The following is a 263,922-nucleotide window of genomic DNA, read 5'->3' as shown; positions in this document are numbered from 1 at the left end:
TTTTTTGGTAAATCTGGACCACAAGGCTGTGAATAGGGTCTCCCATGTGAGTGGGAAAATCAGCCCCATCCTTCTCCAGGCTGGCCAGAGCACAAGTGAAGGAGTCTCAGGCAGCGCACCACTCCTGCCTTTGCCTGGTCAGCCAGAACATGATTACTTGGGGGAGCATGGGAAGCACTTTTGCACCCTTTGCACACCTTCCAATCTCCTCCCTCCCCCGCACATACGGTCCTGAAATGTGGGGGTTTGTTCTAGTCACATGCATTATGCACAGCTCACCTGTTGCATGAACAGTTTGCCCTGTTTGTGTAGGGTGGCACTGCCTGGTTAGATTCACAGCCGATGATAAACACAACATATGTTACTATTTGAAAAAAGCAGAAGCAAAATTCATGTTGAATTTATCTCTGTGACAGTTACTGGTTGCAAAGCAGCAGTGCTGGATGTGTGCCACCCCTGTTACTGACACAGCCATGCGTAAGTCGTACACTAAATAGAAGCGTGCGGGAATGAATGTTCAAGTCTTTCCTTTCCATTAGCAAACAACTCACTAAAGCATACATAATCAGTATATAAAAAGCACAATAGCCGTTTGGCTGGCAACTTGTATCTAGCCATCAGTATTTGATCCCAGTGCAGACTGAAAGTGAACAAAAGCATGATATTTTTAGAGGCCATAAAAGGCATATGTTTGTTTTCAGTAACTTAGGTAATAGCTGGTTCCATGCTGGCATGGGGCAGAAAGGTGAAGGCGTATGCACTGCATTTGATGTACCGCATACAGGGGAAGCAAAAGTCAGACTCTAATGGTTTGGAACAGTTTTATTTTACCAAGGAAGCACATGTGAGGAAATCTGCCTGTCTTCTTGCTTTAAGTCTGGTTCTCCTCTGAAAATAGTAACCTCTAGCTCTTACATAGCACTCTTCCGCAGGAGATCTCAAAGTGCTGTACAAAGCACTATCGTTGTTTTACAGATTAGATAAGTAAGGCACAAGGTGAGGAAGGAATTTGCCTATGGTCACTCAGCAGGCCAGCAGCACCCAGCCTCCATTTTGCTATCCACCACCACACAGTGCTGCTTCTTACTCAGCAGAACAACTCCTTTTGCATTTTCAGAGTCAGAGCTGCTAACTTTAGTGATTACAGGGCTTTTCTGATTTGTATTCCTGTTAGTCCTGCAGAGCTAACACACAGCCAAGGCTGAGTGAACTGGATTCTATTCCTTCTTGTGGAAGAATGAGAGATTGCATACTAAGTGCTAATCATGAACATCTGTCAAGACATAGGACAATGGGACTGCACAGGCAGTGTCTCAAAAAAATCCAGCTGGAAGGCAGTGAGCCTGCAGAGATGTTGCTGGGAGCCCAGATTCATCTACGGATCCATTAGTAGTGGAGATGATGCACCCATAGCCTTCTCTGAGTTCCCATAGCTTTCTCTCAGTCTGTAATGATGGCAGTGAGAAAATCTTTTTATCTGCAACCTGCACTCATTTGATATGGAAATTGCTGGGAGAAAATAAACATGGTAGATGAGTGAAGTTTTCCTCACTGCATAAAAAAGACAAAACTTCAGAACTGAGGATATCTCTAAAGGCAGTGTTTTGTTAAATTGAGTGGAGTAGACAGAAAAACAAGGGACATGCAATCATGCAGGGAGAAGGAATTTCCACATTTTGCAAACAGTTTTGCAGATAGGTAGAGAAATAGATGGAGGGGACAGCAGTGCTCTCATAAGATAGAGAACTAATATTAGAAACAGGAATTGCCACATCAGATATACTCACAGAAACTGTGCTACAATAACCATCAAGTTATTTTTTTTATTCAGTTGTATAAAACAAAGCTGTTGGTTACTTATGTGAATCATCCAATCAGGGAACAGAAATAGTATGATCTCTCTAGTCCAAGATCCTGCCTTAAACAATAGTCAGTGCCAGATACTTGAGAGAGAGAGGAAAACACTCATAGTGCACTTCATTGTTCAATGTGATACCATGATGGGGAAGGGTTCAGCCACACACTGTACCTCATTCATTTTCAATGCATCGTTATAATAAGTGTCCTTTTCAAGGGCCAATAGAAGCTGAAGTTTATGGGTTTTATCTTATCTTTTTCTTACTTCTCTGTGACAGCCATAACTTTTTAAATTTTAATTGGAAGGGCAAGTTCCAGAGAACAACAATGGACTGAACACAGGAATATGAGTAGGGAATCCTTGGGTTCCAGTCTCTGATTTGGCACCAACTCTCTGTGTGGCCTTGGATAAGTCAATCTCAGTTCCCCATCTGTAAACAGGGACAGTAATTATATCACAGTAAAGAATGAACACATTTCCTATTAATATTAATTTTTATATGAAAATGCATTGCTGGCCAATTGTGGGTCAACCTTTAGGTTTGCTTTAGACAGACATTTTGGTTTATAGGCATCATCAGCAGATATACTCACAGAAAGGAAATTCCGTGCTCCAATAGCCATCAAGAGAATTTTTTTAATTTGGTTGTAAAAAACAAACTTGTTGGTTAATTATGTGAATCATCCAATCAGGGAACAGAAACAATATCATGTGACCTAGATAGCTAAGCAATACAGAATGGAGAACAGGGATGTTTGCATGCCCCGTTTTTTCCAACTATTTGTGAGCTATTAATAGGAGGGTAAATATTTGTGAAGGAATTTATAAATGAATAATGGACATCTGAAAAATTTACAGTCTGCTTGTATGGAACATGGTGATCAATAAGTTACTACTATTAGTTACCACTTACTACTTGTAATATTTCACAGAGGTGTTGGGAAGGTTAAACTGTTCAGGACTGCACAGCATTTTGAACATGTCAAGTCTAGTATTATTAAAACTCCTAAGGAAATTAAAGCTGCAGCCAGTCTATGCTGACTGTACAAGAAAACATCTAGGGCTGAGTCATCAGCTTTTCCAAAAAATATTGTGTGAAGGCAACTTCAGTGATCTCTGTAAAATACAAAGGGGTTTGAGAAGAATAATCAAGGATCTCTCTGATGTTTATCTGCTGTCCGTTGTACCTGCACAATGTAACTGTGTGTCTTTTAGAAAACCTATCCCTATCCTGAGGAATTAAAGCTAGAATAAAGATCTTTATACATATAAAAACTTTAAGCTGGTATATCATACTCTACCCAGATTGCTTTATTTAATAACTGTATTAATATACAAAAAAAATCTCCCTGAGGGGGAAAGACTCTAGATGAAGGAAGATGCTCACTAAAACCGTAAAAGACAGATGATACTAAATGGATCCAGGACTCCTGCAACAAACTTTCTAAATGTCAGGGTGGTTAAACACTGAAATAATTGTCCAAGGAGGTTGTGGAATCTCCATCTCTGAAGATTTTTAAGAGCAGGTTAGATAACTGTCATGAATGGTTCAGAATAGTTAATACTTAGTCCTGCCATGAGTGCAGGAGACTAGAGCAGATGACCTCTGGAGGTTCCTTCCAATCCTATGATTTTATGCCGCTATGATTTTAAAACAGGATAGGATTATATCACTTTTTCATAGGGTTCTTTCTGAGGGAAGATGCAAGTCATTGTTTGGCGCTAGTTAGCTATAGCATGCAGCACTGTATAGTGCCCATATGGCCATCTCTGCTAGGAAGCCCAGAACTAGCCTACACACAGATTCAAGTTTTTGGGACTGTTATCAGGAGTCCAGTCGCACTCTGTAACTGCCTTGGCAGAATACGTGGGCAGCATGGCAATGCAGGAATGGATGCCTCCAGGGTAACAGGTACCACATGATGTGTCTTAACCCATTGGCTATCAACGAGGTAAGAAGTGGAGTGGAAGGAGGTTTATGATGATGTGAAGAGAGTCTTTCAGGAAGGCTGTGGAGTTGGCACAAATGCCTGTAACATGCAGGCAGAAACACGATAATGCTGTAGCTATCCCAGATTATCCAGGGTTCAAACCAATGGATTCCAATCTTACTATCAGATATTGCAGCCATTGTGCTATATTTTCTTCCCACTTTACCTATTTTACATTGACAGGTATATCTAAAGAAATAATAATGTAGGTTTGTTCATCCTAAAGGGTCCCTGACTCTGCGTGAAGTCAGACTCATCTACCACTGACATACAGCAACATCTAACAGTGTGGTAGATGCTTGACACAAGGGGAGAAGCAAAGAATAATTTCTGCAGTTGTCAGTACAGGATACAGTTTTTGTAGTCCGAATGCAATTATTTGAGTTGGAACGTGGCCAAGACCCTAAGTTAGCAAACAACCCTGCCCTCGTGCAAAATGGAAGGGGACTTTTAATTATCATGGCTTAGTCTGCTCACCTAACCATCTCTCCTCCATTAGTACATTATCCTCACCAATGCACTAAGCCATTGGATGAATTCTAATGAAGGATGAAAACAAACACTTTCTAACGGCTGGCCATTCTGTCCCTGAACTTTTAAGTATATGAGTTTCCTGGGTTGGGGTTACTGTTACTGGTTATCCCTCATACTTCAAGTATGATTGTCTTCTGATAAAATGATAGCTGGCTATTGCTGGTGAATCCACAAGTGACAAGTAGGACTTAGCCAGGATCCACAGGCCTTGTCACAGCTGAGGCAGAATGAACAGCAACTTAAAGGATCAACCCATAGGTCCCAAATATCATTTCTTGAATTCCCTGTGGCTTTCCAGGGAGGTCTTCCATTGACTTGTGGACAAGGCCTTTCTCTGCTTTGTACATAAAACCTGAGAAGATCATGGCTTGAGTTGTTATAGCTTTAGCCCATTCAATACCAGATCTTGGATTTGCCAGGTGCTAAGCAATGCAAAAAGTTTTAGTTTTTTTCTCCAAGGCTCTGGACACCAATAGGTTTAGATGAAATTCAAAAAGGAAAAATCCAAGTTTATCATCAGGAAGATCTTCCTACCAATGAGGTCAGTTATATAGTGGAACAGCATTGAAATTCACCAAAGACTTACAGAAATATGGACAAGATGAGCTAATAAGTCAAACTGTAATGCCTTTGATGCTGTGATTCACTTAGGAGCATGCCACACCTCAAATGCCACCAGAGTGGAAACCTGTCAAACCTGAGCAATAATTCAGAGCTCTTACCACCAACAATAAGGTTTTCTAGTTCCATAATAAGGAGGCTGAAACACAATGAAAACAATTAGAATACAGCCCAACTGAATCTGAAGACTTGTCTTCACTTGAAAGTTAATGCAGATTAAACTTAAAAAACAACAAATGGTCTGGTAGCACTTTATAGACAAACAAAACATACAGAGTTCCGGTCATCTGAAGAAGTGGGCTGTGCCCGTGAAAGCTGATGATACCATTTACACGTTTTGTTCGTCTATAAAGTGCTACCAGACCATTTGTTGTTTTTTAAGTTTATTCTGTACTGACTAACTCGACTGCCCTTCTGAAGCTTCTGAAAATGCAGATTAAGATAGGCATGAATTTAAATTTCAGTAACTGGCCCTGACCAGCTCTTCATGTAGTCACGCTTTGTCTGGAACAAGAGTGCCTTTTTCCTGTTTAATTTAAGAGTAAATTAAGACAAATATGAAAAAAAAACACTCAGTTTTTTCAAAATAAGAGTGTTCACATGTTGAATTGGTCAGAAACAACACTATGGGTACATCTACACTTGCTTCCTAGTTCGAGCTAGGGATGCAAAATGTAGCCAATCTCAATTGCTAATGAAGTAGGGATTTAAATATCCCATGCTTCATTAGCATAATCTCGCCCGTGGGTTATTCCGCTCAACATCTGATTCGAACCAGGAAGTGCACTCCAGGCCGCGTTTGTTCAAATCAAACCCCTTGGTTCGAACTAACATTATTCCTCAAAAAATGAAGAGTAATGTTATTTCAAACCAAGGGGTTTGATTTGAACTAACACGGCCCGGAGCGCACTTCCTGGTTCAAATCAGCTGTTAAGCAGAATAATGCACGGGCGACATTATGCTAATGAAGCGTGGGATATTTAAATCCCCGCTTCATTAGCAGTTTTGGTCGGCTACATTTTGCATCCCTAGCTCGAACTAGGGAGCAAGTGTAGATGTACCCTATGTGTAGGCAAGTCCTGAGGCAGCCTGTGGTTTGCTTGTTTGAAAGATGGATGGATTTCATAGGTCTGTGGGAAAAAGAAAACTTGGCTTTTTATCGTGCCTAGCCATTGAAATGGGCACCTGTCGCACCATTTACCATCTCATGGACTTGGCATCCTTCACATTCCTCCAGATTTTGTTTTATAGTCTCTGAAGAGCAGGAGTTTATTGGCATTTGGCCAATTGCTGGGAGGTGAGGGGTGAATGAAGAATATTTGAAATGTGCTTTTACTGAATTTTCTATTGAAGTTCTTTCTTCTTTTTTGAGCTCAAAAATGGAAAAATGAATTGCTAACTGATCCATATCCTCCTTTCACCAATCTTTTTTCCTTAATGTGCTGACAGTATGTACAGAGCTGTGCAGTGTAACTAGCACCTTGCAGGATTAAGCAATTGGACAAATATTTTCCACTTTCTAGCTATACACTGATTCAGAGCTTATTTGTAACAAGATTAAAAGCAAGCAGCAGATGTGGAGTCTGTCTGAAGCTTCCCATGTATCCACAGGCCCTGTAAAGAACAGAAGCTGGCGTAAAATAGCTCTCGCACTATAGCATGTTCGAAGGCATGCAGTGATCATTAGCGTTAGCACATCTCACCGGCATATTAACTTCACATTTTTCTTCATTACTCTCAGTGCAAACAACACATTTGGGGAACAAAGACCATTTTTTTCTGATGCCGTGCATCTGCTGGGGAACAGGATACTAAACTCCAAGAGGCTCTGGGAGACAGACCCATAGTCTCCTATAGACAACCACCTAACCTCAAGATGATTCTTACCAACAACCACAGGACATACCACACTAATACCAACCCTGGTACCTTCCCTTGCAACAAATCCCGTTGCCAGCTTTGTCCACATATTCACTCTGCTGATACCATTATTGGACCTAACCAAGTGAGTTATAAGATCAAGAACACATATTCCTGTGCATCCAGAAATATAATTTATGCTATCATGTGCCGAAAGTGTCTGTCTGCTATGTACATTGGATAAACGTCTCAGACACTTCGCCAACGGATCAATGCCCACAAAACAGATATTAGACAGGATCACAAAGAAAAAACAGTTTCTTGCCATTTCAACCAGAAAGGACATTGTCTCAACGACTTAATTACCTGCATCCTGCTTGAAAAGCCTTTTAAAACTGCACTTGAAAGGGAATCCTCTGAACTGTTATTCATGCTAAAATTCGACACTTTACGCCGGGGTCTTAACAAAGACTCTAGTTATCTTACCCATTACAAAGATAGCTTCCCCAATTATCACCTCTAATATCATTAGCTTACAGACATTTACCTCCCCCCCCGTATCCCTCTTCTGTTCTGAAATTTGATTTGTCCTTTTCATATGTGTTCATTTTTTTAATTGTATCCTTTGGTATATATGGTTGTGACTATTTTCTTCCACTATGTGATCTGAGGAAGTGGGTCTGGCCCACGAAAGCTCATCATCTAATAAACCATCTTGTTAGTCTTTAAAGTGCTACATAGTCCTGTATTTTGTAAAAACATATGGACAGCCATATTCAGAGGTTCATCTAGTCCAGTGGCCAATGAGGACTAATGCCAGGTGTCCCAGAGTGAATGAATATAACAGGTAATCATGAAGTGGCCCATTCCCTCTTGCCCATTTCTAGCTTCTGGCAAACAAAGACTAGGGACACTGTCTTTGCCCATCCTGGCTGATAGCCATTGAAGGATCTATCCTATATTAATTTATCTAGTTCTTTTTAAACCCTGTTTTAATTTTGACTTTCACAACATCCTCTGGCATGGAGTTCCATAGGATGACTGTGTGTTATGTGATGAAATACTTCCTTTTGTATATTTTAAATCTGCTCCCAATTAATTTCATTTGGTGACCCCTACTTTCTGTGCCATGAGGAAAAAAATAGTACAGTACTTCCTTATTTGCTCTCTCCACACCAGTCAGGATTTTATAAGCCTCTATCATATCCCCACAGAGTCATCTCTTTTCCAAGCTGAAAAGTTCGAGTTTTATTATTCTCTCCTCATACGGAAGCTATTTGAAACAATAACAGGAAACTTGGAAATGGCAGAGGTGCTTAATGACTTCTTTGTTTTGGTTTTTATCAAGAAGATGGATGGTGACAGAATGCCTAACATAGTGAATCCTAGTGGAAATGGGGTAGTTTAGAAGTTAAAATAAAAGAACCAGTTAAAAATTACTTAGAAAAGTTAGATGTCTGCAAGTCACCAGGGCCTGATGAAATGCATCCTAGAATACTCAAGGAGCTGATAGAGGAGGTATCTGAGTCTTTAGCTATAATCTTTGAAAATCATGGATGTCGGGAGAGATTCCAAAAGACTGAAAAAGGGTAAATATAGTGCCCATCTATAAAAAAGGAAAATAAAAACAACCCAGGAAACTACAGACCAGTTGGTTTAACTTCTGTACCAGGGAAAATAATCTAGCAAGTAATTAAGGAATCTGTCTGTAAACATCTGGAAGATAATAAGGTGATAGAGAACAGCCAGCATGGATTTGTAAAGAACAAATCATCTCAAACCAATCTGTTAGCTCTCTTCTATAGGATATCAAGCATAAGTGGGATTCCACAGGGGTCTGTTTTGGGACTGGTTCTGTTCAATACTTTCATCAATGATTTAGAAGATGGCATAGAAAGTATGATTATTAAGCTTGCAGATGATACCAAGCTGGCAGGGATTGCAAGTGCTTTGGAGGATATGGTCAAAATTCAAAATGATCTGGACAAACTACAAAAACAGTCTGAGGTAAATAGGATGAAGTTCAATAAAGACAAATGCAAAGTACTCCACTTAGGAACAATCAGTTTCACACTGATTTAGGGGTCATAGTGGACAACAAGTTAAACAAGTGTTGGGAAAAAAAGCAAATATGATTCTGGAATGCATTAACAGGAGTGTTGTGCTCAAGACATGAGAAGTCATTCTTCCACTGTGTTGATTAGGCCTCAGTTGGAGAATTGTGTCTAGTTCTGGGCACCACATTTCAAGGAAGATGTGGAGAAATTGGAGAAGGTCCAGAGAAGAGCAACAAAAATGATTAAAGGTCTAGAAAACATGAGCTATGATGGAAGACTGAAAGAACTGGGTTTGTTTAGTTTAGAAAAGACAAGACTGAGAGGGGATATGACAGAGGTTTTCAAGTATCTAAAAGGGTGTTACAAGGAGGAGGAAGAAAAATTATTCTCCTTGGCCTCTGATGATAGGACAAGAAGCAATGGGCTTAAACTGCAGCAAGGGAGTTTTAAGTTGGACATTAAGAAATCCTATACAAAAGATCTTAGGAAACATGCAAACTGCAATTTTCTCACCAAATAAAGAAGGGGAAAAAATCATTACCACTTCTACCCAATCTTTCCAACTCCCCCATCCATCAATGCCAGCCCTTACCTATGTTCATTCTCTGTGAATTTTTTGTAGCATGGAAAGCATGCTGAGTCAACAGAGTCAGATTGGGAACAAATTCCAAAGACTCAGGCCCCTCATGAAAAACACCCAGTCTGTTCCTCTATTAAATCAGGAACACTCCAGCTTGTACACCCCCAAATTACCATTCTGTGACTGTAAAGAATAAGGCAGGAAATGTTTCCCCTCAAAGTGAACATGGAGGAGAGGGTAAATCAAGACAGAATTTAATTACCTTAGTTCGGTCATGCTCTCAGTTCAGACACAAGGCTTGCAGATGAGCCTTGATAAAGATGCAATGTACATTAAAATTCAATTATTAGGAGTAGTCATATCAATCCATAAGCTTCTGCAACCAATGTTACCACCTACTCATACTCTTTTTTGGATAAACAGTGCAAATTAGGTACTTTAAATGTTATTTAAATAACAAACCTGTTTGCCCAAATATATTTTAAAAGGTTTTGAAATGGAACCAAAGTCCCACTGAAGGGTTTATAAATAAATCTTCCAGTTTCCAGATGAATAAACACATTTTCACAACCCCTACCTAGTCCAATCGTGTCTTTTCTCTGCATGTAGCTACATGACAAGTGAGAGAAAGGAATAAATAACCCTGCCAAGCATTTGGCAATTGCAGTCCAATCATTCTATTATAGTCAAGAAATTGCACTTCAGTTCAGACATAGCAGAGCTTAATTAAAGGAAACAAAGTTACATAGTTTATTAGGGTATTTTTTTATTATTTATTTATTTATTATTTTCAGACACGACTTAGTTTCAACTTATAGAAATTCCAAAACATCCTCTGAAGGAAAATGTGAGGCCCAGCAAAGTGAAAGGAGTACAGTAAACAGCAAATTGAGGGGGGTGGGGAAGAGGTTGCTTTTAAATATCCCCTAAGGAAGCATTGCTCTATTGTTCTCCTGCAGTTTGGAATTGTCACCCAGTTACAGCTGGATTACTGCTAAGTCTACAGGGCAGAGAAAATGCTGAAAATGTGATTTCTAGTTTGGTTTTAAACAACCAGGAAGTCAGATTCCATGAAGAACACTATTTACAAGAAAAGAAAAGAAAAGAAAAGAAAAGAAAAGAAAAGAAAAGAAAAGAAAAGAAAAGAAAAGAAAAGAAAAGAAAAGATTTATCTGATGAAGTGGGTTTTACCTACAAATGCTCATGATTCTATATATTTTTGTTAGTCTCTAAGGTGCCACAAGACTACTCATTTTTAAATATAACAATGTTTACCATTGATCTCAGGTTATTTTTTCTACATCTGGCCCTATTTTATGTATGAAGAAGGAAGAATGAAGTCTACACAAGAAGACTTAAATGCCCTGAGACCCTGAGACAGTTGTGAAATATGTATCTATATCATTGGCATCTTTCAAAACACCTACCATTCATTTAAAACAAAACCCTGATGATGTGTGAGCATGGAATTCTTGAAAGGTTTCCAAAAGAACTCAGTCATTATCACCCAAATTCAGATCTACTGTAGGTGGGCATTTTTTTTTTTTACATTTCTCTATAGTAACTTGAGTCTGGCTTTGATCCAATGGTTTACTATAGAGTCTTGCATCTTTAATGACTCAAATTTACCATTCCAGATACAAGGAGAGAACTCTTTTGTTTGCTGTTAAATTGAACTATCTTTAGGGTAAAATTAAATAGGCGGCTAATGCTATCAAGTAACATTGCAAGGATAGGGCACTAGACTTGGACTTGAAAGACTGCAGTTCAATTGCTTACTCTGCCACAGACTTCCTAGATGACACTGAGCAAGTCATTTAGTCTCTCTGAAGTGCTGAGGATGCTTATAACGTTTGTAGCTAGAACCAAGCTTGGAGGGATTGCTAGCACTTTGGAGGACATGATTAGAATTCAAAACAACCTTGATAAAGTGAAGAAGTGGCTTGAAATCAACAAGATAAAAATAAATAAAGACAAGTGCAAAGTACTTTACTTAGGATGGAAAAATCAAACTACAAAATGTATAATAACTGTCCAGGTGGCATTACTGGCAAAAAGGATGTGAGGGTTCTTGTGGATTGGAAATTGACTATGAGTCAACAATGTTATGTGAGTGTGATAAAGGCTAATATTCTAAACTGAAAGAATAGAAGCACGGTATGCAAGACATACATTTTAATTATCCTTCGCTACTCAGTACTGGTGAGGCTCCAGCTAGTGTGGTGTGTCCAGCTCTGGGTACCACACTTTAGGTAAGATATGGAAAAATTGGAGAGAATCCAAAGGAGAAAAACCAAACTGGTAAAAGGCTTAGAACACCTGATCTTTGAGGAAAGGTTTAAAAAACTGTGCCTGAGTGTGACGAGGCAGGCGGACCACCCGCCCTACCCCGCACTGGGATGGCCCCCGAAGAGGGGGGCAAAGACCCAGAGGGGGGATTAAGCGGCTGGGGTTGTGCCGCCGAGAGCCGAAAGGCGGCGCCGAACACCGGCGCGGCCGATAGCCCGCGGCCCGATCTGGCACCTCTGGATGACGTCAGCGGGGGGCGCCGGCCGAGACGCCAAGGAAGGCGGGGGCCCAGGCACGGGGGTGACGTCAGGTCAAGGCGCCGTGGAGCAGGGGATTCAAAAGGGCCGCAGCCGCGGCCAGAGAGGGGAGAGTGTTTGGCCTGGGGAGGAATCCCAGGGCCTACCAAGGAACCCAGACCCCGAGGAATACAGGCGACCAGGAAGTCTCCGAGGTGAGGGACGGAGAGTAAGCCTATCCCCACACTGAAGGAATCAGTGAAGAGACCAACCGGGAAGAAGGGACCCAGGGCGGGGCCGCGAACCCCGCGAGTGGAGGGTTTGGGGGCTCTTGACCCCCTCCACTAACAGGGGATGCACGTCCACCTTTTTTAGGGCCCTGGGTCGAGGCTCGGAGAGAGGGAGGGCCCGAGCCCCCTTCCCGGTCTCCCTTGGGATCCACATAGGCTCGGATCACGCCTGGGGTACGAGCGCGACAATAGAGCCAGGAGGCCAGCCGCGGGGCAAAGCGCCCGCATAAGACGGTGGTCCACCCGAACTCGGGGTGGCCTTTAAGGGGGACAGTTACAGGGATGGCTACACTGAGTACTCGAGAAGAAAAGATGAGGGGGGACCTGATAACAGTCTTCTAGTATATTAAAACCTGTTACAAAAGGCATGGTGATCAATTGTTCTCTGTGCCCACTGAAGACAGGACAAGAAGTAATTGACTTAACCTACATCAAGGAATAGTTAGCTTAGATATTAAGAAAAAGTTCTAACTCTAAGGGCAGTCAAACTCTGGAATATGTTTCCATGGGACATTGTAGAATCCCCATCACTGAAGGTTTTTAAGAACAGGTTGAACAAACATTTCTCAGGGATGGTCTTCATCCTGTGTCAGACTAGGAAAGCTAAATTTGATTCCTTCCCAAAGGACCCTTCCAGACATATATTTGTATTATTCTCTGATTAAAAGGTTAGAGACTCTCTTATACTACAGTAATGGGGCTACCCGAGTAGCTAAGACAAGTAGGTAGATTTGACACTATAGAAGGATACATATTTGTGGCCTGCTTTTCCAAAATACTGAGCTTCCAGCATCACTTAGGTGCTGAACAATCAGCAGCACTCATTGAGTTCAATATGAGAAAAATTGGGTCATGTAGGTGCCCTAAAGAAAATTTAGAAGCCTAACTTTTGGCATACATTTTTTAAATTCTTTGCCATAATAAAATGGAGTTTGATCAGGCATTGGGTCTAAAAGTGCCATAAAATCTTCAATGGGCCAAAACATTCAGGAACTTGTTTTTCACTCTAGTGCACTGTTTCTCTGAGAAAGCTGCTACCAGGCCGCTCCAGTTTGTTTACTTACTGGCTCCGCAGCCACGGAGACTTGTAGCTCCCACTGGCTGCAAACAGCAAACCACAGCCAATAGGAACCACAAACCACTTTGAGAAGCACTGCTTTAGTGAGAGAACTTCCACCAGCAGTGTGTCAGAGACCAAGCTCAGGCATCACTGATTGAGGTCCCAGTTTAGCAAGTTATTTAAGCACATGCCTCGCTTTAAGTATCTTAGCAGTTACCATTGATTTCAATGGAGTGCTTAACGTTGTTTACATGTTAAAGAATTTTGCTGAATCAGGACCTTAGTACTGCCTTCTGATTTACCAGGACCACATGTTCAATGCCCAATGATTGTCCAAAGTCTCGAGTAACCATTTACACCTATGCAAAATGAGTACATAAATCGGTAGCATTTTAAATCGGTTGCATTTTAAGCCACTCTGAACTACTGTAAATGACTGCACAAAGAGCAAGGCAGTAGAGACTGGTCCCTGATATTTTTCCCTCATCCATGTTCTGTCTATGTCCCCCTATGCTTAACTGAAGAGACTAATACAAGGTGGTAACATGATGAGTCAAAGAGCATTTTTTGATGCTCCTTTGGATAGCCTTTCCATTCTTTTTTTCTATGCATGTCCAGAAAAAGGCATTACATTTATTAAAAGAAACAGCCACTACAAAGCTTAAATCCCCAGGTACAAGCAATGAAAAAAAATGAGAGCTGATCTCTTATTATATTTAATGTGTATTTCATTTTGCTTTACTTAATCCCTAAATTATCCCCGAGGGAGATGTTTGATATTTTAAAATGCAGAGAGTTATTTGACCAGGACATTAAGTATTCCTTGATTCCCACCATCTTACAAATGGAATGAAGAACTGATCCTTGGAGCTGGTAATAATAGATTCATTTTTAGAATTACATCTCAGAAAATGTGGCCAAGAAATGAAAGCCTTTGACCTCATACATGGCTTGGACTCAAAACCATAACTCAAGATATTACTTGACTCTTGCAACACAACCTATTAGCATTTCTCTGTAGCGGTACTTGGAAACCAAGGGCTACGGCCACAAAGGGGACCTATTCTCAACACTGCAACCTCTAACTTGAGGCTTCCTGCCATCTATTGGAATTCACATCTCCCAGTAAGGCATCCAGGTTCCCCATACAATGCACAAGGAGAGTTAGGCACCTTCAAAAGGAATGCACAGAAGCCAGCATGCTGAGTGAGGAGCTGCCTAAGCTAGCAAGTAGGGAATGCTAAGGAAAGGGATATGGCCCAGGCCCCTATTCAAAGGGTATGTCTACACTAGTCCCTAGTTCAAACTACAGTAGCTAATGTAGGCATTCGAACTTGCAAATGAAGCCTGGGATTTAAATATCCCGGGCTTCATTTGCATATTCCTGGGCAGGCGCCATTTTTAAATCCCCTTAGTTTGAACTGACTGCCCGCGGCTACACGCAGTAGTCAGAAGATAGTCCGAACTAAATCTTTAGTTCAGATTAACTGTTACACCTCATTGCAGGAGGAGTAACAGTTAATCTGAACTAAGGACTTAGTTCGGATTAATTTCTGACTACCGCGTATAGCCGCGGGCAGTCAGTTCGAACTAAGGGGATTTAAAAATGGCGCCCGCCCGGAAACATGCAAATGAAACCCGGGATATTTAAATCCCGGGCTTCATTTGCAATTTCGAATGCCTACATTAGCCACCTTAGTTCGAACTAGGGGGCTAGTGTAGACATACCCAAAGGGAATTAGGTGCCTCGGGCACCTTAGCCCAGTCTTATAAAAAAAATAAAGATGTGAGAACAATGGCTTTGGCCTATTTGACATCCCAGTGATTAGAGTACTTACCCACCTTCAAATCTCCACTCTGCCTAAGAGGAACTGAGAGTTTGCCCTATGTTTCCCACTTCTGAGGGGAAGTGCCTTGCCCAATATGGCTATTATAGAGTGCCTCGCTCAGTGTTTCCTTTTGAAGCTGTTCAATGTTGTGCAAAATATTAATTGACGCAGGAACTTGAACCACATCCTAACAACAGGGCTATAGAGTCAGTCTCATGATCTCTCGCACACTAGCCCAATTAATATTTAAGTATTTCAAACAAAATACAGCTTTGGCCAGAGAGCTTGAGAACCCGCCCCAGGATACCTTATAACCCAGGATTAAGTGAGCTAAGGAGGGCAACAAGGGTTCAAGTCCCTAGCCCACTCAGAGAGAGCAGGGATTAGATGTCAAGTCTTTGACAGGCTGGGCAAATGCTCTAACCAATGGACTGCAGGACATAACCATTGCTGCTATTTTTCTGTGCAGGGTCCAATCCAGAAGGTGTATTCAAAGAACCTGCCTACTGGATCATGCCCCATCTGGCAAGATAGCTGATGTAATGCCTAGTCTGAGGATCCTGTCAGGGATTGGGCATAAACTGGGCATCAGAATGTACGTGGTTGTGTGTGATTCTCAGGTACCTGTGAGACTATCAGTAGGTAGTCGCCTTAGACACCTGGGGCTTTTAGGCTAGGCAGCTGCTGAGTTGGAATTTCATTTGGGACTTAGGCCCCTAAAATGGAAGTTAAGCACCTTCATCCCTTAGCAGGTTTAGCTCCAAATTTTCTAAAGTCTGGAAGGCAAGATCAATCAAGATTTGTTTGGGGAGTAAGAAGCAGGCCCTTGTAAGTTGGAGGTGAGACAGATCACTTCAGCAGGAGGCAGTAGAAAAAGGGAATTGACACTGCTAAATGGAAGAGTATACGCAAATGGGAAGACGTCAAGGAGATTTCATGATTGTCAGAGACTTAAATCTCTAGGTGGGTGAGCTTATTACATTCTTACAGAAGGGTGGAGAGAGGAGAGCTAAATATCTGGGAGGGATTCTGTCCCTCTGAAATCTATGATGAAATGGCCACTCATTCTAGTACAAGCAGAATTTTACTTTCTTGGGGAAAGTCTAGAAGCTGCAACAGCCTGCAGAATTGTTATACTTTTCCTGCGTCTCAGGATAGTTTACTGAGGATGAATATACACTTTTGAGTTTCAAACTCTGCTCTTCCCACAGCCATTTTAACAGTCCTGTTTCTAGGGTTGCTCACTGTATAATCACACAAACTATAATAGCCTTGCCTCATCCCTAGCCTGTCCCTCCTCAAAGGTGACACCCCCAACTCACTCTATCCCCCACTTCCTCCATCACTCACTTTCACTGTGTTAGGATAGGTTGGGGTGTCAGAGATGATGCCGGTTCTGGGCTGTGGCAAAGGGGTCTGGAGTGTGCATGGAGGTTCTGGGCTGAGCCTGGAACTGGCACTTAGGATATAGCAGGGAGCATGGGGTTTGGGAGGGAATTTGGGTGTGGCAGGGTTTTCAGAGCTGGGGCAAGGAATTGAGTTGCAGGAGGGGTGAGTATATGGACTCTGGGAGGTGGCTCAGGGCTGGTGCAAAGTGCAGGAGGGTGCAGGGTCTGGGAGGGAGTTTGGGAGCAGGAGAGGGTTCAGGGCTGGGATAGAGGGTTCAGGTGAAGGATCCCTCTGGGCAGTGCTTACTTCAGGCAGCTGTGAGCCCCAGTGTATGGTGCAGTGGGGCTAAGGCAGCCTGCACATTGGAAAGAGTAAAAGGCAACACAAATGATTAGGAGTATGGAACAGCATCCATATGAGGAAAGATTAAAAAGACTGGGGCTGTTCAACTTAGAACAGAGATAACTGAGGAGGTGTATGATACAAGTCTATAAAATCATGAATGGCTGGGAGAAAATAATTGAGGAAGTATTATTTGTCTCTTTCACATAATCTATTAACCAGGAGGCAACCAATGAAATTATTAGGCAGTAGGTTTAAAACAAACAAAAGGAACCACTTCTTCACACAGTGCATAGTGACTCTGCAGGACTCTTTGCTAAAGGATGTTATGAAGGCCAGAATTATAACTGGGCTAAAAATGAGTTTATGGAAAATAGGTTTAGCAGTGGTTGTTAGCTAACATGATTAAAGATGCAAATCCATGCTCTAATTGTCCTTAAGTTTCTGACTGACAGAAGTCAGGAGTTGATGACAGGGGATAGATCACTTGATAATTTCCCTCTTGTGCTCATTCCTTCTGAAGCACTTGGTATTGGCTCCTGTCAGAAAACAGGATACTGGACCATTGGTCTGACCCAGTATGGCCATTCTTATGTTCTTACATTAATGGTGACTCAGAGCTATTCGTTCCCACTGCTGATTTAGCAGCTGGACGCAACTTAGGTTTATGTCATGGTGATGCTCCCAGTGCCTATACTTTGCTACAAACTTTTGAGTTAAGACACTGAGTACATTATGTTCCATCAGATTATCTGTTGATCATGTCTGCCTGTGTCTCTGCATAGCCAGCAATGCCTTGTGACAGCATCTCATATATTGGATATTTCAAAGCTTTCAGTTTTTCCGGAAAAGGAGCGTCTACATTGGCAGGCTGCTTTCCTGGAAAAGCCCTTTTTCCAGAAAAGCGTCTGTGGCCAATGTAGACTCGCTTTTCCGGAAAAGAGCCCCGATCGCCATTTTCGCAATCGGGGCTTTTTTCCAGAAAAGACTACTGGGCTGTCTACACTGGCCCTTTTCCGGAACAGAGCAGAATAGTTTTTCCGAATAGCGGCTGATTTTGTACAGTAGAGCATCGTTGCTTTTCCGGAAATTCAAGGGCCAGTGTAGACAGCTCGCAGCTTATTCCAGAAAAGCAGCTGATTTTCCGGAATAAGTGGCCCAGTGTAGACACAGCCATATTGTTTTCAGTCAGTGAAGGGAAATGTCTTAAGAATCAACTGAGTCACATTGGCCAGATATTAATCTATGCCAGTGTTTTTCAAAGAGGTCCACAAAACCACTTTGAGAAATCTGCTAACTAGCCACTCTGGTGTGGCTTCATGGTCACAGAGCCTTGTGGCTCCCATTGGCTACAGTTTGCCGTTTGCAACCAAGGGGAGCCACAGGAAGCGATGTGGGCCGGGATGCTGCTTTCCATGGCTCCCTTTGACTGCAAATGGCAAACTACAGCCAATAGGAGCCGCGAGGCTCTGTGGCCAAGGAGCAAGTAAATAAACACATCAGAATGGCCAGTAAGCAGGTTTCTCAAAGTGGTTTTGTGGACCACATTGAGAAACACTTATCGATGCAGTGCACACCAAATGACTTCCCAAAGGGAATTTACAGTTAAAAATGCTTAATTATTTATTCTCTTTTGCTCCATTGGCTAGAGCAGTACAAATGTCCATTAGTATTCCACTGAAATCAGAGATGAAAAACTAGGTCATTTACTGTTGAAAAGTATTCCTTAATTCTCCCCTACTTAACAACTGATAAGATGACATTAATAAAAGACACTATAAATTCAGGGATGTTATCCTGCTCTCTTTATTTATGCATGTTATCCCATACATGTTAGCTTGAATGGAGCCACCTATGAGAAAGCAGAGCTACAGTTTGGCCAGAATCAAGCAATGCTTCCTAACAGTTTGATCTGTCATGGAATAGTCTTCCCAAGGGATGTGATGGAGCATACACAGCTAGAAAGGTTTAACATTGCATTGGGCAAAGTAGAGTGGAATATAGGGAACCATTATGCATTGCCAATGTCAATGAACTCATATGTATGGCTCTGCTGCACTGCTTCAAAAATTCATATCTGTGTACCTAGCACTTTATGGATTTAAAAACATCTGCTTAAATATATATTGTGCTTTGTTTAAAGGATATGAAGAAGCTCTCAAGTGTTCATTGGAATTTTGCTTTGCTTTTGTACACTCAGACCTCTGGTAATCCACACTGAAAAAAAATTGTGCAGCAATAAGGGAACATATCTGGTGAGACTTACATAGTCAACGCCACCCATTTAAATAAAAAAGTGAAGCCATACCTCATATCTTTACTCATTTTTTCCTTGGTACTTATTGGAGCAAAGTTCTAAATGATGTCAGTGGTCAAGATTCTAAAGAGTTAGTCAAAGAAAATTCTAACTCACTCATTCTTTACTGTCTTTTTTTCTGTCAAAACTTGCATTGACTTAACAGGCAGTTTCAACTAGGCAATGACTGAGTAAACACTGGGTAGCACACACTGGAATCAGTGGGGAGAGGAAGAGGCGGGCAGGGAATACAACATTAATGGAATGGAGAACAATTGCTAAGTAAGAGCACCCTGGCAAAGAAAGGGTGGTACCAAGTTTCTGCACGTGATAGGGCAAAAGCAGTACTGAAGGGCTGTGGGCTTGGAACAGATGCTGTTCTTAAAAAATTGTTTCCCTTTCATCATTTTTAGAAAGTGCAGTGTTTCCTGAATTACTGCAGCAGTTGCCTGTTTTCATTCAGACTCTCTTTTGCTATGTACAAGTTTAACTCTTTCTACACACGCATCAAACAGGTAATAATTCTCACATTGTGCAGCTACTAGTTCTCAAGACGTAAGTCTCACCTCAAGATCCAAAATGAACTCTGGAGGTATTTATCATTCCAGTTTAGATCTGGATTTCACAAATAAACCCTGTCTTTATAATGAACTATACTCAAAGTCCAGCTTCAGACATTCTACCTTAGGCTCACCTTTGCCTTGTATCCATCATGCCTCTTTTCAAATCATTTATGAAGAAAGGATTTGATTTTGGAGCCCACAATGTCTAAGGCAGTTACTCTGCAGACAGCAGAACAGCTTTACAGCACTGGCTAATGCTCTACTCCTTCTCTTAAATGAACTTCAGTCACAAGGTTGCTGTGGCTACAATCCAAGTCAACAAACTGAGCGGTGGAAATCTTTCATTAGAAAACTTGAAACTACAGATTAGTCTGGCCCAAGGGACTGAATTCAAATCCTGGGAGTTAGGATTGAGACCCACAGCTGGCTTGTAATTGTGCATTGGCCAGTTCAGAATGCTGATCATTTGGGTACGTTCAGATCTCATCCTTCTTGGATCCATATTATATACATCTATCTGGAATTCAAACCACATGAGGCTTGATCAGATTTCAGTGCTCATTACCAGTTAATGAGCTTAGGAGCTTCCCTAATGTTCCTGAATTTTCTGAGTGTACCCGAGCCCGGTTTCAATTAGCTTCACATTAGGATTGCCAGTTTTCTAATGGCAGAAAACCAAACATTCTTACTCAGCCCCCTGCAGCAAGACTCCACCCATTCCTTGAGGGCCCACCACTGCACATGCTCTCTGTTCTCCGGCTAGCACTCGCTTCCCACCCTTCCTCACTCATTCATTTTCACTAAGCTAGGGTGCGGCTGCAGTGCTGGCTCCGGCACAGAGTGCAGGCTCTGGGGTGGGAATAAGGGGTTTGAGTTGCAGGTGGGAGCGCGAAGGGGCTTGGGACTGGGGCAGGGAGTTGGAGCATGGGAGGGAATTTGGGATGCAGGTTCCGGGTGGCTCAGGCTGGTGAGGTTCGTGCTGGCTCTGGGAGATGCTGATGTCAGGTGGCCCCTTAACTAGCAGCCATATCAGCACTGCCCTGGGATTTCCCTCACCTCGAAGGCTACTCTGTCTGCCGTGAATCCCGGACACATGGCTCATCAAGAGTATGAAGGACAAAAGTTTTTCCTGTTCTCTGAAATGTGGGAGGGGGAAGACGGAGAGAATTTCCTGCAAGCAACACCAACACCCACACACACCCACACACACACACCCACCCACACACACACACACCACTACCCTGGCTTGCTGTGTCCCCAGTGTAGCCCAAATCACAGCAGCTCCAGGGAAAAAGCTACTACAGGCCCCCTCCTCAGCCTCCCATCATTTTCAGTTACCTGCAGTCCCTCTTCTTTTGTTCCCAACTCAGCTGCTGGCTGAGGTTTCTCTGCCCAGCTCCTGCTTGACTCTGCTTGGGCCCATTTTCAGGGAGAGCCGCTCAACTTTAGCCTCATGCTTTCATGCAGCATATTCCCTGGAAGAGATTGACAAGCCCACAGACTGGTACACCTCACACAAATCACCCCTGAGCCTGGTGCAAACGTCCCAAGGGATTGGGCCATGGAGACAATGTCTTGCTTTGGCCCCGTCCCCTGTTGTCAGCTTCACACAGCCAACGGGGAGCTGGACTGACTGTTCTTTCTGCTTCTGCCAGCTGGGGAGTAGCAGGCTGGGCAGGGAGGTGGCTGAAGGCATTCCCTAAAGGACACAATGCCCACTCCACAGGGATCCCCCCAGCCACTGTGGCAGCTGCTGCAGGGGGTTAACCCGGCCAACTCAGGCCGGCAGCTGGCTTCTTTTCTCAGTTCCTCTGCTGGGACACATCCCCTGCCCACCTGGGCTTGCATCGCACTGGAGTTCCACAGAGAGAGCTACTGTAGGTCCTCTCCTCACCCTCTGCCATCAATTGGACTTTTAACATCCATCGGCTGTGCTGACCGGAGCTGCCAGGGTCTCCTTTGGACCAGACATTTGGCCTGTTGAAAACCAGATACTTGGCAAATCTACTTCACAAAGAAACCAGATATAACACAGTGGGTTGAAAACAGTTTCACCATGAGCTGTCTGCAAATCCAAATCTCAAAGTGGAATTCTCAAATCTGGAACACAGAAAAATATTCATTTGGATCCCTGCAGCTCAGAACAACAAAGTTCCTTGTGGCTTTAATCACAAAGTATTTCTGTTGCCCAAAAACTTTAGTTTTCTCTAGTGAGAACACCTGAATTACCACAGCTGAGTAGTAAATGAAAGGAAATGTATGTGGCTACCATTTCCTTTCCCCTTTCTGTAGTTCTATACATTTATGCAGCCAGCCTGATGATATGCATGCTCACAGTTTCCCAGAAGATTTAGATTAGGAGTTAAAAAATGTATTTCTCTTTATAAGATGAACTGAAAAGATGTTTCTAAAATTGAATGAGCTAATAAACTCTTTTAAGAAACAAACAAGGAAAAGAGTAGACAATGCATCACATTCTCCTTTGTCACTCCAGCTGCACAGTGGTCACTCCATCAACTTCAAATGACAGTTTTGCCCCATGCATTTGCATTTTAAAATATGGATGAAAATAAATTCTATTCGTGTATTTGATTTCATAGTTTCCATCTTTCTCCTGTGACAAGTAATGGCAAGGTTAATATTTCTATTGACATAGGTGGTAGCAGAGACATCAGTTATGGTAGAAAAGATGTTCAATATTTTTCAAATCATTGTTAAAAAGAAATTCTCAATTTCCATTACATTTTAGCATAGGCAAAAGAGGTTTTACCAAACCAAAAGACCCTTATAATACTTCCATTGCTTGATATTTTTAATTTCAAGAGAAACATTTTTAAAGAACAATTAAACTTCCTATTTCAGTGTTTGCAAAGAAAATTGCCACGTTGAATCAGTGTATAGGAAATGGAAAGCAACATCAACTACAAGACTTAACTCAGGAAGTCTGTTCTTATCATCCAGGTTCTGCAGAATCCAAGGAGCAAACAAACAGAATCAACTGTGAAAAGTAAAATAACTTATTTTTCAAATTCTTTCAAGTGTTAATAATTAAAGGTGATACTTGTAACATAGATAGGGACATTTGTAGATAAATAGAAACAGGACAGTGTCATTTCACATGTTTTTTGGATATAAGCACCATCAATGATCAGACGCATATTTTAGAGTTTACTCCAAGGATGGCAATAACTGCAAACTCAACTGAAATTCATATTGCTGATCTCATCAACAAAAACAACATGGATGAAGCAATGTGAGGATACTAGCAACCTCTGTGATTTCCCTGGAAGGAAGGGCCATTCCAGATAAGTTGTGAGGGAGGCTAACTATGTTACTAAATTTTGCTATTGCAGTTATCAGCAAAATAATCAATCAAATATTATCTCCCTCTCCTGTTGACTTGGGGATGTAAGATGAGTAGAACACATTTCAACTGCATCAGCTATTCCCAGCTGTTTGTCTGAGAGCTATGTGGTAAGAATAAACTCATAAAGACATGTGTTTTATCAATACAAGTCAGAAAAGGGGAAAGAACAAAGAAGGTCAAATGAAAGTCTGGGACAATTGAACTGGAAAAATGAAATGAAGAAATGAGGTTGTTTTGTGAGGTTTCATTGAGGAACTGTGTCTGTGTAAAGTGCATATAGACCTGTGTATGCTCAGTGTTTTTAAAACAGGCTGTTGGCATGTTAACAGGGTAGGTTCTAATACAAGATTTGAGAAAGTTGTGTCTTGACTTGCCACAATTTAGCATGAAAACATAGAGCAGGCTTTGTTTCTCCTTAAGTAAGTTTCTGAGGTGTTCTATTAGAATATCAACTATGCAATCTATAAGATTATATTTAATTTGTCATAGTTATAATGTGAAATGGGAAAACCAGCAGCTGCTATTGTAAAGTGTCTCATAAATTTTCAACAGAAGATTTTAAAGCACTTTGCAAATATTTAAAAAATTAGCCTCACGATACCCATTTGTGGTGTATGATATTATTCCCATTTTACATTTGCAAAAACAGATGAATTGAGACATTAACTGACTTTCAAAAGGTCACACAGACAGTTAGCAGCAGAGATGAAAACAGAACACAGAACACATCCCCTCTGCACAGACTCCTTGCTCTAACCACAACTTTCTTTTTAGGAAAAAGCTCAATATGACTCCTGTTAATCACCCAAACAAGAAATTTCCTCACTTCATACAGCTGCTGACGACAAAGCATGTCTAGCTAAAATATGTAGAGTACAATCTCCACGGGTCTAGTCCACTTAGCATTTGACAACAAAACTCCAGGAACTTTCTCTCCTGTATCTTTTGATAGCTAAAGAAAAAAACACACACACAAAGGGCTTGATCCTATTTCTATTTAAGTCAGTTGAAAAACAAATCCTTTCATTTACTTTAATGATGTAGGGCAAAGCCCTGAATGACACATGCTGACATTATAACACAGTACCAGCAAATGAAATTTAATGTCGATAAATGTAAAGTAATGCACATTGGAAAAAATAATCCCAACTATACATGCAATACGATGAGGACTAATTTAGCTACAACTACCGAAGAGAGAGATCTTAGAGTCATTGTGAAATAGTTCTCTGAAAACATCCACACAGTGTGCAGTGGCAGTCAAAAAAGCAAACCGAATGTTAATAATAATTTTAAAAGGGATAGAGAATATGACAGAGAATATCTTATTGCTTCTATATACAACCATGGTATACCCATATTTTGAATACTGCATACAGATGTGGTCACCTCATGTCAAAAAAGATATATTAGCATTAGAAAAGATTCAGAAAAGGGCAACAACAATGATTAGGGGTTTGGAATGGGTACCATATGAAGAGAAATTAAAAAGACATAGATTTTCATCTTAGAAAAAAGGAGACCAAGTGGGGGTGGGGAGGTATAATAGAGGTCTATGAAATCCTCACTGGCGTGGAAAAAGTGAATAAGGAAAAGTTGTTTACTTGTTCCTGTAATATAAAAACTAGGGGTCACCAAATGAAATTAATAGGTAGAAGGTTTAAAACAAATAAAAGGACGTTTTTCTTCAGCAGCACACATTCAATCTGTGGAACTCTTTGCAAGAGGATGTTGTGAAGACTAGGACTTTAACAGGGTTCAGAAAAGAGCTAGAGAAATTCATGGAGGTTAGGTACATAAATGGCTATTAGCCAGGATGGGTAGGAATGGTGTCCTTAGCCTCTGTTTGTCTGGAAATGGATACCAGGAGAGGAATCATGTGATGATTGCCTGTTGTGGTTACGCTCTCTGGGGCATCTGGCATTGGCCGCTGTCAGCAGACAGGATACTAGGCTAGATGGACCTTAGGTCTGCCCCCGTATGGCCATTTTTGTGTTCTTACGGTCTGATATTCTTATGATAATACTTCCCGGTTAAATATGTCATTCAATCTCAGAATTTACCAGGCAACTTAGATGCTAGATCTCATAAGTTAGTAAAGTTGCTCAAGCATTACTCAACTATCTCAAACATTGGGGTGCATTGTTCCATGATATGCCACTGTGATTCAGCAAGAAGGGAAAACATGATGCATCATGGGGGATGTAGTCCAACCAGAGAGCCAGCCTAGAGAGGAGAATAGTGTATAAGGCATCAGAACTACAACTTTCATGAGGCACCATGGCTGCTCAGAAAGACTCCAATTAATATTGAACTGATTCAGAATGAAACATTTAATTTGACCTCCTGTTGGGTGGATGGCATGGAAATGTGATTTAAGATATGTTGACTCCAGCTACATAATTAACCTTTGACTTTCCACTGTAGTGTAGACCAGGCCTTAGAGAGGAGCTATGTATAAAGGATGTGGCATAATGTGCCCTATGGGTACGTGATTTCCAAAGTGCACTAATGTGTTGCACACTCATTGGTTCGTGGAGACCTTGCTGGCATGCACTAAAGATTCTCTAGTGCACTGTAATGGAGTGCTGCTTCCAAGGGCAGCAACAGAGATCAATGAATGTGTAACACATTAGTTCCCTTTAAAAAAATCAGAGCCCTGTAGAGAGTGTTACCCCAACCATGCAGACAAGCCTGAATGGGACGAGGCCTAAGAAATCCAGCTGAGTTCTAGCCATTTCTGCAGTGCTTTTGTGATTATGGTCCTGCTCTAGGGCACAAACATGTCAATGTTTTAGCTGTCTTTGTAAATGGTAGATTATACTATAAAATAAAGAGTCTTTAAAGTACAAATGTTTAACTAGCTTATCCTTCTCCCCTCCAATGCAGTTTGTTTGCTATGAAATGATTAGGGCAGATTTTATTAAAATTTACCAGGGGAATCAGAGAAAGCAACTTTAAACCAAATACTAACATTTTATTAAAACCCCACTGGAGCAGACTAGTCTAACAACAGCTCTTAATCTTTTGTCCCTTTGCCAAATGCTTGCAGGCCCATGTGTTTAGATGAAGGTAATGTAGATCAGCAGTGGCCTGCCTGCTATTAAAGTGAAACCATACAACAAGCCACTTGTGACTCACATAATTCAGCCATTCAGCCCTAACAAGGATCTTTTAAAACAAAACTTTTCCTCTTTGACTCATTTCCATTCAATTCCAGATTCCCCTTTATTAGTCCTTTTCTTACTTGTTCTCTTCTATTGTTGCAAACACTCAAAATTTGTTGCAAGAAATGTCAAACTTCAAATGCATTATGCATTTGAGAAGAAAATTCTGATGGTCTGTTTTGCAGTGCGTGTGTCTGTTTTGTGGGATCTCACAAAGAGCTCTCGTATCTTGGACAAAGAGTGTTCATAATTTGGACTCCCTATTTGCATGGATAAGGGTCCTTGCGGTTTCCCCCATGAAATCTGTACAGTATAAGGTAAAAGCACACAAAGACTAGATTTCACAGTTTAGGACCTTTCCAAATTCAGGGTCTTGAAAAATATGTCAAACTGTGAAATCCAGTCTTTTGTATACTTTTACCTTATAGTTTACAGATTTTATGGGGGAGACCAGCGTTTCTCAAGTGGGGGACCTGATGTGAAAAGGGGTTGTGGGATTGCAAGGGGGGCAATATTGCTACCTTTATTTCTGAGCTGCCTTCAGCTAGAGAATCCCAGCAGTTGATTGAGGGCCCAGCTTTATAGGCAGAAGCACAAAAATAAAAGGTGGCAATATCATACCATGCCATCTTTACTCCTGTGCTGCTGCTGGTTCAGCTTTGCCATCAGAGCTTGGCTCCTGGCCAGCCATTACCCCTCTCCAGCCATTCAGCTCTGAAGGCGGCACCACTGCCAGCAGCAATTCAGAAGTAAGGATAGCAGTACCACAACCCACTTTCAATAACCTCGTGACTCCCCACAACTCCTTTTTGGGTCAGGACGCCTACTGTTACAACACTGTAAATTTTCAGGTTTAAATAGCTAAAACCATGAAATTTATTATTTTAAAAATCTCATGACCATGACATTGACCAAAATGGACCATGATTTTGACAGGGTCTCGCTAATACTGCATGGTGGGAGTGAATAAAGGAAGAGGAAAGGAAATAATTTGGGACCACACTGTTCCCACCACACACCCACCAGAAAGAAACCCAGAAGATGGAAGAAAGAGAAAGACACTCTCTCAGAATAGTGATAGGGGCTTGGAGCCCTGTAGAATTTCCAAAGGTAAGGCCTAGCCAGCCTCATCAATCATGGAGACCAATAGGGAAGGGTATCTCACCATACACAAATTGTTCTCCATCCACTGCACCTGCACCCAACAGATGTCATGCCACTGTAGGCTGGGTCCTCTTGCAACTGCTCAGCCTCTGCTGTGGAATGAACACAAAATCATTGGTGCATCTGGGTTGCATTAAGTCTCTCCTAGATACATTGCAATCCCATGAGTCCACAGTGCCATGCACTACAACAACTCTCCTTCTTCTCCCACAGGCAAAATCCTATTGAACCCCTTCCATATGAAGCACCGATAAAAGGGCATCAAGGAAATCTATACTATTATAAAAGAAGAGGCGTTCACACGCTGTCTTCACAAAGAACACTTGAAAAGACTTGAGAAGTTTCTAGGGGGAGGCAGGCCCTCAGCCCCACCTACAGCCCTGTCCCCTCCAGTGAGGCCCCACCCCCACTGCAGGGAAGGGGAAAGGAGGAGCAGTGCACTCCGCTTCCCTTACCCCCCACCCCCGCACCACGGGGAGGAGAAGAGTGCACATGCATGCGCCCCAGCATCCCCTGAACAGCAGGGAGGAAAGAGGCATAACCCAAACCTCCCCACCCTTGGGAGCAATGGGGAGGGAAGAGGCCATACAGAACGAGCCTCCCTACCCTCAGGAGCAGCAAGGAGGGAGGAGGCCATGTGGCTCCAGCCTCCCCAGCCCCGAAGCAGTGAGAAGGGAGGCAGCCCAAGCCTTCCTGCCCCTGGGAACAGCAGGGAGGGAGGAGGCCGTATGTACGTCTACCATCGCAACGGGATGGGTAAAGCTAGTCTTGGATAATAGCTAAGAATTGGTCCTCCCCATCTCCTGAGCAGACACCGATTGAGTCACACTTGGATTATATGCAAAAAAGGAGCTCCTAGCCCTCTGTCTTCTCCTTCTGCTGAGCTTTGCTGCTTTCTGTATTCCTTGTGTCAAATAAAAACCTATTTTTATATCTCTGTATGAAAAAATGAGTTACCAGATGTATCAAGTGCTGAGACAACTATGCAATCCTTTCCATCTCCATAGGATTAGGGCCCCTAATCCCAGCATTATGTATTTTTTTTCTTCTAGGAAGCTTCAAAACTTAACTATTTCTTGAGCTATTGTTAGCAATCTAATTTTGTTCTAATGGGAGGCCTAATTTTGTTCAGGGGGAGCTCAGACTGTATAATGACTGTTATATTTATTTTCAGTCTCTCTCATAAAAGGGAGGCAAACTGAAGAAGTGGTTCTGAACTGAAAATAGCCAGTGAAAATAGCACTGATAGCCCCAGCTAAATGGAACTAGGTGGTTCAAGGAGTTTACAAAGGAAAATAAAGCTGCATGTCTCTTGTTCCCTTGGAGCAGTACAGTCTATTGGCAGTAACTGAAGGCCATTCTGCTCCCTATATTTAAAGTGTATGCTCCTAGCCAGAATTCCAATACTATGCTGCTATTAATATGTGTCCAAAATAATAAGAATTACAACCCATTCAGTATCCACTAGAGACAGGGCTGGTGTGTGAAATTCAGCTACTGAAATTGGCCATCCCTTATGATTCCCCCCTCTCCCTCCCTCACACACATAATAACCAAGATTGTTTGGGGAATGTTTGCATGGGATGGGTAGTTCATCCCAGTAATAATAAGATGGGATAAGTTCTAAAATTCAGATCTGGCTCTCAGTCCTGAATACCCCAACTCCCAAAAGTTTCATTTGAAATACGATTTCAGCTAGCAAAGGTTAAGTGTGCCTCGCCTGGTGAGAATGTATAAGAACACTGCACATAAATCCTGTTTTAGGCATGGATCTAAACTAGAAGCAGTTTTACTGGCCCTTGTCTACACTACTAGTTTTTGTCTACACAATAGTGGTGATATATACAACATAATAAAACCACTTCAGAGAGGTGAAGGACTTACATAAATGTATTTAGGGTGACACAGTGTCTGTGTAGGCACTTATCAGAGGGGTAGCCGTGTTAGTCTGGATCTGCAAAAGCGACAAGGAGTCCTGTAGCACCTTGTAGACTAACAGATGTATTGGAGCATAAGCTTTTGTGGGCAAAGACCCATTTCGTCAGATGCATGTCAGATGCATGTGTAGATGCACGTCAGATGCATGTGTAGGCACTGTGTTCCAGCAGCTGTTGGCTGGCATTGTCAAGTTCATGACTTAACAGTCAGACTGCTGCTGGGTCTCCACTCTAAGCCAAGCTACTGGCTTGGGCTGTTTCCCAGGCTCCCCATTCCTCACTGGGAGCTCTCCCTGCCAGCAGCATGGATTGGGCTCTGGGTGCAGGTCTCCCTGTCCGAGAGAAGAAGCCCTAGGCAGCTTCCCCTCTGCTGAGAGTGCAAAGGTAGCTGGACTCCTGATGGGGAGCCATGTGGGGACGAGAGCCCTGGCTCTCTATTCCCAACATTGCCCCTCATCAGTTGGTGGAAGGGCTCTTGGTGATAATGCACACTGCCAACAGAAGAAGGGTAGAGGGAACATGAGCCACCCCGGTGATTAATGTGTAAACATAGCCTTAGTTTATCAGATGCATGGGAATCTAAGTTGGAAACTAGAGGCCAAAATCTTCTTTTTGGTGTCAATTCAAAGTAACTTTATGCAAATCCAAAGATTTATTCCTGATTGACATCTGTGTAGCTGACAGACTCTAACACTGTTGGGTTTTTGGTTTGGTTGTCTGTTTCTTTAAATCTGGTTTTAGATGGTCTCACCTAGTAAACACAGATAAGGCAAAGAGTGTTTAGCCCATAATAGGTGAACCAGTGTTTAAAAGCAGATTCTTGTAACATGGATCTAATTAGTGTGGAGATAAAACTGTACAATTGCATTTCACAGGAAATGTATAGGTAGCCACATAACTCCAGCCTGGGTACTAGGTGGGAGCAGAGCGGGCCGTGGAGAAGAATAAAAGGTGCTATAAAGAGGTTCTTCCCTACCTGAGAAATTAGGAGGAGAACAGATGAACAATTATACCACACAATGATGAAATTTTAAAAAATGCCTCATTGGATGCTAGAACTGTAGACAATGTTCCCTCTAATTTTTTCCATCTATGTGCAGAATAAATTTTGTTATGCACAGAGAGGAATGTACAGATGTGCACAACCAGTGGAAACACATGCTGCCGGCTGTGGGAGAATATGGGTGCTCTAGCAATCAGGTGGGTGGCATTTGAATCTTTCCTGGGCGGCTGCCCAAGCTCTTAGCTTTCAGGGAGCACTGGCTGTGGGTATGCTTGAATCCTTCTGCTGTGCAGATGCAGGTAGAGAGCATTGGCATGATTTGTAAATGAAAAAATTCCTGAAGTTCCACATGCTTTCACAAGTTTCCTCCCTATTGAGATTCCTATTTGATACTGATCAAAATGGTCCAATTTTTTGAATCAATAGTCCCTTGCTCGTTCTTAGCAGGTTTTGAATTTTTGAATTTAAATAATTGTTTTCACTCTTTTATATATGCATTGATCAATCGATTGATTTCCCATGGTGTCACAAGTTGGGCTACTCCTCAGGCTTACAGCCTATTCATCATCGGGGTTAGCCGCCCGTGTTCCTTCCCCCTACCTGTGTTTCCCATCACCCGGTCCTGCTTTATGGCTAAGTTTGTGGCTCCACGGGTCGCGCACTCAGTCATAATCTCGTCGATGAGGTGCCTCTTGCCGCGAGGCGGGAAGGGGACTCAGGCCAACCCCCACTCCAGGTCCCAACCCAGGACCCTTAAAGGCAGAAGCACCCTAGTGCTGCCTGGTTGGTGGGGTGTTCCCCGAAACTCATCAACCCTCAGGGAGTTTGTTCCCCATCCTGGGTCACTTCCTCCTGGTACGCCGTGCCTTGCCCGGCTCCCGAACCGCCTCGTTGTGGTCCCTCCGGTGTTCTCCAGGGCACTCCCCCCTTCCTGCCTGTTCCGGGCGTCTTTTGAAGGACCTGCTTCCTCTGGCCCCGCCCCCTCCCCCGGGCCTGGGGTGATGACGTCAGCCATGGGGAATCCCCTGTTGGGGACGTCCCAACCCCCGGCTGCCCCGGTACATCCTGGGCATGTGCGCCAAGGCACAGCCCGTACCCAGCAATGTCCCCAGAGCCCGGCTCCTCCTGCTGCTGTGGCGGGACCTGTGTCCTCTTCACCAGAGCCTTCCCTGCCCTTGGCTTGTCGGGGAGTGCAGGGTGCCATGTGCTTCTCCGCGCTGGAGCCTGGCGCCCCATCACACATGGAAATAAATTTGTGTTAAAAACATGACACATTCCAAAATTTCTCATCTCATACAGAAAATAGAGACTTATTTCTAGACCATGAAATAATCAAAAAGTGACAAACGTGATGGTGGTTTCAGTGTTTTTTTGTAAAACTCCAAACCAAATTGGATCATCTCAGTAGGGCTGCTAATTGTTTACAATTCAGGGGTGAGGAACCTTTTTTGGTTTAGGGCTGCTGACCCACAAAAAAATCACTCTGAGGCCACACACAAATGAGAAACAAAAAGAAGCAACAGTAGATGTTGTGTGTTCCAGTCCCATGTTGGAGGGAGCCCTGAGTTTTCGGGGTCAGATCCAGGCAAGCCCTGGTTTACACTAATACAGAGATCAAATGCATCTCTGCCAATTGCCTGGAGCAAAACAAGCCTCTTTATCTCTACCAGTATTGAGACATATGCAATGGCATGGCGTTCAGATAAGGGTGCCCTGTTCTATGCTCCCTTTCGCATCTCCCATCCAAAGTGGTCGTTGCAATTCTCTTTACAAGCTACCTAGCCCATTCCCTCCCACGTGTTCTGATCATTATTTTTCTCTGGACAGTGTCAGTGGCTCAAAAGCAAAGCATGAATATAGCTAATAATGCAAATCCTTTTCCTGGCAATCTGCTGCACTAATCACCTGGTGTGGCCCACACACATTTCCTTACTTGGACTGCATAGACATAATTCACAGATGATTTTTTCTATAGAGCAATAACCTTTGCAGACTAACTTAAATTCATTTTTCTTCTGTTTTCTCTAAATGCTTTTTATTCTTAGATACCAATTCACACATCAAAATTCCAGGCATGCCTAGCCATGCCAGATATACCATTCACTCTGAAACTAAGGCTTGTAATGCAGTTTCCAAATTCTAATGCAGATGCCTACACAAAGCAAGAGAAGTATGCCACAGCTGTGAAATATGGCTTGGTCTGTGGTGAATAGTATTTAAACTGCCCTCTTTAGAGACCTCTTGTAGAAGTCACGCACACTGGGGATAAAAGATAACCATTTCATTACCCATATGTAGTTGTGACAAGGTGCCACAGGGAGACTTCTCCTAAGATGAGGGAGATGATGGCAAAACAACAGAAGGGAAGGGGACAAGGCATTACTATATACAGTAAAACCTGTGTTATCCGGCACACTCAGGGATTAGGGCATTCTAGTTATCTAAAAATTCTGGTTATCTGTGGTTTCCATCAACCTAGGAAAAACCAATGGACAATAATAGTAAAACTCAAGTTTTTAATATTGGTAGTTTTGTGAGGCAGTTGGTCTCACATTTCTATTTTGAGTTAAAGATGATTAGTACTTCTTAAATAAAAAATTGTTAAGCCAATAATGGTAAACCAAGCCAGGCCTGTGACAGTATTGTGGCTGAGGGCAATGCTGGTTAACAAAGTTTTCTGGTTATCAGAGTGCTGGATAACAAAGGTTTCACTGTAGTATGTATGTTTAATTTGGACCAATATGCTCAGTTAACATCTTATAACACAGACACCTTTCTGCTTGTAATTTGAATAATTCCAACAGCAAGAGCATCATATTGTCATTTCATCAACTGATTTTCTCTGCTTTTGATAGTGCAGTAATTTTGGGTATTGTAAGCAAGATGTTTTCTAAAAGAGCTGGCATTTTACGAGTTCAAGGAGATAGAAACCCACTATTATCATCTGCGTATGTGTCCTGGAAAATACAAATCATAAGAGTTCAGCTGCTGATTCCCACAGTGCTGGGGATTTTCCTGCTCTCTACTACGGTGGCAAATGCTACTGAGCCCAATCATTTGTTGTTAAAGGCTTTCTGCTTTCCTCACCCTGCAAACTCTGCCTTCTTTAGGAAGATGAAGCTTGGGAAATGTTTAGTGAGAAGCATGAAGACTTTTACAAATTTTCTGTGTGTCCCTTGGGTGACCTGAAAAATTCATGAAGTGTGGGATACATGTGTTTGACAGAGACATCCTGGACTGAAAGGTCCTAAAGGCTGAATTACATTCATCTCTAGAAGCAATCCCTCCAAGAGGTCTTCATCTCCCATGGATAGTTGTGATACCACTGGAGAGCATTACAATAGAAGTTAGAAACAGAAAGACCTATGATACTTAGATACCAAGGTAAAGCGTATGATGTAGGAGCCTTAATAGAACAGAATATTCCAATGGATTATCCATTCTATTGGTCCTGGCTGTTTATTATTTAGACACTTGTCCAGTCTAATTTTTAAAGTCCAAGGCAATGGAACATCACTGTAAACAACATTCATCAGTCTGGTGGACCTAATTCTCAAGAAAGTTTCCCTTAATTAATTTTCTCCTATTACCCCAATAATTCCTCTGTGAACCACACTAAATAGTTCCTTCCTCATAGCTTTTACGCCCTTCAAATATTGCTGACTGTTATCATGACTCCGTCTTAGTCATCACTTCCCTGAGTTATCTATAGTTCTCTCTTTTGATCTTTCCGTTCAAGTCAATTCTTCTAGCCCGCTTATCATTTTTGCTCTCCTCTGAACTTCTTCCAGTATATCATATCTGGTTATGGGATACCCATACTAAACAAAATATTCAGATAAAAATGAACATAAATGAAATGAACTACATTATCTAGAGGCAGTGTAGGTATTTTGTCCACTGTCAGACTCACAATTTAATTGCATCATTGTACTAGAGTTAAATCAAGATATACAGTTACAATGTGCGTCATGCTGACCAACACGGTCTCATTGGGTTCCTCCCTTTCTGTCTGTTGCAAGCAAATTGTCTCTTGTTTTATACTTAGATGGGAAGGGAAACTTTTCTTTTTTGGCATAGCACTGAGTAAACGGCTTCCTGATACATGACTGAGGCCTCAATTATTAATTATTTATATTTATATTTATATTTATATGTACAGACATAGTGTCTAGGGGCCTGAGTCATACATAGTTCAGTGCTAGGTGCTGTACAAACACCGATCTGCAAGGCAAACAAATAATAAATAAATGTATGCTAGCTATATCATAGATAAAAAATGTCACGTTTTTTCATGCAACCACACCAAAAATGTGCGGAAGAGATATTTTTGTATCTGCAGGAATACAGAATTTAAAAATAGTTCTTAATACTTCTGCATTCATGGATAATCTGCCTTCCAGAGGTTTAAGGCATGATAAATTTGTAAATAACACAGATCTGAAAATGAAAGGTTTCACACTAAATACATTCCTTTAATACAATTATGGATACCTCTCAGCAAGATGTTTCAGATACCCATTCTGTGTATTCTAATGACGAGTACTTCATTGCCTGTAGGATTACTATCTAAGGATTTACTAATTCCAGCAGAACCTTGACAAGGAAAATTGGGAGCAGAGAAAGAGAGGGTATGGTCTTCTATTCACCTCAGCATGTAGCATTGGGTTACCAAAAAAAAGAAAAAAGAATCCCTGTTTCTCAGCCTCCGAGAATAGGCTACAGATAGTAATTTATTTTCTTTCCCAGGGATGCTGGAAAAGATAGCATTAAAAGGGTCTCTTTGTCCTTCCATTTCTCATGCAGCACTTGAACTTCTGAATTTCCTTACAGTTTTATTATTGTGCACCCAATCCTGGAGAAGCAGATCCTGACATACTGGCCATGAAGTGTGTGGTCTTCAGCTGTAAAAACACAAATAGACCATTATTCATTCCCCTTCCCCACCACGTCTGATTTTTTTTAACTCCTGTGTATGAAAATATAGATTTGGCAAATGTCTTTGTGTGATGGAATGGAATATAAACCCTATGTAGGGTCTATGTAGGGTCTTGATGGCTTTTTAAAAAGGCAGTCTCCTGGCTTGCAAATTATGGCACAGTCACTCCACATCCTAATTTACTGTTTAATGTGAGCAATAAAACTAGAGGGGAGAGGAAGCAGGAGGAGAGAGAAAGGGAAAGAGGAGTAAGTGGGTGAAAGGGAGACAGCAAAAGTGAAAGATGGGGGGAAAGAAACAAAAGATTTCCACATGAGTGCATGCAAGAGGGGGATTAAAGCAACTATACTATAAACACCAGTTTTCTGGTGCTGCTGTTTGACTTTCCTAGTTTTAAGAGTCTGCAGATCCCCCTTGAAATTACTTCAGACAAAAGGAACATTGGCAGATAGCAGAAATACTAAGAAATTTGGAGTAGTTTCAAGGGTTTTTTGTTTTCTGCCTGCTATTTAGAAACAGAATGTACAGCGTAAGAGAGAAGCTGGCTCAGCTCTCCTCTCTCAATGTTACAGTCCTCTTCTAGAGTCTCTCTTTAACCAGAAACTCCACCTTAGTATTTCTGGAAGATATTTTTGAAAAAGAGGAAGAAAAAGCCAGAGAACTCACATGTGTTTTTAAAGGGGAATGGAAAATTTTATTAACTGTTGTCAGCTAATATTTAAAATATGTTCTCTGTATATGTCAAATAACACATTTATCCTTTTGAAAGGTTGCTAAATCAGGTTGATTTGTGTCCATTTCAATACTCTAAATCATGAAACAAAAGAATTTGCCTTATGGTGGGAGGGCCAGAATGGTGGAGGGAAGGCAGATTTAGGCTGAAACATTTTGCAAATTTCTGTCAATTCACCACATTGTTTAGAGGTAAAGGGTGAAGAAAAAAGAAAAAAAAATTGAAAAATAACCAAAATTTTTCATTTAGACATTCTCAAAACAAAATATTTTTTATTAAAAAAATGACATTTTCAAGTTTTATTATAATTTCATTTTAAAAAAGCTTAATATTGAAGATGAAATAAATTGTTTCATTTCAGGCTGACAAAGTATTGTATCCATCCAGAAGATAACTGTTTTTCTTTTTCTTTTTTGTATTTGATTGGTGAAAAGTTTGAAACATTTTTGTTTAAGGTTCATCAACAACAGTTTAAAAAACTTTTGGATCAGCTAGTTTTGAAAAAAACGCATATTTGCACAGCTCTAATAGAAAAATCATTTCCATCTGCTGATGCATGAGTAGCTTATTATAGGTGGCAATGGAGTAGGTTTTAATAAAGTTGCCTGACTTCCCATTATAAAACCTTGTATTCAGATACTTATAACTTCAACTAATTTAAATCAAGTGGTCTGAAATTTTGCAGAAGGGGAGCATACCTCTGGCTGATTATATATACACGAGCATACACATAATTTCAGACAAAATGGTCCAGGTGTTTCTGAAAACAAGTCTGGGGGAAATATATTGTGTTGCCCATTTAAAAAAAATGGAATGACCTTTTCTTTCAGAAGCTCTAGTGATCTTGTGCGTATCAGCAGGGAAGCAAAATTTGGAGCGGGTGGCCCTTCTGTCAGGGATGTGCCTTTTGCCATCTCCATGAAAATCTGCCAAATTTGACCACATTAGAAGCCTTTGAAAATCTGCAGTTTGCATCTGCTCAGCTCAAAATTGCTAGAACTTCACAGCTAAAAAACAAGATTCTGTCTGCTCTGAACTCCTCCAGCCTGGGGCTGAGCAGGATTTCCTCTGCAATTGCAGCTCTGGGCTGCTGTGGGTCTCAGAACGGAAGGCAGAGAGTCTCTCTTGCCCGTGCTCTCAATGATCTCTCAGCTTTGACCAGGCAGCATGGAGGAGAAAAAATGCCTGATTCATATATAGATGGGACAAGAGCAATCCCTAGAAAAGTGGCATGGAAAAAGCAGATTGAGACAAGGAGACTCCCTGGAGGGTGCACATGACTGGGACTAAAAGCTGGTGGAACATGAGAGAGGAAAACTGGGACTGGGAATAGGTGGAAAATGGGACTTTCTGACTAATGAGGCTGGGATTAGAAGCAGAAGGTGGGATCTGGACTGGCTGGGCAAAACTGCTGGAATTAAGAGCCATGGTAGAAGACTGGAACTGGCAGGGAAAGGATCCTGTGACTGTGAATGGGCGGGGGGGGGGGATAGAAGGGTGGAGGAGCAGAAGTTTCAACGCATTTAGGGCCAGAAGGGACAATAAGACCTCACAGAAGACTGGGACTAGGAGCTGGGGAGGTAAATGGAGGTGGACATTGGGACTGAAATGTACGTGAATGTAGGGGTGGCGGAAAGTGAGGGCAGAGTGGAGACAGGCCTATCAAGACACCAGAGTGTTGGGGGTGGTCTGGGATTGCTTTGGAAAGAGACTAGGACCAAGCACTTTGCGGGGAGGGGGAGGGAGCAGGAAACTGGATGATGGACCTAAGAAGGGAGACTGAAACTGGGAGTGGGGCAGGAAGGAGTGGGACAGGAGTGGGGCTGAGAGTCAGAGGAAAAGATAGGAGGAGACTAGAAAGAAAATGTCAAATGTGGGGTGGCTGAGGAGTGGGGGAGCTGGCAGAAGAATCTGTGCCAACTTGTGAGCACTCCCCTGCAGAGCCTGGAATGGATTCCTAAGTCTCAATGTTTCACTGCTGTCAGCAAATATCTGAACCCCACCAGGTATTGTGAGTCTCATCCCCCTTTCAGTGCCTGTGCACATGGAGAGACCACCTACTACTGCTATCAGTTATTCTGTTAATTGAAGTGGCAGAGCTCACTGTGGTGAATGTAATGTTTCCAACAATAGTTGGTTGGAAATTTTCCTTTAGAATCATTTCCCATTTGAAAATACAGAATCTACAGATTCAGAACATTCCACAGGAACATATTGGTTCTGTTGAAACATTGACCAGAATCAAGCAGCCTGGTTGCCGACCTGCCTGCCTCATTCTCTGCCAGTTTTCCAATCTTCCCAGGCTCCCTGAATCCTCAGCAGCTTGCCTGGTTCCTTGAATATGCCACACTACTTGTGGCATATCCAAATTTCTGAGTAACCTCTTCACATAATGTTTTGTGTTTCACTGCACATTTATTTTAGTTCTCTGTCCATTTCCTGGAGGTACAGTGTCCATGTTACATCTCCTCAGACCCGAATGCAAAGATATCTAGTACTGAACTAATTCCTGACCAAGAGAGAAGCTGTGCTTAGAAGCTTACCAAGTTCAAGAGCTGAGAGATCATAAGAGAAGGAAATTTCCATAGATGTGTCTCTCCCATGAAAATGCCTGGCACAATTCTGAGAAAGTTCAACCCCAGAAACCCAGAGCTAGAGTGAAATAGCAGATCACAGGTGGTAGGACAGGACCCGAGGGAAGAGACCATCTCTGGAGGGCATTGTGGATTGCAACTAGTACACTAAACTGTATGTGGATGGAGAGGCACTCGGTGCTTTTTACATAATGTCATTTGATTTTAATTCAGTATTTCCCAATATTTAAAATGGGAAATTACTCAAAGATGGGGAAATGCTAAACACACTGCATGTTTTTCCCCTTAAGTAGAGCCCACCATATGTAGCCAAAGCTTAATAGAACAGTGGTTTTACATATTTGTAACAGGTCAGCCTACTCAAAAAAGGAGCTAGTGACTCAAGCTTGAGAGCTTTTGAATGGCATCCCAAGGGACAGCATATTATAGTAACTCGTGGGTTTGTTGGTGTTTCAGTAGTGAGGAATAGACAGCTATAGAAATTGCCAGATAAGGTTAGTTGTCCATCTACTCTAACGTTCTTTCTCTGAGGCTAGATGCTTTAGAAGAAAGGGCAAGAAAAGGCCATAAAAGATAATCCTTGGAAGACCAGGGATTGATTAGGTCTAGAGTCTAAATTACCCAATTACTCTGGTTGAAAAGAGACTCTGGGGGAACAATTATCCACTTTGATTGAAAAGAGAGTCTGAGGAAACGTATATATGGTATTTCTAATGTTCATTTCAAATGTTCATGGCTGTTTTTGATATTCTTCAAATAAAGAACTTCTGGTTTCAGAGCTATCGAACAAGATCTATTCACCAGAAACCTAATTGCTATGATGGCCATTTTTTTGTGAAAGATACTCTTTTACACTGCCATTCAGTGCATCAACATATCCTACTTTTATTTCCAGAAAGCAATGTTCCAAGCACCAGGAGGTTTGCATCGTCACAGGACATAAAGAGCATATCAGTCCTCTGCAAGTCTGACAGCTATTGGGGATTCACATGATCATATTATGTCGCTTGGCTGGCACTAGACCAAATGAGCTTGTGATGTGCCTGGTACTAGACGTTCTGTACATTTTACATCTCAATATCAAAACCACTGAATAATTTACCAAGTGGAATAATTCTACTCTTCCTCTCCTGGCAATTCTTGAATAATGGATGTCCACCCGTACAGATATTTGTAACGGAAAATAAAGACTATCTCTTAAGCCTCTTTTTTCTCAATTCTCCTGGATACTGACCATTTTGTCCATGACTGAAATGCAACAATTGCTCGAAAGCACATGGCACTGAACACAGGAAGGAAAGAATGTAACTTCCTGGAATCTGGCTGGTCCCCAGGGCTAACATCTCTGTTCTAGATTTGCTAGAACTCCACCAGTACTGTAGTCCCTAGCTCTATTCTGGAGAATTGGTTCAATCCTGATTAAGGCCAAATCTAGATCACTGAAGAACAGGCTGAGTAGAGAGGGGGAGGCTGTGAAAGAGACAAAGGCTGTCTCCCAGCCAGCAGAAGCATGCAGAGCACCAGCAGGGCCTACTGAACAGCCACTATTAGCGCACTGGCTTTAACAGCTCCCATGTCTGATTTGTCAACTCAACCCACTCATAGTATGCGCATCCGTATTGCCACCAAGCCAGTAGTCATATCCTTTGGCCTGCCCCTTCCACGCCACCCGTGCAATATGCCACCATTCAGCTCCTCTGTAGAGTGTTGGGGTGCTGAATTCCTCTCTGCTTGCATCCCCCTGTCTTAACTAGCAAACCTATAATTATGCTTGTTGTTTCTGGCCATAGGCACTTTCCAAACATAAAAGAAAGGCACCCTACCCTGTAGGATTTATCACCTAGAAGAAAAGCAGTCTAAGGATATAGAGAAAGGGGACAATCTATTGTATAACTAAAGTGGATGAGGTGCCAGGCTCATCCTTAGCAGGCAGGATAGGATGAAAGAAAGACCATTTTACCAGGGTAGTTATGTCAGTGCTGTAACAGATGCAGCAGTATCTGCATGCTTTCCTCTAATCACCATACTTAATAAAGTCCACATTTTCTGCTATGATATTACCTGCTGAATTCGGGCGGGTTGAGGGGAGTTTTTAAGTTAACGTGGCTTGGATCTAGTTTTCATATCCTCAAATGATAAAGAACATCATCATTCGTTTTTCATTAAAGGATATAGACAATATGCAGTCAACACTTCATTTAACCTTCGTAGTTTTAAAACCCTTCAGATATTTTTTCTAGGTATCAATCATTTAAAAATTGATGTAGATACAACAAACCCAAGTTACAATATACACGAAATTCTGTTTCTTCCCTTAGTCTAACATGCACGTGTGCACTCTTACCTTTGCAACCCAGATTTTGGTTATTATCAATAAAACATAATACACAATATAACTCTGTTTTTCTTCCTATCACATTACACACCAGTAACAGAATTGTTAGAAATGGTATGATTAGGCTCTAAAACATGGTTTAAAAAAATAACAAACCATGACAAATATTGGTTGACATAATACATTTTTGTATGTTCTGCAGCACATTTATCAACAAAGTATCCTTTATGATTTATAATTGTCAATGAAAACTGCTTAGTTGGACAAATTTGTGCACCTCAAATAAGTGTTTGGGGGTTGTGTGATTTTAATTAAACCATTCTGCCATGATATATGCGTGAGTTTTTGTAAGGGGAAAGTAGGCATCAGAGAAAAGTGTTATTGGTTCTATGGACAACATTTTCACCTTCTGACATTCTAGGTTACGACTTCTTAGGGGAAAAAAAAGATTGCTACACTAATTTTTCAGCAGACGTTACTTCCTCTTGTGACACATACATCAGAGTTATCTGAAAAGTTCTTCTTGTCTGTCTCAGACGATAAACAAACATGCAGCACTTCCCTTCTCGGAAGTGTGAATTCTGATTTGTCATGGGATGGCCAAACAAATAGACGGTAACTAAGGTCAGTCATTTCCAAACTCTTCAAAAGATTCTGGGTTTGGTTACTAAAAGATTCAGAAATCTTAGTGCCCAAAATCAGGGCACAGAACAGACACATTGGCACCACTGTGTGAAAATGACAGAAGTCCCATGACCATTAGACAGAGACTCTATATATTTAAAATAGGATCCAAGCAGCACTGGCTTTACCATGAGGCAAACTGAGGCGGCCACCTCAGGTGCCAGACTGTGGGGTGGCGCCACTAGGACCCAGAGTGTAGAAAATTGTGTCTGCTGCTGGTGCATATGTATTCTTTCTGCTCTAGATGCACAGAGATGGTGGAGTGCTGTGCTGGAGGAAGGAGGGCACAAGAGACATAACAGGTAGGCAGGAGAAAAGGTGGCATGGGGGTGTCATTTGAACTCCCCACCACAGGTGCCAAAATGTTGCCTCAGGTCCTGAATCCAAGAGAACTGATAGAGAGAGGAAATGCTTTATACACAGAAGAACCTAACAGGGTGATATGCTGGTTCTCACAATTTGTCCCCTACTACCATTCTTCAAGAAACACTGAATCAGATTGCCCTTTTTGGTCATATACCCTCTCCAAAAGCTTACATATTCAAATGTTGAGGGTTTCAAGATGTGCCTCATTTGTCTCCTCATTCCAGCTGCCAGAAAGTGATGCTGGCAACATGAGAATTCAGGCACTGAGGATTTCATCCAGTCAGACCATCCCCACCACATGGAAGAGCTGATGGAAAATGGGTATATTTAACATTGACTTCATATACTTTTCCCTAGGAATAGACCACCCCTGCTAACCAGGTGAATAGGAAACCTATATCTGGCTCTCCTCAGCAGGAGTGTGGGATTATGTGTGGCCTTGGAAAGGGAATAAGGGTGGGAGAATTCTTAAGGTTCCCTGACCTTTATTAAATGATACCCCACGTCTGGCCTCCTGCTAGTACTTAACAGCAGCCTCAGGTAAAAATAACAAATGATATCACCACTAGATCATCACCTACTGATAGATATGCTGCTACTGCAGCAAATCAGAGCCCTTTGGATATGCAATGCCTAATTCCACAGCATATCTCTAGCATGTGGACAACTAGCAGCTCAGTTTGTGAGAGCATATTTCATCCTAAAAACAGGAGAGTACTGCTTGACTAAGCCCTGAAATTCCCACATGATGATAATCAAATGGAGGCAGTAACCCTTCTCTGCTTTGCACCTCATTCAATCATCATTTCAAAGAGCTCCTTTAAATAAAAGGGAAGTGTGGAAACTGAGGAATGGTTAATGTTTTGCTTTCTTTGCTCTAGACCCACAGGATTTGTGGCTTTGTGTCGAGTTTCCCTTCCTATTAAGTTTGTTCCCATGCAGGTGCCTGGTCTCAGTCACAAGAACATACTGTGTAAAAATGGGCTCTTTTCTTAGTCTCTTCTTATTCTTTGATGACAGCACCTACATGTTTGAAATACCAAGGTTGACTACAAATTTCAGCAGGATCATCTTAGCCTTGCTTCCTGACAAGGTCAATAAATCAAGTTCCACATAATCTATTACTAGCTAAGCAAGAGGTCAGATAAGACATCAACTGATGAAAATCTTGGAGACCAGAAGTGACCATTATGAATTAGATATTTTTTGCCTAGCCTTTACTGGTTCTCTATCTTTTGTTCCTGTAACTACAAGTTTGGAACTACAATGACGTTCACCGAACATTCAATCTAGTCAGTGGACCCTCAGTCTGGGGTAGTCTGATCCTCAGCTTGGGTTCGGCCATAGTCTCCTGGAGTCTCTTGCCCCCATGTCCTTTATGGGAGCACTGGTTGGTGCTTAATTGGCAAGGAAAAACATGATGGGGCACAAGCAATTAGCTGCTGGAGTTCAAGCAATTTTTTTATGTTAATAATGGATGCAACAAGCCCAGAGGTGCCAGAGCTATGAACTGCCAAGCCTAGAAGTGGTGGGGCTCAGTCCTAACACAAGTTACATACTGCCCCACTCCTGGGTAATCTCACTGTTCCCAACAGGCATTCAGCTCACTCTCAGAGTCTTGTCAGAACCCAGCTACCGTTCATTTGTCTGTAGTCTCAAGGTCTCATCACCAATGACTGACAGGAACCTGCTCTCCAGAAGCTCAGAAGTGTTATTTTGCCCCAACCAAAAGTGGGGGAAGGGAAAGGAAAAGGCCCAGCTACCCTGACTGAGTTCCCCTTGCTATTAGAGTCCACTAGCAGTCCCTGGTGATAACTTTACTTCCCCTGAGGGAAACTGCCTCTACCCTCCATTTCACATTTAAAGCTTCCTTTCTCCAGGTGCAGCATGTTCTCCAGGTGCACCTAACTGGCACTGCCTGCATGCAGGAACACTCATCAATCTTTTTGCCAATGTGGGATGAGTGTGTCCCCCATCATATTCAGGTCTCATACACATTGAAGCCTCGACTGTGCTTGCCTATCAGTGCTTTAAACATGCAGAGAATAGAATCCACACTGGGAGTGAGAGTAACTAAAGCTGCAAAATTATTTCTTCTCAAAATCTGACAGCACAGAAAAAACATGCCAATGTCTGAAAATATGCTAAACATCACAATTTGCCACTTCAAATCAACTGCAGAGTGACAGCTGTCAGACAGTAATGACTGGTGCCTGATCCAGTCTAGATGCTAGTCATAGGAGATCCTGTTACAAGTCAAAGCAGAGAGTTCACCAACTAAAGAGGTTTCCCAACTAAGGTGGTGGTGTTCTGTGGGAAGAAAATTTAAAGATGTCAGGGCTATTGATTTGGTGTCCGTTATCAACCTTTAGTTCACTGATACGTTATAAGTAAACAAACACCCAGATAATTTGTGTGCAAGGAGAGAAACATCAGCGTCTAAATAGCAGTTTTATCCCATATGTCTCAACCAGCAATTATGCTATTTCTGTCCTTCTTACAAATTGCTAGGTACACTACTCACAACATATCTGAAGATTAATTCAAATTTACAAGTATCATTGGTGTCATCACTGAATGAGTCTCCTATAAATAGGTACATTTAGGAAGATAATAATATATGTAGGTGATAGCAGAAGCTGACGAGTGAGCTGGTAACATGCACAAGGGAGACACTGGAAAGGAGCCAGAAACTTCTGCTTCGGGACAAATTAGTGAAAGTCAGAGACAGGAAATTTAGTACTGTTACATTTGCTGTTTGGCAGAAACCAGCTGCATTCAGAGATGTAAGTCACATAAGAAGCCAGTGATGTTAGCAGTGCTCTCTAATGCAGGAGTGGGCAATAATTTTTGAAGGAGGGTATGACAGACCGGGCCATGTCTGGGCACAACTGAGGGCATCCGCTCAGGGCGAATTGCTCAGACTCGGGGCTCCTTACAGCCCCCAGACTGGTGACTTCTCCAAACAGGCCACAAACCAGTCCCACAGAGTGCTTCAGTTGCCTGCCTGAAGCCTCATGAGCAAAACCCCTCCGACACCCCAGCAATATCTGTGCCCCAGATGGCCCCAGGCCTATACACAGGTGGGGGGGTCCTAGCACCCAATCCCACCTACCCCGAACAAGTTCTGTCCGGTTCCAAGAAACCAGCCACAGATCCCTGGCCAATTTACCCTCTGGATCTTACCCACAAATCACGCTGGGCCAATACTTTAGAATCTATATCTAAAGGTTTATTATCACAAGCAAGAAAAGTATGAGAGTAAGGTTGTTAAAGAATAGTACGTTACATGCACTGAATCTCCCAGTCCTCAATGCAGGCTCTAGCAGAGATGATACAGCTGCTGGTTTAAAAGTTCTTGTTGCATATCCTAGCATCAGGATGGGTTCACAGGTCTTCCGGGCTCTTTGATCCCTGCAATGCTGCCTCTGGGATGAAGTGCTGAGCTGAGAACCAAAATGGCATCGACCACATGGCCTCTTTATACCTCCTCCCTGGCCTCTTCTTGTATGCAGCAGGTCACCTGGTCCTCAGCCTCTCTCTGCTGGCAGCTCTTAGGTCTCCGCCCTCATGCTTTAGGCGTGTCCTTGGCCCATCAAGTGCCATTGTCCCACAGGGCCTGGCTAGTCAGCCTGTCCATAGCAATGCTCAACCACATTCAGAGAAATATTCAGCTTCCACACAGATTACAGATTCCTACCTACACACACACAGACATTATACACTCACATAAATAGTGTACACAGGATCAGCAAACAATAAGCTCCCATTCAATACCTCACATGGCCCCCTTCTATACCAGTTTTGGGGCCAACACCCCCACCTATGAGTGCAGCAGCAATCTGGCTGCTCCCCTCAAATTTGGTAACGTGACAGAGGGCCACCTCAAAAATTTTTGGAGTGGTCGCTGGCTGCCCCAGAAGGGGTGGGGCCTCAGGCGCAAGGGGCGGGGCCTTTAAATAGCATTAGTTGAGAGGGCTCATGCCTCCCCTGTGGCTTCCAGGCATCACGTTAGCAGAGGATGGGAGCTGCGAGCCCTTTCAAAACCTGCTATTTAAAGAGGTTACTGCTCCCAGCCTCTCTACTAGCACATTGCCTGGGAGCCAGGGACACACGAGCCCTTTCAGCTGCTTCTATTTAAAGGGATCACACCTTCCCCACAGTTGCCATTTCCTGGCAGCTGCAGGGAAAGTGCGAGTGCTTTAAATAGAAGCAGTTAAAAGGGCTTGTGCATCCCATCACCCAGGCAACATGTTAGGGAGAGGGCCAGAAACTGCCAAGCAGACGGGATAAAAGTGCTAGGTGGGCTGGATCCGGTCTGCTGATAGGGTCCTGCCCTAATAGAAAGAAGGTAGCATACCTCCTCAAAAGTAAACTGGGGACTCAGCTACATACATTACAGGAGCTATCACAATGTTCTGGTTAGTTTAATCTGCTGGGTCAGGGTGTAATCATCTCCAAGGAAGGTGTGGGAATATTCCCACTCCCTGCCCACCATTTTGTATAGTTGTGAAGAGTTTGCTAAATTCACTTTACATTTTATTTCTCCATTTTTCTGGTTCATCAGCCACAAACCTCTGATGAGACAGGACACACAGATAGATGGCCTTTTGATTAAGGCTTGATACCAGAAACCGGAAATCTCAGTTCAACTCCCAGTTCTTCTGAAGGATCCTCATGATAATGGTCTTTATGTGTTTCCGTTTCCCCTCCTCTAGCATGGGGAAAACAATATTTTCCTAGCCTGTAGGGCCTTTCTAAGGATAAATTGATCAGTCTTTGTGAATTGATCAGATACTATGGTGATGGGAACCATAAGAGTACCGAGACAGACTACTGATCAAATGTTGTTTATACTGTATTCATATTTACCAAGTTTCCATCATCATAGTTCTGATGATGGAAACAAGCTCTTGCCATTGTTTTGGTGAAAAGGTAGGAAAACAAGTATTTTCTCTCAATATCTGAAGAAGAATGAAAAACGCCTATCAATAAATAAATAAGAATGAAATCGATGAACATTCTAAAAAAGCTGAACATCTGACAATTATTTTCAAAATGTCCTGGAGAATTATGTTACTTCCAGAGGATTTCTGAAAAATGTATGAATGATAGCATTAATCTTTAAAAAAGGAAAGAACAAATTTAGCTGTTTTAATTTAATTTTAATCTCCAACAAAAAAAAAGAACAAAAATTTCCAGTCATCCTTAATAAAACCTTCCAAAATTATTTCAGTCAAATTTGAAGAAAACAAGGAGTCTCACATCCAGAGATCCTATATTTCAGCTGAGACAGAATTTATATGAACAGACACTGAAAAAGCAGAAATCCAAATGGAGACCAGGAAACATGCCCTTTATTTACTTGTTTATTTGTTTGTTTTAAAGAAGATGTCCAAACCTGGAGCATCTTTTCTAGCTACTGGGGACCTGTTCCATTATTTGAAACACTGCAATAACAACAATTACACTACATTGTTGACAACCCATATAACCCCAAGTTTTAGCTCCCTTATTCTGCAGTTAACACATCCCTTTCATAATAGTCCCACCCTTATCTCAGTCCTTTCTCACATGTCTGCAACAAAAGAGAACTGCACCACTTTTTCACAGTCAGGCTCTGGAGGACTGGGGGAAGAGGTGAAAGTGCATTCCAGAACTGATGGATCTCCATGAAGCAATTCAACCTTTAAGGCCTTGGCTATAAGAAGTAGTTCAATAAAGTAATGCCTAATCTGGGGCAGCATAGTCATCTTTTTAATGGCATTTATTAATGAGTCACCAGCTCAAAGTGGTTAAAGAAAATTTTCTTTCCCAATTTCCTGAACGTAAGTGAATGAAAAATATCAACTAGATAAAACATTGCTTCTGTTTACGAACTAACCACAAATGAAAGAAAAAAAGAAAGAGAGAAAAAAAGAAGATACCCAGCAACAGTATCTAGGGATGACACACCAGACAGACATGTGATGGGCTGGCACATGAGTCATGCGTGCAAAATTACCACATTTTAGGGATTTCCCTTTTTCCAAAACTATTTTTATGAGTTATGATTAACCTAAAGTCCTCTAGAGGGTTTTTTTTTATTTAAACTATTCCAGATGTAAAATGTAGTTTTGGTCCAAAACTTTCTTGATCCTGCTAATTAATAAGAACACAGTAATTTAGATAACTCTGTGATAGAGTTCTTTTAGCTATGTGGTAAATGTAACTATGCAAGCCCAGATTCTCAGCTGGAGTCAATGGAGCTATGCTCATTAATCCTAGTATAGGATCTTGCCCACTAACTCAGGTTTTAATAAATATACAAAAGTGAACTATACAGAAAATACCTTTCAATGGAATGAAAGAAAAATCAGATTATTTACTGGAGCAAATAAAAAAAGAAGAAGTTGCTACTGTAAAAGATAAACCCTTGGGGGCATGTCTACCCTAGGGAGTTATTTTGAAATAACTCCCTTTATTTCAAAATAACAAGGCAAGCATCCACACTAACAAGCCCATTATTTTGAAATAACGGGCTTATTGTTTTGAAATAGTAACTCCTGCTTGTGAAGAGGAATTGTGCTTATTTAGGAATTGTTATTTTGAAATAACGTTAGTGTGGATGCTCATCTGCTATTATTTCAAAATAATTGGCCTCCAGAGGCCTCTCACACCTGCCCTTGTGGCCACTCCTGCCACACACCTGACATCTCCAATGCTCCTCTTCTCCTGCAGAGTTTATAGCTGCAGGCAGAAGGGAAAGGGCTTGTGGCATCACACTAGCCCTGTCAGCCCACATCCACACAGCATCCCCCAGCACTCCCTCTACACCCTCCATGGCAGCCAGCACACCTGCAGCCACCTCTGAAAAGGGGCAAAAGAGGGCAGTGGCCTAGACTGGTATGAGATCCTGGATCTCAGCAAGGTCTGGGGCAAGGAGATGAACATCCAGGAGCTCTGCACGAAGAGGCAAAATGCCAAAGTCTACGGCCAGCCCGGCCCAGAAGGGGCACAGCCACACCCTGGAGCAGGTGCAGAAGAAAATAAAAAAACTCTGGCAGGCCTGCACAAAGGCCAGGGAGGAAAGTTCCCACCCTGGGATGGCACCACACTTGTACCGCTACTACGAGCAACTGGATGCCATCCTGGGAGGGGGACTAGTCACCTCCCCCACTGTTGTCGACTCCGGCCAGGATACACCCATCATCAGCCTCCACGAGAGTGGAGTTGTGGAGGAGGACAAAAATGACAATGAGGAGGAGGAGGAGCAGCAGCCCTCCTGGACACCCTGCCCGCCTGCCCACCTTCCAGGAGGTAGTCATCTGCCTAGAATGAGTTCCCCCTTCCCAAGATGTCTCCCAGGGCTCGGACAAACATGGGGAAGGCACTGCAGGTGAGTTCCGTCACTTTCCTTATACGTACGTGGGGGTAGGTGGCGTGTGGTGAGGGGCTGTGCTTTCCTCACCAGGCTTTCCTCACCAGCCATTGAAAAGTGCCTCTTTCTATTGAGTATCAGAGGGGTAGCCATGTTAGTCTGAATCTGCAAAAGTAGCGAGGAGTCCTGTGGAACCTTATGGGTCATCATCTGGACCCATGGGAAGGAGAATCTGGAAGAATTTCACCACAATTTCAACAGCTTCCACCCCACCATCAACCTCAGCATTGACCAGTCTACATGGGAGGTCCATTCCCTGGACACCACGGTGCAAATAAGTGATGGTCACATAAACACCACCCTATACCGAAAGCCTACCAACCACTATGCTTACCTGCATGCCTCCAGCTTCCATCCCAGACACAAACCACGATCCATTGTTTACAGCCAAGCACTGAGGTACAACCGCATATGTTCCAACCCCTCAGACAGAGACCTACACCTACAAGATCTTCAACAAGCATTCTGTAAACTACGATACCCACACAAGGAAGTGAGGAGACAGACTTACAGAGCCAGACGTGTACCCAGAAGCCTCCTGCTACGGGACAAGCCCAAGAAAGAAACCAACAGAACACCACTGGCCATCACATACAGTCCTCAGCTAAAACCTCTCCAACGCATCATTAGTGATCTACAACCCATCCTGGAAAATGATCCCTTGCTTTCACAGGCCTTGGGAGGTAGGCCAGTCCTTGCCCACAGACAACCTGCCAACCTGAAGCATATTCTCACCAGTAACTATACACTGCACCATAATAACTCTAACTCAGGAACCAATCCATTCAACAAACCTCGGTGCCAACTCTGTCCACATATTTACACCAGCAACACCATCACAGGACCTAACCAGTTCAGCCATACCATCACTGGTTCCTTCTCCTGCACATCTACTAATGTAATATATGCCATCATGTGCCAACAATGCCCCACTGCTATATACATCGGCCAAACTGGACAGTCCCTACGTAAAAGAATCAATGGACACAAATCAGATATTAGGAATGGCAACATACAAAAACCTGTAGGGGAACACTTCAATCTCCCTGGACACACAATTGCAGATCTAAAGGTAGCCATCCTGCAGCAAAAAAAACTTCAGGACCAGACTTCAAAGAGAAACTGCTGAGCTACAGTTCATCTTCAAGTTTGACACAATCAACTCAGGATTAAACAAAGACTGTGAATGGCTTGCTAACTACAAAAGCAGCTTCTCCTCTCTTGGAATTCACACCTCCAGATCAGCTACTAGAAGTGGGCCTCATCCTCCTTGACTGGATCCACCTCGTCATCTCTAGCCTAATTCTGGCATGCATATTTATACCTGCCTCTGACGAAGTGGGTCTTTGCCCACGAAAGGTTATGCTCCAACACTTCAGTTAGTCTATAAGGTGCCACAGGACTCCCCACCGCTCTTTCTATTGATATATTTGGAGGCATGGTGGTTGGGAGCCAGGATGAGGACGTGGGCGCCATCTATGTCCCCCACTCACAGTTGCGGAAGCCCACAGCGGCAAAGCCAGTGATGATGGGGTTGATGCTGCCCAGGGTGATGACCTTCCACAGCAGGATGATGTTGATGGCCTTGACCACCTTTAGAATCATAAAACATAGAATCACAGGGTTGCAAGAGCCCCCACGAGGTCTCCAAGTGCAGCCCCCTTCCCAAAGCAGGATCAGCCCCAACTAACCCATCCCAGCCAGGGCTTTGTCAAGCTGGGACTGAAAAATCTCTAGGGATGGAGATTGCACCACCTCCCTAGGAAACCCATTCCAGTGCTTCACCACCCCCTTAGTAAAACAGTCAAACCTGCGCGATCACGGCCCCTACCATGGATCTCCCCATACCAAACTGGTTCCCGATGGTGCAATAGCAGTCTGGCATGGTGAGCTTCTAGAGCGCAATGGCAATGCACTTCTGCAGGGAGATGATGCATGTCCTGTCACCTGAGGACAGGGGTGAGCCACTCATAGAGCTCCAGCGAGGTGACCTTCCATGCAGAATTTCTGGAGCCACTGCAGGAGGATGCCCCAATAGGAACTGGTCTGCCTCCACTAGAAACAGTGGTTTACAGGGGAGGATGGAAGGGAATTTGGTGCATCAGGAATGCCAGGGCCTGAGTGAAGGGGTCCCCCAGTCCAGGCTGGTCATCATGGTCCTGAAGCACCACATAGGCAGTGTGGATCAACTGTGACATGAGGTACAGCAGGAGGCCCAATAGCCTGGCACTGCTTTGCAGAAGCTCTGGCTCCATGGTGTAAGTGCTACGGCATCCACAGGGGCAACCAGAGCATGCGGCTGAGTTTGCTGTCCCTCGACAGGGCCGGCAGCGGAGAAGTGGTGTGAGAGGCGGCTGTAGAGAGGAGCCCCTTTAAGCACAACTCTCAGCTAGCCTCAGAAGCAGCTACAGGAAGTGACTGTTCTCCTGGTGCTCTCCCCAGAATGCTGCTGGGGGCTCTAAATGCAATTCAGGCTCCAACGAGTGTGGACACGCTATTTCAAAATAATTCTGCACTATTTCGATGGTGCCTCGTAGTGTAGATGCGCTATTTTGAAATAGTTATTTTGTGAGTTATTATTTCAAAACAATTTCCTTACTTCCCATAAATGGAGATCACAAACATAACTATGGCTATCACTCAGGGCATGTCTGGAATTGCTTTCATTTTCGAAAGAAAACGTGAATTTGGCGCAAATTTGCATATCTTCTTCCGATCGCCTTTTCGAAAGAGGTTCTTTTGAAAAAGAGAGTAGTCTAGATGCAGTTCTTTCAAGGAAAAAAACTTTTTCAAAAGAACCGTTCTTCCTAAAAAAATGAGGTTTACACAGTTCTTTCAAAAAAGGGATTTTTTCCTCAAAAGAACTGCATTTAGACTCCTTTCTTTTTCGAAAGAACCTCTTTCCAAAAAGCGATCAGAAGATTAAATCAAAAAAGCAAGTCTAGATGTACTTAAATATAGATAATTATTTATGGTGCCGTATTACACAAAGATTTTTACAAACTGATCTGCAAAATTTTAATTAATATTAATGATAATATGCAAGTATCTTATTACTAAAGTGCATCATACTCGGGTGAGACATGGCAGCTGTTGAACCATATGCAGTAACACTGCAGAAGAAGTCGAGTCTGTCTACATTGACACTGCAGAGAAATATATTAAGTCAAACTGACATTTTTCCCGTGATTGAGTTAACTGGATAGTCCTTTTCCCAGATCCTCTGCTCTGTTCTGCTGTGCTCCTCTGACTCATCTGGCTGGGCCTCAGGCACAGTGTTAAATGCCAATTTTTATAGCATAAAGTTGTGGAAACTATTCAGGCTACTGCTTAAACTTTGTAAGATGAGTGAGACGATCCACTCCTTCCAATGGAACAGCACTGAAATATCACTCACATGCCTGCCTTGGGTAAAGCTTAAAATGAGCATTTGACGTATGCTTGGTTTAATCATCCATGGAAAGTACTGCACGGAAATGCCATTATGAAAAGTCCAGAAAAGCCAGGGAGAGCTCTAATTAGATCTGCCATGAATGAAAGCTCATGAGTTTTAATACAAACCCTCACACATTTCACCCACAGGCATGCAGTTTATTATAGTGAACAGGAGAATTTGGGTAATGATGAAGGAGGAGCCTGAAAAGGGCAGGGGAGGGAGAAGAGAAAACAGAGGGAGTGAGAAAAGAAGAGCGTAAAAGATGAGAGGAATGCAAGACCTGTGATGGAGAACTGTGAATGTGTGAGTAAGAAACGGCTAGAGTCGAAACAAAGAGAAAAGACAGGAGAGGGAAAGAAAGAAAAGAGAGACGATGGGAAAGAGCAGAAGAAAAGCAGGGACAGAGAAGGGAAAAGAGTGAGACAAGGAATGTGGATTAAACAACTCCATTTTGATGAAGCAAACCCTGCATCTTCAGTAATGAAATTTTTCTGACTGGCTGCCTTCAAGTTTTGGGAGCACTAATTAAAGTCCTTCATATTCCTCCCAGCATGGACTTTAATTAGCTGGCTGGCTCACCACCAGGTGGGCTTTCCAAGCTGCCACTACTGTAAATAGTATTAACCCAGTGCTCTTTTGCAGAATGCCAGTCAGGTAGAATGGTCAGGATGAGTATATATAGGACATTCTAGCTGACTGTTTATAGGCATCTAAGGCACCAGAGTAAATAATACTTTCTCTGGGCTGAGCCTAGCCCAGTGTTTCTCAACCTTTTTTTTTTAATTATTATTTTTTTTATAAAGTACCCCTTTTAAAAAAAAGTATAAGTACCCCCAGTATCTACAGTTTTCAGACATACAAAATTTTTTTCTATCATCGCAACACATTTGTTTAACCAACTTAATCGTAGCTAGGCTGGCGATTACATTTTTGGGTGTAAAAAGTACAAAACTAATAAAACGCTGTAAAACTTAAAACAAATATTCAGTTTTCTCCAAATTTCAGTTGTGTTGACGTATCCCCCTGACTTCTCTCAAGTATCCTTAAGGGTACTTGTACCACTGGTTGAGAAACACTGCCCTAGGCAAACAGAGTGTGTTCAACAGAACCTTTTTGTTCAACAGGGTGTTTTCTTGTTTAATCACTTTCCATGCTAACTCAGTGACACCACAGCGAAAAAAACACAATAAAACTCTGGGGTTAGCACTGCAAGATTTCAGTTGGTTCCAAAGCATAGTTTGGACTTGTCAGCTATAGAGCTCCAAACTCCCTCCAGTTCCATGAACTGACCCAAGGTAGGCAGTGCCTGTGTTTTCTCACTCCCTGGTATGGCTTCTGCAACAGTGTACAAACTAAACCTGCTGGGGCTTGATCCCACACCAGTGTTCCCTCTAAGCAGCGCAGCTTCACAGATGATTAATCAGCTCTGCCCAGTCAGTCAGCTCCATGAAGGGAGCCCTGGGCCTCTGACTGGGCAGGGCTGATTAATCACCTGTGAAGCTGTGCTGCTGCTCAGTTTAGAGGGAACACTGTCCAGCACATATGGACATAAGTTGGGGCAGGTCCCACTGCCCTATTTCCAGCCTAGTGCTCTTGCTGGCAGCTGGCGCCCCCACCTCCACAGCCCTCAATGATGTGATGTCATCATTGAGCGCCCCATTTAATGCGGCGCCCTAGGCGATGGCCAAGTCGGCCTATACGCACGGGCCGCCCCTGCTCCTATGACACACTTCAAAAGCACCCAAATGACATTGGAATCTAAGTCTCGTTTTCAAAAGTGATTATGTCTATACTAGAGTCTCTACAGCAGCACAAATACAGCTGTGACACTGTAGCACCTCAGTATATATGTTGCCTACAAAAATGGAAGGTTTTTTCCCCATCAATGTAGTTCATCCACCACTCAAAGAGGTGATAACTAGGCCAAAAAAAGAATTCCTCTATTGATCTAGCCATGTATATCTCAGATTTAGGTCACCTAACTGTGTTGCACAGGGGGTGAAATTTTTCACAGTTCTATGTGATGTAGCTGGGTTGATCTAAAAAAAAGTACACCAAGCCTCACTCTCATTGACTTTCAATAAGACTTTTGGGCCCCTAACTCACTCAGGTGCCATTGACAATGTTATCCCTCCTTGTGAGGACACAACATGTCAGTTTTCATTTCTGATCTTAGTCACTTAGGCCATGTCTATACTAGGCAATTGTTTTGAATTTTACTATGTTCAACTTCTGGGCATCCAATTTTACAAATTTGAAGTTCTGCGGCCTCACTACGGGGAAGAATTGAATGGAGTCCGAGGTAGCACGTTAACGGAGCCTGCCTTAGACTCAGAGCCCCAGGAAGCACTCTGGGGAGCTGTAAGAGGCTTCCCAGAGGCCAGTTAGTTTGAATTAGTGGCACTGGAGCATCTACACTAATGTTATTTCAGACTTACAAGTTCAGGAATAGCATTACTCCTCATGAAAATCAGACTACATAGTTCGAATTCCACAGCCCCTTATTCTGGAATAAGAGGCTTGGTAGAGTGGACTCATTGCTTACAAAATCGACCTTGGGGAGCTCATTTCAGACTAAGGTCCTTAGGCCTTAGAAACGTGGCCAGATCTGGATTTTGCCCCTGGATTTTAACTCTACAGGGGGCCTAACCAAAACACCAGACAAACTGCTCTTGGACTTTTCAGCGTAGGTCAATCATCTCATGCCCACTTGTTCTGTGAAGAAGTGAGGCTGGGGAGAGACAGCACAATGAAAGACATGGTATCAATGCTGAGATAGAAAGATTATATTAAAAAAGCTGAGATGTCACAAAATAAGTCTGGACTTCTTTATGTTTACGGGTGCCCATCAAGCCCAAACCTGAAGGCTGTTTTGTGAGCAGGAAGATGGTGTCTCTTTTGTATGACAGCCATATTAATTATCAGATGATGGGAAGCATCTGTTGAAAACCAATGTGAAAAGCATAAAATAAAATGGGATTTCCAAAGAAGCTGGAGATCTAGAGGAACAGGAAGCCAGAGATTATTTTCTCTGTCTACATAGAGAAAATGAAAAGGAAAGTTCTCAGCCTTGCAGCAAATACTTTTTGAGCAGCTGGAGCAACTGTGAGATGGTATAGCAGTCCATCAGAAGTCTGGAGAGATCAGTAAGGAGTGAACACAATAGCAGTGAATATTACATAGCAATCAAGATTCTGATACAGCTCAGCCCTCCTCCCTACTTCTGTCGCCTGTGTCCCTAGAATCTCCTAAAGCAGACCTGCCATTACGATCACTAGAATTATTGATGCAATTAAATAGCAGAGTGATACTGGAAAGATGAAAAATAAAAGCATGCTGTTCTCATCTGGGGTATGCTGTACAACATGGAGTACAGGCATGTGACTGCCTGTCCATTCTTCACTTGGCAGTAAAGACAGGATACACTTATTTGTGGCTATGTTATACACTTTGCCAGTGGAGTGGAAACAAGTGCAGTTTTTATTTAAGCAGAACAAATGCACTTTGGGCACTCAACAGGTACTGCATACAATACATCAGAACATAAGAAGGGCCATACTGGGTTCAGACCAAAGGTCCATCTAGCCCACTATGTACAATGCCAGATGCCCCAGACGGAGTGAACAGAATAGGTAATCATCATGTGATCCCTCTCCTGTTATCCATTCCCAGCTTCTAGCATACAGAAGCTAGGGACACCATTCCTACCCATCCTGGCTAACAGCCATATGAACTGTGATTTGGGAGCAATCCAATCCTTGAAAGTTTAAAAAAGGGGCAGCTGTGCACTTATGACCTCATTTATGTCAACCACCTGGTCCTTTTTTTTTTTTTTTCCAGCTCATCTAACTCCGGAGCTGGAGGCTGACTAAAGCTGAAAGGTACATCTTTAAAAAGGTTCAAAAACATGATAATTCCTTTTTTAAAAATGTCCCAGTGCAATGCCCCAAGAATGAATGCAATCGTCATTAAAAAAATATTAAGACCTCATGCCCCAAATATAAGAACTCCCAAAAACTTAAGCTCAAATTTTCCACACACTTTGGGCGTCCTTCAGTTGTGGGCTGCCAGTCTGAAATACCACTACCTAATTTTGAGTGATGTTGGGCCCTCACAAATGTAAATGACTCTAATGGTGCTCCTGGTGCATAGAACGCCTGAAAATCAGGCTGCAGGAGTCTTGAGCTAGGTTTTTGAAAAAATGAGGGAGCCAATATCAGCACCTTCTTGTGTAACTTTGGCTGTAAAACCCTCCTATCAGCCACATCCCCTTTTACCCACATGTACTGAAGGTCACCAGTGTGAACTAGGGACGTAAACTCTACCTTTCACTATGAATTCTCTGCCTCTAACCATCCTTGATTAAATCTAGAGACTGTTAGTCCCTGTAGTCAGTAGATCTCAGCTTCTGCAAGTTCCCATGAGCAGAGAGATGAGTCTCAGTACCCAAACCATTTACGATTTTTAAAGTTAAAATCAGCATTTGGTACTGGAACTGAACCTCATTGTAGATGGTGGAGCACAGACGGAATGTGCTTCTTGAAAGGAATGTCCCTTAGCAAACAATTCTATAGCACACAAAATCTACTAGGTTAGCTCCCCTTCCCCGCAGCCCTAGGCTCTGGCGTGTGAGGGGTATGTGGGAAGTGTCTTTCTCCTTCTAATTTGGAGGCCACAGTGAAGGTTTTGCGGTTTTTTGTTTTTTTCTTCTCACTTATGTGCAACCTTCTATTGATTCTTCCATGGGTCAGTGCTCCCCAACCCAAAAAAGGCTCCCTACCCCTGGCTTAGAGCACATATAGTACTCACCTCAGAAAATGTGGTATATACTGCAGCACACTTCCAGACACCCAGGGGACTGATACCTGAGCTCTCCCAGTGACTTGGCCACAGAGTCTGTCACAACAGTAACAACTACTGTTACTAAAATCAGGAGTCCAATAAGGGCCGGGGAATACTGGTGTTGCCTGTAGAATTGAGGCTCATCCATTACTGTGCCTTTTATCTGACTGCAGTGGTAAGCTTTGCCTTCTTTTAAATGCTTTGTTGCTGCTTTCTGTTGTAGTTTATCCAGCAGTACAAAAAAAGGGTGTTGATTTAAAGGCAACAGACTGGAATGTCGGTATGATTTAGAGATGGACCCAAGGTGCAAAGATTAGATCCAGCTTCTGACTTTCCCAAAGTGTGAGGGCATTCAGATTTAGAGTTTTGGTTTACTCCTTTATCTAGCAGAAGAAAAAAAAAGGATGTCTGTGAAATTCAGTTTTCAATTCAAATAGAGGAGATATTTGGATTTGAGGTTTTGAGTCAGGCTTCTTTCCTGGTGTATTGGTATATAAGCACCCCAAGTGTTTTTTCTGATATCTGTGTCAGTGCCTGTACTGTGAATTGCCCTCATTCTTCAGGTGTATCATTTGGCAGTACTCCAGCAGTTAAATGGAGATTGTGCTTAATTTGTTGCTCTTAATTTGCTGCTTTTATTTATAAGCGTAACACATCTTTCTTCCACAAATTGATTTGCAGATTTCTTAAAACTCCCTGCAGGATTCCTGGGAATCTGTAACTCTCCTCCTCCTGCCTTCAGGGCAGGCAGCTTTATAACAGTCTCCACCATAAATTATGTATATCTCAAAAACTTAAGCTGAATGTATAGTAAATTAAACGGAATGTGTTTGGCTCAAGCAAAAGCAGTGGAATGATCCATCTGAATGCTAGGGGAATGACTCTGCTTAAAAGTATGTCAGACAGATTATAAACAATGACCGTAAGTGCAGGAATGCTTTTTAGCAGGTCACAACTGTCTTTAAAGATCTAAAGGACATGACCAAGGTGCCATTGGACATAAAAACTGCTCTTTCAAGAATGATGTACAATAAATGCGTATTTAACTATTGTAAAAAACACAATTACCCTGGCTGTGTCTAGACTGGCAACTTTTTCTGCAAAATCATCTGCTTTTGCAGAAAAACTTGCCAGCTGTCTACACTGGCCGCTTGAATTTCCGCAAAAGCACTGACGATCTCATGTAAGATCGTCAGTGCTTTTCTGGAAATACTATGCTGCTCCCGTTCAGGCAAAAGTCTTTTTCCGAAAGACTTTTGCGCAAAAGGGCCAGTGTAGACAGCACAGTACTGTTTTCCGCAAAAAAGCCCCGATCACGAAAATAGCAATCGGAGCTTTTTTGAGGAAAACCGCGTCTAGATTGGCCATGGACGCTTTTCCTCAAAAAGTGCTTTTGCGGAAAAGCATACTGCCAATTTAGACATACTTTTCCGAAAATGCTTCTAACAGAAAACTTTTCCGTTAAAACCATTTTTGGAAAATCATGCCAGTGTAGAGGTAGCCCCTGTGTTTAACAATCCTGACAATACAGACTCCTGTGTACAGAAAGAGAGGATGAGATCTACAACTAAAGCCATAGAAATCTTATGGAAGCAGTATATTGGAGAAGACCTCTGACTTCGGATAATGGGTTTGGACCTTCTTAGATTTAGGATTGCATAAACTGGCTCTGGCCATTCACTGAAATACAGTGTACTGAATTACAGCCACCTCCAGATGATGGCTTGTATCCTGCTGCTGCATAGTACATGGCACACCGGTGTGGGTGATGAACATTTTGATCAAGAGCATGAGGTAGAAACCATTGAAACCCATGAAAGCCATTAAGACTATATTGTGCCATAGGGGCCATCAGGTACATCAGGGAGTGATGGAGCAGCTAACATCCCTAAGAATGTTGGCCGTCTAAGGCAGCACATGCCAGCACAGCAACTACACTGCTCTTAAAAAGAATGCAGTATAGTCTCTCCAGTTGCTGGCTTTCATGGAGATGCATGGAGCACTTGCACTCTATCTTTGCCCACCACTCTGCGGAAACCCAACATCCATGTGTGCACTAAAAGGGAGCAAACCCTACACTCCCCAGCCAGAATCCAATTAGTCAAAGTTCCTTGTGTCTTTTCCCACCTTGCTAGAGCCACGCAGGACTTGCCAGAATCTGGCCCTGAATGAGTGTCCCCTAAAAGCAGACAAGTTTTCAGATTATAACAGTTTCACCTAAAAGGCCCCAAGCAAAGTCAACTGTTGGGAACACTTTACTACTTCACCTAAATCAAGATTTTAGTTGACACTACTGAGATTTGAACCTGGGACTCCCAGAAGTCTAGATCTGCCCAGTCTTCGGCAGGGACCGATCCAAAAAATCCGGAACGAGCAACACATGCCTGGTTAAGAGAACAAGAATCTTGAAATCTGTGCCTAATGCACTGTGTACAAGGGACCAAAGTAACCAAATGTTCAGCAGCCACAAAAGTACAGCTGCAGTAACAAGGCCTCCCATCTAGATTGAAAATGTAGCATGCATAGCCACATGACTTCCTTTTGCTTGAACCACATCAAAGCAACCTCGCAGGATGCTGTACAATGTGACAATGTTGGGCTGCAGCAGTCATACACTGAAGACACTTTGCAAGGAGGGAAGGGGGAAAAAAGTCAAAGGCATTATCTTTAGTGCTAAGAGCATTTTATTTTTGTTAAAATGCATCGTATTCAAGGCATCATTGTTTTCCATGAAGCCATGCTGAAAAGATCCTGGCGGGCATCCCAGACACAAATTTTCTTCACTTTGAATGATGCCAACCATGGCAATGAATAGATTCATTCCCACCCTGCTGATTGCAGTGTAGAGATGCCATCAATAGAGTTCATATAAGAGATCCCAAAGACTTTTTTGTGATGCATGCTCACAAGGGCGAGAGTTAAGGTTGCTGTGGGAATGTTTGCCCTTAGAGAATGAGCCAGATTACAGCCTGGCTGTCTTAGGTGGGCGTTCCATTCTGGGGCTCAAGGCATGTTTCCAACAAGAAAGAGACAAGTCTGGCTAAGACTTTTGTACGAGATCATCAGTCAACTCACTTCCCCCATCATAGTGCCAGAACCCTCCTCAATCCCTGGGAAGTGCTTCCCATGAAGTGATCTACATAGCTGCTTCTGATAACTTTCCCCAGTCCATCGCACTCCCAATGCAGCTGCTTCTCTTGCTATTGAAAATCTGCCAGACCCCAGCATGTGCTCCCCAGGCAGCGCCACCAAAATCAATGAGACCTATAGTGCAAATCAGGCCATTCTAATAGGTTTCTAAATATGGAGAAGGTATGGTCATTTTGACCACATTAATTAATTAATTATTATACATGCATAGGCTTGAAGGATTAGGCCGTTATTGGTAAGGAACCAGAGGTGGAGAGAATCGGATTTATTTAGTCTACAGAAGACAACAGTGAGGGGGGATTTGATAGCAGCCTTGAATTACCTGAAGGGAGTGGGGGTGTCCAAAGAGGATGGCACTAGGCCATTCTCAGTGGTGGCAGATGATAGAACAAGGCACAATGGTCTCAAGTTACAGTGGGGGGAGGTCTATTGGATATTAGGAAAAACTATTTCACTAGGAGGGTGGTGAAGCACTGGAATGAGTTGCTTAGAGAGGTGGCTTGACTGAGCCCCAGCTAGAATGATTTAGTTGAGGATGAATATGCTGTGGGCTAGGGGTTGGATTATATGGCCTCCTGAGGTCTCTTTCAACCTTAATTGTCTATGCTTCCACACATAGACAGTTGTCTATCCCACCGTATACTCAGAGACCAACAAAAATATTTCCTTCTACAAAATGTACTGATAGTCAAAGTAATAAAAGTGCCGTTTGGAAACTTATTTAGAGTTTGATTTAAGGCTGTTTAATTTGTATATTTTCACATGTGACATTGAACATTTGTTTTTAATTACTAGAAATTTAACACCACCTATTGTCATTACATGATTATTGCCTGATGCCCATAATTTCCCCCAACTATTAACATTTACATGAATACAAATAAAAAATGCTTGAAAATAACATGAATAATATCAATCAAAATTATATAAAATAAATTAGTAATTTTTTCCAAGCTTTTACATACAGCTGAGACAGAGATTCCATAAGAAAGACTAATATGCAACACTTCATTTGACAGAATACTTAGATAAAATGTCTTCTTTTGATGAGGCCATGATATTGCTCCTAATTTAAAAAGAAACAAACAGTCGTTGAACTGTGTTAATCAACACAAACATGGACCAGCGTATCATATTGTTCTTTTCTTATGTTTCCTTACATCAGCGTGGGGTGGGACTACAATGTATTAGGCATCTGAACATTCTTGTCTTCTTCAGTAATTGGGACAGACCCAGGACTACTGATTGGGCATTTTAGAAAGAGTGATTCTAGTAATATATGCCAGTAAAATTCTATATCCCTATATAGGAAAGTCTTAATTTTCTTACTTTGTAATCAGATGGAATTTTTTTAATAAAAAAAAAAGACATAGTCCCATAAGGGCAGGCACCATATATTTCTGTTCCAGACATAGGACAATGGGGCCATAATCTTCGCTGGAGCTCTTGGATGTTACCACAGTACAAGCACCAGAAACAACCCTTGTGATCATTTGAAAAGACTCTTTCAAAGTCTTGTTATGAGCTATATGTGAAAGAGTTTGAAAGATGTGATTTTTTAAAGTGAGGCCCAAGAGAATTATTTACAAATGTCCCTGAAATGTTTTTTCTAATGTCATCAACTGTGCAAAGATCATTACATTTACTGCATGTAATCATTTACTGCATGATCATTACATTTACTGCATAATATTCTTTCTTATTCATCTTTTAAGGATGCTGATCTGCTAATATAAAATATAAGGTTTTTTTTCACATGCTTCTGGGGGTCTTCCTTCTTCCATCTTTTTTTTTCTTTTACGCAATGGTCTGACATGCTGAATTGTTGCTTAGTTTTTCATCTCTAAATTTTCCATCAGGCTAAGTGAGAGCCTATCTTCTGCTTTGCTTAATGTGTTTGATCTGAAACCAGAAATTGGCTCAGGAAACTTTTACTCTATGATTAGTGGTTCATGATATATAATTCTGGAAGCAATTACCTTTTTGTTTAGTTGCTGATTTCAAAGACATAGACATATATATATATATATATTTCTATCTGCCCAGATGAGTCACTTTCAGCCACATGGTAATTGGAAGGGTCTATATGTCTGGGATGGGGCTCTACTTGCATCTTGGATTTACCTGGAAGTGTGTTTTTATGATGGTAAAGAGGCTTTCTATAAATATTCAGTCTTGTGCCAGAAATGATCTGACAGCACTTTCTTCTTCTCTGGATTTTGTTTTAAAACCTCCCGCCTGCAGATTACTATGTGGTTGATACTGCGGATTGAACCAGATTTAATCAGAAGTGCAGATTAAAGCGTCTTTATCACTTTCCAACTTCTGTTTGCTGAATTCATGTTTACTGCTCTAAATGGCATAAAATCCATAGCAAAGCTAATCAAATGGAATGATTGTCTCAGCAAATCCTTTGCTCCTCACACTGAGTTGGTGATTTGGAGGCTGATTTCTGACCTCTATGTGCATCTGTCAGCCAGGAGCACACTAATCTGAAAGCTTGTGCATATCCCTTATCATCAGGTCATATACAATTTGTCAAAGTATTAGAAATGTGACTTACATGACAAAAGAAAACAGCTGAGGATCTGACCACATCCTGTGGGATCAAGAAGTTTAGTTGTCTATGGGTACATCTAAACTACATGGAGCCATGTAGATGAGTTTACTCAAAAAAGGGAAATGAAGCAGCTATTTCACAAGGCATATAGGATCTGCCGACGAAGGGTTCTGTAGTCGGCAGATCCCCATCTAGACTGCCACGCTGTGCCGACAAATAGCTGATTGGCACAGCGCGGCAGCCATTTTGATTTAAATGAAGCGGCGATTATTTAAATCACTGCTTCATTTCCCTTTGTCATCCTGCCTCATCTGCATGGCTCCATCGACGGAGCCATGTAGTCTAGACACACCCTATGTGAGTTAGAATACAACTCTCTCTGTTTCCTTTAGCAACTCTTGCTTTGCAAAATGGATGTGGGAGAATTGTGTGATGGTTAGTAAAAGTGGAAAGAAATACTTTAACATGGCATGCCTGCAATAGTCAGCAAGAGAACCCAAGAACATTATTAGAATGCTAGCAAATTAATTTACTTAAGAAATACTCCTTCTTGACATTTTGAATGTTATTATGACTGAAGATATCTGATCTTTTCACATGGGGGCTGCCATTTCTGTACTTTCGCCCTTTCATCTCAGAACAGGCCACAGCGTACATGGGACAGAATGCTGTGTCAAGGCTCTAAAGGGCATGGTCTGTGGGTGAAGTCTGGTCTAGAACATGAAACAAGTAGTATGAAACAAGGAAAATGGAAAGGAAGCAAAGGCAGTCTGTGCTCAGGAATGGAAAAGTGAGGGGGGAGACATTATTTATAATAATCTGAAAAAACAAGATGCACTCTGGCAATGTACAAAAGAGATACAAGTCAGATTAAAACAAAAACCTAAATAATCAATTGCAGCTTAGTTCAAAATTGATATTATCAGGTCTAGTGCTTTTCTCTTTGATTTTAGCACAGAATTACTGTCTTCCTGCCCTAATTTCTCTTCCTTCCTGCCAACAGTTAAGAAAAATTGTGTTGATGGAGGAAATACATTGTACAAGTTGTTATTAGGTATGCTAATCTTTACATTTAAAAAAGGCAGTTTCCATTTTTGTTGATCCTACTCCTGTTAATACCAAAATCTGGAAAATATATTGGCATGCCCATCATTGATAAATAATCATTTGTATTTCACTCATACTTGGACACCCCGTTATTTCAGGTACTGTACACACAGTATGGGGTTGCCAATTTTGGCTGGACAAATTCCTGCAGGTTTCTTCGCATGAAATCTTACTATACTTTCAAAAGGTTTTTCCTGCAAGACGACAGAGGGACATCATGCGTCGCTCTGCATCCCACAGCCCCTCCTTCCATCCTCAGCTGCATGCTCCCCAACTTCCCCAGGGAGCATCCTCCCCCATGCTCCAACCTGCCCTGGCGAGGCCTGGCTCTAAGGGCATGCGGCTTCTCCCCTCCTCAGAGCTCCAGGGAGAGGCCATGTGGCTGTCCTACTTTTGTTCCCTCGCTCCCCACATTACCTCCTATTGGTTCCATGCCACTTGGGTCAGCAGTTAACTCCTTCCTCACATGCCTCCAGCCCCTGAGGGTATGTCTACACTACAGAGTTAGTTCGAACTAACTTAGTTCGAATTAGTTAATTCGAATTAGTTAATTCGAACTAAGCTAATTCGAACTAACGCGTCTAGAACTAAAAACTAATTCGAATTAGTGTTTTGCTAATTCGAACTAGCATGTCCACATTAAGTGGACCCTGAACCGGGCTTAAGGATGGCCGGAAGCAGTGCCGGAAGGGCATCAGAGGAGGACTTAGAGCGTGGAGATGCTGTCTCAGGCTAGCCGAGGGCTGCGCTTAAAGGGACCCGACCCCCACCCCGGACAGACAGTTCTCAGGGGTGCCCTGCTTGAAAACCAGTCCTGGCTTGGAGTGCCCGGAGTGCCCACACTGGGCACATCACACCACTCGGCCATCAGCCCGGCTGTACTTGCCACAGGCTGCCATCTGGGGAGAGGGGGCAATTGGTGGGGCTGCAGGAGAGCTTCCACCCCCAGAAGCCCGCAGAGCCAGCCCAATCCTCCCCATCGGGGGCTCGTACCCCATTCCTCCCTCACCTCCTTCCACTTACCCTTCCCTAGCCCCTTTTCTTGATGTACAAAATAAAGGACAATTGTGGTCAAAAATGGAATCTCTCTTTATTGAACAAAACTGGGGGAGACTGGGAAAAGGAGGTGGGAGAGGGGAAGAGAGAGGCTGGGAGAGGGGAGGGCAACTACAATGATCCGGGGTTGGGAACAGGTCCCATATGAAGAGAGGCTAAAGAAACTGGGACTTCTCAGCTTAGAAAAGAGGAGACTGAGGGGGGATAGGATAGAGGTCTCTAAAAGCAGGAGTTGGGTGGAGAGGGTGCATACAGAAAAGTTCTTCATTAGTTCCCATAAAGAAGGACTAGAGGACACCAAAGGAAAGGAATGGGTAGCAGGCTTCAAACTAGTAACAGAAAGTTCTTCTTCACAAAGCAAAGAGTCAACCTGTGGAACTCCTTGCTGCAGGAGGCTGTGAAGGCTACAACTAGAACAGAGTTTAAAGGGAAGTGAGATCAAGTCATGGAGGTTGGGTCCATGGAGTGGTATTAGCCAGGGGGTAGGAGTGGTGTCCCTGCCCAAGGTTTGTGGAAGGCTGGAGAGGGATGGCACGAGACAAATGGCTTGGTCACTGTCTTCGGTCCATCCCCTCCAAGGTCCCTAGGGTTGGCCGCTGTCGGCAGACAGGCTACTGGGCTAGATGGACCTTTGGTCTGACCCAGTACGGCCATTGTAAGCTCAGGGCTCAGGGTCAGGGGTCTCAGTGGACCCCCTTGATTTTCATGCACACCTGCTCCTGGGTGGCCAGGCTGGCAGGTCTCCTGCCCTAGACGGCCACTTTCCTGTGCCTAGTGCGGACATCGTGGACGAGGTCCACGATGTCCGCACTAGCCCAGGCGGGTGCCCTCCTCTTGCGGTCCCGGGCAAGCTCCCGGAAGCCGCCAGCCTGGTCCCGGGAAGAGGGGGAGGACTGGGGGGCATCGGGTGGCTGGCTCGATTCGTGCCAGGTGCAGGGTCTGCTGGCTGGGTGCTGGCAGGCTTGCACCTGGCACGGGCACCGTAGCCAGCCCGTGCCCCTTTAAGGGGTCCGGGGCCGGGAGGGGGGCATAGAGTTTCCCTGGTGTTGGCCAGAGTGGCCACCAGGGAAACCTGGGGAGGGCTAGCCTCCCACTAGTTCAAATTAAGGGTCTACACAGCCCTTAATTCGAACTAGCTAGTTCGAACTAGGCTTAATCCTCATAAAATGAGGTTTACCTAGTTCGAACTAAGCGTTCCGCTAGTTCGAATTAAGTTCGAACTAGCGGAGCACTAGTGTAGCGCCTATCAAAGTTAGTTCGAACTAACGGACTTAGTTCGAACTAACTCTGTAGTGTAGACATACCCTGAGTGTCCTTCTGGCAGCTGCCATGTGGGTGTGGGCTGCTGGAAATTGAACTCCGTGGCTCCTCCACTGTCTGGGTCAGGGGAGGAGAGGCAAGCAGGAGCACAGGGGATCATGGGAGGTGGGAACAAAGTAGGGCAGCCACACGGGAGGGGAGAAAGCAGGAAGGGGGCACCTGGGAACCGGGGGAGGTCTCAGAGGCTCGAGTGGGGACGACAACACGGGGTGCGCAGGATGCTTGGGTGAGGGGGAGCATGGGAGCCACTCGACCTCTTGGGAACTTGGATAGGGGAGCATGCAGGAATTGTACAGTCTTGTGATGGCTCGGGAGTGGGAAGGGGGCAGGCAGGAACTGCAGGGCTTGGGTGGGGAAGTGTAGGAGCCAGGGGAGTACGGGAGAGCTGTGGGGGCTCAGGTTCGGGGAGGGGGGCTCAGAACATGTGCGGTGACACTGGTGATCTGGGGGCAAGTGGGCACATGGGAGCCATGTAGCCTCCCCCCTCATGGCCAGAGCTGTGTGGCCTCCCCGCTCATGGCCAGAGGAAGAGGTCCAAGCGCCACACCCACTTCCCCCTTACCCTCACCCTCTACCAGAGGGAGAGGGCCGGGCCCAACCCAACCCCCAGGTGGCCAGAGGAAGAGAGCTGGGCCAGCCATGGCCAGGATCAAGCCCAGCCCTCCCCATACCCTGGTTAGGGTTTTCGCCCAGACAGTTTGGTATTTTTTCCTTCCGTCCAGTTAAAAAAAAACAACAGAATTTTCTGTTTTCCTCTGACAGAAGGCCAGCACCGTTTGTGAAGGCAGGGGGAGCAAGGATGGCGATAATTTAAAGGCACAGCTACCCCCTTTTTTTTCCCCCCTTTGGTCTCTCCACCCTTTCCCCCCCCCAACAGAATTTTTTCCCAGTGTCGTTTTTTTTGGGGGGGGGGGGGGGGAGTGTTCGGTATTTTTAACTAAACCATCTGGCAACCCTAACCGTGGTCAGAGTTGAGAGAGCCAGGGCAGTCCAGGGCTACTATTCCTCCACTTGGCCCTCCCTGGTGGTCAGGGAAGAGCCAGGGCTGCCTTCCTCCAGAGAGGGGGGTTGGCAAGCATAGCGAGGAGAAGGAACCACTCTTTAGTAATCTTTATTTAAAGATTAGTCTTTAATTCTGGGAGGCTCCAGGCCAATCCTGGAGGGTTGGTATCTCTAACAAAGTTTACCAACACATTTAGACTCTGTTCAAGACTATAGTTAGAAAACAAAATTCTGGCAAAAGGAATGGTTAAGACAGCCTCAATCCTAATTCCCTGAGATTTATTTAGGACATTTCTTTCTGGATTCAAAAGTTCTCCATACCCCATAAAACGATCTGCTGCCATGGTTCTGCCACTGTTATGTAATTTGACCTTTTGTATTATTTACAGCATCTAAAAATTACACCAGGCATTTCACAGTACTTATAAGACAACAAAATTCCTGCTCAAGAGTGTATAATTTCAGATCCTGATCTGCAGTGTGATCCACAAAGGAAAGTCATAAGGTCTCCTCCTCAGACAGAGCCCACTGACTTCAATGAAAGTCTGTGTGGGCATAAATTTTATCCTGATGAAAATTATCTGCTTCCAGTCATCACATTCAGCTGCATCACAATTGATTTGCACTAATCAGAGTTGATCTAGACTAGAGAGTCTATTTAGTGCAGAGCTTTCTCAAATGTCACCAAAACAGTTTTCTCTTAGGCTTCCTTTATTAATTATAATTATTATAATAATTATGTTATATGCACATATTCTTAAAAAGAAATTGAAGAAATATCTTTACCTTTATTTAAATGAATTAACTTTAAAATAGAATAAAATCAGCAGTGGTTTAAAGGATATAGAGTTTAGCAGAAAAAAAATGTAATCACATGGTCAGAAACAGCCTGTTAAATTTTTCTTTCCTGATGGATCATTTTCACTGTAGATTTAGTAAAATCAGGAATGCCATTTGAATCTATTAAATAGAGCTCTACTTATGTAGAAAAATGAAACAATCAAGCGTCATAAAAGAATAGATTTTTTTGTGCCCATTTTTCTCGTGGTTTGCTTGTCTCTCCCCTCCCCCTTCACTCCCAATTCCCATGCAGACCTTGAAACCTCTTCTAATGTACTGGACTTCCTCATGTGCATCATTCAACAAAAAATGTTGGCTTAAAATAAAGAAGTCATTTAATCCTTTTTTAAGTCACCCAAAGAGCTAATTTTACTTCCTTTCTTATAAGCCAGCAGTGGGACAGGTGCTGCAACTGAATGAGAAACTTTATCTACTGACTGTACTAGTGATACAATTATTAAGTAAACAGGCACTACCAATGTTGACCGTGGTGTGCAATATACTTTACTTACAATGCAGCCACACATGCGAGAGCTATTGCTCTTTCACAACTTTGTCAGTATATATTTAAGCAAGTTAAAAATCAGCTTGTTTGAGAAATAATGTATTCACGTGACAATAGTTCAATTTAAGTGACAATGCAGCCCATTTTTTCCCATTTGTGCTAACACCGCGAATGAAATAGTCACTTACACAACTTCACATCAATACTAGTGCTCTTATGGCATACAAGTATGGATAGCTCCAAAGCAGTCAAAGATCATCCATCCACTCACTCACTCACCCACCCACCCACACACCCACTCTCTTTTCTCCCTTTCCTCTCTCCTTCAGGAATGAGGCCAAAGTTGGACATTGTACAAACATACTGGCAAAGATTTTTAGAAGTGGTTAGTAATTTTGGAGGCTTTGGTTTCTTGGAACCCAGTCTGAGATTCCTTGGAATGGACACTCAGCATTTTCTAAAAATTACTTACACACACACACACACACACACACACACACACACACACACACACACACACACACACACACACACACACAGAGTCACTTTTGAAAAACCTTCATCATAGAAAGAGACAATTTTTTCCCAAAAGATCTTATAGTCCAGGTTAGATTTAGTCTAAGTAGAAATGGCCAGAATGAGGATGGATTCCACACCTAACAATTTCTTCTAAACTATCAAGGTGAATTGCCCTCCCACCCTTGGAATACAGATATATAGAGGACCATACAAAACAGCAGCTTTGACTACAAGACTGCTACTATACGTGCTGACTCACTGAGCACCCACTGAGTTGGCACCTATATAATCTGTCATAGCAGCATCTGCTAATTTTTTTCCATGGATACTCTAGGGTGTAGCGCCAATGGAAAAACATTTGCAGATGCTTAGCACTTACTGGCAAACAAATCCCCCCCTTGTTCTCCCAGATGAACTCCTCCCGTTGGCTCCCAGGGCATCCCAGCTGCTGTGGTTAGCTGTTCCACGGCATGCAAGAAGTGCTGGGAGGTAGAGGAAGGAGCAGAGATAGGGTGAGCTTGGGAAAAGGAGTGGAAAGAGGTGGAGAAGCTGTGGGGAGGAGGCAAAGTGGGGATGGGAAGAAACAAGACGGAGATGAGGCCTGAGGAGGAGAGGAGTTGTGAGTGTGGAACAAAGGTTGGAAGAGGTGGGGCTGGCGGCTTGAAGGAAGAGGTGGAGAGGCAGTGGGTTCTGGGGCTGAGCAGGGCTTGAGAACCCCTCCAAGCAAAACAAAAAACTAGTGCCTATGACGGAGTAATTCAATAAGTAGTTTAATCATATACAGCTGAAACTGTACAAACATCAGAGCTGAAGTTATTTCTAGAGTGGCTATCAATGTAATATCTGAGAGTAAAGATTATGTGTTCATGGGAGATAGCCGGTGAGGAATACCTATGAATCACATCTATGAAAATATTGTTTCAGTTTGTCTTAACGAAGAAGAGGTTTTCCGCTATTATGTCTTAAGAAAGACGCTCACCACCACAGACAATCGAACTATGGATTCAATCTATCAGCCATTATAGTAACCAATGGTAAGTCCACAAGGAGATCATTTTGATCAACGCATCTGACTTCTGCATGACCTCACCCAGTGATTTCTTCATCAAGTTTATACCTTCTGGTTGAGCTATAAACATATCTGGTTATGTCTACACTATAATGATCTATTGGAAAAAGGTACGCAAAATGCGCTCTGCAATTTGCATACCTTTTTCTGATAGGTTTTTCAGAAGAGGCTTTTCCAAAATTTGGCCTGTCTGCACCGGGCCAAATTTTGGAAAAGCCTCCACTTTCGGAAGAGCCCTTCTTCCTTGTGGGAAGGTTTCTGAAAGACCGCATCTGCCCTTCCACAAAAAAAAGCAGAAGAGCACACGGCTTCCCTGGATGCCCGGTAAAACCCCATAGTGTAGACATAGCCTCTTTTAGAAAGACATCCAATCTTGATTGAAAGACTTAAAGTGATGGTGAATCCACTGTGCCCGTAGGTAAGTTATTCCAATGATTAATTACCCTCGTTTTTTTTAAATTACTTCTTATTTCTTTAGTAGGAAGGGATCCTGAGATATAAGCCCTTGTGTTAGAGAACTGGTATGTGCAGGATCTGCTTACAGAATCTGGCAAGAACAGGGCTTATATTGCAGAAATACACATTCCTAAAGAAGTGATAATTACAAAGCAAATGCATCCTGATATCAAGTGATACCAGAACATTCCAATATTAAGAATTGTACAAAAACATTCCCCAAGTACAACAGTATCACACTGACCACTCCTAAAAGAGAATATCAGAAGGACAATATATAATAAAGATGTTTTAATTAAGGCAACATGTACAGGGTGACATCATGGGGCAGTCACAGAGGTAGTACTAATGTGTTTGTATTACGATATAAACATGTATCTCATGGGAAGTATTTTTGTCCAGCCAAAGGGGGAATGGAAAGTCCTGCTATTTGCTGAGATGCATCTGTTGTCACAGGCATATACATCTTAATCTTAGTATTAACATAGAGTCTGCTAGGTTCTATTACCGTGCTTCATCGACAATACATGTGGCCTGGTGCTTTTGTCCCTGCATGGATCTTGTGGTTATTGGGCAGTTTGCTCTAAGTCTGCCATACCAATTGTCTGCGCAGGATTGGGGTGACACATGAATAGAACACACACACAGAGCCAAACATCTAGCAACATCTCACTACACTGGTAACCCATTACGGATGATCTAGGAATTGCACCTAGGGGGTGCAATTTCTAGTCTCAATTTGTTTCATTTCAGTGTCTAACTATTGGATCGCTGTATGTCTTTTTCCCCCCCCCCCTAGATTAAAGAGTGTTCTGTTAGCCGATATTTCTCTCTAGGTTCCTGTAGATAGACTGTAATCAAATCATCTTTCAACCTTCTCTAAAAAATCAGTATATATTGAGCTTTTTGACATTTTCCCAAATCTTGAATCATCCTTGTTCAAACCCTTTCCAGTTTTTCCAACATCTCTTTTTACGTATTGATATTATTACTGGATACCAAAGTCTAGTAATGAGCTTATTAATGCTATATACAGAAGTAATACCCCTCACTACTCCACTACTTATGCATCCAAAGACTGTGTTATTCCCTTTAAAAATAGCATCCCGTGAGATCTCATCTTTAAATGGTTATCAACCATGATTTTTAAGTCCTTTTCCATCTCATTACATTCCAGGATACATCTCTTTCTTGTAAATGTGACCGACATTCTTTGTTCCTAGATGTATGATACTGCATCTGGATGTATTAGAATCCATGGAAAGATTCTCATCATAGATGCAGGCTTCTTCCAGGTCTGGGAAGTGCTCAACCCCTCTGTTCTGCCCTGTACCCTTCCCTGCTCGACCCTTCTCTCCACCTTGACCCCTATTCCATCTCTTTCCACTCCCTCCCCTAAGCGTGTCCCATCCCCTCTCCCAGAGTTTCCTGCACATCATGAAATAGCTGACTGTGGCAGATGGGCAGTGCTGGGATGGAGAGGGAGGAGTTAATTGTCAGGACCACTAGTGGGGGGAGGAACTGGGCAGGGAGAGGAGGGGAGGAGGTGGCTGCTAAGCAACTGTTTAGTTTTCTGGTGGTGTCAGTGCCTATGTTCCCATTTACTATGTGGAAATTGTTTAAGGAACAAATGCTTCATATAGCATAGATTTCCATATTCTTGATCCCTGGATTTAGGTCCCTGGAGTTCTATAGACAAAACATGCTGGTCATATAAAAACAGAGTATAGCACTTTCATATCTTGCATCACCTTTCTGAGTGTGGGTGTGTATTCCGATATCTGTTATCAACAAGACACCTTTGTCTATAAGATATTCTGTGTGTACATGCATTTGAGTATATTTATCCAAAGATAAATCCCTTTAGTTAAAAGGTGGGTTCAAAAGGAATCTCTACATGAGTAATTCCACAGGTTACATTTATGAATTAAAACACAGCGCATGGGGCATGGCTAGATCGTATAAGTCCTAGGGTTCCTTTGCAGAACGTACAGCTCTGCCACACTGTTCTGGAAGGAAGCATTTTTTGAGCAGTAAAATATATTCCCCCTAGTTTAGTAGATTCATCTGTAACAGCTACTCCAGGCATAGTTGGATAGTCTTTCCGGCAGTCTCCCAAATTTCTTCATCCTACTAAATGACTGTGCATTGTTAGAGATGTCCCATATGGAGAACAGGTTAAATGAGCCCCTCTGCAATCTATTAGATCTTATTATCTGCAAGTGAATGGGCAAAGAGAGAAGACAGTAGTTTCCTTGTATCTTATTCTTGGATGTAAAGGAACAAAATTATTTGCAATATTTTGAAGCAGAATAAAAGGCAGGTGGTAACTGATAAACTTCCATGTAATACTATATCTGACTACAAAATGCACTAGCTCTCCTGCTCCCCATCTTCAAATCCTTCATGTTTAGCTGAAACTGTGGATTGTTTTTTAAATTGTGAAATGCCTGGGAGCAGAGGAAACACATGCAAAATTGCACAAACACAAAATGGGAAATGATTGCTTAATGAGTACTGCAGAAAAGAAAATGGAGATTTTAGTGGATCACAAACTACATATAAATGAACAATGTGAACATCATTCTGAGATCTATTAACAAGAGCATTGTAAGCAAGATGTGCGGACTAATTATTCTACTCTGCAAGGCCTCATCTGGAGTCCTCTTCCAAAATCCGGCACCAGACTTTAGGAAAGATGTGGGTAAATTGGAGTAAGTCCAGAGGAAAGGAACAAAAATGATAATAAGTTTAGAAAACACGACCTATGAGGAAAGATTTTTAAAAAATGGTTTGTTTTGTTTGGAGCAGAGAAGACTGAGGGGGAAATGATACTCTTCAAATATGTAAAAGTTTGTTATAAAGGGGAGAGTGATAACTTGTTCTCCTTAACTACTAAGGACAGGACAAGACGTAATGGATTTAAATTGCTGCAAGGAAGATTTAGGTTTGACATTAGGAAAAAAAAGTCTTAACGGTAAGGAGAGTTAAGCACTAGAACAAATTTCCTAGGGAGGTTGTAGAATCTCTGTCTTGGGAGGTTTTAAGAACAGGTCAGCCAAAAAACTGTCAGGGATGGTTTAGAGAATACTTAGTCCTACTCAAAGGTGTGGACTTGACTAGGTGACATATCGAGGTCCCTCCCATTCATACATTTCTATGATTCTACAAAACACATTAAGGCTGCAGAAAAAGAGCAAATCATAACAAGTTTAGGTAATGATAATACAAAATGTAGGAAAAAAAGAGAGAAGTTGTTGGGTAAAGAATAGTTTAACATATTTAGATCCGGCAACAGATCATTTTAAGGCAGTGTATTGCCCTGGCTTGGTCCACAGACACTCTTAAATACACATCCAAGAGAGGAAGAAGCAGAACTGCCTTCCAGGGGATAATTTCCATATATATTGCCTGCAACGTGTTAGGATATATTAACCTCAGAATTTGAATACAGTGATTGAAACTGGAAAGTAGCATTCTTGTTTCAACAAGTTGTGTGGGTGGGTGGGGTGAGGGGGAGGCTGTGGATGTGAGGGTGTGTGAGAGAGAAAGGAAAATGTAAAAAGCTACCTTTTTCTGAAGTTTGGGTAAGGACAAGCATGTAATAAGGATGATAGAACATTACCTAGACTAGGGAAGCTGGCTATAAGGAAGCAGGAAATTTAGCTGGTGTAAACCAGCATTGTCCCCTTAACCTCAGTGAAGCTACATTTATTTAAACCAACTGTGGGTCTGACTTAAGCAGTTTAGTTGCCATTATGAATTAGACTATAACTTCTCCTTGGCATCCTTAGCAACTATTACTCTGTAAGTGGACACAGGAGAATTGTGAGATGCATCGTAGAAGTGGAAAGAGCTGTTTTAACAAAGCATGCCTAGAATATTCAGCAAGAGGAACCATGAAAATTACTACTAGAATGGACAAGGATGATTTAGGTTTTTGAGTTTGGAAGTGCTCTCTCAAAAATACACGAGTAGAAGTGATGCCTTACCGGCAGGCTAAACTTTCAAATAACATAAAAGAAGGGAAGTACAATGAATCAATATGGGGAGGAAAAATCCTTAGGCTGTGTCTAGACTGGCCACTTTTTCTGGAAAAGCAATCGCTTTTCCGGAAAAACTTGCCAGCTGTCTACACTGGCCGCTTGAATTTCCGCAAAAGCACTGACGATCTCATGTAAGATTGTCACTGCTTTTCTGGAAATACTATGCTGCTCCCATTCGGGCAAAAGTCTTTTTCCGAAAAACTTTTGCGCAAAAGGGCCAGTGTAGACAGCACAGTACTGTTTTCCGCATAAAAGCCCCGATCGCGAAAATGGCGATCGGGGCTTTTTTGCGGAAAAGCGCGTCTAGATTGGCCACAGACGCTTTTCCGTAAAAAGGGCTTTTGCGGAAAAGCATCCTGCCAATCTAGATGCGCTTTTCCGAAAATGCTTTTAACAGAAAACTTTTCCATTAAAAGCATTTCCGGAAAATCATGCCAGTGTAGACGTAGCCCTAGAGTTTTTCTTTTGGATGAAATATAGTCAGAGGTTCTGACTATCTCTGGTTATTAACGGCCACTTTGCACCAGAAGTAACTGTATTCTGGTTGCCTGGTGTCCCTTAGTTTAATCTGGATAGAATAATCATCTCAACTATCCATTAACATTCTATGGTGATACATTTCACATCAGAGGTGTCTGTATTTCAGCGAAGGGGGACATTTTTGTATGTCAGTTTGTGCAGTGTTTTTGTGATTCTTAAAGATGAAAGATTCTATATAAAATTCAAGATACTGTTAGAAATACATCCAATCCATAAACAATCATTTCTGATATGGGGCATCAGTTACATAGCTATAAGGCCATGTATGTACTAACGGAGAATCAGCACTTTGGAGGTCCATCTACTGGTGTTCAATTTGGTGGGTTGAGTAAGGACCTGCTAAATCAAATGCTGAGGATGCTTCCGTCCACTTTAGAACTTCTCACAGAAATGAGGAGTAAGGGAAGTCAATGGAAGAAACTGTCTCATCAACTGCCCACTGCGGGACCACTGGAGAAATTCGGCTTAAGGTAAATTGACTCCAGCTCATTAACTTACATGACTGGAGTTCTGTATCTTTAGCTGACCTTCCGGCACAGACCTGACCTAACAATTCCTGCCATAGAATATTTTCTGACTATATGCCATAAAGTTTATCAGAGACTATAGTAAGACAAGATGGGTGAAGTACTATCTTTCATTGGACTAACTTCTGCTCATAAATAAGACAAACTTTTGAGCTACACAGAGCTGTTCTTCAAACCTGAAGCTTGTTTGTTTACAACAGAAGTTGGTCCAATACAAGATTCTCACTCCCACCTTCTCTCTCTTACCCCGTGACCAAAATAACATCCCAAACAACAAAGATTATAATGTCAGAATACCAGGAAACCATTTCACTTGCTGAAAGCAGTTTTCACAAGTAGTCAAACGTATTTACCATTACCACTTCCCATTAGAACACTGCTGTATTTGACAGCATTGATTAGAAAAACATGTGTTCGGGCTGCTTGACTCTTATGAATATTGAAACTTTCTGTGAAATTTGTTTAGCACAATGTTATTACTACATTTCATTCATTGGCAAGCTGAAAGATCACTGAGGGTACATACAGGGGCAGTATATACTGAACTGAGACAGCAGTGTATTAAACAATTTGTATGCAAAGGAACAAAGAGGAAAATGTCCATAGCCATTTTTCCTCAACTCCAAGTTGTACAGCTACAACCCTGGAGCAGTTTCAGAAAAAAGGTCAATGGGAATTCCTTGTGGACTCTAATCCCCCCCAAAATAAACAACGGTCTATATTGATTGACACAGTGCAAGTGATCTTGTGCAACTTCCATTAGAACAAATAGAAGGGACTGACATTTTCCAGCTACTTATTCCTGGTAACCAATGTTTAACTTGCCATATAGCAGTGGATCCCAAACTTTTCGGTATCACACCCCCCTTCCTGATTTTTGAAAAAACCCTCACCCCTGCCAAAAAAAAAAAGCAGCAAAACTTGATGAGAAAAAAAAGGAACTGGGCAGGGCAGCAAAACTTATTTGGGGTTGGGGGGCGGGAGGCTGGGTCACCTCGTGCCCCTCCTCTGAAATTTCTTCACACACACCCCCAGGCACGCCCCCCAGTTTGGAAACCCATGCCATATAGGATGACTACAGAAAGTGGAGAGCTCAATAAGTGCATTATTTTAACATTATTCACTATATTATCTTGGATTAGAGGTGAATTTGGTTTAGGAAAAGAGGAATCTGGATAAACGGCATTCAAATGGACAGCAATTAGTAGAGCCCTGCATGGATATAAAATTTGTATCCGCATCTGCATCTATATCTACAAAAATGAACCACGGATATCCACACTGACACACATGGATGCGGATACTTATACATAAAGCAGATATCCACAGGTTTGCAGGACTCAAGTAAGTTGACTCACCTAGCAGATTTCGGCAACTGCTTTAACTGAGGCAGACTCCGACTGCCACACCATGATAATTTACCAAACCTACAAGTATCAGCAAAATATATCTGCTTCAGTTGAATAATTTCATCTGTATACTGCCACTCTCTCGTTTTCTGCCTATTTGTTAGTGAATGCAATGTTCCAGCAGGATTTCCTGATGTCCCTTTACTTTTCTGATGGGCAGCATCACTGAGGCAAGCGCCTGCCTTTCCAAACAATATAGAAAGGGATTACAATGGACATATTGGATCTCACATCTTGTAACGAGGTGAGGGGGAGGGACACAGCAATTTCATTCTCAAAGGTACTTTCAGCTGCATCGAGCACTTGGGTTCCTCATTTGTTTAGCAATATATTTTTCTTTGAAGTTGCTAAGGAACTGACCTCAGCATGGAGGAGGCTCCTTGACAGCCTTAGTGCCTTTCACATATCAAGGGAAAGAGGAGTATTGCATTTAATGCTTTTGAGGACTTTCGACTATTCCAGTGCCACCTTATTTCCATCTGACTCCAGGGCCAAGTGGTCAAAGCACACTTCAAATCAGAAACACAAAAATTGCCTATCCACAGTGTCAGCTTCCTTCCAGTACATATTCAAACACCAACAGCCTTCAACAATACTTAGCCCACTTACCTACAAAAGACGGAGCTGCAATATGATAACCAGACTGCTCTGACTGCCCTCTGCTGGCCTATCTGTAGATCAGCGCTTGTATTTAAAGCATTTGCTAACCCTCCTTAGCAAGGTATAAGTACGTATCAAAGCCTATGGGAAACAAAAGCATGCACAGGAAGATTTGAAGAATAAATCAGTTCCATTAAACTATTTTTTAAAGAATGAAGCTGTGAACAGCTCTTAGCGCCTGAACCAAGAGGATGTTAGCTAATGAATATTTCTTAGATGCTTTATTGGCATAAATATCATCACTCATATCTGACCAGCAATTACAAAGTGTCTGAAGGGAAAACTCTGGTCAGACTTCATATACATACCTGTAATAAAATATTCCACATTTGATCCTTAGGTGCAGTAAATTCCAGTTATGCAGTGTAGTTAACCTCTGCTGAGCAAGAAGAAAGTATTAATCCCTCAAGCTAAGGTTTGTCTGTATCACTGCATATCAGTGGGATATGAATTCTAATGTGCTCCAGTGGGTTGCACAGGAACTGGCCCATATGCACCCTACTGGGTACACTAAACATTCCCCAGTGCATATTTTGAAACAGGACTATGTGACCATGTCCTGGGGAACTTAGTGTCAGCAGAGTCCACATGGGCTAGTTAGCATGTGATACTCTGGTGCACATTAGAATTCACACTCCGCTGATGTGCACTACTGCCGTGTGTGTACAAACCCTTCGGGGACATCTAAACTACATTACTCTTCCGAAAGAGGAATGTAAATGAGCCCGATTGAAAATGCAAATGAAGCATGGATGTACAAATCTAGCGCTTCATTTGCATAATCATGTGAGCACTTTTCCAAAAAACAATTTTTTGAAAAAGAAACCGCAGTCTAGACAGAGTTCTTTCAAAAAAAAAAAAAAAAAAAAAAAAAGCAGCCCCTTTTTCGAAAGAACCCATATTCCTGAAAAAATGAGGTATATGGGTTCCTTCCAAAAAGTTTTTTTCCCCCCCGAAAGAACTCTGTCTAGACTGTGGTTTTTTTTGAAAAACTGTTTTTCGAAAAAGCACTCATGTGATTATGCAAATGAAGCATGAGATTTGTAAATCTGTACTTCATTTGCATTTTCAATCAGGCTCATTTACATTTCTCTTTTGGAAGAGGAATGTCGTTTAGGCATAGCCTTAGAGAGTTCTAGATAAAGTAATGAGGAAGGGAGTGTTTGTTAACTATGCATTTTGCAAGCCATCCATTCTGGTTGCTCATGCTCTACAACTTTCCAATACTTCATAAAGCCACAAAGGAAATCAGTGATTGAGCATGTGGGAGACATTCATCCACAGTGTGGGATTTTCCTCCTTTGGTTAGAAGGAAAAACTTGCTTATCTGCAATGTAATCTGTAGAACAACTTCACACTACTTTCTCAAGAAAAGGGAACAAACAATATTCTTGTGGTGTATTCTGGACTGTCCCTTAATGCTCAGTTCAGATAGTACTACTGAAAGGACTTGACTTTGTTTCATTGAAATGGATGGGAATTTCAATAGTAGTAAGATCAGCCTTAAAAGAATTCTGATGGTTGACTGATTTACTAATGTATAAATTAGGATTGTCTAACAATTCTACCTAGTATTTAGCTGTGACACTATTTACCTTGCCCACATCTGAAAGAACTCTATGTAAGCTCAAAAGGTTAGATGTCTCTTTGACCAATAGAAGTTGGTCCAATAAAAAGATGATCCATCATCCACCTTGACTCTCAATTTCCATTAAAAAACTAGTAGCAATGAACCTAGATTTGTGTGTGTTGCTAGGGACTAATTGTCAAACTCTTTTATAGCCAAATGATATTAAAGACAACCACATTATATGCTAACAGCTGTGAATTGAGGTGTAACCGCATGTATTTCTTGAGGATAAACATCTAAACCTGAGCTGTACAACTGGAATTTTTCTACAGATACCACTAGCCCATGAGTATTCACAGGGTTTTTAAAGCTCTTTACACACAAATTCTTAAAAATGAGATGGATTTGGGTAGAAGGAAATGATAGTTAAGCTAGAATAGTTATTGGAGGAAAGGAAATTAGATATCATAACCTTTTATGATTTAATATACTGACCACGTGAGACTGTTTGAATATCTGTAATTTCTGAGAGTGTGGAGTTCAACAGTTATTGGTTTTTGCATTCTGTTAGCTGCGAATACACACCAGATAAGCAGTAGGTTATCAGCTTTAACCTGAGCTGAGTACGTTAGAGCTACAACACGGCTGTGTCTAGACTGGCCAGTTTTTCCAGAAAATCAGCCGCTTTTCCAGAAAAACTTGCCAGCTGTCTACACTGGCCGCTTGAATTTCCGCAAAAGCACTGACTTCCTACTTTAAGAAATCAGTGCTTCTTGCAGAAATACTATGCTGCTCCCATTCGGGCAAAAGTCCTTTTGCGCAAAACTTTTGTGCAAAAGGGCCATTGTAGACAGCCCAGATTTGTTTTCCGCAAAAAAGCCCCGATTGCGAAAATGGCGATCGGGGCTTTTTTGCGGAAAAGCACGTTTATATTGGCATGGACACTTTTCCGCAAAAGGTGCTTTTGCGGAAAAGCGTCCGTGCCAATCTAGACGCTCTGTTCTGAAAATGCTTTTAACGGAAAACTTTTCCGTTAAAAGCATTTCTGGAAAATCATGCCAGTCTAGACGTAGCCCATAAGTATACAGGATGGTTAGCTCCATTTTTTTACTCTCTTGAAATGTCTTCAGACTGAAAAGTGAATGTGAATTTTATAGTTTAAAACAGGGGTGGGGCAAAATATGGCCTGAAGGCCGGACACAATACTCTGGTTCTGATTTCCCGTGGCCCAGCAGGATCCTCAGGCAGGCTCCCTACTTGCTGCAGCCCCACACGCCGGTCAAAGTGGCCAGTTGCTCGGGCCTGGGTGTGTGTCTCTGAGTGCGTGCCTTGGAAGGAGAGAGGTCTCTGCATGCTGTCCCCACCCCGTGCACAAGTGTTGCAACTCCCACTGGCGAGAAACCAGATGAGAATTACCTGGGCCATGCTTGTGGGCACAGGGAGCTTGTGGAACCCCTTTTTCCCTATGGTGCACGCCATGGAGAAATTCACTCGCTGGTCCCAGAAGTCAGGGGCCAGCCTGAGAACCCTACAGGGCTACTGGCTAGGAGCCACCTAGGGTAAGCACCTCCCAACCAGAGCCTGCACCTGGCACACCACCTCCTCGAACCAAGTCACAATCCAAACCCTTTGTACCCCTGCCCTTGTCACAGCTTCCTCCCAGACTCTGCACCCCCTCCTCCAAGTCAGAATCCACTCTTGCATCCAAAACACCCTCCCAGACCCCAACCCTCTCCTGCATCCCAACCCCCTACCCAGTGCTCCTTTCTGCATTGAACCTGTTTCCCACATCACAGGCCCCCTCCATTTATATAATAGAAAAATGCATCCCTAGACACCAAATTCTTGGAGTGACCCCTCCCCAATCAAAATGAGTGCCCAACCCTCGTTTAGAAGCAATTTTGAAACCTCTCAGGGCCTGCACAGTGTAAATTAGAGCATGTAATATGTATCATTTATGCATGGAAATTAGGAGAAACACAGAACTGACCCCTGTGTGAATTCAAATATTAGTCCTTGGAGAAGCCAAATAGAATAAAGAACAGAAGTGCCTCAGAAGTCTACAATTTCTTTCCAAAAACAGATTCTGTAAGAAAGGCATGTATTAATAGTATGCCATGAGATTCTAAACTTTACCATATTCATCACATGGGTGCACTTTAGGTAACATGATCTCATGGAGGCATTCTGCCACTAACCCATCGTTTTGCTTACAACCTCGGAAAAGTTAGTTTCAGCTTCTCTATGCAGTTTGTGCTCTAGTAAGAAGGGAAAAATACACTACCTAATTTGAAGTAACTTTGAATGTCATACATAATCATGCATTCAAAGCTATACAGCCATCATGCAGCTGTGGAAGATAAGAAAGCATTGTGGGTATTGGTATGCAAATGGCCATACCACATTGCTACTTTGCTCCCAAGAATGTTGGCTATTGATCCAGCACTGCTATAAGAAACAGTTGTAGAAGGGGGACTAGCCTGGTTGAATACCAAAAACAAAGTATCTCTCTTCTGCATTTGCATATCAATCTCCAGAATAATTTTCTGTTTTACACAGCTGTAGGGATTATATAAGGTCCTGGAATATGCCAAAAAGGGTTTCTGTGCACACACATACAGCACTCCCTTGATGTGCATGTACGTGAGGTGTTTTTCAAGGAAATCACAATTTCCAAGGAATATAGGGACGTGGGGGGAGCCACAACTGTAGCAGTCTATAATGGTCCCTGACAAAATGGACTAGTGGAAAAGCAAAGAGAACTCTTGGAGAGAAGTCAAGCAAATAAAGGAAGAATGTGTGTTATTAGCGCAGGCATTTTGACTATTTGCTTAAATGCCTGTCTGGCCTGACAGGAGAAGTGTCAGTAACATGCCTTATTTTCTTAGTGGGACAAGTGGTAGAAGGCTTTTCCCTTTTTCAGTCACTACAGTTTTCAAGTGTGTTTTTGCTGCCATGTTTTCCAGTGTAATTCAGAGTCATATGTATTCTCCATCAATCAGTCCTCCTATGAAACACTCAAATCTCATTGAATGTTAGTGAATATTGTACTTATGAAAGATGTTGGATTGTCAGACCCGAAAAGCAAAGTACTCATTCACAGAACTGCTACAGCAAAGGTGTAAGCAAGCTTCTCACATATTGCTCCTAACCATGGCTATTTTTTGGATAACATATGGGAATGAGGAAGCAATATATTTTCCTTCTTTACTCAATTCTTTCCTGCTTCATCAAGACTGTCTGAATGGGTTCCGTTGTATTGATGTGTTGTGCATGATGGGCATCTGACCTGCAGCCATCTACTCAGTTCAGAAGTTTATTTCATTTATAAGTTTGATACCTGCAATAGAGGCTTAAAAAAAGACTTTAACTGGATTACCTGCTACATTCCAAATCCTATATGACATAAAAAGCCAACCACTGGATATTTAAGAGTACTTAGAACCCACTCTAACAGCTTCATTTAGCATGGGCACTCTAAGGCTGTGTCTACACTGCTGTCATGTTCTTTTGAAAGTAAATTGAAAAAATGCGGCAGTATTTTTGACCATGGAAAACCTTGTTTTACGAAGAATGATGCCTTTTTTCAAAAGTGCTCTTTCGAAAAAAGGCGGTATGTAATACAATCTGTGCTTTTTCAAAAGAGAGCATCCAGACTGCCTGGGTGCTCTCTTCTGAAAAAGCAGCTTCCTTTTTCAAAAATACTGGTTGTAGTCTAGATGCTCTTTTTAGAAGAGGCTTTTTCGAAAGCATTATACAAAAAAAAAAAAAAAAAAAAAAAAGAGGTATACAGGGTTCTTGTGCAAAAGGAATTTTTTGTGCAAAATGGCCCCATCTATGCTGCAATTTTTTTGCACAAAGCTCTCCACAAAAAGGATCAGGATATGCAAATGAGACCATGACACATGCTAATGAGCACTCCATTTGCATTTCCTCTTCTGCAAGAGGGAAGCAATGTAGACATAGCCTAATTGACAATTTCTTCCTAGTTTTTCCTTCTCTTTCCCTCCCCATCCACTCTCTTTCCCTGCCATTTATTTTGCAATCTGGACCCCTTAACCCAATTCATCTGAAGAAGTGGGTTGTGCTCACGAACGCTCATGATAACATCTACATGCTTTGTTAGTCTCTAAGATGCTACAGAACTATTTGTTGTTTAAGTTTTTTCAGTTACAGACAAACTTGTCTACCCCTCTGAAACTTCAGTTCCCACAGGTCACTATGCAGCCACCAGATGAAAAATTTAGCAAAATAAGGCTCTGTGTCAGATTATCAATCCCTTGAGCCACCCATTTCTGTACTTTCCCTCCTCCGTTCAATTCACTATTACACGAAGGCTATGTCTAGACTGCAAGCCTCTTTCAAAAGAGGCTTCTGGGGAAAAACAGTGTTATTCAAACCCTTTGACATACTTAGGTTGTTCTGGAGATTCATGTCTGAAATGATTCCAGGGAGAAAAGATATAAAACAAAAAAATCTAGAAAGGTTTCTACACTGATAACATAATTAGCGATGAATTAGTATAGGGAGAATACATATCATTTGTGACATGCTATTAGCACAGGATGCATTTGAAACAAAATACATTATCTATTTTTGGTCCTCATCATTATTCTTATCAAAGGAAAGCTATATTTTAAAAAAACCCACTGAATTTATGATATCCCTGTTAAGGAAGCATGTTTCCAGCAGAAAACGTTAGTATACCCATTCACAGATTTCTATTTTCCAGTTTTCAGACTCCTCCTTTCTGAGCAATTGGAACACTTCATGAGTCTCTTGCTTAGACATGCCAAAGATATTGACAATGATAAATTCTCAAAGAACAATGCATGAGGTATTTGATACTTTTGAAACTTTTTATTTAAAGTAAAGCTGTTAAATATGTAACTGTTAAGATACTTCTGAAACATCTCATCTATAATACTTTTAGATCTAAGTTTCCTAGCATGAAATATTGGCTATTTATTTTAATTCTGAACAGTACCACTTTTGTTATTCCATTTCTCTAGTAGCAGTCATTTGCTGTGCCAAAGAATATGGTTACTCTGTAATGTGGATAAGTGTCTCTTTGGGAATTGGTTGACACCAAAAGTCATTTTCACTTGTTCAGACTTTCTTCAGCTGGATGACCAGCACATATTACATGTCACCAACTGTTTCAATCTAATGACAACATTGGGATAATTACAAGTAACCATTCTGCCCACAGTGAAAGAGTTAACTACAAGTCTCACGCTGAAGTTAATGTGCATGGCTATGATAGAAGCACATCTTAAAAAAATTTCACATTAGCATGAAAAAATTGCATGCAGGCAGCATACAGGATGTGTCCCATGTGCATTCAACATTACCATAACAGTATGTTTATATACATCAGCACCTTCCAGTGGCTCCAAAAGCCATTTGCAAACTATACCCATTGTATAAATCATAAGTATGAATCACTTTGCCCACCATTGAACTGTGGCCTCCTGTGGGTTGGGACATACAACTGTTGACCAGTACACATCAACCCCTATAGGGCAGGAAATGAAGAATGGTACTTCATGTAAATCATAAGGGGAATTTTACTAGGTTAACTAGATGTTACTATCCGAACACATTAGAACCTATTCAACTTCATTATTATCAAAGGCACTATATAAGTAATGTTTTGACTTCAGTAGGGGCCTGCTTAACACCTCTGGAAAAGTAATTAGATAACATATGTCTAGATGTCTAAAAATTAAGAACCTAAAAAGCACCCAAGTTTGAAAATTTCAGTGGTTGATAAAATCCTGCCAATGCAAAAGGGGTATATGGATAATAGCACAGTAGATCAATAGTAGACCATATGTAAGTAATCAAAAATACAGCATCAGATTGACAGCCTTTGAATTTCCCATGTCATATTATTCATGCATCAATTAAAGACACAAACTACTTTTGTGAAAACTCTAATCTGAACACTGATGCAAGTTTTAGACACACACTTATTATTTTAAAGTATTGCAACAGAATGGTGAGTAAATAAATTCGTCAGTAGTTTGGCTCTTAAAGAATAAGCTGGTGCAGGAAATTACATACAAACAAAATACAGTGGCTCTAATGGCGACATGGATTCCAGGACTTGAATGGTAAGTTAGTGCTTAGTTGTCATCAGATGCCCTCATTAGAAATTATGTCACTGGAAATCTCTGCAACCCATTCTTTCCATGGGATATATATCGTAAACCATCACACTTAGCATTTCGTTGTGCTAATCCAAATATTAAACTACTGTACTTCAGCATCAAACTGAATTACAATTCAGTATCCATCCACTTCAGATATGCAGTTTGTAAATGCACATTCCTTCCTTCCATTCAAATAAGGGATTTATTGAGCAAATGTTCACAAAAATCTGACCTCTCACGTATCCAAATTCTTTACCACTGAGGTAAATTGGTATAATTTTGGTACTACTTTACCACTGAGTAAAGAAGAAGTTGGTACCACTACGTCATAGAAAGGTCAAAGCTCATTTGTCATCCAGATATTCAGCCTGCAAAACATTGATACTTCAATTTTCAGTTATTCATCAGATTAACATGACATGAAAATTGCAAAAGCACTGTTACAATTTGCAATAGTCAAACAAGGGCACACTAATTAAATTTTGATACAGGGCAATGTTTCAATTATTTAATGCAATTCCTGACTACTTTTCAACCCAATAAATTATTACAATAAGTATCACTTTCACAATTTATTGTTGATTCAAAGTTTGTAATGATAAAAATATTTGGAGTGAAATCCTGATTACAGTGACAAAACTTCTGATGACACATTTATTAAATTTTTTTCCTGGAATGCTACATTAAGCAGAGATGCCGAAGAGAAAACCCCACACACTTTAAATGAGTTTTAATTAATCTAATGCTAAGTGCATTTTCAAATTCAGCTTTAGATGCTAATAGGCAATTTAATACTTTATTTTATTTGAGTTTTTCCATTTATATCCATCATGTTATTTGTTTTTTGTGCACTAGAATTGTTCTGCCCTCTGTTATTTTCATCTGGAAAAGCTCATAGTAAAGTAGAAGATCAACAACAGTTGAATTTTTGACATAAACCAAACCAAAATAACTTATCTAGCACCAAGTAAAACCTCTAGAAAAGTCTGTATCAAAATCTCAGAGCTCTCACAGTTTGCATCATGCAGCTCTGACAGCAGATTTTAGCTCTTCACATAGTAAAAATAGCTAAAATATAGTTCTGGAACAGGTTTGATTCTCTTAATGATGATTGGGATTGATAGGGCCATCTTGCTCAGCCATGTCTTTTGTGTTTCTCATTGTCAAAGATAATTTAGTCCTTTTTAAAAAAAAAAAACCCATTGATTCATTCCCTTTTTCGTTTCATATTTCTCCCTCAAATTTCCCAAGGTTTTCTAACCATTCTTCTACAACTAAACAGTAACTTGTACATTCAAATTTGATGCAGTTGCTATTAAGCAGCAAAATAGCTTTAATGCATTAACTCTATTTTAATGTTTCTTTAAAGTATTTCAGTTTTATAGTACAGTATAAAACTTGAGAGCTGGAAATGGTCACAAAGACAGATCTGAAAAGTCTTTCAAATTAATTCAAATAAATTAAATATTTTAATTGTCCCCCTCATGCTTTGTATTCTTTCTCTGTGATAGCGAGGAGGACAGGGGAACAGTTTGTAACTTTGTTCCATATTTTGCCAAAGCAGGAGCCAATCTCTGATCAGTTTAACATAAGGCAAGTCGTATCGGATTCTCTAAGTTTGCTTTCAAGGTCTCCAGAAACATTGAAGCCAGTTTGTCATCTACCATACGACTGTCGCTTGAGAGTGTCACTGTCATAAGTTGATGTTGCTGAAGTTTCTCATTCCCTTCTTCATCTTCTACAATCTTGAGTTCAGGTCGAGCTCGTCCCACAGCAAGGATGCAGGCTTGAGGAGGGTTTATTACGGCAATGAAGCCACTGATGCCAAACATGCCCAGATTGGAAATGCTGAAGGAAGGGGGAAAAGTTTACATATATATTTTACTTGTTACATGAAGATATCACTGAAGACAATTTGTGACCAAGATACACCCAGCTGTGGAAAACCCACTACTAAGCGAATTTGTAGCATTTTCCTTGAGGTCAAAAAATGGGAGGTATGGGCCAAACAGGAGGCATAGTACAAGTTGTAAAAAGGCCCATTCAGTATATCACAACTGCAGCCTCTAACAATGGGAGCCTGATTTCAATTTAAAGTGACCCTCACCTTAGAATAACAGTAGTAAAATCTCTGCCTGCCATCTTCCTATGAATGAATCATATTTCTCCCCACCCCACTGAAGACATTTCCATTCTCTGCACTGCTAGATTCCCATTTGCTCTTTCTGCTGAAATGTTTATGATTATCTAGGAGATATTTTCTTTTGACAACTGCTTTAGCCTTAAAACACCATGTGAAATAAACAGTCCCGTGCTCTAGGCTAGCATAGGCCAATTACACTATCAATATTAATAGATCTCTTTCTGTAAAATATCTCTATTATTAGTGTGTCCCAGGACATTTTTATAGTCACCAATTATCCATTATAAATTCAAAATTTGTGTTAATACCATAACTCTGCACAGTAAAAATAATCACAAAGTCATGGAGTTCAGGTTTCCTCAGCAACATTAACCACACTCTATTTATAATAGTGTTCTGTATCTCATAAATGTAATGTATTAAGATGCACATCAAACCATGCAAAAAAAAAAACTGCATCAGCCTATGTTCAATGAATCCAATATAAAATTTCTTGCCTTTTTGTAGAAATGTAATATTGCATTTAAATATTAACATTTTATTTAGCACAGACCATTTCTTCTTGTACTTTATAAAAAAGAAAAAAATATGCTAAATAGAAGTAAATTGTCCCATTTAAGTTTTGAAGTTTATAACTCAAATATCTGAAAGGACAAAAGGAAGGTTACTTCCCAAATACAGAGCAGTTTTTACTTGATAGGAGACCTTTTTCTACATGTATGAGTTAAATGAATCAAGAGCACCATGGTTTATACTGTTATAATTGTGTCTTTGCATAGAGAGATAGACTTTTTATAAAGCTTAAAGTAAATATCATAAAGTAAATATTTTACTACTTATTTTTCTATCTACTTAATGTAATAAAGAAACAATCTCCTGAAGATTTACATGCATGCAAAACAAAGCCAAAAAAAAAGTTTCTCTCTTATATTTTTTCTTGCATCAAAAGTGGCTATGTCAAGGTGAGCCAGCCCAAAAATTGTTCCAAAAAAGTAAAAGTTCTCTTGACATAGGAATCTGGGGACTAAAATATCCTTTCCAATTTGCAGGAGAAAACTGTTGCATCACTTTTCAAGTCACCTAATGAGCTTTCACGGGTAGGCTGGCTGATTTTATAGGATTGCTTGTTTCAGCAAAACTGATTATCTGAGAATCAGCCATAGCTCTAAGCTCATACTAAATGTATTAAAAGATTGGTAAAAATTTTACCTAAAAGAGCCGCCTTGGTATTCTTCAGGTAACAGTTTTCCATCTCTTGCTTTCTTTGCGAGAGCCTATGAAAATGAAGATAGAAAATAAAATCCAAAACTAAGTTCTCATCACCTTGGACTGGAGTGAGGCAGCACACAGAGTATTGCACGGCATTAGTAAAATTCCTTCTATGTATTTTGTCTAAAACATTTGAGGCAGACAGCTTTGCCATTTAAATATGAAATTAAAGAAGATTGTTTGCTCCAATTATGCGAGATGTGAGGGGCGAGGGGATGAAGACTAAGACTGCTAATCAGAGAGACTGGATGAGGAGTGAGAAGGAGGTAACGGGCACTGGCTGCCCAAGATGACTGGGATACTGTGTCGATTGAGAAAGAGTGCAGCACTCAAAAGAAAAATTGAGACTGACACAGAGACTGAATGAGGAGATTAGGGCTGGACAGGCAAGAGATTGAGACATGGATGAGAACACTGAAGAGAAATTAGGACTGAAAAGGCAAAAGAGAATATAACTGGGAGGAAGAGCCAGGACTGCAACAAGGGCAGGTTGGAAAGGATAGAGCACAAGTGATCAAGTATAGGCAAACAGGCAGCAGAATCTATACCCACTAGAGCAAATGCACCTTCTTAGATTGAATGGAACCCACAATTCCTGAGTCTCGTCCTTCTTTCACTATAAGCAAATATCTGGGAAACCCACTGGCGAAGTGTTCCATTCTCTTCTAGGGCTGGTCCATGTAAAGGGTGGTGATCTGTTATTTCTATTAGTTACTCTGTTAGTTCAGTAGCAGAGACTTGTGTGGGAGATTGAAACCTCCTGGTGACCCATGAGTATATTAATACTATGCCAGATAACAAAATGTGGTGTTTTTTCCAGTTTGCTTTCTTAAAAGCCTAGGGAAACACACACAAAAACACTAAACAAATATTAATAACATTGTAAAATCAAGCACTCAAAAGTTAAGAAATGCCTAAATTTAGCTCCCTTCTACATAACACATTAGTATATGATCATGTAATTAAAGACTGTATAGTATTTTTGTCCCATAGGACCCTTTCTTTCATTCAGTATACTGGATTGACGGTGTTCACTTAATGAGCAGGTATTCGGTATTTGGTTTTCTCCTCATTATTTACTGTGTTGTCCTCAGCCTTATTTGCTGTACACCATCTGTACCTGCTCTGAACACAGAATTATTAGTTTCCAAATGGGCTTGTCTATTGAGTTCATCACAACAGTGTCTGAGCACTTCGCAAATATTAATCCATCTTCACAATATCTCTGGAAGATTAGAAGGCAGATGTTACCCACTTTTTACAGATGAAGAGCTGAGGCGTAGAAGAATTAAGGCCAAAAGCATCCACCAATTTTGGATGTCCCATTTCAGATGACTAGGACTGGATTTCTCAGGGTCGTTAGCATTATATGGCATTTTATATTCAAACAAATCTCTCGTTGATTTCAGTTGCAACTCAGAGTGTTCAGCACTTCTACAAATCAGATCCTAGGATTTCAATCAAGCATGCAGAAAATGAGGAATCCATTTAAAGACCAACTATGAAAAGTTTGGTTTCAGTGACTTGCCCAGCATCACACAGAGATGTATGGCAGAGGGAGGGATCGAATTCAGTTCTCCAGAGCAGCATTCAGCTATCTTAATCATGAAACCATTTTTTCTCTTCTTATAATATTTTGTTTAATTCACTGCACACCTGCTAAAAATGTAGCCTACAGACAACAGCTTTCTTCACTACGCAACCCTGATTCATCCCTAGAGCATGTCAGCCTGTGCACTGAATGAGTCAGGGCCCACGTGCAGGGAAGGAGGGAAGTATGTGTTCACAAGGTGGCTGAATTAGAAAATGCAAGATTAATGTTGCTTGTATATTTTTGATCGCTTGACTTTGCAATCTTAATCATGCTCTTTTAATGTAGTTTTTGTAAGTAATATATATTCTAGAAATATATAGTGTTACCCTCAAGACTTCGTAGAGCAGGCAAGGCCATAATTTGGTCAGATTGGATTAGGGAAGAGACTTTGACCATCAGTCAATTTAATGAAAATGATATCTTCCTCCCCCCTTTATAATGTTAAAATTAAAGTTCAGTCTTGAGACCAGTAGCTGTGGCACTATATCCAGCTTAAATGTGTCATCTCGCATCTGTTTGACCACTATCCTCAGCTAATTCAGCTCATCTGATTTGCTTTCATTTCTCCAAATATTATCCAGATTGCCAACACCTAAGGCACCACTATATGCACTGTTGGCCAGCAAATTTGAATTAAACACAGATTCCCTAATAGAGAAATAGGAGGAACTACTAGACAAATTCTTATGTGCTAACCAACTCGTACTCAGTACTTTTTCCTTGGCACAGTTTAAGATTAATTCAGCAGAAAATCATATAGAGCATTGGATTTTTCTCTGACTATTCAAAACAGATGTCACAAAGTTAGAAAAATGTTGGGTCTCTGGTTCAGCAGGTGCTAACTTAACCCATATGCTCTAGGAATGCTCTAATATCCGTACGTTTTGGGCAGAACCTAATTGCAGACTTAATTGCAGAACTAAGTAGTTTCTATCAAAACTGTGTTGCAAACTAAACCTGTAATTTTAAACCTAACAGATGTTAATAGGAAGCTAAAAAATGTTGGCTTAGCACAGTACAGGTTGAACCTCTCTAGTCTGGCACCTTCAAGACTTGAATGGTGCTGAACTAGACAATTTGCCGAACCATGGGTGGTCAATATTGTCTAGTACTGACACTTCCACTGCTTTCTGGGCTCTTAGAATACATTTAAGGGTAAATCAGAGCTAAACAACAGCACAGAATACTGAGAGCCAGGACTGGTGGCTGTAAACAAACTTAATGGGACTATGGGACACTTGGCCACACCCATGATACAATCATGCTGGATCACAGATGTTGCCGGACCACAATGTGCCAGACTAGGGAGGTTCAACCTGTATTAATAATTACTAAAAGACTAGTGCTACAAAAGTGAAAATTCAAAAAGATATAAACAACTGAAGACTGGAATATACATATTGTAAGTTTGGCCACCATGGAAGGAATGGAAGACAGTAACAAGTACACAGAAAAAAACAAACCTCAGATATCAAATGCTGTCCTGGAAGCATAGGAATGATCTTATTTAACGCAGGCGTTCCTGCCTCCCCCGATCTCTTTTCTTTCAACTTCCTTTTCTCCTGCCTCTGTTACCACCATGAGTTTTGCTTTTATTCTTTATCTTAATTTTTAATTAGTTTAATTTTATATACATTAATTTGTTCTTAAGAACATGAGTGAATGGAATGCAGTCAGTATACTTTTCTCTCTCTATATATAGATATCAAAGCAAATATTGGATTTCCTACAATTTCATCAGATATATGGAATATTTAAGGTTATTTAGACTGATGAAAAAATTCAAAATACATTTCTCCCTTTATAAAAAATTGAAAAGTGTTCTGATAACAGTATATGTGGGATTTATTTGTTAGAAAAAGGTCCAGAAATTTACTTTACCTGCAAAAGTCATGGAAAATAAGCAGAAATACTTTTCTTGTTCAAAACAAAAATAAAGTCACTTGAATATCATCCTTCGTAACACAAGATGATCTGGTATTTAGGGCGTAGGCCTTAGTGTCTTCCTGTCTGCTGAGACATCTTAGGAAAGCCACTTCACTCCCTTTCCTTAACTGATCCGTATCACTTTCAAATCACTCCTCAGGACACCAGATTTCTATGAAGTCTAGAGGGCATGATATATTGCTTTTTAGGTCAGAGTGGAATTTTGTGGAGGACTAGCTTTTAGGTTTCAAATGAATTATCTCAATTTTGTGAACGAGTCCATAGTAACACACTTTGTGTGTTACAAACAGTATTAAACAAAAAAGGACAGTTTGAAGGGAAGTAAGAGATAGCTGGTATTTTGTGCGTTCATGTAAACACTTAGTTTACCAGTTTCTGGGAGCAAGAATTGAATCCGTGTGTGTCTGTTGACAACACCTAACATATTGTGGATGTTCCTGTTGTAGGAGTAATGAAAGCAATAATGTTCCTTGTTACTGAAATAGAAATGATAATACCCATTTTTATAAAGAGCTTTGATATCTATCCATGAAAGTTTCTATAAAGTCTTGTTAAGAAAGGAAAGTCTAGGTCAGTGGTTCCCAAACTTTTTGGCATCACCCCTCCCCCCTTTTGATTTTTGAGAAATCCTCATGCCCGCCCTCCCAAAATAGCAGCAAAACTTGGGGTGGGTTTGACGGCGGTGTGTGTGGCTAGGTCACTTCACGGCCCCCCCTCCCCCGGGGGCACGTCCCCCAGTTTTGGAACCCATGGTCTAGGTGATGTTATTTCTCCTCTTACGAATTAAAATGCTTTAGTGCAAGTAAGATCTCAATGCTACATGTAATCCCACCAATGACATGCAAAAATTAAGATCAATGAAATTTTGAAATTCATGAAGCAATATCACACTTTTCTGTATTACCTGTATTTATATTTCAGTACAGCATAGAGGCTGCAACTGGTACATGGCACATTTGTGAGGGACAACCACAGATCCCATTGGATGGGAGCAACAAACCACAGCCACTGGGTGCAGGGGGAGGGAGGGAGAAGGAAGTCTGCAGATTGTCAATGTCAGCAAAATGTCTCTGACTCACAGACCACATTACCCTAATGGGCCACATTCAGCCTACAGGCTGCCTATCATTGATATAGATGTTTCTTCCTTTACGAATTGGAGCTTTTCATGCAATGCAAAGTCTGCTTTTCTACTACAGAAATCAAACATTTGCAGACATATTTCCAACTTTCTTGTCTGCTTCAATGGTGTTTTTGTTGTCATTCTCTTGTAAAAAGTGTGACTGCTACAGAACAGCCCAGGTAGTCAGAGTCCAGTCCACAGGCTCAAATAGAGAATGACACTATGAACAGGCCAGTTACCTTAGACCCTACTCCTAGCATACATCTTGTAGGACAAGTCACTAATGTTTATGCTTCAGTTTCTTCATATTACAATGTGCATAATAGTCATTGTGCTTACCTGCTTTAACACTTTTTACTTTCACAGTGCCCTCTAATAGTGGATTATGTGCCCTTTATAAACATTAATGAACTAATCCTCACAACTCCCTTGTGATATAGCTGTTTTTACCAATTTAGAGATTAATGTTTGTAGAAGGTTCTCAAACTGTAACATACTATACAGATATATTATTTTTATGATCACAAGTGCCACTCGATCAGACACCAGGCCTGTGATATCAGGCCTCACTTCTATTGATAATAATGATCGGTCCACGGTAATTTATGATAAAGTCATAATTATAACTTGAGACAGGATTTAAATTAACTTGTCACAACTGTGAGCTATATCTGCAGTGTTGTTGTAGCAGTGCTAGTCCCAGGATATCAGAGAGAGACAAGGTGGGCCAATTTCTGTCTGTAAGAGAGAGAAGCTTTCAAACCACTCTGAGCTTTTCTATGGGTTATAACTCCTTGTCTGTTCTAACTTGTGACACTCTGAGTACTTATCTGTTGAAGAATTCTATGTAAGCTCAAAAGCGTGTCCTTTTTACCAAGAGAAGTTGGTTGAATAAAATAAATAAGTGTGTGTGTGTGTGTGTGTGTGTGTGTGTGTATGTTTCCTAGCTAGTCTCTCTAGCTTTAAAGCATCTCATTTTCATGATTTAAGGTGCAACAACTCTACCTTTGTTCACAAAAGAATAAAGGAAAAATGTAGGTTGATTCTCATTTCAGCATGGATCCCTCATATAGAAAGAAGTTGACCTAATGTGTTACTATCAAGTGGAAAAATAGCTTTATGAACTTTTCTAATGGAGTTGGTCCCCTGAAAGCTAAGGTCTCCTAGGTTTAACTCATAAAATGCATAATTCCTAACTGGGATACAGACAGGAGTCAGAGAAGTGGAAAGAGGAGAAATAACATCTTTTCTCTGATACTGCTGGTCTTAGTATCTTGTAGTTGCCTACAAGGCATGTGTAGCGGGGTCCCCGCTCCACCACAGCGCCCCTGCCGTCTGTTTGGGGAATTATATCTGCCGGCAGGTGGCGCGGTCTGTTCAGGACACTGCCCTCTGGCAATGTCCACAATAGCCTGAGCTTTTCCCCCCTTCCGGGGGGGAGGGTGGTTAGTTGTAGGTCGGCAGGCCTTTAGGAGGCGTTCCTCCGCCCTGGTACAATGGGTGGCTTGTCCGCCCTATGGCCCTACCGTGCCTTAAAACAGTCCGAGTCTGAGAGTCTATCTCCGGCCTTACTTCAGGTTGGGGTGAGAGACAATAGTTCAGGGGCCCGGCCTTGCTTCAGGCCCGGGCCATGGGGGAAGAAATTCTGCGTATACTCAAGTCCCTTAACTCAGTTAGGGCCGGGCAACAGTCCTAGTCCTGGCCCTTTAAAAAGGTCCGGTCCGGATCCTGGCCAGGTACCAAGACCACCATACGGAGGCCCAGGCCCTCGAGCAGGGCAGCAAATGGCGGCAAACCACAGTAAGCCAAGCCGGCCCTAACTCAAGGCAGGGCAGCAAATGGCGGCCATGTCCTGACTCAAGGCGTGGCCGCAGACAAACACCCAGGTTTGTAGAAGCTCCTAGTTCAAGAGCTGGGCAGGTAGTGCACCTGCAGCAGTGGCAAAGGGGGAGACTGCCACCCGGTTAGTGGGTGGCGGGGGGGGGCGCAGGCCCACCCACTCTCCTGCGCCCCGGCCCAGGGGCCCTGGATGCAGCAGTTCAGCTGCTACAGGCTCAGCAGGGGCTCCAGCCCGCAACTTGCTGGCCTAGGGCGGTTCTCAGCCCATGCTACCCCCTGGGCCGCTTCTTGTCTCCCCCTTCGCTGGTACCTGTACCTCCAGCAGGTCTGAGCAGGGAGTCGAGGCGCTGTCGTCCCAGCAGGGTCCGGCTGGCCCAATCCAGGGGTCAAGGGGTTGGAACCCCGCAGCGTCCCGTGGGCTCACCCGGCCCCGGCGTTCCAGTACCCATCGGGGTTCCAGCTGGTCCAGCGGCTCGGTCCAGTCCTCGGGGTCCCCGGGAGGTTCAGCTGGCTGGCTTGGCCAGGCCTCAGTAGCCCTGGCAGGGAACCCTTGGCTGGCTTCCGAGGAGGCCGCTGAGGGTGGCCTAGCCCAGGTCTTAGCCTTCCCAGGCAGGAGCTCCAGACAGGCCACCGGCTCCTTCAGAGGCTGGGCCCTGACTGAGCTCCCCAGCAGCCTTCTTATAGTCCTAGCCCCGCCCCTTGACTTCCGGTCAGGTGAGGGGGCGGGGCTAGGCTGGGCTCAAAATGGCTCCCAGAGGGGTTCCTCCGCCTCTGGCTCAGTGGGTGGCCATTCCACCCCACTACAGCATGTTACAATCAAAAACTGCTAAAGGCTGTGCCATATAATGAGTAAAACAAAAACAAAAAAACCCCTCTCCAAACAAAAATATATTTAAACTAGAATAGCAATATAGCAAAGTACAAAAACAAACTTGGTCATTCTGTATGAGCATTATGCTCATACATCAAGAACAATGATTGAAGCATACTTAGCCTATTACAAAAAGAAGACAGCATAGTATAAATGTAAAAATCGACAGAGATATACAAATTTGAGCATGGCAAAAAAGTTATTGTAGTTACTGAACCAGAGAGCAACAGCCATTGGAACGGTGCTTGTTCATACAACAGGGATAACGTGAACATACTGCTTATGAGTAATAAAAGCACTCATGATCAAAGCAATATGATTTCATATGCACGTGACCTGGAAATAAGTCAGAATTAACACAGGGCAATGGGGAGACAGATCTAACTCAGGCATCAGATGAAGGATCTGCCAAACTATAAAGGGATACTATCAAAGAAATGGCTGCAGGTTTTATAACCTCTTGCTATAGAATAAAAGAATATTTTTCCACAACATAGAAGAGAATTGTAAGAAATTAGCAAACCTAAATTATTTCTATAACTTTCTATGTAGATATTCCCTGTTGGCCTCATCCTGCAACCCTTATTCATGGTAGACTGAATTACTGGAACTCAGGAGTTGGTAATGTATACCACATTTAATAGAAACTACTAGTTGAGATGAAAAATGTTTACATTAAGAACATCACATCTATAAGTATAATGCTAATGTTCCATTCTTGCAATCCTGGTCCATGGTTTGAAACAATGCATCCCACTGCAAGGTGTCAGTGATAGGAATTGAAGCTTCATGTCTCACACTCTATTTGTAACGGAGTTTTCACTTCATTAATTTACAGGCTGGTTCAATGCACTGTATGTATAGTTACCACAGGAAGGCAGATCTGAAAGTTGGCTACCGCTTGATGAGAGAAGTTAAAAATATAACCCCCAAAACCCTGAAGTGGAGGTTGTTAGAGAAAAGAAACTGCCCCCCAGTAAAAAAAGTTTGGCCAGGCCGCTCTTGACTCCTTGAGAGAAACCGGCCGCACCCTTCCTGCATACCATTGCCTTTAGAAAAGGGGAAGGTGTGAAAAGGGGAAAATAGCCTGACTCTCCCACCCATCACCTTGGCATGAGAACTGCGGGGCTTACCTGGTCGCATGAAACCTGCACAGTTTCGGCCCAACCCCTGGGACAGAGACCCCCCCACTTGGTGACCATTGGGCCATATATGGTAATATGCAAGCGCGGGAAAGCGATGCGCAGATTTGCGGATAAATACCCATGGCACAGTTTGCTCTAGGAGGTCTTCGCAACACATGTACCACCGTGCGTGTGCCTTCTCATATACTTCAAAGCGCTGCCAGCCTGATCAACCGACCAGCCACCTCCCCCGACTCTCGGGCGTAACCAAGGCCTTCGCAACCGAACCGATATCTGTGAAATGTTCCGTGTGCTGTGTAAGTTGGTATGTATGATTTGATTTTTTTCTTGTTGTATAAGCTTAGTGTTGTAGTTGTTTTTGGGTAGTACATAAGAGTTTGTAGTTATCACTTATTTTATTACTGTAGCTGGATATTTTAAGATTAGAGACTATTCCCCTTGCCATTCCCATCCCTATATCTCTGACACATTTTACTAGAAACCATAGAATATAATAAATACTGTAAATTCATTATTAACACAGTCTATTAAAAATCTTAGAATAAATACTATAAATTCACCTCTGTCATAAATAAATAATTTTTATTTGATAAAACTGTCCACCTGGCTCTGTCCTTCCCCACTTGGGTATTCATTATCGGACCTGTGATTCTCGCGACAGAGGTAAAAGTGTGAAAGTAAAGCTTTATATTGCTATTTTTGCTATCCTTACTCCTTGGCTAGCTGGTGGATAAGAGACCTCCATATCATACTCAATAAAACATTCATGTTTAGCAATGACTGTATTTTCAGAGGGGGGTCTTGACAACACTTTAAAAAGTGAACATTCTAAAGTCCACTTCATGTACATTTTGTGGGATGATACCATTTAAAGACCAGACACTAAGTACAGTAGTATTAGTTCTTACTTTTCCAGCACTGTTATTCAGAACAACATTCCATGCAAAGCTATCACACTTTTTGTAGCTCTGAACATACATATCTGGAGGCAGAGTCACTCCTGCACATGGGCAATTTTACAAACCCACAGCTGCTTACTTGCTTGAGGAAGATCAGCCCTGTGTATGGCTCCGAGTCCTAAGCCATCGGACCCTTTTCTGAAGCAAGTCAGACTGAGGGTACGTCTAGACTACATGCCTCTGGCGACAGAGGAATGTAGATTAGACTACCCGGCATAGGAAAATGAAGCAGCGATTTAAATAATCGCCGCTTCATTTAAATTTACATGGCTGCCGCGCTGAGCCGATCAGCTGTTTGTCGGTTCAGCGCGGTAGTCTGGGCGTTCCGCGGTCGACATCAAAGGCATTTGTCGACCTCCTAGGTATGCCTAATCCCAGGAGGCATACCTGGGAGGTCGACAAATGCCTTTGATGTCGACCGCGGAGCGTCCAGACTACCGCGCTGAACCGACAAACAGCTGATCGGCTCAGCGCAGCAGCCATATAAATTTAAATGAAGCGGCGATTATTTAAATCGCCGCTTCATTTTCCTATGCTGGATAGACTAATCTACATGCCTCTGTCGCCAGAGGCATGTAGTCGAGACGTATCCAAAGAGTATGTGGCTGTGGATCTCATATCCAAGCAATTTGTGGCTGCCGCAACAGTCCCTAGCCCCTATTGCCACTAAAGGAGAGGAGCTCTAACCTACACCTGGCTTAAGACAATGCAGCTCTAGAAATCTAGGCAATAAAGCTAATTTAAAGCTACCTTTGAGGCACACTCCATTCGTGACTTGTGTTGAATGCTCAAATAAGCAAAGCCCTGAATAAGGGATATAATATTTACAATAAAACAAACAACTCCCATCTATTTATATCCTGGAAAAAATACCACAAATGCTAATGAATATGAAACTACTTATTTGATGTTGTTAATACACTACTCTGATTAAGAGACAATTTCACAGGCTGTATTGAGCCAAGTTTGGCACGGATTTCACTGCAGAATTTGATGGCTAAATAATTTTTGCATTTTAAAAAAAATGCTAATAAAATTGATGGAAGAGACTTGCTATTTGGGATGTAAGTGACTAGTCAATTATCCAGTAAGCATATGCTTATCCCACACCCCTTCACTTCTGCCTCTATCAGACAGAGGCAGCAAGAGGGAGGAGGAGAGCAAAAGCCAGTGCTGGGGGGAGCTCGCTTAAAAACCAGTTCCCCCCAGCACCATCTTTGTGGAGGAGTGGGGGCAATGGACACAGAGGCATAGTGCGGGGACCAGGCACGAGCCAGTAATCAGTTGTCTCGGCTCGCACCCAGTCCTCCTGGCTGTGCCTCTGCCTTTTAAATGTATTAAGAGGAGAATAACTCCCATGGGAGCTAACCCCGCTGCAGCTCTGTAATTTTCCACCTTATTGACTAATCGATTATCTGCTTAAACACAATTGAACATCCCTACTTGCTATATTAATAATACATTTACAATTCCAATACCACAAAAAAAAAAAAAAAAAAAAAAAAAAAAGCTTTCAGCCTTTTTTTAAACTGCTTTTGAGATAATCATTCATTTCCATCTGGGTCATGCCATACCTTTGGCTGCAAAAAGCTACACAGCCATGATATTCCTAAGCCTACTGTACATCTGAGACCTACCTTTGCAGAGGCAGCAATTTCCTGTACTCCCTTGGTAGCAGCATCTTTTATGATTGGTGTAATGAGACCTCGGTCTGTTGCCACAGCAATAGAGATGTCGATGGATTGCAGCTGCCTAGGGCCCTCTCCATCCCAGGTCACATTCACATCTGGCATTTGCTAGAAAAGAGATACACAAAGAAAGCCAGCAGTTAGAGGAATAATGGCTCAACCAATTATAAAAAGGAAACCTCTTTAAAATGCACAGCGATATACAGGCATTCACCAAAGTAATTAATGCAGCACAGACTGCTGTTTGAGACTGAAGGCAAGAGAACAGGTCACATCTGTTACCAGGACTGCCGCGAGCAAGACAGGGATAATAAAAGACTTGCCATGTAGGTCTAAGAATAGACTCATTTTATTAGCAAGCATCCATTTAAATCTACCTTGTCAGCAATTGCGAATGAATGCTGCAGAGCAGGAAACTGCAGCAGAGAGAAACAAAAATATTTATGAACAGTCAGGGCTATTGGGAAACTAATGATACGTTAACAGCAGCAGCCAAACTCTTTAGATGTTCACAAGTATCACCTTCTGAATGCCTAAGATATGAGTGAGAGAGAGAGAGAGAGAGAGATGGATAACTAAAAAGTAACAGGGTATTTGACCCTTCACGACTAGCTCACTCGTTTATATGCAATCCTGGTCAATAATGACCATACATATACAATCTCATATATAATTTCATTGTCCTCTGTGAAATGAGCTATTAGAAAAGTCTAATTCCTAGTGTAGAAGTCTCTCAGTAGAAGTGGCCATCTAATCTTAGTGACCTAAGAACCGAACTTTCCTCATACACCCTGGCAGTCTAACAATATCATGCGATATGATACACTGGCAGGTGATCAAAGTGTTTACATGAAGTCCAGACTCTAGAGCTGTCAATCTAGCAAATGTCACTTATTCTTTTGAAAGAAAGAAGATAAGTATGGCCATCTGACCCAGTATCTTGTCTTTCCACAGATGCCAGTATCAGGTACCCAAGTGGAAATGAACAGAACAGATAATCATTAAGGCTGTGTCCAGACTCAGGGTTTTTTTGGGAAAAGTAGCCTTTTTCCGAAAAAACTTCACCTGCGTCTAGACTGCAGCCGCGTTCTTTCGAAATTAAATCGAAAGAATGTGGCTTTTCTTTCGACAGTGGTAAACCTAATTCCACGAGGAAGAACACCTTCTTTCGAAAGTGCTCTTTCGAAAGAAGGCGTTCTTGAAAGCAAACAGGCTTTTTAGAAAGAGAGCATCCAGACTCACTGGGTGCTTTCTTTCGAAAAAGCGGCTTGCTTTTTCGAAATTACGCGTGCAGTCTAGACGCTCTCTTTCGAAAGAGGCTCTTTCGAAAGAGGCTTGCAGTCTAGACATAGCCTAAGTGATCCATTCACTGTTGCTTATTCCCAGCTTCGGACAAACAGACTAGGGACACATCTCAGCCAATCCTGGCTAATAACCATTGATGGATCTATCCTCCATAAATTCATCTTGTTCTCTTTTGAACCCTATTATATTCTGAGCCTTTACAACATCCTCTGTCAAAGAGCTCCACAGGTTGAATGTCAGTTGAGTAAAGAAATACTGCCTTTTGTTTTAAACCTGCCATCTATTAATTGTGTGTGACCCCTTAGTTTGTGTTATGAGTAAATTGCAGTTTCTTATCTACTTTCTCTACACCATTAAACCTCACTCAGATTCCTGATTGGTCATCTCTTTTCCAAGCTGAAAAGTCCCAGCCCTATTCATCTCTCCTCATATGGAATCCATTCCATACCACCTAAGCATTTTTGTTGCCATTGTCGGAACCTTTTCTAATTCCAATATATTTTTTAAGATGGGGGTAGCCACATCAAACACACAGTATTCAAGATGTGGGTGAAATGAATTTATATAGTGACAATGTGACATTTTCTGTCTTATTATCTATCCTTTCTTAAAAATCCCCTAATATTGTTTTCTTTTTTGATTACTACTGAACATTGAGTGGAGGTTTTCAGAGAACTACCCACAATGACTATAAGATCTCTTTCGTGAGCGGTTACAGCTAATTCAGACCCCATTTGTATAGTTGGGATTATGTTTTCCAATGTGTGTTACTTTGCATTTCTCAACTTCTAATTTAATCTACCATTTTGTTACTGAGTTGCTCAGTTTTGAGAGATATCTTTCTGTAGGTCTTTGCAGTCTGCATGGGACTTAACTATTTCAAGTAGTTTTGTGTAGCCTGCCAATTTTGCCACTTCATTGTTCCCCCCCAGATCATTTAGGAACATGCTGTATTGGTTCTATTACAGTCCCCAGAGGAACACCATTACTTATCTCTCTCCATTCTGAAAACTGATTATTTATTCCTACCCTTAGTGGGACTTGATTTACCTTTACAAGAACCACATTGACTTTTCTCCAACAAATTATGTTCAACTATGTGTCTGACAATTCTGTTCTTTACTATAGTTTCAACCAATTTGCCTGGTACTAAGATTAAACTTACTGGCCTACAATTGCCAGGATCACCTCTAGAAACTTTTTTAAAAACTGGTAGCACATTAGCTATACTCCTATTATTAGGTACAGAAAATGAAACAATTACATACAAAAAAAATCAGTATTTTTCCAATGAGATGTAGTTATCCCACTGAGATGATGTTAATAATGCTCTGATTTTCAGGAAGGAAGGTTAAACTACAAAGAGAGCACTTGTAGGATTTGTGATCCTAAAAACTGAAGTAAAGATTGAACATGTTTAAGAACTGATGCAGACAGTCTCTTGAGAGGTTGGTTTACTGACCATATAAACTCTCATATTGACTTTGCCAGATACATTCAAAAGATGAAACTTCATGTCTTGCTGACACTTTGAAACAAGTCTTTTTAAAAACAGTTTTGAAATTCCAACATTCAGATCTCTTCCTTGTCATGATACAGATGGTACTGCTGGGCAATTTGCATAAAAAGAGGAGAATATGCAAGAAACATTTAAACATTCTCAGTTCACCTATTTATGTGTATGAAGATAAGAAGAATTAAGATATTGTGATGTCTTATTTATTTAGCAGACAAGGGAAATGTAAAAATCTATTAAACCGAGAAGATGTGGTCAAATTTTTCTAAATTTCAAATTTTTCTTCATGCAATTTTGTGTGTCTCTGTGTGTGTGTGTGTATACACACACACACACACACACACACACACACACACACACACACACACACACACACACTTTTGATTTACCATTTCCCACATCCTCAAACATTTAACAAAAATGTTTCCAGGTTTTGAGCCAATACTAAACTGAGCTTATTTCTGACTTGCTAAAAAGGTATTTGATTATTTCTGCACATATTAATAAAAATAAAATTTGGTTGTTTTTTAAATATCATAATAGTATAATGGAGTGGAAGTAGTGTTGTGATTACTAAATATCTTCCAAAACAATAAATAGCTTTTATGTAATGTACACAACATTACCACATCATTAAAATACTCAATTAAATTTTAATTCACAATTATCTTCCAGCAGTCAGCTCACATGCACAATCACCTAAACAAATTGTTCATCATCATCATGCAGTTACTAAAGATCTTTGAATTTTCATTAAGAGCCTGGAGGTGACAGGTCACTGATGTTCTTCTAATGCCCAGTAGCAATCTAATCCTTCAGTAGGACAGCCAAACTCTGCTTTAGTAATGACAGCCAAGAAAAATGCAAAATCTAATCAACTAACATTTTTTATTCAGATATTAACAGATCATATGTCCTAAACTGATTGATGTAAATCATTCTCTGTATTAATAAATGCAGAAATGCCCTTTTAAATAACAAGTGAATAACCCACATAGTCCATCATATGGTAGAACATACTGAAAAATTCAAAACAGTGAAAGGGACCTGCTATAATAGCTTTAAGAGTATAACGGGTGAGACTTACTGGTTACTGTTAACCAACAGGGCTGGAGTAGCTCATTGCCCACCCCACAGGGCCCATCACAGCCGGGTGTAGCAGCCCCTGTCCATGGCAGGGCTGACCTGATACAGCCTCCCCGCCACAGGTAACACACTGTGGCTCCCAGGAAAGCCAGCTGGAGAGCCTGCAGAAAAGCCTCTCCAGAAGCAGGGCCAGCAGGGGGTGCCAGCACCGCTCCTGGAGAGGCTTCATTGTGGGCTTTGAGATATAAAGCTAAGCTTTGTATTCAGAGCCAGCAGCGCGTGTAACCATGCAACCGCTAAGATTTTTAGCAGTTACATGGTTATCTTTTGAAATGATGTTTTACATCCCTACTCCCACCATGGGCAGGCATCTTGAGCTAGTGAACTAAAAATAGCAACACAGTTTGGACCTTGCAGGTCCGGCACCCTCAGAACCTAACTGGTGCCGAATGAGGGCATTTGCCAGACCAGGGAAAGTCCTTACCCCTGTGGCCATGCTGCCACTGGGCTAGGGCTCCAACCTGCCCCGCTGCAGCCAGGGCCAGAGTGCCATGGCCGGAGTTCCACGGCCAGGGCAGAGCCCCGAAGCCTCCGGTCTCCGCAGCTGGGGCACAGCTCTGTGGCTGGGGCGAGGGATGGGCCACAGTGCTGCAGTCCAGGACAGAGCTCCCTAGCTGCTGCTGGGGCTGGAATTCCCCAGCCACTGGAGCCAGAACGCAGCTGGAGCTCTGTGGCTGAGGACGGGGCCAGAGCTCCTTGGCTGCTGGGGCTGGAGTTCTCCAGCCACTAGAGCCAGAACATGTCAGGAGCTCCTTGACCAGGGCCATAGATCCACAGCCAGACTAGCGCTCCCCGTCTGCTGAGGCAAGGGAGTTCCATTGGGGCCAGAACTCCCTGCTATGCCACCTGTCCTGCTCCCCATCACACATACACACTGGGCTCCTGGCTGAGTCATCAATGCCCCGTATGGCGCTCCTGCCTCACCACAACAATTAACTTAAGAACATGAGAATGGCTGCACTGGGTCAGACCAAAGGTCCATCTAGCCCAGTAGCCTGTCTGCCGACAGTGGCCAGCACCAGGTGCCCCAGAGAGGGTGGACCGAAGACAATGATCAAACGATTTGTCTCCTGCCATTCTTCTCCAGCCTCTGACAAACAGAGGCCAGGGACATCAATTCTATCCCCTGGCTAATAGCCTTTTATGGACCTAACCTCCATGAAATTATCTAGCTTCTCTTTAAACTCTGTTATAGTCCTAGCCTTTACAGCCTCCTCTGGCAAGGAGTTCCACAGGTTGACTATTTGCTTTGTGAAGAAGAACTTTCTTTTATTAGTTTTAAGCCTGCTACCCATTCATTTCATTTGGTGTCCTCTAGTTCTTCTATTATGGGAACTAATAAATAACTTTTCTTTATCGGCCCTCTCCACACCACTCATGATTTTATATACCTCTATCATATCCCCCCTCAGTCTCCTCTTTTCTAAACTGAAGAGTCCCAGTCGCTTTAACCTCTCCTCATATGGGACCCGTTCCAAACCCCTAATCATTTTAGTTGCCCTTTTCTGAACCCTTTCCAAGGCCAAAATATCTTTCCCTCCTCCTGGGCTCTGTGGTCCTGGTTAAGGGAGATACAACCTGTACTGAGGTTGTGGCACTGGGCAGCAGTGATCATGAGATGATCAATTTCACTTCTGTGATGGTCAATTTAGTTTCTGTGATGAGGTAACTGGCTCTGTGAATATGCGGAAGTCAGTGGATGTGATATACCTTGACTTTAGCAAAGCTTTTGATACGGACTCCCACAATATTCTTGCCAGCAAGTTAAGGAAGTATAGATTAGATAAATGGACTGTAAGTTGGATAGAAAGCTGGTGAGATTGATGGGTCGATGTCTGGTTGGCGGTCGGTTTCTAGCGGAGTGCCCCAAGGTTCGGTACTAGGACCGGTTTTGTTCAATATCTTTATTAATGATCTGGATGAGGGTATGGATTGCCCCCTCAGCAAGTTTGCACGTGACACTAAACTGGGGGAGAGGTCGATAAGTTGGAGGGCAGGGATAGCCTCCAGAGTGACCTAGATAAATTGGAGGATTGGGCCAAAAGAAATCTGATGAGGTTCAACAAAGACAAGTGCAGAGTCCTACATTTGGGACGGAAAAATCCCAAGCATTGTTACAGGCTGGGGACTAACTAGCTAAGTAGCAGTTTAGCAGAAAATGACCTGGGGATTACAGTGGATGAGAAGCTGGATATGAGTCAACAGTGTGCCGTTGTAGCCAAGAAGGGTAATGGCATATTAGGGTGCATTAGGAGGAGCATTTCCAACAGATCTAGAGAAGTCATTATTCCCCTTGATTCAATGCTGGCGAGGCCACATCTGGGAGTATTGTGTCCTGTTCTGGGCCCCCCAGTTTAGAAAAGATGTGGACGCATTGGAGAGGGTCCAGCGGAGGGCAACCAAAATGATTAGGGGGCTGGAGCAAATGATCTATGAGGAGAGGCTGAGGGATTTCGGCTTATTTAGTATGCAGAAAAGAAGAAAGAGGAGGGATTTGATAGCAGCCTTCAACTTTCTGAAGGGCGGTTCCAAAGAGGATGGAGAGAGGCTGTTCTCAGTAGTGACGGATGGCAGAACAAGGAGCAATGGTCTCAAGTTACAGTGGGAGAGGTCTAGGTTGGATATTAGGAAAAACTATTTCACTAGGAGAGTGGTAAAGCACTGGAATGGGTTACCTCGGGCAGTGGAATCTCCATGCCTAGAAGTTTTTAAGTCATGTCTTGACAAAGCCCTGGCTGGGATGATTTAATTGGGATTAGTCCTGCTTTGGGCACGGGAATGAACTGAATGACCTACTGAGGTACCTTCCAGCCATAGGATTCTATGATTCTAAACTGGGCAAGCCACTGAAGTCCATACCTGTCCAATCTCTTAGGTTTGGAAATAGAATCCTGGACCCAATAACTGCCACTGCCACAAAACACAGTATCCCCAATGCTATTTTTTCAACACAGTTTATGTTGAGCAAGCGTAAGTCTACCAGCACTGAGAAGTATTAATGTGCACGTAGAAGATTTTGCGATATATATAAAATAAAAACATCAATACTATTATTGAACTCATTTTATTGACAGAAGAAATGCATGAATTAATTTGACTATTTTTTATTTTGAACACTCCATTTTAGTGAATGGCTATAGACAGAAACTGTGCTATTAGCAAGCCGGGAAACAAGTTTCCCTAATGTTGAGAACAAATATGTGGCCCTGTAGAACATCAATGTTATCAGTGTAATTATATACTATGGGCACTCACCACTTCTTCCAGTTCCAAAATCCAGGCCTCACCATTTAAGATAAAATATTCACTTGATTTCTATATAGCAGGAAGAGCAGTTGCTCATCTGCTTTGGGTGCTTGACAAAAACTAAACTACAAATATAATACACATACACCCACAGACATACATGTCTCCCCCTCCATTATTACTAAACTGCAGAAAGTCCATCCTCTGTCAGTTATTTACAGCACAATGCAAATAAAGTACTGAAACATTCCACATATTACTCCACCCCTCCCCCCATTAAAAGCATCCATCCCATTCTCCTTTTTTCATATGCTTTGGCATTAAGATGGACTTTTCAATATATCCTTAAAATAATCAGAAATAGGCAAAGTTGGACCAAAGATGGGAGCAAGTTTCTTTTAAATGTCACAGAAGAGCCTCTGCAATTGCAGCGATATAGAATAAGGAAAGAGGCCATCTCTTAAGTACATAGATCATTGGTAAGGCTATGATTCTATCACAGAGGTTACAGAAGTCACAGAAGCAATGACTTTCTGAGACCTCCATGATTTAAGCCAGTATTAGCTAGAAGCTGCACAATCATACCACCATCTAACAGCAGCTGGGAATTTTGGGGTTTCTCCACAGCGCCAACACAAGCCATGATGGATCAAGGAACTCTGAACCACAAAAAGGAAGTAGGGCCCTCACCACTGCCCATTTTGTCACACATATCTTACTATATTTTAGAAGCATGCATCTGTCTGTCCTTCTGCCCATCCATCTGAGTCTGTTTGTTCAAGAAGAACTCCTAAATGGTAAGAGCTAGGACCAAACAACTGGGTATGCAGCTTCCTCTTATCACAATTTAAAGCAAGGTCGGGGTTTGATTGTGCTGGACAATGGGATGTGCCTGGAATTAGATTTTTTTCGTAAAATGGAAAGGAAGAAGTCTGGTAGAAGGGACAATTATACTGCAGAATAACCACAGGGGACTGAGGGTGCAGCAAGCAGCCAGAGATGGGGACCAGGACAGCTATTGGGCAAGCAAGATGCGGGGGTGGAGAAAGGTATCTATTATATATTTCAGAAAGTTTGTCTGTTTGTGTGTTTTGTTTGTCTGTATGTCTGGGGACAAGCACCCCTCCCCGGCTGTGCCCTCTGTAGTGGCCATAGACAGGTGCTTCTAACTTGGCCCCAAGCTGCAAACTGAACCTCTCATCCCTAGGCCCACTCCAGAATAACGATTTAAATGAAGAAAAACAAAATTTGAGTTGAGGACTTGACCAATGCTAGATAAATCTTCTAGTTTTTAAATAAAAATCAAAAACAGATCATGAGCTCCAGTGAATATTTATTGCCTGTGACCGGTTGCTGACTTTTAGTAAATACAGGCAGTCCCCGGGTTACGTACAAGATAGGGAGTGTAGGTTTGTTCTTAAGTTGAATCTGTATGTAAGTCGGAACTGGCATCCAGATTCAGCCGCTGCTGAAACTGACCACCAGTTCTGACTTACATACAGAATCAACTTAAGAACCCCAGGCGTCCCCAAGTCAGGTGCTGCTGAAACTGATCAGCAGCTGATTCCAGGAAGCCCGGGGCAGAGCAACTCTGCCTCGGGCTTCCTGTAGTCAGCGCTGGTCAGTTTCAGCAGCAGCTGACTTGGGGACACCTGGGGTGGAGCAGCTGGGGTGCTGCTGGGTTGCTCCAGTAGCGCCGCTCCTCGGTGCTACTGGACCAACCCAGCAGGACCCCATCTGCTCTGCCCCAGGGTCCAAAACAAAAGCCTGGTCTGCTGGGGGGGGGGCACACTAGCTGCGCCCCCCCCCAGCAGACCAGGGACACGGGGAGCAGAGCCGCAGCGGCAGCGGGGTGCCGCGCTGCGGCTGCAGCTTCAGTCCCGGTGCCTGTGGTCTGCTGAGGACGGTCCCCAGCAGACCACAGGCACCGGGACTGAAGCGGCAGCAGCGGCGGTTCCCCGCGCTTCTGAGGCTTTGCTCTGGCAAAGCCTCAGAAGCGCGGGAACCCGCCCGGTGCCCCTGGTCTGCTGGAGACAGTCTCCAGCAGACCAGGGGCACCGGAGCAGCTTACGAACGGGGCTCTCTCGCCCCGGAGCTCGCAGGTAGCAATCCGCCACCTCGACCTCCGGGGCGAGAAAGCCCCGTTTGTAAGTGCGGATCCGACGTAAGTCGGATCCGCATAAGTCGGGGACTGCCTGTATCTATGACAAAATCTTAGCTTTAATCCTAGGGCATTTAGGAGTTCACTAAATCAATACCAACACCTTAAATTCCATGTCAAAAATCAATACACAGTGCAGAACATGAAGCACTGTGCTTACAATATTTAAAAAGATATATACATAGAAAAAAAGCTGTACTGTAGCATTGAACAAGTACCATCAATACTTCTCTTGTCCTTCTTTAAAAAAGTTTATTCTACAACTATTTTACTGAAGGCAAATTATTTACTTACTTTGAGAGTAACTGCTGTTGCTTTGATAATAAAATCATTTACTGATACTTTAATATCATCTGCAAGAGAAAAAATAAATACAAATTATGAATAGTGGTTACCAATGGAGCTCCAGAAATTACAAACCAGACAGTTTCATGAGTGAATATTCCAGTATTTCAGTCAACTAATCTTTACTGAACAGGAACAGGACTCTAGAAAGTCTCCTCTATAAAATACTCTAGTTTATTTGTTTCCATAATGAAGTGTCAGAGAATGAGGAAGATGCTATCGGATAAAGCACTGCCTAATACACCAATGGGAATAGTATGATATGCACAGAGGCCCTAAAAAAAAAAAAAAAAAACCATGACTGAAGGATAAAATTAACAAGCACATGTGGATGGTAAGACAAGCTATTAGGAGAACTGCAATTCATGAACTTTAGAACAATTTGTTTCCATTATTTTAGTTGTATTGGTGGACAAGAAATGTTTATTCTGAGAAAAACTGTTCTAGAGAATTCTCTTAATTTACAGGAAAAATATCTTGTTTCCAAAGGTAGCTTATTTGCTTATTTCCATAGCTTATTTTCAAAAAATAACCTGCCATGTATTTTAAGATGAAAAAAGTGTAATCAGCTTTTAAACCAATGCTGATGTGCAATCTAGTGGCTTAACATTTCTCCTCTCCCCCATATTAACGGTTGATCCAGTGTTTTTACAAAAGCGCTGGACTGAAGAGTTGAGCAAGCAAAATCCTGTGGCTTTTCCACATAAGAACTTCCTGGACATCAACTGATTCTCTTTTTTATTAGGTTCTAATGAAAAGTTCTTGCTTTGACCCAAAGCTTTTGTACTTGTGCCCACCACTGAAGGAACTTCAGATTCAACTCCCCAGATCCAGTTCTGCCCCTACTGTGTTGATTCCTGGCCTGTTCCAATACAGGATGAGAAAGCGTTCTGTTTATAGTCAGTGTGTTGCCAAAATATCATGAAAACAACCATTTTCGCAAGATTTTGACCCAATATAGCAGAAATCTCATGGAAACAAATGATGCTGTTAAGGGATTTAGAAATTTGGTTTGATTGGGTCCCTTTGGTTCACAACTGTAGGCCCTAAACCCAAACACAAGCTCTGATCTTACCTTCACCACAAACTAACCCAACTCTGAAATCTGTCTTCACAGCATATCCCATAATTACTTGTTATTAAACTAGATTGACTCATTTGTATCCATCAGCAGTTATTTCAATTGAACATTAAATATGGGGGTTGGAAACTACAGTAAGGAGTACAGCCAATAGAGAATAAATTGTGCTTTTGATAGTGATCTATTAGCAAAATCCTTCTAAAACACTCTCGTTACCATGTACTGTATATATCCACTCTTTAAACTTTTACTGGCTGTGAAGAGACAAAATCATTGACGAATGTGAGAATGTGTTCTCCTCAATCACACATAGGAGGGGGTTATGTGCTAATTTCAGATGGGAACTGGAACTTAAAAAAATATGTATCAGTGAATCAAAAGAGCCTTATTATACAATCTAATCCTCCCAACAGACATCATGAGCAAAACTTCATTCTGTGCCTTTGACATCACAATGCAGAGCACATCTCGACTTAACTCATTATAATGGACTTTGATTTACTTCATAAGAATGCAGGCAAAATAAATACAGAGAAGCATAGTGCTGAGTTCAAATGGGGAAAGAATGCCAGTCATTTAAAACTTCAAACTTTAAACAATGTTGATATGTCAAAACATCAAAATGATTTTTAACACGATTTCCATAAATTAACATTTTTGTAACAGTACTTTGGAAGACTTTAGGATTAAAACAGGAAGACATTTTCTTTTGCTCGAATAGCTAACAGTGAATTAATTACTAAACAATCTGTAGTTTGGTATATTGAATGTAATATTTAGCTTAAGTTTATACAGCCTTTCTCCCAGCCCCCCCAAAAAGTTACTAAGGTATTTTGCAAACTATAGCACTTTTATTATATGTATAGGCATTGTTCCACATACAACTTAAATGACGAGGAGTCCTGTGGCACCTTATAGACTAACTGAAGTGTAGGAGCATAAGCTTTCGTGGGCAAAGACCCACTTCGTCAGATGAATGTGACATGCATCTGACGAAGTGGGTCTTTGCCTACGAAAGCTTATGCTCCTACACTTCAGTTAGTCTATAAGGTGCCACAGGACTCCTCGTCGCTTTTGCAGATTCAGACTAACATGGCTACCCCTCTGATACAACTTAAACGTAGCTCCTTCTGGAATACAACCTAGCTGCTTTCTAACAAGGCGTTCTCGAGCAACACTGAACAGTTTATGACAAGAATAAAAAGGTATTTACGGATTCAACCAAACCTGTAGGCAGTGTAGTAAGTTGAGGGTCAGTAACATAAAATCAGCAGGACAGAAATCTAAAGGACAAGACTTTGGCTCAGAACTGCTTGGTTAAAAAGAAATAGTACAAGCCAGCTCAAGTATAAAGAGTGCCAAAAAGTTCCAGACACAAGTACCAAGCACAGGTTGCCAGCACATTCAAGAGGGGTTGTAATAGAATGCCTTGTTGAGAAACATCTTGGTGTCAAGCACCTCCCCACAAAAAAAGTACATACCGACGTAGGTTCAGGACTGGGTTGAAGTTGACAGCTTGATAAATAGTAAGTTGACAGTATGAACAACAGTAAGTAAGCTCCCCTTCTGAGACATAAGGGGCAGTAACCAGGCAACAGAAGTAGGCAACCTGATACGTCAGTGGTGTGTGACTTGATTGTACCTATGTATACAATTGCACCTCGAAGGGTAATCGCTGGCTGACGGGGGGGGGGGGGGGAGGCTGGGGGCAGAGGGGGCAGGGGGAGGAGGATGGGAGGGAGTGGCGCTAGATAGCACTTAATGGGTATTGGCACTTGCCACAGCTTACGTAAGGTGTAGGGGTGCAGCGGCCACTCTGTTCGTTGACAACTATTAGTGTATGTGTATGTTGTTTGGCAATAAACCTGCCTGAATGATTTTGATCCTTAGTTGATTTGTGGTCTCTGGGGGCTCTTTCTGGAGTCTGTCGTGTTAATTGTGCATGGTTAACATGCTAGACAGGGGAGCAAACTCATGCATGCACGCAGCCAAAAGTTTATCATCACTGATGGAGAAGAGGAGCTGTCAGGAGGAACCCATTGGGACGAACCCCGAAACCCTGATTAATTACAATGACTAATGACAAGAAGAATGGGTGAAAGCTGGCCACAGCAAGATTCAGGGAGAAATTTTCAGAAATATAAGAGCATGGTATAAAAGCATTTCATTGTCTTTGATGGCTGATGAGATTTAGGTATCCAATTGCCATTTGTTCCTCTGAAATGACCCCTTTAGACTCATTCCAAATTTCTGCAGTTTTGGTGAAGTGAGCAAGTTATTTTTAGTTTAGTGTCAACTACAGCTTTGGGGGAGCAACTCGATACATGGAATACAATATGCACATACATGTATAGTAGAAAAGACTATACTGCATAGTAAAGATTACCAAGGTGAAGGGATCTGCAAGCACAGAAATTCTGTAAGCATCAACAGCAAAGGAGGCAACAGCTCTCAATACACGGGATAGTAATGTAAAGTATTTTAAAACAACCTTAACCCTAACTTGAGAGTAGTAATTTTTTCTAATGTGAACACAAGGAATGGTGCATATTGTTTAGATGGTAAAATTGCTTTCCTTCCCCTAGTGGAAAATGTCAGTGGCTATATTTGTATTATATTATCTTGTGAAGTGTTTAGGAGGAGGTTATGAGAACTATATGCAGTCACTATCTGTGTGGCAGGAAAGGCACAGCTACTGATACAGAGTAGTGTAGGTTCACAATAACTATGGCATCCTCCTGCACGCATGTAAGATTTTAGAGAGTTTTAAATGCATTATCAAAAAATGCTACAGCGTGCCAGTCTAGTCTACTGTCATAGTAACTGCTGTCTCCTGAATAGCCAAGACAGCATAAATTCTTCAATTCAGGGGGGTTAAGGTTACAGCAGTTGATGCATTTGTTTGAAAATGTTTCTCAAACAGAGGAAATTAACCTGCATTTCCACAATTAAGAAATATTTGCTTAACTATAGCAAATGAATTTGGGGCTCATATTCTACTCTCCTTTTGTCCACATAACTAATTTATTATATTTATCATGATTGGTAGCATCTGCACAAGAGAGAGCCAGGATTGTACTACAATAGCCTTGGATTTTAGACTAATTCACACACATCCCCAAATTGGGGGAGATTTTTTTAATATAAAGGTGAAAAATCTAGCTTCGGTTGCTGAAATTTACATAAAATGATTTTTAGACTTAAGTTGTTTCTCTTAGACTAAATGAGAAGTTAAAACAATACAGAGCAAAACAAAATGGCAGGGTCGTCACCTTCACAGCTTCCAAAGGCAGAAGGCACTGATTGGAATTCAGACATGATCAGATATTAATGCAATGGTCTGTCCTACTTCTACAAGAGAACACCACCATTATTCTTGTTTGCTGTTGCAGTGTGTCAGTATCAAAGCTGCTTGGATTTGCAGTAAAGGCCAAGCTTACAGTAAATCAAAATCCTTTTATCATCATGCACTGGCATCTGGATGACCCCATTGGTGTGAAATATTTTTAGCAGAGGACTATATTAAGCTTTCAATTGGAATTGATGCCGCACATTATGAAAGCAATGTTTTTCATTTGAACAAAAATCTCTACCAAGCTACGCAGATTATTCTGCACTCAGACTGAACTGCTAGGTACCCATTTCCAAAAACAACCTGGGTTTGTGTCTACAGCAACTGTAATTCTTTCTTTGAAAAATCTGGCTAGAAAAATTCAGGATGAAGAAAGTAAAACTGTAAAGAGATGCAACATAGATAAATGGTAGATCTACTTAAATCATGAGGAATTTTAGTGATGAATAACTTATTTGATGATCAACTAATTGTTGAATGATATTCCTCAAGTTCTTTTTGGTGGGAATTTAAATATTTGAGATTAAAATAGTCACAGGAAAAAAGCCCAATATCTATTAAACTATCTGCAATTAATAATTTGACATAGGTACTAGTGGAAATTTTATCAAAGCCCCATTTTTTTAAAAAAAAGTGTTTTAAGCTCTTAGGAGTTTAACTCTCATTGACAGTCAAGGGGACCTAGGATTTTAAGTCACTTAGGTACTTGTGAAAAATTTACGCCAGACCCAAGACACACTTATTTAAAAAATTATATATATTCAACAGTTTGCCTTTATTATTGATATACTTTGTGATTATTTATATATTCTTTTTAATGTGCGTATGTGTATATAGACACACACACAGTTTAAACATCTATTTTTAAAATAACAGTTTGTTTCATGGCTAAATATTGCAGATCTGTCTGGGGAAAAGACTCACTGACGAACCTCAATACTTAGCTAAATGCAGTTATGATGCTCGTAACTGAACTCGACTCTACTGCCTTGGCTTCCAGTTCTTGCAAACATCTTTCCTCAGGTTATCCAGTGAGACATTACTGGAGTATGGAAAAGCATTCACTAACCAAAGCATTACACAAGGAGTAACAGTTAATTCGAGGGAAGGGTTTTGGATCGGACTACCATGTCTACATGCGGCGAGTTAATTCGGGCAACCGGCATTTTAAAATGGCGACCGGCTGCAAATATGCTAATCAAGCACAGGATATTTAAATCCTGCGCTTCATTAGCAACTTCGGTATGCTTCATTTGCCTCCCTAGTTCAAACTGGGGGGCAAGTGTAGACATACTCTTTGAGTCTTGCCAACCGTTCTGGGATGGCTGGAGAAACTCTTCAAACATCTAACTTCAACTTAGAAGACGCATGGAACATGAAACAGAGCAGGCTCTGATGTAAAAACAACACTCCACAGATGATCCCATCAAACTTCCCATTTCTTTGGTCTACCAAAGACACTGGATAATTATCAATTGTATTAGGACATTACGTGGAAGAAGCGCTCACCTGATGTACACATCTAGAATGAAGGATTCACCACAGTGTGAATGTGGAGACCTTTACACCATAGAACACATTGTGAACGAGTGCTCATCCTTTCATTTCCAGGAAGGATAGCAAAGACACACTCTCCTGAAGTTCTTAGAAGGATTACAGACCTTTCTATTAACTTATAAATGTTATTTCCATACTGTGTTTCCACAGGATCCCTGCCTCATTCAGTGCATAGGACATTTTATGCACAGACAGGGCTCAAGGAAAGGATCAGGGCTTTGTAATGAGGAGACTTGTCCGTAGGGCTCCTGCTTAGTTGTTGCAGAAGTTGTGAAGTTGTGTAGAAGAATGAGGCAGAGGACTTCAAGAATAAGTTCCAAGATGCAATTTAAGCGTGACAACATCCCTGTGGTGATTAATGTCTTAATACTATCAGGTACCGAAGATCTTCTGCTTCTATATTCTTTAGTAGGAATCACTCAGCAAGTGATTCCTAAAGTGACTCTGAGATACTGGACAAGTTAATGACAGGGTTTGGAATAGATAATTCTGTTCCCAGTACTCTAATCCAAACCCTTTAGTAATGTAGCTCAATTATTACAGCAAGGACAAAAGTGTATATTTCATGAGATAATTAATGTTGATCGGAAGTGGCTTTATATGTAATTGCTGAAGAAATTCCATTGCGATTATTGTCCAATTCTCCAAGACAATTTTGACTAAAAAAGGAACTACGGCTTAAAAATAAATAAAAACATCTTTTATGACACTGAAGATAATTAGAATTTCAGTGGACAAATCTACCATTAGAAGAAAAAAGAAAAGACCATAAATACAAATGGAATGGATTATAAAACACCTGCCATGCATTTTCTTTAAACTTCAATGTTTTTGACCACATAATTAAACCAACATTAATGGCAGAAGGAGGACATACGGAAAGCCGCTAGAAAAACTATAGATGTCTGAGTCTTATTTTTTCCAATTATTCTGTTGCATTCTCTAAAATTTTTACAGAAAGTGTTATAAACTATGTGCTACATAAAGCATTTTTGATAAAGCATTTCCATAAGGAACCATGAAACAAAAATTATGATCTTACTTCATGAATGATTCAATACTTAAAATAAATTCAAAAAGACTGTTATAAATACAACAATACATAAATCAGAATATCACAGAATCTTTGAGACAGGAGTTTCTGGTCAGAAGCAGTGTTTTCTTTTCTGTTTGTATTCTAGCACTAAACTTACAAAAATAATGCACTAAGGGCTTGAGCCATCTGCCCCAAATCTAAAATGCAGTGCTATGTGGGCAGATGAACTTCTGTAAATTGAGGCACCTTCACTGAAGTCAAATGTCAAATATGAGTTCACATGTTAAATCTATACATGAATTAGTCTCTTATTTGTATATTGGTGGATGACTCACAATGGGAGCATGTTAATGATTTGTCTAGGTGACTGTTCAGAGTTTAAGAAAAAGTTTGTTGTTTTCTCACAATGCAGATTATCAAGAGAACATGAAGTTGTTACAACTGTTAGCAATTTCTACAAATGGAGGACAGAATACCATTCAAGGTAGCATCATTTCCAGGTGGATCAGCAGCACCAGTCTGTATTATTTTCTTTAGCCTCCTTATTTGCAACAAGTCCGATGTATTTGAAACTGTCAAGTGAAGGGCATAAAATAGAGCAAAGCAAGCTCAGATGTGTTTGTCTTCTGCTGCAGTGCTACTCAAGTTATTATTCCAGTACACTAATGAATAAGAGATAAAGTATGCTGTATACACTACACAAACCCACCATGGCATCACAGGAGCTTCTTTCTGCCCCAAATCCACTGATACAGGCAGTTAGTGGCGCCCCCTTTCTTTTGATAGATAGCCCTGTATTTTGTGGAGTTGTTTAAAAACAGCATGAAATTCATCTATGTGCAAAGAAAAATCATATAAATATGAAGATGTTTAGTAACTAAAATACTACAGTGATAAAACTCTTTAGAGGGTATTATCAGAAATAAAGGTCACTTTAGTAAGTAATGGGCCTGAGGCAAGATGGGTGGGTACTGTGTTAAAGTTTGTTTATTGTTCTGGCTGGAAACTCCTCTTCATATTTAAATTAAGTGGTGTATAAAATGTTTTTTTGCCACATGGGTATCTTTCCTTTCTCAATGAATGGTATATATTTGTAGTCAAATATTAGTGGCCAAACTGGTACATTTTCTCATATTCAGTGCATCCTTTGAACTGTTAGACTGCTCTGCAGAGTGTGGTATTTTGATCAGTGTGAAGAAGTGCTGATCCAGTTTTTTTTAGGAAGTTAACTTGATTCTGTTATTTATATTTCCTTGCACTGGATTTTACCATATTTTTGCTCCATTTTGCAGTTTTTGATTCCCCTAGGGCTTAAAGCATGATTAAGTTTCATACCTTGTTTCCAGTGGTGAAGTTTGTATTCTAGCACTAAATTCTCCAAAAACACCAGATTACAGGTTAGATTCATATCCACCTTACAAGCCATTATGTCTCCTTGCACTAGCTAATGTTAATGCAAGATATATCCCACCAGAAAAGGCAGGCACTTTTTCTTTTTAATGTGGCCCTTGTGAATTTTGCTGGAGGAACAATCAGCTAAGGGGATACATTTAATCAGCAACTCTGGGTGCACAGTCTCCTAAATCAGTGGTGCTTATTGTGCTGCAGCAGTATCACTCTAGGCAGCTTTGTGCTGTCAAATACCCTTTAATAGGGTTGCCACCCTGGAAGATAAGCTATCACCTTCTTTGGCTGAATCTGGTCCTACAAATTGATGATGGTGATGGTAAACACAGCCAGAAAGCTTTAAAAACAACATTCTCATTCTCATGTAGCAGCATGTCTGTGTCTATGGTATGAAGTAATGGAGAGTGTACCGATATTAAAACTGGCTCAACAGCTGAGCACATATACACAACTGATCCAAATGGTGAAAGAAAATCAGTCAAAATATTCCATTCAGAAAGCACACATCTCCATAAAAAAATCCTTGAAGAACAAAGCTGTATTTTCCTAAAACTTAATAAAATACCATCCATTAAAAAAAATACGACATGGTAAAGACAATTTTTTCTTTTAATGCAAAAAAACAACCATCCAACATTCAGAATTCTAATCCTAATTCACTTATAGGCTTGGTTGAATTTAATATTTACTTACATAAACTTGAGAGTTAAAAAAAATAAGAGGAGCTGAACTTTGCTGCTAAACTTATCGGCTACATCTAGACTGGCATGATTTTCCGCAAATGCTTTTAAAAGAAAAGTTTTCCGTTAAAACCATTTGCGGAAAAGAGCATCTAGATTGGCACGGAAGCTTTTCGGCAAAAAGTGCTTTTGCGGAAAAGTGTCCGTGCCAATCTAGACGCGCTTTTCTGCAAAAAAGCCCCGATTGCCATTTTCGCGATCGGGGCTTTTTTGCGCAAAACAAATCTGAGCTGTCTACACTGGCTCTTTTGCGCAAAAGGACTTTTGCCCGAATGGGAGCAGCATAGTATTTCCGCCAGAAGCACTGCTTTCAGACAGTAGGAAGTCAGTGTTCATGTGGAAATTCAAGCCGCCAGTGTAGATAGCTGGCAAGTTTTTCCGCAAAAGCAGTTGATTTTGCGGAAAAACTTGCCAGTCTAGACACAGCCATTGAGTCCACATTTCTGTGGGGGAGAAAAATGCAATTGTACTAATACCAAAATTAGATTTACAAAGTGACAAAGATAGATCTGCGTGCCTAGATTATCAATTTTATACAATGACGAATTAAACTTTGTATGTGATTACACATGCCTCTCATTAACTTAATTTACTATATTCATTAAAAGAAGAAGCTGTCATTGTTATCCAAACAATTTAAAACCATTTTCCCCTAAAAATAAAAAGTAAAAAATGTGATTATAATTCATGAAAGTGAGATATTTGGATATAACTTGTTCAAATTATACAAAGATCTGTCCAATGAGCTGTGGAATAATAGACTTAAATCCTCTATAGGGATCCATGACAGATGTTAATATAATGACAATTTATGTATAGCAAAGATATTACTAGGGAAAGAATGGAGTTTGCTCATCCTGGGAATTGTGGGAAAAAAATTCACATTTTGGGGGATACTAAGAAACATTTTTCCAAAGTAGTTTGATTAAGAATTATGGCAATTGTTTGTAAATCCCTCGGTAGTTGCAAAGTCATAATAAATCCTTAAGAGATGGATTAGTGAGCAGAAGGCAGACCAAAGGTGCATAGTAAATTCATTTATCTCATGACTCGAGGGCATACCAGAATGGTATAATCTTTCTGTAGGTGATATATGCACTTATTAAAATGAATAAATAAATCAAAACTAGTCCTTTAAATAGAGCACAGTAAAGAATGTGATCAAATAATAGAGCATTATATTACAGAACTACTGAGAAGTTTGGCCTCAGGCTAATGTTTCAGGTTGGCTAAACCAGAAGATAGAATTCTTTTAACATAAAATAAAAAAAATGTGATTATAGAGCAATGTCTGTCTTGGATCATGACAACCCTGTGGCCTCCGTAGTATGACATTACAGCATACTGAGTTTCAAATTTGGTTTCGAGCTAGTTAGCCTGTAGGCTTCAAGGTCTGATGGAAAGTGTTTAGATATTTTTCATATTTCAGTAATAGCATTTAAAAATAGATTATATCATGGCAGTATTCTCTCTTTAGATCATTTAAGTGGCTGTAATAACAAATATTCCTTATAATAGCCTCAGTTCTGTATCTATGGGCAACTAAAAACATCAGAGATTTTCACAAAAACAATGCAATTGTTATAATAATGAGGAGATTTTTGAGTAGGTGTATATATAGAGATTGTTAGCTTGCAACCTAATTTTTCCCTCTGCTACAAGTTTAAGTAGTTCCTTGGTAACCAGAATTAATGACTAAAGCCAGCTAATACAATAACTAGTTTTGTTCAAAGGCAATGAAAACTCTCCAAACTACATAGTTCACAAAATATAAAGAATTTCACGTCACTTGGGGTCAAAGTTGACCCTAGAAAAGCAGAAGTTCTTAAAAAAAAAATCTTTGTGGATGTCAACGAGTAGTTGACTAGACAATTAACTGATAAGCTTATTGGTTTCTGTGCGGCCTCTTTATCAGAGGCAGCAAGGGGGGGAAGCAGGAGCCGGTGCTGCCTGCCCTACCTCCGCAGTACTGCTGGACAATGGGGAGCAGGGGAGGTGGCTCTGGAAGATGAGAAGCGGCCTCCGTCCATGTTACGCTCAGACTCCCATCATGGATAGAGGCTGCTGCCACCCAACAGCACCCAGTGTGTGAGGGGAGCCAGTTTTTAAACTGGATCCCCTCATGGACCGGCTCCCCCTGACTGTGAGGCAGCAGCCTGGGATGGCAAGAGGCTCCCCGGGAGTGGGGCTGGTAGCTCACTGACTGTTGGCTCCACCCCCGGGGACTATCAATTTCATGCAGTTACACAACTATTCAATTACCTGATATCTAACATCCCCTACCAACACTATGATTTTGTTTGTCAGACTCCAGTTCAGCAGGGTGCTAAATATATGTATATTGAAAAGGTAGGTGACAAAAAATTAACTGTTTTCTGATAGACAATGCAGTGCCATCAAAACCTAACATGTTTTGCTGCGATGTGTCAATTTTGATGGAAATATTTCAACTTTTATATTTTTATACATTTAATTTTATATTATATAATAATGTTCCAGAATTATCCAAATAAACTACTGTGTCCAAACTGAAGTTTTTCCAAATTGTCAGGTTTTTTTCCACAAGACAGAAATTCCCTTTTCTAACTATCTCTAATATTTAACTTTAAGCCTATGCATAAATCACACAAATCAAGGTAAGATCTCCTACTTTATTAAAAACAACAAATTGCCTTGTGGTTATTAGGATTTTACCTCCTGTTGGTTACCATGTTCTAACAACATGAGTTAAGAACACACCTATTTCTCCCCCCCCCCCGGTGAGGACAAAACCACACAAACTTTTTAGCCATACACGATTACCTTTCATTTCTCATTAGCCTCAACAGCTTTAGGCTACCGAAGCCCAGGATTCCAATTGTGTATATTAAGAAAAATGCCATGAGATCATGGATGCGTCTACCCACATCCTGGTATGGTTTTTCAGAGACTGTGGCCTGCATTTCCCACTTACAGAAATCCAGGCTGCAGGAACCATTCAATGTGAAAGGTACCTGCTGGTGGAATATCTCAGGAAACAGTTGAGAGAGCTACAGGTCCCATTCTAGATTCAGGAAGATAGGCCACGAATTTATGAAAAAAAGAAATACAGCGTGAAGTGATTCTCCTATGAACAGAATAGCAAACATTTTTCTAAAATGATTAGTGTTTACAGGTGCTAGGCTGAGATCACAACTGGACTTTGTCTTCAGAACAACAGTACTCAAAAATGTCTGAAAATTAGGGCCCTCTTTAAAGCGATAGCAGATGCCCAAAAATTAAGGTACACAAAATCATGAGTCAATAGGACAATTTGACATGTATGCTTATTTCCATAGGAAGGGGTTTTTAAAAACAACATGCTGAATGAAATCACAGATCTAAAACAAATTAAAACAAAACCCACCCCACGATAGCTTTTATTTGATTTTAGATTTGTAAATATACACACACAAAAAATCACATCACAATAATCACCAGTCTCAGCAGAAATGGACACAAAGTGGCTGCTTAATATTGGACAGTGAAACAGGAAATGTCTTAAATGAAAACAAAGCTCTTGAAGAAAAACAAATTGTCACAGCACAGAGAAAGAAAGGTTATCTGATGCCCAGTATGGAAACTCAATACAGATTACCCCTTCTGTACAAATAGCATGGGTGTAACTAATTGTATAGCAGGTCAAGATAGTCCAGTTAGTACCAGTTACTCTTTAGGCCACTTTATTTTGAATATAAATAACATTTACCAACCTTTTGCTAGCTCTTCCCTTAGTTTCAAGACGGCCTCAAGGTCACAGTCAGTAGTAGCATATGCATGTGGCACAGTAGTTTTAGATTCTGTTAATCTCTTAGCAATAATTCTTCGGATGTTGCTGGCAGGAACTTCTGTGAATATACCCTGAAAGCGAATATTTTGCATACTAAATACAGGGAGAGAACACACACTTCTTGTTTCAGCAGAGATTAGGGCAGTAATGCTTTTCAACTGAGAGCTTTTGTTCATTTACAACAAATCTCAAATTTTTAAAAGCATTAAAGTTTAGCTAGTATTAACACATCTAAGATTAAATTTAAAAAATTGAATTTCCCAGACAGAAAAATCCTAATCAGACCAGCAAAATAGGCTATATAGATCCCAGGAAATTAACACACTGCAGTATTGTTTTATCTTGCTCCATAAAGCTGAAGTGTAACAAAATGAAGGCTGAAAAAAATCTGAATATTTGCTCCATTGCACCATGCCTGCCAGGTTTTAATCTGGATGAAACAGAGATTCTAGCCTCAGTTCTATAACATTATACAAATACTTGACTGTCAGCAAATACAGGAATTCAAGACAGGTGGTCCATACACACAGTACTGACAAGTAACAGTCTTCTTTAAAGACATTTCCATTGTCATATACATTTGGAGGGTAAAATGTTTCTTTTATCGATTTGATTTCTATTATTTTGCCCATATTTCTTTCCTATCCCTAATAAGTGTCACAGAGCAGGTCCTTTTGACCACAGCCTCGTGCGCGCATTGCCCATTCTGCCACACAAAGGCCCCTCACAGAAAATGTAGGCCGCTGACACACTGAGAAAGCATAACTTGTAAGCGCACAATGCAGCTTTCAGTGAACAGAATTTAAACTTGTAGGCATCTAAGAACAGGGAGGTGAGCATGAAAAGATAGAGCACAACTGCAAGAGATAGATAAGACGCTCTTGACCGGTCCTTGAAGGTAGGGAGGTAGGCATAGGGAGATAAGATGCAACTGCCATGCACACTGACCATGCTTGCACCCAGCACTGTCCACAACGCCATCAGCCAGGCATCATGAAAAATCCTATAGGGCAATATTGCACATTACCTCATTACCAGCTTATCAGGCCCAGACAGGGAACAGACCCTAATAAGGTACCAGATATCAGGTTATGTTATAAAAGACCCTCGGCCCCTTCGTTCAGGGCGGTTCCATGTATTGAGGGCACGTGTCTTTTTGCCCAGCTGAAGGATTGATCACCCTGAGGCAACCTCCCCACCCTTCGAGTCAAAGATAGAGGTGCGCAAGTTCTGAGCATGCTCTGAGTTCTAGTGTGTCTACGCTGTTATCGTTGCTGGATTTGTAAGTATTGCTTAAATATATTCGTTATTGGTTTAGTTAATAGTTGAATCATGTTAATGTCATTGTGTAATTCTGTAGAGTGTAACTGAGTTCTATTAACCACACTGTGTATATTGTATAATCTTGTGTTGTGTAGTGGTGTTGTATTTAGGCCAAATATAAGTGTTAGAAATAGAAACCCAGGAGTTGTTAAGTTGTAGAGATAGATTTATGACTAACTCCACCAGCTGCCCTAAAATAACCATAGAGGGGCTGTGGACGGAGTTTTTATTATCATTATATTGGCTTTGTTTTTGTATTTTTTGCTTGCATGCTGCACTGCCTTAAGCGAATTAGAGATAGTAATTTAATTTAAACGAATTATAATCACAAAGTTTGTAATCAGTTAAGTGCAGTTTGGTTCAGTTTTTCCCTCCTGTAAAAGCACTAGATAATTACTTGTTAAAAATTCATTTTAAAGTCATTTGGTTTTAATAAAAGAATCATTTTGCTTAATAAAAAAATCATTTGTTTCACCATCATCCAGTAGTTTTCACTGGGTAGTAGGCTTTAACCTCTGGGGGCTCCCATCACATCACCGAACCAAGTAGCGACAATAAGGAACAAGACAACTGCAGTTTACAGAGTACTGATATAGAAATTATTCCAAAAATATCAGTCCTAGTTCTCAGCTGATAAAATCAGCATTGCTTTTTTACAGCAGCTTGGGGGGCTAAACAGTTCTGCTGCACCTTTATTTTAGTGGAAGACTGTTAGTGGAAGCTCTGTTGAGCTATCGATTTTTCTGTCTTCTCAGTGGTTGCTTAAGACAGGTTTCATGGTACATCTCTCCTCTTTGTCATCTACCTGCCTCTCCTGCCGAATTTATTCACTTATCACAATTCAGCATTCCCAACCTTTTGATGAAAAAGAATGATATTGCAAGCAATTCCTCACAATCAAACACAGTGTGTTTTGATACAGCTGCAGACAAAGCACCATTTTCTGAAAAAAAATATTTAGGCCTAGAATTTTATTACTTTTTTACCCTTACCAAAAAATCTACAACATTTTGTGTGGTTCATCATAGAACACCAAACATTCTATAACTCTTATAAACTATCAACAGGTACCAGACCTGAACCTACAGCTCTACTTCAAGGTTGGTTCTAGAACCAGAATGGTCTAGTTTCACAGACCTTATATGGAAACATTCTGGTATGGTGGAATTCTCCCCACTCCATATAATAGATCTTTCAATATTTCCGCCATTTCGAGTCAAACTATTCCAAGAAAGGCTCACAAGATTTTGATGTTTTAAAACACAAACATTTATATTTACTGAGCCCCAATCCTCTAACTCTTGCCTAATCCCACTCCACATGCTTTACCTATATATTTTTAATCTATACTTATAGAATTTTGAATGTATGTGCCTTTTATTATTCAAAGTCTTCAAGGGTTATACATATAATCAGATACACATATTGTATATTGTACCTGTTGAGGAAACCTAGCCATTATGGCCTTATATACTCTGGGGGGAGGTAAGGTTCTAAAAAGGGAGATCAACGTTGATAAAAAAGATCACTTGCGCTCAACTGACCTAACAACTTACAATGTGCACTTTGTCTTTATGAGGTTTGATATATAGCTGGGTCATGCTAAATGAGTTAAAACTGTGTGGTTTTCAGTCCAGTTAAAGTAGCTTAATTGTATTAATTCAATTGGGGAGAAACACCTTTTTCTGAGCATATATAAGGACTGAGAAGTTAAACTGCATAACTAAATTCACAGTGAGATAGAGTTAGAATAAAACCCAGGAATTCTAAATCCCAGCTCCTTGTCTCCAATTGCTAGATAATACTGACTAAAACGAAGTTCATCATATTGTCATTATTCTTTTTCTTTAAATAAAAAGATGAGGTGTTATGAAGTTTTAACTGAATGCAAGCTGTTACTTTAACAGAAATATTACCTGAGCTGCAGGCTGACCAGGTATAGAAATTGGTGGAAATGTGGGCCGCGGATAAACAGAAGACACAGTTGTTGCTTGTGGAGCCAAAGGCACTACGGTAAGCTGAGGAGGGGCTGGGGAAACTACAGGTCTTGATTCAGCAGCTTTGCTCTTCTGTTTCTGTTGCAGAAGATTGAGTGCATCCCTGTTGATTAAACAATAATATGAAAAAATGATTACAAAAGACAAAGCATAGCAGATACACACAAAACATGAAATACAGTATTACAATTTCAAGAGTCAACTTTAATTAGCCAGGAACTGCTCACAAAATTCTGGATATTAAACTAGAAATTAAAAGGCAATTATATTTTAATCAATAATAATTTTCAAACTGACAACTCCTAGGAGCAGGAAAAAATGCCATAAATGTTTATAGATTATTCACCCCTGCCATGTTAGGATTTAAACATGCAGCAGCACAAGACAGTTGAGAAACAGGAGTATGTTTATCATCTTTAAAAGACAACAGTAGCTAAACTATACTGGGGATTGTATTGCCAATTCTTAAGAAGAAGGTGTTATAGGAGTAGACGGGACAGGCATTCAGATTATATTTGGGACACAGGAAATAAAACCTGTTTCGTTTATTCTACAATAAATGATCATAGACATAACTGAATTAACTGTGAACAATGAAAAACAAACTATCTATAAATAAGGCTAAAATTAGGTCATGGAGAACACGGTATCGGTGATTTCCAGAGACCACTGTGACATTTTATGCTGTAGCCCTGGGGCACTGGGACTGGAAGTGTCAGCCAGCAGGAGCCCCTGCAGCTCCCAACCCCCCGTGGGCTCAACACTTGTTTATTTTTAATATAATACCCCATTGCTGATAAATTAAAGGAAAATAATAGCTACTATTTTTATATGTTCTATAAAACATGTACTATTGTTTGCTGGTTAGCTCGGACACTATTTCAACAGTTGCATTAACATCCTTCACGCTGGTGTACAAAAATGCTTTGATACACACTGTTGGAATGAAGTTGTTATAGGATCAATAACAATCAACCAGAAACATTATTTGTTGATGTGCCTATGCACAACAGGTTAAGCTAAGGAAGCAATTTCACCCTTAATAAACAATTTACTTACTCTTGCAAATTTAAAAAAAAAGTCACACATTGAATGGCATTGCTTTAAAAAAAAAAAAAAAAATCAAGCATTTGCTATTTAATATAGGTCCTGTACTAGAAGAAAAATTTTAACTGAATAATTTTTTTTTAAAATGTAGATGTTTTTCCTGAGAAAATGCTCACAAATCAGATACAAAAAGACATTAGAAAATTATTTCTGCTTTTTAACATGGCAATAATAAGTATTAATTAATAACCATCTGGTTATTTTCATAATATTGACTCAGATTTTAACTGTCCAAAAACATAAAATTATTAGGATAACAAGTCTTTATTTTTCAATTTGAAAATTCATTTAGAAGTCTTTAAATCCTATACATGCAACACATTAACTTTCTTAATACAAAAAGTATGCAATTCAACTGGTTAATAAAAAGATACGGTGGGGAAACAGTTTATGAATGTCACAGGGTACAGGTTGGACCTCCCTGGTCCGGCACCCTCACGACCCAATTGGGCCCGAACCATGGAGTTGGACAGACCAAGGGAGGTCAAGGGTCCCGTCGCAGTTGTCAACACGGCTCCCTGCTGAGGCTGCCTGCCCTGCTGCATCCTGCCCCCGACCATGCCAGGCCTGGGTGGGGCTACATTCCCCACCACACCAGGCCTAGACAGGAGCTGGCCCTGCTGCTGCAAGGCCAAACTGGTGCTGTGCCCCCCCTTCCCCATGATGCCAGCTTGGGTTGCGTGCTCGGCTGCCAGCTCTACTGCCTCCAGCCCCAGATAGTGCTGCACTCGCCACTGTGCCTGCCCCAGCTGAGGCTGGGCTCCTGGCAGCCAGCTCCGCTTCCTACACCCTTGGCCAGGGCCATGCTCCCCACCACACCAGCTCAGCCCAGGCTGCGCTTCTGAACCTGGCCAACTGGGCCTCTCTGGTCCAGCAATATCCAGGATCTTGCCGGACCAGAAAGCACTGGATTTTAAAAGTTCAACCTGTATAATTAAAACATTCTTAAGATGGAGGCCTGCAAATAAAGCAGGTCGGAGGACACCAGGCATCTCATATCAAACTACAAAAGTATTTTTTTTAATGAAGTTAGCAGCAACCCTGCTTTTAAAACCCTTTTTTAAAATCCATTAACACAGCACAAAGAAAGGGAAGAAAATCTTAAGACAGGTAAACGTAATGTCAAAACTGCAAGTGTTCATTGGTAAGCACACATTTTCCTTCCCACCACAAGTAAAAAAGTAATTAAATATTCCTTGTCAAAATTGTTACTGCATGGAGTCCATATAGACTGGCAACTCAGTGTTACACTTCACTTCACCACTGTAATAAGATGGCCCAGATACTTAGAAATGTGCAGCCTTTCAAATTATATTTTCAGAGTCTCCATGTGAAGTACTAATTTAGCAGAAGCTCAGATTTAGGAAGTTCTCTGCATAATTTAGACACCTTTTGTTCAACTGCAATTGCCTATTTGTACATTTTACATTTTAAATAGACATATTGAAATAGAATATTCTAAAGAATACCATTTAGAGGGCTCAATTCTGCAAACTTTACTAAATTAACAAAACCTTGCAGTATGTGGTTACTATTAAGGAGAACTCTAGCATCACTAGTTGTGGCTATATAGTACTGTGCTGTTCCTCAGCCACCTCAATGTCCAGAGAACAAGGAGAGACAGAAAAAACAGGCCAGGTTTACAATTAAATTGCTACAGTTGCATGGCTGCATGCTGCAGCATTTCAGTGTAACCATTCATTACACTGGCAATCGGAAGGTTCTCCTGTTACTATAGTTAATCCACCTCCCTTAGAGGAGGTAACTTGCTTGCCAGAATAATTTTTCCATCAGCTGACTGCTGTCTACATGGGGAGGAGGTTAAGTACATTTAATTACGTTGCTCAGGGTTGTGGATTTTTTCACTTAACTTTTTTAGTGTAGATCTGGCCTCAGAAAGGAAGAAAGATGGTCAAAGAGTGTTAACATTTTGATAGAGAAAGGAAAATGGAAGTTTTAAGATAAGTTTTCTTTGTAGGCTATAGCCATGGAGCGGAAAGAAAGGAATGTTAACATTTCCAAGGAGTGGACTGAATGCTCCCCTACATTCTGTCTCAGGCAGCACGAGTGAGGGTCACAACTGCTCCAGCCTTTCTGGATTACTGCCCTTACACAGGAATATGAGGCAGCACAAACTGCATGTACAGCCTCAATAGACAATGCTATTCAAAAGGTGCAGTCTTGGACATACAAGGTGCATATGTACCTCCCACAGGATCCACCCTGACAAAACTTCTCTTACTTTAGAAGCTTTTTTAATTTTATCCTTAAAACCAGAAATCCCACCTGCAATTTAGTCTGAAAAAACCCCAGCAAAAGATATCAGCTAGGCTACACTGTTAAGGAGTGACCAAGGGTACAGAGCAACACAGAGCTTCCCAGCATAAACAGTGAGGGTCTGGTCCATTGCAACTGGAAGTGACTGAAGTCCTTTTATTTACTTTATTGGGCTTTTGATATAGACCCTGATTGTGTAAGCTGTGCCACTCTTTAGACTGATGCAATCTGCTCTGTTGCCCACTGAGTCTGAGCTGGGTCACTACCTCTTCCCCAATCCGTCTGAATTGCCCTATCAAAACGCAACTAATTGGCCATTGTGCACAATTACTATTTGTCTCCTCTTCCCTTCAATCAATGAGTGAAACTAGGCAGCTTAAGACTCTAGGAAGTATGAGAGTTCCTTGATTGTGTTTTCCAGTATGATTCACGCACTGGTTATGTACAGCCATATCTTCTCTTCTAAGCAAACCAAAAACCACCTATCAACATAAATTACAAATAATGTTTCATGTTGATAGTTAAGGTGAAAAACAACAAAACCAGTTAATTATTTTACTTTTCACATTATGGAGCAAGATCTTTTTAAATCCAATTAATAAAGCCATACAACTTTTATATCTTAAATGGTATGGTCTAAGCAGCCCTAAATACAGTGTACAGAAAGAACAGTCAGCTATTTAAAAATATAACTAAATGGTAATGGATTTTGCATTTTTGATAGGCATTTTAGTCACCTAAGTACAGATACTGAGACTGAAGTAGTTTTTTCATAATTAACGGATTTTTGTGCTATAAAATATTATTGTAAAACATTCTATATAAGAGCTGGTATCTGAGTTTTGAAAGACTTTGGATACATTGGCTACACTATATAAATGCTTACCATACAACTAAATTGTTTCCCTTAGCTTGCATGGAAAATGTTCATCTACTGATCAAGGGCATCTTGTAAATTAAATTATACATTGTGAATTGCTATTTAGTAAAAACAGTGACAGAATGCAAGTTTTTTTTTAATTCGCAGATTTTCATTGAAACACAAATTTAAAGGATAAAAATCTACAAGTACTTTTCACTTTTATGGTGTCTTAACATAGGCCTCAAAGCATTTTACAATACAAACAATTAATCTACACAGAGCTGTGAATAAAGTCCTCACTTGATAGATGTGGAAACTGATACATAGACAGAAAGTGAGAGCAAACCAGTGATGTAAGTGAAAATTGAAACCAATACTCTATATGTAGGAAACACTACCATGTGGATTGTTTTAGATAATAATTATTTCCAATTTTGAGGTTGTTGAAATATCTAGAAGGAAAACATCTTCTATACTTTTACACAACTGGGAGCACTGAAAGTAGGCAATGGTGGGAAGGGTCTCTGGGTTGCATTTTGAGAGAGGGAAGAGAGGAAGCCATAGTTGAAATGAGGAGGTGTATTAGGGCTGTAAGGATACTTGTGCTAATTTGAAATTGTTGTAATTATAGTCACAGCTTTAAGACAAAAAAATACACTAACATGCCTAAGTCACTAAGATACGTTTGACAAAAAGCTACAGAGAAAGATTGTTAGCAAATTAATATTCAACTGAAAGGCAGATGCTCAAACCACACAAACATCAGTGTGTAAACTGGTTCAGAAATTATAACCAATTATTAAAGTTGTATACTTTTTACTGTCGTCTTCCATTTCCAGCAGAAACAAGCTGTAGTTAAATTACTATAGCAAAATATGTTCAAAGAATTAAAGCCAAGAGTTCAATAATTTAATCTACTAGGCTTTCTTTGCTTAACACAAGGACTCAAGAACTGATGGTTTTCCCTCTGGATGTCTCAAGTGTTTGGAATTAACAAATTTATCTCATTGTGATAGTTATTGATACCACTAAGCCACCATGTAATGTGTTACTTCCAGAGAGATCTCAGGATTAGAAGTGTGGATGTGGCATGTTAAGATCAATGCACTGGCAGAGCTATGTGGAGAAATGAATAAAACTAACTGAAATTAGGCTAAATATTAGCAGGACCCAGAAGACAAGGGGTTGACAAATGCTAACAAGTTACACTGTGCAGAACTTAGAGAAAATGCAAGGTATTAATTGTCCAAGGTATTAATTTCTTTACCTAATTTTTAAAGAAATAATATAAATTAAAAACTACAAACTAGCCATTAAGAATGGATGATACATTTGCTAAGAAGATTAGCACAAAGACAGTACAAATTAGGAGACATTTTTCTTTTCCTCCTTTTTTTCCTTTGTGTACCATTTTAAAAAAAAGTTACCTCTGGGTCAGTGGGAAGAGGAAATCTCATTTCAATGGAACATCTGTGTTCATTTTATGAGTATGACTTTGAGCCTTCTAAAAGGCCACACCCTATAGTATCCCACACTTTCTTCCATTATCTTCCAGTCTTTTTCTTTGGAGCTGATGAGGTGTCTTCTTCTATACCACCAAATGGGTGAACATCAGGACTGGATTATAGTCAGAATCTGATTCAGTAAAATAAACTTCTCAACCATTATTCACACTCATTACATTGTTGAATGGGGGCTGTACAATTTCAGACTGGGATAAATCATGATAGTAATTTGATCAATCTAGTTACTTGGAATTTATGGCCACAAATCTGAAAGTTTTGCAAAAAAACGATTGCAATAAATACCTTTGGGGGTGGGGGGAAACCAGCATTTCCCTTTGTGTACCTGCTCACAAGGCTCAAGGGCAAAGAGAGAAAGTTTTCAGGCTTAAGTTAAGCTTCCTGTAGGTCCCAGAGAAAAGAAAGAAATCAATCTGCTAAAAAGAGCAGACTATGATGCAGTACAGCTCTGTCAAGGTTACATCCTCGGCCTTCAGTTGTCTCTTAAGTTGCATATTATTTTGGGGATACCAAGTTGGTAGAAACAAACCTTCATTTAATGTCCACCTCTCTTCGTGGTTTTACACTTCTATGACTCTTGTATTTTGGTGGCCAACAGTGAATATTCAGGTTGCTTACCCATCATATCTGTTTTTAAATACATCCATGTGGGCTCTGTGCCACACAGCATGTATTTTGCTGAGTTGGAAGAAATATTGTATGTTTGCATGAAATCACACAGTGCCTATGTACAGATATATGCAAACTTTTCTTTTCAGACAGTAACAAACAGAGGAGGTCTGTGGGTACTTACAACACTTCTCTATTTTAAAATAATGGTTAAACCAGCAGGATATAGCTTTAAAATGACATTTCTGAGTCAACGTCTTTGAACAGATTAAACAAGTTTTAAGAGGGACATTTTTGTAGCTGTAATAATTACCTTCCTAGCAGAATCTGTGGTACATCTCCATGACAACTAGGGGATGTTAATTAGATAGCTCAGAGTCCCACCTGCCATAGACTAGTTACACACCATAAATTACGGTTAAACTTGTATAATTAAAAAGCTTTCTGACAATGTGCTGCTATTACAAAATGATACCCCATCCACTCAACTCACTATGTAATCCAACAGGCCAGACTCTGTAGGAAAAAGAGGTTATGAAAAGAAACACTTCCATTGTTTGTTTTGTTACTGTGTTCAGTTCAAGCCCAACTAACCTTATATTTGAGATAAGGTTTCAAACCGTATTAAGCCAACATTAGAGCAGTTCAACAGGTATATAAAGCATAATGGGTGTTCACCTAGAAAGGGAGTGATTTTATCCAGAACAAAATCAGCTCCCTGAAGGAAACCCTTCCCACAAAGTATATGCAGATTTGAAATGCATCACTTCAAGGTCAGGAATCCCTTAAAGTTAACACATGTATGCCCAACACTAAAAGCGGCTGCATGGCTTGACTGAAGCCACATTTTAATGGAGTGTGGGGTGTGGCCAAAGCATATAACGAGCACATTAAACCATCCCAGAATTCCCAACATACAAGAGAATTAAAGACAAGCTAAAGACAGATAGCTATGAGACAGAATGCTGGAAGCCTAAGCCCTTTAAACTTTGAGGAATTTCAAGTATAAAAGTTTCATGTCTTTAGCCTGCCTCTAATAAAAGGAAAGGTAATCAGACCATGGACTCCACAGATGAATTCTTGTGTCTGATGAGATGAACAGTGTAAGCCAATTACTTTATTTTATCTTTCATTTATTATGTGATGTTATAACTAGCCAAATTAAAAAAGCTGGGAGCCAAATTCGGTCCATACACCACAGGTACCCCATCGCTGGGATAGGGAAATGCAAGGTCTGTGCTCTCTTCCCCAGCTGTCACAGGGCTGGACAATCCCTGTCCCCAAGATCATACAAATTAAAATGCCAGCTTCTTATACTGTCACCTAACCGAGCCTCTCACATTCTATGTTGGTTATCCAAACAATCAGTTCCCCTAAAGAAAAGGTTGAGAGAACAAGTGGGTCCCATGTGCTGAACACCATAGAATTTAGGCTATGCTTTAACCAAGAAAATGAATAAAAGTACTTGGATTAATTATATACATACTCTTTAGTGAGGATTCCTCGAGGCCCAGAGGGAATAATATTATTTGGGTCAAGTCCATGCGTCTCCACAATGTAGCGGGCAGCAGGACTTAAGCGAACTCTGAAAATGAAAACAGAAAAACATCTAAATAATAGGGTTTGGTGAATGTGTTTCACACACAATATGTCAAAAGGTTCTGTATATTACATGCTATTATCTAGAGCCTCAGCTCCAGCAGTGGGGGATGCAGTGCAAATCTGTGCACAACAAAAGTATAAATTTCACCTTTGTACTCCCCAGACCTCAGGACTGTAATGTGAAGGACTAGCCCCGTTATACCAGCTTAGCAAAACCTGGAGATTACATACAGCTACTAGGTGACCCCAAAGAGCTGAAACCACGGCTGGGCATCATCGCTGTGTCAGAGATCCCAACTATCTAGCTTATACTAGCAGCAAGGAATAGGGTGACTTAGGAGCCTCCACATGACTGGAGGATCCCCATGTAAACAGGTGATTGCCACAGAGACAGATATGCTGGCTGCATAAATAATTTCTTGTTAGGGCAGCATAATGGAGCTCTGCTGCATTGGAGGAGCTGACCCTTTATATTTACTATCTCACAGGCAATGGTCCCTCTAATCTATCTCATCCATGTGTGAATTTTTTCCATCTATGTGCTCAATAAATGTTTCTATGTGCACTGTACAAATGTACCCCTCCAACAGACACAAAATCTAGCTGTGGGAGCTCTGCTAATCAGCTGGGCAGCATTTGAATCTCTCCTGAGCTACCTTCAGCTCACACCGTAGGTCTATATTGCAATTAAACACCTGCAGCTGGTCCTGTTTTGCCAGCAGACTCAGGCTCGTAGGGCTTGGACTACAGGTTGTTCAATTGCGGTATAGACAGACATTCTGGCTCTGGCAGAAGCCCAAGATCTGGGACACTCCCACCTTGCAAGGTCATAAAGCCCAGGCCATGTCCAGACATTTACACCACAATTAAACCACCCTGCAGCCCAAGCCCGCTGGTACTGGCCTTCCACAGGTTTTAATGGCAGAGTATACATACCCACACAGGTTTGCTCATCTTTTACAGTAGGTGGTGTGGTGACAACTACATGATTAGTACTGTTTGTGGTCTAATTTCAGTCATAACAACCTTTATATTTAATATATTCAAGTTTTACTTTTATACTCATTTACTGAACAAACATCGTGAAGTATAAAAGATCTGGATTGAAAAATAAGCAATTTATGCAAATAATTTTAATCTCATTTTCTGCTTTAACAGTTTAATGCAGTTTCCTTCCACTCTCAAACAGTATAAACTTGTATCTGTGTCATCTTAACTCATGTAGGATGTGCTTTGCAGGAACTTTCCAGATGGAGACGAAGTTAAGCATATAATCTACAGCACATAACACTGATCTCCACTACTATTCAGAAACTACAAAGGTTACATCATAACCCAATTCTACATTTTAACTGAGAGGTATATTGGAGAAAAAAAATCCAGAGAACACAGTGAACCCAGACAGACTTTAGAATTCTTAGAAACAAAAGTTAATTTAGCAAAAACAACACAGCAACATTAGTCCTTGATTATTTCCCCAATTCTTGAAGGAATGCATTGCATAGCTATACAGAATGACTGGTAGGATTAGCGCCCTTTGAACCCACAAAAATGCTTAGTGTTGTAGTAACAGCTTGACAAGCAATGTAAATCATTAAAGATGTTAATTTGATTTTAAATTAGTCGTCATTTATGATAAGGAGCATCACTGAATCATTTCCTGTTCTAACATTCAGAAATGACTATGTACTTTATTTAACTCTATTTAGTGCTCTAATGTCAAATTGTCAAGCTCTTTTTGAATACCAGCACTGTCCTTTATAGACTTCTGATACTTTTGGTAACTCATTCATAAATTCAGAGATTACAAGGCCAGAAGGGACTACTATGATGATCTAGTCATTTCTGTTGTATGACACAGGCCATACAACATTCCAAAAATAGTTTCTAGAACATCGCTTTTTAGAAAAAAAAATGCAGCATTGACAGAGAAATTGTCAGTGATGGAAAAAATCCATTAGTGCTTCGATAGTTAATTATTTTCAGTGTTAAAAATTTACATCTCATTTCCAGGCTGAATTTGTCTAGCTTCAATTCCTGCCACTGGATCATGTTATACCTTTCTCTGCTATGCTGAAGAGTCCATTACTAAAAAATTGTTCCCCATATAGGTACTATTGTCAAATCTTCCCTGAGCCCCCTCTTTGATAAGCGAAATATATTGAGCTCCAATAGTCTATCAGTATAAGGCATGTTTTCTATTCCCTTAATCATTCTCATTTCTCTTTCCTGAACCCTCTCTAAATTATCATCAACATTCTTGGGCAACTGAACTAAGCACAGTATTTCAGCAGTGGTCACACTAGTACCAATAAAGAGATAAAATACCCTTTACTCTTACTCCAGATTTCCCTATTTACATATCTAGGAATCAGATTAGCCTTTTGGCAACAGTATAATAAAAAACACATATTGTTTGCTTCTGACCAGTTTACCAAGTAATCTAGAGTGCTTTGTGCCCTGTCCTCTTCATCATTTATTCCTCCCCAATTTTTGTGTTCTCTGCAGTCTTCATTAGTGATGAGGTTTTGATTGTTTATTACCACAGTGTCCTTACAAATTTATACGCTTAAGTCAATTTGAATACTCCACGCCCTCTAATGAGAACCCTTTACATGGCACTCTTATTCCCATAAGAGAAATAATTTTTTTCGTTTTAGCTTAACATCCTTCCTATGTGACGGAAGTTAAAATTAAAAAAAAAAAAAAATCCTTTGCATAACAGAATATGAATGTTCACATAGGGAGCTGTATTGTATAATTATATTGATTTAAATTCATATCTAAGGTCATAGAAAACAAAATCTTCCTTTGTAGACAAGGCCTAAACAAACCTGACAAATTTAAAAGTCTCTCAAAGAAAACTTTGATTTTAGCTACCAGGAGACAAAATTCATCCCTGGTGTATCTCCACTGATATCCTTAAGTTACAAAAGGAATGAACTGAGCCATAGCTATAGTGCCAGTACACTCAAATATTGCATTGAAAGTACTGTTCATGAGGGATCCAGAAACTCACGGTAGTTTTCTAAGCCCATGTTCCATTTTGGTAGCGGCTGAAGCTAAAATGCCTACTGAAGGGGAAGCAGGTGCAGCTACAGGCGGAGCCATCAGGGGTGCCATTGAGGATGGATCACCAGTCTCTGCTGGTATTTCAACCTGCTTCCAATTCTGTCCTTCTTCTACCAGCAAACCAATTATTGTTCCCAGACGCACATTTTTACTTCCTTCTTCCATCTAAATTTTAAAAGACAAGGAGAACATAACATAAGTAATATGATAGCAGTATCTGTCCTTAAAAAAATCAAGACGTTTTAGGCATACCCACTGACCATATGAGTACATCAAGTTTTATTCTTATAACTAATAAAAGCCTAGGACCAATATAAAATGGTTGGTTGTAGAAATCAAGGTGGGGTTAAGTTCTGCAATAAATTTTACAGATATGAGTGCACCTCAAGTCAGGTATCTAAATCCATTGTGTTAGCGTGCCATAACTCTGAAAAGAGAGGCCACTTTATTTATATACCTAAACCCAGATTCAGGCCTCAGATTGGAAAATTTTAGTTAAGGTGTCTAAGCTAAATTTTCAGCTTTGGATAATTGCATTGTACTGCAGGGAGTGGAGAGCCCGACCAATGATGCCGCCCTGCACCAACCCCCCTCTCCCCTGCCCCGAGTAATCCCCGAGGCTGCATCCCTTGGGGAGATGGGGTGCCATGGGAGGGAGGAGGATGGGGTGATGGCAGATAGGGGTGGAGTTTGGGGGGGGGGGGGGGGGACAGGAACAGATAGGCCTCTTGGACTGCTGGGACTCCTGGGCCAAATTGCGCAACTTCTCCAGTCGGGGCTGGCTCGCAGGTCAGGAATTTTAAACCCCGGGCTTAAGTTATTATCAATTTTAGGTTTGTGATCTAGCCCTCATCTTTTGTGGGAATTCTATAATAGACCTTCTCTTGTGTTGGCTGCAACACTTTTTGAGTTAGGAAATTGTGATCTGTAATATTCAGACATTCTACGCATGTTTTTATATCTGCAGTATGAGAACTCCAGTTGCGTCATTCAAACAGACATCCCCAATAATCGTACAACTTTTTCAAGCCATCTCCATATACACATATACATAGGTGCATAAGAAAACAGTCATCCTGTTCCATAGAGTCATCTGGTGTTTATAGCCAACACCAACTAATACCCTATCTTGTACTTTATCTATCAGGACAATCAATCATTCAAGATTGTTTTCTTCCAGATTATCAGAAACTGGTAGTGTCATTTTTGACACAGTAACTGGTAGTGTCATTTTTGACACAGTGCCATTCTCCCATCCTTTTTGCCTGTTTTATCCTTACTAAATAGTATATAACTATTGATTTTTAGCATTCTAATCTTATGAATCACCTTATCAGGTTTCAGTAAAAAATCCAATTCTAGAATACGAAAGTAGACACTTGCAAGCAAGCCTATATAAATATGTCATATTGACTTTACAGTTATTTCAGCCAGATTTTCCAGTTAACAAGCATTACTTAGTCCAGTTTAACAAGATTGTATAAGTCTACTAGGGGGATCCAAATATTGGTGCATTTAATTTAGTTAGTCTTATCCCTGTATGATTTGGATACTAGTTTTGTGTCCCCTTTGCCCTTTTTCCAGAAAAGCAGAGGTCTTAAATAGACTTACAGTAGCATATTTTATTTAATATTGTCTTCTCATTCCTTAGAGGTGATCCCTCTAGATCAAAATAGAGGCACCTCAACAGGAAAAAGTGGGAAGGTGGTCACTGCTAAGCAAATTCAAATACTTAGGATTTCACATTTATGCTACTCTTAGTCTAGCTCCTTTCCTGAAGCTTTCCTTCTTTACAACAAGAATAAAGATGTATTAAGATCTACACTGACACGACTGCCGCTACTCCCCAGAAATAGTCTCCTCCGTGAATGCAATGAATACAGGCAGTCCCCGACTTACGCGGATCCGACTTACGTCGGATCCGCACTTACGAACGGAGCTTTCTCGCCCCCGAAGTCGGGGCGAGAAAGCCCCGTTCGTAAGCTGCTCTGGTGCCCCTGGTCTGCTGGAGACCGTCTCCAGCAGACCAGGGGCACCGGGCGGGTTCCCGCGCTTCTGAGGCTTTGCCAGAGCAAAGCCTCGGAAGCGCGGGAACCGCTGCTGCTGCCACTTGGGTGCGGGTGCCTGTGGTCTGCTGGGGACCGTCCCCAGCAGAGCACAGGCACCGGGACCCAAGCGGCAGCAGCGGGCGGGTTCCTGCGCTTCTGAGGCTTTGCCAGAGCAAAGCCTCAGAAGCGCGGGAACCCCCACTGCTGCCGCATGAGACCCGGTGCCTGTGGTCTGCTGGGGACGGTCCCCAGCAGACCACAGGCACCCTGACTGAAGCCGCAGCCGTGGGGGGTCCCGCGCCTCAGAGGCTTTGCCAGAGCAAAGCCTCAGAGGCGCGGCACCCCGCTGCCGCTGCGGCTCTGCTCCCCGTGTCCCTGGTCTGCTGGGGGGAGGGGGCGCAGCTAGTGTGCTCTCCCCCCCCCCCCCAGCAGATCAGGCTTTTGTTTTGGACTCTGGGGCAGAGCAGCTGGGGCGCTGCCGATTGGTCCTGCAGCGCCCGTGGGCACTACTGGACCAACCCGGCAGCACCCCAGCTGCTCTGCCCCAGGTCCTGATTCAACCGCTGCTGGTCAGTTTCAGCAGCGGCTGAATCAGGACGTCTGGGGCAGAGCAGATGGGGTGCTGCTGGGTTGGTCCAGTAGCACCCCAGCTGCTCTGCCCCAGGCGTCCCCAAGTCAGCTTCTGCTGAAACTGACCAGCGCTGACTACAGGAAGCCCCAGGCAGAGTTGCTCTGCCCCGGGCTTCCTGGAATCAGCTGCTGATCAGTTTCAGCAGCAGCTGACTTGGGGACGCCTGGGGTTCTTAAGTTGATTCTGTATGTAAGTCAGAACTGGCGGTCAGTTTCAGCAGTGTCTGAATCTGGACGCCAGTTCCGACTTACATACAGATTCAACTTAAGAACAAACCTACAGTCCCTATCTTGTACGTAACCCGGGGACTGCCTGTACATTAAAAAAATGTAATTTAAGAAAAAACCCTACATAGCAATGAAGATGTGATATTAAAATATTATGATGTGCATTTCTAAAGTATCTGTCACTCTAGAATACATCACCAATATAGATGTCAGAAGAAAGAGATCCTGAAGTGAATTTAGTCCATATGTTGTGATTGAAAAAAATAACTGAAAAGCCCAAGAACAACCTAGTACATGTTACTCCACAGAAGCAGTAGTATACATAAGTAATGTTTTATATACATACATACACTCACATACAGCTCAATCAGGAATTCTGAATAAGATAAAACATCAATTTGAACCCAGTCTTTGTGTACCCTGAATGACCTAGTCGTAACACAAAACTGATTGGAAGAAAATAAGAATATTGTAAATAAACAATCCACACCCTGCTCCCCCAACAAAACACCAATATCCTTAACTTTGTGGTATTGTTATACTTTACCAGGCATGTAACAAGTTGTGGTCTGATGATACGGAAGATGTGGCATGCAATCTTAAACATCAAACTTCTGACTTATGTTGAACAGAAAACCCATAGCACGTAGTATCCCAAAGCAAATACCAAGCAGCACTTTGAAGAGCTGCTCTTAAACCTGTACATGATGAAAAAAGCTGGTGCATTTTCCAAAACCTTTGTAAAACACTTCTTCTGTATTTCTTTCTCCATCTTTGCAGATTGCAAAAGTTTACATTTGTAAGAAGAAAATTTATCCTTTGATAATCTGCTTCCATTTCCTACATAATCATTTAAATCAGTATCACGGTGTGTGTATTTCATGTGCATACCTAGGGAGATAGAATGATTAAAGGAATATATAGGTTCTGATTAATTAGGACAAGCTTAGGGCCCAATCTTGGTAACAATGGGCAAATTCACCCCAATATTATAATGAATCTCACATTATTTCATGTTTTCTCAGTCTCACAGCTCCTGTAGAGAAGCGATTGTGAGAATCTCAGCTTTATAGTTTTAAAATATAAAATTTCTAGCCCACATGATTGCAAAGCTTGAAAATACGAACCAAGGACACCCATAACAGCTCAGAAGACAAATAAATACTTTTTAGAATAAATATCACGATTTTTAAGTCCATCTCATGACTTTGAAGGGGCCTGATTTATTTTTTACACATAGGAGTTTGCCTGCATGGCCTCTCAGTATCCCATGTGCAGAGAGATTGGGGCAAGGAGCTAGAGGAAGAGAATATTACTATTTCCCTATGTGAGCATGAAACCAACGAGTGGATGCAGTCATAACTTCACCTAGTTCACCCAAAAATGCCAGTAAGTGCAGCTGATCTGCGTTGTGGGAGAGGGTTTGTAATCTACATTTAGGAATATTGGAGCAGATTACTTTCTTCTGGACTGTCAGAGTTCCCTCCCAGGGTTACTTCAGGAGCAAGCAACACAGCTACAAATACCCTTTACTACTGGATTAGGCCAGTAGTTTTCAATATGTAGTCCTTGGATCCTTGGGGGGGGGAGGGGGGGGGGGGGGAGGGGGCGACAGATTACGTTTACAAATTTCCAAAAGGGTCTGCATCTCCATTAGAAAATTCTAGTGGGCCGCAAATTAAAAAAACAGTTGAAAAACCTTAGACTAGATGTGAAGGTATGATGTAAAATATTAGCTAAGAAAAATATATATTGGTGTAACTTTACCGCAAAGGAGGGATGTTAAATATCAATTAATTGAACAGTTGAGTAACCTCATGAATTCTTATCAGTTAGTTGACTATTCTATAGTCCTTTGGGGGTGGACCAGCAGCAGCACGGGGTGCCAGGCGGGAGCTAGTCCACAAGGGAAGCCGGTTTAAAAACCAGCTCCTCTTGCAGACCAACTGCTCATTGCCCTCATCTGCTACCTCTAATAAAGCAGCAGCAGTGCTGGGTGGCAGCTGCCCCTATCTGTGTGGGGGTGGGGTCTGTGCTCCTGGACAGAGCATGAACCAGAACTTCTCCTAATATACTTTAAATGCAGTCACAGCAGGGGGTAGGTCCCACACCCGATGTGAGCCAGAACTGAGCTGGGCTGCTGGCCAGCCTGCTAAAAAATTTACTGGTTGTGGAAGAGGGAGGGAAATGCGTGTAGTCTACAGCATTAAACTATAAGATTTTGCTTATAGGTTAATCGGTTAGTTGGCTATACTACTACATCCCTACTGAAAAATTTTACACAAGGAAGCACCATTTCAGGCCTTACATGTTTGATGAGAAATGGTATACATCAGAAAGCAATAATGAAGATTGAATCCAACTCTTCTGAACACAGTCATCCATCCTCTTTTCTTTCCCATGCTCAACTGATAGAGATTTCAGAGAAAATGAAGTTCTAATATAAAATGGAGTTCTAATTTAAGAATGATCTTTACTGTACCTCAGCTAAAACTTCCGTGCTCTCATTCAATTTTTACTGCATTTATAATGAAAGAGGTGATCAGTGAAGCCAGAATTCAGAAAATCTACTCTCAGATTTTTATTTTTTGTTATATTTTTAACTCTTTGTTTTCTGGACCATACTTGTTCAGGGTAATTACACATTGCAGTCAAAAGAAGAATCTGAAGCACCACTTGAGAGATGCTTTCCCCACAGATACTAAAGTTAATGAAGATTAAATCTTTTCACAATGAAAATCCAAAGGGTTTTAAGTAGACAGTTCATGTTTACCTGACTTCCAATGAAGGGATTGTCTCTCAATTGAAATCAAGACAGTGTCATGCTGTAGTTGACTCAAATGCATATATGAATGTTGCTCAATCATTACAGGACACGAGTAAATTTGAGCCAAAAATAACTCTTCAAATACAGTCTGTGACTTCATGACTAACAGGAAGCAGTCTTATCTAATGAAGGAATCAAAGTCACCTTACCTGGATATTACTCCCCATTTTGTGAATAGTTTACTTTGTGATTACGGGCAAGTCACTCAGGATACGTCTAGACCACATGCCTCTGGCGACAGAGGCATGCAGATTAGACTACCCGGCATAGGAAAATGAAGCGACGATTGAAATAATCGACACTTCATTTAAATTTAAATGGCTGCCGCACTGAGCCGATCAGCTGTTTGTCGTCTCAGCGCGGATCGGCTCAGTGCGGTAGCCATTTAAATTTAAATGAAGCGTCGATTATTTCAATCGTCGATTCATTTTCCTATGCCGGGTAGTCTAATCTACATGCCTCTGTCGCCAGAGGCATGTGGTCTAGACGTACCCTCAATGTTTCTGTGTGTCTGCCACACCTTCTGAAAACATAGGACTGGTGATCCTCCTCCAGCAGGACTCTTGCTACATTTCAAAGGATCCCTTATCGACTAATCAAATAGTCAATGCAAATTGCATCAACTATTTTATTAGCTGATTAATCTAAATTTAACATCCTTAAAGCAGAAAGTATGCCAGGTTTTCACCATAATTAGACTATTTACAAATGTTCTTTCAGACAAAAGAATAACTTATGCCCTACCTTGTACAGGAGAATTGAGACAGCCTCAAGGTAAAAATAGTAAGTGCACCTCTTCCAGAAAGGCTTAATGTATCAGTTGTGTAAATTAGTGACAGTAGATGCAAAGAGTTGAGACAGGTTCTTTTCTTGCCTCTTCTACAATCCAAGAAGTCTCTCGTGCTTTCAAAGGATTCTCCCCTTTAAAATTGTTACATAGGCAATAGTCCTATGAAATTTTGGATCTTATTTTGGAGGTTGGGAAGAAACAATCCACTTGAACTCCAAACCCTTTCTACATGTTATAAGACACACTAGATAGCATGAGGCAGTTTGACCCTGACCAAGCCCAAAAGATTCCTGGTCAAATTAAATAGCCCCAGTGAAATAATCTGCAAAGAAGTAGAGAATGGTGCAGTCCTGGCACAGAAGAGCAAACACCCTCCCCCCAGCCAGGACCACAAGGAGACAGAGGAGAACAACAAGCTCCCTGATGCTGAATGGCTCCTGCTCCCCATCTCCTCAGGGCCCTGACCAGGAGTCTCTGTTCTGCCGTGCCAGGACTGCAGCCTTTCCCACACCTTCCATCTGCAAGGATAGGACAGCCCTGATCTTAGAGCAGTGCAGGGAGCTCTCTGTTCCATGACAGTGGAGCTTCAGAGGGACCACGGCTACAAAGGGCTTCCTGCCTAGCCACACAATAGGTGACATCTAATTGCTGCAGGCACAAGGCAGTGGAAGTTGCACTTCTGCTTACTGTTAATCTATATTTGTTAGTGCCTCAGCTGAAATCCACATTTACTAACCTCTTGTTTTAAACTTTGAACTCTAACAAAACTAGTTGTATATGGAGGTCAGACTAGATGTGGTCTCTAATGGCTTTGGGATCTTATTGTGGGGAGGGAAGAGACAAATCAGTTGAATACCTGAAGAAGTTCAAGGCAGATCAATGCTATGCTAAGGCTAGACAGGTGGTAAAGTCTCTGTCCGTGGTGTAGACCTATAATTTTGGTTCCCAAACCTGATGGGTTTGTAAAATTCAGGAAGACTTCAGGAGACTGAATGAAATTTCACAGTCCAATGCCTGTCCCATGGCTCAGGTGGGTAATCCCCTTGGCAAATCAGGGAAAGCCAACTATACAACGAAGTTGGATTCCACAAAGGCATGTCAGCAGATTTCTCTCAAGACAGAGTTGAAAGAAAAAACTGTCATTGCTACTCCTCCCAGTCTGTTTCAGTTCACTTCAGCGTTTTTTGGATTGCACATGGCACTTGCCAGCTTCAGCAATTCATGGACCCTCTCTAACCTCATTGTCAATGTGCAGCTGCGTGCTTGAAAGATATGGGCGTTTTGGGCTCAGGCTGAGGGTCACATCTCAGTGATGTTGCCTCAGTCATGCAGTCACTGGAGAAGGCTGGCCTCTGTCCATCAAAAAAGTGTAGGTTTGGCACCAAGAGCCTTAGTATTTAAAGTACTTAGTATGGAACAGGAAAATCCATTCATTCAGTAACATTATGGCAGTCACCAGAAATCACCATTACAGAAAAATTGCCTAGTTCTGTTTGTCTGAACACATTAACTCTTGAAGAAGCGCTGATTACCAGTTGTGATTCATCTCTGTGCTCAACATAGCACCATCATCCATACCTTAATCTTTTTAAGAATAATTTCTTAGGTGTCTGTTATCTACAATTATGCTTCCCCTCCATGAAAGCAAACAACATGGCATTGAGCTAAACATCACAGCAGTCACGTTAAAGTTGCAACTGGTAGTGTATTACAAAAACTGAAATGACAAAGTCAGGTCCTGATAAAGTTTCTTTGCAGATGCAATGCAGGATTCAGGAGAATAGGTAGGAATGGTGTCCCTAGCCTCTGTCTGTTAGGAACTTGAAATAGATGACAGGAGAGGGATCACTTGATGATTACCTATTTCTGTTCACTCCCTCTGGGGTATCTGGGATTGGCCACTGTCAACAGACAGGATACTGAGCTAGATGGACATTTGGCCTTACCCAATATGGCTGTTCTTATGATCTTAGAAAACAGAAGCATGAGAGAAGTATTCCACATTGATGTGAAGAGCATTAAAAATATCAATTACTAAAACAGAGATGAAAAAAGGGATCAAAAGAACAAGTTTGAAAAATTAGTTCAACATTAATTTTAATGCTCAGGCATAGAACAGTGTCTATGCAATTTATTAGAGGGGCTGTAAACTGAGATAAAGGCTTTAAACCCTTTAGGTTTTCAAGACTCATTTGATCAAGGTGCTATGAACTTAAACAATATAACTGCAATGTAACACAATGTAACTTAATTGAAGACTAATGGGTATATGAATGTGACTAGATATTTTAAAACAAATACTTAAAAAGCAAAGTGTCTTCAACTGAAATTACATGTTGTTGAAAAATTCTGATCTGACAAACCCTACTGATGAAACTACTGCTTCATTTGCAGTGTAATTGTATCTTTCACATAACGAAGCTAACTCTTTCCTACTCCCACTTCTGCAACAGATGTTCCTTTGCTTATGAAGTATAAATAAGTGACTGAATTGACTATATTATTTCCTACAGATCCCACACTTCACAGGAGAAGCTAATGATTTAAAAACTTCAACCTGATTTCTTTCACAACCGAAGGTCCACCTGAAAAATGATCTTGGGATGGAACATTACTAGAAAACACAGTTTAACACAGATAATAAGAACATAAGAACGGTCCAAACGTCCATTAGCCCAGTGTCCTGTCTTCTGACAGTGGCCAACACCAGATGCCCCAGAAAGAGTGAACAGAAACAGGTCATCATCAAGTGATCCCTCTCCTGTTATCCATTTCCAGACCCTGACAAACATAGGCTAGGGACACCATTCCTACCCATTCTGTCTAACAAGTATTGATGGACCTACTGAATTTATCAAGTTCTTTTTTGAACCCTGTTAAAGTCCTGGTCTTCACATAGGAAGGTTTCCCCTTTGCCACATTTAATTATAATTGACTGGGGTTGGTACTATGCTTAAAGTAGATCTGTGCAAGATGGCTCAAAGAGGTACTGAAAAGCCGGGGGGGACTGATGGATTATTGAGTTTCTCACATCTAGCATGGATTGATAGTGACTAAAAGTAATCACTGTTGGATGACTCTTTGGCAGCTTCTGACAAGTGAAATGAAGGGTGAGATTGTGGCTAGGAAACCCGTCCAGAAGTCACAAAACCGAGTTCAGTCCCTGGTTGTGCCACAGATCTCCCGTGGGACTTCATACAAAAAATCACTAGAACTCAGTGGTGTGCCTGTAAAATACTTACTTTCCTCATAGAGGAAAAGAGCAGAATGGTACAGAAAAAGTCTTCACACCCTAGATCGGTTTTCTCCTATTAATAAGCAGAGTGGAGAGAAGTGAGCAATGCCACTGCAGATAAACAGGCTGCAAAACTGTCAGTCCTTTCACCAGGACTTCTTTTCATATGCAGTACAGGTTTAAAACAAAAAATGTTCACGACCAAAATAGCTCCCCTACTTCAATTACATAGCATATTCCTACAAGACTGATATTTAGAAAAGAACGTTGCTACATTTTCCTCAGAATAATAAATATTTCACCAGAAATGCTACTATTTAAGTCACAATTTAATGCTAATATTGGAAGTCTCATTGCTGAAAGATTACATTTCTATAAAGTAACATTTACACAGCAATGTCTGACATTAATTCTTTATGTGAAACTGTAAAAATAGTCACATTTCATTTTTTCAGGATAAACTCCAACAACTGAATAGAGTTAATAATATAAGCAGTCTTGCTTCTGATCATGATAGGAATACTTATATCATCTCCACACAGGGATTTAAAATGTTATGCAAAGCTAGGAAAGCTTCCTATCAAAACTCTTCAGTATTACCTTAGGATCAAGCTACATAGTTAAAGAACATCCCTCTTGAAAAAGTTAATTAACGTGATTTAAGCTTGTCAGTGTTATTTGTTTAATGCCAAGTAATAACATGTATTAAAAGAGCATATCAGGCTGAATTATCACTTTTGTCAATATACCTTATGTCACTTTTGGAACATAAGTTATACCAACAAAAGCGCAGGTGCGGATAGGGTTAGGTTAGTGGGAGATGCTCTCCTACTGGCATTGTTACTGCTGCTCATTGAAAGTGGTTTAATTATGTCAACTAGGGAACTCTCCCCGACCAGCACAGAGTGACTACACAAGCGGTCTTACAGCATGCTAGTGTACAATTCCTGCAGATGACAGGAGACTGAATGAAATTTCAGTCCAATTTCTACCCTGTGCCCTGGGAGCATGATCTGCATGGCAAGATATGAAAAGCCAACTATATAAACAATGCTGAAAAGAAACTTCTAAAATTACCAAATTCCCTTTTCACTAGTGATACCAAACAAATCTAAAAGTATTTTACTCCTCTTGCACAAGGAAACTAGATGTGTCAGTTTCACTTTCTCAGTCCATGCATTAGTTCAGCACTGCAATACAGGCAGTCCCCGACTTACGCGGATCCGACTTATGTCGGATCCGCACTTACAAACGGGGCTTTTCTCGCCCCAGAGCTCACAGGTGGCGGGTCCCCACCTGTGTCCTCCTGGGCGAGAAAAGCTTCTCCCGGTCTCCCTGGTCTACTGGGGGGGTCCAGCAAAGCCGCTGGACCCCCCAGCAGACCAGGGACACCCGAGCAAAGCCTCCCAAGGCAGCGGGACTCCCGCTGCCTGGGCGACTTTGCTCCTGTCCCCCTGGTCTTCTGGGGAGGTCCAGCAAAGCCACTGGACCCCCCCCCCCAGCAGACCAGGGACACCCGAGCAAAGCCGCCGCCTGGGTTTGCTCTGGTGTCCCTGGTCTGCTGGGGGGGGGGGGGGGGGAACGGCTTTGCTGGACCCGCCCCCCCAGCAGACCAGGGGGACAGGAGCAAAGCGCCTGGGCTGTCCCGCTGCGGGCGTGCTCCAAGGCTTTGCTCCCCATCTCCCTGCAGACCAGGTAGACGGAGAGCAAAGCCGCGGAACACGCCCGCAGCGGGACAGCCCGGGCACGCTTGGGCTGTCCCCCTGCGGGCATGCTCAGCGGCTTTGCTCCTGTCCCCCTGGTCTGCTGGGGGGGGGGGAGCAGCTAGTGCCCCCCCCCCCCCCAGCAGACCAGGCTTTTCTTGCCTACCCCTGGGGTAGAGCAGCTGGGGGCTGCCGGGTTGGTCCCGCAGCGCCACTCCGGACCAACCCAGCAGCACCCCAGCTGCTCTGCCCCAGGCGTCCTGATTCAGCCGCTGCTGGTCAGTTTCAGCAGCGGCTGAATCAGGATGCCTGGAGCAGAGCAGCTGGGGTGCTGCTGGGTTGCTCCAGTAGCGCCGAGGAGCCGCGCTACTGGAGCAACCCAGCAGCACCCCAGCTGCTCTGCCCCAGGCATCCCCAAGTCAGCCGCTGCTGAAACTGACCAGCGGCTGACTACAGGAAGCCCGAGGCAAAGTTGCTCTGCCCCAGGCTTCCTGGAATCAGCCGCTGATCAGTTTCAGCAGCAGCTGACTTGGGGACACCTGGGTTTCTTAAGTTGAATCTGTATGTAAGTCAGAACTGGCATCCAGATTCAGCCGCGGTTGAAACTGATCAGTTTCAGCAGCGGCTGACGCCAGTTCCAACTTACATACAGATTCAACTTAAGAACAAACTTACAGTCCCTATCTTGTACGTAATCCGGGACTGCCTGTACTTAGGTTGCATAAATTACATGGTACTGGTGTGCATCAACCATCCAAAATTTGTTTCCATTTTATTTTTTAAAACCAAACATTTCTATTAATATCAAGTTTAGCAACAACAACAAAACAGATTGAGGAACAAATTACAATACAATTTGATATTTTACCTACCTGATATCTCTTTAAACAATTTTATGAATTCAAAACTAATTATTTTGAAGAATTGTTTGCTTTTACCAAAATCATCATAAAAAATATCCTTTTAAACATTTAAAGCTCTCATAAAAAGGTGTAAGAGCCTGATTCAAAGCCCATTAAAATCCCTTTTTGAGAAAACTTATCATAGCCATCAGCAATGTATATGCATTAGTACCTTACCCCAACCAGATTTAAAAGAGCCTCTCAGAGGATTCTATTAATTCACCTTTTATGCCAAATCCTAGTGATGTAAATATTGCATTTCACAGATGAAGCAGATGTAAGATTAGTCATGTAGGAAAGTTAACTCTTTGGGACAAAGAATATTCTGTTATTAAGTTTGTGATATGCCTGGCACTGTTCTGTGTGTTGCACTTAAACAGTCTTGACCCCTTCTGTTCTCTACAACTGGACAGTGCTCCCTATTCAAGATTAGTCTGCCAAATGGAACTAGAATGCAAAAAATAGTTAAAAGTGGGTTTTAAAATGTTATAAAATATCACTACTTACCTGCACACACTATGCATACATTCTGCAAGCCCAAAGCCCAACAAGTGAGAACAATTTTCACCTTCGAGGAAGCATGAACATTTTCTGCCAACGCTGCTGAAATTGGTCTATTGATTTTTCCCCACTATTCCTGTGGCATTAAGGCTGGATGAATAGCTGGTTTTGGCCTCCTGGCAGTGTTAGCAATCCAAAATACATTACCAAGCAACTAAGTGAAAAATACTATCAGTTCAAGAAGACACTTATAACCAGGCAATGAGAGATCAAGTCAGAAGTATTTAAAAGCAGCTTCAAGTACAGGCTGTCCCCACTGTAAGTCCAAGATATGTTCCAAAAACTTGGACTTAAAGAGGGGAATTTTTTTCCTGAGGCGGACTTTCATTTGCACAAATTGGAGGAGAGGGGTTGCACAACTTAAGAGCAAGGAATGGGAGGACTTATAATGCATCAGTTCCTACAAGTGTCAACGACTTTAGTGCGGAACAGATGTATACTGGAGCAACTTATAGCGGGGATGTCCTGTACATGATGAAATGTAAATGTAACTACACAGGTAAGTATTTTCTACGATGTCTGATTAGGTCATAATAATTAACCAACTTGTGAAAGAATTTAATATATGTGCCTTCTGATGCCAACATTTTGGGGTACCACGGTCCCGTTTTTGGGATGCTGTGGGATGGACCTAAGTGTGAAACTAACACCTCAGCCTCAGTTATGCTTAGTGTGTTTATAGAGTTTTCACCCATAGATCTCAAAGCACTTCACAATAGTGGCTAAACATAATTATCCCCATTTCAAAAGGAGGAACTAAGGTATTAATAGACATAGCAAGACCAACTTGAGTTCAATGTTTATAGCAATTTTATATCTACTCCTAGAGTCTCAAATTGCCTTGGTTGCAAAGAAACTATATTCCATGCCTGATTATCCAGGTTACTGGAAATTTTTTGTTTGCGCGTAGTGCCAGCTAGTCCATGTACAGTTCCTAGCCTCTGGAATATACTGTGTGGTTGAGACACTAATGCCTCTGCTGCGCAGCTTCCTACACCAAATGAAGTTCTAGGTTCAGGCATAAAGTAGCCTAAGCAGGACTGCTGGCCTTTGACTTGCCTTCTGGCCTTGAATGCTGAAACTTACCATTCTAGAGAAAAAAAAACGTAAACAAAAAAAGGTCCTGCAGCACCTTAGTGACAAACAAAAAATGTAGATAGTATCATAAGCTTTTGTGGGTACAACCCACTTCTTCATCCCTAGCCTTCACTCCAACCCCCTCTCTCAGCATGGTGAAAAGTGAGGGAGGGAGAAAGGGAAATGTAGTGAACAGGGTGAGGCCTCAGAGAAGGGGTGGGAAGGAAGTGGGGCAAGGATATTTGGTTTTGAGGTACAGGCAGTCCCCGGGTTACGTACAAGATAGGGACTGTAGATTTGTTCTTAAGTTGAATTTGTATGTAAGTCAGAACTGGTACATATTGTAGGGGAAACTCTAGCCAAACATTTCTCCAGAGCTCAGTTTTATTCTCCCACACCTCACTTCCCTCAGTCCTTTATTCTCAAGCTGAGGTGTCTGCTGAGAAAAGCCGCTCCGCGTCTCCCTGGTCTGCTGGGGGGGGGGGGGCGCTAGCTTCGAGTCTCCCTGGTATGCTGAGGGGAAGCAGCTAGTGCGGGGTTGCCTCACCCCGTTTGTAAGCAGGGATCCGATGTAAGTCGGATCCATGTAACCCGGGGACTGCCTGTAGATTTTACATTGCACTTAACTTGAAAAAGTGATCTTGTGGTTAAAAGGACTGGAGACACTAGCTTAAAACAATGACATTTGACTATCATCTGACAAAGTGGGTTTTACCCACAAAATACATCTGTCAGTGTTTAAGGTGCCACAGGACTTCTCGTTGTAATGACATTTTAAGAAGTCATCAAATGTTTTAAATTTTACACTTACTACATTCAAACAGAACAGTAACATCTTCAGCATTTTCCATATAGGTTATTTGATTTTGGGTCTGGACTTAAATAACTTTTAATATTTAAGATATATTCAGTGTACACAAATATACATGGTGTACATATCCCCATACCAAAGAAAAACCACAAACTCCCCAACCTTAAAATATGTATATTGAGTTACAAAGGAAGCCTATAAGTGTCCTGTGCTTCATCTCACTGATAGCATAAGTCCCACAAGAATAATTACTGCAGTGTTAAGAGCTTGCAAAACTCATTTATTAGTTAAACAATGATTAGTAAATGTAAGTAGTATTTTAAACCCTCACATTTCTTAATCACTCCTAGAAGTAGCATAGTAATGAATTAATTCAGAACCTCTATATAAGGCTGCAGATGTTACTTATACCTGAATTCATGCTTTACTTATAGTTAACATTAGCATATTTAAAAGATTCAGCTAGGAAAGGTTAATGCAACTTCCACCAATAATTCATGCAGCATTACAACTAAAAAAAGTTCTTTCCAATACCTGCTGGGAGGGAAGGGGGAGAGAAATCGCAGTGAGCTCAAAACGACTGAAGATGATCCTGGAGAACAAATTAACTACCTACTATGGTAGACAGGTAAGAGTGAGACTCATAATCACAGATTACTTTTTAAAAACCTCAAAAGTTTAAAAAGTCTCAAGTGAGTTGCAATACATGGTTTCATTTTCCAGATAAACATGAACTCACGCTCCCTTCTGGTTGGTGTCCCGCCTGCTGTTACTTTTTATTCTCCATCACCTGGTGTTAAGACCCATGTCCCTCCCAGAACGTGGCACACTCCACTCCCACTGCTGCAGTGCCCCCACACTCAGTAGTACTCCTGCTCAGGGAACCCAGCTAGGGTTGCCAGATGGTTTCAACACAAAAATACCAGACACACTTGACATTACATCACAATCTACATTACATCTTATTTAGAAAATACTGGTCATTTTTATTTTCTCAATTTGTTTCCCAAACAGAAAGCTCAAATACTGGACTATGCAGTTCAAAACCGGACACCTGGTGACCCTATCAACCCCCTATGCCCACCTTGCTTCAGTGACCCAATGGCTAACCTTCATGTAGTCCCTGCCTCAGTGGCAAGCTGCAATCTGAAATGGTGACTCATCATCCACATATGGACCTGTTGCCTCAGCTGTCTCCCTATAGCCCTAATAGCTTCAGACCCTGTCTCAGGTCCGTCAGCCTGGGAACTTGCCTAGCCAGAACTCCCCCAGCTCTGCCTGCCTTTCCCCAGGCCTACTTCATATCAAGAAGCCTCTAGGTTCCCTAACAGGTAGGTCCCTCCAGCTCCACAGCTGAAGCAAGAGTGAGTCTGTCTCCACCCCTTATCTATACAACAGCAACTGAGCCTTAATTAGCTGTGTCTGCCTCAACTGCTGGCTCCATCACTCCAGCCCTCTCCCAGGGCTGGGTTTTAACTCTTTGTGACAGGGCGGCATCACTCCACAGCGGCGGTGTCGATCCACCCCTCACTAGGACTGCGCCGATCCCCAGGCTTCACGGGGAGCTCAGAATTAAAGCCGCTGCTTGCGCTGCTTGCTCCAAAGGTATGGCTTGGCTAGGCGGCGCAAGCGCCGACAAGCCACAGGTGCCACATCTGTGAAAATGCCCAGGGGGAGGAGGGATGATGCTCATGGAGGGGGCATGAGGGCCAGAGGAACAGAGGGAGAGGGAGGTGGCATGGAGGAGTAAGAAAGTGGAGAGTCAGGGGAGGAGGAGAATAGAAGAAACAGAGAGTGGAGGAGAACGATCCTTCACCACCCCAAAGAGAGGGTAGGAAGTAGCCCAGGGCGGGGTTTCCTTGAAGGAGGCCCATGGGCTGGTGAGTTACAGCCAGAAGCCCCACCAATCAGACGGGACCCTGTTGGAATCTGTCCTTAGGGCCCTGGGTTGGGACCCGTGACAGAGGACGGGTCCAGGCCCCCCTACTCTCTCCCGCCATTTGTGGGTTGCCATGAGCAGGGTCTAACCACGTAAGTAAAATGATGAGCAACGATCTAGTATTGCCTGGGCAGTGATAAAGCCCGAGATGACCACATACCACCTGATGGCAAGTGGTCAGCGCCTTCACACCCTAAAAGGCCAGTGTGAGGCAGACATCTGGTCACAAAAGGAGGATAGAAACTGTGGGTCCCTTTCAGTGCATCTGAAGTCACTGACCCTTCCCTTCACCTCACCAGGTCAAGTTCTGTGAGAGGAAAGAGGAGTTTGAAGAAGTAGAGTGGAGTTCAGCCTAAATTAGTGGTCTTGGAACAGCTGAAACTACTCAGCCAAATGCAACACTGACACATTCCATCTCCAGCTGGTGAAAGCTTCTGCTCTCTTCCAAAACAACAAAGTCAGAATAAAGGTGTCAAAACTGAAGTTTTATGTCAGTCATCACAAAACCCATCCAGAATGGGAAATAGCAATTGACGATTTCTTCAGCAACTTACATGACTAATACAAAACTCTCAACTGCACTGAATCCAGAAGTTTATCACAAGAATCAGTTATCTACAGGTTGGATACCAAAGATAGGTTCTTAATAACCATATTTATTTATTTTATTTTTATTTTAGTATTTATTTATTATACAATCATAGAATACTAGGACTGGAAGGGACCTCGAGAGGTCATTGAGTCCAGTCTCCTGCCCTCATGGCAGGACCCAGTACTGTCTAAACCATCCTCGATAGACATTTATCTAACGTACTCTTAAATATCTCCAGAGATGGAGATTTCACAACCACCCTAGGCAATTTATTCCAGTGTTTAACCATCCTGACAGTTAGGAACTTTTTCCTAATGTCCAACCTAAACCTTCCTTGCTGCAGTTTAAGCCCATTGCTTCTTGTTCTATCATCACAGGCCAGGAAGAACAAGTTTTCTCCCTCCTCCTTGTGACACCCTTTTAGATACCTGAAAACCACTATCATGTTCCCTCTCAATCTTCTCTTTTCCAAACTAAACTAATTATATTACAGAAGGACCCAGTCATGATCAAGGCCCCATTCTGCTAGTTCAGCAGAATGTGGTCATTGCCTAAAAAGTTCATAATCTTCAGTTTAACATAGGCTGAACCTCTCAAGTCCCGAACGCTCTCTGAAATGATTTTAGTTAGCTGAATGTCTACTTTTCATGGGTGTGGCAAAGTTTCCCATGGTCCCATGAAGTTTGTTTACAGCCACCAATCCTAGCTCTTTGTGTTCTGTTCTCTTACTAAGCTCTAATTTGCCCCTAAATGTCCTCCAACAGTCCAGTAAGCAGTGGAAGCCTTGGTAATGCTGCTAGACAATACGGACCTTCTGTAATCTGGAAAATTCTCTGGTTCAGAAACAGTCAGGACCCAAGGATGCTGGACTAGAGAGGTTCAGCCTGTACTACAGAGCTAGTGGAAGATGGGAAGAGAGAAAATATGCAACCCTGTTCCACCAGGAAATTAATAAATATCAGAGATGATGGTGTAATTAGGATCATTGTCCTGAAAATTTATAAAAAAGGGAAAAAGCTGAACTTCTAAAAGTGCAAAACCAGAATGTGATCTTCATTATATAAAGCCTGTAATTAAGTAAAATGGAAAATGTGATTGCTATTATTAATTCTTTATTTTTTAGCAGCATTTACAGGCTGCAGTGAGAATCTGGAGCCCATTGTCCTAGATGCTGCATGGACACAAGATGATATATTTCTGCATCAAATTGTTTAAAATCCACCTGGCAATCTAATCAGCATGGGAAGGCTCCCAAACCTGCTCAAGCCCTATTGTTGCAAACTGCACAACAGGGGACTAAAAAGACAACACATATACTAAAAGGATATCCTTTCCCCACTCCTTCCCCAAACAGGCAGAACAATTGGGGTGACACTAGTTTAATTCCAATTATTCCCTACCTTTGGTTATTGAAGTGTTCCCCCTTTTTTGTTACAATTGTATAGATTTTCTTTTTAAAAAAATAGATTTTAAATATATAGGAATTGCTGTACCGGATCAGACCCATGAACCATCTAGTCCAATATCTTGTCTCCCACAGTAATATTGAAAGCTTCATCAGGTAGACAGTGAAAAAATAATTAGGCATTATTTGCACTTAACATTAAAAAGGTTTTAGAACAGTTTTTAAACTAAGGGCTGAGGGAAAACTGACAGGTGTGGAGGAGCACATGGTTTGGACAGAGACATCTATTAGGGGAGGTTCTATTAATAGAGGTGCTCTATGTTCTAGTCAAGAGGAGAAGATGGAAGTGTGGGTCACATCAGATGAGACACGATCAAATGAAAAAGAATCTAACTCATCAAGAAATGGCAGAAAGATAAATATTGACAAATGATTAAAGCACTTATACACAAATGCTACACGTCTAAATAGTAAAATGGATGAACTCGAGTGCCCAGTTTTAAACAAGGATATTGATATGATATACATGACAGAAGTTTGGAATGAGGACAATCAATGGGACACAGTCATACAAGGATACAAAATATATCGGCAGGACAGAACAGGTCGTTCTGGTGGAGAAGTGGCCCTATACATGAAAGAAAATGTAGAATCAAATGAAGTAAATATCATAAATGAGCCAAAATATTTCATAGAATCTCCATGGATAGTTACTCCATGCTCCAATAATAAGAATATAGCAGTAGGGATATGTTATTGACCACGTTATCAGGACAGTGCTAGTAACTATAAAATGCTAAGGGAGATTAAAGAGGCTATTAAAATTAAATTAAAAAACTCTCATAGTGGGGGATTTCAACTATCCCCATACTGACTAGGTACACGTCACCTCTGGAGAGGATGTAGAGATAAAATTTCTTGATACTTTAAATGACTGCTTCTTGGAGCAGCTGGTTCTGGAACCCACAAGTAGAGAGGCTATTCTTGATTTAGTCCTAAATGGTGAGCAGGATCTGGGTCAAGAGGTAAATATAACTGGACCGCTTGGAAATAGTAACCATAATATAATAAAATTTAACATCTCTGTGATGGGAAAAACACCTCAGCAGCCCAACACTGTGGCATTTAATTTCAGAAAGAGGAACTACACAAAAATGAGGAAGTGAGTTAAACAGAAATTAAAAAGTACAGTGACAAAAGTAAAATCTCTGCAAGCTGCATGGAAACTTTTCAAAGACACCATAATAGAGGCTCAACTTAAATTTATACCCCAAATTAAAAAACACAGTAAGAGAACCAAAAGAGAGCCACTGTGGCTTAACAACCAGGTAAAAGAAGCAGTAGATATAGTATACTTAGATTTTCAGAAAGCCTTTAACAAGGTCCCTCACCAAAGGCTCTTGTGTAAATTACATTGCCATGGGATAAGAGGGAAGGTCCTTTCATGGATTGAGAACTGGTTAAAAGACAGAAAACAAAGGGTAGGAATAAATGGTAAATTTTCAGAATGGAGAGGGGTAACTAGTGGTGTACCCCAATGGTCAGTCCTGGGACCAGTCCTGTTCAACTTATTAATAAATGATCTGGAAAAAGGGGTAAGCAGTGAGGTGGTAAAGTTTGCGGATGATACCAAACTGTTTAGGATAGTCAAGACAGAAGCAGATTGTGAGGGACTCCAAAAAGATCTCACCAAACTGAGTGACTGGGCAACAAAATAGCAAATGAAAGTGTAAAGTAATGCACATTGGAAAAAATAACTCCAACTATACGTACAGTATGATGGGGGCTAGTTTAGCCATTACAAATCAGGAAAGAGATATTGGAGTTATTGTGGATAGTTCTCTGAAAACTTCCACACAGTGTGCAGCAGCGGTCAAAAAGGCAAACAGGATGCTAGGAATTAAGAAAGGGATAGAAAATAAGACACAGAATATCTTACTGCCCCTGTATAAAACTATGGGATGCCCACATCTTGAATACTTTGAACAGACGTGGTCTCCTCACCTCAAAAAAGATATTTTGGCCTTGGAAAGGGTTCAGAAAAGGGCAACTAAAATGATTAGGGGTTTGGAACGGGTCCCATATGAAGAGAGGTTAAAACGACTTGGACTTTTCAGTTTAGAAAAGAGGAGACTGAGGGGGGATATGATAGAGGTATATAAAAGCATGAGTGGTGTGGAGAGGGCAAATAAAGAAAAGTTATTTATTAGTTCCCATAACAGAAGAACTAGAGGACACCAAATGAAATGAATGGGTAGCAGGCTTAAAACTAACAAAAGAAAGTTCTTCACACACCATGTAGTCAACCTGTGGAACTCCTTGCCAGAGGAGGCTGTGAAGGCTAGGACTATAACAGAGTTTAAAGAGAAGCTAGATAATTTCATGGAGGTTAGTCCTAAATGGTGAGCAGGATCTGGTTCAAGAGGTAAATCCTATCATGGATTGATAACTGGTTCAAAGACAGGAAAAAAAGGGTATGAATATATAGTCAGTTTTCTGAGTGGAGAGAGGTAACTAGTGGGGTTTCCCAAGGGTCTGTCCTGGGACCCATCCTATTCAACTTATTTATAAATGATCTAGAGAAAGGGGTAAACAGTGAGGTGGCAAAATTTGCAGATGATACTAAACTGCTCAAGATAGTTAAGACCAAAGCAGACTGTGAAGAGCTTCAAAAAGATCTCACCAAACTAAATGATTGGGCAACAAAATGGTAAATGAAATTTAATGGTGATAAATGTAAAGTAATGCATATATGATGGGGACTCATTTGGCTACAACTACTCAAGAGAGAGATCTTGGAGTCATTGTGGATAGTTCTCTGAAAACATTCACTGCAGCGGCAGTCAAAAAAGCAAATAGAATGTTAGGAGTCAAAAAGGCAAATAGGATGCTAGGAATTAAGAAAGGGAGAGAAAATAAGACACAGAATATCTTACTGCCCCTGTATAAATCCATGGTATGCCCACATCTTGAATACTATGTACAGATGTGGTCACCTCATCTCAAAAAAGATATATTGGCATTGGAACAGGTTCAGAAAAGGGCAACAGAGATGATTAGGGGTTTGGAATGGGTCCCATATGAAGAGAGATTAAAAAGACTTAGACTTTTCAGATTAGAAAAGAGGAGACTAAGGGGGGATACGATAGAGGCCTATAAAATCATGACTGGTATGGGAAAAGTGAATAAGGAAAAGTTATTTACTTATTCCCACAATAAAAGAACTAGGGGTCACCAAATGAAATTAATAGGCAGCAGGTTTAAAACAAGCAAAAGGAAATGTTTATTCACTCAGCACACAGTCAACCTGTGGAACTCCTTGCCAGGGGATGCTGTGAAGGCTAAAACTTTAACAGGGTTCAAAAAAGAGCTAGATAGATTCATGGAGGTTAGGTCCATCAATGGCTATTACCCAGCATAGGTAGGAATGGTATCCCTAGCCTCTGTTTCTCTGGAGGTGGGTGACAGGGGAGGGATCACGTGAGGATTACCTGTTGTTGTGATCCCTCCCTCTGGGGCATGTGGTATTGGCCACTGTCAGCAGACAGGATACTGGGCTAGGTGGACCTTTGGTCTGAGCCAGTATGGCCGTTCTTATGTTTATGTTCTAAATTCTAATTAACTAACATTAGTTAACATTTTAATATTTAATGGAAATAAGTTATAGGCCGCAAAACGTATAAACCTTAAGTTATCCTCAGATAAAAGTGTAATTTTTAGCTATAACTAATAGTGCAGCACTTTTACATTTACGAATATAAAAGTGATTCCCTAAGAATGTGTTGGTGTATTATTCTTAAAATCAGTTGACCAGAAATAAAGAGTAAAGTTAATATGAAAGTAATTTTGAACTAACATGAGATATGACATCACCCCATGACAAAACACCTCAATTTGCTAAAGACAGTGAAACCTACCATGATTTTAGCCAATATGCCATCATCACTGGACTCCATAGTTACCACTGCTTTGTCTGTTTCAATTTCACATAATGCATCTCCTGCATTTACAGTTTCACCTGCAAAACAAGACAAGATTTAAAATACAGTAGAACTACTTAACCCTTGGTAAAATGGAGACATAATGAATTGTCCTTTGAAGCATGCATCTGGCTACCAGTTTTCCAGTATTGTAAGGATAATTAAAATGCAGTAAATAATATTGTACTTAAAAACTTCTGGATAAAAATTGCTGCTTTTCTTATTGTGTTAATGTCATTATCCACCCATGTTTGTGGTGAGTATTGACAGACAGACAGAATACTGAAGTGACTTATCTTAGCTCATAATGTCAAGAAGGTAACTCTGAAATCCTTATGTCCAGCCTTTGGCAGCAACTGCTAGCCACTGGTGAAAATGGTGATGTAAGTATCTTAATATAACACTAGTAACAAGGAGCATTGTCTTAAAATTACATATAAGACAATGTTGTGTGTGTGTGTTTATGTACATAAGCAAATGATATATAATATTATATAAACAAGTGTTATTTTGAATTTATAGCAAATAATTAAACATGGAGCTGTCTCCTGTCATGGACAGATCTACAAATATATAAAATTACAGATCTTTACATTACAGATCTACAAATACATATAAATACATTTTTAAGAAATGAAAAATATTCAGCTGGGGTGGGGTGGACTATACAGGTTTACAGATGAGACCATGTTATATTATGTTTTCCTCTCTTTTAAGCACTTACATGCCTGCTACTACATGATAACAAGCCTATGAGCCTGCATTGTTCTGTCAGATGAATAATGACTGGATGCCTGCCATTAAATAAGATGACAGTGGGAAACATAGAGAAGATCCAGAATGCTTGGGCTTTAAAGTACATACAATATGATTTTCCTTAAACAGCACTGAAGAAACAAAAAGTACATTTATGTATCAGGTTTGTAGGTTCTGTACTTCAATTAAAATGTACTTTTCCTCAGCACAGTAAATAAAGTGACATTATATGTCTAATTTTAATTTCCACTTTTGCTCTCTGACGCACTTAAACACCAGAAAAATTAGTTTGACACCTATGATTTCTATTTGTGTATGTGACTTGCACATCTTTGTCTTATTTCTTTCATTGTGATTACTTGAAAATGGATTGGGGGGAAAGAAAAAAAAAGAGCTGCTGTAGGGTTTGGATGACCTTTGTGGTAAACAGCAGCTATATTCAAGCCTCAATCAAATAAACACTTCCGCAAGGTTCCCTTGTGGGAACTCTAAGGGGAAAAAAAGATGGCCAATTTCATTGTCCACTCAAATATATACAAGGAACTTAGCACTTCATTATTTTTTTAATCGACATTAGGACACATTAAATTGCAACAGCATTAGGGACAGGATGGCCCAGGGGAACCACCATGTAGAAATGTAAAATCCCATTTAATTGGTTAAGCATATTATTTAACTAGTTAACTGATTAAAGAGAGGGGAGGAGGGCTGCTTCACCCTACCTGCTGCTAGACTGTGTCAGACCAGTGCACCCCAGATGAAGCAGCCCCTGTCTGTGGCAGGCCCCCCATAGGGCTAGAACAGCCCCCTGCCTTTGGCCGGGGGGGGGGAGCTGCTTCAACCCCCACAAGTTAGCCTTACCCTTAATGGGGTTAAGGTTTACTGGTTAAACATTCAGATCCCTACTACCAAGCTCTTCATCTTTAACTCACAACGTTTTAGTTCTCTGAGAAGACTAATTCATGTGGTTTATTAGAATTTAGAATACTGTAGAGAACTAAATAGGTATTTACTTAAAAAAAAAAAATGGGCGTGTGCTTAGCTGTTCCAATGCATGCCCAGGAAATATTGAGGGGATAAGTAACATCTTTGTGTCTCGTATCATTAGACTGAGGCCAGCTAGTGGCTAGTCCAGGCCCTCACTTATTACAGGTTTTTACACCCATAGCTCCAGCGGTAGAGAACTGCCAAAGCACAGCAGTGTCCTCATCCTCTTTATATGCTTCTTACCCTAGGGGACATCTAATCCTTCCAAGGTGCTTGGGGATTCCCCTGCACTGGGACTCTCCATGAAATTCCAGATTTTTCTCCCTCTTGGCCCCACTATAGCAGCAGTTAGTGGCAGAAGATTTGATGTCATGTCTATTTTTAGAAGCATGTTGCAATATAGCCTTTAGAAATCCCTGTCACTGGTTCAGAAACTCAGTTCAATGAATGGGAGTGTGATACTTCCCAGCAGGGGATGCCAAATTCATGATACATCTTAGCAGGTGTCCAAATCGATGCCAAGTACCGCTGAAAAGATCAGCTTTCGCACTGGAAAGAACTGGAGTGCTTTGCTGACAATTCTGATTCGCAATGCTTGCCAACAGAAAAGCTGGAACTCCAAATTGTTCAGACGGCCATTTGTGTGTGACTAATAGTCATATTTATTATTCAGACATTTTGAAAACCTGTGTTTTTAGTAGTTAGTTCCTTGTATCTATTAGTCTGTAAGGTGCCACAGGATGCTTGTTGTTTTTGCAGATATGGACCAACCACTCAGACACAGGTCCTTATATTAGAGTGATTACTACACTAGAATTCTCCTCCAAATTTAAGCTGTGTCATATCAAACAGAGGTTCAGTAGCCTAGATGCAGTAAGATGGTAATGTCAGACCAATTACTAGTGGACAGTAGTCATAAGTAATCATAAGTCACGAGTTGGATCCTTTGATGCACAAGGATTAACAATTGAGAACTCCCTTCTCTCAGACCCTAGAGATGGTCCTTCTAGAACACATATGGATAAGTATCAACTGATGCTGCCAATTCTATTTGCCTGGCCCAGGATAATCAGAGGATTTTAGTCTCTAGGGCTGTCAATCTGTCTCCTTTCACCAATACTAAATTCATACATAATAAATACCTTTAGAATAAAAAGCAGTTTTATTTTAAGCAAAGGACTTCATACAAACCAATAGAAAACTATTGACAATAAGGGGGAAAATAATGAGTCTGTCTCTTAAATACAAGATGTTTTCTCCCGCTGAAGTGAAATAATTTGTCTCTGTAGGGCAACTGCAAAAACAAATTTACACTGACAGAGCAGGAACGATAACCAGAGTAGTATTTTAGTGACCCCTGCTGGTTACATGGGGGGAAGGGACCCACACTTTCCACATGCAACATAACAAATTTACATTTCCAATCTTGTATCTTTCCATTTACATTGAAACATGTTACCAAGTAATTTTTTTCATACACAAGATCAGTAAGATTATATTTCTACTAGTACCATTCAACCATAGATATCTCATGTCATTGCAGGATGAGTCATTTATGAGAATCCTGTAATGGTGATAAATTTAGAAGCATTACCCCACTTCCCCCCCTTAAAAAAATAAAACATATCTACCTACCATTTACTTCAACCCTCACTACACTGCTATTTTCCAGACTGTCCAAAAAAACGTTTAGAACTAATTATTATCAAAGATGAGTTAAATGAGCCCATGTATCAGTCACATTTTTTTAAATGGAAATGTGTCATTGTAATTAAAATGTTAGAATAATTTCTCTAGTCCAACCTTCAATTAAGAGTACAGTAATTAATATGCACAGATGATTTTCAGTTACTTATCAAGGGAAGCACAATAGGGATTGAGATAGCTATGTGTAGCACACATGGAGGAATTGGCATAACACACTTATAATGAAGAATAACAGTTGTATATAGAGGGTTTAAAAGATTTTATATTTTAATCTATAGACACACAATATTCAAAAGTAAGCACCTAAACTGCTATGGAATATTGTCTCATGGTTAGCATAAACTCATTGTTAGTTTAGTATGCGTAGCGTAGACATAACGAGGGGCACAGCATCACTGTAGCACTGCAGTGTAGACATTAGGGATGTTAAAAAGCGGGTAATTGGGTAACTGTGTAGCCACTGAAAATTTCAACTGTTACACGGTTCATGCACTCACAGCACAGAGTGGCAGCTGGCTCCCTGGGAGTCGGTGCATGCTGGGAACTGGCTTAAAAGCTCCCGGCTCCCAGTACGTGCCAGCTTCTGCCCTGCACCCAATGATAGAGCCAGTGGTGAGGGGCTAGGGGCAGCCAGATCCCTGGGAGCAGAGAAGCAGCTTACATGTAAATGTTGACAGTAACCAATAAACCAAGGCTTATTGGTTAACTGTGTAAATGGTAATCCTATTACATCCTCAGTAGACATATGCTTACTGCAACAGAAGGAGTTTTCCGTTGCTATAGTAAATCTATCCCTTTGAGAGGCAGTGACTAGATCAGTGGAAGAACTGCCACACAAACCTACTGAGGTCTATACCGGGGTTTAGGTCAGTTTAACTATGCCTTTGTTATGTGACTTTCGCATTCCTGAAGGAACATAGCTAGATCAACCTAAGTTTTAGATGCAGGCCAGGCCTTACAGAAAGGCAATTTCTGATGCTGTTGGCATTGTTTATCTGCAAGTCATTAAACCTCATGGAGCTTCAATTTATCCATCAGTGAAATGGGCATAATTACACCTACCTAACTCCCAAATGTGTTACTGTGAGAGTTAATGTTTGTAAAAAAAGACAGTTACTTGTTCCATAACTGGTGTTTTTGGAGATATGCTGCTCATGTCCATTCAACATAGGTGTGTGCGCACCTGCCACACACTTTGGTACTAGAAGTTTTTCCCTCAGCAGTACCCATAGGCGGCAGAGTCTCAGCATCCCCTGGAGTGGTGTGCATATTACACACAATATAGGACACTCCCCGTACCCTCCCTTTTCAGTTCCTTCTTGCAGGAATTCCTACAGAGGGGAGGAGGGTGGGAAGCTGAATAGACGTGAGCAACACATCTCAAAGTACAGCAGTTATGGAAAAGGCAACTGTCTTTTCTTCTTGGAGTGCTTCCTCATGTCCATTCAACAGAGGTGACTGCAAGCAGTGTCTGCAGAGGTGGGTAGGAGTTAAGGACATGCAGACTGCAGTACAGTCTTGCTGAACACAGCATTCTCCCTAGTTTGCTGCCTGATGGCATAGTGTGATGTGAAAGCATACCCTGACGATCACATCACTACTCAGCAGATATCCTTGATCAGGACATGTGTGAGATAGGCATACGACGAAGCTTGATCTCTGCTAGAATGGGCCCTGATCAATGTTGGCAGCAGGGCTCCTGCCAACTTGAAGCACATACAAATACAGGAAGTGATCCATTTCAAGAGCCTCTAGGAGGATATGTAGGAACCCCGCATATGTATGTTATGTATACAGGCACTCCCCGGGTTATGTACAAGATAGGGACTGTCGGTTTGTTCTTAAGTTGAATCTGAATGTAAGTCGGAACTGGCATCAGCCGCTGCTGAAACTGATCAGTTTCAACCGCGGCTGAATCTGGACGCCAGTTCTGACTTACAAACAGATTCAATTTAAGAAACCCAGGCGTCCCCAAGTCAGCTGCTGCAGAAACTGATCAGCGGCTGATTCCAGGAAGCCTGGGGCAGAGCAACTCTGCCTCAGGCTTCCTGTAGTCAGCCGCTGGTCAGTTTCAGCAGCGGCTGACTTGGGGATGCCTGGGGCAGAGCAGCTGGGGTGCTGCTGGGTTACTCCAGTAGCACAGCTCTTCGGTGCTACTAGAGCAACCCAGCAGCACCCCAGCTGCTCTGCCCCAGGCGTCCTGATTCAGCCGCTGCTGAAACTGACCAGCAGCGTCTGAATCAGGGCCTGGGGCAGAGCAGCTGGGGTGCTGCCGGGTTGGCCCGGAACAGCGCTGCGGGACCAACCCGGCAGCCCCCAGCTGCTCTACCCCAGGGGTAGGCAAGAAAAGCCTGGTCTGCTGGGGGGTGGGGGAGGGCACTAGCTGCACCGCTCCCCCTCCCCCAGCAGACCAGGGAGACTGCGATGGCGGGACCGTACAAGTCCTCCACAGCTTTGCTCCGTCTCCCTGGTCTGCAGGGAGACGGGGAGCAAAGCCTTGGAGCACGTGGGCAGCGGGACAGTCCAGGCGTGCCTGGGCTGTCCCACTGCTGGTGTGCTCCGTGGCTTTGCTCCCCGTCTCCCTGGTCTGCTGGTCAGACCAGGGAGACGGGGAGCAAAGCCGCAGAGCATGCCTGCAGCGGGACAGCCCAAGCGCGCCTGGGCTGTCCCGCTGCCCGTGTGCTCCAAGGCTTTGCTCCCCGTCTCCCTGGTCTGCAGGGAGACAGGGAGCAAAGCCGCGGAGCACGCCCGCAGCGGGACAGCCCAGGCGCGCCCGGGCTGTCCCGCTGCGGGCGTGCTCCAAGGCTTTGCTCCCCGTCTCCCTGCAGAGCAGGGAGACGGGGAGCAGCTTTTCTCGCCCCGGACGACGGGGGCGGCGGACCGCGGCGCATCTGGGCGTCCCGCCGCTCCTGTCCTCCGGGGCGAGAAAAGCCCCGTTCGTAACTGCGGATCCGACATAAGTCGGATCCGCGTAACTCGGGGACTGCCTGTATTCATGTCCATGAGTCCATTTCATAAGCCACGGGGGGGGGGGGGGGGAGGGCGGGGATGGTCCGTCACACACTTAACCTGCCAAATGGCCACATGTTTCTTGTGTATTGGACACCACAGCTCTATTGTGATCTATGCCATCAAGTGCCAGCATTACCCCTCTGCCATGTATATTGGCCAAACTGGACAGTCTCTATGCAAAGGATAAATGGACATAAGTCAGATATCAGGAATGGTAACACACGTAAACCTGTAGGGCAGTGGTCTCCAACCTTTTTACACCCAAGATCACTTTTTAAATGACAGACCAAGCCAAGATCTACCGCCCCGCCCCTTCCTTGAAGCCCCACCCTCTCTATTCTCCTCCTCTCCATCACTTGCTATCCCCAATCCTTATACTGCTGCTTAAAAAAAAAAAAAAAAAAAAATCTGTAGGAAGAGGTTTTTCCAACATGTGGCCTGTCTAGACTGGACCAAATGTCAGAAAAAAAAAACCACCTTCTTTTGGAAGCCACCTTATTCCTTGTGGAAAGAGGAATATAGGGCCTGTTTGCTCTTCCACTAAAATGCAGAAGAGTTTTTCTGGGATATCTCCAGAATCTTGAAAAACTCCTGCAGTCTAGCTGGACCCTTGCTGTGTTGAGACAGGATGTGTAGTCTCTGGGGTGGGAATGAGGGATTTGGGTGTGGGAAGGGGTGAGAGGTGCAAGCTCTGGGAGGAAATCTGGATGCAGGAGGAGGTGGAGAAGGGGACACTGGCTAGGGGAGGGGGCTCCAGGCTGGACAGTGTTGGGATACTAACACTAACAGCAAGCTTCCCGGGCTGAGCGCTGGGCAGCCGGGCGGGAGCGAAGAGAAGTGGCTTCCTGGCCAGCTGGCTATGGTGCTCAGCCAGGGTGCACCAAGCTCCAAGTGGGCTGGTGCAGAGAAGCTGGTTGGCCAACTGGCTGTGGCCTTCAGCCTGGAGGAGGCTGAACCATACTCCAGCTGATCGGCGGCTTCCCCTCTGCGCCTGCCCACGTGGAGCATGGTGCACCCTGGCTGAGCACGATGGCCAGCTGGCTGGGAAGCCACTTCTCTTTGCTCCCGCCCGGCTGCCCTGCACTCAGCCTGGGAAGCTTGCTCCAGCACAGCTGGAGCTAGACACAGCCTCCCTGGGCTGAGCGCAGGGCAGCCGGGCTGGAGAAAAGAGAAGTGGCTGCCCGGCCAGCTGGCTATGGTGCTCAGCTATGGCCCTTTATAAAACCTGTCTCACTTACATTTAACACTGTCATTGACATCTAAAGCTAACTATGAGACACTTTCAGCCCACTCAATTAACCTAATTAGCACCTGAACTACTATTTACAGGTACTTTTTTTTTCTTTCCTCTCCCCTCTTTTTCCGTTATAATTCTGATATTCCCCCTTTTTTCTTCACTCAGGCTCATCTGAAGAAGTGGGTTTTGCCCACAAAAGTTATGATATATTTCGGTTAGGGTCTAAGGTGCCACACGACTGCTTGTTGTTTTGAAAGTTACAGACTAACATAGCTACCCCCTGAGACCTCCTAAATGATGACAGAGTGAGGCTCAATCAGGAGAGTCACTGGTTCTACGTAACTAAAGTACCCTCATCTACAGCTCAAGCATGTGAAGACACATACTGCAGAGGTCATTCATCTAGTAGTGCCACCACATTCTAATAAAGGTCAATTACTTTTCATGTGACAGACCTCAGAGAACAAGAGATGAATGAGGATCCAAAGTATCTATTCATGCAAAGTTAAAGGTTTTTGGAAATTAGTCTGTCCAGATTTAGAGATACATCTAGACAACTTAAATTTATTCAGTTTTCATTAGTTTTAAGAATAGACTGTCATTTAATTAATAAAATGTCAGCTCTGAATACCCATGATAACAGTTTCTTGTCTTTCATAATTTAGTAGCAGAAAGAAGCATAATAATTCATAACTAATAGCCTGTACCTTTATCACAGTTCAGAGCTAGTTGCACTTTGGACACTGCTCTAGTTTTGCTCTCTGAGTGAAGGCAAGCCTTGATCCTCTGGGATGAAACATGTGACTTTCCCATTCTTAGAACTAGGGCCCTAGGCTACAGTCTTGCACTGTGTCTAGACTAAACATAAATTAGACACGTTGAAATTCCAAATGAAGTGGGGATTTAAATATCTCGTGCTTTATTTGCATAATAGCATCATGATGCTCTTTCACAGAAGCGCCATTTTGAAAGTAAAATCGTGATCTACACGTGGTTCTTTCAAAAACGGCAGGCTTTTTCGAAAGGTCCTGTAAACCTCATTTTTTGAGGAGTACAGGATATTTCGAAAAACACTGCCATTTTTGAAAGAACCATGTCTAGACCACGGTTTTACTTCAGAAATGGCGCTTTTGCATAATTGCGTCATGCTGCTCTTTTGCAAAAGCGCCATTTCTGAAGTAAAACCGTGGTCTAGACATGGTTCTTTCAAAAATGGCAGTGTTTTTCGAAATATCCTGTACTCCTCAAAAAATGAGGTTTACAGGACCTTTCGAAAAAGCCTGCCGTTTTCGAAAGAACCACGTGTAGATCACGATTTTACTTTCAAAATGGCGCTTTTGTGAAAGAGCATCATGACGCAATTATGCAAATGAAGCACAAGATATTTAAATCCCCGCTTCATCTACAATTTCGGTGTGTCTAGTTTATGTCTCCATCAAAAAAGGGATGTAGACTAGACACAGCATTGTATGTGCCGCCTCTAATTATTCTTAACAGGTCTTCCTGCAGTTTTTCCCTTTGGGAGCTACAATCAACAATACATACAGTGACCACAAACAACTTTTTTAAAACAAAGGTCTGTTTAATCCTAAAAATAGGATCAGAGCATAACAGGAGAAATAATTTTGTAAACAATAACACCAGTTTATTGTTACACATAACTATCTCAGGCTTGTCTATAAGCAAGTGACTATTCACCAGCTTGCCACACAGTAATATTCTATATGGATGCAGAGTTCAGTGAAAGTTCCAGAAGACAGCTTAGCATATTAGTTCTTCAAAATGTAATATGCTAATATCCTACCTGCTCACTCAACCATGTATTTAAAAGTAACAATTCTTCTACAAAGCAATTTCACCACCCATTATAAAGAAAGACTGCAGACCTCAAATTCATCTACAAATTTTGACACTGTTACTCTGAGCTTGAATAAAGATATTAACTGGTTAACACACTGCAAAGCCAATTCCCCTGCCTTTGACATCCACATTTTCACATAAACTGTGAACAGGAGACATCCAGTCCACTTAATTAGCTTCATTAACACGGGGCCTACAATTGACAGGTACTACTTCTGTTGTTTATTTTACATACAGGCAGTCCCCGACTTACGCGGATCCAACTTATGTCGGATCCGTAGTTAAGAACGGGGCTTTTCTTGCCCCGGAGGACTCGGGCGACGGGACCACCCAGATGCAACGCGCACGCCCCCCCCCCCCCCCCCCCCCCCAGCAGACCAGGCTTTTCTCGCGACGCCTGAGGTAGAGCAGCTGGGGCGCTGCTGGGTTGGTCCCGCAGCACCGCTCCTCGGCGCTACTGGACCAACCCGGCAGCACCCCAGCTGCTCTGCCCCAGGCGTCCTGATTCAGCCGCTGCTGATCAGTTTCAGCAGCGGCTGACTTGGGGACACCTGGGGTAGAGCAGCTGGGGTGCTGCCGGGTTGGTCCCCGCAGCGCTGAGGTGCGGCGCTGCGGGGACCTACCCGGCAGCGCCCCAGCTGCTCTGTCCCAGGCGTCCAGATTCAGCCGCTGTTGAAACTGATCAGCGGCTGATTCCAGGAAGCCCAGGGCAGAGCAACTCTTCCTCGGGCTTCCTGTAGTCAGCCGCTGGTCAGTTTCAGCAGCGGTTGAATCTGGACGCCAGTTCCGACTTACATACAAATTCAACTTAAGAATAAACCTACAGTCCCTATCTTGTACGTAACCTGGGGACTGCCTGTATACATTTTTATATATATATATATATATATATATATATATATATATATATATATATATATACACACACACACACACACACACGGCTCGCCGAACGGCAGCGAGCCCTGCTCTCCAGCCGCGCGGTTTTGCGCTGGCTCTTCCAGGGTGTAATCTACTCACTGTGGGCAAGTAGATTACATTGTTTGTATAACCGCGCGTGAGTGTGTGTGTGTAAAAAATAAAAATCTTGGATGCCATTATGTGCTCTGCAACTCATCCGATGAAGTGGAACTTACCCACAAAAGCTCATGATACCATATATCTTTGTTAGTCTCTAAGGTGCCACAGAATTCCTTGTTCTTATTTGAAGGGTTAGGCAAGTATATTTTATCCCATTCTCCCAACCCTCTGGAGGCCAGATGTACATCTGCTCCCCAACAGCATCTGCCTAAGTCATCCCTTAAGAATGTAACTATGTGTTTAAAGACTCTTTGATTGCCCTTTTCTCCCTCAGGGAGGAGACATTCCTTAGAGAAGCCTGTTGAGTTTATCCAACAGGTCACAGCAAATGGCTCCAGAACTGTTCATTCAGTTTTTGTTGATAAATACTATTTGGGCTATGACTTTCTTCCTACCTGCAGTTACTTAAGTCTGTAACAGTCACACAATGAAACTCCTTGCAATAACCAGGTAGAACCATATAAAATATACTATTCGTAATTATAGGCAGCTGCAAATCTAACACAAATATTGTCCCCAAAAGCCATGAAGCCAAAAGCCATGCAGCCTGATTTTCAAAGGTTCTGAGCACCCACTAATATAAATGCAATTTAAAAAAAGCTGCAAGTACTTAGCACCTCTAGGGAAATACATCAATCAAGTCTATAGCATGAAAGGTCAAAAGATATCAATCAAGAGAATGAAGCCTTGTCTACAGTACACAGTTTTGTCAGCAAATGGCAACTTTTGTCCACAAGCTAGTGGAGGTTTTCATGTTACAATGCTCTTCCACCAACAAAACACTCCTGCTTTGCCAACAAAATAAAGCCACTTTAACAAGAAGTGCTTTTTGCATGCAAGTTAGATCAACAAAGCATTCATTATGTCACTCTACACGACCTCTCTGCTCGCTATGGTGGGCATTCTACAATGCACACCACAACCTCTCTGCTTCCCATTTTGAACTCTGCTACCCTGCAATCAACTACACAGGCATGCATCCCTCCCCTTTCTAAAGCCTGGGGAAACTTTGAAATTGTTGAGCATGGAGGAGTCAAATAGCTGCACTTTCCAAAAGCAGCAAAGGCACTCCTGCCAAGACTACAGGGAAGGGGATGATCTTCTTTCCCTGCATGTTTGGGGACAGGAGAACTCAGAGTAAGTCATGGATTCAAAAACATTCAACAATGACTCCTGCTCTGCCCAGCATTAGGACCATAGAAAGGCAGGCAGATCCTGGGCTGGGACAGGAGGCATGAGCTCTGGGCCAGGCTGGAGCAGAGTGTGGTGTGCAGGTCAGGGTGCTGAGTAAAACCCTGCATAGGGTTGCCAGGTGTCCGGTATTCTACTGGACAGTCCAGTATTTGTGCTCTTTGTCCGGTTTAAAAAAAAATCAGAGACTACTGGACATATGCAATGTCTAGTATTCTCTGATTTTTCTGGCTGCGCACCAGATGGAAGCCTGGTGTGGGCAGGGGAAGCGTCTGGGAGCCTGGTGGGGGCGGACTCCCAGACACTCCCCCCGCCCAGCTTCTGCGCAATCACAGGCTCCCAGCAGAGATTGCGGCCCTGCCTCCCAGCCTGGGAGTCCCAGCTAGGAGGCGGGGCTACGATCACTGTTCTGGGCGCTTCAGAAGCCTAGCGGGGGTGGAGCGAGCGGCTGGCACTCCCAGCCACTGCCCCAACTCCGGCGAGGCTTCTGAAGTGCCCAGAGCAGTGATCGCGGCCCCACCTTCCAGGTGGGACTCCCAGGCTGGGAGGCGGGGCCGCAATCGCCCCTGGGAGCCTGTGATTGTGCAGAAACCTGGCAGGGGCAGAGGGAGTGTCTGGGAGTCCCTTCCTGCAAGCCTTCTGCGCAATCACAGGCTCCCAGTGCCAATACTGGTAGGGTTGCAATCGCCACTTATCCTACGTTCCTTTTTTTTTTTTTTTTTTTTGCTCGACCAAAAAAGACCAGCTTTCCGGTATGTTTTGGAAGACCATCTGGCAACCCTACCCCTGAATGGTTGTGGGAAGCTGGAGCCCAAGGGAAAAGCCTGTGTTGGTGGGTGTACCATATGGCTTGATGGAGTTTGCTTGACCACAAGCCTTGCAATGGGGTGGTTTGGGAAGTTGCCTAACTCCATCTGCACTCCAGACCAAAGCAGCACCTTCTCCTCAGTGCTCACAGGCACTAGCCCCAAATCCCCTGGGTAGCTGGTTAGCCAATTTGTTTTAATCCTCCCTCATATGCGCCGGAACTCCCTGCTGAATGCACAGGGGGCAATCCATGCAAGCAGCCTCACCTCTCCTCCTGAGGGTGTGGGGGGGAGGAGGGAGAGATGTAGTCACAGAAATACCTTTTTGCTGGCCAGATCCACCACTTGCCACAGGATAGACCATTCCAGTTTAGCTCCTCCCGCCCACCACTGAATACCAGCAGCCTTCCTGAATAAGATCACAGGGCAGTCCAGACGAGAGGAAACAATGGCCAGAGGAGGTAGCAGCACCAGGAGGAAGCAGCGGAAAATTGATGGAGGAGGGAACAAAGAGTTAGAGGAAGCAACAGCAAACGGGTGAAAGGGCAGGGACAGAGGCAGCAGCAGGAAGTATGAAAATTATATCAAAAGAAGCAGGGAGAAGGGTAGCAAAAATTGAGGGATAAGTGAGTGAGAGGCAGCAGAAGACAGGAGCCAATAGCATGGGAAGGGGCAGCAGCACCCCAAAGGTAATGGGGCAGGAGGAGAAGGCACTTTTAGCAAATGGCACAGTAGTCTATGTGATCAGTATGCCTTCTAGTGCTCAAAGGAGCTTATGTAAGAGCTGGCTGTCCAGACCCTCACTCACTCTGAATGGTCATTGCAATGGCCCTTCTCCCTGCTGGAGAAATGTGATCAGCTGTGAAACTGTTTGTGATCACTGGAGTCTAGAGATGTAAGTGAGTAGTTGACTAACCAATAAGCCTAGACTTACCAGTTAATCTTGTCGACTATTTGCATTCCCCGTCTGCAGCAGCCTCCTGTATCAGAGGCAACAGCATGAGGCATAAAGCAGCCGGTCTGCACAGGGAGCTCGTTTTTAAACTAGCTCCCCTCACAGAATGGCTCCCACCTGGCACCCTGCATTGCTGCCTCTGATACAAAAGCAGCTGTGCAGGGTGGCAGAGGGTTCCCTGGAAGTGTGGTCAGACTGCACTGGCTGCTGGCCCAGCCCTCAGGAACTACAGAAATGTTGACTAACCACTAAGAATTCATGCAGTTAGTCGACCGTTCTATGACCCAGTAGCTAACACCCCTACTTGAATCCCAGTGTTGGTTTCTCCTGGAACTCTGTGAAAGCTACCTCCCCATCCTGCAAAGATTGTTGAACTGCTGGAGATTTCCTTCCTTACTGACAGGGCTAGGGAGCTACACGGAGAATTTCCACCTGCTTCCACTGCTGTATCTGGAGAGCATGCACAGACTGGAGGCGCTGTGGGAGATCTCCTCCCCCACATGTAGTCTCTTATGGATGTCTGGGGAAAGGAAGCAGCCTGACCCATTGGGCATTGCTGGAACTTGTTCTGTGCTGCAGATACAGCTCCTGCTCAGGTTAAGAGGTGTGATCAGAGGAGGGAACCTAGCAGCAATTCAATAGAGTGAGCCTAGCCCACGTCCCCATCAACTCTTCTCTGTCCCTTTAAGCACCAGTCAAAGTAAAATCCCCCCTCCCTCTCTCCCTTCCTCCTCTCAGCTGAGAAGGCATCCAGCAAAGCAGTCCGCAGCATGAAGTCTGTACAGGAGACACATCAAACCCATCCCAAAGCATCTTGCAGCTAGTTGCATAATTGGATAGCTTTCCACAGTACACTGCTCTTGTGCTGCTATTGTGGATGAGCTCTTATGGATGCACTCTATCAACACAAGAAGCTTAGTGTGGACATGCAACAGCAGTTTAATTACAGTGGTGGCTATGCATCAACAAAACTCTGTAAACAAAGCCTGACCAATCTGATTAGCTTCTATGATGAGGTAACTAGCTCTGTGGATATGGGAAAGTCAGTGGATGTGATATACCTTGACTTTAGCAAAGCTTTTGATATGGTCTCCCACAATATTCTTGCCTGCAAGTTAAAGGGAGTATGGATTGGATAAATGGACTGTAAGATTGGTCCGACAGTCTAGCCAGCTTTTTATCCAACAGAGAGTGATCAGTGGCTCGATGTCAGGTTGGCGGTCGGTTTCTCACAGAGCACCGCAAGGATCGGTTCTTGGACTGGTTTTCTTCAACATCTTTATTGATGACCTGGATGAGGGGATGGATTGCACCCTCAGCAAGTTTGCAAATGACACTAAGATAGGGGGAGAAGTAGATACACTGGAGGGCAGGGATAGCCTCCAGAGTGACCTGGACAGATGAGAGGATTGGGTCAAAAGAAATCTGATGAGGTTCAACTAAGACAAGTGCAGAGTCCTGCACTTGGGACGGAAGAATCCCAAGCATTGTTACAGGCTGGGGACTGAACGGCTAAGTAGCAGTTCAGCAGAAAAGGACCTGGGGATTACAGTGGATGAGAAGCTGGATGTGAGTCAACAGTGTGCCCTTGTAGCCAAGAAGGCTAATGGCATATTAGGTTGCATTAGGAGAAGCATTGCCAGCAGATCCAGAGAAGTGATTATTCCCCTTTATTTGGCTCTGGTGAGGCCACATCTGGGCTGTGTCTACAATGGCAAGTTATTCCGGAAAATCAGCCGCTTTTCCGGAAAAACTTGCCAGCTGTCTACACTGGCCGCTTGAATTTCCCGAAAAGCACTGACGATCTAATGTAAAATCATCAGTGCTTTTCCGGAAAAACTATGCTGCTCCCGTTCGGGCAAAAGTCTTTTTCCGGAAAACTGTTCTGGAAAAGGGCCAGTGTAGACAGCACAGCAGTGTTTTCCACAAAAAAGCCCCGATCGCGAAAATGACGCTCGGGGCTTTTTTGCGGAAAAGCACGTCTAGATTGGCCACGGACGCTTATCCAGAAAAAGTGCTTTTCCAGAAAAGCGTCCTGCCAATATAGACGCGCTTTTCCGAAAATGCTTTTAACGAAAAACTTTTCCGTTAAAAGCATTTCTGGAAAATCATGCCAGTGTAGACGTAGCCCTGGAGTATTGTGTCCAGTTCTGGGCCCCCCCGATAGAAAGGATGCGGACACATTGGAGAGGGTCCAGTGGAAGGTGACCAAAATGATTAGGGGGCTGAAGCACATGACCTATGAGGCGAAACTGAGGAAACTGGGTTTGTTTTAGTCTGCAGAAGAGAGGAGTGAGGGGGGATTTGATAGCAGCCTTCAGCTTCCTGAAGGAATGTTCCGAAGAGGATAGAGAAAGGCTGTTCACAGTAGTGACAGTAGTGACGGATGGCAGAACAAGCAGCAATGGTTTCAAGTTACAGTGGGGGAGGTTTAGGTTGGATATTAGGAAAAACTATTTCACTAGGACGGTGGTGAAGCACTGGAATGGGTTACCTAGGGAGGTGGTGGAATCTCCATCCCTAGAGGCGTTTAAGTCTCGGCTTGACAAAGCCCTGGCTGGGTTGATTTAGTTGGGATTGGTCCTGCCTTGGGGAGGGGGCTGGACTTGATGACCTCCTGAGATCTCTTCCAGTTCTATGATTCTATGAAATGTTCAGCTTAATGAGTGTAGAGGAACAAAAATGGGGTATAAAGTTTCACATTACACTGATGAGCAATCACATATAGAGGTTTTTTACTGAAACACAATTTAAACTCAAATCATCATAACTTGTGAAATATCTTTGTTCTTACATTCCCAATATCTCTGAAGTTGCCGATAATTTCTATATTGGTGAATCATTCCAAAAGCTATTTGTGATATTTCATGAAAATCTCAGTCTGTACATTATTAATAAATCTACAGTATGACTTGTCCTTTTCTGATTTTTTTTTTAAAACCCACCCACACAACCTCAGAAGCAGACTATAAAAATGATTCTTGACTTGCGAGTTAAGAGTGTATTTAGATAAATACAAAATATGTTAACAGAGAGTAGCTTAGAGACAGTTTTCAAACTGTGGTCAGTAAACCAGTAGTCCATGGAGTCTGACCTTGGTATAGAGTAGGAAGAAACATTATGAAGTAGCAGCAATTTGTGGATGGAGTATTTGAGAACAACTGGCACCCAATAAATGATCCTGCTCTTGAAATAGTCCACGAGTTGGACAACCAATACATAGCTCACTAAAATTGTGATTTTAGATAATTGTGTCTCACCTTCCTTTTTTAACCATTTCACAATATTTCCTTCCTCCATTGTAGGGGACAGTGCAGGCATGAGTATTTTAACAGCAGGAATACCTAGAAAACAAGACACGCAAATTAACCATTAAAACCTCACACAATTATCTATAACTCACTTATCACACAGTCAGGGTATGTCTACACTGCCACCCTAGTTCGAACTAGGGTGGCTAATGTAGGCATTCGAAGTTGCAAATGAAGCCCGGGATTTAAATATCCCGGGCTTCATTTGCATCTTGCCGGGCGCCGCCATTTTTAAATCCCCGTTAGTGCGGACTCCGTGCCCGCAGCTACACATGGCACGGAGTAGGTAGCTCGAATTAGGCTCTCTAATTCGAACTACCGTTACTCCCCGTAGAGAGCCTAATTCGAACTACCTACTCCGTGCCACGTGTAGCTGCGGGCACGGAGTCCGCACTAACGGGGATTTAAAAATGGCGGCGCCCGGCAAGATGCAAATGAAGCCCGGGATATTTAAATCCCAGGCTTCATTTGCAACTTCGAATGCCTTCATTAGCCACCCTAGTTCGAACTAGGGTGGCAGTGTAGACATACCCTCAGTACAGTTAAGATCCCTGAGAAAGTAAAGAAATGGGAGTTAAAAGCAAAAAATGAGTGAATGGAAAAGAATCCAAGGAAATAAATAAAAATCTGCTCCCCTTTACTGTAATCATATATATAGTAGCCCAACATCTGTGACTCTGTAATGCTGGCTGTTCCCTCTGGGCGACGCTGTTGCCTCCCTGGCTGTTCCTTCTGGGCAGCGCTGTTGCTTGACTCACATCATTTGCGTCCTGCCGTGGGGCTCGGCTGACTTCTGTGCTGCTCAGCTGGGCCGCCGCGGGGGAGCAAGCAGTGCAAGCGGCCGTTTTATGCGCCGTGGTCCCCATGCAGCACAGGTGACGTGCGGCATGACCGTGGCTCCAGGTCCCGCCCCCTGGCCGTGTACGTCACCGCCTCGCCCCCCTTCATCCCCGCCATGTGGCTCGGCTGACTTCTGCACCGCTCAGCCGGGCCGCCATGTGGGAGCAAGTGGCGCAAGTGACCGTTCGAGTTCCACGCTCCCCATGCAGCACAGGGAGCACGGTGCCCAAACAGCCATTTGGGCTCCGCAGTCTCCCAAGTGAGAGGCAGGAGGGGAAGGAGAAGAGAAAGAGAGAAACAGGAGGCGGAGGAGAGCTCTGAGAGCGGGGGGGGAGGCAGTAGGAGGAGGAGAGAGAGACATGGAGCGAGAGACTGGAGGCTCAGGAGAGAAGACAGACCTGGAGGAGAGACGTGAAAATCCCGTCTTATGATGGGCTAATTGGCTAGTCTATTAATGTTAATGCATCTCAGAAAACTGAACTTGCTCATTATTGTGCTACAGAGTACTGAAAGAAAATTATTACACTCGTAAAGAAATATTCATGGAAGCCTGCTAATAGATTCAACAGCTGAGATAAAACAAGATGCATTTTTTCCGGATACAATATGGACCTTTTCTGAAAAGTGGAAATATTGCAACAAAGATTTAGTACACTTGCAGGCTATACAGATCTAGCCATTATAAAAGGTGCACAAAGAGTTTATTTATTCCCCAAAAGTCTCCATAGATCCAGACCCCAAAGCATGATTCCTAAAGCATATGAACAGTGAAACTGAGTTAAGTAATACATTGTTCATAATCACAGAAAGTCTGCAATGCAGAAATATAGATACATTTGTTTCTGCCTTCTGTTACCTAATTAGTTCTCTCTTGTTCCAAATCAGTCTCAAAAAAGCTCTCTCTTTGCTCTGGAACAGAAATTATTTAACTTTATAAAAGCTAAAATGAATTCAGAGGCTATTCCTGATCAAATGCTGTTTTGTAGCAGTATTATCTACATGGACTGATAATCTTTCTCTCCAATCACTGCTGGTCCAATGGTCCTGAAAAATACCTGTACTAATTTGCCAAACCCTGTGCATCCTTCAGAATATGTGAAATAGTGCATCTCACAGCATAGGGGTGCATGGCATTGTTTACTCAAATATTTTCACTGTGTTAACCCATTATGCCCCTCCCCCCAATTAAAAATGATCACTGAATATGACTCGAAAGCTTCCATAAAACACAGAACTTGGTTACAGTTCTAATAGTCTGTTTTGAGATAGTGGCCTTAACTAGTAAATCAGTGTTTCTTAAATTGTGTTCCGGGGAACACCGGTGTGCCGCAAGGCAGTCAGTGGTGTGCCGCGGAGAACAACAGAGGTAAAAAATGGCCACTTTTTTTTTTTTTTACGCTCAATTACTTTCCTCCCAACCCCCTTTTCCCTTCCCTCCCCCCCGCAACAAAAAATGCTTGGTATTCCTAATTAAAAAGAATTGTTTGGTGTTCCTTGGTCTTGAAAAGTTTAAGAAACACTGTAGTAAAACATAGCTGAAAGGCTGAGAATAAACATGGTCATAAGCAGGGCTCGACTCCTGAGGCAAGTAGATTACAACCTGGAAGAGCCAGTGCAGAGCGATTGGCACATGCTCAGAGCGCAGAACCGTGCGGCTGGCAAGCGGGGCTCGCCGTTGCTTGGCGAGCCCTGGTCAGAAGAATAATGTGATTTAAAGTTCTTATCTCATGAACATCCAATAATTTTAATTGAGGTTTACCTCAACTCAGTTTCCACAGCATTTCTTTATTAGTCCAAAGGCCACTTGATACAGACTACATCCCAGAGTACAAATATAAGCATACATACCCGTATTCTTTAACTTAACAACTACACTAACAGGCATTGGCCAAATACACACAACTAAAAGCAGGGCCAGGAGATATCTTCCCATCATGACAAGGCTCCAGAAGGGCCAGAAAAAGTTATGACAAAGAACACCTACAAAACATTGCTATCTATACACTATAATAACCAAGTGATGCCTTTGATGGCTAAAATAAGATGAAGCAGTTTAGGGCTGCACTCTGCTTTCTTCAGGCTTCTCCCCTTATTTCACTTTGCCACATTTTCCCCAGCCACAGCATCTGGTATCCACTTAGCCATGTTTTGTTTATTTTATAGCTTAGTCTAAACTTCTAAATAAGATAACTCTGGTATTTCCAGGGATACTAAAGCTACATCTACACTATAGCTATTCCATGTCTTTTGAGCGCACCCCTATTTCAAAATATAACGGGTTTGCTCATGGCTGGATTAAGACCTTTAGAGGCCCCAAGCACTGAAAAGATTATAGTGCCCCCACCCCAATGTAATTCAAAATAAAAACAATACTACACCGTAAAAATCTCATTTTTGGGGGGTGCCCCTGGTTTGCTGGTGCCTGATGTCCCTGTAAACCTCATTCCATGAGGAGTAAGGGACGTTTCAGAATAGCAATTTATTTTGAAATAAGTGCTGCGTAGAGAATCAATTAAAAAAAATTTTAAAACACAAAACCAATTGCTAACTTGAAACCATCAGTGACAATATAACACTCTCATTTTGGTGCCACTTTAAGGGTTCCTTCCAGGTATAAGATTTAATGTAACTGTTTTCAGAGAATAGTGATAGAAATGTAGCCGTGTTAGTCTGGGGTAGTTGAAGCAAAATGCAGGACAATGTAGCACTTTAAAGACTAACAAGACACACTCTCTCTCTCTCGCTCTCTCTAAGCAGAAGAACTTTGATATACACTGCTAGGATGCACAGTCAATGTTGATAAGATCTGTGTAGTATTCCTGTAAAACTTGTAAGTACTAATGTAAAATGGATTTCAAATATCCTGGTGATTTGCACTGCACTTTATATTCCAATGCACTGGTCAAAACTTCTATGTTCACTGCTTCTTACTGTTTCACCCACCTTAAAATGGATACAGCAAGCACTCTGTCCAAGTGGAAAAGCTGCAGTGGACTCGAGTTAAGTGCCTCTATCTCTGCATTTCAAAGCTTCCCACACATCATTACCCAATCAGTTGCAAAAGAAAAAAATTACTATGTTTCTATATCAGTACAAATATAACACAGCAACAGCTGAGATATAAAAACTTAATGAAAAACAGAGTACCCTACTACATGGGGGGGCAGAGGGAGAAATGTACCAGTCTTTTGCTTCATCAGGGTTCTGACCCTGTATGAAATTTAATGCGCAGTCCTACAGAGTTTTAGAATGCCTATTACCAGTTTAAATAGAAATGTAGTACAAAATTTGCTGCTATTATGGCACAAATCTAAGCTTGGTTACTTCTATTAATCTACAAATAGCATTGCTAGATATCAAATCTCTCAGTTTATGGGAGATCTATAGCAGAGGACTGGATCAATGCCAGAATAAATTACTCAGTCATTTTCACTTCATCTCCTCTCTCCCTCTCCAACTGCTCATCTTCTATATTCCATGAGGGTCAGGAACAGCTCATTCCCTTAATACTAGTTGTCATTAAAATAACATTGTTCAAATGACTTTAAAAATAATACACTTGCACCATCTTCTGGCTAGACAAAATACAGATACTATGGCATATTATATTATAGGCATTTAATTAGCAAGGCTAATGGTAAGAAATGTTAACACTGCAATTACTGATTATAATGGAAAAGTATGCTTCTCTTAGGGTGCATCTACACTGCACCCTTAGCTCAAAAAAAGCTATGCAATTTGAGATATGCAAATTGCATAACTTATTTCGAGTTAATTTCAAAATAGTTTATTTTATAATTTGGCACTGTCTACACAAATGTTTCTTAAACTGGTGTTCCGTGAACAACTTGCAGATGTGTCGCGACCTTTCCTCTTTTTTTTTTTTTTTTTGGTTACTTCTTTGATTTTTTCTGACAAGAATTTTTTTTTTTAAGAAAATGTTCATAGGTGTTATGCATAAAAAAAATATTATTGTTTGGTGTTCCATGGTCTCAAAAAGTTTAAAAAACACTAGTCTACACAGCACCAAATTTCAAAATAAACCACTATTCAAAAAACATTTCTTAATTCTCATGGAACAAAGTTTACAGGGATGTAGGAAAAGCATGCCTTATTTCAAAACCTATTTTGAAACAACAGGCACACTGTCAAGACATGAAATAGCTACTTCGGGATACTGGAAGTATCCCGAAATAGCTCCACAGTGTAGACATACAACTAGACAGCAAGAAAATGGGTACAATTTGAATTAGTCCATTTTTTACTTAGGACTTGTTTTAAGAAGTCTTCAGCTGTCACAGAAAACCTTTAAATAGAAAAGTAATCACAGACACATTATTTAAAGTTCTGGTCTCACTTTAAAGAGCCTGTGAAATGTGATGTAGCATTTAAGGCAGAGAAGGCTAAATGAATGTTGTATCTCAGTGACACCCTAACCAGTACTTGCTAACTATCTACTACAGGCAGATGTTTGATCACAAAGTGATAACTCTCCTTCCCTACTGCCTAGTCACAGAAAACTGAAAAAGCATAACTTTTGCACTAAACGTTGCATCTCCATAAGCTAGGACTCTCTGGTCTGGTAACATCTGTGGTTCTGCAGGACCACAGATGGCCCAGGAGTCCTGGTGCACTACAGAGAGGAGAGAGGAGGAGGGCTGGGGGCCCAGTGCATGTCCCAGCTGGACTGCCCATGGGGCCTGGGAAGCTGCTGCGTCGAGGGGGGTGTAGGGGAGCTGGGAAGCCCTGTGCACAGCTTAGCTGGGCTGAGGATAGGCCAGGAGCCAGGAAGCCCGGCATGCAGCTAAGATGGGCTGGCAGGAGGAGGGGCTGGGAAGTCTGACATGCAGCCCAGCTGGGCTGCCCAGGAGAGCTGGTAAACCTGGTAGGGCACAGGCAGGGCATGGTGGGGGCAGTGGTGGTAGGAGGGTCAGAAATGACCTCCCCATATCAGGCAAAATCCCTCATGCGGGACCAATCAGGTCCTGAGGGTGCCAGACCAGGGAGGTCCAACCTGTATTACTTTTCCACAAACTATTACTGCAGTTCCACAGGGACTTTATCTCATCACCCAAAGAGGAGATAGAGCCCACCTTATCATGACTAGAAGAGGAAGCATCCACAGAATAACCACATCATTAAGATCTGCACCATAAAATAATGTGAAAATCTCTGGTTCTATACATTTCCAAGACAAACTCTGGTTCAATTCTGATGTGAATTTTACCACAGGTTTCAAAAAGATCTGTATCAAGTCCTGTACTATTAAGATGCTGTCAAGTGTTTCAAATGCTAACAACAATTTACAAGTAAACACAATCTTCATGACCCTTATCCTGGAACTCAGCCCCTTTGAAAGACAACAGATCTCTTCTACGGATATCTCCCAATTTTTCTTTTGGAACCACTACATTATTCACAAATAAAAACCATCAATCATCAGAATGAGTGAAAAGGGTTAAAAACTCCATGCTCTACTAATGCATGTGTTTCAAGTTATGGGGAAAAAATTGCCCTTTCCTCATGGTAAAGCATGGTTCATTAGGTAAGGACTAGAAGTGTTTATGCCTTCCCCTTAAGGACCCAGAGTTGAACACAGCTGGTGTAAGATACGGATTAAGCATTGATCTCTTCTGCTCAAGCAAGGCTGTTGACCAAATGCCTAAATGAAAAATGTTTGAAGTTCAGTCCTGGAAAATTGCATCATCTATCATTGTAACAGACCAAATGCTTGTTTTAAGTTATTATATCAGTAACTAAAAAAAACAAAAAACAACAAAAAAAACCCAGGAATTCAATCCTATGGTGCCCGAAACCCACATTTCAAGTCAACGGCAGCTTTGCCTGAAGCAAAGAAGCCAGGATTGGACTCTAGCAGTCAAGTAATAGACCAACCAGTTCAGCAAGCACATAATGCATTTCTGTATCTCCTTACATTTCAAATGATGGCATAACAGCTGAATCTGAGCTCTGAGGTCCATGCTGTGACCAGCAGACAAAATGACATCCTTCGATGTATTGACATGAGAATACCAAGCAGCAGAAATGTCATATTATCTCTATCTTTGGCACGGGCATGAACCACAGTCGGAATACTCTGTCCAGTTCTAAGGTCCACACTTCAAACAGGATATTGATAAACTGGAGAGGGTTTCCAGAAAAAGACTGAAAAACATGGCTTATAATGATAGACTCAGGGGCTATGTCTACATTGCCCAGTCTTGTGCAAGAACATATGCAAATAAGCTGCCATTTTTGCACAAGGTGCTTTTGTGTAAGAAGGAGCAGTCTACACTGCTCCCTCTTGTGCAAAAAAGCCCCTCTTGTGCAAGAGTCATTCTGCCTGAAAATCAGACAGAAGTTTGACTATCCTGTTCTTTAAAATGTCCAATGATGTGGATTCCACTACCGTTGTTGGAAGCCTATTTCCATCATTCTTTAATCTTACCATTAGTAAGAGTTTCCGAATGCCTAACCTAAAAACATCCTTTGCAGTAGATTAACCCCATTACTACCTCTATGTTCAGTGGACATGGAAAACAATTGATCACAGTCCAAGAATAACAGACTGTTATATCTTGCTGATTTCAGACCAATTCTTCAATTTGTCAAGGTTGTTTGGAATTTTAATTCTGTCCTCCAAACCAGCAGTTCCCAACCGCTGGTCTGTGGCATACTGCCAGGCCACATCCCCAGTTGGGCTCCCTGTGTAGCGTGCACCAAGAATTTGAGGCCCACCCACCTCCTCAGAAGAGCAGTGCAGTGGCTGCTCAGCTGCTCTGGAGCGGGTCCACGTGGAGGCAGTTGCCCCACCATAGGAGCAGCAGGGCTGGAGCTACGGGCCATGTGGAGCATGGTGGCTGCTTTGGTGGCCCTTATCGGGGCAGAAGCCATGTGTTAGGCAGCAGCTGCTCCGGTTGCCCTGGTTGCGCCCAGAGCCCGAGCTATGACCCGCGTGGCCAGAACCTGAGCTGCAGGGAAGTGAGGTGAGAGGGTCATGTCAGCAGGCAGGGTGGAGGCAGCATGCAGGCAGCACAAGGTCCATGTGCAGGGAGAGCTGCCACAGGACAAACCTCCAGTGCTGAGGAGGAGGCTGGCGCGACATTGCTGGTCCCGCACACACCGAGCAAGGATCCTGGCACCGCCAGGCTGCACTTTGAAGGGGTGAATGCAGCTCCCGACGACTCCCTGCCCTAGCCAGCAGGGGAGCCCCAGGAACTGCTGGGTCCAACCCAAGCCCAGAGTCTCCTGTGCAACACTGCCACCAGAGGCCACAGCTGGGCAAACGCCGAGCCATTAAGCCTTGTGCAACCGCTCCTCACAGGCTGGGACCTGCCACTTTCCGCCCAAGTCCCCACATGGTTACTCCAAGCAGTCTCCTTCCCCTCTCCCAGCTCTCTCTGACCAGTCCTCAGGCTGCTGAATTGTGGGTTGTCTTAAGGGGTGGGGGTATCTAAGAGGGAGCTCAGGTTGGGGGGGCCACTAGGGCATCTGGGTGGGGAGCTGTCACTAGGAGGCTGGCACTGGCGTGCTCTGGAGATGGGGGGCTACAAGGCAGGGTTGGAACTGAGGGATGGAGGTGGGGCTAATATTGGGTGCTGGCACCGAGGGGAGTATTGGGGGTTTGCGTGTAGTGGGACTCTGGAAACAGGAGGATGGCACTGAGGGAGTCTGGTGGTGAGGCTTCAAAGCCTTAAGGGATGGGGGGCTGGTGGAGCTGAAACCAACAGTTCGTAGCAGCTCTGGGACTTTTGAGGGGAATGGTGACATTTTATCTGTATATTCATTATTTGCATAATGAATACAGGAGGCCACCGCTTTAGGACGGCCCGATTTACGACCCCCTGCACTTACAACATTTTCCATAAGTACGGAAGGGGCTGAAATCCTCCGACTTACCTCCTTGGCCCCGCATTTACGATGGTGTACAATGCCTGTCGTAAATACAGGCTCATGTTACAACGCCCCCGCCTTGCGACGCTATCCCCGGATCCAATCGCATTGCAAGTTGGGGGCAGCCTGTATGCAAATAATATGTTGCCAGTCCCCCAAAAGTTTGTGAATAGATTTTCCAGTCCATGGTATAAAAAAAGGTTGGGAACCACTGATCCAAACTGCCTGCAACTGCTCCCAGCTTGCATTTCTGAATACTTCCTGCTCCATTACCAAGTCGTTAATGAAAATATTGGTAAGTCTTGGAGAGACTCCAGTAGAACTTCATTAGAGACATCCCCAATGTTGACCAAGAAGCACTGAAAACCTGTACTCAGAGTAGTTATCAACCAATCTTGCACTCACTCTCACATTCTGGGGTGCAGTTCAAACTATCTGCTCTACAACCTTGGATGCCTAACAATGCATTTCTGATGTAACTCCCAATATGGGCCCCTCACAAACAGCATGCAGATCAAACCATATGTGTCTCTGTATAGCTCAACTCTTCACCAGCCACTCTGACACCAGCAGCCCGTCAGCTGCCCACTCTGGTTTCCAGCAGCCTTGCTTACTACTTTCAGAGTCACTGTAACATACTTCCAGTCCCAGAATGTCCCCAAAAGCATGTGCTCTACACTACCCAGTCCTCTCCTGGACTGTTCAGATGCTAGAGGTCCATTATCCCTGTAAGGGGACAAGTCACAACAGTTTGCTACATTAATTGGAGTTATCAAACAACTCAGTTTAAACACAACACTGGTTAGTTCTGATTACAGAAAAAAAAGTTTATTATACTACAAACAGCTAAGTTTTACGTGAGTGCAAGTATAAAGTATTAAAGCCAGAAATGGTTACAAGAGAAATACAGATAAAATGCTTCCTAGTAGGTAAGACTTGACAAACCAGATTTGATTCAAAATAAAATTTTTAGCTCATTTTCCCAGCAACATAGCAAACCAAATCCTCTAGTCAGAATCTGACCTAAAAGTCCAAAGGGTTGGGTCCTTTTGTCTTTTTTTTTTTTTAAGCTAAAAGAGGGAGTGAAAAAGAATTGCTGGGATGTTTTTACCCCTCCATCCTATATTCTTCGAAGTGGATTCATGTAAGGATTACCCCTCTATGCAAAGTGTATTCAATCAGTAAAGATGGTCATTTGTAGTCTGGTCCTGAATGTACCCTCCCGCTGCTTTTTCTTCACACTGTCCATGTTGAAATGCAGATTTGCTTTGTCTCCTCTGTCTCAAGGACCTTGCTTACTACTTATATATCAAGTTAGGTAAATAAACTTTCCTTTAAGATAAACCTGTTTAACCACTCTTGCCTATCAGGCCTACAAGGGTTTAGACATGTGCTACCAACATCATACAGGGGAAAGTTATAACTTTACATATAGTGTTGTTGCATACATTTCACCATTATATTATTGATCTGCAAATTATTAGTATTCAAATAACAACTCACAAGGCATATTTAATACAGATTATTACAGCAGTATGTAGGATGTGTCAACCCAATGTTCTAGTAATTTTACCTAAATCCCATTTCCTTATTTCACTTCAGGGATGTAAGAGTTTAACCAGTTAACTGATAAGCTGATGCTTATCCATTCCTATTACCGTTTAAACTCTGCTAGCCCATTTAACCATGTATCTGATGAAATTTTGGTCAGTTTCACAGTTAATATTTTTACATCCCTAGTTCACTTATGAGACTGTCATGTGGGACTGTGTCAGAAGCATTATTGAAAAAATAATAATCAAGATTCTGCTTCTCCTCTTCCCCCAACCACACCAATAAATCTGTCAAAGAAGAAAATTAGGTAGTTTGGCATGATTTAGTCTTAACAAATCCATGTTAACACACACATATAATCCTATTGTCCTTGCAAATTGATTAATACAATTTGTACATTTGTTCCACTATCTTTCCAGCTATTAAATTAGGCAGACCGATCTACAATTCCCCCTTTTTAGAGAGAGATACTATGTTTGCCCTTCTCCAGTTCTCTGGGATCTCCTCTGTCCTCAATGGGAACACACTTCTTTGTAAGTATAAGTGAAAGTTGGAGAATTAGGGTGATCACATCAACTTCATAATAATTCACAACATCATAAAAAACATTTACAATACAAACTATTATTAGAAGGTTAGAGTGTATTTTTTTTAAAATTCACCCAGGCTTGAAACATTTGACACCTACTAGCCAGAGATTGATATGCAATGTGAGACAAGGACATTATCAATAAGGTTGAGAAAGAATATCCTGGTAAGAAATACATAGTTCCTAGGAAGCACAGGGGGAGGGGGAGAACTAGCCTATCAAAGTACTGCCTCTTTACACTCCTTGGGAATCCTTCCCATCATTTTCTGGATAGTAGGTTTGTCATAAATTTAAAAGTCTTCCTTCCATCTTACTGACAGAATTCTCCTCTTCCCCACAGTCTACTTTATTACCTCTAGAGTAACTCATAGTTTTACTAAGTATCAGTGAAAGTGACATGATTGTCAGTTTCACCACTCACCAACAGCAAAATATACCAATCCCGTCAATTTCTCTGATGCTACTTGAGAAGCCATAAGCTACAACACAGCATCAGAAAAGCTGTACACATGGAGTCTCAAATAGACAAGAACGCTGTCTTTGCAACCCCAAGTGACAGAAACCCAATTATATTTTAAAATGTAAATTTGCATTCTGCACAAACTGATGGCTGAAAGAACTCTGTTAAAACTGTAAATACTCTTCTCCGATTAATTTCCACTATTACAATTATCCACTCACTAGCGACAAATGCATGAGTTGATTTTTAAACAATTAGAACAAAGGGACGTGAATAGTAGAATAAAAACATGACACTGTTTCTATTCTACTTTGACTTGATGTGGGACACCAAGGCAATTACTTTGTTTCCACCATGCTTAATTCCTCCAGTTTCCCAACAGAGCTGTAAAATAGAGATACTGCTACTCATCTTCATCACAGGGGAATATGAGGTTTAACAGAAAATTGAGTTCTATAAAAACATTTTTGAGATTTATAAGATCACCTTTCATCCAACAGTGTAAAACACAGACTTTGGAAAGTGAAAGAGACAAAGGGAGAATAACTAGTCAGTTATTTTAAAATGTAATGTGAAAACTATGCATTAGTCTGAGCTCTTATTTAAGAAACTTATTTTATATAATTTTGTCTCAGAAAGACAGAGTAAATTCTGAAGTCAGAAATCCTCCTCTGAAAATGAAAGACTGCTTTCATTTAAACTCCCACATTTGAGCCTTTTTAACTTGCACAGAATGTTTTCAAACTTAATCTCAAATTAAAGGATTTTTTGTAAGGAGCCAGGAACAGAAAAATGGCTGGAAGCAAATTCTAGAAGGAATGTAGGGGTTAGAGGACTATGAGAAAGTACAGCATTAAGTATTTTGAGACAGCTCTCAGTATTTTTTGGCCACTTGATGGCAAAGCAGCAACACCCATCATTAGAAAATAGTCTAAAACTCGTTGTCATACATTTTGTCCTCTAGACACCAACCTTGGTGCCACTCCCTTGTGTGCCTCCCCCCCTCCCCCCATGCCTCACATTCTATTTCCATTGGCTAAACAGAGCATCACTACCCCCCTCTTCATTCTCTTCCACTGATTAATAAAAAGTCTACTCCTTCTCCCCCCCCCCCCATTCTGCATGTCCCAACATTGTTGCCCACACATGCCACACCAAGCACCTGCATGCACCCCCTCCTCTGTCCAGGTGACCTACTGACCATCATCTCTAGCTTGCATAGACATGGTGTCCTAACCACTGGCTCCATGCTGACACCTGGCCTCCGCCATTACCACCCATTTCCCTTCCCCCAGACAGTCACTGCTGTCCTACCATCAGCTTTAGCGGGTTCTAGCAGTCACAGGCAGCCAAGACCGACCTAACAGTGACTGAAGCCAAATACTCACCCAGCAGCTCCTGGCTCCTGTGCAGAAACCTCCAGCCTCCTCCAGAGCAGTGAGAAGTACAAGCTCCCACGACTAATCTCCCACCCAGGAGCAATTTAACCATCCCTTTGCTGCTGCAGTTCAGCCACAAGGAGGCTGCCATCTTGCTCTCCTCCCACTCAAGGCTAGGGCTGTCCGACTCACTGCCTGACAGAAAAAATCCTGCCCCTAAATATCGCACCAAACATTAGCAACCCCTTGAAGCCAGGGCTAACGTGTGGTCATCTGTGTGCGCACCTGCTCCTCCTTCCTTGCATGCAGACTAGCCATATCCCTGCACAAGCAAAATCCACACACTTCTATTCAAAATGCCTTATGACAAACTAGTTAAGGTTGCTGAAGGGTAAGGATCAGCTTCATCTGTGTCAAGCATCTGCCTAGGGTAAAGATTCAGGTGGTGGTTAGGTCCCCACTAATAGCCTTCTTATTTCACTGTTGCCAAATCTGAGCATTCAAAAATCATGAATCAGCCCAAAATAATGAAATTGGCTTAAAATGAATGATTACAAAAATAAAATTGGGGCTTGTTTACTATGAGGTTTTTGAACTATAAGGGTTCACTTGAATCACTTTTTTCAAGCTGTCCTCCACAGTGACCAAATTTTATTTTTGACTCCTAACTCAAGAAACTGGAAATTTAAAGAAAGGACCAAAGAAAAAAACATGATACAGTCAGGAGTGTTGGCAACACCTCTGTATACTTTTAATAGCACATGGAGGCTAGGCCCCACTGCACTAACCAAGGTCTGAACAAGGTCAAACTCCTGTCTAGGGATGTGAAGGACTAGCAGACTATCTGATAAGCAAATGCTTATCCGGTAGTCGACTAGTTGCTCCCTACCACACACACACCTTTCTGCCTCTGTCAAAAAGAGGCAGCAAGGATGGAGGGGAAGAAGAGGGGGTACTTCAAAGCAGCAGCTCCCTGTGGAGCCTGGGACCAGACCCCGCTCTCCACAAGGTGCTGCCACTTTGAAACACCATGTGCACAGAGCATTTCAAAGCAGCACCCGACCTGTGGAGTCCAGATTCATCTGCGGATTCCCTTGCTGACCCAGGCTCTTCACTGTGTTTCATAGGGGCAGAACTAGTGGAGCCTGGGATCAGTGGAGGTGTCCCCCACTGACCCTGGGCTCCATGCTGAGCTTTCACCTTTTGCTACACTTAGAAGGTGAAGGCCTCCTACGAACTAATTGAATAGTCCATGCAAAATGCATCCACTATTGAATTAGTCAATCACTAGACATTTAACATCCCTACTCCTGCTCCAAAAAGCGCAACAGCAGGCGTGTGTCAACCAGGATCTGCATGTCCCAAGCGTGATGCACAATAGTAAAAGGCTCCCACCTCCTCCTTCCTTTACGTGCAGGAGCCACCTGTCTCCCACCTCACCCCGCTGGCCCCCTAACTCGGCCCCCGCTGGGTCAAGCCCAGGCAAAAGCTCAGGTAACGCCTCTTTCCTCCCCCCGGAGAAGGAAGCATCTCGCCTCCCGCTGTGCGCTGGGGCCGCCTCAGCCACGCGGGCTCTGGGCTGGGCCCGGCCTCAGCGGCCAGCCGGGTGGGGAGTGCGGCAGGTTTTACAGCAGGTCAACCCTCCGCCGCGGGGCTGCCCCCTCAGCCTGAGCGGGGCTCCTGGGAGCCGAGTCCCTGCCTGCGCCGGGAGCAAGGAAGGACCCCGGGGGCCTCCTCCGCACTGGCTCCGCTCCCTGTGTCCCGCCTGCGCTATGGCTGCGGCCGGGGGCGGCGTCTGCTGCCAGCGCGGAGACGGGTGCGTGGCCCGGGATGCGGCGCAGGTAGACAGGGGCTGGCCTGCTGCACGGGGCGGGGGTCAGCGCTCTGCAGGGCCCCGCTGGGAGGTGAACGGTTTTATCCGTCAGTGCCCTGCAGGCTGCGGGGTGCACAGCCGCTGCTCCAGGGCTGGGGAGGGGGAGGAGAAGAGCAGTGACTCGAGCCGCTGGGAAAGGGTAGCTGGGCGCGGCGCGCTCCCGGCACGGGAGTGAAAGTTCCCAGCTCTTCTGCAACGCTTATTACCTGAGGGATTCCGATCCTCTGATTTCCAGTCCCGCAGGCAGAGGCTGCTCCGGCCCGCAGCGAAGCTAGACATACGCCTTATACTGCAGAGCCTGGTGTAATTGCTAGGATTTCTAACGGTTATACAGTTACATTTTTAATCAACTTTATACATCCCAATTCTGGGCCAACTTCTGTAGCTGCCGGAGATAAGCTTTTAAGATGAATCAGAGTTCTTCTTCAGAGTGTCTGTCACAAGCCAGTAAGTTTCCTGTCTACATTCAAAAGCTCATCTTTCTCATCAACATAAGTTGGGGCAACAGAGATTGCCTCACTCACCTTGTCGCCTTAATATCTTGGGACCAACAGGGCTACAAGCCTGTATATCCCATTGCCATTGGTTTAGCAGTAGTTCTGCAAATTTTAAATGAATAATTTCAGAAAATGTCAGTTATTATCTGGTAGCTTGTTTTAAAGTGTACTGTGATGAACTAAAAATAATCTCTTCTCAGAGCTCATGGAAATTTGTGCCATTTTTTCCTTTCAGCTAATATTATAAAAACTAGAGTAAAATCATAATTTAATAGAAGGCATCGAAGGGAGTTGGATTGTTTTCATAAACCAAGCCAGGAAAAGTAACAAGCCAGATCTCATCCGCTGTAAATCAAATAAGTCGATTGGCTTCAGTTTAGTTGTGTTGATACATATCAACTGAGGATTTGGTCCAATGTATGTTTGCTACTAATTTGTGATTCTTCATTTTTCACACTCCAGTAGATGACAATCTCAGTATAAAATGCATGTTAAAACTAGGCCCGCCCCTGTCTACCTGCACTGCATCCCAGGCCACGCACCCACCTGCGCGCTAGCAGCACAGTATAAAATGCATGTGAAAGCTAAACTGGTTAACTGACTAACTAGTAAGCATCACCCTACACAAGTGATGCTTACCAATTCCAGTTAACCAGTAGGGGTTGGAGCAGGTAGACCCGGCCCCCCTGGCCCAGGTTATACACCGGCTCTCTGGCAGCACTTTCTGGCTCCACTTTTGGGGAAACGGCTTTGCTGTGGCAGCAAAGCCTTTTCCCCAGTAACAGGACCAGAAACTTTTGCTGATTCCATTCCTGGGGAGGAGGCTTCACTGTGGGCTCTGAAGTATAAAGCTTATTTAAGCTTTATTCTGCAGAGTCCGCAGTGTGTAAGCACTAGGATTTTTAGCAGTTACATGGTTACCTTTTTAAACAAAGTTTTACATCCCCAGTTAAAACTGTATATTAACTCTTACCAATGACAATTTAGATTTTTAAATACTAATTTAATTTTAATTGTCTAACTTATTTTTCACCAATGTAAATTAGGGACCATTCGTGTGTAGTTGTTTACACGATTAACCAATAAGCCTGGGCTCATCAGTTAACCTTGACAACTACATGCACCTCCCTCCCTTGCTGCCTCTGTACAAGGAGCTAGTGCCCGTGGGGAGCCAACTTTTAAGCTGGCTTCTACAGAGCTGCCTGCCCTCCCACCCAAACATACATCTATCATGTTATATGATGGTGATGCTCCTCCTCAAACAGCTGCATTTTCATGTTGTATGTAAAATACATTAATATTGTAAATTCTAATAAGAGAACATTTCAACAACTTCCCTAGTATTGGATACATAATAGTATTCATTTTCTGAGTGCTGTTATATAGTGTACTACTTAGATTTTGTTTGTTTTATACAGTGTTCAAATGGTTCTCTATTTAGTATTTCTGATATTTGAACTGTAAAGCAAAGCTGAGCTGCAAAAGCCTCGGTTAAACCATAAATGGGTCTGTAGTACGGTACTCATCCTCAGGAACTATATACAGTAAACTTCTGATAATCCGGCACCTTTAGGACCAAGGGGGTGCCGGATTATCAAATATGCCGGACTATCAGAAGGGGGGGCTATGAGGGGTCTGGAGTGGGGTGGGAGGGGATGCCACCCCAGACTCCTCATGGGCCCCCCCCTTACGATAGTCCGGCTCTGCCCCAGGCGTCCCTGATTCAGCTGCTGCTGGTCAGTTTCAGCAGCAGCTGAATCGGGGATGCCTGCAATAGAGCAGCTGGGGTGCTGCCGGGTTGGTCCCGCAGCGCCGAGGGGCGGCGCTACGGCACCAACCCAGCAGCACTCCAGCTGCTCTTGGGGACACCTGGGACAGAGTAGCTGGGGTACTGCCCGGTTGGTCCCGTAGCGCTGCCCCTCGGGGCTGCGGAACCAACCCGGCAGCACCCCAGCTGCTCTTCGGGACGGCTGGGGCAGAGCAGCTGGAGTGCTGCCAGGTTGGTCCCTCAGCGCCTAGGGGCGGCGCTGCGGGACCAAGCCAGCAGTACCCCAGCTGCTTCGCCCCAGGCGTTGGGATTCAGCCGCTGCTGAAACTGACCAGCAGCGTCAGTTTCACCAGCAGGCTGAATCCGGACGCCTGGGGCAGAGCAGCTGGGGTGCTGCGGGGTTGGTCTCGTAGCGCCGCCCCTCAGTGCTGCGGGACCAACCCGGCAGGACCCCAGCTGCTCTGCCCAGGGGTCCCCAAGTCAGCCGCTGCTGAAACAGATCAGCGGCTAATTCCAGGAAGCCCCGGGCAGAGCAGCTCTGCCCCGGGCTTCCTGGAATCAGCTGCTGATCTGTTTCAGCAGCGGCTGAATCGGGGACCCCTGGGGCAGAGCAGGTGTGGTCCTGCCGGGTTGGTCCCACAGCGCCGTCCTTTAACGCTGCGGGACCAACCCGGCAGCACTCCAGGTGCTCTGCCCCAGGCGTCCCCAAGAGCAGCTGGGGTGCTGCCGGGTTGGTCCCGCAGCCCCGAGGGGCAGCACTACGAGACCAACCCGGTAGCACCCCAGCTGCTCTGCTCCCGGCTTCCCCAATTCAGCTGCTGGTCAGTTTCAGCAGCAGCTGAATGGGGGAATCCTGTCCGGCTGCCCCAGCACTTCCGGGTTCCTGATGGTGCCGGACCATCAGGAGTCCCGGAGCATTGGATGCCGGACTAATGGAGTTTTACTGTACATGTTTATTTAATTTTCCACTGTATTTACAAAATTAGTGATTAAAATGAATAATGTTTTCTCTGAAAGAAATATTAAAATGGAGCAATTAAGATGACAGCAAAACAGTTGATGAGGCATTCTCATGCCATAATGATAGGAATGTGAAGCAGTCATGTGATCTGGTGAGGTGAACCTTTATTTAAGTTCTAATTAAAAAGAAAACATATCTAAAACCTATACAGTATGATCCATACATATTCTATCATTATTGATCAAGCCCATTAATAAAATTCAAATTATAATCTTGTAAAATAATTCTACATGAACATTATTCAAGAGGAGGTAGCATGTGTCACACAGACTTTTAAAAGCATGTCGTATTCTTAAAGATAATGGAAAATGTTCCATTATTTGGCACTCATTGGGACCTCTTTGGTCATGTGGTATGAATTTACCTTGTAAATTTGTGTTGTGGCTATACATACAAAATTAAGCTACATGTAAATTCTCTCCTTGTGAAGTTAACTGCCTTCAAAATGTTTGAAGGATGTAAACTCTAAGGTGGACAAATATATTTAGAGCATGGTAGGAGAAAGAAAAGAAAAATAATTCTACTTTGTGGTCTAACAAAGGTAAATGGATGGACTAGATGACCTAATCTTTCTTCTGTATCACTAATCTTGGTGGGATTGGTCTAAAGTTCATTGATAGCACTGGGCTTTGGACCAAGGCCTCTAACTATTAATGTTATCTTTTTTTGTTGTTTTTCTGATGCCGTCTCCCCTCCCCCCCCCAAAAAAAATGGCAGGGCAGCACGGAAACATACTGTCAGCCTTTAATTCAGGCACGAGTAAGATTTTTTATTTTATTTTTGTAGTCCTGTATATATCAGATTATGTTATCTCATTTAATTGATTTCAAAATTCATAAGTGGACAATTACTTTTTTTTAAGGACAAGTTACATCCAAGAAATCTGATCCCAGAGCTCTGTAAGCAGTTCTATCATTTAGGTTGGGTCACAGGAACTGGTGGAGGAATCAGTTTGAAATATGGGTAAGTGGTCGTTTTGAAAATGATAACAATACAGATGATGGGGTCAATTGAATAAACAGTGAGTGCACTACAATGCATGAAGAATAGCTGAATTACAAGAATGAGGTTTTCTACAAAGATGTTTTGCAAAGATGACATTCTTGGTCTCTGAGAAGGAAGGGATAATTCTTATATTTAGATAAGTCCTGAAGACATATTAATGGAAGATAATTTAGGTAGATCAGGTAACAAGAAGACATGCAGTTAATTAATTTTGGGGTGTATGCAATACTAAAGAGTATAGAAGTAGGGACTGTTTTGCTACATAATTGTACATGAAATGTACCATCATTTCTTCAGTTCAATAAATTTAAAGTTATTAATGGATACAGAGCTCCTCTTAGTGGCCATTGAAAGAATGAACCATTAGTCATAATTACACCAAAGATGCCATTTAGCAGTAGCGGAAGACAAACTTGGTCTGAAGTTACAAAGTAGTGAAACGTCTCATGCATGTAATTATGCTGCTGTTCAAGCATATGTAGAGCCCTGTGTGGATACAAAATTTGTATCCACATCTTCAGCTGCAAAAATGAGGATATCCACAGATATAAAGTAGATCTTCACAGATTTGCAAGTTATATATATCCCCATCTGTATCCTCATAAATGAGTTGAGAATATCTGCATCCACATTCGTGGATGCGGAGAGGAGAGGATGGAAGTTGATAAAGTATGGGTAAGATCAGATGAGAAACAATCAAATGAAAAAGAGCCTAACGCTTCAGGAAATGGCAGACAGATAAATAATAAATTTTTAAAGAGCTTATACACAAACGCTAGAAGTCTGGTAGGCTCTTAATACAATTTAAAAGGATAAAGCGCAGCGGGGCAACCCACTGGGAACTGGGAATCAGCTGTCCTGACTCACGCTGGATTTCCCCCCCCCCCCACTGTGCTTCTGATTTTTAAATGTATTAAGAGCTATCCTGTCCCTGCTACTCCCCTGCCTCCCCTGTTGCCTGTGGAGACCGTGCTGGTGGAAACCAGCTTTTAAGCTGGTATCCCCTAGCACTGGCTCCTGCTCCTCTATCCTTACTGCCTCTGTTAGAGACAGCAAGGTGGGGGAGAAGTGACTAGTTGAGGGACTAGTCAACTATCTGATAAGCTTTTGCTTTTTGGATAGTCGACTAGTCACTTACATCCCTAGTTTAAAACAAACACAAGGAAATATTTCTTCATGGAGTGCATGGTCAACCTGTGGACCTCCTTTCCAGAGGATTTGTAAAGATCAGGACTTTAACAGGGTTCAAAAAAGAACTAGATAAATTCATGGAGGCTATTAACCAGGATGGGTAGGAATGATGTCCCTAGCCTCTGTTGGTCAGAGACTGAAAATGGATGATAGTAGAGGGATCAGGTGATAACGTATTCTTTTCACTTCCTCTGGGGCATCTGGCAGTGGCCACTGTTGGAAGACAGGATACTGGGCTAGATGGACCTTTGGTCTGACCCACTGTAGCCATTCTTATCAGTGAATTAAACTAATTAGTGTTAATGCATTAGTAGTGCAAATAAGTAATCCATTAAAACCACTTTTTTATTTTGCATACAGGATGTGTTTTGTCAAGATAATATACTATCTTGAAAGTTATATCACAATTCAAGGATTCTGTCTAGTCCATAAATGTGAGCACCTTACTTTCCTTAGGAAACTAATATATTTCCTGCAATTTCAGCATAAAGACTGTATCTGTAGCTTTTCAAATTGTTCACTAGGTGTCTCTGTACTATAGATTTTAAAATAAGGCCTTTGAACGTGAATAGTGATTACAAATATTAACTGACATTTTATCCCCTTTTTATGGCCTTTCTGAAAATATTTCACTTCCTGTTTTTAAATCATTTTAATTAATGTAAAGATCTTGAAATTCTTCATGAGCCTTGCAAGCTTTAGGCATTTGCACTTGAACATAAATTGTTCAATTTATTGAATTGTTCAATGTTTTTTCCTGTGCCAATTACATATTTATTCATGCTTTAAAACATATAATACAATGTAATGGTCATCACACAAATAAGTGTTTCTCAATAACTAACTGTGATTACAGACACTGTGGGCTGATTGATATTAAGCTATGAATGATAAGTTCAGCACTATTTTTTCTTGCATCACTCATTGTCTGCTTCCAATTTCTCTTCTGTGTCAGTTTGATTCCAGTTAATGGGAGGTGTAGATTTTTTATTTTTTTCCTGTCAGTGATACACATATACTCCAGTTAAATTTTCAGGGAAGTTAAAAGTACTCTCTATATCTTAGGTATTCTCAGAGCTTCCAACTACTCTAGTAAAATCAGTGTCACATATTGAAAATCATCTGTATGTGAATGTGTGGCATGAGGACAACTGATTGCATTATCATGCGCACTGTAAGCTAATTCTTTATCAGTAAAGGGTAGAGTACTGAAATGGCTCTAACAATGTACTTCAAATTGTATCTTATACATGGAGCTAAATTGTATATTTTTTCCTAGAGATGAAATCTACATTGCTCCATCAGGAGTCCAAAAAGAAAGAATTCAGGTTTGTAAAGCTTTTTTTCCCCCTCAGAATTTCTTTGAAAAGGAACAAAATTACTTTTAGGGTATGTCTAGACTACAGAGCTTTTCCAGGATACCTCGGGTATTCCGGCAAAGCTCTGCCACGTCCAAGGAACACATCTGTTTTTCCAAAAAAAATTCGGAAAAGGAGACGCGTTTTTTCAGCATCCCTGTACACCTCATTTTATGAGGAAGAAGGGATGTTCTGAAAGATGGTTTTTCCCCCCCAACATTTGGCCCCAAGTAGATGGGCCAAATGTCAGAAAAGTCTCTTCTGAAAGAAAAGCGGAAAAAGATACGCAAATTGCGGTTTGTAATTTGTACAACTTTTTCCAACTTTTCTTTGTAGTGTAGACATAGCCTTAGTGAGCTTTTTGTTCTGAGTGTTCTTTCAAAGCGGGGGGGGGGGGGGAGTTGTAGTGGAGAGAAGGTTCTTATTGTCAAGTCTGAGAAATCTTATTATTACTGACTTCTTTCTTGTATTATGTGTTCTCAGAGCAGAAATTCAGTACTTGTTCAGTGGTGTATGTAGGTTATTCCTTTTGAGTTTTCTTGTTCTAAATTAGAACTGACCACAAAGTCTGAATCTACAACAGCCCCAGATTTCAACAACCCAACAGTCAGCTGGTATGCACAGTTTCAATTAATACATACAAGCAGTTGGGTAACTGTGTGTTAAAGCTTCTATTCTAAATATATTTATTTGTTTTTATGCAAATCTTTCTTCCTCTTGGGCTTTACTATGGACAGTTAGGATCTGCCCAGGACATGATGACCTTAGTCTATTTCAGTTCCTTTCTCTTAGGAATAAAAACAGCAATACTGCTAGAGGTGAATAGTGAATACTGTCAGCTGATATGTGATACTTTTCTCCTCCAAAGAAGAAAAGTAAGTGGAGCAAGGAGTCCCTGCTCTACAACATCTGAGATAATACAGTAAGGCTATGTCTGCATTGCCCAGTCTTGTGCAAGAACATATGCAAATGAGCTGCCATTTTTGCGCAAGGGGCTTTTGCACAAGAAGGAGCAGTCTGCACTGTTTTCAGGCAGAACGGCTCTTGTGCAAGAGGGAGGTTTTGCACAAGAAGGAGCAGTGTAGACTGCTCCTTCTTGCACAAAATGGCAGCTCATTAAGTATGCAAATGAGGCATGGCAATAAATATGTTCATTTGCATATGTTCTTGCACAAGACTGGGCAATGTAGACTTAGCCTAAAGGTTGATTGAGGGATCCTCTTACTGATTAAGACTTGAGTTTTCATATTATAATAATAATAATAATAATTAAATGTATTTGCAGAAGAAGAGAGGGAAGAAAGATACATTTTGGCATGTGCATAATTGATTTTAGATAAAAAACTTTGTGCTCTCATGGACAAATTGTTCAAGAATTTTAGTGAAAAAATCTAGTTTATGTAGAGCTGCCAAAAGCAAGCCTGTTTTCTAGGTAGATCCCCAGAAGAAAAGTAAATTTATTTTAGGAAATAGTGTCACAATTTAAGTAGTTCTATTTCGGTCACAGCCTGAAGATATGTTTGTTTGTGACATAGAAGAACGGGACATCAGTGGTCCTCCAGCACACAAGAAACTGAAGAAAAGCCAGTGTACGCCTCTTTTTATGAATGCTTACACCATGAGAGGTATGCAATAAATGCATTTGATTCAAATAATAATAATTAAATACCAATCAGTTCACGAAATGAAAACTTCTAAGTCATAAATGTGGCCTCACAGGAATTTAATATTGCCTTAATTGAAAAAATACCATAGTAGCTAAATTTGTAACCTCCTAGTGACCACCTAGTAGTTTAATGCCAATAGATTTCAGGCCATATTATAATCTTTTGCATATGTAAAGGTTACCAAATTACTAGTTACACAGGTATAAGAAATATGTAAAACTGTTAGATTCTAAAACATTGACAGACTATTTCTCTACTTTAAAATCTAATATATAAAGGAAAATGTTTGTATGTTTGTGCTCTAATAACTTGGACACCTTTGCATGGGATACCCGTTCCTCCAGGAGAAGGTTTTAAGGTACTGTGGGAGGGAAGAGATGAGAGACCGACGCCTCTCCCCGGGGTTGCATGGAGCTTGGCAGTGTGGAGAGAAGCAGCTTCCCAGGGTAAGCGGTGGGGACAGTCACTCACTAAGGCTGGTGGAGGGACAAGGAAACGGCGAACGGCTCCCTTCCGCCTCCCTCCCCTCAGGCTTCTCACCTCAGTTATATCAACTTTCCCGAGCAACACCGGGTAACTCCAGCTACTTATAAATGTTTTGCAAAACAAAACTTTTCCTTTTTCTCCAATTATGGTGCATGCCAAGTCAGGAGTTTAGGATTCTGTTTCTCTTGCATATGTTGATTACAGAAATAGTACAGAGAGTACAACTTTCACAATTGTTTGCTACATTAAGTGGAGGCAGCATGTCCCCATGTCAAATCTTTCTGAGAAAAACACATATGAGATCTAGTAATGGGCATGACATTTCAAGCATTACTGCAATAAATGTGGAGGTCCTTTTTGTCTTTCTACTGTTTCTGTGCAATTCATCCTAATGAAAAAAGGCAGTGCGATCCCTTTATCTAATGCCTCTGATTCCATTTAAAATGCATTTTAACTTTCAAAGTGTGTATTCACACTTCAGCAGTTTAATTTTATGGCGTTTAACTTTAACAGTAGCTGAAGTTTTTATGCAGTTTTACAAGTTGTGTCTTTGTCCTCCTCTCCTCTCCTCCCCCAAAAATAAAGATTTTTGGGAATCTATTGTTTTCATGTAAAGGAAATTTGCACATCTAGACCCTTTGCATATCCAAAAGAAAATTGGCAATTTGCAACATTGCAGATTTAGGAACTTTTGATCCCTGTGGTTGACCTTCCCACCACATCATAATATAAAAATGAAATGATTGAAAGTGATGTCAAGGAACCAATGTATCGTCTCCAGAGAGAAATAGCTATATAACAAAAGAACCTCTTCTTCTCTTCCATCTTCTGCCATAAATAAGTCTAAATTTTAATTGTTTAGAACCTCAGCGCACTTCAGTGATGTATTTAAAATGTTTGTCATCTCAACAGATGAAAATATAAAACAGATGCATGAGGGAGAAGGTTTGCCTGGAATTTGCATTAAAACTAGCCACTAACACCCTAAAGATAGCTCTTACTATTCTTTGTAGATTACAGAATACTTTTGGTTGCTCTAAAACAATGTTTCCCAAATAGTGCTCTGCAGAACCCCAGGGTTCCGCAAAGTGAAAATAAGGATTCCTCGATAACCCAATCACCCCCTTCTCCCCCACCGAGCCAGTCTTAGGGGCAGGTGAGCCGGGAGCCATTTTCAAGGGCCGGTGTGGGTTTTGTTTGTTTTTTGCTTGACAGTTTTTCCACTTTTGTTGTTGTTTTTTACCACTTTTCCCCTCAGCGTGTTTTTTTTTTTAAGGGGTTTTGTGACCAAATAAAATTGGGAAAAACAGTTCTAAAGCTCTAAAACTATTTTCCTCGTCTAATCCATTGACAAGGATGTCGAACTGAAGGGCTGAAACTTATTTTCACATGTGAATTTATCTTAACAGATGGTAAGGAGTCATATAAAAAATAATATAGATAAATGTAATATTAATTACAGAGGATCACTTTTTCTTCTCTCTCTAGGAGCTGGAGCTGTGATCCATACTCATTCAAAAGCTGCTGTCATGGCAACCCTTCTCTATCCAGGAAGTGAGTTCAGAATTACTCATCAAGAAATGATAAAAGGAATCAAGAAATGCACATCAGGAGGGTATTACAGGTAGATTTCCATTTACAAAACTAATCCAGCATATACTGTTTCTGCTAAATGTTATCTTCAAAAATATCAGTGTGTTTGGTGGTGTGAGCAATACTTGTAATTAACTCAGAGGAATATTCACTAAGGGCCGCAGACCAGGCCACTGCTTTCTGCAGCTCCCTTTGTCCAAGAACAGCGATCCACAGCCAGTGGGAGCTGTAAGAGGCTGTACCCACGGACACACCATCAAATAAAGTGTCTGGTGGCCCACTAAGGCTAACCCTGAAAAATTGCTTGTTGCCCACCCCTCCCCTAAACATGATGAAAAGAGAGACCGCAATGATTAAAGTTTAAAAAGTAGCAAGAGCTCTGTAACAACTCAGTCATTGAGTTCCCCAAAAAAGGTACAAAATTATTTTATAGTTTGTGGGTGGCTTTTTGTGGGGATTCTTTCCTGCAAAGCATTAAGCTGGTACTAGCACACTCAGATGGTGTATGACAAGATGAGAAATTATGGGATGCTAGAGATACATACATCTGCACTTTTCTTAGTGTTAATTTTTATAATTTTCTAACTAATATTTTTCTCCAAAACTTTTGGAAAGGTACAAATGTATTGAAGTTTGCATTTGATACAAGGGTGTATTCTCCACACAAAGATGGCACCTTCACCAAAATTTTAACTTCTGTTTGCACTAGTATTTTAATTTTTAATGTATAGCAGAAGCACCTTAGAGCACTGGATAGTCATTTTTTAATCTAGAAATGTGTATAAAAACATTTTTAAGTTACACCACAAGAAAAGGCAATTTTTTAATTCACTTTTCAGCAGAGCTGTGTTTCTGGATATTGTCTTCTGATGGCTGTTCAGGTAAATATTAGTGATGGAATTTTCAAACTATTTATTATTGGTCTAAATCTGATCTCACCGAAGTCAGCCTTTGACTTAGTGGAAGCAGAGTGAGGCCACCGATAAACAGTTTTGAAAATCCCTAATCCTGAATTATCCTAGGACATTTTTTTTTAAAGTAGCCTGAATCTGGTGTGTCTGTTTTTCCTCTAATAATAAAATACTCAGCTCTTTTGTATACCATTATTCATCTAAGAATCTTAAGGAGCTTTATAGACCTTAATTCTCGCAGACAACTGTCTGAAACAGATACGTTGTTTCATAGAAGAAGGCACAAAGAGGTGTTATGACTTATCTAAATCAAACAGACTGTGGCAGAGCTAGAACTAGAACCTGGGAGACCTGGCTCCCAATTGTCTGTTCTAACTTCTAGCAAATAGTCCCGTTCCAGTTTTAGTTTCCACACTGCATGTGAGTAGTAGGTGATCTCGCTAACATTGCTACAGAGGTTTTATTCATTAGGTTGTAGAATGTTTTGGGGTGGCTTCATCACAGAAGTCCGGATAGAGCCAGATTCTCTCTCTGAATAAAAATATTTAATTAGATTTACCTTTTTCCAGCATTGCTTCATCTATATAATTTGGCTCCATTTTTTTGAAGATGTTTTCCCACCATCTACTCAAAATTCCTGTATGATCTTTATGATGAATCTGAATTTGAGCTAAGATTTAAACAAGTTTCTGCAAATATTAATTAAAGCTTGAACAATGCCAAATATCCAAAACCCTCTTTGCTACACATTATTGTGCAAGTTCTGAACAGTGTACAGCATGTTGCCTGTATTGCAGTGGTACTCAAACCACTGTCTGTGTATTGTATGTGATCCATTGAAGACTTTTACCACAATAGAAAAGCATCTTTAGTTCATCAAGCACTGACAATTACGTCTACCAGTATCCCGGGACAAGACTCTTTCAGGGTTTCCAAAGTCTTTCAGACCAGGCAAATTTAGATATTTTAATCCTGAGGGACAAATTCATATCTTTCTTTAAGTAAATTCAGCTATGATCAAGATGGTAAATGTTGCCAATATTGGAGGGATGACTTAATGCAGAAAAGGACAGACCAAAACTGTGAAGCAGCTCGCATTGATGAAAGCAGTAAAGGCAAGCAATGAAAGGAGATTTAGTGCCAAGAAAAGTAGATTACTAAAGCCAAGGAGAGAGAATAAACATCAGCTACAAAATAATATGTAAGCAGGTAGTTATACCAAGTCCGCTTTTTTTTTGTCCTATTCAGGTATTCTCAGGATACGGTAGCCAGCATTATAGTATTCACAGAGAAGGTGTTGAATCAGATTTGGGACAGGAAGTGTCCTTCAGAGGCTGTATCCCATGGCATGGTTCACAAGATGAAAGAGTTTGAGAATCACTGTTAAAGATGTTACCAAATTCTTTGCCAAGGAGAACCTCTTTGAGTGGGGAAAGCTTAGGGCACTAGTTCTTAGATGTGGAAGAGAATTATGATATCATCTAAGGTATGTAAGAGCAGGAACAGAGTAATGTGATAAAAACCAATGAAGTCTGAAGTGTTTTCTAATTGCAGTAATACCTCATTTTTTGTTTAGATATGATGATAAGTTAGTGGTCCCCATTGTTGAGAACACCCCAGAAGAGAAGGATCTCAAGGAACGAATGGCACACGCAATGAATGAATACCCAGACTCTTGTGCTGTGTTGGTCAGACGTCATGGAGTTTATGTATGGGGAGAAACGTGGGAAAAAGCCAAAACAATGTGAGTGCAATTTAAAGATGGTCATATCTGTTGCAACAGCAGTCCTGAAATAGTCATGGAAGTAGAATCACTGCATATGCATTCTAGTTGATACTTCTCTCTCTTGGCTCACACCACCACAAATGGGAATCTATTCCCCCTCCTCCCCCCGCCCCAGTTGGGCAGCACACTGTGTGCACAACACAGCCTTGAAAATCCTCCCCTACCAGAGACTTTAATATGGAGGTGGAGTGAATATTGTAATAAAGCAATAGCAGAAGTGTTCTGTCTGACCTGTGCTCAGCATAGAAAAGAAAAACAGTCAATTTTTAAAAGATGCCACTTCATAAGAATGCATCCTAACTCCACTTTTCTCCTGTTCTATTTTTTTATTGAAGGTGCGAATGTTATGATTACCTGTTCGATATCGCGGTACAGATGAAGCTGCATGGACTAGATCCTGGAAAACATCCAATTGAAGAAAACGGGATTGTATAAATTACTACAGCAGTTCAATATCCCCACCCATCCAAAACTGCAACAAAAGTGGAAGTGATTTGTCAACCTTCAAGCATTTATAATTGAGTGCCCTTCTAGTAGAGCATGCTTTATGTCTATCAATAGGTGAATTATATCTAAAGTGTTTAATAATAGCAGATGGGGGGAAACAGCCCCTGATCCATGCAAGCAGACCCATTTACTTATGTACACAGCTCAAGTGCAGGATCAGGGTCATGCTTAGCAATCATGGTGTAGAGATTCCCTCCCTTCCCACCACCCGTCAGTAGCAGTTGTTGAATGCTGTTTGATTAATTTCAGCAGCCGTGATGTCACTTTTGTACTTGGACAGAAGAACTGCAGTGGTTTTGGCTCCATATTGCCGAGAAGTCAGTGATTAATAGTAGTTGAAATTATCTGTCTGAAAATGAAATGTCAGATTTTAACGATCAGATTATTATTTTTGTAACTGTTTAAATAAACACATTAAATTAGTATCTGTTTTAAACAAAAGAAAGGAATTCAGAGCAGAAGCCTTAATTTCACCTCAATGTGCCTGACCGATACCGCAGCATATACATAAGTACACATAGCCTCACTATAGAGTCAGTTGTTCTCCCATCTCTCAGAGGAATCAGGTTGTGCTGCGCAGTTAGTATGGAGGAGCCAGCCTGCGGGCTGTTAAGCCAGCAGCAGTTTACTAGTTATTCAGTGTTCATGCCCACCATTGTGCCTGCTCCTGTGTTACCTTGTTTCTGCTGGTCCTGCCTTGCACCCAGCCTTGCCTCTGTTCTACCGCTGTTTGGCTGCTACCCTGTGCGCTCCAGTTTCTGACCTTGGACTTGCACTTTGGCTCTGGCTTCTGACTGCTGACTCCTAACTTGACCATTAGCTCTGGTATCTAGCTCAACCTTCACCATGACTTTTGGCTCCAGCTTCATAATTGCCTTGAAGGACAACATAAATCTAGGTCATCTAAAGGGATATGTACTAAACTCAGACTCATGTCTGTCTTGAGACAAGATCCAAACTTAAGCTTAAAGTCAGAGACTGAAGAAACAAACGGGACAGACACAAAGACAGTCTTTAATAAACACATTTCTGTATTTATGTAGAATCAATATTTAGGCAGCTTGTAACTTCTCTAGAATCAGTAGTTTTACCTAAAAAAAAAATCCAATTGTAGCATTGTATAATTGAAAGAGAAAAATCTCCACAATAGTGTCTGAGCAGAAACTGATTGTAGCACTTAGGGTATGTTTACACGGCAATTACACACCTGTGGTTGACCCTGCCAGCTGACGGGTTCATGGGGCTCAGATTGTGGGTCTGTATAGAGTTCAGACTCTGGGACCCTCCAACCTTGCTGGGTCCTAGAGCACAGACGTTTACAACTACATTACATAATTGCAGTGTCAGTCTAAGGACACTAGGGAGATGAGGCAGTTGAGGTAATATATTTTACTGGACCGGCTTCCGGTGGTGAAAAAGAGAAGCTGTTGAGCCACGCAGAGCTGTTTGGGGAAGATATTCCCATCATCAAAGTAAGATGAAACAGATGCTGAACATAAGCAGTTAGCACATATAGTAAGGGATAGGAATGTAATAATGTAGTCGATTAACCAATAAGCAAAAGCTTATAGGTTAATGCTGTAGACTACACACATTTCTCTCCCTCCACCTGCTGACAGTAAATTTTTTAGCAGGCTGACCAGCAGTTCAGCTCAGTCCTGGCTCATGCCAAGTCTGGGAGCTCAGACCTTCTTCCCCACCCACCCCCAGACAGGGGCTGCTGCCATCCTGTGCTCCTGCCTCATCAGAGGCAGCAGCACTGGACAGCAGGCAGCTTGTCTGCAAGGGGAGCTGGTTATTAAACTGGCTCCCCTTGTAGACCAGGTCTTGCCTGGCACCCTGCCCTGATGCCTCTGATACAGTGGCTGCTAGCCCCAATCCAGGGAGGTATAGAATTGTTGACTAACCAATAAGAATCCATGAGGTTACTCGATTATTCAGTTAACCGATATTTAACATCCCTAGAAAGGGACCAACACCAAGATACCTGTTCTTGGAAATCCAAGTGATGTTCAAAGATTCCAGGGCCTATGTTTAGAAAAAACCTTTAACTGAATTAGTGGTTTCACATCAATATTAAAATCCCTTTTACTATTTATTGTACTTTAATAACTTGTTTAGAATATCTTTGCCTTTGTCCTGCCTCTCCTACATAGATTTGAGTGTTCTAATCCTCCATCTAAATCTCAGAATCTGCTTCACACAATCCAGACCAGAAGAGGGCGTTACTCCACTCATTTGACATCTGGGTTTTACCAATTATTTTTACAAACATTTTGGAAGGAAAGGAGGGAGATTGCTATGAGTGAATATCTTCCAAAAAAATCTCTTTAATTTTTTCATTGGCAGGTGGAATATTTAAAAAACTCAGTGAGAAATTGCAGTGAAAAAAAATCAAACTTTTTGTTGTTACAATTTCACAACCACATAATGCTTTTATTATTTAATACGGTGGTGATGTGATGTGGAAAACCAGAGCTGGCGATTTCTTTTGTACTGCTGCAAATACATACACACTAATAGTCTTTACTATAATTTTAATTTCTTCTTCTTCTACAATTTATCTCTATGTTGAGAGGATTATTAGTTGTTATTTTTGCCATCATATTGCCTGCTCTTGCTCACAAAAGAGCAGATTGTTTTTGTCAGACTTGGATGTTTATTTTTGAAAAATCAGTAACAAAGATAAGATGGAAATGATAAGATCTTTGGGCAACAGTTCAGTCTCTTGTGGAAAAAGTAGAGACTATCGTAAGTGAAGGAGTAACGTATTTTAATTGTGATGTCTTATGTTGTGAGATTTCATTTTTTTCTAATCTGCTTCTGGATATTTAGCTGTGTACTGATTATGAATCAATTTCTGCAAGGTCATTCTGTTAATAGTTGTCTGACACTCCAGATGAATATTTCAGTATCAGTTGACAGAATCTATACCACTGGACTTCATTCTTTCTCTAAAAAGTTGCAGAATTCAAGGGTTAGATATGAAGCCTGAAGCACCAGTTAAACTGCTAATTTGTTTTTTGTTTTTTTAAAGCCTATACCTGATCTTTGATTTTCTCGTGAACTAAGAGAAATCAAACATAATCCATAGCTTGTCTTTGGAAATTCATTACTACAACACTGATAGTCTGTTTTAATTTTTCTTTCACAAAGATATTGAATAAGATCTTGTGAAAGACCATTAGAATTTTCAAAAAACCTTGATAGCTGTCTGACCATAGATAACCATGGTAAAATTTCAACAAATGTCATGATTCAGGATATAAATAATGTCATGGGTCAAAAACATGGAATACTGTATTTCAGTGAATAGTACTGCATTTTATTATCTTCCACTATAAACCCCTCCAGCGCATTATCAACAATCTGGGAAATTAGGAAAATGACCCCTCACTCTCAGAGGCCTTGGGGGAAAGGCCAGTTTTCACCTACAGCCAACCCCCTACCCTCAGACAAATAACCATGCAACACACCTCCATCATAATCATCTGAGAACCCAGCCCTGCAATCAGCCTCTGTGCCAGTTCTGTCCACACATCTACACAAGCGATTTCATCACTGGACCCAACCATATTAGCCACCAAATCAGAGGCTCATTTAATTGCTCATTCGCTATGTGGTCTATGCCAGCAGTGCCCCCACTGCAATGTATATTGGCCAAACTGGACAGTCTACAGGAAAGAATTGATGGACACAAATCAGATATCCGAAAAGCAATACACAGAAACCTGTTGGAGAACACTTTAATCTGCCTGGACACTCATTAATGGCTCTCCAAGTCACTGTTTTCAGGCCATTTCTATCAGCCAAATAGACAGAAGGGTTGGACTTTCATCATTCACAAGTTTAATTCTTATGCACATGGTATGAACCAGGATATCAGTTGGCTCTCACGCTGTCTTCTACATCCTAATGACTTAGCCAATCAAGCTAACAACGGAGATGCTAATTGTTCTTATGAGCCTCTTGTAACTATTTGAACTATCTACTCTGTCTCTTTTTCCTCCTCGTCCTCTTTTCTCCTCTTTCTCCTCTTCCTCTTTTCTCCTCTTTCCCCCCCCCCCCCCGCTTTATTCTTGGATCTGGACTTCTAATACTCCTTTCATCTGAAGAAGTGGGTTGTGCCCCTGAAAGCTCATGATACCATCTACATGTTTTGTTAGTCTTTAGAGTGCTACTAGACTATTGGTTGTTTTTTAAGTTTTTCCTGTTACAGACTAACTCGGCTACCCCTCTAAATACAGTAAAACTCCATTGGTCTGGCATCCAATGATCTGGCACTCCTAATGGTCCGGCACCATCAGGAACCCGGAAGTACTCTGGCTGGCAGACAATTGGAGCTGCTCTGCGCCCGGCTTCCCCGATTCAGCCGCTGCTGAAACAGCAGCTGAATCGGGGAAGCCGGGGGCAGAGCAGCTGGGGTGCTATCAGATTGGTCCCATAGTGCTGCCCCTCAGGGCTGCGGGACCAACCCGGCAGCACCCCAGCTGCTCTGCCCCAGGCATCCCCAAGTCAGCCGCTGCTGAAACTGACCAGCGGCTGATTCTGGTCAGCCGCTGGTCAGTTTCAGCAGCAGCTGAATCGGGGATGACTGGGGCAGAGCAGCTGGAGTGCTGCCAGTTTGGTCCCGTAGTGCCCGCCCCTCGGGCAGCTGGGGTGCTGCCAGGTTGGTCCCCAAGAGCAGCTGGGGTGCTGCCAGGTTGGTCTTGCAGCGCCGAAGGATGGCGCTACCGGACCACCCTGGCAGCACCCCAGCTGCTCTGCTCCAGGCGTCCCCGATTCAGCCGCTGCTGAAACTGACCAGCAGCGGCTGAATCGGGGATGCTTGGGGCAGAGCCGGACTACCGGAAGGGGGGGACTATGAAGGGTCTGGGGTGGCATCCCCCCTCCCCACCCCAAACCCCTCATAGACGCCCCTTCCAATAGTCTGGCATATTTGATAATCTGGCCCCCTGGGTCCTAAAGGTGCCGGATTATCGGAAGTTTACTGTATTTGGGTATAGTCCGTGTTGGAAGCAAGGTGTCAGATATAGTAACAGTTTCCATGAATGTCTCAAAATCAAAAGCTATGGTGTAATAATAATTTTACTATGTTCTATGAAAGATCAGTCGACTCCTTAATTATATTTATTTTGTATGCCATAATGTTGATAGTCAGACTTGTCTTTTAGAGTACAGAGAAATTTTCTCCTTTTTTTGTCTCTGGCAACTTCATTCAGTTATCCCAAGGTGTGCTGAACTTAAAACATCATATTTATTATCTTGATTAGAGTGGACAGAATATGGCCGATGGGCCAGATCCAACCTGACAAACATTTTCCTCTGGCCTGTCATGACTCTCCTGACCTGAGTCACTAAAGCCCCAGGACCCAGCAGGGCACTCTGCCTGCCTGATGCAGCCTCAGCCAGGCCGTTCCCAGAAGTGCCACAGCCAAAGGCTGCTGGTAAATATGTCTGCACCCTTTAGGAAGGTGGGGAGAGGCAGCAGGACTTCACTCACTGTCTCCCACTCCGGCACCATTCTCTCAGCTATGTGACAACAGGCCAGTGGGAGCTGTGGGGTAGTGCTTGCAGGCATGGGCAGCATGTGGAGGCCCACTGTTCCCCCTCCCACTCCTACCCATACATCTCCACACTTTCCAGAAGTGTGTAGTGACTTGTTTGCCAGTATCAGCTGGCTACTTTGAGCAGCATCAGGCCAGTCGGGCGTGAGTGACCTGCACTGCCAACCAGCAGATGCCTATGGTAAGCATTCCTGGCAAGGACCAGAGCTGGCATGTTGCTTCCTCCTCCCACAGCCAAGCCTTCTCCCAGACCCTACACCTTTTCTACACCTATGCCCCAGATTAGAACCTCCTGCTACACCCAGACGCCACGCCTCCTGTTGACATATTAGAAGAGTGCTGCCTGTGGCAACTTACCAATATTCTTGGGGCCCCCTGCAAAAATTATTGGCCACCCCGGTCTTGATGTACATTTGATGAATGATGTCTCAGCTAGGGATGTTAAATTGAGGTTATCTGACTAATCATGTAGTCAATACAATTTCAATCAACTACACAATTAGTCAATAAGGACTGCTGTGCAGAGCTGCAGCAGAGGTAGCTCCAGGAGCCAGCTCTGGGTGCCACCTGCAATGCGGCTCTGCATTTTAAAGATAGTAAGAGCTACCGGGCGTAGCTGCAAGTTGGGACTGCTCAGTCCTGGCTCATGCTGAGTCCAGCAGCCCCTGCCCACAGCCAACCCTGTCTGTCGCAAACAGAGGCTGCTCTGGCACCATTGCTGTTCACAGTGGCCAGGTAATGGAGCCCAGGCATACCCACTCTACCAGGCCCTGACTCAGGACCTTGGCATTGGTGGAATGGTCCACCACTAGTTCAGCAGGGACTCCCACCAAGACGTACCAAGTTCACTCACATAGGAGATACACCTCTCCGGGTCATTACCTACCATCTCTGGTGTCAGGGCAAGCTGAGAGGCTGCAGGGTCCTCTAGCTGTGTAGTACAAGTCACTCCCCAGGTCTCCACTGGCTCAGGAGACTCATTCAAGTAGTGGGAGTCAGACACTTTGGAAACTGGAATCTGTACCTGGTCCACCTCTGGCCCTCTTGCATCAGGCCCTTCCTATCCAGCCCAGCCTGAGCTGAATCGCTCCCTTTTATACTAGCCCAATACTTGGAGCATGCCCAGTATGGTTGAGGGGGCGGGACTTTCTCCATCCACAGGGAATTAATCTTTTTTGGGCCAGGGCAGGGCATGCCCACATGGTCACAGACATCTATTTCATTTCCAGTTACTTTTGTACTTTAGACTTCATTGTTTTTATTAATTCATATATATTCATAGTTGTGTTTACACCTGCTGAACTCCATGTCTTCAGTTCTGAGCAAATTTGCTCAACTGAAATTAAACTTTATTTTTTAACAAGTGCTTTTGTTTTGAAGTGAAGTTGAAAGAGGAATTTTGAAGTAGGAGAACTGCTAATGCAAGCATCTTATCAAACCCATTGTATGGGACTCGCTCCCACTTTCCATATAAGTGCTTTAGTCCCTAGCTGAGGCTTGCCTTACAGTGATTTTTTTTCCTCTTATGCTCATGCTTTTTTACTCAATTAGAGCACCTGGCAAAGTCATATTCAGTAATTTTTCCAGTCAAACTGACAGCTTTGAGTGAAGCTTTGTCCCATGTGAATGCATAGGCCTGTGATACATCTTTCCCTCCATCCTTCCAGTGGTGACTTTCCGACAGTGCAGTGACCTTTGGGCTGACCTTTTACTACAACATTATTCACATTTTCTATGCCAAAGGTGTCATTACCGAGACACCAATTGAACTATTGTAGCAGCTGTATTTTCTTGACTAATTTTTCTCATAATTGGATGTATTTTTCGGTACCATTTAGCTTTTGGTGGGGAGAATTCAGTGCTCATGTAGTAAGAGTGGTGATCTGTGGGTTGCAGCAGGCACTGAGAATAAAGACTCTTTGTGTTGTCTGATTCACTGTGTGATTTTGGCCAGTCATCCAATCTCTGTTCTAATCATGCTCTGCTTGTGTAGTAGAGCTAATTAATGTGTGTAAAGAGTCTCAAGATCTTTGCATTTAAGATGCTATACATGTAGAAGACATAAAGAAACTTTTGTTTTCCTTAATGCTGTTATCACCCTAGAGTCATTGCTGATGTTTCAGTTCAACTACAGGTAGTCTCTGTTTAAAATTATGATAGCTGATGGTGACCTCTGATACCTTCTCTAAACTGCACTCTCTTCAGAAGTGAATTCCTGTTAGTATTGAGAAAACAGAGTTTCCAAGCCTACCATATACAATGATAGATGAAAAGTTGTGTCATTGTACAGTATGGACATTTAAAATAAATACAAAGAAGCTTCCGCGGCTGCATTTTATTTTTGCTCCATTAGTACTGCACTGATAGGGTAGACTAGAAAGTAGAAGGACAAGTGTTTTTCATGCCAGTTCTTCTTCTAGGTTTGTCTGTTAATACTTAATAAATATTTACAGAGGTGTACGGGTTGCCTCTATAAAATGTCACTGGTAACCTATATGAATGTCTTCTCTTTTAATACATACTTTCTCCACTCCCAGCTGTATTTTGTAAGTGGCTGGAAACTGAAGATAGACAAATGCAGTTTATGTCTACACTTCATTCCTCAAAGAGAGTGAGGAATGCAAATGCAGACACTAGAAATTGCAAATGAAGTGGGGATTTAAATATCCCACACTTCATTGCATAATCACATTATGGTGCTATTTCGAAATAGTGCTATTTTGAGAGAAAAAACGGGGCTATTCGAGATAAAACCCTTCCCTCGAAATAACCCTTACTTGGATAAGGGTTTTATCTCGAAATAACCCCGTTTTTTCTCTCATAATAGAGCTATTTCGAAATAGCACTATAATGCGATTATGCAAATGAAATGCTGAATAGTTAAATCCCCGCTTCATTTGCAATTTTGGGTGTCTGCATTTGCATTCCTCTTGAGAGAGAGGAATGGAGTGTAGACATACCCTTAGACTGGAAATAAGATATGAATTTTTAAGAGTGAAGCTAACTAACCAATGGAACAACTTTTCAAGAGTCATGGTATGTTCTCCATCTCTGGCAATTAAATTAAGATTTGATTGTTTTAAAGGTATGGTCTAGTTCAAAAGGAATAATTGTGCAAAAGCTTCATAGTCTGTTATAGAGGTCAGATAACATGATCACAGTGGTCATGCATGGCCTTTGAACTCCTTGTGCTCTCATTGCACTTTGAAGTCCAGTTGAGAAAATTTCTTCATAATAATTTACAGACTTAGTCCCAATGGAACAACAGTTATCATCTTTTTCAGCCTGGTCCCCTATCTAGTCAGGACTGAATTAGGTCTCTAAATACTTTTTGAGGATCTAGGCTTAAGGCGCTAAGCCAGATAAGCATTATTGAAACATAAACCTGGCCAAACTAGGTCAGACCAAAGGTCCATCTAACCCAATATCCTGTCTGCCGACAGTGGCCAATGACAGGTGCCCCAGAGGGAATGAACAGAACAGGTAATTATCAAGTGTTCTGTCCCTTGTCACCCATTCCCAGCTTCTGACAAACAGAGGCTAGAGGACATCATCCCTTCCCATCCTGGCTAAAAGCCATTGATGTACCTAATCTCCATCAATTATCTAATTCTTTCTTGAAACCTGTCATAGTCTTAGCCTTCACAACAGTCTCTGGGAAGGCATTCCAAAGGTTGACTGTGCACACAAGAAATGCTTCCTTTTGTCTGTTTTAAACCTGCTGCCTATTAATTTCATTTGGTGACTCCCAATTCTTGTGTTACGAGGAGTCAATAACACTTCCTTATTTACTTTCTCCACACAAGTCATGATTTTATTCTTCCTTAGTCATCTCATTTCTAAGCTGAAAAATCTCAGTCTTATTAATCACTCCTCATATGGAAGCTGTTCCATACCCCTAGTCTGTTGCCTTTTTCTGAAGCTTTCTTAAACTGTTACCCTATGTCTACTGTACTTGTTTGACTAAGATATTTTGTACATGTGCAGAAGACATTTGATCCCCCTCACAGTTCTAACTGAATATCTGAGTTGAGTGTTGTGTTATGTGCAAAATGCTAACCTACCTATCGCTGGCAGACCATGTAAACAACTCATTATAAATGCAAATCAGACGTTACTTCATAGTGTTTGTTTTTCAACATTCCATTTGGTTTTCAGAAGGCAGAAGTTTGCAATATGCAAAAACTTGTAAAATAAAATAGTATGCCTATATTTTATAATTATGTTCCACTAGCATATTTACCCAATGTTGCTTGGGTCCTTAAGGAGGATCTCAGGGTAGGGATCTGAGTTGGGGGCGGGAGGTGAAGGAGCCAGAGTTAGGTGATAAGGAGGGGTCCTGAGCAGGGAACGTGTGTGTGTGTGTGCGTGTGTGTGTGTGTGTGTGCGTGCACGCAGCAAACTGTGCACTTACTCCTTACTCCCTGATGAACAGGAACAGCCAGCAATGTCCCCATACAAATGGGATGGGGAGCCCCCCCGAACTCCTTAAAGGATGTCTGGGGAGTGGGAGGCTTAGGGCTGGGGGGGTCCTGGATGGGAGGGACCCAGACCCTTCCCCTGCCCCCGCCAGCTCCTTTCACATGCCTGGTGATTCTGTCTCTTTTCTATATGGTTTTATGAGATGCAATCCCATTTCAGGCACATCCCATTTTCTTTGTGCAACTAAACCCTTATCTTGCTTTTGCGCAAGAGGGCAGTGTGGACGCTCAGCAGGGGTTTCTTGTGCAAGAAAGCCCTACGGCTAAAATGGCCATCGGAGCTTTCTTGCGCAAGAGAGCGTCCACGCTGCAATGGGCACTCTGGCACAAAAGCACATCTCACACATGACAGTGTGGACGTGTTCTTGCGCAAGACTTCTTGCACAAGAATCCTTGTGCAAGATGTTCTTGCGCAAGAAGCCACCAGTGTAGACATAGCCTAAGAGATTGTGCTACTATGCAAGCAATATACTAAAGTAATATATGCCATCATGTGCCAACAATGCCCCTCTGCTATATACATAGGCCAAACTGGACAGTCCCTACGTAAAAGAATAAATGGATACAAATCAGATATTAGGAATGGCAACATACAAAAACCTGCAGGGGAACACTTCAATCTCCCTGGCCACACAATTGCAGATCTAAAGGTAGCCATCCTGCAGCAAAAAAACCTTCAGGACCAGACTTCAAAGAGAAACTGCTGAGCTACAGTTCATCTTCAAGTTTGACACAATCAGCTCAGGATTAAACAAAGACTGTGAATGGCTAGCTAACTACAAAAGCAGCTTCTCCTCTCTTGGTATTCACACCTCCAGATCAGCTACTAGAAGTGGGCCTCATCCTCTCTGATTGGATCCACCTTGTCATCTCTAGCCTAATTCTGGCCTGCATATTTATATCTGCCTCTGGAAATTTCCACTACATGCATCTGACGAAGTGGGTCTTTGCCCACGAAAGCTTATGCTCCAGCACTTTGGTTAGTCTATAAGGTGCCACAGGACTCCTTGCCACTTTTGCAGATTCAGACTAACATAGCTACCCCTCTGATACTGTACAAGCAAGTTTCTCCCACCTCCTGGTACATATAAAATTACAGACTTTAATCTTCAGAAACCAGTTCTACAAGAACCTAAACATAGAGCAAAAGTTATCTATCTTCTAAGTGGACCTCAGACAAACAGTATATTATCATTAGCAAAAACCAGGTAATTAGAAATGGAGTGCACTTGTAGTTTGGAGAAAAGAATGAGTTTTAGAGTTAAAGCACTGAACTGGAAGTCTAGGCTCTCTTGCAGAGGTATGACTTTAGGCAGGTCACTTTGGGTCAGAGATTCAATGGATCCTGAGAGAATCAAGTGCTTAAATCTCACTGAAATCTAATCAGAATTAACTACTTCCTTAAGCTCTTCTGATATTCCCAGCTTTTATCTCTGTGTGCATCTGTTAAAGGATTTTAAAATGGTGGCTGCAAGTAAATTCCAGGTTTGACATCAAACACTTAAAAGTATTTTTTTAAAGGAAACCCATTCACAAAACACTTAATCTAACAGCAAATGTACTTAACACAAAACCAAGACAATGAAAAGCTAAACTTTAGTTCTCCACCCACAAATATGCCTCTTTCTACAACTAGCCTATATCACAAGCCATTCATCACACCCTTAACTCTGCCCCCAGAGAGATGACAGTCTTCCCTACCCTGCCATTTTCAAACAGGTTACTCCCGAATTCACATCTCCAAATTGTTCCCTCCAAATACCCCAGATTATCCTCAGCCCAGCCTTTTATATAGCTCTGGGAAATTCTATCTTTGCAACACGATTGTATGTGTGTGAGTGACTAATCTACAACCAAATGTTTGTCTTGTGTAGTCACAGATTCTTGTGTTTATTTTTTCATTAAAATTTGTCTGTCTTCTCCATTTTTATCCTGTTTTGCTATGGGATTTATTTCTACTCTGGTCCTTGTTTCACATTTCCTGCAAATGGAATGTCAACTGAGTGATAGTTGATAGTTGGTGAACTTTCAAACCTAGGAGTGTCAGAGTTGAGCAATAAAATTTCTCCCTTCTGTGACTTGTTATGTGCAGGATCATGCCTTCTTATTTAGTTGTAAACTATGAACATTTTAATGGTTAAAATTCCTTTTGTGCATCAAATACCTCATTCAGGGTTTAGCAAGCAAAAGTGTGTTAGTTGCATGAGAATACACATAGATCTAAAACTAATTTCCTGTTAGTGAGTCACTACATTAGAGAAATATTTGCATAATCACAGGCTGGGGAGATTTTGGGAAAACCCAAGAGATCAGTTTGATGGCAGGACACAGCTAAGCCCAACATGTAATTTATTTAAATGCACGACAATGTGGTCTTTATCCACTGCCTCTATTCCAAATTATCTAGCAGTCTGTTTTGCAGCAACAGGCTCCAACTTCTTCTGGTTAGATTATTATTTTTTAAAGTTATATTAACTTCACAATAAGTACAATTTAATGTACACAATAAAATTCAATCACTCTAATACATTATTTCCCTCACATGTTGGAATTCAAACTATAGCATTTTTCCGGGTCATCATTTTATTTTGTGCCTTAACATTGAGGTTAAAATAAGTTTTGAAACCCCCTATCATATACAGAAAATTAAGAATTCCAGTACACATCGAAGAGAAATCTAGCCAAAATAATGAGATTGCACAACACAGGAAGGTATATTTTACTTGGTTTGTATGTAAATAAAGGAGTGTCAATGTAAGAATGTAATAGAAGAGCCCCGAGAAAGTACACTGACAGTTAGCAATGAGTTGACTTAAATCCTTGTAAATTGCTTTATAATTAGTCATCGCTGTACTACAATAAACTCCATTTTAAATCAAATTGTATTCTTTAATTCAAGAAGCTCATTTGCAAAAAAGAAAGGGTTCACTATTGCACCCCAAACGTATTCCACATCCAGGTGGTTAGAAAGCTATGTCTGGGAATCTGGGAATGTCTAGGAAGGATGTACGAAAATGCCCCTCTGTGGATAGAGAATCTGTCAAAAAATGAATGTTCAGTTATCAAAGAAGCAACTAAGTAAAACATGCATCTGACAAAGAGGGTCTTTGCCCACAAAAGTGGGTCCTTGCCCATGAAATCTTATGCTCCAACACTTCAGTTAGTCTATAAGGGTGTGTCTAGACTACAGGGTTTTGTCAACGAAAGTCCACTTTTGTCGACAAAACTATACCTGCGTCTACTCTGCCACTGAGTTCTGTCGACATAACGTCGACAGAACTCGGCAGTTTGGTCAATGTATGTAAGCCTCATTCTATGAGGAATAACGTCTCCTGTCGACAGAGTTCTGTCGACAGAAGGCGTTATTGCATCTACACTGTCCTTTGCATCTACACTGCCATGTCGACAAAGCGGCTTGCTTTGTCAACAGAACTGGATGTAGTCTAGGCGCTCTTTGTCAACAGAAGCTTTGTTGATAGTATCTGTCGACAAAACTTCTGTCGACAAAAGCCAGTAGTCTAGGCATACCCTAAGGTGCCACAGGACTCCTCGCTGCTTAAGTAAAACAAAGAGCCTTTGTACTAAATTATAGAGATTAACAAAGAGCCTTTGTACTAAATTATAGAGATTATATTATGTTATAATAGGAAAGCAAAGTGATTTTTAATATAAAAATGTCAGAGGGAAGGGAGAGAAAAAACTGTTCAATGACTTAGACTCTGAGCCATAGAATGTAAAGAAAATAATCTATGAAATCAAACTGAGGGAAGAGAAAATACATTAGTACAGGGGTAATGTGCACCCCATCTTGAAGTGGTTTCCATCATAAGGGTTTACATTGGGGCTATGTCTACACTCGCGGCTTCTTGCGCAAGTATGGCCGTTCTTGCGCAAGAATCTGCAGAGCGTCCACACTGCCCACCCTCTCTTGCGCAAGGAAATTTACAGTACGGCGTGGTAAGAGAGGGCTTCTTGCACAAGAGCTATGCTCTTTTTTAACAGGTGTAAGCCCTCTTGAGGCAGGAGTTCTTACGCAAGAGGGCAGTGTGGATGCTCGGCAGGGATTTCTTGTGCAAGAAAGCCCTATGGCTAAAATGGCCATCAGAGCTTTCTTGCGCAAGAGAGCATCCACACTGCCATGGGTGCAAAAGCACAGCTCACACATGACAGTGTGGACGTTTTCTTGCGCAAGACTTCTTGCACAGGAACCCTTGCACAAGAGGTTCTTGCTCAAGAAGCTGCCAGTGTAGACATAGCCCAGGGGTTATGAGCACCCTCCTTTCTCCCACTGTATAAATTGTTCCAGCATTTTCCTCGAGTGCAGCCCAGGATCTTACCCATGGGGTGGAATTCACTCCTATGCAGAAGACCAGCACCAGTACTTTGCACTGCTTCTGATCCACCAAAGCTCTGTTGTGAGGTTTTAAAAACTGTGAAGACCTTGACTTCTCTTTCTGCACAGGGGTGAATTGCCACTTCAGGCACTGTGAACTGTAACTAGATGCTTTTAAAACAAATGTAAAGAACCAAACCTTTATAACATTCAGTTTTCCTGGGTTATAAATTTACGCTTCTCCTGCTTGCAAATTATTCTTCTCCAGCTCTTCTTTTTGTCCTAGGACACAGATGATTTAATCAGTCGTTTACCTTGGCAAATCCTTCATTTTTCACATTAGTATCCTCAGAAACTCACTCCTGAAATTTGCACAGATAATCCTTTTTCCCATGACATGTGAGTGTTGTTTTAAGAATGTTTTCCAAAGGTTGCTCCCCAATTACTCAAGACTAAATAAAGTACTGTGCCAGTAGCTGTTATGGCTCAGTAATAGATTGAATTGTCATGTTTGTGATTCAGTGTGAGTAATTATTCCTTCCAGTTTCCCATTGATAATGGAGGCCCATCACTGACTGATACTGACAGAAATCTTAGAACGAAAACTGACTGCACAGAATTTCACTATACATGTTACACATGCTTGGCATTTGACACAGCATAAGATAGGACATTAATCTGTGGGCTTCTATGGTAATAACAATACTTCCGGGTTTTGACCTGTAAGTGTGGGTATTCAGAAATGGAATGCCTTTTCTGGTGTCTGAAACTTTATTTTCATAACCACTTTTCAGGGAACCTGTGAAACATAGACTGTAGACTCCCAAAGGTCTGTGGACCATAGGTTGAAAACCACTAGCCTAGAAAATGCCAGCACTTGCTGATGTTTAATGTAAGCATCAGTATAAACAACTTAGGCTTTGTTTCCACGGGAAATGTTTTTTCAATATAAACTGAGGTGTGGATTTAAACTGATACTGATTTAGAGGTATGCATCCACCTTGTGAATGTTCTCTCTCAGTTTAGATTATGTGATTTGGGAAAGCGAATCTAAAAATCGCTGCAGTTACATTGGAATAGAAGTATTGAGAGCTGGAAAATCTCTCCCATCTAGACAAAGCATTAAATCTGATCCCAACTGAATTAAGTTAAACTAGTACTGGTACTGAAATGAGAGTGTCCACTCTGAAACTTACTCATATTTAACTGTATCATCTTAATTTCATTCCTCTGTTTATACTGGTTCCACACTTTTAAATGGATCAAAGTCTTACGTTCAGGGTGTTGCTGGTGATAATTAAAGGTCTGAGTAGATTGGAACCCAATTATCACAGCCCACTCTGAAGCATGGCAGTTAATATCTACAGATGGTAGAACTGGTCAGTGTTAATTTGCAACACCCTTTAAAATGAAAATTAGCCTTATTTTTAAATAAAAAATGTTCACAAGTTTTTTTTAATTATTCTGGTTTTTTTTAATCAAACCTAAAAACTTAAAATATGGACATTTTGAAAAATTTTGAAATTTTAGTGTTTTCTTTCGTTCTTTCTTTCGTTCTTTCTTGCCTTCCTTTTTGTTTTTATTTTTGCCATTCAGTGGGAAAGAATGTATGATGTCTAGGGTGTTTTGCAAATCATTTACCACAATTAATCAAGAGGGAGAAGAAATGAAGGAAAGGTTAATTGAACTCTATCTTTGGATGTGTGTCAGACTCCTTCATTCACCATCCTCCTCCTCCTACTTCTCTTGGGCATCCATCCAGGACTGAATACTCCCATCCTGGCACAGCTTACTAGAATTTTAGGTTTTTTAGCATCCATTCTTCCTCCAAAAACAAAACCCAGAGGTTATAAATATTATAGCATTTTTTAGCTCATACCAAGTGCCAAGGGGATTTAAGACAGCTTTTCAGCACAAGTTCATTGTAGTCAGGGTGACACAAGTCCATAGCTATAAGCGAACTTCATTGGGCTGCAAACCTGACCTTTTTCTTAATCAAAAGAAAGGCTATCCTGGAGTACGAGAGAGAAACACAGGAAGTGAAGCAGGTTATGAATAGGATCATGCCATACAATTTTGGGGAAACCTGCTTCATAAATGGCTAATGGTTTATGCTTTCACAGGTTCAATTACACTGTTAACTTTGCTCTGGAGGTATAGGATGGTGGTCCTCACTTCTAAGCAGGGTCACACAAGATGGTTTTGACAATCTAAATTCTAAACATTAGCTGGGTGCCCTTATTAACCATTAGGAGGAAGAAAATTCTCTCTCAGCTATCTCCCTGTGGTTGCTTCACAGATGTTCAGTTGAGCTGGCACATTCCTTATCTTCTGGTCCACAGTTCTGGGGCTAAACTCTCCAGGAAGAGCTGCAAAACCTTAAGAGTTGATTCACTTTGTCTCTGCATCTGTGCTTGAGTGGAGTGACCCTCAGTTCACAGCATAAGAAATACTGATTCTGTTCTGATTTTCTCTGATTTTTTATTATTATATTAATATAATTGTTACTAATATTTGTGGAAGCTGTAGTAGTGGTCCCTTCAGGATGCCTTAAAGCACTGAAGGAGGGTGAGGCTTTAATTTATGTTGTTTAACTTTGTCCAGCATAACTGGCACAACAGTGAATTATGAGGTTGTTGGAAGACAACATGGAAGCATTTAATGTGTTAACTTGTGTTAACCCATATAATTACTGTCACTGCTAATCAAATTACTGTATGCTTGCAACAAAATTGTTTATTTCACAGTAACCATGCAATTAACTTTTATGTCTAGTGTTATTTTAAAAGACAGGTGTGTTACTTAGCTCTCTTATCTGAGTTATGTAACATTGGTTTTCTGTGGTTCGTGAAATGCAGTTAATCCTGGGAATGCTCCTGCCAATTTAGGCAGACGAAGAGGCGTCTTCATAGAAACCTCTGAAAAAACGTAAGGAGTAATGGGCATGGAGAAGAAACTACCCTTATCTGTAAATGTATAACAAAGAGAAAAGGAAAGAGGAAAAAGAGCTTTGGGAAGAGAGGAGCAGAGGAGTCAGGCAAGCAAAATAAGAGAATGGCAACACAAATATAGGTATGTCTACACTGCAACACTATTTTGAAATAACTAGCACTATTCCAAAATAACTTACTCCGCGTCTACACAGCAGGCAGTTATTTCGAAATAGTGTCACAATACTGTCAAGTTGGAGGACTTCTTACTCCAACTCCTGTAGCCCTCATTGTATGAGGAGAAAGGGAAGTCAAAGGAAGAGTGCTCTATTTCGAAATAAGTGCTGTGTTGACCTCCCTATTCCAAAATAAGCTATTTTGAAATAAGATATGCAATGGGCGGAGCTCAATTTGTGTAGCTTATTTCGAGTTAAGCCCTGCAGTGTAGATGTACCCTAAAAGAGAGAGAATGGTATTGTGATTAAGGTACTACACTGGAACTCAGGAGGTTAGATTTGAGTCCCTGCTGTACCATGCTTTCCTTGTGTGATATAGTGCAAAGTATTTAATTTCTGTGTGTCTGGGGTTACCCAGCTGTAAAACTAGGATAATATGTCCTTTATCCTATGCTTTTGAGATTATGCCTGGCACACTGAGGCTATGATTTCAGCTGGGGTCCTATAGCAGCTATTGCACTACAAATAAAAAGTATAAAAAAGAAGACAGAGAACAAGACAAGGAAAAGGAAGAAAGTACAGTGGGAAAGGATGGGGGGCATAAAAAGGGGAAAAGAATTTAAAAGGAGAAACCATAAACCTACTGCAGTAGTCAAAATGTGACAAAGCAACAAAGAGAAAATGGGCATGTACCGAGAAGGCTTCCAGAAGCAGAGACAAGTACAAAAAAGGAATACAACAGAAAATGACATTTTGAGTAAAGGGACTAAGAACAGAGAGCACTTAAAAGACACAAAACCAGCAAAGGTTAGAAAAACATTTACTTTCTATATGGCTGCTAACAAAAAAGTCCCTGTCTTTGTTATAATACAATGAGTGCTCTGTGGCAGCCCTATATTATGCCATCTATTTACCCTGGCAGGAAGAACAAGCTCCTTTCCTTCTTAGTGGTTGCATTTCTCTTGTGCTGATGTCAGAGATCCTGGGCTCTCTAGATCTAATCAGAACTCTATGGTGCAATGATCCCCCAAGAAGAGACTATCCGCTGGTGAATCAGGCATGCACATATGCAAATGCAATGGGGAGATCAAAGATGGTCTGTGGCTTAGTGAGTTCACCACCTATGAAAGTCTGTGAGTGACAGCATTGAAATCTGGAGTCCCTCTTTATCCACAGAACCAAATATAATAGGCACAATTGCGCTACTTGCTTTTGCTCAAGCTACCAGTCAATGTGGTTCAATCCTCACCAGGAAGAGTGAAAGAGTGCACACCGTCGCCATGCACTCCTTCCTGAGACTGATGAAGGTACCACTCATGATGGATTGACCCTTGTCAATGAGTGATAACTGGATTACAATATCAGACACTAATAATGTAGGTGACTAACAACTGATCTGGGTCAAGCAGCACATAAAAATTAGTCTTATGCATTATTTTTAGACACACAGTGAACCTGACCCTGATCCTAGCATCAAGAGCAACTGCAGGTGCTTCTTCGGTGTAAAGCTAATATAAATAAAAGAAGAATCATAGATTTTTTTCATAAAAAATACATTCATATTTTGTATATTCAGCAAATGAAATAAATCCTCTATTTATTAACTTTTTTCTAAGTTCATTGCTTTCTGCACATGGGTACATTTTCAAAAGTGACATTTAACGTGCATGCAGAACTGCACATGTTCCAATTTGCACATATAGTGCCCCTGATTGTGCATGTAAAATGTCCCTTTTGTAGCAATCACATGCGCAAAAAGCAGGTATATGAAAAATTAGTGTTTGAATTGCTGCAAAAATGTGATCCTGTGTGACACCCTCTGTGATACTGTACCTAATGGCAGAGGGACAGATTCAGTCCCTGTGAGTCCAGATTTAGTACAAGTCCTATTGTGAAAATAACTAATGCAAATGGTCTTATAAACTGAGAAAATAGTTGCACATTGTGTACAAAATTCTCCAAAGAAGCCAAATGTATAAACAAATTATTCCAGAATTGGTTTACGGGAAAGCCACACCCCATTCTGCACATAATAATATCTTTTATGTTTTGCATGAAAGAATACATTGCAGACGAATCAAGGTACAAAGTTTAAATAAAGACTTAGCAAGTAATAATTAACTCAATATGTCATTTATTGTGACAAGACATTGGGGTAGGGACTGTTTCTTTTTATGTTTCTAACAGAATGTACTTGGTTTAGAACAGGTATGACCAGTTGCACAGAGATCCTGAAAGACACAGTGTCCTCATCACGGCTTAGTGATGCACAACACATTCATTTTTTGTGTTGGTTTGGACCTATCTGTTGATAGGTCACAGGAAGGGTAACAAGCTGAAAGTTGTTTCAAAGAGGGGTTAATGCATGCAATTCACCTCTGAATAGCTGTGATCCGCTCTTCTTTAGGTTAAACCCATAAGGAGCCTTATCCTACTTCTTTGGTAAGGTATTTTTGCCTCAAGCATGAAAGAGACTGTTGAAGGACTCAGTCCAAGCTTGAGAGAACCAGGCAAGAGTGAAATGTATTGCGGGAAGTTTGCACTGTCCTGGGATCCAACCAGTTTCCAGCAACATTCATGATTAATAAACCCACCCGAAATGTGTGGAAAGGACTGAACAGATATGTATAGCCAAGGTGCATCTTACAAATAATACTTTTCCTAGCTGGGGGGGGATGCGGGTTGCTGTGAAGACTAAGAGTTAATTTCCACACAGAAAGTTCCTTATATTCATTAGCTCTCTCCCAGACATCTGGGCAGGATTTGTTTTGTGGTTAATTTCCAGTGTGAAAATATGAACCTAGGTTTGTGGAAATTATACTCATGGAGCAATTCTGCATGACTGTGCACAGGCAGAATTCATGTGCACCACAGATTTCTTTGCTTCCCCTAGTATCTGACAGGGAAGGAAAAGGAAGAGTGATCATGTCTCCTCCCAGGAGCATAGATTCATTATTTCAGGTGCCCAGAGCAGATGACAGGGCGTGGAGGTTTGGGGACCCCTCCGCCCCCGCCCAGCCAGGGGCTCCTACCTTGTGCTGGATCCATCTACTCATCCAAGCTGGGTGGGATCAGGGAGGAAGAGTCATCTTCTTCCCCTGTAATTAGTGGCCAGGGCTGGGGCCAGGTCAGACCCACTGCCAGTAACCTTTCTTGGCGCCACGCTCTTCCTCTATTTCTTACCCCAGTCACTCCCTAACTATGGGAAAGGGTCACTTTATCCTGTCCACTCAACCCCTGCACATCCACACCCCCTATGCCGAGACACCACCCACTAAGCCCCCCCCCCACCCCTCCATACACACACACCCAGAAACCACCCACAACTTCCCCTGCACCTGAATCCTCTTATCTCTAGGCCTCATCCCCTACATCTGGAACCATGCTTCTATACCCAGCCCAGCCCCTACTGAACCCCCCTGCACTCAAATCCCAACCCCAATAAGCCTCACACACACATACCTGGACCACTCCAATATGTCCCCTCTAGCCAGTTCCCCACCCTACTAAGCCACATTCAGATGGATAAACACTCCACCAAGCCCCCAGCAGCAAGGCCTCAGGCTCCAACACACCCTAACCCTCCTTCTGAGCCCCAGTCACCTTCACCTGGACTCTCCCTCAGCAGAGTCCCATTCCCCCTGCATCCAGAACTGCTAATGAGCTCCTGTGAATCCAGATTCTGCCCCCATGCCGCACTCAACCTCTCCCCCCCCCCCTCCTTTGAGACATCCACACCCAAACTGCCTTAGAAAGGTCTGACTTCACATCTGGATCCCACCCTCCACAAAATCCCTTCACACATGGATCATGCTGGACTAAGTCTGCTTGCTCTCTGCCTGGATTGGGGACCATGGCTGGGCATACATGCAAGACTCTGACCCTCTTGTTTGCTCTATTGGTGCACTCTGGGTACGTCTAGACTACAGGCTTTTGTCAACAGAAGTTTTGTCGACAGATACTGTTGACAAAACTTCTGTCGACAAAGAGCGTCTACACTACATTCAGTTCTGTCGACAAAGCAAGCTGCTTTGTCGACATGGTAGTGTAGACGCAAAGGACAGTTTACATGCAATAACACCTTCTGTCGACAGAACTCTGTCGACAGAAGGCGTTATGCCTCGTAAAATGAGGTTTACCAGCGTCGACAAAACTGCTGAGTTCTGTCGACGCTATGTCGACAGAACTCAGTGGTAGTGTGGACGCAGGTATAGTTTTGTCGACAAAAGTCCACTTTTGTCGACAAAACCCTGTAGTCTAGACACACCCCCTGTGTGCAGGGTCAGGGTTCTGAGGTGCTCTTGTAATAGGCCCATCCCTTGTCTGGTGCATCCTCAACGCTGAGCCCATGTCTTGGGAAGGCAGCTGCAGGGCGATCACCCAGACTGTGTTCCTCAGGTGGCCTGTGTTCCTCACTGCCATTTTGGAGCCTACACATTTATTTATTGACAAATAAAATATACAGAATGTTACAAAATTTTAAAATATTGTTTTGCAGAATTTTGATTTTTTTTGTGTGCAGAATTTTTAATTTCTTGGTGCAGAATTCCCCCAGGAATAAAAGGACTAGGAACCTGGAACTCAAATGTATCTCTGCTACTTGCTTCCTCTGCATATGCAAATTATATACAAGTCACTTCCTATCTCCACCTTCCTTTCACCATCTGCATAGGGGAGATGATCATTATTATTTATTCATCAATTATTATTTATTTCTTGCATTACAGTAGTGCCTAGGGACCCCAATCAAGGATCAGGGCCCAATTTTGCTAGGTCATGTAACAAAGAAGATAATCTCTTTATCAGAGCTATTATAATCTACATGAGACAGGATGCAAAAGATGAATGGAAGAGATAAGGTAGGAGTCAGTTTGGAGGATGGGATCATTATAAAGCCAACAAAGTTCACTCTTAGCTTACTACTTGCCTAACCAATTTTCCACAGAAGTGGTTTATACAAGTCACAGCAAAGGTTTTGAGGAAGGATTACCTGGAAGAGCATAAAATGTCAGTTTTGCTAAATTAGACAGGGAGATTTTCCCATGTGTAGAGAACAGCCTGAGAAAGAGAGCTGAGGTTTTCATAGATCACTTGTCACTGGGATAATCTAAGTTTTGGGTAAAGAAACCTATATGCCTAGGAGATTGGCCTATATTAGTGGTTTTCAACCAGTGATTGTGGGCCCGCAAACTAATATTTCAAAGGGGCCTGTACTTCCATTGAAAATGTGTAGGGGCCCACAAATGATAAATTGAAAACCATGGGACTGTATGGTCATCCCTAACTTTAATACATTGATTGGCATAATATAGGATGATCAAAGATGTTAATAAGTGCCTTCAGGCAAGTTAATAGCTATAAGTCTGGCAGCAGCTATAATTTTCATCTCCCATCTCTAAATATGTTTTATCAGTTTTAGCCTAGCTTTGTATTTAACCTGAAATTGACTTTTCTTCAGCACGGCTGGCATCCAAGAAACATAAATTCATTCTGAAAAATTACACCCAATCTTTTCCACAAAGGAAGAATAATAGATTTGGAGTAGCATGCTCCTTTATTGCTTTATGGGGCATTTTAAAATATTCATGGGTTGATGCATGGGTTCTTCATGTTTCACAAAACCTCAAATCTTTTCCCCACACCTCTTGTTTTGGATTTCACAAGACAGATATTGCACACAGTTACTCTGGATTTTGTAATGCTTTATTATTTGTGTCAAGTATCATCTGAGTGTAATTGAAATTGAATTAATGTTAAGGAAATAACTGATAAGGCTATGATGATCTAAGTATTCTAAAAAGTGCTATGTGGCATGAACTTTTAACATATAGGAAATTAAACCAAAATTATATTTATTTGTATTTTAAACTCCAAACCAATTAAGATCTGAGCAGAGTTCTTAGCATCCTTGACATAAATTTAGAATTAAACACAATTAAAATGTTACTAAATTAACCAAAGCATCATCTCCTTCTCGCTTCTAACAACGTCATATAATATCGATCACTAGTTAACCCTAGTAAGGATTAAGTTTCATTTCAAACTATATTTGCTATTAAATCATAGCTTTAGATTGCCTGGTATATAGGTATACCTTTGGTCTTTAGGAAGAAGCTATAACTCATTCAACTAATACCTTTAATAATGAAGTACTAATTTTTTATTATATATTAATACAATACTATATTTGGACAAGTCACTTCTGCCATTTTTTGTTGCTCAGAAATTATTTGATTGCACTTTTGGAAAATGAATGTAAAGATCGCACACATACACAAACACCTCACTTTGATTGTTTGCAGAGCAGATTGATTAATAATGCAAATAAGATCTAAAAGAATTTCCACTCCACATAACTTTTTTACTTGGTAGTAAAGATCATTTTCAAAGGTCAATAGAGATGTGGAATGCAGAATAAAATACAGATTAATCTGAGTAAGATTAGATGTTGATATATGAATAGGTTAAGCATACAGGCCTGTAAATAATTACTACTGTGCATATCTTTGATTCTGCAAATAGTTCCACTTATTCCATTCCCCCCACCCTATGCTTCTTATCGTCAATGGAAGCTGCAGATGCTCAGAGAATCAGGTCACTTTATTTAGGTGGCCAAATATGATTGTAGGAGCCTTATGCCAGGCACTAAAATTTGACCATTGTGATACCGCAACCCCCTAAAATGCTAAATGAATTTGTGTGCCCCCCCTCACTGCTCCCTGAGTAAAGGGGGAGTTGGGGGGTCGTCGGGGGCAGCAGGGCTGGCCGGGGGAGATTAGGCAGGGGAACCAGATGGTGGGAAGCAGGGCTGGCGGGGTGTAGGGGGTATTGGGTGCAGCAGGGCTGGCTGGGGGGAGATCGGGAGGGGGAGGGAGAACTGGCTGCCGGAAGCAGGGCTGATGGGGGCAGTGGGCTGGCTGGGGAAGATTGGGAGTAGAAGTGGGAGAGAACCAGCCAGCCGGGAGAGGGTTGGGGGGAGTGCGAATCAGCCAGCGGGGAGAGGGACTGACCTGAGCATGTGCAGATCCCAGAGCACTGCCTATCCCGAGCACAGTCCTGGCGAAGTGCAAGTGAGTTCAGCTGCAGCTCCACCACATGCTTGACCAGTGGTAAGGAGCACGTACAGGGCTTCTCCTCCTCCCCAAGGCATCATATGCAATCAGAGGTTCTCAATGCTGATCGCGCCCCACCTCCCAGCCACTCTTCCTGCCCCTGTCAGGCTTGCATCGGGTGCCCAGCTGGAAAACCAGAAAATAACGGACATTGCACATGTCCGGTATTTTCTGAATTTTTTTAATGAACAGAGGGCCCAAAAACCACAACCCCCCTGTAAGGGGTCGTGAGCCACAGTTTGAGAAACGCTGCTATAGAGAATGATCAAAGCTGCCGCTGTTGATCTTCCAGGGTTCAAATTAATGAGTCTAGTGAAGACATGCTAATTCGAACTGAGAGGGGCAATCCAGTCGATGCCGCTAGTCCTGCTCCCATGAGGGATAAGGGAAGTCAAAGGGAGAATGTTCTCCTTTTGACTTCCTGCAGCGTGGACAGCGCCAAAAGTCGAGTTAAGGTACTTCGACTTCAGCTATGCAATTAACATTGCTAAAGTTGCTCATCTTAATTCAACTTTGTCCCATAGTGTAGACATACTCTTAGTGCCTGAAATGGGCTTTGGATCAAAGTTTTATGCATACAGTTTGGAAATGCCAAAAGACTGAAGAGTTTTTCCAAACTGTAAAATATGTGAAAATTATCCTGGCTGTCTGAGGGTTAGTTAAACCAGATGTTTACATTACAAATACTTTAAAAGGAGCTACATTAAACAAACATCAAGGAAAACAGTAGCAAGAACTTGCATATGGGAGACACTTGGCCGAGAAAGCTATAAATTTAGTTTTTGATGGGATTAAGGGTGGGAATAAGGGTATTGTATTAGGATTATTTTTTATCAGTTTGGACATCACCCAAGATACTTAAGCTTTAGAGCCACTTATGAGTTTAAGTTGCACATCATTTCATTAGTAAATAGGTCAGACTGTCATAATGTTGTAAGGGCAATTCTTGGTAAGATTTTTATTTGATTCATCTTTGAATTTTGCTTTATATTTCCTATACTATTAATCATTTGTTTTACAGTGGCATCTAAATATAAGTGGTTGAAAATGTTCATACAAATTGTTATGAATAATGAATTTTGAACCAAAATGAGCATTTGTGGTTTTGGTTAAAAAAAAGATTTTCAGGTAAAAACACATTTTCACTTCCTTCTCTACAACCCTTTTTCTACTCAGGAAAGGAGAAAAAGTGAAAGTGAGAGAAAATTATTGTTTCCCATCAACACCTTTCAATATTTTTCAAATTTAAAATAAATACCTTCTTTTTAAAATGCAAATGATATATGACTATTTCAGGAGGGTAATTCATTCTTTCCAGAATTTTGACCTGGCTTATTTTTAATAGCATTAGCTGAACTGAGATCGAGATCCATTGTGTTAGGTGCTGACAAACATAGTCAGACACCACCCCGGTAAGATTCCCTCTAAACTGCTGCACAGCACAGTCCCACAGCTGCTATCAGCCCTGCCCAGCCAGTGAACACAATGTTGGTGGTGAGGGTTTCTGAGCTGCTGTGCATGCATTGTGTCGTGGTTCTGCAACTGAATCATTCATGTTTCAGATAGGGACCTCAAAAAAGCTACTCGGTATGTCGGTAATTTCAATAATAACAGAGAGCAATTAATCCAATTTAGGTATTTTAAGAATAAAACCTTTTCCATTACATTTTTTGAAGGACAGAAGATTCAAGGCCAGATTCTGCAATCTTATGCGTATGCAGCATTACCTTGTGTTATGAATAGCCCTATCAATTAAATTCTAACACAGAGCGGGGTCCAGTGGCACTTTAAAGACTAAGAAATTTATTAGCATATTAGTCTAATTTGCTAATAAATTTCTTAGTTTTCAAAGTGCCACCAGACTCCTTGTTTTTGCTGAAACAGACTAATATGGCTACCTCTCTGAAACAGAGTAGGGTATATCACTCACTGTGAGGATGGCGCAACGTATCTATTTATACTTTGCCCTTTTCATCTTCAGTGCAATTCACTAACAAACCAGGAATTATTGTATCACTCATATGAAAGATGCAGATTTTATCCCCAGTTTACAAACTGGTAATTTTGGTCAGAGATTGGTAAGTAGCCTGTACAGTGCCATAAAGTTAATGCCTGGGTCAGCATGAGAGCTCAGGAGAGCAGAGCTCCTAATCCTGTCCTTAGACTACTCCACTCCTCAAGGTTTCTCTCATCAAATCTATTTCTTTGTCAACAAAATCCAAACACTCTTTTTTAAAGCAGTTGAAACTCATAATCAGCTGACAACCAGCAGCAATGACTATAACTAGTGAACCTGGAGATTTCTGAGTCCACACGCAGGAAAAGGTGGGAAAAGAGCGTGGTAGAAAGTTGATACTGTGTTTAGAAATGATATGTTTCTTTACAGAGGTAAGGTGATGTTGAGATAATATCTCTTTTAGTGGATCAACTTCTGTTGCAGAGACAAACATTTGAGCTTACATAGAGAGCTCTTCTTCAGGTCCCGAGACTGACATGGCTACAACTACACTAAATACAAGTCTTTGAAAGACTTAAATGAGCACCACTCTTTGATTTGAGAAAAGATTTAAAATACTAAATATGTACTGGCTGACTCAGAATACCTCTTGTCTACACTATAGAGTTTTGTCCACACTGCAGTTGTATTCTTCTGAAAGTAAATCGAAAGAACAGAAGGACTTTTCCGGCGTGGGTAATCCTCTTTCTATGAGGAAGAAGCCTTTTTCCAAAAGAGCTCTTTCAGAAAAAGACACGTGTGGATAGGGAAGAGTGAATTCTTTCAAAAGAAGAGGAAAGAGGAAAAAGCACAGGTGCCCTAGTGGCCACTCCAGCCACAAGTAATCATAGCTCACATGCGAGATAGCATCCATTCAGTGCGGACACTATTTTTCGAAAAAGCAGATTGCTTTTTTGATGTGCTCCTGTGTGGACGCGCTCTTTCAAAAGAAGTTTTTTCAGAAGATCTCTTCCAAAAAAAGGTTCTTCCAAAAGAAGCCTGCAGTCTAGACATATGAGAAGGAGATGAACTATCTAGAATTCAGCAAGGAAGTATATAACTAGGCATATTGGGGAAAAAGGAGGCAAAGAAAAACTGTATGAATACCAGTAAAATTTCCTATGAACATTATGAGGCTGAAATAGTCTTCCCTAAGGGAAGCAATAGAAGCTATATCATTTGAATCATTGAAGACTAAACCAAACAAAGCATTAGGAAATATACTGCTGGAAATAACCCCCAGGATTAGGCTATTTGATTTTTAAAGTGTCCATTCCCATTAAAATAGAAACAGTGATAGCTATAGGATCTTATTCTTCGGGTTAATGACACTTCCAATACAATATGCAATTACTCTTGTCCTAAATTAATTACCACATGACACATTGCTCACAATACTTTGTGTAACAGCAGGAAGTCAGACTGACTTTAATTATTCCCTGCAAATAATCCCTCAATTGTGACTAAGTAGTGCCTTTTAAAATGTAATTATTACAGTATGAGAGCAACAGAAGTCATTGATTTATAATTGCTTGATTGTTTATACTCATTAAACCACAGCAGTGATAGGTTTGTCACGCATATGTGCACCAGCCTTGAAACTGGTGAATAATGGCCAGGAGGAGGGCTAGTTCTCTAGATGGAGCTTGGAATGAATCTTCCATAGCTGAAATGCTCAACAGTGATTCAAATCCAATCCAAGACAGTAGTGGTTAGCTACTGGCTAGTAACATGTTCTCACAGATCTTTTGGGTCAGAAAAAAAAAAGAATACTTCCATAGGCTTCCTCTTCTTAGTGAGCATGAATTATCTCTCTTTGGGTTACAGTATAAAACAAGCCCATAAAACACTGCCGTAAGAAATTGGGGCTCTGTTGGACTATAGAACAATTTCCCTTCCCTTGTGAGTGAGAAGTTACAATTCTGCTTTCTGTGGCCTGCATCTTTAAATATAAAGAGTCTGTCTCTGCTGAGGACTGTGTTGAAAGGCAATTCAAATTGTCTGGTCAAGAGTGTCACACACTGTGCTCCTGTTCTAAGCATCTCTACACGTGGTGTTCTGAGTGTGATTCCCAACTTGAGGAGACATACTCACTAGCTCTGTCTGAACTAGCATCTTAAAAATAATGTATAGTTACCCTATCACTCTCTCTCTCTCTCTCTCTCTTTCAGGGATATTTATATTTGTTCTTTCTTTGTCATTTTCTTTAATGCCCAGTGAAACCCAAGTAGGCTGAATGTGCATGTTTTCACTCTTTGTTATTGGGGAAAAGAGTAGCAAGGAGAAGTAAGTGGTGAAACATTTACAACTATATATGATTAAAAAACTACCCAGTGTTCTACAGAAAAAATCTTGCATTATCTGGGGATTTGACTAGAAGATCTAACTGCTCTTTTTCATGTCTAATGTCTGGAAATCTGTGAAAATCAGCTTACGGAAATAATCTATGCTATATTCGTACCACTTCAAATATGGTTGAACATGCATCCGGAATCAGAGCTTTGACCATCTCTAAATAGGCTCAGTAGCCCCACTGAGGGAAATGGGAATGCCACACATTATCCATTAAGAGGAAAGAGAGAAACATTGACCAAGCATGGTAAGAGCATTCACAAGTTAAGCAGTAGCAATAAGGGGATGTATATGTCCTCAGTTTTCACAAAGATTACAACGGGTTGCCCTAGAAAGGAAAAAAGCGAGAGTATATTTCAATGTGCTTCTGTTGATGAGAAAAGTCTGACAGCTTGTGCAATGTTAGATGCGAAGGCAGCTTGGTCTCAGAAACAGATAAGAAGGCAAGAAAGTGAGGACTGGGCCTCTTTTGCACAAACCATAAGTGTGGTTTTGAATTTAAAGTTGGGGACAAAGAGTCAAGACTCTTAGGCTGTGTCTACACTGCAGGCTTCTTGCACAAGAACTGTTTTGCGCAAGAGTTCTTGCGCAAAAGGTCTTGTGCAAGAGTGCTTTCACACTGCCATGTGCTTTTGCGCAAGAGTGTCCATGCCATTGTGGATGCTCTCTTGTGCAAGAAAGATCTGATGGCCATTTTAGCCATAGGGGTTTCTTGCGCAAGAAACCCCTGTTGCCCATCCATACTGACTTCTTGCACAAGAGCTCTTGCACAAGAGGGCTTATTCCTCGTGGGTAAAGGAATAACTCTTGTGCAAGAAGCCCTCTGTTCTGACACTTTACTGTAAATTTACTTGTACAAGAACACGGGTGCAGTGTAGAGACTCCGCAAGTTTTTGCTCAAGAACACTTGTTCTTGCACAAAAAGCCTGCAGTGTGGACGTAGCCTTAGGGTTTATTACTATCTCATTCAATCACTTTCTGTGCAGCACTGGGGAAGCGCACAGCTGTAAAACGGGGCTAATGCTGGGGCATAAGAACATAAGAATGGCCATACTGGGTCAGACCAAAGGTTCATCCAGCCCAGCATCCTGTCTGCTGACAGTGGCCAATGCCAGATGTCCCAGAGGGATGAAACACAACAGGTAATCCTCATGTGATCCCTCTCCTGTCATCCATTTCCAGACAAACAGAGACTCAGGACACCATTCCTACTCATCCTGGCTAATAGCCACTGATGGACCTAACCTCCATGAATCTAGCTAGCTCTTTTTTGAACCCTGTTAAAGTCCTAGTCCTCACAATGTCCCCCAGCAAGACACTGACAGGATTGTTTGTAAACCACTCATAATTAATGAGATTATAAAAGAGTGAAGTATTATAATATTGGGGAATCTATATGAAGATATAATCTTATTTCTACATCAATCAGTTGTGATGGCTTACACAAAGAACTATAACAAATGTACATTTAAGCAATAAGAGTAGACAACAAGGTTCTGTTCTGTCATGTGAATGCCAAAAAAGGATTATGGAAATCATACCCAATGATTTCCATATCCAGTGTGCTCAGTTCCCAACTAAAAGGTTTTTTGCTGACTGCAGCCATGAAAACCTAGTTATTTCCATTTTGTACATCCTCTCTGGTCATAAAGGCTGCAGCCAAAATCTACCTCTAATGATGCCCACACGATCCCATTCTTTTCAGTCTATACCTCATTGACAACTGTTCTACCCCAGTGCCACAAAGAGGATTACACGGGTGTTTCTGATTGGAATTTAGAATCATGGGACCATAGGGTTAGATAGAACCACCAGAGTCATCTAGTCTAACCTGCCTGCCAAGATACGGGATTTGTTTAAACCATCCAGGGCAGGTGACTACCCAGCCTTCTTTTGAAACGCCAGTGAAGAGGCTTGTACAACCTCCTGAGGCAGTGTTTTCCATTGTCCTACTGTTCTTACCATTAGGAAGATTCAGAGTTAATCTGAATCTGCTCTGCTGTTGTTTGAACTAATTGCCTCATGTCCTGCCCGCTGTGGCAAAAGAGAACAACTGCTTTCCATCTTTTTTGTGGCAGTGCTTTCAAGTATTTAAAGTCCACTATAATATCGCCCTTTAATCTCCTCTTTTCCAAACAAAACATACCCAGTTCTCTCAGCCTTTGCTCATATGCCTTGCATTCCATCCCACCGAACATCTTTGATGTTCACCTCTGGATTTTTTCCAGTTTCTCTGTCCTTTGTAGGCATTGGTGACCAAACTGGACACAACCCTTCTGCTGTGACTATTAATACACCCTAAAATTTGATTTACTTTTTTTTTTTTTGCAACAGGATCAGATTGTTGACTCTTGCTGAGACTGTGATCCATCACAATTCCTAGATCCTTCTCAGCAGTGCTACTGCTATGACTGTTTTCTCCTTTATGTATTTGAGCATTTGGTTTTTCTTCCCTAAGTGTAGCACATTACATTTTTCTTTGTTGAGTTTTCATTTTGTTGTCTATAGTCCAGGTCTGCAATTTATCAAGGTCTCTATGTTTTAGCTCTTTCCCCCAAAGTACTAGCAATCCCTTTAGCTTTGTGTCATCTGAAAATCTGATCAGTATGATTGTTACATCTAGGACATTAATAAAGGATGTTAAACAACACTGGACTCAGAACAGATCATTGTGGAAACCCAGTTGAGACCTCTCTCCAATCCAACATCATTCCATTAATATTTATTTTTTGTTTGCAGTTGTTTAACCAATTGTTTACCCAAAACATATGGGTAGCTTTGTTGTGCTTGCATTTCTCCAGCTTACTTATCAGATAGCTGTGTGGGATTGTGTCAAAAGTCTTGCTACAGTCAAGGTATATTATGTCTACAGCATTTCCCCATCCACCGAACCAGTTACCATTTCAAAGGAGGAAATTAAGCTTCTTTAGGATGATTTGTTTCTGGTAAATCTATGCTGGCTGCTAGTGATTAAGTCCTTCATCCTCCAAGTATTCCCAAATCAAATGTTTTATTATATATTCCATTAGTAGCTTCTCAGGTATAAGTCAGTCTGACTGGCCTATAGTTTTCGAGCGCCTCCTTTAAAGACTGCATTAGCCCTTCTCCAGTTTTCCGGGCTCTCTCCTGTCATTCATGGGTTTGTAAATATTATTGCTAGTGGCTCAAGATTTCTTCAGCCATTTCCTTCATTACCTTCAGATAAATAGCATCTGGCCCTGCTGACTGAATTCATTCAAATTGGTTAGCAGATCTCTGATGTGTTCTTTACTTATCCCATTCTCAACACCTTTCCTTTATTATCCCCTTTATTGCAACTTCACTAGTCATCCAGTCATTTTTTGTGAGAAGACAGAAGCATAGTAACCATTGAGCATTCCTGTCATCTTCTATTACCATCTTTCTTTCTCCATGGAGCAGCAAACCCACACCATTTTGGAACTTTCTATCTTGTCTGATGTATTAGAAGAATCTTTCCCTATTGCCACTAATATTCCTTGCCAGCTGTAGCTCATTATTTTCCTTGGCTTTCTTGATTTTATCCTTACACAATTGCACTATACTTTCTTGGTGTTATACCTCTTCTACCATTTCCTGTAGGCAAACCTTTTGGGTTTTAGATTTCGAAAGAGCTCCTCTTGCAACCACATTGACCACCTATGACTCTTCTTATCTTTCCTCTGCATTGGAATAGATTGAGACTAAGCCTCTAGTGTTTTAAGAATTGCCAGCCCACATCAGCTCCTTTTCTTCCTAATTGGTCTTTTCATTGAACCTCGCCTACTATGTCTCTGAGTTGGTTAAAATCTGCTTTTTTGAAGTCCAGTATCTTTGTTTTGCTGTTGTCATGTTCTCCTTTCCATGGGATCTTGAATTCTATAACTTCCTCCCATGTTCCCAACAACTTCCACATTTGCAACTCATTCATCCCTGTTGGTCAAAACCAGATCCGGAATGGAAGACCCTCTAGTTATTCCCTCAACTTTCTGAATCATAATAATAAAAGCTACCCAATACACAGTCGAAGAATCTGTAGGACATACCAATGTTTTGCTGCAATACTCTTCCAATAGATATAAAGGAAGTTAAAATACCCCACGAATACTAGCTCCTGTATGTTAGCTACTTGTAAAATGACTCATCCATTTTCTCTTCCTGATTTAGTGGTGACCAATGAAAGACCCTACCCCCACTGGTAACATTGCTACTGTTCTTCTCCCTTGTTATCCTTACTCAGAGACACTCAGTAAATCTGTCACTCACTTCTTCTTGGACCTTGGACCAAGCATACACATTCTTGACATACAACATAACAAATCCTCCAGTAACTAGTTCTCTTACTGTTCAGCTTACTCTCTCAGCTGTGTTGGTTCTGTTGAACTAGCAGAAGTGAGAAAGCAGTACAAATTTGCTTTAGTCATTAAAGTATTTTATCTGTATTTGAATGCACCCAGAAAACAGATGTGTTAATGAGACCCCATTTTTTACAAATAGAGACTCGTTTCACTCAGCAGTCCTTACAGAAGGAGAAGTAAGTCTGATTCAAAAGCAAATCAAAAAAGCAACATTGCTCTGAAGTGAAGCAAAGACTAAAATCACTTTATAAATACTGATTATTTCAGACCTGTGGAGACATACTAAGTCATCCTAAAAACATGCTACTTTATTTAGCATGTATGTAGTGCATTACATGTTCAAAACTGTGTAGTATCATTGTCTAATTATTAGTATGCAGAATACTTCCTGAGACAGACCTGGACCAATTTCCTACAGTAGCCTGATGGAAGGCAAATATTCTGGCCACAGGTCAAAGTTTCCAGTTCCCTGAGAGACCAAGGTAGGGGCTGCTGTAGAGCAATTAAGTCAGGCAGGCTCAGAGCCAATTAAGGGCATGTCTGAAGCAAGAGAGAGACAGGCTAATCAAAATGCCTGCAATTCATTAAGGACCTGCTGGGGCTAGTTTTAAAAAAGTTTCCCTTCAGAGAGGGTGGGGAGTTAAGGACTAGGAATTAGGAGGGGTACTGTTGAGGAGCAGGAAGTATGTGGTCAGGTACCGGGAAGAATATACTGGTAGGGTTGGCTGGGAAGTGGCCCAGGGAAAGGCTTCAACACAGGTGGTAAAGGAAATACTGTCTATTACCACTGCCTTAGGGATTGTGGGATGGAACCTGGAGTACTGGGTGGGCCTGGGTTGCTCCCAACTGCCCTCGCTCCCTTCCCCCCCCTCCCCTCTACACACACACACATTGCTGCAGAATCTAGTCTTGAGAGGGGAGACTGGGACTAAGGAGGGTTTCACCCCAAACCCACTGACTGGTCTGTGTTGAAGGTGGCTCAGTAGGCCTCCAGTAAAGGGTAAGGGGCTAGGTTAAGGGTTGCTCTGAGGCAAACACTAACTGCCTAGAAGCACAGGACCCCCTGAGGCATGTGGAGCTCTGCCACATTCCCAGTTTTGAAGGATTAATGTTTGGAAAGTCTTGAAAATGTGAAGCCTTACATAAGTGCTGAATGCAATTGTCCTCCTGTTCAGCTCACCAACTCTTTCTGTTTTGTTTTCTGTACAGGTTGTATGTCTCTTAACTCGGACTCTCTGGTCCGGCAACATCCATGGTCTGGCAGGACCCTGGATGTTCCTGGACCACAGAGCCCAGGTACAGGGAGGTCAGGCCATGGGGGAGGAATGGTGTGGGCAGTGGCTTAGCTGGGAGCCATGGGCTGCGGGGGGAGAGGCAGGTAGGTAGTTCTAGCCCCTGCGACTGAGCAGTAGTGGGGGACTGGTTGTGGCAGCCGCGGAGCTCCGGCCCCGGCTGCAGAGCTCTGGGGCCTTCAGCAGCAGCCAGGAAGCTCTGGCCCCAGCCACAGAGCTTGGGGGTCAGCAGCAGCAGTTGTGTAGCTTCGGCCCCAGCCACGGAACTCTGGCCCTAGTGGCAGCCATGGAGCTCCAGCCTGGGGAGCCTCAGCCAGGAAAGTAGCAGTGGTGATGGGCTGGAGCGCTAGCAGGGGGCAGCAGGGCAGCATGGACTATGTGGGGTGGGACCAGCCGTGGTCCAGCAAATCCCCACTGGTCAGGTCCCAAGGGTGCTGGATGACAGAGGTCCAACCTGTATTATTGTTCCTTTACTGTAGAGGTGGGGAACATAAGTCCTGGGGTCTATATCTGGACCCTGGTCCCACCAGTCGCTACTGGTGTCAATATGCCAGATGTGGCAGGGCATGCTGGCATCCGCCGCTGCTCCTTCACGGCCCCCAGAGAGTGGTCAGTTATCTCTGGGGACACAGTGGGTGAAGCCCAGTCCCCCTCTGCAGGTCTCCGCATCATCATGACCTGCTATTCCCAGGACTGTGTGCTGGCCTGGGACTGCACCAATGCCCCTGTGCTGTATATAGTGTGTGTGTGGGGAGGGGCTTGTGGCGGGAGGGCATTATGCAGTGTCCCTCCCCGGGGTACGGAGCATGTCATGTGCCTTCATACATACGTGTGTGTGGGTAATAGGCCAGGGCCCCTATGTGGCAGCCAGCCGGGGCCATATGCCCCAGCTGGCATTGCACATGCACAGGTTGATGCATGATATGTGATCAGAAAGGCTCACACGCGCGGTCCCTGCATTTCCCCTCCACCTCCGGCTCGCATAAGGGGACAGAGATGGCATTAACACGTCAAGGCCTCCCCGGCCTCAGAAGACAATGGTGATATTGCTGATGGTATGCCTCGGGGGTCCAGGGTGAGTGCCAGGCTCCCTCCAGGCTCCTGCAACTCCTGGCCATTGTCCTCCTCCTCCTCCATGTCCTGGTCAGGGCCATCTTCCCCAGGGTCGACGACCACATGGGGGGCACGGATCGTCCAGCCCCCCAAGATGCGGTCCAGGATCTCAAAGTAGGGGAAGGGGTCTGGATCTGCCCCTGGTTGGGAGCTTCCCCCTGTGGCCCTGGAATAGGCCTACCTCAGCTCTTTAATTTTCAGGTGCACCTGCTCCTGGTTGCAAATGTGGCCTTTGATGGCCAGGCTGTCAGCCATCCGTCTGTAGACGGCCGCATTCCTGTGTCTAGTGCGGAGATCATGGACATTAGAGGCCTCCCCCCAAACCTAGATCAGGTCCATGACCAGGAAGGCGCCCGCCTTTTACAGCCCCTGGCAGGCTCCTGGGAGCTGCCAGACTGCTCCTGGGGAGCGGTGGAGAGCTGGGCTGGCACTGGCTGGCTGGCTCATGCTGGCAACCAGGCTCTGGGCTGGAAGGCCTAGAGTTGGCATAGGCCCTGTGGCCAAACTGAGTCTACCCCTTTAAGGGCTCCAGGGCTGGGGGAAAAGGGGAGCAGAGGATTTTTCCTGGTTCGGCCCAGAATGGTCATGAAGGCACCCTGAGAAGGGCTGGAGGCCCCCTATTTTGAAATAAGTGTCTACACAGCACTTATTTCTATTGAGCTGTTTGGAATTTGGTGTTATTCCTCGTAGAATGAGGTTTACCAAATTCGAAATAAGCGCTCCGCTATTTCAAATTTATTTCGAAATAGCAGTTTGCCTGTGTAGACTCTATTAAAGTTAATTTGAAATAATGGCTGTTATTTTGAATTAACTTTGATATGTAGACATACCCTCAGTCTCTCCTTCTCATTCCTTGCCCCCATGTAGGGAAAATCAGCTTGCTAAGGCTGTCCATTCCTATATCTGATTGGGAAAAATCTTAGTATCTCTTTTCAGTGGGAGAAAACTGGTATTGGAGGCTACCTCAGTTTCCTCATTTCATGATCAGAGATCAGGGAAGGAGAAATTAGATCTGGAGGGAAACAAAGAATGAAACATTTCAATCATCATTAAAAGCCTCTAGGGACATCTAGAGGACAATTTGTTAGTTAGTTACTAGGCAGATTATGGCACAGAAGATCAGACTGGATAATGAATGAAGGGGGAGGTACAATAGTGTGGGTACATCTAGACTACAGGCTTTTGTCGACAGAGGCTTTGTTGATAGATACTGTCGACAAAGACTGTCAAAAAAGAGCGTCTAGACTACAGCCAGTTCTGTCGACAAAGCAAGCTGCTTTTCCAACAGAGAGTCTAGATGCTCTTTTTTGAAAATGCAGTGTGGATTCTATAGCGCCTTTTTTTGACATAACTCTGTCGAAAAATGACGTTATTCCTCGTAGAATGAGGTTTACCACCGTCGACAAAACTGCCGTGTTCTGTCGACTTACTGTGTAGACGCAGGTATAGTTTTGTCGACAAAAGTTTACTTTTGTCGACAAAACCCTATAGTCTAGACACACCCACAGGTGTGTGTCTAAACTATAAATTATCTATCACAAGCTCATCTGGATCACTCACTGAAGAGTAGCCAGAGAAACCAAGTCATTCCACTGAACAACTGAGGGCTGCTGTCTGCTGCATCCATCACTGCACAGTTTCAGAAGGGACCAAGATCACATGCAAAGACAATAAAAGACATTGCAGAAGTAGGAAGAACCACATGTGGCATTAGATCAGTGGTCCCCAACGTTTTGGGGCTGCCGGGAGCCTGGGGGCGGGGCCGCTCACGCGCTGTGCGTGCAGGAGCAGGGCCGCTCACGGGCCATGGGCCTGGGGGCAGGGCCAAGCATGTGCTGCATGCCCGGGGCTGGCATCGGCATGTGCCACGACCCCGGCCAGGGGCCGCCCAGGTGCCGCGCGCCTGGGGCCGGCACCGGCATGTGCCGCACACCTGGGGCCAGGGCTGGCATGGCATGTGCTGCGACCCCGGGCAGGGGCCGCCCAGGTGCCGCATGCCCGGGGCCGGCACCGGCATGTGCCACGACCCAGGGGCAGAGGCCACCCATGCGCCCAGGGCTGGCACCTGCTGCACACCCGGGGGTGGGGCTAGCCCAGATTGCTCCGCAGGCACACTTAAATGGCCCGCAGGCACTGCATTGGGGACCACTGCATTAGATCATATAAGCAGGAAATGGATGTATCTTTTAGAGCCTTTTCCATTCTCCTGCCAATGCAGGCTTCTCAAGAAGAGTTGACTACCTACATATCAAAAAAATAAAGCAGAATTGTATTTAAAAATAAATAGAATATGGTTTATTTTTGAGAAATTGTATCCCACAATCTGATATTCCTGGCATAAAATAATTCTAATGCAAAAGATACTGAATACAAAAATATATTAATAATATTATTATTGATTAGTATTATGGTACCACCAAGAAGTTAGCCCCCCTTCCCCATTGGCTCTGTGTTAGGCTCCGGGTAAGCATTCAACAAAGAGACAGTCCATACCCAAAGAAGTTTACAATCTAAACATAAGGCAATATCCAATAAGTAGATTAAACAAGGTACGCAGGAAACATGCAAAAAGAATAAGAGAACATTGATCAGCATGAAAACAATGGTCATACCCAACCAGCTGCCATGTCATTGCTGATTTCTTAGAATATTATTATTATTATTATTTATTATAAACTTTATGCCATAATTATTTCTGAAATGCTGGACAATCTGGCTTGATGTTGAGGACATTGGGCACCATATAATATGCATTCTCCCCCTACTCTTCATATACCACTTGTCTTTTTTATTGTAAATTCTTTGTGTTTATATAGCACCTACAGCAATGGGACCTAAATCCCTACTGGAGTCCCATGTGTCCAATGGAAATGTAATATATTACCTAATAAAATATGGTGGGTGTTGCTTCTGTCTGGAAACATTTATTTACATCCAAAATATTCTCCTATCTAATTTAAGGAACTCCTAGCACTTGGGAAATGACACAGCAGATGCTTCTTTAATTAACAAAGAAGCCATATGTGCTGACAAGCATGAGTTTAGATAGATGGATGCTGTCCACATTCCACCCACTGATTTCTGGGCGCCAGTTTAATTAATGCTCTCCACCCTTTTGAAATGGTACCTTGTAGGAGGAAGGTATGATAATACACAGAGATGCATTGGAATGTTTATTAGGCTCTTGTAACCTCTCTCTTTTCCAGGGGTCAGTGTTGTTCTTCTTCATGTTCTGTCCTTTCTTTCTCAATGGCTGTGTCACTTTTCTCCTTGTATCCCAATGCTAGTGTTTATCTTGTACACTTTTTCTGTGTGTCCTTTCTTGTTCTGTAGATTATGATGTATTTCCTCCTGATTAAAACCAAAGACTTATTGCATCTAGAGAGATTGCTACATCTCTTCTGCTCTTTCCCCCATTTCTTTTACCTTACCTCTTGTGACGTATGGCCAAGAAAGGGTTAAGCATCATGCCAAATAAATTACCCAAATTCAACCATAGAAACATACTGATAGATAATGTTTGGGTTTGTGTGTGTTTGAATTATCAGTGGGAAAATGAAACAAATAAAATGTCTTGGCAGACTGGATAGGTTGGCCTGTTAAAATGAATGGTAAGAATTCCTAACTCACTAATCAGATGGAGTGTAGAGTGAAATTATGTAGGGTCTTGATGGTGAAGTTGAAATATTGTGTTACCTTAAATTCAGGATTCTACTGTAGTGATGTAAATAGTATGTAGTAATGAATGTGACATAGCAGGCTAGCATAGAAGGGACAGTAATTTGGATACGAGAAAAAAGGCCCTTTGTTAGAAGAGAAGTTGTATGGCTAAATGTAAATTTTACACAAATCCTACTTCACTAGAATAAAATTCATTCATGGAAGACCTCTGAGAGATGAAACACAATACTTAGGCCAGCTTTGCCCAAAGATTCATTAGCTTGTTGTGTGTCGGAACAACTCCATATCCTGCAGATGATAAGTACAATAACTATATAAAATCAAACAGAGGGAGCAGCGCTTTGCTGCCATCCACATCTCCATAATTTGAGTCAAAGGAAACCTCTTTTACTCCTTGTAATACTAGTCTCATATCCTCTTTGTGAGCCACTCACTAAAGGACAATGTCACCAACTCAATCATTTTAACACAAAGCTAGAACTTACACCTCCTCCCTGTTCCAAATCTTCTACAGAGCTGCTGAGGATCACAGACATGTGTAAACTAGTAATAGAGTCTATATGATGCAAAGAAGAGTGTCTGAGCCAATTTTTGAGCCATCCTGGGTCAAATTCAAGTGAACCTGCACTGAGCTTCTAATAAACCTGATTTGATTCACAGTTTTATATTGGTTTGCTCCCAAAACATGCACAATTCATGTGTTTTGGTGGAGATTTACTTTGAAATGGTTTTTTATAAGCTGGATTCAATGAGAATTTTGCCTAAGAAAGGAGAGATTAAATGCTGCAGAATGTAGTCCATAGGCGATAAACACGTTGAAGGCATGTTGAGTTCTCTTGGCAGCTGTTCCTTTTACATATCCTTGAAATCTTTTCCCAGACTAGGTGTAAATGTCTGAAACAACAAGGCTTTCATAAGTTCCCTAGAGATACTCTTCAATACCACAAATGCATAATAAATAATAGAAATTATTTGTTATCTAAGAATAGCCAGAAATGTGGTAGGTGCCTCACAATTGTGGATTCTGCTTTCCAAGGCTTCCAAACTAGTTTCAGAGGTCATGAAATGAAGAGATAAAGAAAGCTGTCACAAGAAGAGGAAAAACAGAAGCAACATCAATAAGATTATGCAGTTATTCAGTAGAAGCTACTACAGAGCTTGGTGGAGCAAAAATATCATTTTTAAATATAAAAAATCCATGTCTAATTCATTTCTTATAGGCATTGTTGTAGATGTGGGATTTAGGGAGGGAATGGATTTTGCGAGGCTAAATTTTCCATTGCCTTGTATCTTGTGTAATCACTTCAGCACAAAAAGAATAAATACACAGTAAGGCTACGTCTAGACTTCAGCCTTTCTCCACAAAAGCTTATGCAAATGAAGCGCGGAGTAGAATATCGCTGTGCTTCATTTGCATAACTAATTAGCAACCACTTTTGCACAAGAGGCTTTCGCTCAAAAAGGAGCTGTCTACACAGTGTAGACGCACTTCGTTTGCATAAGCTTTTGCGGAAGAAGGCTACAGAATAGACGTAGCCTAAGTGTAACCCTCTCTTGTTTTCACATAGTAGCATTTTATACCCACTTGGCATTCGTGCACATAACATCACAAGGATAAGGCAATGGCCACATGTGTTGGGACTTCCTGGGAGCCACAAGTGAACAGGCCATTGGTGCTCATCAGTGACAAAATGGAAGGTGCAATGCAGTAAGAAAGTAAGTAAGATAAGTAGACAGGGACCCCCATATATGGACTTAAAGGTGAGGCGAAGCCACATGAACTTAATGCGTTAAATAGTAATAGAGAGGTAGCCATGTTAATCTGATCTTGCTAAAACAAAAGGAAAAACTATGTAGCACTTTAAAGACTAACAAGATGGTTTAATAGGTGATGAGCTTTCGTGGGCCAGACCCCACTTCCTCAGTCTATTAAACCATCTTGTTAGTCTTTAAAGTGCTACATAGTTTTTCCTTCTGTTTTAATGAGTTAAAGAAAGGAAATGTGGGATTCAAAATGTAGGAGATGATGCAGCCCAGTCACATCAATGTGGCTGGAAGATGAGCCTTGCTGTTACTCTTTGTAGGGACTGGAGTGTTTGCTAGATGTGTGTCAGGAAGGCTAGAAAGGAGTAGCCTGCTGATGTCACACATTTTGTCACTCACTTTTTGACAACATAGTCATCACCAATAAGAGTCTCAGAAATACTAGCTCAGGTCAAACTACAGGTTGAACCTCTCTAGTCTGTTACTCACCCTCCGGTCTGACAACATCTGTGGTCTGGAATGATTTTAGTTAGCCAAATGTCCACTTATAATGGGTATGGCCAAGTTTCTCGTGGTCCCATAAAGTTTGTTTACAGCCACCAGACCTGGCTCTCAGTGTTCTATGCTGTTATTTAGCTCTAATTTACCCCTAAATGTCTTCTAAGAGCTCAGTAAGTAGTGAAAGTGTTGATAACGCTGCTAGACAATATTGACCTACCATGGTTTGGCAAATTCTCTGGTTCAGCACCAGTCAGGTCCCAAGGGTGCCAGACTAGAAAGGCTCAACCTGTGCTAGGAAAATATTCACAAGCAATTCGTCCCCCTTTTTTTGTTAAAAAAATTAAATTCAAATTTTGTCAATCAGCTTCAAGAAATACTGATTTTAAGCAAAACCTTTCACTCCAAATATATTACCAGTGTAGACAGGGCGAGAAGTGCTTCTCTGCACTGACAGCAAGATGTAATTGTTATTTACTAAGGCCACTCTATTATGTAAATCCATAGTATGAGTCATCACACCAGAAACCCACCCATTTCAGGGATACATGATCACAAACCTACAGGACTTGTTTGCAAGGCAGAATCAAGATATGTAAATAGGTGTGTGTTGTTACTAGCAATGTGCCCAACAATATCCCTTTTGTTTCACAACAAAGATGTGTCAGTTCTGTGTAATAAACGTATTTTAGTCATGTTGTCAGCGAATAAGTTAAGAGGAATTTGAAAAACAAGAACAGCCACTTCTGCCAATTAAGTGATGTGTATGTTGTTGGTGTTAGAGGATGCTGATGCACCAGGAGCGCAAGATTAGATTATACTGTTTATCTCTATTTATTTCCTTATACAGATATTTTCAAGGTGGCTATTGTTGCCATTTTACTCATGGGTTGCATGTTTCAAGGGAGAATCTTGAAGAGAGAGGGAGGGAGAGGGACAAGGAGGGAGAGAGAGAGAATGTATGCATGTGGTTTTTAGATCATATTTAGATTGGAATGAGAAAGGAAGAGTGTCACCATACTATTCTGGTTAAAAATTTTGTGTGTAATCATGATTAAATAACCCATGAACAGTTGTGTGCCTTTCTGCTATCTGGCAGGATTGTGTACCTGTCTCTGAAAATCAGGCCCCCAAAGACAAGATGGCTAATTCTGCCTTTCACTTACATAGCATTATCATTCTATTTTCTTTTGTTTACACTGACCTGAAGAGTTGTTTCAGTTTTAAACTCGATGTTCCTAGATTTCATAGGGTGAGGTAGCACCTTGTATTGGACCAGTTTGTGCAAGAGATCAGTTTTCAAATTTACACAGAGCCCAGAAACTTGTTTCTCATAGCAACAGAAGTTGGTCCAGTGAAAGATACTGCCTCATCCCCCCGCCTTTATCTCTCTAATATTATGGGAATGACATGGTAACAACTATGCTGCAAACAGCCCAAGATTTGCTCAATTTCACTTGCCACCCTTGTCAGGATCCCTGGGGGTATGTCTACACTACAGAGTAGCTAATTCGAACTAACGCGTCTAGAACTAAAAACTAGTTCGAATTAGCGTTTTGCTAATTCGAACTAGCATGTCCACATTGAGTGGACCCTGAACAGGGCTTAAGGATGGCCGGAAGCAGTGCCGGCAGGGCATCAGAGGAGGACTTAGAGCATGGAGATGCTGTCTCAGGCTAGCCGAGGGCTGCGCTTAAAGGGACCCGACCCCCACCCCGGACAGACAGTTCTCAGGGGTGCCCCGCTTGAAAACCAGTCCTGGCTTGGAGTGCCCGGAGTGCCCACCCTGGGCACATCACAGCACTCGGCCATCAGCCCGGCTGCACTTGCTGCAGGCTGCCATCTGGGGAGAGGTGGCAAGTGGGGGGCTGCAGGAGAGCTTCCACCCCCAGAAGCCCACAGTGCCAGCCCAGTCCTCCCCATCGAGGGCTCGTACCCCATTCCTCCCTCACCTCCTTCCACTTACCTTTCCCTAGCCCCCCTTCCTGATGTACAAAATAAAGATAACTTTTCTTCCAACATTGACTCTGTCTTTATTGAACAAAACTGGGGGAGACTGGGAAAAGGAGGTGGGAGAGGGGAAGAGAAAGGCTGGGAGAGGGGAGGGCAACTAACATGATCAGGGGTTGGGAACAGGTCCCAGATGAAGAGAGGCTACAGAGACTGGGACTGTTCAGCTTAGAAAAGAGGAGATGGAGCGGGGACAGAATAGAGGTCTCTAAAAGCAGGGGTTGGGTGGAGAGGGTGCATTCATAAAAGTTCTTCATGAGTTCCCGTAAAGAAGGACTAGAGGACACCAAAGGAAAGGAATGGGTAGCAGGCTTCAAACTAGTAAGAGAAAGTTCTTCTTCACAAAGCAAATAGTTAACCTGCGGAACTCCTCGCTGCAGGAGGCTGTGAAGGCTACAACTAGAACAGAGTTTAAAGGGAAGTGAGATCAAGTCATGGAGGTTGGGTCCATGGAGTGGTATTAGCCAGGGGGTAGGAGTGGTGTCCCTGCCCAAAGTTTGTGGAAGGCTGGAGAGGGATGGCACGAGACAAATGGCTTGGTCACTGTCTTCGGTCCATCCCCTCCAGGGTCCCCAGGGTTGGCCGCTGTCGGCAGACAGGTTACTGGGCTAGATGGACCTTTGGTCTGACCCAGTACGGCCATTGTAAGCTCAGGGCTCAGGGTCGGGGGTCTCAGTGGACCCCCTTGATTTTCATGCACACCTGCTCCTGGGTGGCCAGGCTGGCAGGTCTCCTGCCCTAGACAAGGTCCACGATGTCTGCACTAGCCCAGGAAGGTGCCTGCCTCTTGCGGTCCCGGGCAAGCTCCCGGGAGCCGCCAGCCTGGTCCCGGGAAGAGGGGGTGGGCTGGGGGACATCTGGTGGGTTGCTCTGTGCCGTGCCAAATGCAGGGTCTGCTGGCTGGGTGCTGGCAGGCTTGCACCTGGCACGGGCACTGTAGCCAGCCCGTGCCCCTTTAAGGGGTCCGGGTCCGGGTCCGGGAGGGGGGCAATAGAGTTTCCCTGGTGTTGGCCAGAGTGGCCACCAGGGAAACCTGGGGAGGGCTAGCCTCCCACTAGTTCGAATTAAGGGGCTACACACCCCTTAATTCGAACTAGTAAGTTCGAACTAGGCTTAATCCTCGTAAAATGAGGTTTTCCTAGTTCGAACTAAGCGCTCCGCTAGTTCGATTTAAATTCGAACTAGCGGAGTGCTAGTGTAGTGCCTATGAATGTTAGTTCGAACTAACGTCCGTTAGTTCAAGCTAACATTGTAGTGTAGACATACCCTAAGTGAGGGATAGAAGGGGACTCAAACTCAGATTTCAAGACACTCAGTGTGAGGTCCCTTTATTGTTCTGATTTAATTGGCCTTTTTTTCTTTTCTTCTTCATACTATAACTCGGTGACACTAGATCTAAAGAAAGTAAACAATATACATATAATAGGGAGAAAGGTTCTTTCCCCAATGGAAAATATATAGATATTTCCATTCATCTCTAGAATTCTTGTACAAGGACATAATTCTCATATATTCTAGAGCAGTGATCCCCAAACTGTAGAGGGTGCCCCTTAGAGAGGGATGCAAAGGAACATTTTGGAGGCACACAGCAGGTTCTGGGCCAGCCCCCACAAGAACAGGAAGGAAGTGCCATCCATTCCCCTCTGGCACCCTGACCCACTCCATCCCCAGACTAGCTCCATTCTATCCTGTGCTCTGTCTCCAGACCAGCTCTGGACTTATTTGTATCTCCACTCTGCCTCTGCTTTGCCTCTCCAGCCCAGCTCTGCCCTCATTCCCTCTGCAACCCCAAGCAGCTCCACCCTAGGCCGATCATTCCCCATCTCTACGCCAGACTCCAGTTCCGCCTTCACCCCTTGCTCCTCTGATAAGACAGCTGTGCAGTAATGGGAGCAGAGGGTATGAACAGATACTTTTACTGGTGGGGGAGGTGTGTGACAGGAAGTTTGGGCACCACTGTTGTATAGGAATGCTTAAAAAAATAGAAAGGATGTAATTACATAAGCTTTAGAGTGATTTCTATTGAAACCTATTTGAGTTTCTGGGATACCCTCAGCATTTACAGCATTCGTTTTTTATCCATAAATACAGGCAGTCCCCGAATTACGCGGATCCGACTTATGTCGGATCCGTACTTACGAACGGGGCTTTTCTCGCCCCGGAGGACGCAGGCGGCGGGACCGCTCAGATGCGCTATGGTCCTGCCGCCCGCGTCCTCCGGGGCAAGAAAAGCTTCTCTGCGTCTCCCTGGTCTGCTGGGGGGGGAGGGGGGAGGGAGGGCCAGCAGACCAGGGAGACGCGGAGCAAAGCCACGGAGGACCCGGGCGGCGGGATCGCCCAGACGTGCCGCTAGTGCGCCCCCCCCCCCCAGCAGACCAGGCTTTTCTCGCAGACGCCTGTGGTAGAGCAGCTGGGGTGCCGCCGGTTGGTCCCACAGCGCCGCTCCTCCGCGCTACTGGACCAACCCGGCAGCACCTCAGCTGTTCTGCCCCAGGTGTCCTGATTCAGCCGCTGCTCGTCAGTTTCAGCAGCGGCTGAATCAGGACGCCTGGGGCAGAGCAGCTGGGGTGCTGCTGGGTTGGTCCAGTAGCGCTGCTCCTAGAGTTGCTCTGCCCCGGGCTTCCTGGAATCAGCCGCTGGTCAGTTTCAACAGCAGCTGACTTAGGGACACTTGGGGTAGAGCAGCTGGGGTGCTGCCGGGTTGGTCCCGCAGTGCCCCAGCTGCTCTGTCCCAGGCGCCCAGATTCAGCTGCTGTTGAAACTGATCAGCAGCTGATTCCAGGAAGCCGGGGGCAGAGAAACTCTGCCTCGGGCTTCCTGTAGTCACTGGTCAGTTTCAGCAGCGGCTGAATCTGGATGCCAGTTCCGACTTAAGTACAAATTCGACTTAAGTACAAACCTACAGTCCCTATCTTGTACGTAACCCGGGGAATTGCCTGTATCAGCAAATGTCAACTTCGTCACATCCACACAACTGATGAAAACATATTTCCATTTATAATAATAGAAATTCACAGGTAGGCAAAGTAAGAAAAATAGTGCTTGAAAATATTAGTATCAAAATCCAGTGATCTAGACTTTTGAATTAGACTTGTTACAAATGGACTTGCAAAGAAATAGTAAAAACAGGTATAATTTATTGATTTAAGGAGATTTACTTTTTTCCTAGTTGATGTTGAGAGTTAATGGGTTATAAAACGTTAACTTTTTAAAATCTTAATATCTACTGTTATTAAATATGTGCATAATCCCTCATAATTTTACACAATTTGGGAAATGTTAATTTTTAAAAATCTAAAAGAATGTTTAAAATAAACATCAATATTATCCATAAAAATTATTTAAAAAAATAAAATTTGTCCATGCCTAAAGATACCTCATACATTCACTAATCTGTTCCTCTAGCAATGCAATGAAGGATAAAAAGGCTGAATAACTGCATATTCTAGAGAGAAAGCAACAGAGCTGAGAAACAGAGAAATGTTAGTTCTGTTATATAGTGCTGGCCAACAACTAACTTGAAGACTCCTTCCTCCTGTAGCTTTTCTCATCCCTACTTTCCCCATATTTTCCATACTCAATTTGTGTTATGAGAGCACTGTAATATCAGAACAGTTAGCTTTACTGTTTTTATATATACAATGACATTGTCAGCCCAAGAGTATAGCAGATGAGTTTCAAATGATAACAAGAGGACTCAGGAATATAATAAACGAAAGCACCATATGCAAACTTTAGTGGTGGTTTCATAGAGACCTCTCCAGAGTAAATATATGCTTAAGAGTACAGAGTCCATATTTATCAGGATTAAAATGGTTGATTCCGACTACTGTATGGTCCAGTTATTAAAATGGTAATTTGGTGTTGGTTCCCAATACATAGAGCCAGATGTCCTCACCCTGAAACCATTCTGAGACTATCCAGATGCACTCTGGAACAAAGATAATAAACTAGTTTTTAGTCTCGGTGCATCCTGTATCCACTTACTGCCCCTGGGTGATTTAATACAACCTGGTGGCTCCCATCGCCACCACAGGTAGTGCAGAAGGACTAGGGAAATTTCCAGCTGCTGGCTTTGTGCTGCTGCCAGGATGTGCGTGCTGCCCCTGGTTGGGGTGCAGGATGTCTCCATGTGTTGCTTCCGAGTCCTGGCAGTAGTGCACGGAGACAACAGTGGTGCACAACAAGCATTAGGAAGGGGCTCTAGCCCCGCTTCACCTCTGGTTGTGCCGGGGGCCTCCAGGGCATTTAAATCACCTGGGTGCAGACAGGGCTGGAGAACACAAACGGGGACAGAACACAGAAGCAGCTTGTGGGAGCAGGGGACTCATGGGGGAGCACAAGGGGTGCTTTAAGTAAGTGTAGTATCCTCCACCCCTGCCCTGCATACCCCACTCCCAGATTTTACACTCTCTCCCCTACCCTCTTCTGCCCCCAAACTCCTGGCCCCCTCCAGCTCTCAAACTCTCCCCCCAGAACCTGCACCCCTCACCCCTCCTGCACCTACTGCCTCAGGCCAGAGCCTGCACCCAATGCTCAGACTCCCTCCCAGAGCCTGACTCCTCAGACCCTTCTGCACCCAAAACTCTCAGAGCTTGCACCCTCCTATCCCAGCCCAGCTACACCCATCTCCCACTCAAACTCCCTCCCAGAGCCTTAGGCTGGTGTCAGAGAGGGAGTTTGGCTGTGGGAGGGGGTGTGGTCTCTGGGCATTCTGGGCACCATCAAAGTATCTGCAAACCTACTGACTCTGCCCACAAACCCATTATTACTCCTCTGTGTATGACAAGTTTTCTCTGTCTGGTCCCTCCCTTCCTGATGGTTTTACCCAACTGGCTGTGGGGTGGCAAATACAAATAGGCTGTGTCTAGACTGACCAGTTTTTTCTGGAAAATCAGCCGCTTTTCCGGAAAAACTTGCCAGCTGTCTACACTGGCCGCTTGAATTTCTGCAAAAGCACTGACTTCCTACTGTCTGAAATCAGTGCTTCTTGCGGAAACACCATGCTGCTCCCATTCAGGCAAAAGTCCTTTTGCACAAAACTTTTGCGCAAAAGGGCCAGTGTAGACAGGTCAGATTTGTTTTGCGCAAAAAAGCCCCGATCGCGAAAATGGCGATCGGGGCTTTTTTGTGGAAAAGCGCGTCTAGATTGGCATGGATGCTTTTCCGCAAAAAGTGCTTTTGTGGAAAAGCGTCTGTGCCAATCTAGATGCACTTTTCCGCAAATGCTTTTAACGGAAAACTTTTCCGTTAAAAGCATTTCCGGAAAATCATACCAGTCTAGACGTAGCATAGTGTTTTCAGCAATGCAGGATGATCACTGGTGAGTAGGAAAAAGTTTTTGTGTCTGGTGGGACAGGGAGACCAATTTCCTTAGGGTGAGGGTATGAAGATAGGCTCTTCCACAATGCTGACAATACTCGCCTTCAAGGATAGACTTCTGCTAGGGATCCGGAGCTGTTTAGCCCATTTAGGCTATGTCTACACTGCACGCTTATTTCAAAATAACTCATGTTATTTTAAAATAACAGAGTGTGAGTCTACACAGCAAGCCCGTTATTTCAGAATAACTTCAAAATAATGGGCTTTTTACTCTGACAATCTATAACCCTCATTTCAAGAGGAGTAAGGGAAGTTGAAGGAAGAGTGTTCTTCCTTCGCTTCCTGCTGTATAGACAGTGCCAAAAGCCAAGTTAAGCTATTTTGACTTCAGCCACACAATTAACATAGCTGAAGTTGCATATCTTAACTCGACTTTGTCCTGCAGTGTAGACATACCCTTAGTTACCCCAGGTGTTATCAAAACTGTAGGCCCCACCAACTCACCTTGTTCCCAGACAAGGAGAAGGCATGAGAACAATGTATTTAACTCCCAAAAGAGCTTCCTTCCATTGGTAGCTGTGTCTGTTGTTTCTATGCTTCTGTGCCAGGGAAAATTTGTTGATGAAAAAAAAAGCACTGAGGGGAGTAACCCCCGGAGGTCAGGCCAAAATGCAGTTGTAGCCCCTTTAATTGCCGCATGTGCCAAGCAGCTTCCGTCAGCTGCCAGGAAAAGCAGAAAAACTTCCTTAATTAGAAAATATCCTAGGAACACCTATGACAATTTTCTTTTTTTAAAAAATTGTTACCTAAAAAACAACAAAAACCTCCAAAGAAGTAACAAAAACAAGGAAGAGGTTGTGGCACACCTGCAAGTTGTTCACGGAAGACCAGTGTTCCCTGGAACATAGTTTAAGAAACACTGGGCTAATCCCATCCCTGGTGTAGCTCCATTTAAATCAGCAGAGTTACACCAGCCATGAATCTGGCCCAGTGAGCCAAACATTACAAAATGTGTGATGGGCTGAATTATCCAAAACCCCTCAGTCTGCAAAACTGCGCAGAAAATGCTCACAAAGAGAGGATTCTGTGTGAGATTTTTGCCACTTCCACTCCCAGTCGTGACTGGAAATATTATATTAAGAATTTTTCTCAGTGTGTTGTTGCATTTCTTTGTTTTGTGTTAGTGGAAATTAAAAGTGAGGAGGAAGGGATATAACACCATAACTAAAAAGAGTTTGGGTCTTGAAATAGGTAAGGGCATAGGGTTAGGATGAATGCTGAGTTCTTACTTCTTCTAGATCAGAGGAGTAGCCATGTTAGTCTGTAACTTTAAAAACGAGTAGTCCTGTGGCACCTTAGAGACTAACAAAAATATATAGAATCGTGAGATTTCATGGATTATATATTTTTTTAGTCACTAAGGTGTCACAGAACTACTCGCTCTTCCAGATCAGTTTGCCCACTTTCTTATTCTCCCTTAATCTCTTCCCTTCTCTCTTTAATTAAATAAATATTGAACTAATTATCTTAATTCACAAAAGCAGAAATATTTTTGCTGCAAGGAGTTGCACAACTTGTGGTATGGATCAATGCCATGTATTGGCCACAAAGCGAGATTTAACGCAGCTAGAGAACATCAAGTACAATATCACATTTGATCAAAACCAAATAGCATAACAATGCACACAAGACTCTTGCAAATATATCAGACCCACCAGATTTAGATTTGATAAAGGCAATACAAAAATATATAGAGTACAATCTGTCTCCACTAAAATATAAATAGTCTCAGCAGTTGTACTTTTTCCTCTACACCTTGCTCTTGAGCCAACAAAGCAGCAGAAAAGTCTATTCTGCTTCTGTGTTAGGAGAATTGAGCTCAGATCCCTGAGCAGAATGTTGCCTTCTCTAAGGATGGCAGTGATTGGAAGTGCCCCAGAGAAAATGCTTCCAACTCTGGAGGGAGGAAGGGACTGTGACATTTCCAACCAAAGCCCTATATCCTGGTGTTGGTGCAAACAGATCTCTATGAGGGGATTGGTTTCTGTCCTCAGTTATGGGTCTAATGGCAAGGGGTGCAGAGGAAACACAAGAAGGTTTTCAAGTCACATAAGCCAGCTATCTAGGCATGTACTAAAGTGAACTAAAGCAGGGAGCATCCAAACTATGATGCGAAGCCACAGGGCAGTTAGATGTGGTTGCACCAGCTTCAATGTCGATGAAAGACGCTTTGCCACACCCTCCCGTTTCTGTCACAACTGGGGAGGTTCTGGGCCTTAAGAACATTATCAGGAAAACTGTGTTATGACAACAGTCCTGTGTTTGAACTAGTTATAGCAGCAATTGTCTATGTGGGTTTCTCATTTTTACCGAAGGAATTTCTCTCTATATAAACTAGAGCCAGGACATCCTACTGCAAAAGAGTTTAACTGTTTTACACCATTACTAGTCACAAATAAGGTTATTATATTGGGTGAGTTACTTTCCTTAACACCTAGCTATTATAGTGCATGCTCTAGTTTCTGTCCTTGGCTGAGGTCCCAGTGGAAGGAGGACACACAGGGAAGCATCTGCTTGAAGGCTGGAGCTTGTAGCAGCCAGCTGACTTGACTGCTGGAGACAATGGAAAGATGGTTTATTAGTTTCTGACAACTTTATGATACCCAAGGAAGACTGTGAACCCCCAGCAAGTTGAATGAGTTCAGTTGGCTTGACCCCTAATTAAAAATATCAACCAATCAACTAAAAGCTAAAAGACACCTCTTCCTTCATGTAAGTTGTTATAATTATGAGATGACAGGAATGCTGCAAAAGATAATTCCTCTGTGTTAGGGTGTTTGTCAGAAATGCCTCTTGCCAATTCTTGTAGAATTGTTCTGGTCTTGATGGGGTGTCCATGTCCTACAAGGCCTGAAAGTTGGCAATGTTCTTACAGAGTGACACTGTGTGTCATGATTCCAGTCCATCATGGTGTTGTAGTTTACATCAAGATATTATGGCACACTGGTACTGCATCAAAATGTAACTACAGACCAGTCAGTTTAACTTCTATGCCAGAAAGGATAATGGAGCAAGTAATGAAGGAATTCATCTGCAAACATCTGGAAGAAAACAAGGTGATAGGTAACAGACAGCATGGACTTGTAAAGAACAAATCATATCAAACAATCTGATAGCTTTCTTTGATAGGAAAATGAGTCTTGTGGATAAGGGAGAAGGGGTGGACATGGTATACTTAGACTTTAGTAAGGCATTTGATACTATCTTGCATGATCTTCTTATAAAAAAACTAGACAAATACAACTTAGATGGGGCTACTATAAGGTGGATGCATAACTGGCTGGATAGCCATTCTCAGAGAGTAATTATTAACGGCACACAGTCATGCTGGAAGGGCATAACAAGTGGGTTCTGCAGGGGTCTGTTTTGGGACTGGTTCTGTTCAATAGTTTCATCAACGATTTAGATATTGGCATAGAGAGTACGCTTATTAAGTTTGAAGATGATACCAAGCTGGGAGGGGTTGCAACTGCTTTGGAGGATACGGTCATAATTCAAAATTATCAAACTAGAGAAATGGTCTGAGGAAAATAGGATGAAGTTTAATAAGGACAAATGCAAAACACTCCACTTAGGAAGGAACAATCAATTTCACACATACAGAATGGGAAGTGACTGTCTAGGAAGTACTGAAGAAAGGGATCTAGAGGTCACAGTGGACTACAAGTTAAATATGAGTCAACAGTGTGACGCCATTGCAAAAAAGTAAACATGGTTCTGGGATGCATTAACAGGAGTGTTATGAGCAAGACATGAGAAGTCATTCTTCCACTCTACTCTGCACTGATTAGGCCTTAGTTGGAGTATTGTGTCCAGTTCTGGGCACCACATTTCAAGAAAGATTTGGAGAAGTTGGAGAAGGTCCAAAGAAGAGCAACAAGAAGGATTTATGGTCTAGGGAACAAGAACTATGAGGGAAGATTGAAAGAACTGTGCTGGTTTAATTTGCAAAGGAGAATACTGAGATACTTAAAAACTGGAACATGATAGTTGTTTTTAAGTATCTAAAAGGGTGTCACTAGGAGGAGGGAGAAAATTTGCTCTCCTTGGCCTCTGAGGATAGGACAAGAAGCAATGGGCTTAAACTGCAGCAAGGGAGGTATAGGTTGGACATTAGGAAAAACTTCCTGTCAGGGTGGTTAAACACTGAAATAAATTGCCTAAGGAGGGTGTGGAATTTCCATTTCTGGAGTTATTTAAGAGCAGGTTAGACAGACATCTATCAGGGATGGTCTAGATGGTGCTTAGTCCTGCCATGAGGGGAGGGGACTGGACTCGATGACCTCTCAAGGTTCCTTCCAGTTCTAGTGTTCTATCATTCTAACTAGGTCCCAGCCAAAGATCTGAAAAGTAGCCATGTTGAATTGGGTCTTTTTTTAAATAATTGAAGAAATATATGGTACAGTAAAAGCATGAGCAGAAGCCATTGCTGATCAGCATACACACAATGAATATCAGCTTGTACAATAGATATCTTAGAAAATTAGTCATGCGATATAGTTTTCCATTTATAGGTCACTGGTTCAAATTCAGTCCAGGTAAGGAGTGACTTAAAATTATTTCCACCACAAGCCTCTTTGGTGATCTATGTGAAATATCATTTTCTTCTAGTCCTCTGTGAATTAGCATCCACAAAACCAAAATCAGAACTTGCAAGTTTATTGACAATCCCAACACAGACCAAGAATGAAATTATCTATAGAGATTGAAATGCTACCTCATCTGTAAAGATAGTGTTGCCTGAAGTACAAATAGGAAGAAATGTAGGCAAGCGTACACTGCTATGGCCCATGCTCTACCTTATCTGTGGGTCAAATAGGATTTAGCAATTCAAGTGAACATCCCAAAGTGTAGATGTTTATCCAAATTTCTTTCATGGAGATGCTTAGGTGGAAAGCCAGAACAAACAGGCTTCTAATTCTTCTGGATTTGGCTTAAGACACACCTGAGAAAAAGTTTTTCCTATTCCAAGCTTTTTCCTTTCAATCCCAGCCAAAGCCAGATAGTGCAAAGGTATGTGAATATACATTTAAAAATGACATGTTCTCTAAACTTTTTCAAACCATAAAAAAAATATTGGTTTTGGTGTGAAAAGATTTGGGCAAAAATTCTGGCAAGGGCTTAGTCCCTCTGAATTGATTTATCTTATCCTAATATCTGGAATTATTTAATTTTTAACCTCCATTTGGAAAGATATATAATAAACAGGCTTCTTAAAAGAAAAAAAAGAATTGAAGACCGAAAGATTAGCTAGGCTTACATTGGAACTGTCTGGTACATGTCATGGCTTGTATTTACATTAGACCAACTGTGGTTTATTGTAAATTATGCCCAGGCCGTAAGTGGGAAATATCTTGTCAGCAGATGGCTAGATAAATGTTCTGAGTATGCTGCCTCCATGTCAGTCCCACACCATGAGAATGTTGTTTTATTTTTGGGATTCAGGTTACATCTAGACTGCAGGATTCTTTTGGAAGAAGCTTTTCTGGAAGAGATCTTCTGAAAAAACGTCTTCCAAAAGAGAGTGTCCACACTGCCAAAGCGCATCGAAAAAGCGATCTGCTTTTTCCAAAGATAGCATCCACACTGAATGGATGCTATCTAGCATTTAAGCTGTGATTACTATGGACAGAGTGGCGAGGAGTCCTGTGGCACCTTATAGACTAACTGAAGTGTTGGAGCATAAGCTTTCGTGGGCAAAGACCCACTTCGTCAGATGCAAAAGATTATGCATCTGACGAAGTGGGTCTTTGCCCACGAAAGCTTATGCTCCAACACTTTGGTTAGTCTATAAGGTGCCACAGGACTCCTTGCTACTTTTGCAGATTCAGACTAACATGGCTACCCCTCTGATATGGACAGAGTGGCCACCAAAGCACTTGTGCTTTTTCTTCTTTCCTCTTCTTTCGAAAGAACTCCCTCTTCCCTGTCCACACACGCCTTTTTCCGAAAGAGCTGAACCAATGTTAGAAAAAACCCCTCTGTTCTTTCAATTTTTTTCAAAAGAACACGTTTGTAGTGTGGACATAAGTGAAGTTTTTTCGGCAAAACAGCCATTTTCCAAAAAAACTCTGTAATATAGACATAGCCTCAGACTGTGATTTCCAGCATAGTGCTACAGTCCACTATTGCTACAAATTTTGTCAGGCTAGAGTGACTTTTATAATTATTTAAAAAGAAGTAAATACACAAGACAAAGGAAGAAAAAAATAGACAGAGAAAATGACCAAGAATGTCTTTTCTTTTGTATACAAGGGCTGTGTCATCTTCTACACTACATTAGCAGTAGTGACCAAAGATCATTGCAATCTGATAGCTCTTTGGACTTCCTATATAAAATCAGTTGGTGGTCTCAGCCTAGTTCATAAACAATACCTGCAAATAACATATACATTTACATAAACTGGATTGCTTTTGTGAACAATTTGTAAACAGAAAATAGGAAACTATTCACAAATATATATTATTTGCAATGGATGATTTGGCTAGTTCTACTAAATAATTTCTAAGACACAGACAACCTGTGGAACTCTTTGCCAGAGGAGGTTGTGAAGCTCAAAAGTATAACTGGACTCAAAGAAGAATTAGAAAAGTTCATGGAGGATAGGTCCATCAATTATGCAAGATGGTCAGGGTCTCAACTCCATATTCTGGGTGTCCCTAAACCTCTGATTATCTGAAGCTAGGACCAAATGATAGGATGAGTCACTCAAGAAATTGTCCATTTCTCTTCTTTCACTCTGAGGCATCTGACAATAGTCACTATTAGGATACTGGGCTAAATGGACCATTGGTATGACCCACTATGACCTTTCTTACGTTCTAATCCATTTTGTGATCCATACAAAGTGGGTTGATCAAAAGAACTGTAACATGTTGAAATATACAAAAATATTATTTTAAAAATTCCTACTGCATAGATACTATTCCTTAATTCCAGGAGAGGCCAGGAGTGCTATAAAGACAGCTGTCTCAGTTTATGGGCAACCGGAAATAGAACGCCTTATGCTAGTCTCCAGTGGAACTCTGTGCACAATTCGAAGCGCTACAATTTTATCCAGATCACAATGCAACTGGTTCTCAAGACAGTATCCAAGTAATGAATGGACCACAGAGACTGAAACGCCCACTCGCCCACAAGCCCTGGTTCCTACATACAATTACACCTCCCACACAGGTGAGAGAATTCACAAACACAGAGTATAAACTAGGACAGACAAAATTACCTTGGAAAGAACCCTTAACTACTTCAGAGAATGTGATTAAAATGTTTAATATACTGAGGACAAAAGCTGACACTGAGGAATTATATTTTGGTGACATTTTCCTGCTATAAAGGGTTCAAAAAAGAGCTAAATGAATTCCTGGAGGATAGGTTCATCAATGGCTATTAGCCAGGATGGGCAGGAATGGTGTCTCTAGCCTCTGTCAGAAGCTGGGAATGAGTGACAAGGGATGGATCAATTACCTGTTTTGTTCGTTTTTTCTGGGGGACCTGGCATTGGCCACAGTCTGAAGACAGAATACTGAGCTAGATGGACCTTTGATCTGACCCAGTATGGCTGTTCTTACGGTAACCCTTTCAATTATCAGAGAGGTAGCCGTGTTAGTCTGAATCTGCAAAAGCGACGAGGAGTCCTGTGGCACCTTATAGACTAACTGAAGTGTAGGAGCATAAGCTTTCGTGGGCAAAGACCCACTTCGTCAGATGACATGCATCTGACGAAGTGGGTCTTTGCCCACGAAAGCTTATGCTCCTACACTTCAGTTAGTCTATAAGGTGCCACAGGACTCCTCGTCCCTTTCAGTTAGTTTATAGCCAGGTTCTCTAATACTGTATTTCATTTACAAATGTCTTCATTGCCAAAGGGATGTAAACTACCTCATTAAAATTCAGATTATGTTCTTCTATAGAAGGAACAAAAACATTTCAGATTAATAAAAACAAGCCGCAGGAATGTCCTTTTTCGAGTAGCACATTAACACAGCCTGAGTCTTCCAGAACAGGTTCTGCATTTTCATGTGAACATAACTGTCATATGTACTTGCAGCTTTGGAGCTGACAAAATGGCTGAAAATCTTTCATCTGCTAGCACTTGTTGACAATAATTTTTAAAAGAAAATGCCAATTTTAGATCCTTATGCCTGATCTTGAGTCCATCTCGTTCTCTCCATGTAATAGAACAAACACTGCAGCTGTGGCACAGGATAGTTTTTAAAAGTGGGGCGCTGAGCTCTCTTACATCTGTCTACCCTTACCCCAGCTGAGGCCAGGAGCCCTGTGGGGCCACATGGGTCTGGCAGTCAGGATCCTGGGCATGAGGCCAGCAGTAGAGGCCCCCAGTATATAGCTTAAACCAGGACTCCAGCACATGGGGCCAGCAGCTGGGACCCTGATTGCTGTAGCACCCCCATGGTCCTAGTCCCCTAACCTATATACTGCAGCACACTGTGGGTGCACCTGAACAGCAGGGCTTAACTCAAAATAAGCTACACAAATTGAGCTACGTCAACTGCGTTGCTTATTTCGAAATAGCTTATTTCGAAATTCGGAGCGTCTACACAGCACTTATTTTTAAATAGAGCACTCTTCCTCCAACTTCCCTTACCCCTCGTTCAATGAGGGTTACAGGAGTCGGAGTAAGAAGTCCTCCAGCTTGACAGTATTTTGACATTGTTTTGAAATAACTGCTTGATGTGTAAATGTAGAGCAAGTTATTTCGAAATAATGTTGCCGTGTAGACTGAGAGACGGTTCTCGTTTGGTACTGGGTTGGTATTTGGAGACCCTGCTTTCATTCCCTGCTCTGCCAGAGACCTTCTGTGTGACCTTGGGCATATCATGCGCTGTGCCTCAGATCCCCTTCTGTAAATAGTAATCCCTACCTCACAATAATGTTGCCTTTAAATTCAAGTGTGAAGGCATGTTGCTTCACATTTCCTACAG

The 263,922-nt window shown here is 42.1% G+C and overlaps 2 protein-coding genes across 4 annotated transcripts; one reads left to right on the top strand and one right to left on the bottom strand.

Annotated features, from left to right (window-relative positions):
* Nucleotides 1–84,958: 84,958 nt before the first annotated feature.
* Nucleotides 84,959–191,809, bottom strand: PDHX (pyruvate dehydrogenase complex component X). Of its 3 annotated transcripts, none has more exons than XM_089778541.1 (11): nucleotides 191,667–191,809; nucleotides 177,506–177,589; nucleotides 160,592–160,692; nucleotides 137,874–138,091; nucleotides 134,739–134,837; nucleotides 126,794–126,977; nucleotides 123,478–123,625; nucleotides 110,523–110,581; nucleotides 100,804–100,962; nucleotides 89,629–89,693; nucleotides 84,959–88,124 (listed from the first exon to the last, which is right to left on the bottom strand). In XM_089778541.1, exons 2-11 carry the CDS (start codon nucleotides 177,564–177,566, stop codon nucleotides 87,860–87,862), a joined length of 1,359 nt encoding a protein of 452 aa, XP_089634667.1. In that variant the 5' UTR covers nucleotides 177,567–177,589; nucleotides 191,667–191,809; the 3' UTR covers nucleotides 84,959–87,859. The 3 variants fall into 3 exon arrangements, with proteins under 3 accessions (XP_089634667.1, XP_075783583.2, XP_075783584.2); XM_075927468.2 differs by lacking the exon at nucleotides 191,667–191,809 and adding an exon at nucleotides 190,281–191,647; XM_075927469.2 differs by lacking the exons at nucleotides 177,506–177,589; nucleotides 191,667–191,809 and adding an exon at nucleotides 190,281–191,649.
* Nucleotides 191,810–191,954: 145 nt separating this feature from the next.
* APIP (APAF1 interacting protein) lies at nucleotides 191,955–206,379 on the top strand. The gene is made up of 7 exons (XM_014574233.4): nucleotides 191,955–192,112; nucleotides 196,293–196,393; nucleotides 198,906–198,954; nucleotides 200,492–200,609; nucleotides 202,626–202,761; nucleotides 205,218–205,385; nucleotides 205,763–206,379. Exons 1-7 carry the CDS (start codon nucleotides 192,044–192,046, stop codon nucleotides 205,860–205,862), a joined length of 741 nt encoding a protein of 246 aa, XP_014429719.2. The 5' UTR covers nucleotides 191,955–192,043; the 3' UTR covers nucleotides 205,863–206,379.
* The last annotated feature ends 57,543 nt before the right edge of the window (nucleotides 206,380–263,922 follow it).

The sequence above is a fragment of the Pelodiscus sinensis genome, chromosome 5 (genome assembly GCF_052426305.1).
Source record: "Pelodiscus sinensis isolate ZL-2025 chromosome 5, ASM5242630v1, whole genome shotgun sequence".
Taxonomy (NCBI): Eukaryota; Metazoa; Chordata; order Testudines; family Trionychidae; genus Pelodiscus; species Pelodiscus sinensis.
The sequence above is the reverse complement of the archived record's forward strand: the minus strand, read 5'-3'. Positions and strand labels throughout refer to the sequence as shown.

Excerpts from the sequence above, each read along its gene's own strand:
- APIP (XM_014574233.4), top strand. The coding sequence starts at position 192,044 with ATGGCTGCGGCCGGGGGCGGCGTCTGCTGCCAGCGCGGAGACGGGTGC. Across the intron at positions 198,955-200,491 it reads TCCAAAAAGAAAGAATTCAG|CCTGAAGATATGTTTGTTTG; the intron begins GTTTGTAAAGCT and ends TTTCGGTCACAG. Across the intron at positions 202,762-205,217 it reads ACATCAGGAGGGTATTACAG|ATATGATGATAAGTTAGTGG; the intron begins GTAGATTTCCAT and ends TTTTTTGTTTAG.
- PDHX (XM_075927468.2), bottom strand. The coding sequence starts at position 190,422 with ATGGCAGCCTCCTTGTGGCTGAACTGCAGCAGCAAAGGGATGGTTAAA. Across the intron at positions 123,626-126,793 it reads CTGGTCAGCCTGCAGCTCAG|GGTATATTCACAGAAGTTCC; the intron begins GTAATATTTCTG and ends ATTCGCTTTCAG. Across the intron at positions 88,125-89,628 it reads TACCAAGGCGGCTCTTTTAG|CATTTCCAATCTGGGCATGT; the intron begins GTAAAATTTTTA and ends CCCTTCCTTCAG.